At 40.4% G+C, this 288,358-nt stretch overlaps 15 protein-coding genes across 25 annotated transcripts; 6 read left to right on the top strand and 9 right to left on the bottom strand.

Annotated features, from left to right (window-relative positions):
• The first annotated feature begins 5,502 nt into the window (after positions 1-5,502).
• LOC108874110 (mucin-5AC) lies at positions 5,503-37,617 on the top strand. 2 transcript variants are annotated; one of them, XM_018662516.2, is made up of 4 exons: positions 5,503-6,223; positions 12,433-16,278; positions 18,456-18,527; positions 36,601-37,617. In XM_018662516.2, exons 2-4 carry the CDS (start codon positions 13,304-13,306, stop codon positions 36,788-36,790), a joined length of 3,237 nt encoding a protein of 1,078 aa, XP_018518032.1. In that variant the 5' UTR covers positions 5,503-6,223; positions 12,433-13,303; the 3' UTR covers positions 36,791-37,617. The 2 variants fall into 2 exon arrangements, with proteins under 2 accessions (XP_018518032.1, XP_018518031.1); XM_018662515.2 differs by having other exon boundaries at positions 18,453-18,527.
• An 8,411-nt stretch (positions 37,618-46,028) lies between these two features.
• LOC108874103 (proprotein convertase subtilisin/kexin type 5-like) lies at positions 46,029-74,830 on the top strand. Its single transcript, XM_018662506.2, is given in 39 exon segments — positions 46,029-46,519; positions 48,087-48,191; positions 49,023-49,199; positions 49,343-49,486; positions 49,780-49,856; positions 50,105-50,193; positions 50,309-50,481; positions 50,682-50,888; positions 54,525-54,625; positions 54,753-54,856; positions 55,250-55,370; positions 55,668-55,856; positions 57,125-57,261; positions 57,406-57,528; positions 58,609-58,711; positions 58,985-59,168; positions 59,170-59,176; positions 59,429-59,513; positions 59,943-60,046; positions 60,203-60,341; positions 60,567-60,682; positions 61,013-61,115; positions 61,762-61,898; positions 62,341-62,541; positions 62,726-62,794; positions 62,955-62,997; positions 63,177-63,319; positions 64,612-64,812; positions 66,049-66,132; positions 66,269-66,467; positions 67,365-67,579; positions 68,458-68,700; positions 69,517-69,753; positions 69,910-70,087; positions 70,724-70,941; positions 71,868-71,890; positions 71,892-71,969; positions 72,390-72,585; positions 73,859-74,830. Coding segments are annotated over 39 exon segments (5,676 nt in total). The 5' UTR covers positions 46,029-46,369; the 3' UTR covers positions 74,332-74,830.
• Positions 74,831-74,951: 121 nt separating this feature from the next.
• prune2 (prune homolog 2 with BCH domain) lies at positions 74,952-86,268 on the bottom strand. Of its 4 annotated transcripts, none has more exons than XM_018662502.2 (12): positions 86,190-86,227; positions 85,414-85,647; positions 83,730-83,796; positions 83,397-83,597; positions 83,065-83,241; positions 80,665-80,767; positions 77,471-77,602; positions 77,255-77,341; positions 76,783-76,881; positions 76,655-76,693; positions 76,143-76,193; positions 74,952-76,018 (listed from the first exon to the last, which is right to left on the bottom strand). In XM_018662502.2, exons 3-12 carry the CDS (start codon positions 83,782-83,784, stop codon positions 75,985-75,987), a joined length of 978 nt encoding a protein of 325 aa, XP_018518018.1. In that variant the 5' UTR covers positions 83,785-83,796; positions 85,414-85,647; positions 86,190-86,227; the 3' UTR covers positions 74,952-75,984. The 4 variants fall into 4 exon arrangements, with proteins under 4 accessions (XP_018518018.1, XP_050928897.1, XP_018518019.1 ...); XM_051072940.1 differs by lacking the exon at positions 86,190-86,227 and adding an exon at positions 86,106-86,120; XM_018662503.2 differs by lacking the exon at positions 85,414-85,647 and having other exon boundaries at positions 86,190-86,268.
• A 258-nt stretch (positions 86,269-86,526) lies between these two features.
• Positions 86,527-92,647, bottom strand: LOC108874116 (guanine nucleotide-binding protein subunit alpha-14). Of its 2 annotated transcripts, none has more exons than XM_018662525.2 (7): positions 92,310-92,647; positions 89,717-89,901; positions 88,991-89,145; positions 88,616-88,744; positions 88,054-88,183; positions 87,754-87,907; positions 86,527-87,254 (listed from the first exon to the last, which is right to left on the bottom strand). In XM_018662525.2, exons 1-7 carry the CDS (start codon positions 92,428-92,430, stop codon positions 87,064-87,066), a joined length of 1,065 nt encoding a protein of 354 aa, XP_018518041.1. In that variant the 5' UTR covers positions 92,431-92,647; the 3' UTR covers positions 86,527-87,063. The 2 variants fall into 2 exon arrangements, with proteins under 2 accessions (XP_018518041.1, XP_050928896.1); XM_051072939.1 differs by having other exon boundaries at positions 89,717-89,924; positions 92,310-92,446.
• A 1,590-nt stretch (positions 92,648-94,237) lies between these two features.
• On the bottom strand, positions 94,238-106,228 carry LOC108873998 (guanine nucleotide-binding protein G(q) subunit alpha). 2 transcript variants are annotated; one of them, XM_018662332.2, is made up of 8 exons: positions 105,893-106,228; positions 105,513-105,669; positions 102,329-102,513; positions 98,034-98,188; positions 97,587-97,715; positions 97,008-97,137; positions 96,282-96,435; positions 94,238-95,586 (listed from the first exon to the last, which is right to left on the bottom strand). In XM_018662332.2, exons 2-8 carry the CDS (start codon positions 105,646-105,648, stop codon positions 95,396-95,398), a joined length of 1,080 nt encoding a protein of 359 aa, XP_018517848.1. In that variant the 5' UTR covers positions 105,649-105,669; positions 105,893-106,228; the 3' UTR covers positions 94,238-95,395. The 2 variants fall into 2 exon arrangements, with proteins under 2 accessions (XP_018517848.1, XP_018517847.1); XM_018662331.2 differs by having other exon boundaries at positions 105,966-106,227.
• A 192-nt stretch (positions 106,229-106,420) lies between these two features.
• On the bottom strand, positions 106,421-121,201 carry hnrpkl (heterogeneous nuclear ribonucleoprotein K, like). Of its 4 annotated transcripts, none has more exons than XM_018662329.2 (16): positions 121,058-121,201; positions 119,524-119,633; positions 118,753-118,850; positions 118,578-118,634; positions 117,593-117,636; positions 116,230-116,302; positions 113,930-114,043; positions 113,685-113,813; positions 113,173-113,480; positions 112,734-112,787; positions 111,952-111,991; positions 110,293-110,308; positions 109,673-109,705; positions 109,481-109,548; positions 109,208-109,377; positions 106,421-108,483 (listed from the first exon to the last, which is right to left on the bottom strand). In XM_018662329.2, the coding sequence occupies exons 2-16, from the start codon at positions 119,582-119,584 to the stop codon at positions 108,453-108,455; spliced, it is 1,296 nt and encodes a 431-aa protein (XP_018517845.1). In that variant the 5' UTR covers positions 119,585-119,633; positions 121,058-121,201; the 3' UTR covers positions 106,421-108,452. The 4 variants fall into 4 exon arrangements, with proteins under 4 accessions (XP_018517845.1, XP_018517843.1, XP_018517844.1 ...); XM_018662327.2 differs by having other exon boundaries at positions 120,943-121,102; XM_018662328.2 differs by having other exon boundaries at positions 119,524-119,630; positions 120,943-121,071.
• A 4,112-nt stretch (positions 121,202-125,313) lies between these two features.
• Positions 125,314-138,580, top strand: ntrk2b (neurotrophic tyrosine kinase, receptor, type 2b). Its single transcript, XM_018662333.2, has 18 exons — positions 125,314-126,138; positions 127,954-128,028; positions 128,129-128,200; positions 128,302-128,370; positions 128,468-128,619; positions 128,811-128,947; positions 130,154-130,300; positions 130,776-131,076; positions 131,174-131,191; positions 131,337-131,345; positions 131,463-131,494; positions 132,427-132,526; positions 133,238-133,426; positions 133,920-134,050; positions 134,193-134,365; positions 135,263-135,503; positions 136,966-137,124; positions 138,336-138,580. The coding sequence occupies exons 1-18, from the start codon at positions 125,942-125,944 to the stop codon at positions 138,519-138,521; spliced, it is 2,388 nt and encodes a 795-aa protein (XP_018517849.1). The 5' UTR covers positions 125,314-125,941; the 3' UTR covers positions 138,522-138,580.
• Positions 138,581-143,969: 5,389 nt separating this feature from the next.
• LOC108874114 (E3 ubiquitin-protein ligase KCMF1-like) lies at positions 143,970-152,077 on the bottom strand. The gene is given in 8 exon segments (XM_018662523.2): positions 143,970-145,388; positions 145,390-145,609; positions 146,460-146,754; positions 147,150-147,333; positions 147,446-147,547; positions 149,525-149,664; positions 149,900-150,067; positions 151,865-152,077. Coding segments are annotated over 8 exon segments (1,170 nt in total). The 5' UTR covers positions 151,881-152,077; the 3' UTR covers positions 143,970-145,343.
• Positions 152,078-153,163: 1,086 nt separating this feature from the next.
• On the bottom strand, positions 153,164-200,079 carry itga1 (integrin, alpha 1). The gene is given in 31 exon segments (XM_018662373.2): positions 153,164-155,553; positions 156,266-156,379; positions 156,545-156,634; positions 156,809-156,916; positions 157,322-157,420; positions 157,505-157,621; positions 157,734-157,836; positions 157,995-158,084; positions 158,187-158,263; positions 158,388-158,465; positions 158,549-158,629; positions 158,631-158,676; positions 158,996-159,072; positions 160,572-160,682; positions 162,716-162,867; positions 163,003-163,172; positions 164,071-164,201; positions 164,299-164,550; positions 164,654-164,797; positions 165,819-165,964; positions 167,202-167,349; positions 168,921-168,994; positions 169,127-169,301; positions 169,550-169,700; positions 170,399-170,547; positions 171,305-171,432; positions 172,929-173,043; positions 174,798-174,886; positions 177,378-177,487; positions 180,470-180,590; positions 199,779-200,079. Coding segments are annotated over 31 exon segments (3,552 nt in total). The 5' UTR covers positions 199,828-200,079; the 3' UTR covers positions 153,164-155,496.
• Positions 200,080-217,303: 17,224 nt separating this feature from the next.
• On the top strand, positions 217,304-223,271 carry LOC108874022 (Golgi phosphoprotein 3). The gene is made up of 5 exons (XM_018662374.2): positions 217,304-217,726; positions 218,215-218,346; positions 219,305-219,419; positions 219,874-220,034; positions 220,748-223,271. The coding sequence occupies exons 1-5, from the start codon at positions 217,517-217,519 to the stop codon at positions 221,009-221,011; spliced, it is 882 nt and encodes a 293-aa protein (XP_018517890.1). The 5' UTR covers positions 217,304-217,516; the 3' UTR covers positions 221,012-223,271.
• A 795-nt stretch (positions 223,272-224,066) lies between these two features.
• Positions 224,067-224,877, bottom strand: pmaip1 (phorbol-12-myristate-13-acetate-induced protein 1). The gene is made up of 2 exons (XM_051072810.1): positions 224,865-224,877; positions 224,067-224,740 (listed from the first exon to the last, which is right to left on the bottom strand). Exons 1-2 carry the CDS (start codon positions 224,875-224,877, stop codon positions 224,616-224,618), a joined length of 138 nt encoding a protein of 45 aa, XP_050928767.1. The 3' UTR covers positions 224,067-224,615.
• Positions 224,878-228,058: 3,181 nt separating this feature from the next.
• Positions 228,059-237,822, top strand: pstpip2 (proline-serine-threonine phosphatase interacting protein 2). Its single transcript, XM_018662535.2, has 14 exons — positions 228,059-228,190; positions 229,342-229,442; positions 231,682-231,756; positions 233,198-233,232; positions 233,336-233,442; positions 233,530-233,592; positions 234,152-234,250; positions 234,787-234,832; positions 235,170-235,249; positions 235,332-235,430; positions 235,983-236,079; positions 236,294-236,378; positions 236,491-236,528; positions 236,800-237,822. Exons 1-14 carry the CDS (start codon positions 228,158-228,160, stop codon positions 236,853-236,855), a joined length of 1,014 nt encoding a protein of 337 aa, XP_018518051.1. The 5' UTR covers positions 228,059-228,157; the 3' UTR covers positions 236,856-237,822.
• A 324-nt stretch (positions 237,823-238,146) lies between these two features.
• LOC108874025 (ATP-dependent RNA helicase DHX29) lies at positions 238,147-248,871 on the bottom strand. Its single transcript, XM_018662376.2, has 28 exons — positions 248,511-248,871; positions 247,908-247,981; positions 247,639-247,752; positions 247,400-247,529; positions 247,169-247,308; positions 246,947-247,087; positions 246,446-246,572; positions 246,198-246,356; positions 245,647-245,815; positions 245,412-245,532; positions 244,916-245,308; positions 244,568-244,834; positions 244,306-244,449; positions 244,017-244,193; positions 243,751-243,891; positions 242,956-243,097; positions 242,732-242,852; positions 242,540-242,624; positions 242,300-242,388; positions 241,533-241,661; positions 241,298-241,373; positions 240,953-241,177; positions 240,686-240,822; positions 240,137-240,227; positions 239,718-240,014; positions 239,505-239,636; positions 239,141-239,237; positions 238,147-238,492 (listed from the first exon to the last, which is right to left on the bottom strand). Exons 1-28 carry the CDS (start codon positions 248,677-248,679, stop codon positions 238,437-238,439), a joined length of 4,143 nt encoding a protein of 1,380 aa, XP_018517892.1. The 5' UTR covers positions 248,680-248,871; the 3' UTR covers positions 238,147-238,436.
• A 232-nt stretch (positions 248,872-249,103) lies between these two features.
• On the top strand, positions 249,104-271,535 carry LOC108874026 (exosome RNA helicase MTR4-like). The gene is given in 28 exon segments (XM_018662377.2): positions 249,104-249,250; positions 250,076-250,216; positions 250,604-250,670; positions 250,752-250,814; positions 251,133-251,245; positions 252,050-252,224; positions 252,340-252,430; positions 252,551-252,675; positions 253,482-253,580; positions 253,796-253,919; positions 254,029-254,160; positions 258,177-258,256; positions 258,756-258,866; positions 259,936-260,037; positions 261,419-261,544; positions 262,225-262,375; positions 262,950-263,122; positions 263,209-263,277; positions 263,361-263,486; positions 263,992-264,102; positions 264,217-264,405; positions 266,384-266,404; positions 266,406-266,548; positions 267,472-267,577; positions 268,539-268,595; positions 268,689-268,851; positions 270,085-270,189; positions 270,880-271,535. Coding segments are annotated over 28 exon segments (3,117 nt in total). The 5' UTR covers positions 249,104-249,149; the 3' UTR covers positions 270,933-271,535.
• Positions 271,371-286,663, bottom strand: plpp1a (phospholipid phosphatase 1a). 2 transcript variants are annotated; one of them, XM_018662379.2, is made up of 6 exons: positions 286,125-286,663; positions 280,348-280,499; positions 278,607-278,887; positions 275,017-275,074; positions 273,136-273,312; positions 271,371-272,647 (listed from the first exon to the last, which is right to left on the bottom strand). In XM_018662379.2, the coding sequence occupies exons 1-6, from the start codon at positions 286,180-286,182 to the stop codon at positions 272,528-272,530; spliced, it is 846 nt and encodes a 281-aa protein (XP_018517895.1). In that variant the 5' UTR covers positions 286,183-286,663; the 3' UTR covers positions 271,371-272,527. The 2 variants fall into 2 exon arrangements, with proteins under 2 accessions (XP_018517895.1, XP_018517894.1); XM_018662378.2 differs by lacking the exon at positions 280,348-280,499 and adding an exon at positions 282,302-282,456 and having other exon boundaries at positions 286,125-286,661.
• Between the last annotated feature and the right edge of the window lie 1,695 nt (positions 286,664-288,358).

Genomic DNA, 288,358 nt, shown 5'->3' with positions numbered 1-288,358 from the left:
AACCTGCTTGTAAAAATAATGAATAAATTAATCATGCAAAATCAAGCTTTCACATCTGTAGCCCAGGGATGTCCAGGAAAAATGTCCAAGTCAAAGATCCTTCTAGTGAGATGCTGTATGGACATGTGTCTGTTATAAAGCCAAATTATTAACATCTGTTATATCTCTAACAGTCATGTTTACTAAAATAAAAGTATAGCTTCATATTGTAATTAGGGTAGGTTTAGGTTAGGGGTATTGCCAAATTCTAGAACATATTAAAAAAGATGTCCCTTTTTAATCTTTGGCAAGCTGCATATAGGCGGTAGAACACCCTTTGATGTGCGCCTTAAAAACATCAAATGAAATGGACCAAAGCAGATCAGGATGTTCATGGCTGCTGCATCATCACTTTATCGGCATCACATACCTGGAGAACATGTGAGAACTCGGTGCTATATTTAAACAGTTTTTTAGACGAATTTCATGAAGAATGTGTTTCAGATTTTTCCGTTTGTATCTGTATCGAATGAGCCCTGTGGCCAATGATTCATCTATTTCTGTGACATTCCTCTAAGACGCTTGGCATCAGTGACATCAGCGCACAGACTCAGTGGAGCATTTCATTCATGTAGCCAAGAGCAAACAGAGGCACAACACAGGAGGATGCACGACACCATACTCTCATGCAAATACAGTGCTCATTGTGTTGACCCTTATTTACTCTGATACTTAATAATTAACAATCCAGTGACACAAAATCCATTCAGGGCCAAATGAGTAAACAGCATTTGAGGTAAACAGACTCATTTTTTAATTTGCTGAATCTTTTGGAAAGCGTATTGTAATGCAGCACTTTAAGAACAACATCACCACCTGGTGGAGAGAGCAACCAAAAACCCTCATGTCCTGAGGCTGTTTTATTTACCAGCATCAACATAAAACATGCCATATGCTTTATAGCTCCATGCTGATTAAAATACAACTGGTTTAGAGCCTCTTAACTTTTTTGTAAATCACTGTCTAAGTTTTATTCGAGCTAGACAAAAAGATCAGGCATTAAGAATGATGCAAAGTATCATTAGTGCCTTCTGGTACATACAGCAGCAGCCAGAAACCTCTCTACTTTCACAGCCTATCTCCTCAACCATTTATTATGTTGCCAAGCAGCATTTCTCTTCTGACCTCCAGCCTTGTTTCTAGACAAGAGGACAGACATAGAAAGTCACTGTTCGGCCCAGAAACAAAGCAGGGAAAGTTCCCTCATCCATCAAAGGAACTTAAGATCTTTGACAATGTCCTGAGCTCGGCTCAGATCAAAGAGGGAGATGCCAGCTGTACTCAGGTCCAGCAAATGACTGCCCACCTCGCTCATCCATCATGCTTGAAAGTGAGATAGCAAAATAATAAAACCTTTTCAGGTAATGGCCATGGTTAGATCTCACCATTAGACATGTCCCCTATCCTACAACCTTGTATTAGGCTATGATTGATGACTTGATCTGAGCGTACATTAAAGGATCTGCTTAAAATTCACTTTTTGGAGCCGCTCGGACTCAGAGGCTGATTAATGGGTGCCAATGAAACTTGTGGTGTTCTGGTGGCTATGCTGGCACTGTGAAAACATGATCTGATAGGCTATTTGCAGGGAGCCTTTGGATTAGTTTGAAAAATAATAATTACAGTTCCTGGGCTTACCCTGACAGGATGGTAACTGACTCATGGGGGCAACTCAAAGCCAGAGACAAAGAGAGGGAGAGAAAAAAGAGAATTAGAACAACTGCAATGCATGCACTTTTATCATGACATTGTTGATTTGTAGAATAGCCTAATAAGAGTACAGCTATGCTGGCAGCTTTTTGAGGCTGTACTTAGGCACAATGGTGCCAGCATGGAACATGCCCTCAGTGACTATGCTAGCCTGCTGATGTTTATCAGGTTTAATCAGGTTAATTTAGGTAATTTTCTGTTAGTTAGGTTAAGTTTATCATGGCCACCATTTTACTTCAGCATGCTAACAAGCTAACATTTGCAAATTAGCACTAAGCAGACAGCACAGCTGAAGCGGATATAATTGCATCTATTTTGCAGGTATTTGGTCATAAACTGGAACACTGGACTCAGTAAAGTTTGACCTTAAGAAGGCACTAGATGAAAAATCAGATGATTAGATGAAGTTATTGCAAATCTACCTGTCTACCTGACTGTGTTCATGACAAACCATCCAACAGTTGTTGAGACATTTCTCTTGAAATCACAAATGTCAACCTCACCATGGCACTAGAGTTATAGTTAGGTGGTCATCAATCAGTTGGCATTGACCTCTGGAGACCACAAATATCTGCACAAAATTTCATGGCAAGCCATCTGATAGTTGCTGAGATATTCAGTATGGACACATGCACACTGACACCAATAAAAAGATATTACAGTTTTAATGACAATGCTATCAGAATATGCAGTATATTCAATATACAACATCAGTAAATACAGTGGATTTATTTCCAGCTCTAAAGCTGTTATGATAAAACTAATATTCTTTTTAAAGGGTCATTACAGTAAGTAATTTTTGAACTCTGTCTAAGAAATGCAACACCATCAACAGTATAGCTCTATTGTGGCCTATTAGCATTCTCATTTCTGTTTCATTTCACGAAGCAGTGTGCAGAGAGCTACTGTGTCTGTGCCTGCAAGTCTCTAAAACTATAAAGAACTGCTTTTTAGCTCTCTCAAGATGCCTTGACCCTCACACAACTCCACTATAATCACCAGTGGGACGGTTTAGATGGTGGTGAGCTTCAAACATCGTCAAAATATAATGGACAATAAACTAAACACCGCCTATAAACACTGCCAGCAGAAGCTCTTTGTCGTCTGTAAACTCAAGGTCCTCTCTGTAGCCGATAGACCGCTCCGCCTGTTCAGAAACCTCATAGAGTCTGTCCTCCTTTCATTATCCTCCACCGCTCCATCTGCTGCTTCACCATGCTGACAGTCTCCAACAGACACAGACACGCAGTGATTCTAGCATCACTGGTCTTTCAACTCTCACAGACGTCAAAGTCACTGCAGTCGCGTACAGCAAAGCTCTCTGTGCACCACATGACCCTGAACACCCCTTCAACCAATGCGTCACTGTGCTTCAATCCGGCTGCAGGTGCAGGTCCTGGGGCCTGTTCCTGACTTCTCTGGATAAATATATAATTTAGTCATAACTTTCAAAGTAGTTTCATTAAGATGACTACAAAATATTTTAGACATGATTTCTGTTGGCATTATACCAAGTAATATAAATTCTACACAAAAAACAAAAGGTTCTCTAATTATGTTCTCACAAAATGTCTTCAGGATTGGGAAAAACTAAAAAAAATGTAATTATATAAATGCAGGATTTTTTCTTGAAATGGAGTATATTTGTAGTGTGGTATTGCTACTTAAACCTGCAATAACCTATTTATTGGCCTATTTATATAACCTATTTAAAGGAGCAAGTGAACACATATCATCACCTTTTAAATTGATATGGTGACAGTTACAGCTGGAATCATTTGGAGTCCTGCCTCTGACCACTGGCCAATCTGAGTTCAATATTCAGACCCCTTTTAGCTCTGGTTTTGGTCTCTACCAACTCCTGAGGAAAATAACAAGCATTTTAGGTGCCACAGTGTTCACCAGCTAGTAGCTAACTTTGTATGTCTGCTGTTTGATACGAACATTCAACATGGTGAACTTTCAGTCTCAGAGATGATTAACATCTCACAAAACTGTCAGTAGATATGTATGTGTATATGTGCACGTGTGGAAGTGGTGAAGGGTCCCATTACACCTTTTGAAGATTTATATCTTATAGAATGCCAAATGTAGATGCACGTGTAGTGGCTTATGTAAAAATGCATGTGTATGTAAAATATTGGCCACTTTATCAAGCATACATCTACAATCTAATGCAATCCAATTTGATAATTGACTAATAGTTTCATTTTTCAAGCAAAAATGGTGAAGAAATAACAAATTTCAGCTTCTCAAAATGTGCTACTTTTCATAATTATAAACCAAATATTTGGGAGCTTTGGGGATTTGAAGAAATCACTTTCAGCTCAGCAAAATTTACTGATATTTTTCAGATTTTTCATAGACTTAACAATTGATCACAAAATAATCAATTGATAAGCAGATTAATTGATAATTAAAATAGTTGTCATTCGCAATCCAAAATTCAATACAAGTGTTCTTCTAGAAAGTCTTTTCTTTTTGACACTAACATAGAGGTCTTGTACTGCATCTGCATTATGCTGCCCCTGTAGTATGTAAAAAGGTAGGACAAAAAATTAGGAACACCTCTCAGTCTTTAAAGGTAGAATTTATGGATAGAATGGTTGTATTTAATTGCAATAGATTGTATGGATATACAGTGGCCATTGAGTGTATGCGCGAAAGTTGTGCAAGTGACTGTATCGAATATTTTAAATAGTTTCAAGGCTTGACTCCATGTTCATTTGTAATTTCCATGTATTCCATTTTATCCCATGATGTATCAATATTGCAGTGGCCTGTCCAGTTCAGCTCCTAATACTGTAAGAAGTAATTGCACTTTTTCCATGAAACTGAATTTGAAATCCATTGAAATGACGATTCCTAGAAACTGAGTCTGAAAGTGTATAAGTGGAACATCTGAGAGATGTAAAAACCAGATTCACCGAGATTTTAATGTAAGCCTGATAGAGAGAGAGGCGATAGGACAAGATAAGTGATCAGAGCTGATAAAATGGGATGAGATGTCTCAGCCCTTAAGGGATTTCGATGTAGACTTTATCTCCCCATCTCCTGCTGTATAGAGTGGTTTCTACTATCCAGCCTCAGGTGACAACAGCCAGTGCAATGATGATGGGGTCGATGTACAACAATAGGAAAAAGAAGAAAAACAAAAAAGAAAAAAGAAATTCTAGTCATCAAGTCTGGACAAAAATAACATTTTCCCCATGCTCAGAACTAAAGAGAACCCAAGCAAAAATACAGGATTAATTTAATACAGATTGGTGTTTTGCCTTTTAATTTGCATGCACAACACTTACGCATGTTAATTTAGAGAGGCCTGAAAACACTGGAGCGGTTTAACCTTCGCTGCCTGTGGATCAGCCTCTGCTTCACAGGGCCATTGTCCATGTGTCTCTATTATCCTGCTGGTCACGGTTCCCCGGCTCTGCCCCCGTTCATATGGGAGATATCTGTAGAATAATTCTACCTGTCTGTTCCTATCTCCTTCTTCCTCCTTCTCTCCCCCCTCTCTCTATGCATGACCTTTCTGCGTTTCTCTCCAGCTGACCTTGGTGTCCTGTCAGCTCTTTCCCTTTCCCCACCTCACACCAGTAGTGGCTCTCTACCTCCACCGTCAACCCCCCACCCCCGGAGCACCTCGTGCCCCCTCATTTCCACCCCCTGCTGACTGTTTCTTCCCCCTCCCGGTTCCTTGGTTCCGCCCCCTGGATCACTTTGCTCCCCTCTCTCCTCCCTTCTCCTCCTCTCGCTGTCTCCCTCTTTGCTCTCTGCAGCTGTACATACTCTGCTTTTTAATTAGACCGACTCACTGGCTCCTCCTACTCTCTCTGCCTCCTACTCTCCATCCCACACTCCCCACCTCCCCTCCCTCCCTTTGCTTACAAGGATACAGGGGCTTGCATGGCGACACAGAGAGGAGGTCATGATGGAGAGACGAAGAGAGAAAGGGGGAGAGAGGAAAAAGGAACAAGACAGGGAGAACTGAGAGGAGCATCTGAGACGATAACTGCCTGTTTGCTCACTCTTGTCTTCTTGCTCCCCCTCCTGTCCATTCACTTCCACTCACAGCGCAAAACACTCAGACAGCTAGGTAGGCACAGCGGAGCTCAGAGCTCTGAGGGATGGATAAAAAGGTTCCCACGTGAAAAGGCATGAATCCACGGAGGAAGAGGAGGGCAAGATAGAAGAAGACACAACCCGGAGAGGAGAGGAGAGGAGAGGGGAGAGAGGAGAGGAGGAGAGGAGAGGGAGACAAGAGGGGAGCAGATGGACTCTACACAGAGGAGAGGAAACGGTGCGAAGATCAGCGCTGAGCAGCAGTGACAGAGAGGTGGGAATAAAGGCAAACATGAACGTCAGAGAGATGGAAGAATGGGAGGAAGAGACGTGAAGGAGCAGCGGAGTAGAGGAGCGAGCGTTTGTGGGGAGAAAGAAACAACACAGAGGGAAACAGGAAGAGAGAGATGTGGTATGTGTGACTCAGTTCTGTGTCCTGATGGAAGATAGTACAGCAATCTCCCCGTCAGCCTTCTCTCAGCATCACCATAGAGATAACGAAGTGAGAAAGATCAGAGCCTCACACAAGTATCTGTTTTTGTTTTGTGCTTAGGACATTTCTATCTTTTTACTTAATGTTTTGTTTTGGCTCTTTTTTTTTTTTACATCTTTACTGAATTGCACAATGTAAAGAAAGCCAGTATCCCTGTGTGCGTGCACACACGTGTACATGCATACATTTTTTTTTATGTGTTTGGCAGGGGTGTGTGTGTGTGTGTGTATGTGCACATATTTACTCTGACAATGGGGGTGTGTTCGTGTGCTCATAGTGCGCTTGTGTTTGTGAAATTGGATTGTGTGTGAGTGTGTATGTGTGTGTGCGTGTGTGTGTGTTTGGATACCGGGATTTGCTTTACTGCAGGTGTGGGAGTTATTTTCCGAGATTGTGCAGCTTTATGAGAAGCTTTAAAGAGTGAGGAGCTTAGATTGGTCTGTCAGTGATGTAGCTTTGCAGATTCCAGCAGCGTGCTTTCATTGCATATTTGTCATGAGCAGGACTGTGTATATGTGTGTGTGTGTGTGTGTGTGTGTGGTGGGGGATGTACGCAGAAAGTTTGAGGAGGAGGAGGCACTGTGTGAGGGAATTCCATTTGTATGGATCTGGGTGTGTGTGTGTTGTTGTGTGTGTGTGTGTGTGTGTGTGTGTGTGTGTGTGTCTGTGTCCAATGCATGCTACTCTGGCTACATGAGCACTTAATTTTGCAGATTCCTGTAAGCGATGTGTGAAATTGTTAAGGCGTCTCAGTAAATATTAATGTGCTTTAACATCATGATCATACATTTAGAAGTGATAGTTTATCTTTCTCATTCGACTTATCTCTCGCTAATTGTGTCATTTACATGCAGGATACAAATGTAATTGCACACGCACTCTGTCATGCATGCATACATTCACCACGCAACAGGTGCACACTTGCGAGCACACACACACACACACACACACACACACACACACACACACACCTCACTGCTGTGTGAGGAAACGCTGTGCTGTTAATCCTGCCTGTCATCACACACAACTCTTTTCACTTGTTCACTCGCTCCCTCTGCTCCACACTACAGTATCTTTCCCTTTTATCTTATCTCATCAGCGTGTCTTTTAAGGGGTCAGCTATCTCCATCTCCCAGCCTCCTCTTTTCTGTCTACCATCTTAATCCTTTTCTCGCATTGCTTCTAAATCTGCCGCCTGTCTCTGCCACTTAATTTTCTCTCTTTACCTACCAGAAGTGAATGTGCTCCTCTCTCATTTCTTTTACTTTAATTTTCATTTTCCACGCTCTGATAATCTGTCTCTCTGCTGGCCAGGTGTTTTTCGCTGGACTGACAGCGATTTGGCTTCATAGGTAACACGCTATGATGTAGTCTTGGGACATTAGTTTAGACAGGGGACACTGCAGCACTACGCCCCCCCCCAAGGGACCAGACCACGCTCTGTGTACCTACATGTAGCGTGCAGCTGTGCACTGGACATTTCAGTCATGCCACCTGTTCTGCTTTGCCGCTGACAATTCACACAGAGACGTTTGGAACATTTAACCTCTCTGAGTCCTGTGGCAGAGTGGAGAGGAGAGACACAAAAGCTGGGGCACAAAAGAACTAACCAGCCAGAGAAACAAGCCAATTAAGCGGCAGAATGAAGTGCACGAAAGAAAACAATGTTTACTCTGGCTTTCTTTCACAGATATCCAAACATCCTCAAATTTGCTCACAGTTGGCTAACTATGCTTATCACAATCCATTGGCCTACATATAGGGATTTCATATTAGGCAGAGGATTTTGGTCAGAGGAGGACAGATGGAACAAATCATTTCTGGCACTCACACTCTGGAAGTTAGAAGTAATCCGGCCATCCTTCAAGGAAACTGGAACAAGCAGGGTGGCCGCACTGTCCTTTTTAGTAATGAGCTGGCCAGTGACTCTGCAAGCTAACATTTGTGTACGTATGTGCAACTGTGAAAGTGATGTTTAACCTTGAAATATTTGCTTCCTGCATCGCTAATATAAATAAGAGTATTAGTATCTCTTGAAGGCTTGTGCAGCAAAAATTGATGATAGTGATAAAAACTACCGTCATTGAATTCTGGGAGGCTGCATTTATGAGGATCAGATCATATGTGTAACCACTTACTTGAGGTTCTTTTAGGGTGGAGGTGAGGGGCTGGGGGGTATGGGGCTGGGAGGGTGGTGGACAGGGACAGCTGAAAGTATTAGTTTTGTTGAATAACTGTTTTCCTGCACATTGTATTTAGTTATATTGTCACACATGCACTTTATATGTACCATGTGACTGTAAGTATTTATTTGAATTCTTGGTTCTCCCCTTACACACTGTGAACTACCCTGACATTGGGAGTAATGTAGCGGGGAGGATGCATGGGGAGGTGGTAGCAGGTAGCAGTAGAAGGTAACAGTTGAAATGCAGAGGCCAAGTTCACTCTACAGTACTTCCTTGTTTGCTTCATTGCTCAGCAATGATGGCTACCTCTTGGGCAATAGCTTTATTTTGATGACAGGAGGGAAAAAAAATGCCAGAAACTTCCAAGCTCTCTGTTTGTAGACGTTGATTATGTAAAACTTCTGCTGCAGCCAGTGCCTGGTGAAATATGGCTCTTGCAGCGATGTCTGACTGTAACTGGCCAAATTGGATGCCAGTACACAGTCGTAAACAAACAAACTAGCGTTTGCATCTTGCTGCTATTACACAAGCATCTGACAGGAATGACAATGGTTGCATTCACCGTGTTGCCTCGGATATATGATGAATTAAGAATTGTAATTTAATTTGTGTTTGTTTGTGTAATTTAATTTGCTGTTAAGCACATTCAGACTTTAGATTTCATCTGTCATTTTTTTTTCTTCTCAAGGCCCGATCCCAGATCAGTGAAGAGGATACTTACATTATATTCCTTTACTCTTTTCTTATAGTGTATTAAAGCAGCATAATTTCAGATTGTGTTTGACTTCTGCTTTAGCATTGCTTATGTATGCATTTGGATTCATTTACATACAAATCTGCCTGCAAAGTTCTCTATGGGCTTACATCTGCATTTTTTTTAAATGTGCTTGTTCGTTTTTATTGTATCAAATAAAATGAAACATCCTCCTGTTTGAGACAGTACCGTGCTGCGCCATGCTGCTCACAGCGCTTACCTAACAAATGTTCGTCCACAGGCAACTCACAAGGAGTTGCTCTTGAATTCGAGATCTCTTTAGACAAGAACGCAAACACCACAAAGGCTTATGCATTTTGCATCTGTTCTGTGAGCTGACTGTGTTGTGAATTCCTCTGACAGAGCACAGGTATTACTCTTACCCTTCCTTGCTCTCACAGGACCAATAACCTGATCATATAGCTTTTCTTAGTTCCTCTCCAGTTCCCCCTTAAATGCCCTGACACGCTGATGCTGCTGATTTACCACTTCACTGAACCCTAACCATGACATTTCCTCTGCTGCCAGGGGTTGTTCCCTCCTGCTTTGCTCTCTGTCCCCCCTACCTCTCCCTGTCTATCTCCCACCGCCCCTTCTCCCTCCTACTTATTCAGATTCCTTCCTACTCAGTTTGCTATGTGTCTCATAGCATCTCTAAATATAACCAAGCATGTCTACCTCCTCTCCTTCCTCTTCCTCTCTGTGCCTCCTCTTCATCTCAGTCCTGTCTGACAAATTTAAGCGTGCCTAGACAATCCGATCTGACATGCCTTTACGTAACAATTCAATCCACAGCACCTTCCACCTCCTCAGCACAGTGAGACCCAAAGGTGTGTTATTGGCATGGATGCAATTCTCAACATCCCTGAAAGACTCTGGCTCAGAATATTATTAGATCTGCGCAACCAGAGCCTTGGCCTCTTCAATTTTGAATGCATCAGATATGTTTCTCAGAGTCAGCACAGCTTAGTAGATCAGATGTGACCTTAGCATTATCATCACACACTCACATGTATACAGTCGTTACGCCACACACACAGGAAAGAGGATAGAGGCCTATAGTCACAGTAAAGCCTTCTCAGAGAGGTAGGCAGCTAGCAAGAGGGCTGTAGTAAATCTTAAATAATAACCCCAAAGAGTTATGACCCTTGCTGGCATTATGCCGTTGCACACCTTCCTCCTTCTGCCTGGTGATTTATCTCTTGTCTGCCAATAAAGCTCAACATGAAAATGTCACATGTGGGAAAGGGCTGGCCTCACCCAACAGGAGCAAGCCTGCGCAGCATTAAGCGGGCCTGGATTCATTAAAGTGTCGGCGTAAATTCTGATCCCAGGGTAGTTTGCAGATCGAGAGGGAGGCGGGGGACATGAGACAAAAAAGAAGGCAGCGGGAGAGATTGCAGCGTAGTAAGTGATGGTGGCGGAGGGAGGAAGGAAGGAAAAAGATTTCGAATGACAGGGCTGGAAAGGAAAAAAAAAGAGAGGGACCAGATGGAAGAAAGATAGAGAGAAGGATCAGGATGACGCCCCATAGGATGAGTGAGGGTAATGGTCTTGCAACGGGTGGATGAAACTCAGAGGAAAATAAGTCCAGGTTAAGGCTGAAAGTAAAGTGTTTTTTACAAGAGGTAGGTAGACTGATGACCAGCATAGAATGGCATACTAATGAAAAAATATAAGTGGAAACATGATTTTTTCTAGTGAGAATTAAGAAAGAAAATCCCCATCAAGGTCAAATGGACAGCATGGATCAAAACGGGTCAATAATATGCTATAGATGTGCCTTTGCTTTTGTTTCCTATAACCTCTGTAGAGCAGGATTCATTCCTCTGCCTGAGTGAATGTGTACTATTACCCAGAGTGATTTGGTCCTCTGTGTGAATCATAGTTAAGCAGCTCATCTGTATACACTGCAGTGATAAGAAAGTAAAATGAGAAGGAATCCCGTGGTTTGTTTCTAAATCCATTAATATAGTCTAGTATATACTAGTGTGTACGGTTGATATTTCCCCTCAAGGCTCTGTCTGCCATGACTTTAATCATAATTAATCCTAATAACCGTGTTTTTAAAGGGGCTGACGGTGGGGGCGCGGTTGTGACAAAGATCCTCTTCAGAGCTGGAGAGAGAAACAGAGAAAACAGTGGACGTAAATAAAAGTGGCAGCCCCTCGGGTATCTCTCTCCCTAAATAACCTGGGAGCTGTGAAGGAGTCACTAATTACCCCTCCCACAGAAGAGAGAGAGAGAGAGAGAGAGAGAGAGAGAGGGGTGGGGGGGTGGGGTTGAAACAGAGTAACGGCCAGTCACACTCGGGCACAGAATTAGCCCGGGCCTGTCAATGTCAGAGGCTATCACAGGGAGATAACAAGGCACAGATCCATAGATCGTGTAAGGCAAATGACAGTGTCACTCCTGACTGCCAGTGGCACAGACAGGAAATGGAAATGATATATATATACGTATCAAGGCCATAGATCGTCAAAAACAGAGCGCAGAATCGCAGTGACGAGAACATACTACTAACTACAGCATGGCGGACAGACTGTCACACAGTGACCAGATGAATCAGAGAGGATGTCACCATGGCAGATCATCAAGGACTGATAACAGGGCCACAGACTGTTAAACATGGAGGAAAAGAAAAATCTGTAAGACACGCGCATATGAGGAATAAAATAAGTCACACTGAGTGCCCATGAGCAGGAATCATACTGTGTACCACCAGTACTGCTGCTGCTGCTACTGCAGTACATCTACTTTTAATAATAGTGTTAATACCTACATGCATACATACAAAAGAAAGGGAATCGCAGAGAGAATAATATCAAATAGGCATAAACCATAAGTATTCCCTTCAGCCGGTGTGAATGGGCCTTAATTACAATCTCTTTTCTCTTGTTTTTGGATGGATATTTCTCTATTGCTGATGATATACCTAGTGTTTTTCCTATACTGTGCTTTTCTTTCGGAACCTCCATCCTTTCATTACTTTTTCTGAAGTGATGTCTTCTCTCTCCACTCAGGGTTGACCCCGTTCTCATGCATTTTTAAAGTAGCTGCCTATCTTATATCTCCTTCATTATCCCGAGGAACAAGCACATTGTGTTTTCAATGGAAATGCAATAATATAGGAAACAATTACAGTCTCTTACTCCTCTTCTTTCTCTTTGTCTCTCTGCTGTCTTCAGGAGCTCACGGCATCTTCAACCATGAGAGAGTGAGTCACTGAGAGGAGAGCTGTGAAAGGAAGAAACAGAGGGAGAAGAGTGATCAAATCAAAAGGAAGGGAGGAAGGACTAAAGAAAGTTAGAAGGGATAGGTCATTATGGGGAAGCACGCAGGCCCGTCCCATGCTTTGGCCATCCAATCTCCTGAGGGCCCAGGGGACAAAGCAGGTAGACCAGGAGGGGATGCCAAGTAGACAAGCTAATGTAATGGACACAGAGAGGATGGACAGGTTGCATTCCCTTCGTCCGTGTTTATTTGCCGGTTACTTCTCCGGCCTCATCAAGAGTTCTTTTCCCTGGGAAGCTGAAGAGAAATGGGACTAAGGAGCTAAAGTGCACAACTTTGGAAGACATGGAACTGTATGGACTCTTCTCACATGCTCATTTTAAATAATATTTGATGCTGCATATATTTATTTTTGTATGAGTGTAATGGTAAAGACCCATAAGATTCTTTGGGTTAGCATTTATCACAGTGATCTATACTCAGTTTTTACTTGATGTGCTTGATATTACTACACGTTGAACTGTGAACATGGTCATCTATGCTTTCTTGAGGACAATCTTAGTTGATAAGGAAGTCCTTTGTGTATTGATCTGAGTTAACCTGAGCAGCTGCACACAGTCCTATAGAGACAGTTGTATTCCCAGTTTGCTCTGTGATGACACTGGAACTCAGTCACTCAATTGTACAGATCTCTAACGGTTATGGTAAATATATAGAGAAGGAGAGATCACTTTCCTTGTTGACACTCTAATACAACTAGGCTTTCACCACATCAAACTGCCTGCAGAGCCTGTGGATGTTGGGGGAGCGAGAGAGACAAGAGAAATGGTGAGCAAAGAGCCCAACCACTTGCTCACAGGCCAATCCAACGGCAAGAGCACCTTGGCGGACAAGCTGCCCGGGACAATGACTGTACGCTCTGTGCTGCTCAATCGAGACTCGCCGGATATTGAGAGCCGCCTCAAGCGGCGCCGAAACCGTACCCACCAGGTCCGCTTTAAAGACCTGGAGGATGGCAGCAGCAGCAGCGGCAACAGCGGGACGGGAGAAAACAATAGCCATCAGAGGCCTGCCACAGATTGTGACAGCCCACATCCTCTTCGTAAACACAGCAGCAGGTCCCCCAAGCCATGGACTGACAGGGATGGACCACGGGCTGACGGTCTGCCCGGCCAAACCTCTGTGGTGGGGGCCGTGCGTGGGGACATGGCGAGTACAATAGAAGTGGTGGCTGCTTTCTTAGCCAGGGCCCCTCCTCATCCGCTGACGCCGGGTCCTACCCGTCGATGCTGGGCTCCACCACAGACTAACTCCCTAACCTTGCCAATGACACGCAGGACCAGTACAAGCACCAGCACAGCCATCCAGACCTCCCCATGCCTGAAAAAGCCCCAGTCCCTCTCTTCCACCCATACACGTAGCCACAGCCTCGGAGACTCAGTTGGCGTGGATGGAGATGACGAACATGACTCTCAAGATGAATATCTTACGCACAACCATGTGCCGCTGCCTGGGTCCAAGGACCAGAATGCTCCTCCTGGGCCTGGGGATCGAACTGTGGTGGAAAGGAGGTCTAAAGCCTCCAGGACAGATATTAAATCAGCTGTTAGTGTGGTAAAAAACTCAAGGCACAGCTGCCCCCCTTCAGTCCTTCACAGCACTGAGCCATGTCACTGTTCCTCTGTATCCTGCCGTGATGGCCCCAAGCGGCAGGGAAGCAGCACACCCTCGGTGGTCAGGAGGAGAAAGCGGCTGAACAGGACAACAAGCGATCCTGGGAAGGAAGTGCACTATTGCACAACACCCACTCAGACTGAAAGCCCCAGTCCATCCCCGCCCCCCACAAATACCAAACTCTGCACCACTCAAGTTCAAACCGAGAGCCCTTCCCCACCTCAAAACTCAAAGTACTGCACCGCCCAAAGTCAAACTGAGAGCCAACATCCGTCTCCACCTTCGAGTGACAAACAATGCACAACCCAAATTCAAATCGCCAACTCTTGTCCAGCCCTACATCCGAATGCTGAACAGTGCACCACTCAAATACAAACAGACTCTCCCAGTCACTTGGCCCCGAATAATCAACCTTGCACTACCCAAACACAAATTTGCAGCCCCTGTGCTTCCTCACCTCTGACAGTATCACCCAGCCCAGTGCAAACTCAGTCTGAGAGTCCTGTATCCCCAGCTGCGACTCAAGACCCTCCCACCACCCAAACAACTACTGTGCCTTACTCTACCTCTCCCCCTCCTACAAGTGCACCAACACAGACCCCTGAACACAGCTCTAAGCCAGCTTGCACCTCTCCAACCAAGCCAGCTTGCACCACTCCACCTCCGCCCACAGCACTGTCCATCCCTTGCTCCACTTCTGCACCTACTATTGTCCAACACCCTATCCCCTATTATACCGTTGTGTCGCCACCAACAACCCCCAGCACAGCCGCTGTCTGCTCCAGTCCTCCCTCAGCTGCACCACCATGCTCCACTCAAAACTGCACCTCTCCCATCTCAAACATTGTAACATCTGCTCCTTTAACCTGTTCTACCCCTACCCCAACTATAACCCCCACTGTAACTCCCTTTGACCCCAACAGACATCCAACTGCTGCCCCAAACGTAACACATCAACCACAACACAATGCATCAAGTGCTACACCTCCTGCAAACCTAGCACCATGTACATTTGTAACTCAAACCGCCCTGTCTTGCACCTCCATATCATATTACACTACCACACACCCAGCTGGTCCCCATGCCCCTCACCCCAATTCTACTTCACCGTCTTATGCGACTCTCATACAAACAGTATCTCATTGCAACATCCCGTGCCAAGCTCTGCAAAATACCTCTGCTGCTAGCACAGGTATAACTCCCTACTCCCCCCAAGTCCCAAACCTAAAATCTTGCACATCTCCACCTCCACTTGTGAAAACATACGCATCCACTCTTCCAAACACGCAACTGTGCGCGACGCCAACTAAAACTGTTCCTCTGTATTCTTCCACGTTTCGTGCTGCGCCGCCATATACCCCCCCCTCTCAGGCCCCCTACAATGCTCAGGATAAGAGGGGCATTCGACTTCCACCTCCTCCCCCACCGCCTCCGCCCTACACGCCTCGCAAAAAGGGAACTGATCCGCCAGGTCCTGCAATCCGAACACCCATGCTCAGGGCAGACAGCAAGGCCAGCGAGAAAGATAAAGACAGGGAGAAGGAGAAAAAGGAAGATATAAAATGTACAGACTCACCCAAGCTCTGTGAGAGAGCCAGCTCTCTGAAGCACAGAGCTCAAACCCCGCCAGTTGCTGTGATGAAGGGAGAGAAGCAGTCCTCCTCATCCTCTCCTGCCAAGGCCTGTTTTAAGCCCAGCTGTCTCAGCTCAGCCCAGGCTCAGCTTGGGGCACTACACAAAATGCTCTGCTCAGGAGCCAATGCCAGACCCAACACTCCCAACAGCCAACACCCTCTCCCCCCCAACCAGCAGGGTTGCTCTGGAGCCAGGGGCTGCTCTGCTTCCGGGGAGCCGCCCACAGCTGGGCCCCTTACTGCCACCCAGGCTGACACACTAAGACAGGTCCAGGAAATTCTGGGAGGGTTGGTGTCTGGGGCCAGGTGTAAATTGGACCCATCCAGAGTGACAGAAAAGCTCCTGAGTCCCAACGGACCCCTGCATGATATTCGTAGCCTGCAGAATCAGCTCCACAGCTTGGAGGGGGTCCTGGAGACCAGCCAGAACACCATTAAGGTCCTGCTGGATGTTATTCAAGACCTTGAGAAGAAGGAAGCCGAAAGAGATGGGTGAGGCAGTATTTCACTTCAGTAGGACACTTAACATTATAAGAATGAAAGGGTAATGCCTCCACACTGTCTCCAAACCACAGATCTATTTTCATCAACAATGTTTTGAGCTTGATCAGACCTTTTGCCAGGCTGTTGCCTGTCCTATGATTCTGAGATAATAATAAATCAGAGCACAATATGTCGTGGTGCTAACCTTGAAAAGTCAAGAATAACCTTGCTCTGGAGTGTGGTTTAGTATGAGGCTTCACATGTGTTGACTTTGGTTTGACTACCAACTTGAACCACATTTAACATTCAAGTTTAGAAATGTATCCCAGGTATTCAGCTGTATTCCACATTGTAGTGCGGATGACCCCAAATCACAGTATTGTTCTTTGCACCACATGTCCAAGGTGGTGTTCAAAGGTAGTGTTAACATTTGTGTGAAATGTTGCATAGCCCTGGGTTAAATCAAGAGGATTTGAGAGGGGTTCGCCTGAGTTTAAATGTAGTGTGAAAGCCCTGAGCCAAAAGAGGAGCTATCCCACATTTTGAAGTTGTAAATGTGAAATGACTGGGAGCCTCGGGCTAATGGAGCTGTAAACCCAGGGCTAACGGGGGCTCACTCAGCCCAGGGCCGAGTGTAGTGTGAAAAACCATCTGGTAACCTGTGGCCAACTTTAACATTCAGTCTTCTTCTTTTTACTGAATTTAAATGCTTAGATAGATAGATAGCAGGGAAGGGGGGCAGAACAAACACAGGGAGTACGTAAATTATGAGTGCCTGGTATTTCAGAGACCTGGAAAGTAAATGTCAGCATGTAGCCTAAGTGCCTGCTGTTTTATTCCCAGACAGTTAATTTCTCGAGTAAGATTCAGATTCTCTCCGCACGAAAACAAATTGGGGGCAGACATGGTAATGTGACCATAGCTTTGCACTAAAATACTGTCTCCTCTGTCCTGGAGTGGAGTAAGCAAGTGGGTTGTTGAAGGCAGATTATTCTTCACCAAAAAGGGAATATCCACAACCCGGCAGTAATAACCTCCCTGCATCATGTGCTGTGAATATTACAGATAGATGGTTGTTGTTGCCTAAGCTTCGCTGTGATGCAGCTTCACTATTTATAGCCAATCCCAGAATTGTAAGCGTTGTAAAGACTTTGGCAACAAAGAAGTGTGGACAGAACACAATGTAAATTTGGTAAGAAAAGAGAAGGGAAAAAGAGACAGGTGTGGCTAAAACAGCAGGCTGAGCAAAAGAAAGAAAAAAGGGAGCACCAGATTTAAAGCAAGACAGAAGGCAGGGAGGCGTCTGTAATTATTTTTTACGAAGTCTCATGTCAGTCATGGAAGTATCAACTTTCGATATACTAAAAATTTATTTCACATCAGAACAAAGGGAGACTTTTTGGGTGATTGGTAGCACCTATTTTGCAGCTGCTCTTTCCTCATGTATGTTTGCATGCGGCAGACTGGTGGGGGGTGGGGTGGGGGACAGATAGAAATCAGCGCTTGCCTGTCATCATGTTGGTGGATTCAGATGCTCCACGCCTCTTAGTGTAAACCCTTTACCATTCTCATCAAGTCTTTAATTAATCTGCTTCCTACATTGTAAGCTGCTTAGTAATTCCTCCCTCCTTATCACACCAAAATAGTACATGATGTGGGGACAAGAAAACTCTTGGATAGGAAGCGACAGACATGGATAGATGTGTGTCTATGAATCCATGGAAAGGCTTGACTGATATCTGAGAAGTGTAATCCAAATCACACTGTTAACACTAATGCCAAAACTATGCTTTGCAGACATTTGAACATGTGACTGCACGATCTTCCATCTCACAAAGTGACATATCTTGCGTGTTCCAGTATAAGAAATCAGTGACTGGGCTAAGTCTAATGCATGCAGACTTGACTTTTACCTCATAAGCATTATTTTATGCCTGGAGTGATATAGTGACTCATGGTTTACGTAACAGCCTGTGCCTGTTGGAAGGGGTATCGTTCATTAAAAAATGATCAGGGGTGATTTCAGAGAGGAGATTGGTATATTTGCAGGAATGTGTGTGCCAGAAATTTGGCTCAGCAAGGGAGAAGATAACCTGAATATGTCTTTGTGGGCTCACACAAACACACACACACATAACATCACTCTTTTACCCCTGATATGTCATTTCTGTGCTTTTCAACAGAAGACATTCCTACAGGACCGGACAGGACATTGAGAACTGTGGGACCTGCAGGGACTGCGCCTGCATCATCTACAGGTATGTGGATGGATGCATGTGTCAATTCCTGCATATTTACTGCTTTGTTTTACATGAGAGCAGTGAGGGCGCAGTGCGTGTCTCAGCGCACAGTTGTGTGCATCACCCTGTCATTTTGGATCACATCAGTTTCGGGGAGTTCAGCTTCATGGCTTGGTAGGATTGTCATTCTGCTCTGTGTGACAGCACAGCCGGATGCAGCGCTTTGAGTATGGCCACTCATTGCACAAACACCGCTGCAGGTTTGATCACTGCACACAGTTACGAGAGATTTATTGAGACTTATCGCACACTCACACTCTCATGCTCTGTCTCTCTCAAATTTAATGAGGTGAGCAACAACACAGACTTTAAGTCGTGCACCCATGTGTGTGCTCACTTTTTTTCCCTCCCTCCTCCTCTCTTCTCTACTCTCCTTATCTCTCTTTTACACACACACATGCACAGATGACACGGTGTCAGATACACAAACACACACCACACAGAGTTACTGCATAATCATTCCGCTCTAAGATTTGAATTGAAATCAATCAATTAACAAACAGGATTTCACACTTTACAGGAGGGTGGGGAAAAAAACAAAAAGAAAAGTGCGGATTGCTATGAAATTGAAATCCCTGTCTCTTAGTTGTAAATGTCAAAATTGCAAAAGAAAAAAATAGGGATATTAGTGGAAGAGGCAAATCTTGTAGAGGGAGATGAGAAAGAAAACAGTGGAGAGAGGGGAGAGATTTCATTCAGGGTGCTTACGTGCATAAATATAATTTGATTATGGCAGGATTAAGGCAGTACTCTGATTATTAAAACTTTCATGTAAACACCTTACAGGGGTTATGTTAGTCACATTATGTCATAAATCTGAGAAAGCATAACCCAATTACCAGGCCAAGATTCATCATCAGTCTTTTTAATTGTAGTCTGGAGCTGTGGGATGTGGCATGTACCGTATACTCCTTAGACTGATTACTTCCACTGATTTGATTCTGCACACTCACCTACTCACTTGTTTATTATTTATTATTTTTTGCAGTGCTAATAAGGTGTTTCCTGTAGGTACAACACGTCCTCAATGTTATCCTGATTAACAAACAAATGATATTACTGCTGAAGCTGAGTTACTGTAAACCACATAAATGATTCAATCAAACTATTATCCTATAACCTGGTTATTCGCAGTAATTTATTTATACTGTGTACGCAAACCTCCCCAATCAAGGAACAGGAGAAGAAGACAGACAGTGGGGGAGGACAAGAAGAAAGACAGCTGAGAATACGAGAGGGGAAAGCAGAAAGATCTGAGAGAAAAGATCTGAGATTTTGAAGTGGAACAAGAGAGAGAGAGAGAGAGCAGAGGCCCATAAAGAAAATGATTCATTCAGAAACTAAATACAGCTTCATCTTGAAAGATTAGAATATTACAGCGAGGGTTACTGCTCAGGAATGTCAGTATGAGACGCTGCTAGTTCCTCATCTTGAAGACAGAGAATAAGAAATACAGATGAAGGCTGCACTGAGGGAGGAAATGTGACAGAAGATAAGTTATCATTTGAGTATGTTGTACTGTATCATCATGTGTCCTTCTCCTACAGTAGGTGGCTGGCCTGAAATATTACACCCCGTATTCTACACTGCGCAGTTGAAAATCCCCAAGCCACTGTTTTATGGTCAGATGAGGACTTATCACTCAATCACCCGTCAAGTCGACAGACTTCTTTCATGTGTGACAAGAGGATTTTCCCGCTTTGAAAGGGGAGGAGATTTTCTTTTCTTTGAGGCTCAAGTTGAGCTGAGTCTAAAAAGAGAATTTGGCAGGGACAGAGAGAAAGGTGTTGGAAGGAGGAAAAAAAAAAGATAATGTGAAGCCTGAAAAGGAGTGAGTGATGGAAAAGCCATAAAATCTGACAGGACAGATTCCATCAATTAAAAAGCTTCTTGAAGAAGTCTTAGCCCTCAAAGAAAAGCACAGCTCAGCACACCACATACTATCAATCTACTTGAAAAGCTTAGAGAGGAATTTATTTGGGAAAAAATGAAAATAATTTCAGATTTGCCCACAAGAACATTTGTCCTCGCCCAATAAGCTACTAATAAATTTGACCCAGGTGAATCTAATGCTACAGAACTTTATTTTAAAGCTGCTTTAATCAATATTTTTTATATTAACAACAGATCAAATGACTAGGTATAATGCAAGGGATCGCTTGTAGGGATGAGCTCACAGAGAAATATCACCCACTTCGCCTAAGATCTACACTGTTATATTTCAGCTCCCTGCTTTGGTTTTCTGGTCCACAACCTTACTGTTCTGGTTCAGTCTCACCGTTCTCATAGAGTTGTTATCGGCTACAGCAGACAGCTGTTTTCAATAGAGATGTATATGAATATTAATACATATAAACAGATAACAGATAAGAATTTTGTGTTTGTATATTTCGTCTGGGTTTCCTTCCTTATACAGACGTTTTAAGTGAAAATTAATCAGTATGCAGTTCTGCCTTATCATTTACCATTGTTAAAACCTCCTGCTCTATTTCTACATTAACAGTTACAGAGCTTTTATGTAGATTCATTTTAGACTTATTTTTGTGTGTGTTCAAATACAAATCATTTTTATTATCTGATTAATATAGATTCTTGATTAATATATTATACTATTTTCCTATGCATAATATGAAGCACACAAGGCAATTACTAAAAACTTTCAGTATCAGCCATGATTGTGTTCAGTAAAACTCTGGATACAGATATGAACTATGATATACTGTATATTTTGTGATTTAAGCAAATACGATAGTAGCTTTGTGTTGCACCCCTTGTTTTCAGCGAACAGCTCTAAAAACCCACCGCACGCTGCCTGCCTAGCATCCAACAGTAGACAGACAAGGTTAGCAAGTAACTGGTGAACCCGGTGAAGCATTTAGTGGCTAGAGCCAAGAAAGCCCAGAGGCAGAAAAGAGCTGAAAGGAGAGTGAATATTAAATTTACAATATTGGGGTGGCCAGAAATGCAACTAATATTGCTCCATATCTGCTTGGTATGTACATAGGCAACTGTTTGTTAACAAGTTTCATATTGACTTTATCATTTGATGTTAAAGTTGTATTACAAGTTTTAAAGGAGCTATTTGTAAATTTTGCTATATGGTCAATGTTAGCATTAACTGGTGTTTAATGTTACGAGTTCAGCATCAAACCTCATTCCTTTACATGCCAAGAGCTGTCTCCAGCACTGGAACAGCAACAGCAATGTTTTGCTTCTGGTTCTATCACGTTTCTTGTACTGAGGTTGGCATGCTAACCAGCTAGCCCCTCGTCTCGTCACTTTCCGAATAGGGATGTGGTGTAGTGCTCAGGCTGCCCCGAAGAATTAACGCTGCTCAGAGGATTTACTCTAACCTCTTGTATTGTCACATAAAAATATGCATGATACACTGAGGATATTTCCATTAATTGTAAAGAACTGGCATTTAAAAACATGCTGAACATGTGTGAGTTTTTTTTTTTTTTTTTTTTAAGCTAAGGGAGCAAAATTAAGGGAGAAATCAAAAGTGTTTATTTTTAGGGAGGTAAAGGTAAACAGCAGGAAATAGAGAACATTTCTTTAGAGAAATAAGTCTAACAAAAACAACATTAATATGTTAAGCACAAAGCTATTATGATACATGTGTGTCTTTGTGTGTTTGCACACACAGCTTTGTTCTCTGGTTGCTCAGGACATCTTTTAGGGCAAAGCTTATATAAAAATGCTAATGACACTTTAAGCATGCAAATGTAGATACTTGTGGCTACAGAATGTAACATTTTGAACATTTTGTACCCAACCAAGACTCATAAATAAGCACTTCATTTGTTCTGCTTTTTAAGGGTCTCGTATTACAGCAAGAATAATGCATGATGTATGTGATGTTATTTATCCAGCACCAGTAGCACATTAACTGCATATTAATACGTGAATGCGATTGTGTGGCCGTGCAGGAGTGTTAATTAGTGAGCGGGGTTGTGATTTTCTCCCACATTATTCTTTTCGCTAATGGCAAATGTGCTTTATGAAACAAAGTAGGGAGGTCTAACAAGGAACTGTTGTGCTTAATCCCCGTGGAGTGTGCAGAGACGGCAGCCTAATCAGATCTGCACTCTGCTGCTTTATCTCTGCTGCTGCTCTGTCTATTGCTCGATCACGCATTTCGCTGGAGGAGTTCGATGGGCTGCTACTCTGAGATGGATTAATGACTCTCTGGACTATACGATTTCAGCTAAACTATGAGTCCACAAAGAGTTTTTTTTTTCTTCTTCCCAAACACAATCCGTCATCGCCTTCGCTGAACAGCAGATAATTGAGAAAAGAGCTGCTGAGGAAGCATTCTTGCTCTTTCTGTCTTTCCTGATAGCTGCTGTCTATGGGGACGTCACTCATGCTCGTTTAATATCTGTACTGTGGCATCATTTCACACTTGTATAATTGTCTCTCTATTCCTCTCATGCACAGTCTGGGCTGACTCTTTAAGCATCCTGTTTGTCAATGAATGCTTCTTCACATCACTGTATGCATGCCAGGCGCACTGGCAGTGATGGTGGCGGTAGAGTGGAGGATTCCTCTACTGAATCTCCCAAGACTCGTAGAACGAATAGACTGATCCATTGGGAGGGCTTGAGACAGAACATTTTGTGACAGCGCCTACAGTAACAACTCATCACTCGCCATTCTCACCACACACCCATCATGAATCAGCGCTTCCTGACGCACATCTCCACTGACACAACATTGCATGACAGGACTGGATACTCGCACGCTGTCCTTCGATTTGCAATAGACCAAAGAGTGAGGTGGTGGAGCATAAGAGACTCTAGGAAACTGGGCACCAGGAAGGAAACTGGGATGACTCCTCATGCATTTCAATATCCCCAACTTTTTTTTTTTTTTAGTATCCCTCAAACCTCTTCCAATTACTCTCTCTCTCTACAAATGCCTAAGTCTAGTGTGCAGTGAAATATTCATTCGCATAAAATCTTAATCAGAGCAGCTTTAAAAGATTTTAAAAAGTAATAATAGTGTTAAAAGAGACCTCTCTGTTGGCCTGGTGTGGGTGAGGGATGGCTGCCAGGCACGTTTGTCCGATAGATCTCCGCGATGGAGCAGAGCTACATGTTTTGCATGATTAAACAGGCAGTTAAATGTAGGCTGATGAGTTTCAGAGAGAATTAAGTGGTCACAAAAAAAAAATCTAAACATCGTGTAGGGAAATGAATGTCAGTTTTTTGTGCATCTGAGTCAGGGGGATATGAAGCACTTGTACTCTAAAGTGGGGAATCTAGGAAGAACAATGTATAGTGTCTTTGCTGTCACTCAAGGCAGCGTTAAGAGCTGTGGGCCGTGGTGCATGGAGCCCTCATTCACACTACTCCTGCCCTCTATAATGTGCTTCTGTCTACTTCCCTGTCTCCAGAGTGCTACTTCTCAGCTTGGACTCACGTCTCCTTTCACCAGCTTTGACTCACTTTCTCATGTGGCCCAGAAAGGCATAGCAGTCCAATTCAAACACTCTCCACGTGGTCCCAACACTGGCCCATAGCTGCTGACAGCTCCTCATTGTCCTGGTTTTATCTAGAGGAGTATGCTATTTTACAGACATCAGAAAAAGGCGCCTTTTCCAGTAGATTGCTTGTGTCACTTCCTCCGCTCCCCCTCTCCCCACTTCTCCATTTTTCTGCGCTTTGAATATAAATACATTTCACACCTAAATGGGGATGAGGAGAAGTGGTGCAAACTCGCAGCTCCGGATTGGGTATAGGAGCAGCAGGAGAGAGGGGTGAGAGGAGCGTCAGAGAGGAGGTGAGTGGGAAAGACTGCCCAGGCAGCTACTTGCAGCTTTGCTTTCCCTTCCACAGCCAAATGAACCAGAACCTGAGGTGTTTCTGTGTGCAGTTTATTCAGGGAAACCAACATCTGCACTATACATACAGTATGGAAATGAGCAGAAACTTGTCCAAAATAAATCTGTGCCTCGCTGTGTGCACATTTGGCTGAGCTCCTCTGAAACACAATGATGTGTGAGCAAATTATAGATGAACTTCTCATGTTCACGGTTACAAGGATATTTCTGAACCTGTATCCAGCCTCCAGCCATTCATTAAACATTGACAATTCTCTGCCATTATCATAACAGGGAGTGAAAAGACCTGACTGAATAGAATATAAAATGAAATCCCGGGAAAATACAGTGGCTGAGAAAAAGGAGGAGAGGGAAAGTGCATCTGTATTTGAAGAAGCAACGAAGCAAAAGCGACAGAGAGAAGAAACAGAGCAGAGTGTATTGCAGTGACAGGAACCTGTGTTTTTGTGTGTGTGTGTGTGTGTGTGTGTGTGTGTGTGTGTGTGCGCAAGAGTAAGGGAAGACATAATGTGAATTTTAAAAGCAACTTTTAAATCATGCATCCCAACATGCTAAAGAATTAAGTTCATATTGGACCATTATGAGCGTCAGAGCAGGAAGTGGTGTGTCCCATCAAAACTTTGAGGGTGTGGAGGTCAGGGTGGTACATGGGCACATAATAGTGTGAATGTGACATTTCTAGTAATTTCCGCCTTTTTATCAACAGTAACCACAATCTCTCCTTAACCTTCAAGTGCCTATATTTCATATTTTTATATTAACAATTTATTAAAAGACAATGTGACAATGTGAATGTATATTATAGTGATGAACCCTGCAACCCTGCCTGAGAATTATCACCTTCATCATCTTCAGCTCCCCTCAGCTTTACAGAGTTTTATAGGGAGTTTCAGTGCACTGTTTTGGTTCTCTGGTCCACGACTTTACTGTTTTGGTTCATTCTCACAGCTCTCATGGCTTCATTTTCAGTCAAAAGCAATAAAACACTCCTGCTCAGCACCAAGCAGCACACAGAGACAGTTAGCAATTAGCTAGTGAACAGAGTGGAGTATTTAGCAGGTAAACAGCCAGATATATCTCTCTGAGGTTGGTGGAGACCAAAAACAGAGCAACAACAAAATGTATATTGGCTTTGATGCAATGAAAAGTACCAGAGTACAGAGAGGCAATTAAAAAATGGAAATACATTGAATGGCTACTGCTGAAAAATTCCAGCCGTGAATAGTATAAAAACATTTGTCCTGATGTAATGAAAATCTAAAATACTGTGCATGCAGAGTGTTTTTGTGTGAAAGAAAGAAAATAAACCGTGCAAATGTTAGACCCCAAGTAATCAAACATGAGCCAACTTACCAATGAGTGAATAATACACCTATTGAATCCTCAGGCTAAGTCGCTGCAGTGAATCAGCATCAGGGCATAATCTTCTCACTGCAGAGTCTAGATTTGATTTTTTCTGATCTTTTAAACTGCTAGGTTGTCTATTCCTGCCAAGAAATTGATCAGAACATAAACATGTTTCTTCCTAACATTGTATCTTTGACCAAAAATCAGAGACAGAGAGAAGCAGAGAGAGACAGAGATAAATAGAAACCGATAGAAAGACAACAAGAGAGGAAAAATAGACCCTGTGTTCTTTCAGTTTAACTGGATATGAGAGGTTTTTGTTTCTCTAAAAAAAAAAAAAGATTTGTCAGATTCTTGACTGACCTTTTGCTAACAACCCTGTCAGAGCTTTCAGACCTGTGTGTGTGCATGACTGTGTGTGTGTGTGTGTGTGTGTGTGTGTGTGTGTGTGTGTGTGTGTGCGCGCGTGCGCACATGAGCAGCACTTCCCCCGTGGATGAGGCTGATAATGGAGAAGTGGTGTGTGTGAAATGTGTAAAGGGCAGGGCAGGCAGTTCTTCTGCAGTAATCCATCTTTACTTCAGGGCTGAGCCGCGGAGCAACAGGCATCTCACAGGGGAGAGAGAGTAAATACTCTGTAGGCATCACACTCATTCATATGAAAATACACACAGGAAACGTTCAGCCAGCAGGAGCGTGAGATTTTCACAGCAAGAAAACAAGAAAATAGATATGAAGAGTATTACTTGTTTCACGTCCTCTGTATTTCTCTTGCACCGCTGACAGCACTACAGTTAGAAAATACAAAAAAATAATAATAAATCAGGCACAGTGATGTGTGACGTGTTAGCAGTGCATACATCTAAAAAAACGCATTCATCTCAGACCATTCACTGGAGATGTGAAACCGTAAAATTGTTATATGTCCTTGCAAATGTGTATCCATCCACTCAGGAGTTTGTTTGTGTGAAGAAATGACAGATATAGGGCTGGGTGTGAAACAGAGGGAGAGGGAGCGAGAGACACGCCGAGAGAAGAGGGGGAGCGAGAACCCTTGTTCATGCTGTTTGGCAATAATCACAGAGGCAAAGTCGTGCCAACAGTGAGTGCCAGATGGTGCCCATCACCATTGTGCCATGTCTTTGAAACGGGGAGGAGAGAGGAAGATCAAGAGTGGCATGTGGAACAGGGAAGCACTGCCTAATGTGGATGATGTGTCATATAAATACTAATCACGTTAGAATCACACCCACAGCTAAATTAGATCCCTAAAGCTCTTCCACTAGCACCCACTCTCAATCTTCTCCCTGCTTTGGCACTGTGCTTCTGTCATTATCAGACATGATCAATACATGAGATATTAAATGCGCACTGCTAATGTGAGAAATATTTTCTTACATACTGTAAGCGGTAATTATTTGCTTCAATAATGGTGAATAAATAATTTATAAAAGTATATCGATCAGTTATAAGCATTGCTTCTGAGTTGCCAGGTTGTAAAAAATCACTTTGTCTGCTCCAGCATGAATGAGTATGCTTTAAATGAATTAGTTTGCACAACGTGTCGTCCTCCCTTATTTGCAGGCAAGTGTTTATATTTGTTCCCAACAATCACAAAGGCTGGGATGAAAAGCTAACCGTGGACATGATTATTGTCCAAATGAGGATAATGGCACACAGTTTCAGGCAGTCTTTCTCCAAAGAAATAGCGTTGCATTCGTTTATTTTACAAACAATAAATGACATTCAAACGCTTTGCAGGTGTGCGCGGTGGGGACACCTCTGTGGAAGCGTACTGACGCCATGACACTTCCTTTATCTTTTTAGTTAGCACCACCAGGAAGACCACCACCAGTGTCTCAACTGGCCACTCTTTTGGGCTGCAGGGAATCCTCCAAAATGATCAGTTTTTTTTTTAATCAGAAAGTAGCAATGACTTTATATACAACAGAACTAGTCAATGATATGTGAACTTCTCATACAACACAAACATAGCTACACTGAAAATGACCTTTGAGACACAAAACCTGTATAGTCTTGGCAGTGGTAGCAAAACAAAACAAAAAACATTGTAATACTGTGCCTATTATGTATTTTTACCTCCTCAGTCATCCAAAAAAATAAAAAAACAAACAATTGAGACAAACATTGGTGTTAATCAGCTCCCTATTTTCTGCATCTATGCACAGCGATCCTCCCCGCAGCTCACCTTAGCCTTTAATCTTCATTACCCCCCGGAGACTGTCTTTATCCATCCCACCTCCAAATGCTAGAGCGGTGAAACGAGACACGCCCCGCGCACAAAGAACACTATAAACCAGGACTCAATACGTTAGTGTGTCTTTATGAATGGGTATGACAGATATAAAGATAGATGGATCTTAACCGCTAGTTGTTTTTTTTTTTTTAGATGGCAAACTGCCACCTTGCCGTCACACCTCCCTCTCCCTGTCTCTCTCTCTCTCTCTCAGATCTCCTCAATAGCCACTCATGCATCAGAGCCTTCCGCTCCAGCAGCTATCACTCAATACCTCAGTGGTGCTGAGGACAAACACAGTACTATATGCAAGCAGCCATCACCTCTTGCCTTCTAATTCACCTTAGCTGACTTACTGTACAGTTCCTGTATCAGGATAATAGGTGAACAAAATTTAACAAAACTTTCCCAGTAACAGGAAAAACTCTACAGTACTTTTGTGTCTGCCCATTGCTGAGCACTGGATAAGTATCCATTGTGGGTGGGTGCTGAGGAAAAATCCTGGCTTGAATTTTAGCACAGACTGGGTAAGCACACCTCATCACATATGTTGCACTAAATTTGGCCCACAACAGCCCCAGGAGGCCGAACAGTTAATTTTGGTCCAATTTCCTCAATATCAACACTCAGCTAGTGTCGACACAGATCCACACTGAGTTGTGTTTAACTACTTTAACACTAAAACTCTGCCACTTCAGTTGACTTACAGTTCAACTGAATTGAAATGGCATGTTCAGCAGTTCGTGGCCCACAATAAAATGGAAAGGTTAACCGGGCTATAGCTCAAACTTTCCTGCTCAGAGGCTCAGAAACAGTGCTGCATAGGCTAACTGCAGACATACTGTATGAAACTTTTACCATTAACACTAATGGAAGTTTAAGACTGCTGAAGAAGTAACTTCTCTGAAATCTGTGATTGAATTCACTGTTTTGTGCTTAATCCTTCTTTAAGCAACAACATATTTGAAGCTGCTAAAATCAATATTTTTATATTAAAAGTGGATCAAATAACTGTGTGTATGTGAAAGGTATTGCTCATGGTGACAAACACTCACTGATAATTATTGCCTGACTCTGCAGTTTCCCTTGGGTCTGCAGAGTTTTGCCGCATTTTAAAGCTCACTGTTTTGGTTTACGGCCTGCAGCTTTAATGTCTTGGTTCACTTTCAGCAGCAGCTGTTTCAAGATTCAGCGGGCACCAAATAACTGACAGACACAGGTAGCAACTAGCTGGTGAACAAAGTTGAGCATTTAGCAGTTAAAGAGACAGATGTTCTCCTTAGGAGTTGGTGGAGACCAAAAACAGCTAAAACAGAGTGACTTCTGGACTTCTGTTGGTCAGGTGACCAGAAACACTTAACTGCTACTTGAGTAAATAGTATCGGTTTACTAACATGTTCACCATATAACCATAAAAAGTTGTTTCTGCTGCCCCCAGGTGGCAAAAAATGTAATGCGGACTTAATTTTGTCTACTTTGTCCTTCAGCAGCCATGCATGATACATTTATGGTCTACAACTCACCTACCACTACCTCTTTCATGCTACATTTACTTATCAGTTTAATGAAGGCAGCTACTGACAGAGGCAGTTAGGTGATAGCAGCATGCAAGCACAGAGCACTCCCAAAGTAAACCAGTAATGGAGTGTGAATTCACAGTGAACAGCTTTGTTCCCCCCACAGAGCAGATACCGGATGCTCAGCACTGGCAGCATTGCTTTTGGCTGCTGGTTCAGTGTATGTAAGCTTGTCTCATTTATACACTTTGTACAGCATCGTCCCATGGTACAATGAGCTCTACAGAGTAAACAAAGCACCGAGAGTTAGACCACAATAGCGGGTCAGGTCTTAAGCTGGTACAGGCTAACTCTGATGGGACCGTAAGCTCCTGGCCTACATCTGCTTTTATTTCCTCATCCCTAGCTTATGCTTCCTCAGTAATCAATCTTGACCTCACTTGCTCTTTATTTACCAAGCTATTTGATGGGGAGGATTTTCTCTGATCTCAGACCTTCCTGGTTCTTCATCTGGTCTCTTCAATAAACAACATTTTGTGTTATTTATTCATCCACATGGAGAGAAAGACAAACAAGGTGAGAGTCGACATTTTCTCTCAGTGGGAAAGGCTGTGCTGTTGGTTTTTGAAAACAAAGCACCGTGGAAAGTGCCAGAGGTCGCTAATAAGGTCACATTAGTAAAACCTATGTGAGTAATTGCTATAAAAATGTAAATATTAGGCATTCATTATCACACAATGGAAAAAAGATGCAAGGGAGAGGAGGGAGAGATAGTAATATTACAGCTACACAAGGTTAAAATCATCCCCAACAGATTTCCCTTTGTTTATTCTGAAGTTTCTGCCAAGAACTTCAGCACTTAGTTATAAAGCCAAATGTACTGACCTTGAAAAAGGCCAGATTTGTATCCTAGCACACATCGTTTCAATTCAATATATTGTTCTGTCGTATGTTAAGAGGTGCTGTGGCGCAATGTGATCTGACTGCTGCTGATGTGCATTTAGGCTTTTAGCATCCTATGATTAGCATAAATTACATTGCATAGTCAAACCCTACCGTGGATAGCATAAATCATATGATGATGAGTCCCTGAGGTATAAGTCATGTTTGCAGTGTCAGTGTCTGTTTTTTCTTGCTCAGTCAGACAGTCTCCTCCCAGCGATACAAACCGAAATAACACTTAACTTTCTCGTCTTGTTTCAGACATCAATTTCAATCGGTCGTAGCCTGAATCCACTATCTTGTTAGTGAAGCCGTCTGTATATCTTCAGTTTTTGTGATGAGATTTCTCCCAGACCTCTGTGAGCTTGATGAATGAACGACTGGATATGCAGGATTACTGATTTCAACTCAATAAAACTTCCTCTGATAGACCTGTGGCTACACTGGGACCCACCCCCTGTCAGTCACAATCCATTTGAGTCATCAGACAAAACAAAACAAGATGTCTCAGCCAGTTGTCAGTGGAATGAACCTGACAATGACAAAACTTGATTGTAGACTGGCTGACTGGGTGTCTAGCTTGAGATTGTGCCTTAATTATCACATCATCCTTAGATGTAAGGCAATTTCTCATGATCACCACTTAATTATCTAGAGCCAAGGTTTTGTTTGAGGTTGTATATATTTGTTTGAAAGTGAAATGTCTCAACTGTTGGATGGATTATTATGAAACCTCAGTTGTTAATGTCGCCCTGAGGATGAATTGTAGTAATTTTAGCGATCCCTTAGACCTTTCCTGCAGCACCATCATCAAGTCAAAGTTTTATTCTGTTTAATCTTAATACCTGCGAAACTGATGATTATTAGTGGTAATGAGCAAATGTTTGCATGCTAACATGATAAACTAAGGCAGTGTAAATGGTGAACATTATGCTTACATCAGTATGGTAGCGCTGGCATTGTAAGCGTGCTAGCATGCTGGCATTAGCATTTACCTCAGCTTATGATTCTTAGTCATGTGGCTCCAACTCATATTTTGTGGTGCTCTTAACTCTTTATTAGAGGCTTCATGCTCACATTTTAGTGATGTAATTGACTCACCACCAATTTAATCTTTTCTCTCTTTCATTCAGGTTTTATTGCTTTGCCAAATTCCAGACGGTCAATTGCTCTTACTGTCCAATATTTCTAAGTGATTCTCACAGAGTTTCTGCTTGTCTTAGACTTCACCTGACTTGCCTTGAATGACTTCACAAGTATTGATCAGTGCTCTACAACCCCATCTGTCACACACCTCTCCTTTTCCTTCCTTGTTTCATAAGGGTATGGCTACCCCTACAAATAAGCAATAGAATTGAGGTTGGATCATGCACATAGTGAAAATGCTATACTTATAACACAGTACATAGTGACATACTTACAAAACAAGACTGAGGGAGTGTGTGAATCTGTATTTGAAGAAGATTTCTTATTTTTACTTCTAAACCTTTCAGCGTCTCACTGCTGTAGAGTTTATTGAAAGTTATGAGCTGAACAAAATCACACCTGGTTGGATGAAAAACCATTTTGTGCAAGAATCAAATGTTAGATCGAAACAACACAGAGATGGACTGTATGACACGTATGCATCTGTTTACATCTCACTCCAATCTGAATGTTAATGCAGGTATCAAATAAGGATCTTTAAAGCCACACCACAGTTTGGGACACTATGTGATGGAAAAGCAGCCGGTCGTGGGACCATCTCAGAATAATAGTCCGAGGAGAGTGTAATACCTCAGGGTACAGCCTGTTCTCCTGAGTGGTAATAGGGAAGTTGTTGTGTGTGTGTGTGTGTGTGTGTGTGTGTGTGTGTGTGTGTGTGTGGATGTTGAGGGGTTGGGGGGTTACAGCAGACGGTGGAGTGTCTCTGTACATGTGCACACACATGCACATTTGTTTTTTGTATTGTGTGTTGGCATATACAAGCATTTTTGGGTGTGGTATCTCATCACAGACGAACACCGCTCTCAACAGAGACCGACTGCTCGTGTAATTCCTGCAGAAATGAAATGTTCTTTTTTTCTAAGGCTATTCAGCCTATGGGAGAGAAAATTGCAAAGATATTTCGAGTTGATTGCCTTTGCACTCCTATATTTCTACTGAAAGTCTCTCCTCCGCCACTCTGCAAAAGCAGGAGGAGAGATGGAGAAGAAATGATGATCTCCTGCTGGTGCTGTTGTATGAATGTTTTATATGGAAGGATGAAAAAGAGATGCGGACCTACTTAACCTCTGTACTTCTATTATTTTAATATATTGTTTTCAGCATGTACATTTTTTCAGCCTGTATCCAATCTGACTGCATTTAACATCCTCATTTATGGAAAGTGTAACAGAAGGCGAGTATCCTGCTCCCCAGAACACCATACTAAACTTCATCTCACTGCAGTTAAAGCTCCAGCACTAAAGACAGCAATATGAGGATCTCTAGTGCTAGTAATATTGTTAATAACATTTGAAATATCACTGTTAATTATTTTAAATGGCAGGTGAACACAATCTTGAATTCCAGGCAAATGATGTGGTAACTATAAATGTGCTGAGTCAGTCCCCTCTAGAGATGCACGGGGGTAGTGCTCTTGAGTAGGGTCGTTGTGTCCCAAACTGAATGATTAAAAAAGAGGAGATTTATACAGCAAATCTCTAAGGATGGAATAACGTGTGCAAAGTAAGGTCACACAGTGGGAATGGATAGCGTACTGACAGGTACACTGGTTTTACAGCAGGAAATATTAACTTTTTTCCTGGCTGATGTGTTGTTGACTTTGGAGTCACTTTGATCCTCCCACCCAGACTCTGAGGTCAGAGTTGTTTCAACCACCGGGACTTAGAGGGATCACACAATTAGAGATCTCCCTCAGAGATGTTTTAAAGCACGTAACACACTCTGCTTTGAAGGATAATTTGTGCCTGATATGGTTGTTTAATTTTCAAAATTACATTTACTCCTTCTCTCTGAAAAATTCCAGATCTGTGCAAATATATTTAATTTCAGAAGTTTAACTGCTCAACGCAAGATGTCTCCTGCTTCACTAACAAGTTCATTCTCAGTGTATGTGAACTGGAGGTTTCAAGTTTTCATATCACATTTCTCTAGGCTGTATATTGGAGAGAAGATGACTTGCACACTAAACTTCAGTGATTTTTATTGTATAACTGAGTTTTTGGCCACTCTTGGTCTTTCTCAGGACAAAGTTCAATGCAACTGTCAGATACAGCCTTATAGATATACAGCACATCCCACACCTAGTGATAATCTACAAGGGCTGACCTGAGTTCATCATTTATATACTATATATAGATAGTCTCATAGACTTATCTTGGCTGTTTTTTTTTCTTCTTTTTTTTCTACAATTTCTCCTACCTATACATTCTTTGTAATGGCTCCCATATATGTCCCTGAAGTAGCATCAATTCTCCTGAGGTACCACAGTTCCTCAAGGTTCTTAGCAGGTAGGTTATTCCAGGCATCTAGGAGAACTTGCAAATTAGTCTGTCTCAGTGTCTTGTGTCTCTTCATGTAATCCCAGACTGACCGGCTATAACATCTGTTGCAGGACTCCCTGTTCTTCTTGTCTCTGAAGGTAGTTCTTTCTGACTATGTTTGGGCTTGTTGTCTCATGCTGACTAAAGTGTCTAAAACTTCTGCACAGTACTGTACATCATTCAGGACAGTGAAGGTAAAACATCTAGGTGATATAACAGTAAGCAAAACATATTTTTGACTGAAGGGGACTTCAAAGTAAGGCCAAGTGATTTTTGTTACAACACACTGGCACGATCATCCCACCCTCCAATTTTGAAACCTATATCACACTCCACTCCATTCCTGAAATATGGTCTGTATCATCTGTAAGACCCACCTAATTTGCCCACAGGCAGGGCCTGAGGTGGGGTGTAGCCTGTAGCCAAAAAGGCAAAAAAAAAAAAAAAAAAAAAAAAAAAAATGTGAGCAGAGGACAGAAGAGAAGCAGCGGGAAGAACTGTGTTAGGTTCACAGCTTCCTGCCTGCCACAGTTTGTGGGCTCAGTGTGCAGATAATTAAGGTTGAGGGTGGACAGCTCCCTACAGCGCCAGTGTGCCTTGATCACGCAGAGCTGTGGACCGGGGCTATTCATTTTCACAAAGAGGGAACACAGCAGACGCAAGGCGAGAGTCACTGGGGAGCTCTATAGGGAGCTGAGCTGTATGGTGGCACAAATAGGGAGGCTGTGAAAAAGGGGGAATGGAGCACTTTATTTACTCTGTTCATTTCACAGCGGTAGAACGGCAGAGACAGACTCCGTCAACTTATTTTCGCACTGACTAGCGCCTCATTTTACGCAGCTTTTGAGGTTTGTTTCAAGCTGTGAAGTAGTCCCAGCTGCCACAAAGAGGTTTAGCTGAAGTGGCTTTTTTTCCTACCTGCTGTAAATATTGTGGAGAGAAGAAATCCTCTCCACTGCTCTTTGTACCCACTCACTTTTTTACTGTTTACTCTGTCCACGCCCATTGCCTGCACTGTGCTCCTGTCTGGAGTTAGATGTTTCATTTGTGGGGATTTTTGTGTTTTTGTGTATTAGAATACCAGTGGGCATCCAGAGTGAAGTGGTTGAGTGACTGAGGGAGTGGGAGTTATGAAGCCAGATGGATATGAATGTGAGAGTCCTCATTGTTCTTGCCTGAAAACTCCAGGCCCCGCTGCTGCTGCTGCTGCTGCTGCTGCTGAACACAGTCCTCCTTGCTTCCTCTGCAGCACTTCTCCCCTCATATCGTCAACTGAGGGAGTCCTCTTTATTTCCAGCATCTGTGCTGTGATGAGAAACACCAGCTAACTAGGCCACTGCATAATAAGCAAGAATAGCAGCAAAGTGAAATGAATAAAAAAGGAAAAGAGGGAAAAAGAATCAGTTCACGGGGGGAAAGCTTATCCAACATGCAACTGCTGACAAAAGTAATTCGGCAAGCAAATATTGTCTTTATTCCTTTATTGCAGATGCATCCATTTATTATTGCTTACCTTTACCTATAGCTTCTGCAGAGGTGCATCAGAGTTCACATCTCATTTCAGGCAGTATAGCCCCTGAGCTATACTGTCATGTGACTGACGATGCACCTTGCTGACTTTTCCTTTGGTGTGTGTGTCAGCTGCAGTCCTGGGATCCCTCCTGGTGCTGCAATATTTCTGTGATACTCAGCATTTTTGCACTTGATTCACTTTGTCAACAGCGTCATAATTGTCTACTAGGAAGTGGCACATGCGGGAGTCTTCACTGTTCCTCTGTCTACATTTCTGCAGCGTTTCAGTGGTTATAATCAGTTTCTTCATGATCTATCTCTGATATTAAAGTCGTTTTCAGTCATCTTTTTTTCATCAGAGAGCCACATTGCTTCGGCAAGGTTGGATCAAACTCGTCACACTTCAAATCACCAAATCATGAATATTTCCTTTTTGGTAAATGTGACTGCAAAGTATAATTTGATTGGGCCATCCACTGCAGACATAATACATGGTAAACTGTGGTGTCTGTGGTGTGATGATTTTGAGTTTTTACGAGTTAATAATTTCTTCATAAATTTACCACTTTAAACTTGGAAATTCTCATTTTTTCCCCTGCCTTTATAATTAATTTATTTGTTTTTATGACAAATACAATGGCTCTAATACATTGTCTTAGAAAGAGATTACCCTTGCAGTCAAAAACCTACAGAGAATTCTCACCTGAATCTGCAGGCCTCCTCAACTTCATAGACCTTTATAGCAATTTTCAGCTCATTGTTCAGCTGGGCCTGCAACGTTTCCATGTCCGTTCACTCTCACGCCCCCTCATAGGGTTGCAGTTGTTTTCAGCAAATAATCTCTAAAGACCCACTGTACACTACATACTCAGCTGCAAACAACAGACAGACATAGTTAGCACATAGCTGGTGAAAACAGTGCAGCATTTTGCAGCTAAAGAGCCAGATATTTCCCGCAGGAGCTGGTGGAGACCAAAATCACAGCTAAAAGAGAGTGAATATTGGACCAGGTAAAATCAATTACAGAAGGTTTAAACACACTTAAGTAACACTGTACTGCATTGTTTCTCTTTCTCTCCAGTGTAGAGCACGACTTTCGTCTGCAGGAAGGGCAGGTGGTACGCACATGGAAGGTGGGCGACCCTCCGGAGGGCTCGCCACAGCCCTCCACTCCCCAGGCCACCACACCCCACCAACAAGACTCCCCACAACCGGTGCGACCCCCTGCCACCACCAAGAAGAACAGGAAGAAATGCTTCTGGTTCCTCTGAGTGCTAGAGGATGAAGCAAGAGACATTTTGTTACTGTAATGCACTGCTTACCCTTCTTTAAAAAAACAAAAAAACAAAAACTACAAATGTTTAACTTTGGTGGTTTGATTGAAAAAACAAGTGTGGAATGAACTGGAGAATTAAAATTCAAACATGAAACTGTGGGAGGAGAAAAGAGGTGCGAAGGTTATCATTTTAGCTGTTGCTGTTGGAGTTGATGAGAATGGTTTGACTGGGGCGCACATGTTGTTACTGCTCTTAAAATGCCTCTTCAGCACTTGCAGGTTTGATACTAATGCAGGGAAGTAAAAGTGCTGAAGTCAAATAAAAGCAAAAGTTCAGTCCACAATATGAGTCACAGTTAGGAAGCAATTAGGAGATATAAAGAGAATATATAGCGGGTGGAACGGGGCAAGGGGCACAGTACAACAGGCAATACAGCAGAGAGGATAGAACATATTTATAAAAGATGAAATGAATAGAGTTTATAGGGGAAAAGACAGAGAGGAAATATTCATCTTCATTAATGGACTTCATTAATGGGTCAGAACACCAGCTTTTATATCCAGAGACATTTAAAAAGAATTATTATGACCTGTATTTAAAACTTTTAATATACTGTAACTGATGAAAACCTTCTACACGTGTCCACATGCACACACAGCACACTCACAAACACACACATAAACAAATGAACTGATACATTTACATAAAAAGCAAATATAAAATGGGACAATGGGTATGTTGAGTTCTGTACATATCAGAGCTATTCTGCTTGGATGCTATATTTCAGATATGGATTACTGCTCTATAAAAGTATTTTACCACAGCTGGTGGGTATGTGTTGTCATTCTGGATTAAACATGTTTCAGTTTCTTCTTTACTCCTGTAAACATACCAACACAGTAATCTGCACCTACATTTAAAAACATATTCAAGTAGCAATACAGAAGTATATTCAGCAAAATCTTCTTAAAAGATTAAACATTTTTGTTCTGCAGGAAAATGAAGCCTGTATATTTCATTATTAGATTGTTACATACTTATGTAACAACAAACACATAGCCATTTGCTGCTGTAGCTTTATATACAGAGAGTTTAAATATGAAATGTCTCTTTGGTGGAACTACTTATAAACATCTAAGATCTTACAGGGGGTCTGAAGTAAACACTGACAAGCCAAAAAGGTTGGGAACTACTGGTTTAATTTTTAACAATCCATTGTATCTTACAAATTGATCATGTTTATATTAATGTAAAATAGAAGTTGAGTAAAAAGAACAATACAAGTACATCAAAACTGAACTTAAAGGAAAACTCCTAGGCCTAGTCCTTGCTTTTTTCTAGTTGTAAATGATTGATAGGGACAGAAATCTTTTCAGTCATACCAGTATTGAGCAAGACCACTACTGCAGCTACCGCAATGTAATCTAACTTGAACAAAAACAGTAATTTTACCTCGCAGAACACAGGGATTGCTATAATACTGTTGCCTCAGTTGGTTAGTTTGTTGATGTTATTGTGTGACTCTCAGTGGTGGAAGAAATATTCAGATCCTTTACATTGGTAACAGTACCACACAAACGACTAAACGATGTATGTAGTGATGTTTTTAGTTAGACAAAAAGGATTTTACTGTTTTAACAGCCTGAGCTTGTCAGTGGCAAAACAAGCACTTTAATGGACATAGACATTTGCCCACTGGAATACATTACAGCAGTTGTTCGCAGTTGCTGGGTGCACTATTCTTGCTCAATACTGCATCAATTCCAAAAGGGTTGATTCAAGATTTTTGTCCCTATCCATCATTTACCCAAAATAACACCCAGGTTTAAAGATACCAGAGTTATTCTTTAAGTACAGGGCTCGAATAAATGTACTTTGTTACTTTCCACCATTGGCCATCATTAGACATTAGTCACTGTAGGAAACAACAGGAGGTAAATGACTGTCTATCTCTAACAGAGCAAAAACATTTTATGCATTTCAAGGATATCGCAAACAAACACAAGTAACAGAAGCCTCTCAGTCCTCAGATGGCGGCTCAGACAGCCCACTTTCCTGGACACTCCAGGGCAAGTCTCAGGAAATTAAGCCTCAGCTGTTTGATGGCTGTGAGAAGCCCCAAATATTACTACTTAGTAATTCATGACACACATAAGCTGCTTCTATGAGGCTCTGAGGTGGTATGAGATCGTGGCCTAATTTATTCCAAACTTTGGAAAGTGTTAGCTCTCAGTTTGTTTGCCTGCTTGTTTGGATTTGTACAACCACTGCCAGCTTCCAAATGTGCCGCAAACAAAGCAGTTAGAAACTGTTTTGTTTTTGTTGGAAAGCATTATTGGAGGGAACAGATGTTTCCGGCATCCATGTCAGACAGTCAGAAGTCCACAGTCCCTTATGTACTTGTAGACTTGTAACTGCCACTTTTTCTTGCTGGGCTCTTAAGACATGAGTAGGAAAGCATGCATATGTCCACATGAGCAGACACACACAAACACATAAACCTGAGCTTGGCCCCATGTTCACTGACTTAACTCTCCTCTGTCCTGCTGTGCTGCACTGAGGTGTGGAAGTAGAAAAGCTTTCGCTGCACGTACCACCGCTTCAAAATAAGCAACGCATTTGCACACAAACCCTGTCACGCGCACGCACTTACCATCACACAATTCCACTTCACACACACACACATACACACAATCGCACCGCTAACATATTGTTCTCAGACCAACACAATGCATTATCTCCCCCGCAGTTGTTCCTCTCTCCCTCACAACCAGGCACATGCTCCATCCTAGTAGCTCTGTGTGTGCCGTGCAATGCTGAGAGGAGTGTAGAGTTGTCAGTCATTAATCTGCTACAGCACAGCCTGTAATCCTGATGACAGAGCGGAGCGGGCTTACAGAGAGCAGAGAGGATCTGAGCCCAGCCTGGAGTGGGGAACAAAGGAGCCAGAGAAGACTGGCTTTGAATCTATAAAGAGAAAGGAAGTGAGTGCGAATGTGTGTATACGTCTGTGCGTGCTTGTGTGTGTGTGTGTGTGTAGGGATTCTGGGGTGAGGTAGGTAACTATTTTGTCAGCAATGCTGCAGTGCTATTCAAGAATGAATGCTGGCACACACAAAAGGGAGAAAAGCTTTACATGGAAAGCAACCTGGGCTGACGGTATGTCACATTGACACATCAGGTAAATGGGCTCTGGTCCAGGCTGGTCATCTGGAGAAACACGGTGGCCTGCAGAGAGAGAGAGAGAGAGAGAGAGAGAGAGAGAGAAAGAGAGAACAAGCTTATTTTGAGGCCTCTTCAAAGAAACATCAAGGGTCAAAGTTGGCTCACGCAATTCGGCGCAACATCAGTCGAGGCTCGGCTGAAAATGAAGGAGAAAAAAAATAACCATGTCTTGAGGCATCAACAAGTATGCATAATGGGCATGTGAAAACAACTACAACTGCCCCTGCATGCTGCGAGAGGAAGCAGCAAAGCTAATACTGCATGAGTCATTGAGCTTAGGCTGCTATAGAGATATTATGTTTCACTTTACCACATTACAACTAAAGAGGTCATTTCACAGTCAATCAGACCGAGAAGGCAGAGGTGCTGGAGACGTAACCTGTCCGCCAGTCCAGCAGCGAAATAATATTGTTTGAAGGCTTAATGCAATAAATGATGCAACATAAATTGTGTTTTTTTCTCAATGATTTAATAATGATGCTGATAAATAAGCCTCAAAGTTGCAATGATACTTGAAAGAATGTGCTTTTCTTTGAACTGAGATAGGAACCTCATTAGTGACCAAATAAAAGAAAAATATGGATTCAATGTGGACCAGGGGATTCAAATTAAAAATACACCCACACGCATGCACATGTGCACACACACACACACACACACACACAAACACACACACACAAACAATGCCTAGGCACATCTTCTGGCTTGGCTCTTAAGATTTCAGAGGCATCACACATACAGTATCCCAGTCATTGTGGGTTGGGGAGGGTGGGAGGTTCCAGCAGTAAGACAAGGTTTTAGGGAGTTAGAATTAAGCATTGCAATATGTCAGTGATAAGTCCCCACAAAGTGACATGCACAAGGATGTGAGTGTGTGTATTTTATTGGCCTTTTCTGGTATAAACACTCACCTTGTCAGGACCAGTATTAGGACCAATACTAATGAGGCAAAATGTCATTTCTAAGGTCCTGATTAAGGTTAGGGTTTCAGTTAGGCTGTCCACAATGAATGGAAGTCAATGCAATGTCCTAAGAAGGATAGCTGTACCACAAACGTGTGTGTTTGCCGCGTGTGTGTGTGTGTGTATGTGTGTGTGTGTCTGCGTCACTGGGAAATTGTAAATAATGAATTAAAAAGTACCCATTTCAAGACGACCCGCCAAGTTTCTGAGTCAACTGCGATAGCTGCAGATTGGTTTAATAAAATATGAGCTAAATTCTCCCCTGCCACTGCTGTCACTGATGCAAAAAAGGGCAACAAAATGTAAATACATTGTGGATGGGCTGAGAGGGGCACAGAAACACTGTACACCTGAGATACCAGCCAGAACCAGGACAGAAATATGTATCAGATGTTCATGGCACACATAGAGGCAATAGGAAGCAGAGGAAAAATGTGCTGAATTTGTCAATTAGCTCCATGAGTTTTGGACAGTTTGCCTTCACAGGAAACCTCAGAGAAGGCAGGCAGAGCAAAGATTTTAATAAAGAATGGGATGGTATGCGACAAGGGCCCACACTGAATTCATGTTGGAGGAGGTTCAGAAGAATCAGAGGAACTTCCCAAATGTACATAATTGGAGCTTGGAGGAACATCAACACAAGATCTGGGCTGTGAGTGAAGTTTTTAATGTGAGTTCATTCCTTCACATTCTATTACTTTTTTATGCCCCAAATACAGTCATACAACAGTTAATCGTAAGGTTGAAACATGCCTCTGTGTTTCTCGTTGATGCCGTTAGGTGAACATACACAGGGTTCATTTGACATTCATGAAGCTGTTTTTTTTTTATACTCGTCCATAAACTCCCATAGCATTTTGTTCTTTTCTGTTTCAAACCCGCATCCCAAAAGGAGGTGGATCAATCAGTCGGTTTGCTTGAACCTGGAGTTAGATCTGATTCATACCAACCTCAGCCTTGGAAAAACACAGCCTCTTCTTTCATCTGAATGCGGACATTCTATTGATACTGCGAAGGTGCCAATGCAGAGAGCACCGGCCAAAATACATCATCAACCAGGAAAAAAGTTGAGCTGAGTTGACCTGCATCAAGCAAGCACACCTTGCCAACCAAACCTTCATGTAAATATATGTTCAAATATAACAGAAACAGCCGGCATATTTCAGGTCAGTTGAGATTTGGAAGGTGTGTGCAACAATATTGATGTCTTCTTGGTGGTAAGGCAGTTTACTAATCAGTGGCCTCTTACACAAATGTTGTCACACACAAGCATTAAGGTCTGACAGTTCACAAGCAAAGGAACAGAACTCAACAAAGCTGCTAAATCCACACCATGGGTGACAGCGTTCAGAGCTTCAAAATGTGAACTACTTACCATGACATGTCATGCGGCAAAACTCATGACGCAGAACAACGAGAGTTTAGAAAACAGCAGGAAATATTGAACTAAGAATAAATAAGAGTTCATGCCTGTGCTGCCTGCAGGGCAGTCAGTGTGCTCAGGAACACGTTTGACAATTATTTCCAGGGGAATGTGTCACTGTTTGAGAGGAGTTTTCTGAACATCAAAGTCAGTCTCTCTGAAGACATGTTAGATAACTTCAAAGTCCTGTGACTGCTTTGCCAAGAGGTGCTTTTCCTTTGTTTTGTTCAGCTAGTTTGTTTTCTGCTCCATTGAGGACTAGATGATAAAGACTATGAGTACATATTGCATCATGAACCTGCTCTTTGTAATTTACGATTCAAGGACACAATGGACATTGCACATGACTTTAAACACCAAAGCGTGGAAAGACCCTTATTCTTCTTCTTCCTTTTCAATTTTCTTTAGCAGTTGCCATGAATTGACCCAAGTTGACAGCTCTACATTATTTTAGAATTTTAAAACTTTGATTTTCTTCAGATTTTCTTCTGATCACACTTTGCACTCATCCTTCTACTTAAAAATCTTTTAATTTTCTGATCCACAACAAAGAAGTCATCAATGATTTGCTCACATCCATGATTCACATGGAAGTCCTTGAACAGATCATGGTTGCTTATGATAGAACTGTATTGTTACTGGGGTTGCCACTTGCAAGTACCTGTATGTCTTTTGTAATAGACGTCAGCTTGGAACTGATAATAACAATCAATACTCTGTCATACTTGTCATCACTGTGAGACTTCTGGAAGTTATGGCTCTTGAATAAAAAATAGTCCACCACATTAGACTCCTTAGAAGCCTTAAGCCCCTAAGTCTTTTTTTATACTTCACTGTTAAATAACTGAGATATAATATTTGTGAGCTTTAATGGTTCTGTCAGGTGGATTTCATCACCTTTAGACAGACCTGTGCTAGCTGCTCACTGTAGATTTATATTTAGTTTAGAGAAATCAGAGAGGTATCAGTTTCATGTAAGTCTTGGCAAGAAAGTGTTTTTTTTTTTCCCAAAAAAATGTCAAGTCTTGTAAATTTTAGTTATTTAGTGGCAAATCATAATAGAAGTTATCTAAGGGCACTTTTCTTATAGAGCAGGTCTAGACTGTACAATTTACAATATTTTTTTACACCCAATGCTCCCCATGACATCCAACATTCCCCCTAGAGCAAGCACTTGGCGACAGTGGCAAAGAAAAACTCCCTTTGTTGAAATGTTGAACTGCTCTTTTAATAATATGTACCCGAAGGTGTTTTGTTTTTAACTTTAATTATGATTGCTTATAGTCATGAATATTTAAGGTCATAGAGAAATATCGAACCAGTTTCCAGGCGCTTCAAACAATTCATAATGACATCCATCTGGATATATATATCCACATACAAAGTCTTATAGAAAAGACCAGCTGCTGCCTTATCAGAAATGATCAGCTGATGTGCTGACTTTTATTTCCCACAGGATTAAATCAACAACAAGAGGCTGATGCCTGTAACTCCTCTAATTTAGTACTGGATCCTCCAACAACATGCAATATACATGGCATTATAAACCTCATCTACCTGCCACACACATAGTGGGTCTCTAGTGGCATAATTATATGACTAATGCTGTGGCATTAATTGAAATTACTGTCCCTGAAGATCAGTGTCAGTGGATATTATAGAACTATCTCCATGTTTTGGGCTGGAGCCCTTTCAGGCAGAGTAAAGTCACAGAGTGTAATCTATAGTATGAACCAGAACAATGATATTTGATAGTTAGTGGAAATATGACCATGAGATGAGAAGGACCTTGTCAATGCCAAGACAACCATTTTCACTAGGTTTGGTCTGATGTAATGAAAAACAAGGCAACATTTCTTCTGAAGTAATGCACAAAGATTCAACTAAAATTAACATACTGGTACATGTTGCATCACATATTCTGGTAATCCTCCTCCACTTCTTATCAACTCCAGCCATTTGCATTTCTCTATGTAAGGCAGCATTGCAGCATATGAAACATGCAATAATAAGCTACGCTGGCAATGGATGTGATGTTAAGATCGCCTTTCTCTGTCATATGCTACAGTATAAGAAGATGAATAGAGTTTTTCAGCTTTGTAGATCATACAAAGGATTTTACTTTGTTCATCTCCTCCCCCAATTTCTCCCCCAGTTCTTCACTAATAACTGTATGTAAAGCAAGTTGTGTTACCAACATGCACCCAACTACATACTGCAGCCCCCCCTCACTTTTACAGTTTGAATTTTGTTTCTCAGGCTGCCCTTTGTCTGAGGAAGTCTGCAGACATTTTTTAATATAACATAATAACTATAGCTATCAAAAAGTCTCTATCAAGCCAACCTATCTGTTTCCAGTCTTTATACTAAGCTAAGCTAAGTGGCTGCTGGTTGTAGCATCATATTTTCTATACAGACAACAGGACAGTAGGAATGTTATTCTTATCCATCTCTAAATGAATGTATGTCAAGCTACTTCTTCAAAATACTGCATTGCTGCTGTTGTTAACAATCATAGATGTGCATAAGTCAACAACCCCACCATCCAGTACATACAGTATATGCTGTAGGTGATTTCTCAATTCACTGACTGCAGTTTATCACCCTTCAAGTTTCTAGTCTTTCCCATCTGTGTAGAATTGTAGCAAATTTAAGAATATCTTGATGGTCTTTTTATACACCCTGAAGGATTTTTTTCTGATTGCTTCAGATTGACCCAGTTAAAGCAGTGAATCTTTAAATGCGGGGATATCGTTTCACAATACACTGGCTGATGTGGTGCCAAGAGGAAAGGCATTTGGCCAAAAAAAAAAAAAAGCCTCAAGGCAAATATTATTCCCCCCCAAAATGCTTAACATGTCCCCTGGGTTCATGATAAGGCTTTTTACTGCAAACACAGAGGCCGTATAGAATCAGTTTACACAGTGACTACTACATGACTGAGACTGTCATTATGTATGAAGAACAGATTACAGCAGAGTGGTCACACTGGCAAGGCAGGCAACTCCACACATGATTCAATACTGCTGTTGTGGATCATGAAATTATAAATGTCTGGCATTATAGCTCAAAGACCAACCTCTCTGTGTACAGATGTTTGTTCTAAAATACTGAGTGTACAGCACAAACCCTTTGCATACTGAAAAAGTGATGATATAGAGATCCTTAACATCAGTCCAGGTTGTGAGATGATTAATGAAAGAAAAATAAGGGGGGGGGGGGTTTAATGTCAAATATGAATATGAAAAGTACCACAGCTGGTGAAGAAAGTACATTACTCTCTGGAATGTAGTAAAGTACAAAGTACAAAGTACACGTAGTTCAAAACTGTGCTTAAATAGAGTACTTGAGTAAATGTGCTTAGTTACTTTCCACCACTCATTCCAATGAGGGGAACAATAATTTTGGACTATGTTCATTAATAAGCCTAATGACAACTCTAATGTGATGGTACCATAGAAAAATATATCATTCTTATTATTATTGATGTTGTCTATTCATTTAATTTTATTTATAGTAACCACGTGGTGTGTGTCCTTTCCGTCTCTTAATACAGCAGTGGGACATGCATTAATGTTGGTCCCTAGTGCTGCCAGTTTATCACGGAGGCCTGTAAAGGAGACAGAGGAGGCTGTACCACTAATAAGGACATGTTGTGCTGGGCTGCAACCCACAGGTCGGCTCCTCATAAAGTACACACTATAGTTGATCCCTGGCTCCCATGTTGCAGCAGTAATTTGATCACCGCTTGTTCCCAGTGGACCAGAGTCAAGGCTTGACAACTTCAGCCGACAGAGATCCTTCCGTTCCTGCAGAACATTTGATGAAACCTGTGTTTATTCAACAATGGACGCGAATTGTCAGCTATGAGAAACACCTCAAACAGCGGAGCAGACAACAGGGGACACGCATGAAACACCTGGGCACCGTCTAATTAGAGGAAGCCTCTTTACTTTTGCAGTAATGGTGCGTTTTTTCGCGCTGTGGATGGGAACTCTTCTTCAGTTCTGTCAGGCTACAGTTTACACCAACGATTGGGCGATAAAAATAAGAGGCGACCTGGAGTCTGTGAACAGGATAGCAGAGAAATATGGATTCACAAATATGGGTCAGGTATGTGTTATCCAACACAAACAAACAGCAGACACGGACACACTGAGCGTTTACATTATTGATTTCAATTGTTGTCAGAACCTTTTAATTTTCTCAGTCTGTCATTATGTTATTATGTAGACTCGGGCTGCAGGCCTTTGGATCAACAACACCTCAAGGCCTCAGGCAACTGAGAGACACGAGCTACAGCAAGACAAGAAACAGATGTAGACAAAAAAAAAAGAATGTGTTTAAAATATTGTCTCAAATCTTAAAAATCTGTGTGTGTCATACAAAACAATATCATTGCAAATAATCAGCTGGACTGCTAACATAAATTGTAGTTTATGTGAAATTTGGTGATAAAATGCTATGCATGTCCTTTTGTTTGCAGCCATGAGCCTGGCAGAAACAAGAGCAATGTTGATAAGGATTTTAAAGATTCCTGATGATGTTTGACGTGTTTGGTATAGGTCCAGTATGAGATTATATCTCAAAAGATTTAAAAACGTTACCTCTAACCGGTAGAGGTAGAATTAAGCTGCCACCAAGATACTTCAAAACTGAGCAAAGCTTAGTTTGTCTTGAATGATTGAATGTTTTCTCAACACTGTCAGGGTTTTACTTGGAGAACTTTTTGTATCAGAAGTCAAAGGTTCATCGACATTACTAGCCTGTCAAGCTGCCAGAAATCACATTTTGTTCTCTCATCTCTTGCCTTTATTTCAGTTCCCTGACCTCACCCGTATAATATTAAGTATCTGAACAGTTAAACCCTGAAGAACCAACATCCAGTGCTTTTACTGCCATTTCAATTAAGGTTGCAAAGAATTCGTCAGTACTCATGTACACGAAAGAAATAAAACCAGGGATCAATCAGGCCAGCCTTGTCGATCCACCTGCAGAATGACCAAATAAAAACAAAATCAATAAATAATAAAGCTAATAGATAAAACGGAGCGAGTTACAGAGGCCAGGCCCATAAAATTCAACACATGTACTCCTTTGGGATAGGTGCTGTAATGAAAGTTGCTGGTCTTGGGTCTGTATTTCGCTGTGGGTGATGTGAACCAGAGAGACCCTTTGAAACTGAAAAAAATACATTGCCTTATAGAGCTGAGGTCCAAAATCAAAGAGCAAATTTCACAACAGAGCCATCAGGGAATAAATTAGGGCCATAATTTATTCTTGTCAGTCACAGAAAATGGCCAACACTTTTTTTCTTATTAAACATAAATTACCCAGAGCTCCGCTCCTTACTGTATATATTAAAAAATCTGCTAACATCATGGTGTTATGGAGACTCATACACACACACACACACACACACACACACGCACGTGCACGCACAGTATGTGCATGTATAAGGCACACTCACACACACGAGCAGCAGTGTGGCTGAAGTCTTGTGGCTCAGGTTCCCTTCGCCTGAAAACCTATCACAGGTGTAAGGTAGCTGCCTTAATGAAAGACACCAAAGGTTGTTTCATAATTTAACAGCTATTTAGTGCAGTGGCAGAGCAGGATGAGCGGCACACCCTCACCTGAAAACAAATTAATTTAGAGGATGTGATGACTGTTTCACCAGATTGGAGACCTGAAGAGTTATTACAGTTTTCGCCATCGAGAGACAGCGAAGAGGTCTAACACGTCCAACAAAGAGGTGACTGTCAGCGTCGCCAAGGAGACCAAGGTATGGTAATGAGATATGAGGAGAACTGGAAGACTCTGCTGGATTATTAATCAGCTGCAGGTCCCCTCACTACCTCCAGATACAATACACATGTGGTGGCCCCTCCTACACTCATCCCCTCACATCATGGGCCAACACCACACGCACACACACACACACACACACACACAAACAAAACATAAAGATGCCAAGAGTCAAAGAGGAACAAAATGCCCAGTATTATTCACCATATTTAAGTAATAATTGCCCCAAACACAAAGCACATACAAGAGAGAAAGCACAAACTTTAAGGGAAACACACTCCACTCCTTTGGTTAATTACCGAAGGAGGTGTGATAGTAGGACAGGATGGTGGTCCACATTGTTACCTCTGTAGCTGGACTGCAACCAACCTGCAGGGTGGTCTCCAAATGTCAGACCAAATAAGTTATTTGCCTAAACTGACCACATCTAAATGGTTATTCTTGTGTAAAAAAAATAAATAAAAGTATCTGTATAGAGTTGTTAATCCAAATCAAGCCCATTGCTCCTCCCACGGGCCATGGAGCACCTTGATCTTGTAGATTTACAAAGATATCACTGGATAAGTAGAAAATTGGACCTGCTGCTTGTGCTAAATGAAAAGTCAGGGATCATAAAATTATTATGATTCATCCTCTGGGAGCCATGAATATTTGTGCAAATTTTCATAGCAATCCATTTAGTGGTTGTTGAGATATTTCAGTCTGGACCAAAGTGATGGACCATCTATCCAACTGACAGATAGATAGATAGCATGGCTCAAAGTACATGTCTACATAAGTACAAATACCCTCTGTGTTCCTTTTTAAGGTGGAATGGCTCCAACAGCAGGTGGTCCAAAGAAGAACAAAGAGGAACTCCAGAGCAAGTCACATCTTCTCCATTTTAGACATGACAACCAAACACCTTCCCCCTGCCTATCCTCAGCCCAACCGCACCCAGACACTGAACTTCAATGACCCAGTGTGGAACAGCCTGTGGTACATTGTGAGTCAGATTTATTTTTTCTTTTACTAAGCTCAAGTCTGAAACACAGACACACAAACCCAGACAGACAGAGCCTAAAATAAACCCTGATTTATTCTTTACTCCCATGGGCTAAATTGGATGTCCCACTATTTGCTCCACAGCGCTGCAGTGATGAGTCCAAAGGCTGTCAGTCTCATATGAACATTGTGGCAGCCTGGAGGAGAGGGTACACGGGGAAGGGTGTGGTGGTGTCTGTCCTAGATGATGGCATTGAGAGAGAGCATCCGGATCTGAAGCCAAATTATGTAAGTGCCCCAGGATGGGACGCTCTTCTCAGGAAGGGGACATTAATCATAAGCAATTTGGCAGAGCTCTTAGTGTAAGAGCACAGAGCTGGGACAGATATTGCAGGCAGAGCTTTTGGGCCAAAGGTTTGGAAAGGCCGGCTAAGAGTATTGGAATGGACATTAAACGTCTGATCCACTTAACTGTCGAGTGGACTGGTGAATAATGCTCTTTGTGATTTGTCTGATGAAACAGAGACAGATAGCCACTGGCATCTTGTTATGTGCTGCTACTTACTATCCATCTGATTCAGGATCCTCTCGCCAGCTATGATGTGAACGGACAAGACCAAGATCCTTCTCCAAATTATTCAGACAACGCAGAGAACTAGTGAGCACTTCTTATTTCCAGATTTCTCTTTGCACCTGTTTTGCACTTCCCTTTCTCCACTTTCCTTTTAATTAATGCATGATTTTCCTTTCCATTTTTTGCAGTAATTACATGCATATATGGATATGCAAATTCCCCAGTCTGAATTCTGTCTTCTCACTGGTTTGATGTAACGGAAATAGCCCGTCTCCTCCTCATGCATATGCATTTAACCTCATGTTCTGATGTTCTCCTCCTTTCCCATGAAGCCATGGGACTCAGTGTGCAGGGATGGTTGCTGCAGCTGCAAATAACTCTCAGTGTACGATTGGCATCTCTTTCCATGCACGGATAGGCGGTGAGTCCATGTAGTCCGGTGTGAAACTGGCACGCCCAAGGACTTCTGGAGGTCACAGTTTGCATATAATGGATTCAAACATTATCTTTGCTCTTCTGCCCCCCTTCACCTGTAGGCATCCGTATGCTTGATGGAGACGTGACCGACATTGTAGAGGCCCAATCACTGAGCTTCAGACCACAGTATATTGATATTTACTTAGCTAGCTGGGGGCCAGAAGATGACGGAGCCACTTTGGAGGGACCTGGGCATCTGACTCGTCTTGCCTTACAGAACGGCGTTAAAACAGTGAGAGAAAGAAAGAGAGAGAAAGAGTTTGTGTGTGAAAGAGAGAGGGGGATAAGCTTGTTGGCTGTGTGTGTTTGTTTATCTCTTTGTCCTACCTGCGGCTATATATTTACTTCAAGGACTTATCACTTTCTCCTTATCAATGTGTAAATATCATTAATACATTAATCGCCTCTGTCTACTTCCCCAATTAATCTCAGGGCCGGCAGGGGAGGGGCTCTGTTTTTGTTTGGGCGTCGGGGAACGGAGGGCGAAGAGGTGACCACTGTTCCTGTGACGGCTACAGCAACAGTATCTACACAATCTCTATTAGTAGCAGCACCCAGCATGGGAGCCAGCCAGATTACCTGGAGCGGTGCACTTCCACACTGGCGACGACTTACACTGGTGGGGAGACAGAGGAGATGGTGAGTAGAGGCTGTGAGAAATATAAGAAACATCTTCAGCCTGATCAGTACCAAAAACATATATACTTACGTCTGTGCTGAAATGGGTATGTGGAGGTAATGGAGACACTTGAATGCTGAATTATGTGCCATGTTATTCAGTGAGAGTCCAGAAAATTACACTGGCCCTTCTCAATCACCACTTACAGGCACACTCTGCACACTGCTTCTTTATAATAATCAAACCATTGAGTGTAGGTTTACCCAAATTTTACCCCCCAAAAAAATCTCACTTGAGGCCAAAACCACAAATTCAAAACTACTCTGTAAAAGCATCAAATTATATTCTTCTATGTAGTGATTACAAGTTGTTAGGCCTTAGAATCCCAAAATATCAGCATTCAAAGTAAAAATTTAGATTGCGCTAACAAATCAAACTAGAGTCTTGCTTCAAGAGTCCTGATAACTCCAAAAAGTTTCTTTTATCATCATCATTCATTCATTATCATTTAGGTTAAAATTATCCAGAAATCCAAAATTCTTTTTGATATGAAAAAGTTACATGATTGATTGTGTGTCTTTTTATATATGTGTGTCAGATAGTTTTTGTGTCTGACCAGATTTAAAACAATGCAAACCATAATGAAGAGGTAAGAGCTTCAGACACTTCCTGTTCCTGTGAGGCACTTAAGTTATATGGGTCAGCTTGAGGGACATTGTTTCTGGGCTTATTGTGTGCAACAAAAGCTGCCATAAGGGATGAAACTGGACACAGTATATTAGATTAGATTCTACTTTGTTGTTACTGTGCAGAATACAGGTAGAAAATCAGAGAAATTCATTTAGCAGTGCAAAGCAGTAGCATCATTTACAGCTGAAGTGCTGGTATGAGTGAGTACTACAGAGTAAGATATACTAGAGATGTTTATATAAAGAGATGATTGACAACATGGAAAAAAAGAAGCCATAATTCAAAAATTCTAAGTTAGATAAACTCAAAGACCAAATTTTATAAATTCTGTTAAATCATGTGTTTACATAACGATGATGTAGCAGCATAATTGCAGGGCCGGCTTTATGTCATTCAAGATTATCTGGTAACACTTTATTTTTCAGGTGCTTCGTTTCTGGATAAAAAATCGAAGATGTTACCTGGTAAACATCCAGTTAACAATTTCAAATAATAGCCTGAATAACCTGAAGAATCTTTTAGTCTGTGCACAGAAGGTCAGCTGAATGCGCAAAAATGTGAAACTTGTCTACAGACAAGCATGTAATTCAAGATTTAAGTGGAATAATGTATTACTGTTTTTGTAATTTAAAGCAAATTACAGTCTTCCTGTCAGGAAAGTCTTGAAATTTTTTGGATAATTGCAGACTCATAGCGTGAAAAGAAAAGTATTTTTGACTATCCAAGGTTTGACTATCCAAGAACAGCTGGAACTTTGACTTACACTGAGAAAACTCCCTTTGCTTTCCCGGGGGAGCGAAGTAGAGATCATTCAGTAAATGTATAGTGTGTTGTGTTATGATATTAATTTTGTTGCCCTCAAGTCCCTTGAGTGCGTAATAGAGCCTAACAGAGACTTGGAGGCTAGACAAGCATTTCTGATGATGATGATGATGACAACCCAGGTTTAGTGATGTGTTAAAGTCTGTAGTAGGATTTAATAATTACTGTCATCTTGCCAGCTGCTTAAAGCCAGAAAATACACATTTGGGAAATGAGGTGGAGGCTGGAGGGAGGGGAGGGCAGTGGTGGGGGTGAGCGAGCGACAACTTCTGCGGTTGAGCGTGATCGTCTGAGACACCTGTCAATCAAACAAATACGCCCCAGATATAAACTCTAAACTTTCTTCCTCCTGGAACAAAAACTCATAAATTCACAAAAAACATGAAGAAATGAAATTGGCTAATTAGACCCTATAACCTCCTGTGGAAAGTTGCTCTGACTCTTGAGGGCATTTTCCCATTCCCTTTTAACAGATTTAGAGTATTTTGGAGGCTGTAGTTCCTTCATAGTAAAAGCCAATAGAGGAGCTGCATTGTGAGAAACTTCCACATTGGCTTCAACATTCAGTCGATTTGCAGCTTGGCTAATTATACAGTAGAAACCTTTTGTAAACACCAAGAAAACAAAGCCTCAGGGGGCCTACTGTAGCATGCCAGCGTAGCAAGTATGGGCAAATGAGAGCTCCTATGGAATATCTAATAACCTGCTTCTTCTGTTTTTGCCTGATTGATTGGCAGTGATTTTTCTGTTTTTCTAAGCAACTCACAAATGACAAAAGGCCCTAATTACATGTAATCATGTATGCTGTAGGTGCAAGGCTATTGAAAAATAACACCAATGAAGGGCAGATTGCACTGCACACTGACTCCTCATTCTCATTTAAGGAAACAATATTTTGATCCACATTGTATCTCTGTCAGGAAAAAAAACCATCCAGTTCAAATCAAGACAATTTAAATGAATGTGTTTCCCACTTCATATATTTTCCAGGGGTCATGGGTATAGTTGTGCTTGTTCTTCTTCTTCTTCTTCTTCCTCCTCCTCAGGCTTCCTCAGGGGTTTTTCCACTTGTGTTCTGTTTTGTCAGGATCTCTTTGTTAGCACAGTGGGTACCTGGCAATGCTCCACTACCTCATACTTGAAAAACCCATTGACCTGATTTATGTTTTGTCAGTTAGTTTAATAAACCATTGTTGGTTTTGTCTCTGATTGATCTCACATGTACCTGAGACTTGAGTCAGCTTGTCACAAAAGTCACTTTCATTTTGACTCTTTGAAACAGATGCTATGTGTGCAGTTTCTCAGTCCTCTAGAACCATAGAATAAAAACCAATATTAAACATTTTCAAAATAACGTGAGAGACGTATTTGAGAGATCTAAGCACAGTAATATTTGGAGGCATACACAGTGTGTTAACATCCAGCTGGTTCAGTATGCACTATGCAGTGCCCTTCTAGGGACAGGCATTGGAAATTAGCAGTGGCTATAAATGCTGTGATGCATTGCATTGGATAATTGTCATGCAATTCCCCGTGCATACTGCATCTGTCCCTGTCAACTAAACATTAAGTAAATTAATAAATAAATAAATGCTAAGTAGTACATATGGCTCATGGCATAGGTGATTTTTATTGCAACATTAATAAATATATAGAATCTTTGCATCAGTGTGATAAAGTACTTTGGTTGGTCAGATATTGAATTTACTATTAACAGACATTCCAGTCTGGTTATTTTATACATAAACAGTCTAGTTGAAGAGGTCAAAAGTTTGACTGTGATCTTCCCGGATGATGAAGGTCACAAGCTATAATATGTTGGTCTGACAGCAAAGTTGTTCCTTATACTACAAAAGTTGCTGGAATTTTTGACCTCCTCAGCCTTTTTAGCTTTGCACCCTGGAAGCAGGCGAAGCTATGCTAGAAATCTCTACTCTGCAAATAGAGCGGTCCTTGATTTGCAACACTGCAAATGGTACAACTCAATCCCACGATGATCCAATACATTAAAATCTTTGGCAATATCATAGACAAATGTGTATCTTATAGTGATAAATATATACATCCTGTGTGGACTGCTCCCAGTTCTGTGTAACAGCAGGTGAATACTGTTAAATATTTCAAAGATCTGGTGTCCTCGACAGGTCACGTTGGGTCCGCAGCAGAGCTGTAGCCAGGCTCAGCCTGGGACCTCCCTCTCCTCCTCTATCGCTGCAGGTGTCATCGCTCTCACTCTGGACGCCAAGTAAGCAGCTCTCCCACACACACACACACACACACACAAAATCCATACATGCAGACACTGTTAAAATCAATAGGCATAATCGGGTGATGAGAGCGTGATGGTTTTTCTCCATTTGACCTTTTTTCAGCCCCTTGCTAACCTGGAGGGATGTGCAGCACATTATTGTCCGAACATCAAAAGCTCATCACCTCATTGCTCCTGACTGGCACATTAATGGAGCTGGATACAGAGGTATTCCCATCACATTTCTGCTGAATGTCCCATTTCAGACTGCTTTTCTATTTCAGTATTTGTTAGTAGTTTGGAGAACATGAACAATTACATATTATGTTTCAGATGCAATCATCTCAAAACTTATAATAAAGAAGATGAGCAGAGATAGCTTGATAAGCATATTTTGGTAAATGTTCTCTCAGCTCTTTTTAGAGGGACTATAAAACAGCAAGCATGAAACTAATGAGATACTGAGAGCAGAACAGTGATAAACGCCTACAAAGTCCCAGGAGTGTGTGGAGTCTTTTATAAGCTACAGCGCCTTTTATGCCCCAGCTAATGTGGTGTATGTGTTTGTGTGTGTGTGTGTGTGTGTGTGTGTGTTTTGGGGAATGTTTGGGTCTCTGTCAGTGAGCCACCTGTATGGCTTTGGCCTGCTCGATGCTGAGAGCATGGTGAAGGAGGCTGAGCGATGGAAACAAGTCCCCTCGCAGCGTGAGTGCGTGGAGGAGGCTCCCATCCAGCTGAGCAGGTATCACACCAACCGCACTGCGAGAGATCTCCGCTTTGAGTCAGGGCTTCCCTTGATTCCTCCCTCTTTTATCACACTTTTGTTTATTTCTGTCTCACGTGGATTTCTCTCACACTGATTCTCACACACTTTTAATGGGTGTCGTTTTCTTTACTGCTCCTCTGCTTGTAACTCTCGCCCGAGCTTCTTGTTTTCTGCCTCCTCTCTTATCTCCACCCCTCGCTGTGTCTCTTTATTCTTTTCCCCTCTCTCTCTCTCTCTCTCTCTCTCTGTCTCTCTGTCTCCGTCTCATGACAGAACTATTCATCCGGGCTCGGTGCTGACGTCTGTGTACGAGGCTACAGGCTGCTCCACCAAACCCCAACAGCGCGTTGCTTATGTGGAGCATGTCGTCGTCCGTGTTACCATCACTCACGGTCGTCGCGGCGACCTTTCTATTACACTCACATCACCTTCAGGCACCGTGTCGCAGCTGCTAGCTAACAGGTAACCAAGAGCAATGCTTCATCCAGACTAAAATATTACCACCAGCAGCATCATTATTTCTGTTTAGAGCAACTCCACGTTGCTAAATTCTTCAGTTTGGCGCCTTGTCCCATTAGGAGGGGGGAAATGTGGTTTTTGGCAAATGCTACTGGAAAATTGCAGGAGTGGTGCTCACATGGTGTTTTCAAAGGAGCTGATATCTGGGAAGGTTTCTGGCTAAATTAATTTCTGGCAAGTTTCTGCTACACGTAGTGCCTTACATTGAGCAAACTGCAGTGCCAAAAATACCCCACAAATGAACAAGAGTTCAACAAAGTGTTGTACCTAATTAAAAGCACATTTAAAGCACACTGATGTAAAGTAACTATGAATTATCACATCACTTTGCAGTTCCCCTCAGCTCCATGGAGCGTTTTAGTGTTTTTCAGCTCATTGTTTTAGTCTTCCAACCTGTAGCTTTTACTGTTTTTGTTCACTCTCACCACTGTCATCAACCTCCAGCTGCACCAGGCAGCTGTTTTTATGCAAACATCTATTAGGTACCACTGTACACTACCTGCTCAGCACCAAACAGCAGACAGACACAGTTAGTTAGCAACCAGCTGGTGAACATAGTCGAGCATTTAGCAGCTAAAGAGGCAGATATTTCCCTCGGGAGTTGAAGGAGAGAGAGAACAGTTTGAAATCAGGTGGCCAGAAACATGACTTCAAATCTGCTGGATGTGTAAACAATCAGCTGTATCCTAGAAAGTTTCCCGTCTTTTAAAGTCGATAACATGTTCGTGTTGTCATCACGGCTTGTTATGCTGCCCCCAAATTGGCCAAAACATTTAAGTACACTCATGAAGTACTTAACTTGAATTTTTCCTTTTATATATCTCGTCTGCTTCTCTGGAAAATGTAGCAGTTTTTACTCTACTACATTTATTTCACAGATAAAGTGAGAATGAACATGTGCAGTATTAAGTTTAATTACATTTAAAAATGCTATCTATGTTACTGCACCAGTAGAAACCATTTTGAGAAAAACTATATACATAATACTTTTACTATTTAAAAAAATAGTAGTAGTTCATTTTGCTGATAACTTACTTTTACTTTTTACATAAATAATCTGAATAAGTCTTACCAACTGTTAGTACTAACACTTGTAGCAGCAGCAGTAGTAATAGTGGTGGAAGAAGTAGTATTAGCAGTAATAGTAGCAGTCAGCAGCAGCAGCAGCAGCAGTATCAGTATCAGTATCATTATGTAATGTTTTGTTTTAGGCCTCTTGACAACTCCAAAGAGGGATTTCAGAGCTGGGAATTGATGACAACTCACTGCTGGGGGGAGCAGGCAGCAGGGGAATGGACTTTGAAAATCCAAGATTCTTCATCTCAGAAGAGAGACAACACAGAACTAGGTCTGCCCTTCCTCTTTGTAACATTTCAGTATTGTGAAACATACATTGAACTTCAACTAGAACAGCAGCTAAAATACAGTCCAGGCCTCTTGGGACAGAGCCCTTATCTTGCTCTCTCCCTGTTTCTCTGTTGTTCCTCTGTAGGGATGCTGAAGGAGTGGTCCCTGGTGATTTATGGCACCGCAGAGCAGCCATACCCTGTGCATCATCAGCGGGCGCGATCAGCTGAGATGCTGACGGATAGTGACTTCACTGAAGAATACAGTGGTGAGTCATGAACTTAGTATCAGGCTCAGACCTCTCAGACAGCAGCTTAATGTAGTCCAACTCACTGTAACTCAGATTTACAGTGTATGTCACTTCAGATTTTTTTTTTTTTTTTGATATGGTTACAAACAGTCAGCTCAGTTAAAGTCAGTCAGATGCTTGAATATCTACATGAATCACAATGAATGAATGTATGAATGTTATTATGATAGAGAGTTTAAGCTTTTAGTCACTTAATCAATTAGCTGATTGAAAGAAAATTATGATGATAATTGATTTATCATTTAAGTAATTTAAGCAAAGATGTGTGTCAGCTCAGTGAAACAGCAGGACAATGACCCTAAAGACTGAAGTACAAAATTACTTCAGACAAAGAAAATCCTCCTTTTGGAGTCAGAGCCCAGACCTTAACCCAACAGAGATGCTGTGGAATGAGCTGAGCCCTTCATACCAGATATGCTAAGAATATGTCTGAGCTGAAGCATTTCTGTTGGAAGAATGGTCAAAAATTCCTCCTGAACATTTTGCAGGTCTGATCCACAGATACAGGAAGAGGTTGTTTGAGGTTATTGCTGCCAAAGGAAGGTACACCACCATTAGATAGAAGGATTTGTACTTTTTCCAAAAGCACTGTGAATGTTTAATGGGTGTGTTCAGTCAAGACAGAAAAGTTGTCTCTTCAGTGTTGTACGTGTTATTGCACATAGATCATTGTGTTTCTTTGTACTTGTGATTTGTGAAGATCAGATCACATTTTATGTCCAATTAATGCAGAAAATCAGGCCGTTCCAAGGGGTTCACATCCTTTTTTTCTTGCTACTGTATAATCAGATCGATTGCTTGTTGGAAATTTGAATTTCAAATAATCAGCATCGGTATCGAAAAACTCCCACTTTGTGTCCCAGCTCATCCAGCATCCCCGCCCCTCTCTTCTTTCGAGCACGGATTTACAACATCCTCTGAATTCGTCAGGAAGTTTTTTTTTTTTTAATACAAATACAAAACTGTATCAGCAGTTTAAATAACTTCTCTGTTGTTGCCATGATGGTGCAGTGACTTTGTGAGTATCTGCCCTTCCAGGACCCTGCGACCCAGAATGCAGTGACGATGGTTGTGAGGGGCCCAGCCCGCAGCAGTGCGTCACGTGCTTACACTTTTTTCTCAAGTTCAAGAACAACACAAGGTTAGCATGACCACAGTTGGTGGATCCAGAAAGCTGTGTACTTTATCAGTTGATGCTGTCGCTGCAAAGCATATGGCTCAGCATACTGCGAATGAAAATATGTGTTGATATGTTATGGCACATTGTTAAGGCTTGCATGTGAGAATAAAAAATGTGTGAGTTCACATTATGATGGTGAAAATGGACCCAGAATGTCATTTTTTCCCACTCCCACTCATTTAGATAGTCACAGCTCTTGTCCTCTGTGTGCTTCGGTCTGTGTCCGTCCAATAGGATGTGCGTATTAGAGTGTCCCAGGGGATTCTGGGGCGACCGCCGGCGTTGCAAGAGGTGCTACTCCTCCTGCGAGAACTGCACTGGGAGCCGAAGCGACCAGTGCACTTCCTGTCAACCTGGTCATCACCTGACCGAGGGGACCAACACCTGCACAGCAATCTGTGGGGATAACTACTACCTTCGACCACGGTTGGATTTCTTCCTTTTAAAGCCTCTGTGTATTTCATAAGAGTGCCTTTGTCACATTTTTTTTGTAATTATACTTCACAAGACAGAGGGAACATTCTCGAGTGAACCTTTAAGGATTCGTGGCTTACAGAAGAGCCGTTTGGATACAGCTGCATACGAGCCCGCTAATGAATAGTCAGTTGATGTAACCGCAGTTGATTGATTAATCACTCTGATGTGTATTCTGTGCGTATTGTTTTGATTTCCCCACAGATGCAAACATGTGCAGAAAGTGCAGCGAAAACTGCTTGAAGTGCACCTCCTACAGCATCTGCACTGAATGCAAACCAGACACAAGGTGAAGCAAATTCTCTGATGATGCTTGAATTAACTGCTCGGTAAACACTGCTCTTTCTCTTGCAGCCTCTGGCAATACTGATTGTCCCTGTGCACACAACTTTTCATAACAATTAGAAAAGGTTACATTAGTTTTAACTGTATTAAAAACTGTGTGGTGTCTCTCTTTATACACAGCTCAAAAAAGAAAAATGTATCTAGATTTCCTTTCAATATCATCACAGTAACGGACAAAACATCTCTGAAAAAACTCACCATATTGTTGAGTTAAAGTTTCCGTGTTCACTGACTCAGTTCACCAAGTGCTTGTGGTGGTGTGCTGTGGGTTGGAAAAGCGAGCCTGCGGTCTGAAGGCAGTGAGTCATCGTTACGGTGTCACATGATTGGCTGTGTGTGTCACGGTGCCACATGCTCTCTCCGCCCTCTCCAGTCTGCAGGGGAATCGGTGCCAGCGGAGCTGCGCGGCCGGATTCTACCACGACGAGCAGGAGGGCGCGTGCAAGCCCTGTCACAGGGCCTGCGCCACCTGTGCAGGTGAGAGCGGAGGCTCAAGGGTCACAAACTGTGTGCCAAAAAATGCCTTTAAATGTCATTAAAATACACAACTTGGGGCTGGTGTTGTCTGCAGTGCTCCTTTTCGTCTCCTTGTCCGTTTAAAAACATGTTTGTTTCTGGCTCCCGCGGCATCAGGTGCAGGTGTTGAAGCATGCAACCGTTGTGCAGAAGGCTACTTGATGGAGGAGTGGAGGTGTGTGTCCTCCTGCAGTGCTGGCTTCTATGCCACAGAGCCAAACCCAGAGATAGCTGATGGGCACAGGATATGTAGGAGGTGAGTTCACTGGTGTGTGTTCAGGTGTGGGTGGTTTGTTTATCTGCTGATGGCAGGCCTTATTCTGGTGGTTGGCTTCTGCGTGTGTGTGTGTGTGCGCCTGTTTTCACGCTTGTGTTTGTTGTTATGTGCCTGTGTGAGTGTTTTTTTTTTTTTTTCTTTCTTTTATGGCCAGTATGTGTGTTTATGTGTGCATGTGCTCAGTCTCCGTGCTTTACTCCTCAGGTGTGACGCCAGCTGTCTCACCTGTGTGGGGCCGAGCCGGGGGAACTGCAGCAGCTGTTCCAGCGGTCACAGCCTGCAGGAGGGAGTGTGTGTTGTTAACACTGTGTGCACAGACGGTCAGTCAACCATCTTCATCCAGATAAATATAATGCAACCTTGACATATTAAGTTCTCTAACTGCAAAAATAATACCGTTTAGAGTATAAAGGCTTTTTAATTGACATTTTTATCTATATATGTTTATATTTGCAGCGTGACACTGTATGTGATACGTAATATGAATCAGCCATAAGTCAGCTGTGTCTATTTGCAAAACTGAGTAGCGTGGATCTGTGGGGTGTATATGCGGCTTTCGTTCTTCGCCATCTGACATGAAGCCCACCTCTATGCATCAGATGGTTATTCATTTCTGAGTCAGCATCGTTCTCTTGCTGTACGTCTATCAGGAGAGTACCAGGACAGTAACGGGAAGTGCCACGCATGTGATGCAACGTGTCTGAAGTGCACGGGGCCGAAAAGCGAAGACTGCATCAGCTGTGTTTCTTCACGGTGAGTTGGACTTCAGTTTTTGGATCTAGGTTCAAGGGGGGAAATGAATACACCACGGTGTAGATTCAAAAATCATAGTTTTCCACAGATGTATCAGTTCAAAGGCTGTAAGATGTTGATCATTTCTGTATAAATAATTGAACTGTGTATGCTATTCAAGTTTTCTCATTTCAACCAAACCTTCAAAAAATTTAGTCTGTTAACAATAATGAAAAAAAATGGCAAACATTCTCTGGCTGTCCTGCTTTTCTTGGTACAGGGTATTTTTGGCTTTTGGACTTTTGATCAAATAAAACAAAACTTTTACTACTTACCGTATACAGAGATAGGTTAGGGTAGGAGTGCTGATATATTCTGTATTTATAGTATATCAACAGATTCATTGGTTATTGGAAATTTCAATTAATCAGCACCTAAAAACTCCCATGTTTCCTCCCAGTTTAACCAGCATCCCCCACTCCTCCTTCACCCCTCTCCCTGTGTCAACACTCAGCTAAATCAGTGTAACCCTGCCATATGTTAACATGCTTGGATGTAAATGAGTTCAGCTCATTTGCACAGACATAATTCATATGTGTTTGATTTTGTTCTATTTGAAGCTGGGAACATAAAAAAAGAAGGTCTTGATGTATGTTTCTGGCTGCAGGGCTCTGGATGAGGGCCACTGCGTGGTGGAGTGTGCCAAGGGCAAATACCAGTCAGGTGGACGGTGTCACCTGTGTGACCACACCTGTGCCACCTGTGTGGATGCAGGGCCCGCCAACTGTAACAGCTGTGACACTGGTGAGTGAATCAGGCTCTGTGAGTGTATGTGTGTGTGTGTGTGTGGTGTGTGTGTGTGTGTGTGAGAGAGAGAGAGAGAAAGTCAGAGATTTAAAACAGATTTGACCAGACACCCTACATTTTGGCCTTACTACATATTGTTGTCATGTTTATCAGTTGCTGCTGTAACAAGTGACAAGTTGTCATTTGATGCATTTTCAGTTGAAATATTGGTTAGAACAGCTTAAAGAATTTCAATTTAAAAGACTGACATTAAAGCTTTTGCCCAAAGATCATTTATTTGCTATTTAGTTGAATGTTTTGTGAATGGAGATCAGTGACTCAATACCCAAATGGAAGAAGCGAATGGAAACCAAACATAATCATCACCAGGCAGTTGTAAGGGTCCGCCAAAGATCAGCATCACATTCCTTCACACCACGATTTGCTGATTTTCCTCCAGATAAGTTTGGAATGGAGCGTTACCTGTATAAAGGCCAGTGTGTGGATGCCTGTCCCGAGGCCTACTACCACACCAAGGAGAGGACGTGTGAGGCGTGCTCGGACCACTGCCGTCTCTGCACGAGCTCCACGCATTGCCTCAAGTGCAACTCTTCCTACTACGTCTCCGACGGAGCATGTGCGAAGCTGGAGTGTGGAGAAGGTAAACAAGGTCACAGCGTTATTTACAAGCTGGTTTTTCTTTTATCTTTTGTGTTACGCGGAGACGACCTTACAGAGCACTGTCTCACTGCTGTCCACACTCTGCGCTCTCTCGATTTCTTTATCTGATTGTTTCTCTCACTGTATCTTTCCTCCACACTCTGAATCGTTTCCCTTTTTCTCAGGGGAGGTGGAGGATCCAGATTACGACGACTGCATGGCCTGTGAGGAGGGCTGCAGCAAGTGTGTCTTGTGTAAGTCAGGGCTCAGCAGCCATAATACATTTTTCCCAAAATGAACACTGCCCATAGTAGACTGAACTTTCCCCCCCAGAGTGTTGCTAACCATGTTCAAGGGTTTTTTCCTGGTAGTTCCTGTTTTAAAAGGGAGAGTTTTTTTGTCTGCTTTCAACAGATAACCCCAGGCATTGTCTGTCCTGCACTGAGGGCTTTTACAAGTAAGGCTGTGTGCCTCGCTGTCGCCATGTGTGATCTCGCCTCTTTGCACTCACTCTGCCTTTCAGTTCACTGCTGTACTAGAATGAAACGGCCCTTTTTTTGCTGTGGAAGCAGAGTGGATTTTTGTGTGTCTGTCAGAGGAAAAACCGCAGGTATCAACTGTTGTTTTTGCTATCAGTTTTCAGGATGGCTGCTACAAAAACTGCCCGGCTAAGACGTACAGCGTGGAAGAGGAGATGACCTGCATCCCGTGCGATGACAACTGCGTGAGCTGTGATGAACACGAGTGCTACTGGTGTGAGACCGACCTCTTCTTATCAGGTAGAACGGACATGAAGTAGTATTCAGACTTGTTACTTAAGTATTAACACTACAATACAAAAATACTCTATTCCTAGTTAAAGTGCCCTCAAGTAAAAGTTTGTAAGTATTATTAGCAAAAAGTATGAAGGTATCAAAGGTAGAAGTACTCATAATTAAGAAATGAGTGAGTGTTATACAGTTATATATTATATTTTGGATTACTGTTTACTGTTTATAGTTTAATATTTCTCTCTTGAAATGTAGTGCAATAAGTATAAAGTAGCATAAGATGAATACTCAGGTACCCCATATTTGTACTTGAGTAAATGTACTGTTACATTCCATCACTGGGAAGTCCTGTTCTACAAAGTTTTGGAAAAATACAGAGGTATTTGCAGTATGCATTAAGGCTTCTGGCATATTGTTATATCATTATGTGTATTATATTGTTTTATTGGAGCCGTTATCATAGTGTGTAGACAGCGTTTAAATGATACAGGTCAAGCTGATTTGAGCTACTTTATATACAACTTTATGTATAGTAAGTTGATGTATGACATTATGTTTTACAAGAAAATCACACATTTTGTATTTCAAATATTAATCATCCAGTGTCACTACTAACTATAGCCTGCACCATATTAATCCAGACTGAAAATGAGATTGGGTCCCAAATCTATTCCCCCAAGGTTTGTTTGAGATGTTTGGATTACACACAAATTTATGTAAAAAGATGTACCATTTAAACAGATATTAATGCTAATATTATTTAAACTGTGTAAGTCATGGCCTCAGTTATAATGCTGAAGCTACTGTAAGCCTCTACCAATTTCAGTTTATATTGTGCTTTAGTGGTGCATGTCAACAAACAAATTTGCAATTAATCAAATTAGCAAAAAGTAGTTGCCACATATGATGTGTTTCGAGCACCTGAGGGTTTGGGACCCCAGTCCAATTGGCTGGTTAGTAATCTAGTCCTTGACTATAGCTGTCAAATAAATGTAGTGGAGTGATAAATACAATATAATACAAGTATGAGAAACTGTAGCATAAAATGAAAATACTTTGAGTGCCAATTTAGCATTGCACTGCTATAACAATATAACTGTTTGATAAAACTACAAACTTGCTAGCTCTGAGACCCATTTAATCATTTCACACAGCTCCATATGAAGCCACAAAAGGCTTTATACAGCTTGTTCACATACACATTAATATTCCAAGTACTGGAAATGGTGAACGTGCCCATCTCAGTGGGTTTATGTGCAATATTGATCTCAAAAAAAAAAAAAGTCTCCTTTTATTTCCAGAGGGGAAGTGTGTGTCAGTGTGTCCTGATGGTTTCTATGGTGACGAAGACACAAACGACTGTGAGGAGTGTCACTCAGACTGTGTGACATGCAGCGGCCCGGAGGACAATGACTGTCTGTCATGTGATGAGGGGAAGACGCTAGAAAATGGAGAGTGTGTGTCTGACCATGAGGTCTGTCCCATTAAGACCTTTCGCAGCGGTGAGACTAATACTTATGTATTCCACTAATCCAACTGTCTGCCCATAATGAATCAGGGATTTGGGCACTTTCACAGGGGCAGAAAAGAAATCTTGGAGGGTAATTGGTCTGTGTGCCACCGTCCCTGAACCCTGCACCAACTTAAGTACTGAAAACAGACAGCTACTGAACATCAGGCCAGATACAGACTTTGAAATAATTGATTGTATATGCTGAACATTTAGTTCCCCCCAAGAATAAGTTGGACAGACCTTAAAACAACATATTGTAATTAGTGGGAGGCAAGACATCTTAATTATAGGAACTAAAATAACTCTGAGAAAAGTACATAGGTTAACTCAAAGGTTGAAAATGAACATGCAGAAGTTAAGTTATTCTTAAACTTTGGATCTCAGCCACCACAAAACCTTAGATTAAATCTTCAAACCTTCCCACAAAATCTAGAATAGCACAATATTGCAGGATGCAGCTCAGGTTTTGTGTAATTGCCAGTTTAGTGAAGAATATTGTGAAGAAAGAAAATACTAATGTAATGTTTTTTTAAATGCTGGTGTTGTAGGACCTTTGGGAAAATGCTTCCTTGTCCAGAGTTAGAAAAGAAAAAAAAAACAAATTAGCCTACCAGCAACGCTAAAGCTCACACATTATGTTTCAATTTATACAAAAGCCAAAATATAAAAATGGCTGGTTGTGGTTTTATAGCAAGGTTTGTTGGAATTATTTTGTGTATTTTTTTTATTTATTTTTTTTTAAACTCTCAGCAAGAAAGCAAATGGGGGTAGTTCCTAAAATGCATCTCTTGGTGTGGTGTGTTCCCTGTCCTGCTGGGGAAGGCCCCTGCCATTGGGGAGTGCTTTTTGTCATGGTGGGGTGTGCTTGGTCTGCGACAATCTTTAGGTGGGTGTTACATGTCGAAGTAACATCCCAAGGTTTCACAGCAATTATTCATGTTGGTTGGCAGATTTTTTTTTTTTTTTTTTTTTCACGATTGAGCCAGGCTTGCTTTTTTCCCCTCTTCAGGTTAAGCTAAGCTAACCAGCTGTTGGCTGTAGCTTCATATTTAGCATACAGTTATGTACAGTACCAGTTCTGCTCTCCTGTTTTTCTCTGGTCTTATAAGTTCCTAAGAAGATTGCCTACCATCCTTGGTTTTTTGATTTTCAGTGCTGCTCCCATAACACATTTTTATTTAATAAAGTGACTGTGTTCTGTGTTACTGTGTTGTTTCCCCTCCAGATGATGGAGAGTGTGAGGACTGCCACCCATCATGTGAGTCCTGCTCAGGAGAGGAGAGGAACCAGTGTACAAAATGTGTAAAAGGTCTGTAAGTCACTAATGTAGATAAGGTGTTTCTGTGCTTTCAGACCTGCAGCGGCAGTTTCATATTTTCATGGTTACAGCAGTAGATATCTGGCTTTTACACGGTGATGATGTTTACTCTTCCCTCCTCCTTCAGGGCAATTTTTGACCCCACAGCAAACATGTGTGTCAAAGTGTCCGGGGGGTTTCTTTGCCAGTCGGCCGAACGGTGTGTGTGAGGCCTGCCCTCCAGGCTGTTTGCAGTGTGTGGATGCTCAGCACTGCACCCGCTGTCAGAGCACTCGCAAAGCTCAGTTATTCCTACAGGATGGACAGTGTGTCCAACACTGTGTCAGGTCAGGAGTCAATTTTATCACGTTTGCTTTTAGGCTTATATTTAAATGTATTTATATGCTTTTTACCTATTGGGAAACTCCAAATCAATTTTCTCAGTTTGTAAATACTGTGGGAATTTAACCCTGTTTGCTAAAATCATGTTGAAGTCACATCTTTTGAACATCAGGCCAGATGTTTAAGATGCATCCCCTAAGGAGCTAATAATAAAAGGTCAGAAAATGTGTTTTCTGGCCTTGATTTTGACATTTCCTCCTCAATGTTTTTATGCCATTAAATTGTGAAATCCTTGAGACTGAAAGAAGATCTCGTTCTTGCTGAAGAGCTCCTTGAAGCTCCATTAGCACAGAAATGACCATTTTAACATTTGGCCATGAGGGCTTTATTTTTATTTAATTTTTTACTACCAACTACTGAATGGCTGTTTAACAAAGCTTAAGTACTACATGATTGTCTAGATAAATTATTGGCTGTCCTTTGTAGAGTGAAACAGAGAGCAGAGCACAGAGTGAAATGTCACTCCTCTTGTTTACCCCAGCAACACCAAACACATTCATGACAGCCTTTTTTTTTCAAGTAGCAAAAAAAAAAAAAAAAACCTTGACGTGTATAATAAGGAAACCTAACAAATGATTTAAGAGGCTTAACACATCACCAATTAGTTGAATGTTGTTATTTCACATGCATTGCCATGGTCTAAAGTAATGCATCTGTCTAGTGATATACTTAACGTATGTACGTTATGTTGCATGGCTCAACTAATGTTATTTCAACAGAATATGAGGAGATATATATATGTGAATATAAGGATGCAAAAACAAAGTATACAAGCATGGGTTCAGTGTACTGTCCTGTGCCTGTACATGTGTGTCTGCTGACATCTGTTTGGCTTTCAACAGGGGTTATCCTGCAGGCCAGGTGTGTCGTAGCTGTGCGGCAGGCTGTGCGTCCTGCGGGAGAAACGCCACTCACTGTCTGAGCTGTGAAGAACCTCTCCTCCTACACAAGCACCAGTGTGTGGTGGAGTGTCCTCCAGCGCACACTGTCCGGGATGGGGAGTGCCAGCACTGCCCCTCAGCCTGTCAGGAGTGCAGCCCACTTGGGCAGTGCACAGGTACTGAAACACAATGCAAACCAGGACTCAGCTGTGCAGAGCTTGTTGAGTCTGATCCACAATGTGCTTTTACCTCTCTATGGTCCTCTTTGGATGGCATTATTATTACCAGCCTGTTGGGTGTTATTTTTAGCCACACCCGCAGTTTGGTTAAAGGGATGACAGTGTTGTTCAGTTGGTCCATCTGCCACTTTGATCTGAACTGAAATATGAAATATAAGTGCCATGGACTTTTTCATGTCGTGGTTTCCATACAATGCATTATAATAACTTTGGTAATCCCAGACACATCCCCTGACTTTCCCTTCAGTGCTGCCTTTAGGTTGACATTTTGTATTTTTAGTGAAAAATCTCAACAACTATTGCATGGATTGCCATAAAATATGATTGGTATGTTCATGTGTAATAACCGTAATAACTGCCAGAGGGCGTTGTCTAACCTCAACGCAACAATGGCTGTGTAAACAGCTGTTAATGCTAACATTAGCTATGTAGCAATAGCAAAAACTTACATATAGCACCTTTAAGGAGCTTTATAGCGAGTTTCAGCTCATCATTTAGCTGTCCAGATAACAACTTTTACTGTTTTGGTTCACTCTCACTGCTTTCATAGCTTTTTCTAGATGACGATTCCATTTACTGTTGGAAACACACTATTGTACTGCAGTGTTTGGAACCAGGATAAGAGACTCACATGTTTTAAGTTTGTTTTTCATTCATGTCTCATTGCCAAAGTGAAATCCATCCCTGACAGAGACAGAAAACACTTCTTTCTTTCCCTTGCATTCCTCTCCAACACTTAAGAGTACTTAGTGTAGTTCCACTGAGTTGTACTAAATTGTTCTTCCATTCAGTGCTAAAAGCTGGTCTTTGTGCAGGCTGTGAGGAGTATCACTTTCTCCACGAGGGCCTGTGTGTGCTAGACTGTCCCGAGAGGTTCTTTGAGGACAAAGAGCGAGGAGAGTGTTTGCGTTGCCACCCTGACTGCACCTTGTGTGACGGGCCAAACAACAATGACTGCGATGACTGCGCGCACCCTGAGGCCACCCTGCACAATGGGGCATGCCTGACACCCTGCTCCTCCCATACCTACAGGGATGCCATAACAGGAGAATGTAAAGGTATAACAGAAACTTGGCACAAGTTTCTCAAAGGTTTGTTAAGTGAAATATGAGATGCAGGATTACACAGAGGGTCACACAAGCAAACTTGCCCTCCTTCGATCAAAACTAAGTTGGAGCACATGTATTTTGTTAATTTTATTTTAATTTTATTTTTATTTTTTATTTATTTTTTTTCTTTTACCATAAATTCAGAACGCCTGTGCTTTTGGCTTTGACAAACTCAGAGATGCTCCATCTCTCCTGGCACTTTGTTCTCCTCTGACTGATGCAACATTTTCCGTCCTGTAGAGCGTCCTTCATGCATTTTCTCAGTTATATTCTCTACTATGCCTGAGTGTGTTTCCTGACTTTAGCTCAGACCAAAATAGCAACGCTTTTCAGACAGTTAACAGGCAGCTGTCAAACCTTGAAAACAGAACAGCGATGCCAAAGACAGTTCCCTAGAGAAAGACACACCGCTCTGGTTTTTGTTATTCAAAAACACAGAGGATGGCATGTTTCTCCCAGGAAAATGTTGTAGGCGATGCCCACTTTTGTTGCTACTTACAGTAGTTGCCAGCAGGAAGACATTTAAAGGAAGTGCTGCAAAATGGACAGTGGGTGATTTTTAATGTTTATTTTCATCTGAACTGAATTTGGCCTGCAGAAAATGTTTGCAGAGAGCACGCTGTGAGAACCGAATATTTATTATCAGATAGACTATTACTATATAAGATATTAGATAAATATTGACTCTAGTTGAAAATATATTTATTTTCCTTATATGCGTGACAACATTCTTTCATTCACTTACTCTTTTACTTGTATTTCTAGACTGTGAAGCATCTTGTCTCACTTGCTCGGGGCCCCACGCTGGCTCCTGCACCAGCTGCAGAGAGGATCAGAGGCTGGACGGCCATGACCATTGTGTGCCATCAGCCAACAAGTGCTCGCCTCGCCAGTACGCAGACCAGGACGGGGAATGCCATCCGTGTCACAAATACTGCCACAGGTGTTCAGGTCCCGGAAAAACCCACTGCCTGAGCTGCAACCAGAAACATCTCCTGCTCAGTGAGTCGAGTTTGGTCTTTTGTAAGGGGCTTGTGAATTCTCCTGAGGTCTGCCTGTCCTGGAAAGCTCTCTCCAGGCATCTGTGACTTGTTTGTGCAGCCGCATGATCATTTTGTGTGTTTTCTTTTTTTTTTGTTTTTTTGTTTTTTGGTGCAGATGGCACCTGTGTGGATGAATGCCCAGCAGGCTACTATGAGGAGGAGTCGGGGCAGAAATGCGAGCCTTGCCACCCTTCCTGTGATACCTGTGTTGGAAAGCACAGCCATGAGTGTCTCGCCTGCAAAACCCACCTATTTCGAGAGGGCAAAGAGTGTGTGGAGACCTGCCAGCACAGGTAGCTTAACCTGCTCGCCATCCAGCAATGCTGCTCATCCATCATGTTAAGTGCGGTCACACAGTATTGTCATTAATAAAAGATCAGCCCAGTCACATAATGTCACTGTGGACTCTAAACCATGTCTTTTCTTTAGCCAGCTAGACAGGGGTGCAGTTTGGAGTTACAAGCTAATTTAGCCTGAGATTTAAATAGCCCTTCATGTGGCCTGTAAAATGCTAATTAGGCTTGATTTTATTTGGGTTACGGTGATTGAGATAGTTAAATTAACGTGCCGTTAAATTGATGTGCAGTTAAATACTCAAGAGGAAACACAAAAGGGACACAAAGGCTATTTATTCCTGTGACATGCCTCCCTTCATACTTTGAGACCTGTGTGAGGGTAATGCAGCAAATAGCAAAAAAAGAAATGGCTTTTTAAGTTTATCATGCAGAACCTGTGACTCGCTTTCTTCAGTAATAGTGTGAAGTGTTCTGTCATGGTGTCTTGGTCTAAGTAATGTCTGAGTAGTTATGGTTATATATGTGACTGAGTGGCTATGGAGAGGAATTTCCTTTGAGGACCAACAAAGCTCTAATCTCATCTCATTTAATTGAATCTAATCTATCATAACTTTCTCACCATCTACTCGGTAGTCACTATGGAAACACGGGCTCAAGGATGTGTGAGAGGTGTGACCCGAGTTGCGGCGAGTGCATCGGGGGCGGGGAGGACAGCTGCCTGAGCTGTGCTCTGGGTCTTATCTACATGCGGAAAGAAGGCCGTTGCATCCCCTCGTGTCCCCAGGGATACTACCACGACACCGCGCACAGGACCTGCGAGCCCTGCCACGCCAGCTGCAGAGCATGCTCAGGTACAGGCGTCCAGTCAGCAGCAATTTAATGTGATGAATATAAACACACATGCAGATGACATGTAGGTAATGAGATATTGATGCTGCGGTTTTCTCCACAGACTGCAGGTGGTGAAGAGCTTGTGTATTGTGTGTTAAACCATAGTAATGGTTTGTGTGCCCGTGCATCCTGTAAAGGGACATTCATCTAACAAGTCAAATGTTCATCTAATCTAAAGCTACAGAACATGGCCATTGATCCCTAATGAAGCTAAATTAAAGTTACTGAACAATTTCCTAAAAGAGCTGGGAGATTGTTATTGGGGATTATTTCAGTCCTGGATTTAGTTCAGTTAAAGGATAGCTCTGGTACTTTTGAACGTGGGCCTTATTTTCCCCCTGTTTTTGACAGCAAATGATGAAAGGGTTAGAGAGTTAGACCTTTTTATCTATCAGAAACATCACTATATATTGCTACCAGACTCCATTGACAAAAATAGTAATTTTATCTTGCAGAACACAGGAGCTGCTGGAATACTACTGCTTTGATTGGTTTGTTTGTATTATTGTGTGGTACTTTTATTTATGTAAAGGACCTGAATACTTCTTCCACCACTATAATGTTGACAGACACTCTGAGCCTATCAGTGGGAAAAACGAGAATTTAAGTGGACGTACTTTGACATGGACAGTTGCCCATTGGATTGCATTGCTGCATTTGTTCATGCTGGCCGGGTACACTGCTTTTGCTCAGTACTGCACCAACTCCAGAGGTTTTTGTCTTTACAAATCATTTATACCAAAAAATGGGGCAAAATGTTCAGTTTCAAAAATACAAGTTATCCTTTAATATTTGCAGCAGGTCAGTGTATGCAGGGCTGACTGCAAAGCCAATTTTCATCATAATAAAGAAACACGTCACCAAGTTTAATGTCATTTATTTGCAGGAAGAGGTTCCCAGTCCTGTGACTTCATGCTACGCTGGATACCTTCTCTCAGATGGAACGTGCGAGTCCATGTGCGACATAGGGCAGTACCCTGTGATTAAGGTAACAACGCTTTTCTAGGTTTTAATTTCACAAATGTTAACTTTTTATAAAACCCTGTCCTTGCCTCACCAAAATAATCACGACTAATGTTTTGGCCCCAGGTATCCTATAATGTAATTCAGACTGACTTATTACTCCACCAGGAGTAAATCTTGAACAGCAGAGTGAAAATTATTACTGTGTCATGATTTCAAAAGAGATCTCCCAGCTCATGCCGTGAGGCAACCTACTGAAACTGTCTGACATGTTAATTGATTAAGCTGAAAGGGAGTGCATCACTTATGTTCAGTCCTGTTAGAAATGTAAGTCTTGCATATCATTGAAAGCAATAGATCAGGAATCATGATGTAAAATGCAGTAGCTCCGTGTTTGAGTATGAAGGCTTTTCATTGTCAGTCTTTTCTCCGGTCTCCTCATCAGGGTTCAGGCCACGCTTGTGAAGACTGTGACAGCTCCTGTCTGGAGTGTCGGGGGCCCGGTCCAGCCAACTGCACCATGTGCCCTGCTCAGGCCATCTTAGAAGCTGGAGGGCGCTGTCTGCTTTGTTGCCGCCACGAGGACGAGGAGGAGGCCAGGGCAACGCAGCAGGACTGCTGTAACTGCACCGAGACTCGAGGTAGGTTGTGGGTTTGTCTCATTTGTTGAAAGAAAATGGAGGATGGAGGGGCACGTGGCAGGGTTTCATGTCAGTCAACATTGACATTCAGATTACTTTTATCATCTTTTCTGGTTGTGCACAGGGACAATCCGTAGATTAAATTACCTTGTATCGCTTGTTAAGTAAGAAATAACTGGGGCTCACTGGGAAACTGCTAAAAATGCTAATCATAATTTCCAACATGTCCATGTCTTCAAATTGCTTTTCTGTCTGACCCCAAAAATATTCAGAAAAAGCACAGAAAAACATGAGAAACAGAAAGATTTTTTTTTTTTTTGATAAATATTTATTAAAGAGGAACATTAGTAATTTGCTATTGGACCTCTATAAATTTGGTCAGGGTCAAAATTGAAGCAGCAGAGATACCCTGACTCTCAGTCCCCAGTACAGTCAAGCTCCAGATTTCCCCAGATTTCTATATTCCCATTTCAGTTTTTTCTTTAAACAAATTTGCCTAACATAGGAAGATTAGACTCTCCTGGATAGTGTAATGATCGTTTAAATTTATGTTATGGCAACCACTTTCAATTATTTCATCTTTGTTTGAGAAATCACATTTTTCCTACCATTTTAGCTTGGTAGACAGGACTAAATAGTACAATACCCATGAGATTCAGCTGCCATGAATCAGAGTTGTCGCAAATTCCAAACGCTTCGTCATTGCAATTATTGACAAAACTTTGCATCAGAGTTGCTGTATTCACCCAAAATTGGCCCAGAAATTAAAAGTGAACTGAATTTCTTTGCAGATTGTAAAAACTGTTTTCTCAGTAGCATCATCATTTAGTTTTACCCCACCATTAGAAGCTTGAAAAAATATCAACCTCTGTGACTGGAGATTTCTTGCCGAAACGCACCTTTGAATTTGTAGTCAATTTCTCCCCCAAAGTTTTTATGCACACAGGCTTGTACCTTCAACTTTTTATCAAAGACTTTTCTGTTCTGTGTTAATCTTTTGGACTGATGATAAAACCAGGAGAGTTTGATGGCTGTTTGAGCTGTAGATGTGCAGTAAACTGTGAGCTATGTGATGTGATAGTCAGTGGAAAATTAATGGGACTTTTAACTCACAGAACCAAGGGTGAGTAAACTGAACTTTATGTGTAAAATATCATTTAATCATTTAATTATTTTGGCATTGAGAAATGCTTTAATATCTTCCTGTTTAGACGGGACAGTACTTTAACTAGTACGTTAGTGTCTAAACTTCCTGCCTGTGGGGCATTTCTAGGAGAGTGCGTCCTCAGCACCAACTTGGCGTTCACCAACGATGAGGAGGAGGAGGCCAGAGGTAACCTGACAGTCTTCATCATCTCCTGCATCCTGCTGGTGCTGGGACTGGTGGCTGTCGTCTTCCTCATCAGACACTCCCGCTCCAAAAGGGCGCCCCCAGACATCCCCCCTCGTGGCTACGAGAAGCTGGGCTCTGGCGGGGGATACGGGGGCTACAGCTCTGCGTCTTACAGCGGCCGAGCCGGCTCCTCCTCCTCTGCTGGCGGTCGCTTCCAGGAGGCTCAGCTTGTCGACATCGGCGAACGCCGCTCGGGGATTAAAGATGACGACGACGACGACGATGATGAAGACGAGGACATTGTTTACATGGGCCAGGATGGCACCGTGTACAGGAAGTTCCGGTATGGACAACTAGGAGATGACAACGACGACGAGCTGGAGTACGATGATGAGAGCTACACGTTCCGGTGAAGTAGAATAATTTCTTCTGTAATATTTCTCCCTTCTCTTCTAGACTTTTCTCCCTCTCTTTCATTCCTTCCCTCCTCTGTGCTGTTTATCTGCCCCTGCCCCGAGGGATAGGCCCATTTATCCTTCACTGAATATGAGTTGAACCAAATGAGACATGAGAAGCTATTTATGAGTTGTATTTTGTATTCTGTTATCCATTCACAAAATGAAATGAACTGCAGAAAATTCCATGTCGTTTAGCAAACTTAAAGACTTTTAACATAATTAAGCTTGATTTTCTAGACTTTGTTTGGAGTATGATGACTTCCCACGAATAACATAATTTATTGTGGGCATTTACCAGTTTTGACAGTTTCATTAATCATATTACTCATCTCTTCGTTAATTGTTGTGTTGTTGGATTAGCATTTTAAATTTGATTAATCATGGTATTTCTTAAGCTTTTCTTTACTCCCATGTGTTTGCTGTCATTGAATTTAGATTTTAAAATGTGTTCAAATAAAGTCTTAGGGGGAAAAAAATAGAAGAGGAGAGAAATTTGTGTCAACACAAAGCAGACACAGACTGACTCCTCATTTAGCAGCAATGCAATTAAAGTTAAACAATGACTGAAAACAGTGTTCAGACTTAAGTCTGTTTTTATTGAATTACTAAGACAGTGATCCATAACTTCTTTGCACATCCTCAGTACACCATAGCAGAAGACTAATGGATAAGAGGACCATCAGTTATCTATGGGGGAGGGGGCATGCACTGATGCACACACATGCCTGTGAATACACACACACACACACACACACACACACACACACAAAGAAGATATTGTGCTTTATAGAGATCCCTTTCGTTATTTTTGTATGAGGTGTTTTTTCCTGTCGATCCAAGAGAAGCTGAAGAGATGATTCCCATTTTTTTTTTGTATGACAGACGGACTATAATCACGCACGCGCACACACATTTCCAGAACATGGCTAAAAGGACGTGCTCTCACATTGCACTGACAACTTGATGTTATATTTAACTTCCTTCCTCCTTGGTTTGACTCTATAAAGATAAAATATCTATTTTCCCAGTTTTAGAACAAAAGAGGTTTGGAGGTTTGGATTGCTGAAATGCAAAAGTTGGTCATTGTTTATGGCACAAGGTTTTTTTGGCCTCACCTTGTGCTTTTATTGTAGATTGCTGACGCACAAGTTGGCTCTTTCTCTGAAATACTGAGACTGTGTAACCAGTAAAGGGTGCTGTTATTGCTTCACTGCTTCTCATGCACACACAACTACAACACTATAGACTCTACAAAATGGTTTTGCACAGTGCACCGTCTGGTGTGTAATTGAATTTCCTACGCTACCCGTGAACGTTGATGCTACTCTGTAGGTGCTGCCAAGCATCACACTTGACTATCTAGTTCTTCTGGATTGCAGGTGTAAGGTACAGTAGATACTACAGCAGCCATAAAGAATGAGATCTGAGTGTCGACTATTGTAAGTTGTGTTTTCATATTAAACTCCCAAGGTCTAATTGACAAACACTGACACACACGCACACACACTAGCTTAACAAGCCTTTGCCTATGCTTTTCCAGCTTCAGCCATACAATACAACAGTGACTTCTGAACATTGAGGTGACGTATCCATTTAGGATGTTTGGGTTTAAGAGCTGCTGGCACCCGCTACATCTGGTCTGCTGGGAAGTCGAAAGAACAAAACAAAGACATTAAAGACTGGTGTGTTTATGTATGGGTGACAGACTGCTGACATGAAGCCATTTCTCTTCCATGTGTGAACTTAAATGTCTTAAGAGGACTTACTCTGTTCTGCCTGCCGCTGTTGGCTCGGGTCCCTGCAGAAAACTGTTCACTCTTGAATGAAAGGGAGGGGAAAAAAAAAGAAGAGGTTGTTAGAGCAGGATTTATTGCTGTAATGCATTGGTATGTTGTGAATTTGAAGACACGTGCATCTTAAAATTCAGTGCTCAATTAGTCAGCAAGAGCTTAGTGTGTAATTCTACAGCTTTGTTCCTTCATTTATTGTCAGTGTAATAGATCACTCTGCAATAAGGATGGGCTCATTTATTTTAATGTAATGATAAATGAGATGAAAGCGATATATTTTGCATCTTTAGCAACTTTCTTTTTTTTTTGCTGTCTCTTTTCTGTAATTGCAACCATAGCCAAATCCAATTGGTCCTCATCCAGAAGAGTTCCTGTGATCTAAAAGTGTGCCATCTGATAAATGAGCACTCCAGCCAAGGATAAAACTGAGACAGGGACCAGTGCCTCCGCAGAGGGCAGTAATGAGAGGTAGGAGAGTTGATGCTTACTTTGAGTTCTCCGCTGCTTCCTTCAGTTCCTTGTCAAGTCTGGAGGTGAGAGGTCAAACGACAAGTTGAATTTAAAGCCATTTAAAAAGACGACTCAGGCTTGGAGGAGGGGGTGGGCGCAGACTCACCTAATGATGCACTCTGGGATCTGGATGTATTCCATGGGGATGAGTTTCTGCAGCTCATCCAAGCTGTTCACATACTTTATCTTACTGCTGAACTTGGCGCTGGGGACAAGAGTAACATACAGGTTCCACGCATGCATCAAAACAAGCACAAGTGCAATGACAAGTACATGTTTGCATAAGCACACAGAAGTAAAACAGTAAGTTTACAGCAGTGTAAACTTTAACCTGATGATAGCACTGGATGAAAAGTTTAGGGATCACCAAAGTTACTGCATTTCAACTAAAAATGTTAGTCTCATGGTGTTAGAGAAAATGTCAGGGGATTGCCAGGGTCAGTAAAATCTGGCAATATCTAATATAGATTTGGAGATATTTCAGTCTGACCCAAAGTGGTATATTGACCCACAGACCAACTTTCCAATCCCTAGACCCATTGCATGAGTGTGGCAAGTAAAAATGGGATCATCTTTACCTGATGAAGGGCTTGGTAATGGCTAGAATGGTCCTGATAAACCATGATGGATGAAGGATAATGAAGGATTTCAAATTCTTCCTGAGCCTGAAGACAACAGGATATGTCACATTGTTAAGTGTGTTTACATGTCCGTGTTTTGAGAGCTGTACATTGCTTCTGTTACCCATCACAAAATCAGTATGATCACAACAGGTAAAAGTGAATGGGACAGACCTTCTATCAATCATCTGATAGCATTTCTTCAGCCAGCCAAGACCAGGCATTCTTCTGTGGGGCGTGGCTCCATTCAGGTACACGATCATGTAGTCCTCTGCCACCATCAGCTCCAGTGTGCTGATCACATAGCTGAAGACAGACACAAACACCATGCAGTGTGATATTTAAAAAATCAGTGACCCTCACTTCTATCTTCTATTTAGAAAAAAAAAGAAAAAGTGAATATGTTTTTTTTCCTCAAATAACATTCATGAGAGACAGAGAATGAAATTGTAATTAGACCCAAAAATAGTGCACTGGACTGTGTGCTCCTCTCATACTTTAATAAGCCAAAATTCAACAAGATAAAAATTCTACAGGCATGCTAACCCTGTGCTGGTGCTTTGAGCTAAATGCTAATGTCAGCATGATAACATGCACACTATGACAATGCTAACATGCTGATGTTTAACCTGTCAGAATGCTAACATTTGCTAATTAGCACTAAATAAAGCTGAGGCTGAAGGCAATGTCATCAGGTATTTGGTCAAAAATAATGTAGTGGATAATGGAGCTAGATGGAAAGTTAAGGGAAGGGGGATCAACAAAGTTATTACAATTCCTCCTGCGGGGAAGACTGCCAGCCCAAATCTGTTTTTCTTTCTAGCATCCAGATTGTATCCAGATTGATTTTAGAAAGTTTGGACATCAAAAAACTTATTTTTGCAAGTTGGACCTAAACGACAATTGGAGGTGATTTGAAATACGATTCCAGTTGGATCTCTACAGATGGGTCTCTGTCCAGATGCTCTGGTTGCTTCAAATTGCCTTTTGAGTGACAGGATGCACAACAATGACGTCACATCCAGAGTGACTGCGTAGTTACTGGTGCCTACGCCATTACAACAGCAACCCACACAGGTAGGGTGGTGGTGTCAAGGAACACAAATCCAACCTGATCACTTGCAAATAACAGTATTGAAAGTCTCTCCCAAAGATATGATTTGACAAATTTGATTTGCAGATTTGCAGTCAGAACAAATGAGGAGATGTTGGGAATCACCAAAGTCAATAGGATTCATTGTAGGGGGATCATAAATATCTGATATAGTGCATAGATCAATTCGGACAAATATACTGATATACTTCACATAAAATAAAAAAAATGTAAGATGTCAAATCTCTACCTTCTTGCCATATCACAGGAGAAAAACAACATGCCTCTTGCAAAATCTGTAACATTTTAGTTCCATTGCCATGTATTTCAATTGGCAAAAATCTAGATACCATAAGAAAAAAGTGTCACAATGTCTTTAACATTACGAGTGTCACAGTGCTGAAATGTATGAGCAAGATGCAGAACCAGTTTTAATTAGAATCTGAATGCCCACATTATGAGGGAATAGGAGATGAGTCTTGCCCTGTATTCGAAAAACTAGCAGCATTTCAAAAATCTCTTTCCTCTGATGTCAGCTACGAGAAACTGGTGCAAATATTGCTTCATGGATGAGCTGTTTTGCTTTGAATTTCACATTTTTCCCCCCTTCTCTGCATCAATCTCAGCAGCTCAATCAGACTTCTCCCTTTTTAAAATCCAATTCTCTGATTCAAACCAAAAGAAACTATCTCTTTCTCATTTCTCCCCCCACCCCCACCCCCTCCACCTTTTCTCCTTCTTCTCAATCAGCAGGGAACTTTGTCATTTTTCTGACAATATCCTCAGCTACCGTAGTCCTTCGAGTTTCCTCAATAACTCCTCCAACTTCAATGAGTTTAGGCTCAGTTGGACTCTCCTTTCCTCCTAATCCAATGTCCTTCTCCAGCTCACAAACCAACATCCACTCTGTTTCGTGACTATTGTGATCATCTCCCACCAACATAAAGCTGCATACTGTTCACCGCCCAGGACAGTTACTCCTCCTCGCAAGTATTCAGACCTCAAGCCATCTGGCATCAGAAACTGCAGACACTACCGTTCACCTCCTTTCATTTCTATCCAAAACTCTCAGATATGCCAGCTTACTCAATATCTTTCACAGAACAGCCTGTGGGATCCCAACCACACTGTCCAAGCATGAAATGCATCTGTGCCAGCACAACAGTGAAGACATCAGCATGGGAGGTCTCAGCAAACAAGCTAGATTATCACTTTATTTCTGTCACTTTATTTACAGAGGGGGGGAGGCTGATTAAAAACTTGGGCTGCATCCTTGCTTTTTGAACTACATTTTAAGAATAAAAAAGAAAAAAATGCATCTTCTGTGTGATATCTCTATATTTGCTTCACATAAATCAAACAAGAATGGACATAAGATGAACTCTCTAAGGTCATACAGTACTGCTTTGAGCTAAATTCAGTGTCAGCAGGCTAACATCCAAAAGTCATTAATCATCACTAAATGCAAAGTTCAGCTGAGACTAATGAGAATGTTGTTTGCAGGTATTTGGATGTTTGTACCATGAAGACTAAAGATAAAAAATGTCAACCTTATGATGCCGTTAGATGAAAACTCAAGGTATCACCAAAGTCATTGTTTGGATCCTCTGGGGACCATGACTGACAAAAATCCATTTTTAGCCACACAAGCAGTATGGCCTTAGGGATCAATATTTGATCTGATGTCACCGCTTTGGGTCACACTGAAATATTTCAACATCTACTCTGTGCACTTGAACAGACATTCATTGTCCACAGGGAATGAATCCTATTAACTTTGGTATCCCCTGACTTCATTCAACTATTGAATGGATTGCTATGACATTTGGTACAGACATTCATGTTCCCCGCAGGATAAACTGAAACTGCTTTTGTGACTTTTCATCTAGCACTTCATCTGGTCAAATTTTCAAGACCAAATACCTACACAATGACTGACATTCCCATTAACTCCACTGTGTTTAGTGGCAATTGATGTTGAACAAAGATAGTCAACATGATAAACATTTTATCTAACTTGGATATTCCTACTTGGATATTACTTTCATGGTTTTGGCCATACTACGTCTTGACCAAAGTGGTGAAAGGATCCAACACTAGCGGGGCTAAAAAGCTAATTAATAACATTACTGCGAGAGCAATAACTGTAACATTTCCTTAATTAAAAAACTGAATGAGTGACTGAATTAATGAGTGACTGAAAATTACAAAGTGGGCCAGGGTATGACACACTGAAAAAGTACATGACTGCTTAAAACTGCAGTGTAATACTCACAGGAAGAGGTTCTCCATTATTTCATGGTAGTCCTCTCTGTCACTGTCTGGCAGGAAACAGGCAGCAAACACTATGATGGCATTCACTCCGTTGCCATAGTAGCCTTGATAAAAACACAGAAAAATAAAAGGAGTAAGAGTCAAGTTGACCTTGTTCCATTGTCGGTGAGAGTTTAGCCTTAATTAGCATAGTTTTCACAATTTGGTTATTCTCTTATTTTCCTCTTTTTTGTTCTATTTATCTGCCAATCTGTGTCTCTTTTGTCTGACTGTCTCTCCGTCCTGTTTCCTCTCACTACTTTTCAGATTAATGTAATTTCCTTCTATTCACCAACCCATTCATCAGAAGATTTGGTGTCACTCAGACAGACGGTCTTTTATCTAAATGACAGAACTGGTGATATTGACTGTTCAGTGACAGATGTCTCTTGTTTCCACGGGACGGCTGTGTTTCACTTAAGCTCACAGCACAGAGGGACACAGTGGGAAGAAAATGCACTATCTGCTATGGTTTTGGGGTCCAATTTCCATCAGTAGTGGTAATATGGTCAGGATTTACTTAAGGCACAGGATTATCAGGGGGCGAGCCCTTGGCCCTTGGCTTTTAGTGAGCCCTGCAGAGAGAGAGGAGAGAAGAATGGGGCCCCTGCCTGTGAAACCAATATGTGTATGGCTTTAATATAAGACCCAGGTCTCTCAACAGTCTTAATGATGGGTGATAAATTACAGGAAAAAACAACATTAACTGTTTTAGCAAGGGTTTGGATACCATGAGCCTCCTCTTCAATGCCCCTTGACAAATATTCTTTAAGTCTTATAAGTTCTTCAGGAGGGAAAAACACAATTCTTCCAAAAGATATTCCCTTATTTGGGCACTTATTTAGCACTGAAAGTCTATTGATCAATTAGCCAATTGACAGAAAAGTAACAGGTGAATAATACAAAAATGTAAATGCCAAATAAATCTCTATTTAGCTTCTCCAGTGTGGGGATTTGTGGCTTTAATTTGTCTTATATGATACTAAACTGAATATTTCCAGGTTTTAGACTGTTAACAAGATAAAAAAAAAGAAGATAGCCCTGATATTTTGATGGTAGTGTTGAGTACTAACATACCTAATATGTCAAACCTGTAGGTAAGTGTTCCACTGTGTTGAGATCTGGTGACTGCAAATGTTACAACATATGATTCACACCATTTTCATACTGAAACCATTCAGTGACCCCTCATGCCCTCTGCCCTCTGTGGAAGCATGGATTTTCCTGTAATTTGTCACCTGTCTGCATGCTTGTAGTGAGTGGTTTTGGTCAGCGACTGTCACCCTCCACTAAACACGCAGGGTATGTTATTGTCAAGTGGCACTTTACCAGTTTTCAACCTCAACCCTCTTGTTCTAATGCTCAGTGGACATATGAAAAAAAGAACCTAAAAATTTCCACAGTTTGTTAGTGATGGCACTGGGTGATGTGAAACTCAGCAGCTTCAACTACAGCCTGTATTTCCTCATGTTTGGCTGGCTTGAGTTCAAGGTTAAGTTGAGGTATTTCCAAAATGATTAACATCATTCTGCCAACTGGTCTTCCTGCTCAAACACAATAGGTGATTGTGATCAGTACACCGGAGATTTGGACTTTTATAATATTCTGTTGAAAGGTAAAACTGAAAACAGGAAATTGTTTAAATTGTTCAAACAAAAAGACCAACCTTACTTTTCCTGAATACATGCTGTTAGTTTTGGACATTTTTCAGTTTGGTTGCTTATCTCTATTTGTCCTTGTGCCAGCAGTGCTGACATGTGGCAGAATTTACAATGAATACTGGTTATTGTAGGAAGACTACTAAAGAAGAAAGTCTTTCTTAAAGCAGGACCCATAGTGCAACAGTTTTTGGTAGTTGTAATTGTTCCTTCTGTCTATGTTGGCCATTAAGAGATCCCACTCTAATGTGATTCCAGTGTAAATGATGGTTGAAGTTCAGGTGAATGTAATATGAGGCTTCAGCAGTCTGAGTTAATCAAATCAAGAGGGCATAGGTTTGGTGTCAGAATTTGGGGGCGGGAGGACACAATAAAGTCAGAGGTTGTTCAAAAAAAGAAAAAAAGCAGTTTCCTGCATTTAAAAAATACTAAAAAACATTGTAATGAAATTGGTTATCATGCATTCCTTAAGGTAGTATACCAAAAATAACATATAATGCACACTAATCCTACTACTTATAAGATAAATAATGTACTGATGTCATATTAAAATGTTTGACAAAAAAATATATTTCTATTGTCAACAATGAACCTAAACCATTTTGATCAACTCAGACTGTTTCCCACTGAATGACAGCCTTTAAAAAGTGTGTATAACAGTGACATTTTATGTTATGAAGGTGAATTAGCTCTCTGATAGTCACCTCCATGGGAAATGACTCTCATGTAGGGCTCAATGATCTTCATGTTGATGCGATGCTCCTGCTCCCCAATGATGACCGTCCTCCATAGCTTGCCATCCTGGCGCTCCTCCTCAGCGCTGTATGTCGGGATTGGATCATAAGGCTCACTTGTCCCGCTCCTGCTGGCTGCATTCGGGTCTGATGTGGGAAAAAAGACCAAATACTTTTTATTGATCTTTTTCACAGCAGGCATTTTGACTCAGCATAGAAAGAAAAAGCACAGGTATCGCTAATAACACTCCTGATGGCTCCGTTATGCAGCATGAACAATACAAGGACCATGAATAACCCACCTTCCCAGTCCATTTCGTGGTCCGTGTAGTCGAGGTAGTCCCCCTCATCTGGAGTGTCAAGATCATCAACATTAATGTCAAGGTCATCTGGCGTCTCCCCCAAATCATCCTCGCTCTGGTCCAGTGACAGGCTGATACGGGGGGCAGATAGCTTTTTTCTCTGGGTGGCACCTCCTTGTAGGGGAAGAGAGGTAGGAGGGACTACAGGAAAAAAACAGTACATAAACACAATTATTCACTAGGGCCACTTGAGATTTAAAAAACTTTTTTTTTTTATATCTCTTTGGAATGTTGGTTTGCCTTGAATCTGAGCATTGGTTTATTCAGTCTCACCTGGTCTGCCTTCGCCCCCCTCAGAGTTCATTTTACTCTCTGATGCCAGGTCCATCCCCAGGAGGACCTGTGAGGAGATAATTACAGTTATTACATGGACTCTTATGACATAACAACAAACCTGGAGCGTAACCAGTTATATAATCCATCACCCGTGACTCTTCTACATCTAGTGATTTGCAGACAAGAGCATTAATCTGATTTTAGTGTGAGGTAGACCTGTTGTTAAATTCAATTTGCAACTTAGCCAAATTTAAAAACTACCAGTGGTAGATAAATTTGATGTACTTTATACTTATACTCCTCTATAATTGCTACTTATAATTTCACTACAGCTATTTAAAATCTTTAGTTACTAGTTACTTTTCAGATTAAGATTCTGTGCCCAAAACGAATGATGAAACAATAACACAGCAGAGAAATGTTGCTTATATGTTCATACATTGGGGGGGGGGGGGTCTTTGGGCTGTAAGAGAAAGCTTAGAGAACTTTGTTGCTGTGAGGCTGTGTAGGTATCAATGTATATGCTGGCCAATGAGAAACAAGAAGCTGCAGCTCAGAAATGCATATACATAAATAATGCATATAAATACTAGGTTTGAGGTCATTTAGAAACAGTGTGTCCATTACATAGCTTGTCCACCAGAGAGCACTGGTTTTTTTATTGTAAAATGTCCCACTTAATGGATCCATATCGAGATTGTTGTTTATATTATGTATTAACGTTTATCAAAATTAGCCAGTATACCTATATCAGATTTTTACTCCCAAATATTGCCTCAAAAATCCTGCATGGCCAGTCTATAGTACAAAGCATAAGTAGTACTAGAAGCCCCAAATACCAGCATGTGTTAAAACACGGTGTGTTGGTTTTACTTGTATCAACAGCTACATCATTATCACAGAGCAGAGGGAGTAAATGAGTAGGGGGAGAAAGGAGGGGGAGGGGATAAGGGAAATGAGAAAGATTTTGAGGTTAAAGGTCGTCTTCCATCCCCCCCACCCCCCCATGAATAATCCTTCCATTTTAAACTGGGGGAGGGGGAGGATGCTGACAGGGATGGTGGGGTGGGGGGGCTAGTTACATCATGTCAAGCTCCTTCCCCTTCCCCTCCTTGCTGCACTTTTTTTTTTCCCAGTGCTGATTCAAATCGAATGACTGCACGCTTGCCCGAACACAGATTGGGCAGAGATGCAAATTCACAGTGAGTCACGTGTGCTCATTCGCATGAAAAAGAAACATCCTTGTTCCTCCTCGGTACATTCAGCCTGGAACGAGGAAAATATGATTGCATTAGCAGATGCAACAGAAGGAGGGGGAAAAAAGCCGAATGGCTGATCCCTGTACAGTAGAAATGACTGTCATGCTGACAATTCACAGAAATATGTAATGTATGTGCAGACGTACGCACAGATAATAAGCACACCCTGACACACACACCCCTACCACTGCAGAATAATAACATCAGCATCATCTGTTACAAGCATCCACCATGGAGGAGGCTGCTGCTGCTTCAGATCCACTTCCCCAGCACAGCACAGGACCACAGTGCTGATGACAGCAGCCCCTCCCTCCCTCCCTCCCTCTCTCTTCCTGTCTGCTGGCTGTGAGGAGGAGAGAAAAAAGGAACATATCCCTCTTTCTCCTCTTTTTATCTTCACATAATAAAAACCATCTACTCACCGCTGCCGGGGCTCAGGAATGTGTGTCCTCCCTGGGTCTCAGAGCATGGATGTGCTTCCAAGTTTTCCCCCTGCCTATTTCCTGTTCCCAGCCTCTTCGGTGGAGATGCTCAGCTTACAAACACCTCACAGCTTCCACCATTTTGTGGTCACATGATCTGGGCCACTACCAAATAAGGGCGATCACCTGCTTACAACAGCCTTCTCTGCACAGCAGCTTCCTCAGGCAGAGCTACTGAATGGGGATATAGGAGGGTGTGCTCGTGTGTCATTATTTTCCTTGACTGGAGGGGATAAACTCTGTGTGTATGTGTAGGCGCCGCTGTGTTATTACAACCCGCGAGGAGTGTGGGACTGCTGTTTAATGCCTGACAGTAGATTTGTGAGCCTGGCTGCTGCAGCTACAGGATTTTTTTTATTAACCCTCGGGGTTAAAAAAAAAAAAAAAAAAAAAAAAAAAAAAGAGCAATAACAATCAGAACATTGCTAGCTTCATGTGCTGATAATATTCACACACTTTACAACATGCTGGCAAGAAAATAGTAACCGATCCAAAGCAAATATCTGATGCTTACCCTTCGACTGCTTATAAAGCAACTTCAAATGTGTCCCTTTATATGCTGCATTAGCACTGAACTTTTCAACCCTTAAACAAGCAAACTGTAACCACAAAGCAGATAAAATCAATAGTACCTAGACAGTCTCTGCTTCCGTGTGGAAACACGGGCATTGTTCTCCCTGCAGGTCTAACCTCGCTGAATGCCTCTTTTCACTTACCACTGTTAAGTCCCAACAGTTAAGACAGGAAGACAGACACCAGCCTGCCTGGACCTTTGCACATTATTGACCATTGTTTAGTACAAAGGTTGTTACCACAGCGTGGCCACGCCTGAAGCACAGAGTAGAGGTGTCCAAAAACAGACTTTATCATACATTTCTGTGTTCTCTGTCATTTTCCTTATATATATATATATATATATATATATATATATAATATATATATATATATATATATAGAGAGAGAGAGAGAGAGAGAGAGAGTTTTTTGTCTTATTTTAAGTCAAAATAAAGTTCTAAGCAAAGTGACAGGAAAAATAAGGAATGCAGAATTCAGTTTGTTTAAAAACACATATGTGTGGTTTTAATATCTATATTAAGTGAAGGTTAGTGACGAAAAAAAAAATTCATAGGCAGAAATATATACTAAGACACTGTACTTCCCTGTAGGCCATTCTCCACTTCCTCCTCTCAGAGTTGTAAGGCAGGGTGGGTTGCATTCTTTCTAGATAAGACTTTGTCAAACCAGTTTGATACCATACATCTGTTCTCCAACAGTATTGTTAGTAAAGTGCAGCACAAACATTAATTGATATTGCAGTTGTCCATTTCTCTTCTGTAGTAATAGAATATATACTTTTTTAACATTTACAGCATGATGAACTGTGTTGTTGTAAATAATAAAAAAAAAAAAAACAGCACATGCTGTCTGTGTATTACAGTACTGAGATAAACGTGCTTTACCTGACAGTGCTGTCTGAGAGCCGACAGCACATAACAGATAAAATGTCCATAAAAGTGTTACAACATGTTGACTGTAACCAGCTCTCTTGTCCCTAAAGGTGAAACCATTGCTTTTGTCCCACAAGCTCCCTTATTCGAGGTTGAACTTTTCGAGATTATCTCTGAAGAGTGTGTCTTTGACGGCTTTGAAGACGACACGTATGTTCTCTGTGTCTGTGGCGCAGGTGTAGTGTGTGTAAAGGGGTTTCTGATGCCCCATGTGGTGCTCCTTGTACATTTGCAAGATGAACTTTTTCGCAGATTCGGCATCACCCTGAGGCCCTGTGAGGGTCAAAATCAGAGTCAATCTGTGTATTTAGAGGAAATTACACTCTGAGAGATCACCTGGGGCATAAGCTGCGTTTGAAATCACCCCCTTGTCCACTCATTTACTCAATAGTTTACTTGATACCAGAAAGTAGTGTGCATGCCAAGGGAAAAAACATTGTTCTATTATGGGATTAATTATTAGTCTGACAGTCATATTCTTGAGTAATTGTTACAAAAAATGTGGAAAAATGCCTATCATGGTTTGTCTGAGGCCAAAATGACATCTTCAAATTGCTTGTTTTGTCTGACCAACAGTCCAAAACACTAAAATATTCAGTTGTTCTTGCTTGAAAAAGAAGTGAAACAACAAACTGATTATCAAAATAGTTGCAGTCAGAATGGCAGACAGCAATTACAAAGCACTAAATAGTAAATAGGCAGTGATTTGGGACATATTGTAGCTATGAATGCTGTCACATGTGAAGCAAAAAGAGCAAAGAGCATTCTTTACCAGTGTAGGCTGGGAAGTAGGATGCCAGATGAGAGTGTGCGATTTTCTCATGTAGCAGGTCAGTTTTGTTCAGGAAGAGGATGGTGGAGGACTCCTGGAACCAAGGGTATGAGAGGATGGTCTTGAACAAGGCGAGGCTCTCTCTCAGTCGATTCTGAGGAAAGAAGAGGGGAACATGATCGGACAATGCAAATTTCACAGCAATAAAAGAAGGAACACCATCTACAGCTGAGGAAAAGGAAATTAAGAATAAAATCATAATTTTGAAGGGCAAAAGACTGAACTGGCTTTTGAACTTACATCACTCTTAGTCTCATAAAGGACTTGATCATACTCGCTGAGGGCTGCCAGGAAGATGATGGAGGTGACGTTCTCGAAACAGTGGATCCATTTCTTCCTCTCTGAACGCTGGCCACCCACATCTACCATCCTAGAGACATATGACCATTGATTTAAGTAAAATATAAATACTACCTGATTATTAAAGGAAATAATATAGCCTGACTGTCCAAAGGGTAAAAAAAAATCTGTGTTAATTAGTAAGCTTTAGAGGTGCTGCCTTTATGCTAAGCTAAGCTAATTTGCTGCTGGCTATTGCTTCATATTTAGTGCACAGACATCAGAGTGGTCAACCTCCTCATCCAACCCGTGGCAAGAGTGAGCAAAGGAGTGTGATTTCTCAAAATGTTAGATCCCCAGAGTTTCAAAACAGCATCAAAGACTTGGGCACTATAACCAAATCAGGGATAGAATTCTTCTTCATATATTGTTTTAGTCTGAAAATCCATCACATTTTACTGATTTTTTAAAAAATTTTCCTTGTATTTTTTGCTGTAGTAGGTACTAAAGTGCAATACCCTACCTGAAGATAACTTTTGAGAGGTCGAAGGGATACTCTATGATGCCTGTGGTGGGGACCCTGACCCTCAAGATGTCCTGCAGGGTCGGTATGTAAAAGGGGCTGGTGATTCTGTCCAAGTCGCTCAGGTAACTGAAAGGTTAACAACAGTGCATCCACTTTAATATTCTGAAAAAAAACTTGACCAGATAGAAGGGAACATCATACAGAAAACTGCATTTGTTATATGCCGAGTTACATCTAACATTTATCCGTACAAATCTACACTTGTATTATTTGAGTTGATGAATGCAAAATAAAGCACAACAAAAAAATGGTTCCCTGGGAGAGCCTTGGGTTTATGTAAATGATCAGACATGAATTACATAAAAGTCTCACTATTTGGCAGAGTCAGATAGCTGGAATTCCCTCCTGCGGTCGTAGCATCTTTGAATGCCATGGTCATTCCACACTCTTTTAATGGCCTCCACCTGCCAAGCCTCCAGAGTGGACACCTGGTCTGCCTCCACTTTGCTCAGCTTCTCTGCTTGGCTCTGACACATAAAAAAAAACATCCACAGGGGATTTTTGTTTTGAAACAAACTTTGTATTTTTCACTGACTTATAAATAGACCTTTACGAGGATGAGAGCTGCAAAAGAAGTTCAGTAGATGGATTTTGTGGACGTCGACAAAAACTCAATCACCACATTGGTCCAGTCTGAAATAAATTAACTACTGGATGTATTGCCATGTAATTTTGTACAGATGTCCATTGTCCCTAGATGATAAACCCTAAAGACTCCCCTGGCTCCCACCCCCTCTAATACCACCATGAGGTTGATATTTGTAGTTTTTTAGTGAAATGTCTCAACAACTATGGGATGGACTGTCATGAAATTTGGTACCATCATTCTTGTTCCACTTAGGATGATCTGCAGGTGCTTTGGCAATATCTAAACTTTTTATCTAGCCCCCCATCATCATTAGCATTTAGCCCAAAGACTCTAGCCTCTAGCATGGCTGCAGAGTATTGTTAGAGTCCTGCTAACCTGCCAGTGAGCTTTATCAAATGCTACAGAAGGAACCAGTGCTATCTCTTTTAAAAACATGTACAGTTTCTCACAATGTTCTGGTCATCGATGTAGTCAATCTGTAGAGTCTGCATGGCCTGGATCAGCGCCTGGATGGCCATGACGATGTTCTGAAACACCAGCCGAATGAAGCCTTTCTTGTCAGTGTCATTGTATCCACTGCCATGGATGATCCTCATCTGTTTGATGAAAGTGCTCTTCCCACTTTCACCAGTCCCTAGGCAAATGAGATGAATGAGACTGAAGGATGAAAAATGGAATGAGATCAAAGCAATGCCAGAAATAGGACATCTGTGACAAGCACTAAAAAAAAATCATCTGAACATCAATCAGCTGCAGCTAAACAGGATTTCAGCAACTAAACAACAAAAAGGCTGCATTCTTTAGAGTGAAAGAATATTCTCACAAGTTGGAGATTCACAGGTTGTAACAGTCTTTTTCCCCAAGCCACAGATGTGAGAATCTGTGCATGAGTGGGTGCATATGCGCTTGGTTTCTTCAGGTTTATGCAAGCTACCAACTGTTCCTTTGTTTCTATAAAAGCACCCTATGCTCATGTTCTTCATGTATTATTTATAAATTATTTTCATTTCTGGAATGTGCACTTATATAAACAAGACAAACAAAAAAAACATATAACATATAAGTTGATCTCCCCCAAAATATATTTAAAAAAAGTATAGTAATAAATTAAAATAAAAATAATAATAATAAAAATGTAAATGAAAGGTGTATTTGTTTTTTTCTGCAAAGTACAAATGTGTTGTCAATGTGTCAATGTGTCTATCAACAACCATGTGTCCTTGAGTGGAACAGTGAACCGCTTCCTGCCCCCTGGTTGTAAATTACTCCTGATAAGAGTGTCAGCTAACCACCTAAAATGCCTAAAATTGTTAACCATTACACTGACCTTTACTGGAGAGTATTGTTCTCCAAACAGGCTAACTCAAGTTGAAGTTTAAAGTAGTGCTGACCTTTAAACACAGTCCTTCATGTCCAATGCATTGTTTCCAACTTAACCAACAGTCTAGCTTTTATAAGTGGGTTGTTTTGATAGATCTTGGAAGAAAACAGGCCTCATCTGAAGCTATTATGAGCTGTGATGTATTTCATGAGGTGTTTGCTCATCTTCACAGTTGTCAAGATGTCTCTCTGCACTGTATGATACTTTGCTCTCTTTTTTAATGTTCTACACATCAAATACAGGCTACCTGCTTCTACATACCTGCATAGGCATTATTACTGGAGACCCTAATGTCTCATGAGCAAGATGTCTATGAAACTGAAGGCGTGGTCTTCTGAAAACATGTGTCAGTCTGGTTTGATTTGAATGAGAGTTTTAAAAAAAAAAAATCATGCCAGTGACTCATCAGGGTTTCACCAGCTATTTGAAGAATGCAACAGGCAACCTGCGACTACTTTAAAGGAAGAGTGCAACCAAAAACACAAACTGAAGCCTTGCGATCCATTGATCCACGATGAATCAATGCACTCAACTCAAAATCTTTCCAAAAACAATGATACAGTCGCTCACAACCTGTAAATGCAAATGATAACATGTTATCACTGAAAACTACTTCCTGCCAAAGTCTGCCCACCATCTATCTGTGCACAGACACTCACGATGAGGTTTTAGCCAGGTAATTTGCGTGGCTCTGGGTCATGACGATATCTTATTAGTTGGTCGGACTGCCACGTAAGCCCTAGACTGAAATATCCCTTACGATTTTGGATGGATCATGATCCCCAGAGAATGATTTCTCTGGTTTTAGTGATGAAATGTCTCAACAATTATTTGATGGATTTCCATGAAATTTTGTGCATATATTCACAGTGCCCAGAGGATGACGCCCAATAACTTCAGTGATGCTTTAGCTTTTCCTCTAGTCCAACCTTGAGGCTGACATTTTTGGTTTTGAATGAAAAAATGTCCCTTCAGAATTGTCAAAATATTGATGATCCCTCTGCTTTCTGTCTAATGCCATCATCAGATGATAAGTTTAATTTGTCGAGTACTTTTATGAACAAATCTAATGACATTCCCATTAGTTTGGTTTAGTGCTATCATACCTGCTTAACCTCGTTAACATCATTGTGAGCGTGTTAGCATGCTCAAGTTACCATTAAACTCAAAGCATTGCTATGCAATATCCAGCTCAGTAAGTATTGGGGCTGCGACTGATGATTATTTTCATTGTCAATTAATCTTCTGATAAGTTGGAAATAGTGATTTTTGGCATTTTTTGTTGATACTTGATACATACTGTAGTCACAGTTCTTTAAAAAACAAATTCAAAATAATGTAAATTCATATTTTGTGTTTACCAAACAAATATTGACCAATTTCTAATATGTGTATGTCAGTCAAGTGTTTTGTTCAGGGTTCAGCCAAGACACAGCTAGTAACACTGGCTGGCTACGTGTCTAAAACGACATTCACCTGAGCTGTAACCATGAACTATAGAATCTACATCATGATAAACATTGAGTCACTTTGTAAATCAGGTGTCTGAGATTTTGAGTACCAGTTTTGAGAATGTCAGAGGGCGGAAGTTAATTATTTTCAAACATTTTCCGACGCCATGCGTGAACATGTGGACCAAACCAAACTCAGCTGGCACTCACCTAAAAGCAGCAACTTTAATTCCCGGTGAGAATCTCTTTTATCACGACGTAATTGTCTCTCTATTTCTCTGTGTATCCGGAGTCTCTCCAACTCCTCACCAGACATACAGCACTCCTCCATTGTTGTCCGAGACGGGGGGTGGGGGGTTAGTGAAATGAATGGATAATGATTTTTCTCAGGCCTGCCAGGGAAACTTCTGTCCCGGAACAGGTGGATTGGCGACTTTCTGGAGTCATTCTTCCTCGTGCGAGATCCAGTTCAGGTGCTTTTCACATTCCTGCTGTGCACGGGAGGCGGGCAGATGGGCAGGCTCTGAGTGAAAGGCAGTGGAAATTTATGTGGAACGCTCGTGTGTATCTGCTTACAGGTCCGTACTCCCATGGGCCGTTGAATTTGAAACTCTTTTCCCACAGTGAGGTCTAGTGCAGGAGGGAAAACATAATGGAGGAAACCCAGCTCCAAACAATTCACAGCATTTAAGCATATGTGTTTAATTTACACCAAAACTGCACCTTAACTGCACGAATAATACCTGAGGGCACAGGTGTTACAGGAGTAACACATTTAAAGCCATGTTGAAAGATTCAGGTTTGTCTCGCCTCTGGTCGTACTTCCACCTGTAACCAACAGTGTCGTCACGGTGTCCTGCAGTACACCTCTACATCGCCACAGCAAAGTGACAAGTTAAACCACTGGAGGTCAACAAAAACAAGATTTTCAAGGGATATTAAATTACTTTTCAAGTTATTTCTTAAGCAGCAGTGACAAACATTCACTTGTCTAATCTTAAATCAAAATAAGTTAGTTTTATTATTTTTCTATGATGGTAAACTGAATATTTTGAAGGTTTCACCATGACTGTGGACTCAGGAAAACTTGAGACGGGACTTTTTTTTTTAAAGAGAAAAACAAGACCATAAACATGCAAAAATGATGGAACTGCCATGATAGCTTTAAAATACTGTGTGCTGTATAGTATTACTGATATTAAAACTACTGTAGGTAGTATAGACACAAATGTAAAAAGAAAAAAAAAGTCTAACTCACGGCTAATGTCTATTAGAGCTTCAAACCATGAGTAAAATTAATGGGCAACTTATGTATTTTAATAACTGATAAATCATCAAGTCTTTTTTAATGCAGGGATTTCAAAGGCTTCCTAAATGTGAAGATTTTCTCTGGGAAACTGTGATATCTGTTATTTTCTGCTATTCTACAGACAAAGCAATTGATTAGTCAGGAAAATAACTGTTAGATTAATCAATAATGAAAATAATTGTTTCAGCCCTGGTGCTTATTATATTCAGTGGATAATGTGTTTGGTTGGAACACTTGATTGGATGATTGATTCAGGGCAGATTTGGGTCTGGATTGATTAAACAGAATCACCAAGGACCCTGTGCCCAGCAGCTTCATCACCCCTTCATCCGTCCTTGCTGGTGCCATGTACTGCTGCCACATTACATTCAGTCCTCCCAGCCCTCCAAAAATAAAGGTGCTTTGCCACACTATATAAACCCTGCATGCAACACAAAAAATATGGGCCTCTAACAGAAGTGCGGCTGCAGGCTGAGGCCAGATGGATGTATCACAGAGGAGGATTTCAGGACTGCTCTGCTCCAGATGAATCGACAGAGCAGCCAAGAAGACAAACACTTGAACGACAAACCAGAAGTGTGCTGGGGCTGATTTGTAAACAAACGCTGACAAAAAACGAATTAAAAATCTGAGTAGTAAATGAATAGCAAAATGCCTGTTTATTTATCCAATCAGATTAAAAAAAATAAAAAAACAAACAAACAACAAAAAAACAACACCAGGACTGCATTAAGATATTACAGTGACAGAGAAACAGAACCATAAATTAAAGCGTACAAATTAGACTGTAATTATTTAGACAAGAGGAAAGGGGTTGTGTAAACATTAGTGCGGTGGATACACTCATAAGCTTTTTATTCATGCATTTGATACCTTGAACAGCGTATGAATAAATACCAAGAATGCTCTAGTTTAAGGCCTCTGAGATTATTTAACAGAGTGGTTCTCTCTTCAGCAGTTAACATTTCAACACTGACCTTGAAGCAAACAAAGGTGGAAAAAACTAGGAAAACACTGTACCATGTGATATTTACATTCAGATGAGCAGCAGGGCAAGATCTAAAGCCATTTTAGCAAAATTATTTTTAGGCAAGAAAACTACTTAAAAATCCAAACAAATAGTCCCTGAACTGAATACTATAGCTTTGATACTTGAAAAATACTTTTTAAAAAAAGAAAAAAAAAAAAGAATGTGAATGCCTCTTTGAAATGTGTTAAATTACAAAAAAATATACCTGTGCACATAAAAAGTGGTTGAGTACCGAACAATGCCATCATAGACAAAAACAGGGTGTACAAAGTCAAGTGAAATTTGAAACGAGGATCGTGGAAACGATTATGCCCAAGATCAGCACGGCTAATGCTACAAAAGGAACAGTGTGCAAATCAACTTGTGTAATGAAATAATCGTGTCATTAGTGTTAATTTTGACTCGTTTTCCATTAGGTCACAATACCATCTAAGCGTTTAGAGTATTTCACAGGTTTTGACCTCAAAAAAAGAAAAAAAACAACCATGACCAACTTGGGTTATGGATGTGAGGTTCTGCATTGCAGTTAAGTCTACATCCACTTCCACAGATTCCCTGAAGGAGAGACCTAGTGCATGACTAGTCCTCGGAGGCCTTTGAGGCCACCAAAATACTTTTTTTCACCTCTCAATCCATCAGCGTGCATTTATACTGTTTCAAAAAAGAGCTCCATAAATTTCCAAGTGCATACTATAATAGATTCCTCACTAAGGAGGCACTTTAATTGTCAGGACACACTTCATTATAGCTGGAGACATCCATTTTCAACGAGCCTAACAGGAAAATTTGAAATACATCAGTAGTACAGTCATTTGGCGACGAAGCTCTATAGCTTCTCAATTTCCTGTTTTGGATTATAGTGTTCAGTAGCAGTGTGAGGCAAACTGAAGCACCGCAGAGCTCCCCCGACTGCCAGCTGGACAAAGCCGATTGAATTACGATGGCAACTCCACCATTTTAAACCAAGTTGTAGACCTCGAGGTTTTCCTGCAAGATGTGGTCCTTCACCGCTCGGAAGACAAATCGAATGTTGTCTGTGTCTGTGGCGCAGGTGAAGTGGGAGTAGATGATTTTTTTCTCGTTTGGATTGAGACTGACAAACATATCTAAGATGAATTCTTTTCCTGCTTTGACATCCCGCTGGGGACCTGGCAGAAAGAGGCAGAGGGCAAAAACAACGCAATACGGTTGCTGTAGTATTTTCAGTAGTTACATAAAAGTTCAACAATGTGAGCCAGGGTAGCACTGTCATATAAAACAGTTACAGAGCATCTAAGTGAGACAGTGTAACTTTTTTTAAAACAAGACATAACACAATCTTCCTCTTATAAAACACATCCTTGATCAACTCAGTACATGCTGTCCAAGTTTGTGTAGGTCCACACATGTGCACATGTCAAATAGGACACTTCTATATACTGAATTTTTACTGTATGTATACTGAATGTGTGTACTGTATTCCCAGTCCTTGACTGCACACACAATTGTCTTTTTTTGTTTTTTTGTTGTTGTGCAGCCATATACAACAAGGAAGCTCCTCTTGCTGTTAGTAAGTGAGTTTGGCATCTTGTTTTCTAGTGTCCATGTGTGGAATGTGTCCATTCACAGACCCTATCACAGTCTAAAAGTGGCTTTTATTGTTTGTGAATTCAACATTTCATCTCTAAGAGGAAGATTGTCTTATTTCTTTCTTAAAAATGGAGTCCAAAGACACTTCATATCTAAATACCAACAACAGAGATTCTTATTTAAGACAGAATAATGTTATTTTCAAAACATAAATATCATCATGCTGAGTTGCATTTTTGATTATTTTAACCAAGAATTAACCGTTTCCTCTTACCGTCGTATTCAGGGAAGTAGTCGACCAAATGTGAATACATGATTTTCTCCTCCAGCAGATCGATCTTGTTGAGGAACAAGATGACCGAGGAGTCTTTGAACCACTTGTAGGTTATGATGGTCCGGAACAAGGCCATGCTCTCCTCCATTCGATTCTTTGAAAATCACATGACACAGAGTTCTCAGCATGAGAAAAAAAATAAAATAAAAATGAAATCAGATGTAGTGTTAGAAAGCAGAACTTCAGCAGTGATTGTCTGAGTGAGCAAATTCAATTGGCTGTAATCTCATCAAGTGAACAAGCCTTGCTGAGAGGTGCACTTAGCAGAACAGAGCGACTAAAGAGCTCCCCCTGCAGATGGATTACATGTACTGCCACAGAGGAGGGTTAAGATGAGGTCTGTCATTGTGACCAGAAAGCGAGAGAGAGAGAGAGAGAAAGGGAGAGGGAAAGAGAGAGGGAAAAACAAGAGAGGCAGAGTGAGAGAGAGAGAGAGAAAGAAACTAGACTAGTACTGGACTCTAGAAATCTAGGTCATCATCTCCACCTAACAGGTTTGGCTTTAAACAAAAGAAACAATGTCCCTTTGTATTCCTCCCAGTGATTTTTTCACATTATCCCAAAGTGAGCCCCTTTCTTTCCCATGTACAGACTAACAATATATATAGGAAGAAATTAGCTTGTAATCGTTACAGATCATTCTGTAGGCAGCAGCCTGCATTTTACCTCATTGGCAGACTCAACGAGGACCTGATCGTATTCGCTGAGCGCCACCAGGAACATGATGGAAGTGACTTTCTCGAAACAGTGTATCCACTTCCTCCTCTCTGAACGCTGGCCACCCACATCCACCATCCTATAGCAACAGGTTTAGAATTAATGTGGACATGATGACTAAACAGGACAGTCTATTAAGTTCATAAGGTTGTATCTGATAACTATACTGCACTATAACTATACATTTTACAATAACCGAAAATTCAAAACAATATCTGGAATATGAGAAAACTGTAGGCACTGGCTATCATGGCATGTATGGAGGTTAAATTCAGGGAACAGAAACTCTCACTTCCCCAAAGGATCTGGTGGTTTCATAGGGAAACATTTAACCTCCAAAACCAGCCTGATTTCACCAGCCTGTCTCCAAGAGGAAAAAACAACACTGAGAGTCTCCAGCCATGCCAGCAGCTCTGTGGGGCTTTAAGTTCAATGCTAACATCAACATACTAAGGAGGGGAGGGGAGGTGGGGTGGGGGTCCCCGCTGCAATAAAAGCACTACTACATAAAAAAATAACAACACTCACCTGAAAACCACATTCTGCAGGTCAAAGGGGTACTCGATAATACCTGTTGTGGGCACCCTGACCCTCAGGACATCCTGCTGGGTTGGCAAGTAAGCACTGTCAGCGATTCGATCCAAATCATTCAGATAGCTGTTAACACAGGATGACAACACGGTTAATAAAATGAAAACAAAACCAGTTCAATAGATATGGAGCCAGCAGAGAGGCAATGAGGGGACGTTTATTGTAAAATATTCAAGTCATGGATGTTTCTGTTTCAGCCTCTTCACTATAATTAATTATTTAGTGAGAATTTAAGTAGTATTTCTTTGCTTTAAAGCCTTTTGTCAACAACCTTAAATGGAATAACCACTGAGCTTGAGTATATAAAAACAGACAATTCGCAGATGAAAGAGTAGAAACTATTTGGCAATGTCTGAGGAGTTATTAGTCTCTGTTTAGACTCACTATTTGGCTGAGTCCGAGATCTGGTATTCCCTCTTCCGATTGTAACATTCCTGAATCCCCGGGTCACTCCACAGACTCTTGAGGGCATCCACGTATGGGTTAATTAATGTTGTCAACTTCTCCGCATCAACCCCACTGACAAGACTGGCGTTGGCCTGAACAACAGCAGGACGACACACTGAAATTAATGACATAATTCAACACTTTCCGAAACACAGATTCAGAGTGATTTATAGGAACATAATCTTGTGCATTGTTTTTGTGTTTTTGTGTAGAGTAATCAGTATGGATGTTAGAGGGAAAGGGTTTACCCAGCATACATCTCCCACTACCAATGTGTTTTTGATTAGTGAGGGAACAACAGAACTGTACACTCATCTACACCCTCACAGTGTGCAAAAATCTCCTCGCCCATCTCGCCACATCTTTTCACTTGGACCTCAGCAACAGTCATAATAGGCTGTAATGCTGACCCTCATGACTTAGAGGAGGATGCTCTGTAATACAGAATCTGATTCCTATTATTTATCTTAGACTAAGGGCATGATCAAGTACAGTCCAACAGCTTAACTTCACAAGCAACAGGTACATGTTTCTGATGAAAGGCCACCTGGTCTTGTGAAACTTACTCTGTGAAACCAAATACCTGTTTCACTCACCCTGTGATTTGAAACTAGGAACGCCTGCTTCCATGTTAAGTAACCTCATGCAGCATTTTGATATTTCTGAAACTAGCCAACTCTACTGGAGTTAGGTTGTCTGCATGTGATCACAATTAGAACTGCTTTTTGTCCAGCCTGAGCCATTGTTTGCCTATGATGAGAGAGGTGATGTCAAACCTCGCAGTGGTGCTGCCTTGGCTTTGAGATTAAATTATTTGAACATTTTTTATAAAAACTTGGACATGATAAATCAATTAGTCCGTTGACAAGTAACTTTTTAGGTAATTTTCTATAGCTTTTGGACAGTTAGTTAAACAAAACAAGAAAATTTTGATCAACAATTTTCACTGTTCTTATCTTTTAGAGACCAGATGACCAGTGGACACATCCATCAATTAGGAAAATAATCATTAGTTGCAGCCCTGATGTTAACGTTCACCAGCTTACTGATGCGCAATAAATACACAACAAGCTCTGTTACAAGAACCATGGTCAGAGAATCTCCAACCAAGAGATTTTATGACTTGGACCCAAACATTTCTCTATTTCTCCTAATGTAAGACTGTAATCTTTGCAGTGAACGGACTGTGGATGAAGCAACATTTACTACCTTTACTTTCTCACCTGCTGTTCAGCCTCATCTAGTGTACATAGTCTTTTTCCCTTTCATATGCACTCATAGACACAAAGTACTAAAGTTTCTATGTGTTCCGGGTAATCCTCGATTCTGGTTTGCTGATTGATGTCCTATGTCTTCTCAGAATTCCTAATGACTGTCTTACCCTTACTGCCCTAATGTGTGTCTGATTAATAATAAATATTTCCCTGACTGCGCATCACTTGTGTTCCCACAGTGCAACACTTCAGCCAGAAAACACTTAGAAAAATCAGCACAAGCTGTTTGGAGCATTTTAATGGTCATTTATGAGTGAACCATTACTTTAAGTCTGTTTGCTCTTATCTGCTGCTGCCTGGGACTTTGGCATCATCACATGGGAGGAGTAACTTAGCATCAATAAACAGTCTTATTGTACACAGTGCTGCTGCAGACATACTACAATTGTAAATTTGTTGATGGGCAGCTGTGTTTGTCGTTCTGATAATATCTTCCTCCACTACAGTGTTTAAATGGAGATTTTGACCCTGCCATGATAAAAATGTCTGGGAGCTGTCATACTGAGGTAAATTCCACTGTTATGAAATACGTCTGTACACACTGTAAATGTGTTTGACCAGTTTATTACACCACTGTTAACTCCAAAGAAACCAATACTATCTGAAGAACTGTTTGGTGAGTCATATCTCTGCACATATTGTAGAGGCAGCAAGTAATTTTTCTTTTATTTCTGGCTGTCTGAAATTGCTACCAGAGATTGTACATGTGTTCAAAACACCCTGGGAAGTTTATTTTTGGTTACTTTTTTATATTTCTGGGGGAAGCCATACCCTCTGATGCCTTTCCCTTTTCCTGCATCTTTTAAAATTGATTTCATGGCTCCTGCTTCACTGCTTTCATGCTCCCACTCTTTGGAGAAATGATGGGACAAATTTAAAGGAAACTGCTGTGCCAGCATCTGTTTTTCCTTTTCATTTTTTTCTTTACCCCTTTTTCTCTCCAATCTGTGCCCTCCTAAGATCAATCAGAAAAACTTTAACAATTCACCACAAGCTCACTCTTACATCAAACGCCCTAGAAATATTAAATGCAACCAACTGACCCTTTGCCAAGCTCCACCCGCCTTAATTACTGTGGCCACAAATGTCAGTCTTTCTTTGTAATGTTCAAAACAGTGGGGCCTTGAGTTCAGACAGAGGTAAACAAAAGCAGATTATTTCTATCTGGCAAACAGGTCCCAGCCAAAAAGTTAGCACCCTCACTACTTGATGATCCATGTAGAGGACATGTAAATATAGAAACTGTATTTTTCTTTTATCAGTATATAGGTTGCCAGCCCTAATAGCCTAAGTATAATATGGGGAAAAAATCCAACTGTTCAGCTGCTTAGCTATTTGGACAAGTAAGACAGAGATGATTTTTATGGTTTACCATTTGTATTTTCATGAGGCAACCTCGTAAAAGACACAGTTTTCAGGATGACAACTACCCAGTTGTTCAGTGAACATAACACTACCTCCGATAACGAGTTTGGCTGGTGTTACTGGAATGTAAACTTCCCCGAATCCAATAAAGAGCAGGACAGAGCTGCAAACATTAGCCAAAACTCCAGCTTCTACACAATGTTGAAACAAAACACAGTGGATGTCAATGGAGCTTTTTTTATTAAGTAACCTGTAGCTACATAAAATGTAGTTAGCCAATCATGTGCTCATTGACCTTGGAGGTAATGCTGCCAATATTAGCCACACCAACAATGTCAGTTTAGGTTAGAGCACATAGATACACTGTTCAATCCATTTTGGTCAACAGATAGTAGTTACAGCCTGTTCAAAAAGTCACCATTGATCCTGGATGACACCACACACTAATTTGCATATTAGTTTAGGTTTTAAAATACAGCCAAACTAAACACATGCTATTATAATTAGCTATTATAATTTTCAAGCTGCAACAATCACATCAGCTCGCATCTAAATCTACCTCTAATTTCCCTTAAACTTTTTATGAAGGCTGTGAGAAGTGAGAAGTAGTTACCCGGACAAACAATCAGTGATTGGACACCTCATTCACGCTACTGTCTGGCTGCTGATTGGTTGACTGAGCATGTTGCTGGCCTCCCCAACAATACAGACCAGAACCACAGCCTACATGAGAGCTATATTCACAGAAAAATATTAGTAACTCTCTCCACAGGAAGGGAGTCAAACCCTGCACAAAAAATGTCAAAAAAGTACAGTAGTTAAGCTGTGATTGGGCAATCATTATTTGGGGGAGGGGTTTAGTGAATGGTCACCTGGTAAATGGCTTCTTGACCTCTCTGGCCCACAGACGCTCTGGACTTTAGCACTGACATCTACATGCTCAGTGACGTGCTGTTATTCTATTAGCTTCCACACAACTACATCCTCACTGGTGAAAAAAAATGTAACTCACATGCTGACTCAAACTTGGTTAATGCTGCCAATGGTCTGTGACGCCCACATGACCCCCCCCCCTCCTCACGCTGTCGCAAGACACAGATAATGGACTTTTCTTATCTGGGTCTCATCTTTACCTGGAACCTTTACTGGAACCTTTATTACAGTATTTTTGATTCAGCATTTTGTGTGATTAATAAGGTCTTAATAAGGCCATTGGTATGACAGGGACAGGTTCCTGTATGATTAATGGGGAATTCTCTGTCTCCCTTCCTCTTTTATCTTCTACTTGTTTTTGGCTCAGGAGTACCTGTCTTTACATGCCTGCAGTGTAACATCATGTGTACTTTCCAAAAGACAGCCTGCTCCATAAGTAGGCAAAACTGTCTGGCAGCAGGATTGCAAAACTAAACACTGTTGCAAATTACCAGAAGTGCTTCACCCTGAAGACACAGTAATACACACTGCAGGCTCTGTCAGTGTTGGAGTAAACCTTGCACATGCATCTGTGGGATAGTGTGTGGTAAAAAACCTCTTCCTCAATCTGTCTGTGTGAAACAGCAAAGAAAGGACAAAGAAACAACAGTCTTTTTCTACCTTGTTGTGTTCGTACTTGTAGGGGATTTGTAACGTGTTCATGGCCTGGATCATGGCCTGCATGGCAGTGAAGATGTTCTGGTAGACCAGCCTGGTGAAGCCCCTCTTGTCCTCCTCAGAGTATCCGCGGCCATGGATGATCCTCATCTGCTTGATGAAAGTGCTCTTCCCGCTTTCACCAGTTCCTGGCCACAGACAGACAGACACGTAAGATTAGTGTACAAGCATGTAGAAGACTTACATAATAAGGCTGGTGATATGTTTTTTTTCTAGTATGAACAAAACATTTAAAGACCAAAATCAACAATTTGTTAGTCCATCTGTCAATACTTCACTACTTCCCCACCCTGTCTCTGGCTCTCAGAACCAAGCTCACTGGTCACTAGTGAAGACAGAAATCTATACAAACAGTTCACAGACATATAGCTTCCTTTTTCAAAAAGTTGCTCAATCAGAAGTAAATTGCATAATTGTTGAGGACTATTTTTAGCCACCAATTAATTTGGATTTGGTGTGTTAGTGAACATTTAGGGCAGCAGTACACTGTATGTGGGATCAACTCAAACTGCCCATGTTCTTGATAATGAAGGAGCATGTCCTACCTAGTTGCTCTGTGGATGGCAATGTCAGTCTGTTAATCTAGCACTCTAGTCCAGACTGAAATGTCTCAACAACTACAGAAAGAATATTCAAGTTTCAAGTGTTCAAGTTTGTTAAATACTTTGCTTTATGACCAAAATACCTGCAAAACTAATGACATTCCCATCAGCTTCAGCTGTACTTAGTGTTTAATGCTCATTGATAAATGCAAAGCAGTACGAGGAGTGATTGATAAGTTTGTGGCCTAAAATAGGAGATGAGTTAAACATCATCATATCAAACATATAAATCATCCCTTATATACCTGCTAAAAAATAGCATCTCAGCATTACCATTGCGAGCCTGTTAGCATGCTGGTGTTAGCATTTGGCTCTAACCACCACTATGCCAAAGTACAACCTCACAGAACCGACAACACGGCTGTAGACTCTTAGTCTTGTTGGACAATCACAGTGGTCTCTGGCTCAGATGAATAAACTACATCAGGTTTTCACTACACACACAATCCTTGTTAGTGGGATCAACTGATTGTTAGTTTTGATATCTTCATGTAATTTGTTAACAATACAAAACATATAGAGAATCACCCAACTCTATCTGTTGTCAGACAACATCAAAAGCAACAGGTTTTGTCAGTTATGTGTTTGAAGCACTTTCATTGTCTCACTCTTATGCAAACATGAACTTACCATAGTCTGGGTTGAGAGTCTTGTTCTTGAGCCTTATGGGTTTTATGTTTATTCTTCAAGTCAAGTTTTACTACCACTATTTTGTCATCTCACAACTGGCTGTCTGTTTGTTTAGAAAAGCTGAACGAGAAGAAGTTGCAGCATTTCCTCCTGAGGCTGACAAAGTTAAAATGACAGCATTCGTTGGCAACCGAGAGCTCTGCAGTCAAGAACAAAGTGAACATAAAACTATGGCGTTTTGGCATGGACTATAACTTATGAATTCTAAAGGTAGCGTGCACTATTCAACTCTCTGTCTAATTCTATAATATATATACTAATATATTAAAGGGTTTTCACTTGATAGGATTATTCAGCATGATGCAGAAGTATACAAAAGTATACATTTACTGTTTGAAAATTTCTTCAATAAATGTGGTTATTGTTTTGTCAGTACTGTAGCTCCACATCTGACTTTTGAACCTGAAAGGGTGGTTACACATTCATCATGAGTCAGTCATTTTTGAAAGCAAGATAACCACAACCAACATGACTTACACCTTAATCTTACTCACAGCATTGCTGATGCATCCTATGTCAAGTAACCCAAATAAAATGTGGCCGCCCAAGATGATGCAGCAATCAGGCATTTATCTATCAGATGAGACTAATATGTGTTTACTCAGTAGTTAATTATAATCAGTGGTGGAAGCACATTTGTTGTATTTAGCACAGTTTTAATGTGCTTGTACTTTACTTGAGTATTTCTATTTTCCATTTATAGTATACTGTATGATGTACTGTTACAGATGAAACTACCTAACACTGTATAAAGTTACCACTTCAGGTTATAATGACTTTAATATTCTTTCACCAGCTGTGTGGTAGAGTTTTCTGTGGTGGGCTGTACTGTGACCAGGCACCTCTTCATTCTTAAAGTGCACACTGCAATACATTAACTGCTCATATTTAACCACAAAGGCATTATCACGCTCTGCAGTATTTTCAAGGGCAACTACGTAAAAGGTTCTTAAAATTTTTCTATCTCAGGAAGAGCTTCATTCTCCTCTATCATATATGGTGGTGGAAGAAGTACTGAAATCTTTCACTTTAGTAAATGTGGCTGTAACACAGAATATAAACACTTTGTTACTGCTGTTGGATAGTGCAATGCAATGCACTGCATCATAATTTATTCACTGGCACTGATATGTTTTACATGTTGAATTTGTGCATGGGAAAATGTACAAAGTTACTTTCCAGCACTGTGAGCAAAACATATGATTTTATGAGTGTTATGGATTTAATATTTAAAATCATCTGGGCCTTTACCAGCTACAACACAAAAAAGTATTTCTGTGCATTTATGCATCAGTAATAGTAATGTTATATTTGTTAGTAAGAGGGGCATTCAAATTTTGATTACTTTGACTATTGACACTTGTGTATAATTTGCTGATAATTCCTCCTACTTTCATTAAGATATTGAGGCAAAACTTTTACTTGTAATGGAATATTTTGCTACTTTTACCTGAATAAACCATCTAAGTGATTGTTTGTTTGTGACTCTTTATAATAAATAAACAACATTCATTATCACATACTCGAGTACTTTCAACGCTGTTAATAAATGATTTTAACATCTATTTTTTGGTTGTACTTCTATCTCCAGTACAGTAGTTTAACAGCTATAGTTACTAGTTACTTTACACACAGCTTGGTATTGGGATTTCACATGAAAAAACAAACATTTCTATAGTTTTTTCTTTGTAATATTTTGAAAACATGACTTTTATTTGTAAAAACAGTTTTTTAAACAATGGGATACGGCGACTTTAACGTAAGGACTCCTTTCCAGTGGTGTTTACAGCATACCATGACAAGTATTACAAAAAGACGCGATCTTTGTGTCTTACCGAGCAGAAGGAGCTTGAACTCCCGCCGGGCGTCCTTCTTGTCCCGGCGGAGCTGCCTCTCTATCTCATCGTTGATCCTGCGAGCCTCTTTGGCCTCTGGGCTGAGGCAGCACGCTCCCACGGAGCTCAGAGTCATTACTCCTGGACAACACTTCACCTTCCAGGGCACAGACACATACATAATGTTGGTTATACAGGAAAAGGAAAAGCCCCTGTGTATCCCGAACTCAATATATTTGATGAACCCCGCCAGTATCCCCCCACCACCCCGTCACTGCGTGCGCCGAAAACAGTGCGTTTTTTTCCTGAGCTGGAAACAGGGTTTAACAAATGTAAATTTAAGGAAGTAAAGGCGTTGCTCTCAAGGCTGTTAGTATTACCTTTATCCGCTCTCGAGAAGAGGAAATTAACTTTGTGCAACAACTTAAGAAGAGTGAAGTAGCGAGTCTTTACCCCTGTTGGCTGAGCTCCGGGCGTGGTGGGCTGAATATGGCGGAGTTTTACATGATAGTGCTCCAAACTGATACAAAAATTGCAACATTCATTCTCTAGGGAAAAGAGAGAGATTCGTCCGCCCCTGTGTCTGTCTCTGCTGTAGGCGAAGCTCGGCGTTATCCTCCTCAGCGTTCACTTTTGTTTGTCCTGGCCCTCCTCTATCACTCCTGGGTAAAGAACCAACAGCGAACCATGTGACGGAGGGCTGTGCTCTGATGGGAAGCCGTGTGGGCTTTCACTATTACATTATGGGAACAAATTTCCGGTGTTAACTAGTAAACTACGGATGCATGTGACAGTTGGAGCAACAGGCTGACACACCACCTTCTCTGGAAACCAATTACAAACCAATTCATGAACCTGACATATAGTTTCTTATCCCTCTTTTGGTACAAAGAAGGGCACAGGCTTAGTGAACTGTAACACAGACTTTTATTTATTCATCACCTGCAGGTACTACAGATATCAGACACAAAAATACAGATATGAACAGACAGAAGAGCCACCACTCATGGACTCACAAAGCTGTATGCTCCTCACATCCATCTGCATCTGAAGAGATCATTTCAAAAACCCTTAAAAATGCTTACAAATTAAAAACCCAAGAATAAATGGATCTAACAGGTCAGACATTAAGGTTGCATTACAGCGAGTCCATCCAGGTGAGTGGCAGAAAATAAATCAAATAATAAGAGAAAAAAAGAACATTACCAAATCTGTCTTTTGGCTCCATTTCCTTCCAAGAAAGTAGGAAGTAGTCTGGGCCAGTCTAACCACTCGAGAAATTAACTGTTTCTATGCAAATATATATACACACACATTTTATACAGCTCCTTGTCTTTCAATGAAAAACAGAATTTCTTAAAATTTTCTTTTTGCTATATCACACTGGCACATTTATCCCAACTCAAAGCAAAAGTGTGACATTTTGGGAAAGAGGTTAGTGATCTCATCAAGGTTTAGGTCTCATAAAGACTGGTGGCCTGGCTCCGTCCCTAGGTAACAAAGTCCACCTACAGAACCAGCACCTCAGAAGCTCACTAATTAACATGTTATATCTCGTTTGTATAATTTATACAAAACCCAAATTGAATAAATGACAATTAGCTTACCCGTTTTATGAGGGGGTTTCATGCAGTGTCACCAGACTTGACAGACAAAAACAAAACAGCCTGGAACCTGTCCAGTCATCATAAATGTAACCCAATTTTAATTTTCCATTTAAGAGAGGGGCGTTTGTCCAGCTATGAGCTTAATTCTTAGTATAATTAAATGATTTAAACAATAAATGTCTTTTATATAACTTTTATAAGAAACAGGCCTGGATTCATTTGAATTATGCTGTAGGCTAAACTTCAGCACTCATTGTTTAAAAGCATCTATTTGCCTGCATTTTGGAAATTAGGTACACCCAATTCACTACATATTAGCAGGTCCTGTTGGCAGTGTCAACTATCACTGGTTTGCTCTGATGCTGAATAAAAAGCTTAAGATCAGATCATTCTCAGGAACATTTAACACTGTATTGTCTTCAAATTTGACTCATTTTTGAGCAGAAACTGCGACAACTGGGAACCAAGGGTTTTACAGCGGCCTTCAAGACAAGGCCACAAGATGGCAGATGGAAGATTCGTCATGGCTGATATTGTGCTTGAGTGGTGCAAATGTCTAATACATTAGTGATTAATCAAATTATGTTGACGAAATGATGATGAACTAGGCAGCTTTGTGTAATGGATGAATTTAGTGTCTGATGTCTGACTATTAGGTTCATGAAAGTCATACTCAAAGTTTATCTTTGTTAAACTGGTGGTATCGATGGAAGTATGTGGTATTGACCTGAAACCCAGAACCAGAGAGCAAATGAGCCCATTTCCTAAAATATCAAACTATTCCTTTAAAGGCCATTTTACAAAAAGCACTTTATTTTAAACTGGAAAAGGATGTTGGATGCTGTGTAAAAATTAAGGTTTATTTAAATGGTTCTTTAACCATTCTTGAGACCATGCATCTTCATTAGGAGAGGGTGCTTCAACGTTTGAGGAGGGAAAAAAAAAACAAAACAACTGAAAATCACATCATGTTCCTTACAAAAAGATTACATTCTGCATGCTGTACTGAAATGAGGGAGATAAGGGCCAGGGGAGGCTCACAACACAGAAAGATATCACACAGATGAGTTTACTCCAATGACGGCACAATAATCTCCCAGAAAATAATTACACCGGCACAGAAATATGTCGTTGACTCATTGTTTGCTGCTTGACAGCTTAAGATTTTTCAAAACTCCTCTAAATAATATATGCAATGTATAGATAGGTGGTGTAGTGTGTGATAGTGAGGGGAGGGGGCACATCTACCCAAAGCAGAGGAATGTAGGCTCTGAATAGAAGGAGCAAACAGTATGGCAGCATGGCTTCACTCTTCTTCTCCACTTCCTCCTCCCTAGAAGAACCGGCCAGAGTACTGCCTCACGCTGAAATAAGAGACAGATAAAGGTAAGGCCATTTCATGACAACGTTAAGGATATTTATTTTGTCCATAACATAACATGGGTCAGGAACTGATAATGCTGGATGCTGCAAACTGTAAGACATTTTTCATGTGGAGCACAATTGTAAGTCATAAAAAGTATGCCAAGGTCAAGGCTGAAAATAAATTCTGCCTGCGAGAGGCAATATGACTGCAGAGACCAGCTTATGTGATTGAGGAAAAGACGTGTGAACTAAGAGAAAAAGAGGCTTAACACCCTTCTGTTCTGAAATAAAATACTTAATTTCAACATTTATCTAAGGCAGCAAAATGCTGATTTAAGAAACGTCAGGTTTGCACCAAAGTTTAACAAATTAGAGCTGCAACTAATGATTATTTTCAGTATCAATTAATCTGCCAATTACTGTCTCAACTGATGTGTGTGTCTGTTTTCCTTAAAAGACGATTAAAATGAGGAACTGATTATCAAAATAGTTGCAGATAAAGTTCTGTGTCTATCAACTTATCAATTATTCACCCAGTCACTTTAGCTCTGACAAAATTAGCAACATTCTGGTGCCCAGTTTTTGTCAGCAAGTTTGGTCAGTTTCTGGGGAGAAAAACTAAAGCAGCAGTAGTACTAGGCAAACAGGCCATCAGAGGAGACCATGCTGCTCCAGTGTGATGCTAGAGTTTTTTTGGGGGAGTGGAATCACAGAAGCACATGCCTGTTCTGCAGCAGGTACTGGGCGTTCTGGATCTGGTCCTGTGTTCCTGTGATGGTGATGATGCGGTCCTCAGAGCCCTCTAGTGGTTCATCAATCTTGATGGATGCCCCAGACTCATGGCGGATCTGCTTGATCCTCTGGCCGCCTTTACCAATGATGGAGCCAGCCAGCTGCACAACAAGCAAACACATGGATTTATAGGTGAAGCATCTTTTCTGTCCCTCTTTTCTGTCAGAGCTGCGTGTTTCAAGTGTGAACAGATGCCTTACTTACATCTTTAGGGATGGTGACTTGTGTTGTGATGACTGGGCCTCCTATATCACTGTATGATCCTCTACCACCTATGGAGGTGACACAGTACATTTAAGGTGATTGTGTCTTTAACTAAAGCTCACAACACCATGAAACAGTCCCTTTAGGTTAGGATACAAAACACTGGGATAGTAACGATCCATCCCCACTCACCGGACTGAAAGTGCTCCCAGGAAGAATTGTTGTCTTTGAAAGCGATGAAAAGGAAACAAGAGGGTGAAAAATGAAAATACACCATTGGGACAAAGACAGGAGATTATGTGATAGTAAACAAGCCAGACAGCCAGAAAGCCCAAGACAAAGTTTACCCTCAATGTACCATTACAGATATGTCATATGACATGTTTTCGTTTCTTAATGGGAAATTCACTAATGTAATTCGAATGATGTGGGGACCTGTCAGAACTTGCAGCCACAGCTTTACAACATGGTTTAATGGGGCAAGTAACAAGACTGATCAAGCAACCTGACAGGTTTCAAACAGTAAAAGGAGCATTACAATGTAACATCTAATTTAAAAAAAAAAAAAAAAACATATTCACAACATGTCATACAATTAAATGTCTGTTATAATCATCCACTGCATTGTATGAGCGCACACAATTACGCTAAGTACAGGAGGATGAACCAGGAAACATTCTACATAATTTGCTGACAATTTGGGTGCTAACTTTAATGTCTAGTTTTTGGAGACTTTCAAAACAATTCTATGATTTTCCCTTGATGGTTTAAATGTAGATCTGTGCAGGATTTATATAAATAACAACACTCACCATATCCACCTCCACTCTGCATTTCAGGATCAATTGGAGAAAAAGAAACACAGATAAAACATTAAACTGTTTTAATGTCACTCGAATAACAACGTGCTCTGAGAACTTTAAAAGGCACCTGCTCAATAGTAAGACACACACTCCGTATCCATTCTACAACATTACAGACAACTTGGCCAGTTGTGGGTTAAGATTCTTTCTTGTATCCAGAACAGCCTGAATTATCTGAGAATAGATTCAGCAAGGTGCTGGAAATGTTCCACAAGGATCTGAGTCAGTTACTGATTCCACAGCATTAAGCAGACACTGCACATTTTTCAACAACATTCATGCTTCATATATCCCACTCCACTTTATCTGAAAAGTGCATTATTGGTTATAAATGTGAGGTGTGCAGACCACTGAAATTGTAATTGTAATTTATTTATTTAAACAGGGACAGTGCACAATAAAACATTATCCTTATATAAAAGGAGGAGAGATGCCTTGTACCAGGTTTTAGTAATTGCTAATTTCCACCTGTGGTCCCTGAGAAACAATCTGAGGTAACTTTGGGGCCATCCTGAGTAATGTAATGATGACAATGGCTTAAAGACACCATTAACGTGTAGTTATTAGCTTAGCTTAATTGTTTGACATTTTAAAACTATGTCATTTCACTGCTTTACAATGAAATAGTCACAGGCTGCAACTCAGACATTAGCACTTCAAGAACTTTGAAACTAGGTCAAAAATATTCAGCTTATTTAGTGCTTGAGCTTTCAACAATCTGGGATATTGCTTTTTTTTTATAGACATGGTTCATCACAGTGCTAATTTTACCAAAAAATTAATTGCCCATATTTAGGACATTTAAATGCACAGTAATAATTTGCCTTAACCCCATAAAGCCATCCTCTGACAGACTGTAATGGAAATGCATTAATGCAACAGTGTGAATTAGAACAAGGTCATTCTCTAGATATTCTAAATAAATAAAAACACTGATGTTTTTGCTACATATCAAGTTATTTGAGTATGTAAACACTTGCAACTATTTCCATTATAGTATTATATAGCCATTTCCATATACATTTAACCAGATGTTGTGCTTTTTAAGCTTTTAGGGTGAATGAAAGAAACATCTTTGACAACCTAAGACTATTTTTTATCTCTTGAAGCGGACGCTGTTGAGACTCATTTGCATTTTGATAAGCAAAATCTGAATGGTTTTTATAGGTGAAGATACATATACCATGTTTGTCCTTAAATCTCAGGAATTCAATGACATCTATTGGAGTTTATCTGATTACATTTCCTTCCCACTGGAACAGTTTGCTTGCAGCTAAGACCTGAGGGGAACCTGTTCAGGAATTGCTTTGGTTTCAGCTCAAGTTCATTTGCTAGCCTGGTGGATCTCTGGACTACGTACTCAGCTGCTCTGCGGTAACCAAGGAGACAACTGTTGCCAGGCAACAACAGGCCTGGATCAGTGTGCATACACAGTGAAAAAGCAGCACTGTGTCCGTGCCTCTGTGCTTGTACTACACTCAGAAAAAGGAATTCCAATCATCTCATCAGAAACACAATTGACAAACACCTACTACACATCTGGGAAGCAACAACTTTACATTGCAGCTTAGCATTACAGCAGCAGATGTAAACACAGACTGCACTCACCATGCTGTCATAACGGTCTCCTCCACGGCCTCTTCTGTCACTACACACAAAAAAGTATGCATTAGTATAGTTTATATTCTCTAGAGAACACCTAACAGCAGCATTAAGCAGGTCACTGCTCTTAGATTGGTATTTAGAAAGCTGTGAGTGTGAAAGGACATGCAGACTCTACAGATGACCTGTGATCAGACTCTGAATCAGGGCTGGTGGGTTGACAGTCTGCTATACTGAGAAACTTTCACTCATATCTGTTGCTGTACTTCGGGAGAAATTAAATTAACATAAATTCTCAAATATTTTCCTTGGTAGCAGAGAGAGCCTGGCCCTTATTTGGGATAGGCTTACACTAGAGACAGGCCTTTATTTCAAATTTCCTCTATTCACACAAACTCAAAACTTCCTCAATTTTTAACCTGTTCTCTTGAGAAATTCACCATGTTGTTAATTTCCACAGTTCTAACTCATCAGTCTAACAAGAGTCATGTCTGGTGTTCCACATCCCAAAATTATGTTAAGCTATAAAGCATGAAACTCAATACTTCCTTAAGGATTTTCATATTAAGAGTTCCTTTATAGGTAGGCTTTTAATATGAGTGAAACACCAGAAAGTGTTGAGTTGAGCTGTTGCAGACAGGTAATTCACTCAAAAGTTTCCTTTTAACCAGGCCTTTATTAGCATCAGTCTTTTATTTGTTCATTTGTTGTTCATCTGTGACTTGGCCGTTATTTGAAAAACAGCGTTTATATGATAATTTACAGTACTAACAGTTGGTACTACTCACCTTGGTCTGTCGTCCATGCTGCCATGGTAGCTGCCATGTGAGAACCTGTCTCCTCTGCAAACAATGACAGACAAGAAAGTATATTGGAAAAAATAAATAAATAAATACATTTTAAAAATTCAATTGTACCTTAAAAAACAAAACAAAACAGGGCATCTAAGAGTCCATTCACACCTGTGATTTGGTTCATTTGATCTGGACCAAGAGGAACATTGTCAGATCAGGTTTGTGTTCACAGCTGCTTTTTACAAACTAATCAAGAGCTCGCAAGTCATATGGAGTCAAGTCATATGCAACTGAACCTCATCATAAATGGTGACAAATAAGCCTTAATACCATAATATTACAATAGGGCAGTTACTGTGTGGTCAGACCGAGAGCAACTGATGGCTTCCACACCTGCCCAAAAGAACTGAACCAAATTCATTTGTTTCCTCACCCTCCTCTTGGCGGCGGAGGCGGGGGAAGAGGCAGGTTACGTGCTCGGCTGCCGCCTCGTCCACCTCTGCTCAGCGGTGGTGGGGGACCCCGACGGGGGCTCATGTCATCATAGTCCCTTCTGGCGGGAGGCATAGGTCTGTTGCCACGAACTGGGGGCATGCGCTCAAAGCCCCCACGCACACGAATGGGGAAGCCACCAATGGGTCGTCTGCCTCTCTCCTCGAATAACATGGTGAAACCTCCATAATCATACGTCTCGTCGTAGAAATTAGGGTCATAAGGCTGGGCTCGACCTTTGATTGGTGCCTGCAAAATAAAGACAAAGGAATTAAAGGAATCTAAAATAATTGTTAAAACAAGGTATAAAACAAAACAAAAATCCTCTGAATATTTAACTTCTCAGTGATGGATTTCAGCTTCATTAACTCTTATTATATCTGCATGAGATGAAACACATGACTGTATAAAGTACGTTGAGGCTTTCAGCAGATCTCAGAGCTGTAAACTCACCTCTGACACCAGCTCCAGGATAACTTTTATACATTCGATGACGCGTTCTGGCTTTCCTCCCACCAAGACGACTCTGTCAGTGGAATGTGGACAGCATTCCTGGAACAACTTGATGGTGGTCTGGGTGTTCTGGCACACAGAAACATACAAATATGACTTGTTATGTTTCTAACAAGTCATCTACAGGCCAGCTGTTGGTGCAGAGCTTCATGGCGACGCTCCTGCTAATCTGGACTCTGTCCTACCTCTCTCAGCTCCTTTATCTTGGCACCTTTCACCCCGATGATACCCCCTGCCAAGCTCTGATGGATCAGCAGGCGAAGCTCACAGTCAAAATCAATCCCGCTGTAATGCTGGTACTACAGAAAAACAATGCAAGATCAGTCTTGTCAGTGGGGTCTAAAACTCTTCCTGTAGTTGATTAGCAAAAGTATTTCTGTAAATAGATACTCTAAGTAAAAAAAAAAACTAACAAAATAATGGCCATCCAACTGGGCTGTATCTTAATCCAACATTTACATTTTAAACAGTCCACACATAGAAATGTAAAAGGTGCACAGGAGATAAAGTGTCAGAACCACAAAAGCAGTTTAGTAATTCACTGCAAGCTTGGGATGTGTTCTGTTAAAACTCTTTAAAATATCAAATTGTCCTGTAAAAACAACACCAACAGTAATTTGAAGAATATTATGTCAAATTAGTGAATTCTCACTCTCATCCTTAAATTAAAACAGCAGTAAAATAAGCAGCATGTTTCAACTTTACAAGACATGCTTTTGAAGCAACATGGGCTAACTGACAGAGCTACAAATAGACCCTAAATAATTGGCACTCAAACTGAATCAGTCACAAAAATTAAAATGACACCATTTCCCAAACACAGAAAAACTGTATTGGTTTAGAAAAACAGTGGTGGCAAAGACTGAGCCAAGATTCAACTGAGTAGTTGGAAAATCACCAACAATCTCAAAAATAATACTGAATCACCATTTCTGTGACGGTCTAGACATTGGCTAGTTACAGCTGGGACGCCATTTGGAAAATATATATCCATATAGTCATAAAATATATCCAAGGAAAGCCAAGTAAGATTTATGTGTTATTTGATGCAAAAAACCTGGAGCAATATGAAAGTGTAATAGTTCTGTTTGATGTTTGGACACATCTGAAGCAATGCGTGCCAGGTGCTAAATATGGTAGTAGATCAATATTAGCATGGGCTGCCATTACATGGTAGTTACTTCAGTGACTGGACTGCTTGATCAAATAACAGGTACAGGCTCTGAGGTTGACCTGAGTGGTTTAGAAAGACCACTGCAGTAAAATTATAAGGGTGACTGATGGTAAACTAGCAAGTGTTTATGCAGTAGAGTTCTGCTACTTGACCCAATGATTCCCAATAAAATAAGGGCTGTTAGACAGGTTAGGGCAATTTTGTTGTGTAAAGCTCAGCTCAGGTTTGGTTATTTTATCCATGGATTTAAAATGAATTATATAAAATAAGTTGTGTCACAGTGCCTAGTGGGACGAGCGTCCACCTGTTTTTATGCGAACTTTCTTTCTTTCAAAATGCAACAAAGAGCAATGGAAACAGACTAGATTAAATATTTCCATGATGGATATGAAGCATGTGGCTTAAACATTCACCAAAGCCACCAGTGAAGAGGATGGAAACATTAGATCTGTGTGGAGCAGCGAGCAAGCTTCCTCAAATTATTGGATGACAAAAATGAAAGTACCACATTTCATCATATTTTCTACAATGTTTTTCACCATTTGCAGTTTGACTGGCACAAGCATGACATCTTGTTCTGCCCTGGTGTAATACCACCCTCATGGAGAATTAGTGCCACCAGCTCTTTATTTCTATGATCCAACTCCTAATATTTACATAATAGTAGTGGGTGGAAACACACATTAATTAGCATTTTCTTTTGCTGATTTTTTAGAAAGTCTGTTTAATTTCCGCTGTATTTGGATGGAAACCAGCTAATGGGTTGCATTAGCCTTGGGTCTCAAATTCAGATGAAACTTGACCATCCCAGTCAAGTTTGCTCAAATCAGGTCTTAAAGACACAGCTACAATCCAGGTTCAGGTCTCAGTTTAAAGGTGCCCCTGTGGAGTTTTCTTGTAAATAAACAAAAGTTATGTTTACATTCAGTGTTTCTTTGCATCGACCTGCAGACTTCTTCACTGCATTGTCAGTGTACTGCCATGTTTCTTTGTTTCAGTGAAATAGTTTGAGACCAAAAGTAGGATGTGAATTCTGTTGCCCACAAGCTTGCATGTTGTCCTGTGTCTACATGATACAAACAAAATGTGCACCCACTTGTAAAAACACTGCTCCATAGTGCTACTAGTGGTCAAAAACAAAGGGTAGCTTTGAGGTTTAAGTTCAAATTCTGCATTTTTATGACCTTTTTTTTTTCTGTTACATTAATTCCAACAGGCTACATATTTCACACAGGCACAGTCATCAATTATCCTGGACTAGCCTCTGCTCATGTACACATAATTAATAAGCTAATTAACATGGTGGCTCACCTCCTCTAGAGTTGGTATAATTTTCAGCAGAATCTCTCCTATAGTGTCGATGCTGGCATTCACACTCAGGATCCTGTCAGGAACCATTTTGGCCCAAAAGGAAGCAAGGCATTACAGAGGGGACAAAAAGTAGAACACAAAACAAAACCTGATAAAAAAAATAAATAAATAAAAAATACAGGAGAATCAGTCCAGCAAACAGTTACAGAGAGATTTATATGAGATTAAGACTGCTGCATAATATGCACAATTATAACCTTTCCCCAACATTAAACTGATTAAATAAGAAGCTGACATGCACTCAATCTAAAATTATTTTCAAAGTAAGAAAAGCCTTGGGAGGATGGGCAGCTTCAGAACGGCTCAAATTAACGTGAGACTGGCCACACAGATTTGGGGAAGGGAGTGTGAGAGAGATCTTCTATAACCATCCCACCACCAGCAAGTTGAGGAAAAGGAACGTAACAAACTGAAACAATAACTTGCCATGATAATTGCGCCACCAGCACACCTTCATTGTGATCAGGGAGGTTGGGGGGAGAAGGGGGTAGGTGGGGGTGGGGGGGTTGGGGCTGGGGTGAGGAGGAGACGAGGTGGGCAGTAGAAAAGAGTAACAGAGCAGAGGAGTTGAGGTGGGGAAGGAAATGTGAGTGATTACCAACTATTCTGTGGCACAGGACAAGAGCAGGGTTGGGGTTGGGGTTGGGGTGGGAGGGTGGGGTGGGGGGTTATGAAAGGTTTGGCAGGCAGCTCTGATCTGATGTGGCCTGAGAGAAATTTAACAGAAGGGATGCAGCACAATGAAATAAAGAGACGACATTAATGACTGACAGTGGGGCGGGAGACGGAGCCTCCAGACAAGAGCCAGTGCTCTCTCAGAGATCATGGACAGTGATGCTGAAAAAAGTGGGGGAAGGGGTGGAGGAGGAGGGGGGTAGTCGGAGGTATAGGGTGGAGGGGGGAGGCCAAGTGGGCCACAGAGGACAGAGCGAGAAAAAAGATGTCTGCTTTCCACATGTTTCATGGTAAAATTAAAACATCACAGCAAGGGAAAAACAACATCCAACAGCTGTGTTGCTAACCATAAAATACCAACTACTGGGTAGTGGGTTGTCAGTGATTCTCTGCATGGACAATAAACTGTTATGACAAAAAGTCCAACTCAATGGAGATGCTTAAAATGGACAGAAAAATCAAAAGGAACAATACACGTCTCTTACAAGTGGAGGAGGGGGGTGTTTGGGGGATGGGGAGTATACTGTCATGTATATAAAAATGTTAAAATGAAACAGAAGGCAGGTTATCAAAGACATGTGTTTCACTGTTCTAATCAGGCAGTGAGGCAATAACTGGTGGGACATACCGCTCTGGGCCACTGCTGTCTGGGACTGATACACTGGCATTGTACTGCATGGGCCGAGGTGGTGGTGGTGGTGGTTGTGGTGGTGGTTGTGGTGGAGGAGGTTGGCATTGGGCGGGGGCATTCAATCACAAGATGTCAAGTAAGGCGCCCGTTTAAGGAGGGGCACGGTTTATGGGCGGGGCCAACCGGGAGTGTCAGGTGGGCGGGCGGGCGTTCAGGGGCGGGCGGAGGTTGGGCCAACGTCAAGGTGGGCAACGCAGGAGGGGCATGTCGATCCAGTACATGGGCAACGGAGGAAGGTGGCCAAAAATAAAAAAATAAAAACAAAAAAAAGTAAAGGAGAAGGGAAGAGGGGGAGAAGGAATACATTTTTAATTGAATACACGCTACACTTTGTCCCAAAAGTGAAGAGAAAGTGAGAGTCTTGAAACTGTGGTGAGTGAAGAACAGGAAGTGTGACCTGGACAAAGATAAGTTTAATAAACAGTGTGGAGCACTACAGAGATTTACATCCCAGCCTAAAAAAAGGACTATGTCCACTCAGGCTTTCAGGCACCTGTTGTCACTTCAAGGTCAAACATAGCTTCAACACCGTGAAGGGAACTGGACTCAGGCTGAAACTCACAGGAGGACTGGAAACAAAATCCAACAAATCTGTCTAAAAAGGTCTTCATTGTCTGTACACATGAGTCAACTTGGCTTAATCACTTAACAGTGCATGTCAATTCCTGATGTCAAATGATTAAAAACGTGCTGGCAAGAAAACTGGGACTGTTTCTGTGGGAATTAAATGAATAGGGGTTGGAGTAATTTGCAATTTAGGTTTGGATCTTTTCGATTTAAGTATCTCTCAACATCATTTAAATATAGCACAGTTGTTAGGTCCAAAAAGACCCATGCACATTCTGCAACAGAAGGGGCATTAGCCAACTAAATTTTCGCCTCAGCTGCAGAAACGTTAGCGGCATTTTATCTGTTTACTCACGTCTGTGCGTAAGGCTTTTATGTTCTTTCCACCCTTTCCAATAACAGCACCAGCATTCTGTGGAGAAAAAGAGGGTTTTCCTTTGGAAAAAAGTCTCTTGCAGTCAATAGGAAAAAAACAGCAGTATGGCCCAACAACTAATGTGGCCCACTGTGTGAATTCAATAGGTCTTTACTTTGCTCTGAAGCAGCACACGCAGCTCCACCATCTCGTCTGTGTTGCGAGAGCGTTTGAAGGCCTGCTCCTCATCCATGTCCTCAGCTGGGCGTTTACCTGAGAGGGAAGACAAATCTGAGCCAGGTAGTCTTTCTGTACAAGGAATTCATCATTTACAACAGACGTCCTGGGTGATAACTTTAAGGCCACTGCACAGAAGTGGACAAATTCCAACTCTGGCACCCCAATATTGCAGTGTAAAAAAATGTAGGACTACGGCACTGGAATGTTTAGAATAAAACGCCAAAGGGGACCTAATCATCATTACTGGCGACAGCTACTGAAGGGTTAATGGAAGTGACAAAAATATAAATACATGGCGAGTGCTAGGTCTACAGTATGTTCCACCCCAAGAATGGGTTTCATTCAGCAGCCAACTGTATCCTGGAATATGTCCAGCACCACCATGTACCCTTCCTGGATTAAAATGCGGGCAGATCTGCTCAGGGCCCACAGAACAGCAGTATCTTGGACAGGAGAATCCCTCAACCATCTGACATGTCCACATGCTATCTAGAGGAAGCCAGAAAATTTCATTTTTTCTCCTTTTTCCTCCCTTGAGTGGACTAATTAGCTGATTTATCTACACACTTCATTTCAAGCTGGATATAACACTAGACAGGCTCAATTCATTTTCTACTTGGTGTGCGAGCTCATTCATGCGGTTTACATTATGGTCATGAAGGGCTGATTTTTTTCTTTGTTACAGTGAAGATGCATATGATCTTACTATTACTGTCACTGTTGCTGAATGCAATGTCTTCGTCCTGCTGTTCGATTTTCACCTCCATTGTCTTGCACCTGCAGAGGAATGCAAACAGGCTCCTCTCCCTGGATCTGCTAAAAGAGGAGGCAATAATACAATGAGCTCGGCCACATACAAAGACAAATCTGATCAAATATTATGATTAGGGCTGTGATCAATGATTTTTTCACTATCAATTAATCCACCAATCATTTTCTTAAGAAACAGATTGTTTGGCCTACAAAAAGAAAATCACAATTTCCCAGAGACCAATGTGATGTCTTCTAGTGTCTTGACCATCAAACAGTCTAAACCCCACAATATTCAGTTTACTACCACATAAAATGAGGAAAACCAGGAAATCCTTACAAATTGAAGGGCTTGGAATCATTGTTTGGCTCCAAATTACTGAAACAATTAATCAATCATCAAACTAGCTGCAGATTATTTTTCAGTCCTTCTTCTGGATTAATGGCTCCAGCTCTGATACCAATAGCTGAGAAGATAAGATAATCCTTTATTAGTCCCACAGGGGGGAATTTGCAGTGCAGCTAATGAAGACAGATCATCTATAATCATGAGTCAAGCACACATGTAGCAGGATGCATGTAGTTTGATTGGTTAAACATAGTCTCACAGTCTGAATCTAGTATTAAACGCTTCACTCCTGCATGAACTCTGCTGTGCACATGCAGCCCACCTACATGCACTGCCCACTGCTGGAAGTTGAACGCTGCAAAAGCGAGTCTGTACTTTTGCAAACATCACTCCTGTACGGAGGCCTTGCCAAACTTAGGGGGAGATGCTGGTCAACGCCTACACAGCTTAGGAATTAACAGCACCCATTTTAACTACTATGGGTTTTACAAGAGCGGTCATAGCCACCCCAATGTTTGGAAAAGCTTCTCCAGAAAACACATATTCATAGGCACATTAGTGAAGCTCATCACGCACTGTAAACTTGTAATTTTTATCCCCTTTATTCTTTTTTATGTCCAGCTAAACCCAAAGCAGCTACCGGGGGAAAGGAAACTGCGCAATTCCTCACACGTAAAAGAAAAACGTGTTTGTCACCTGATGTGTCTGCCTGCAAACAGAAGTTGGCTAGCTTCTCTGCTCTGCTGCTAAGTTGACATTAGGTTACTTTGCTATGCTAACAGCTCTGCTAAGCTAGCCAACTGCCGTCTGTGTGTTTTTTTGCGAGGCGTGTCTACCAGCCACTGTACACGTTGCGACCGCGCAACACTCACTATCGAGAAATAACATGGACACAACGGAACAGTCCTGCTACGCGTTAAATGTCAGCGGCGAAATCTGAATATACTGTAAACAGTTAGCAGATAGATCAAATGACGCGACGTTACATTAACGTACAACCAAAATATGACAGCTGGGAAAACAAACCTGCAGTAAAACCACGTTCACTGCGGTCCACCACGGTTCCCTCGCCCTGAAACGTTTGCACGTTTTCAGCATGGAGAGAAGACACTGTGGGTGAGCTCGATTCGTCGACACTCACCCAGTGGATTGTTTCTTTTGGTTGTCAAGTCAGCACAAGCGGGCGGGAGTACGACACGTTAAATTCATCGGAATGAGTCGACGTACCCGTATGGCTAAAGCAGAAGGACTTAACAAGCTCTCCCCTCACAGGGGAAGTTGCTGTCCCGAGTAAAGGCTCGCAGGCAGCTCCTCTGCCTGCTGCCCCGCCTCCTCCGGCAGACACCCCCGTCCACCTCCAGCAACCACAGTGTGATAGTATGGGTTTTGTTGTCCTAAATAATGACTGTCAGGTCTGTATATAGATTGTAAAGGTTAGGTTTCCCTTTTCCACAGCTGGGTCCCATTTTAAGATATTACCATGGCAATATGATACTCCAGACCCCGAGGCGACCAAAAAGCCACTGGTTCATCCACCGGTTCTACTTTCGATTACTTATTATTTGCACCACTATAAAGTTCAGTATCACCTAAAGTGGGTCCCTGGTGGAGGGACCTTTGTCAAGCTCTATCTTAAAAACGTTATTATTTAGTTAATGCTTTTCTCACATTAAACTAAATTAAGTTGTGTTCAATTAAATTAACATAGACTGGAACATATTAAGTTTCATTTTAGCACAGGAGGTCTGGTTCCAGGAATTAATGGGAGCTTGGAGGTGGCAGGGTACAAATTCAGAGGGCAGAAGGTGGGTGAGGAGGGTGAGGCCCACAACAAATATTCATTTAACGGGTTAATATATTACCCATGGCCCGATTAATCTGTTCCCTCGGAGCCTGTGGCAAATTTTTTTTGGTGGGCCTCTGACCCTCACTGTGCATGGCAGCTGCCTCATTTCACCCAGGCATCCAGGAAACCAACCTGCTCTAGAGCTTTAGATACACAAAGTTAATTGGCAACAATTTTGATAACTAATTTATCGTTTATATGTTGTTTTTTTTAAAACAACAAATGTCAGCAAATCATAATTATCAGCTTCTCAAATGTGACAGTTTTTTTTCCCTGTTCTATGATAGTAAATTCAACCTTTTTGAGTTTTTGATTGTTGTTCAGACAAAAAAAGAATCTGAATAAGTCTAAACTCTAAACTATAATTTTATACACTGAACAATCAGTTTATTGTTGATTATGAATTACATTTAATTGATTAATTAAATTAGATTGTTTATTAAAGTCAATCATTGTCCGAATAATGAAATTAATTGTTGGTTGCAGTCTTACAGTTTTACTGTGATGGTATAATATTACCTTGTCTGAGATTTTCTGTGTTAATCATTTGACAAGGTAAAGCATTAAACACAACTTTACATCAAATGAGCTCATATAAACTTATTAAGGTCTCCTTCTTGAAGGCCAACTCTACAAGACACAGGGTGGATATTGTACTTCAGTGATGCAAATTTCTAACAAATTAGTGATTAATAAGACTATGTAAACAGAAATTGTATGGTTGTATGGTATTAGTGTATAAAAGTGAAAAAAATATTGTTTGTTTTTATTCATCCAGTCATTTTTTAAGTGTGGGTCACTGCTCCCTATTGTATATGGTGGCGGGTACAAAAAATACCCAATTAAAATAAATTCTTAACAAAAAGTACACGCTCTTCAGCAAAAGTAAAGGAAAGCCTTTTAAAAGTTACATGAAAGACCTACAGAGCAGCAGCAACAATAAAAACCACAGCAAATGATCAAAATAACTTGGAAGTTGTTGACATGTTGTTGCCAATCCCCTACACCAAGTCAGAGTTCAACCTGTTCTACCACCAGGCTCATTTCATTATTTGTGCTAGACATTGATGAGGCAAGTTCAGTCTTGTTCCTGTCTGTGTGGATCAAAAACACGCATTGATTTCACAACCAAACACAACTCATGAATCATGTACGATGACTACAGTGCCCGACGAAACAACGCCCGGACTACAACAGTTTTCAGAATCACAATCAGCTTTATTGTAAAAGTGCACACTCACACACACAGAATTTGACTCTCTTTTTTGGTTGCTCTCAATGTACTTCCACGCAGTTTCAAGAACAATCTCAGGAAGATACATAGATAAAGGCATATACAGCTAAAAATAAAAGCAACAAAGCTGAATGAAGATAGATAAACATAAACATAACTGTTATGCGCATACAAGTGTGGTTGTGGATATAAATATAAATAAAACGTAACACTGAACAATATCATACTCTGTCCATATATGCAAGGCTGCACAGCACAAAGAGTGATGGAATAAATATTGATTGGGTAATGTTATGAGTTGTTTTATATAGTGTACATTAAGTGGATGGTCATTTGTAGTTTATGTAAATTCACATCTACTGCACATACAGAGGTTGTGATACATGAAAAGTCTGTATTTTAATCTGTAACTAATTAATTTACACAGGGATTGTTTTCTGGTAGTACATGACCGATTAATGTTGGCTCTGAAACAAATCAGATTTGTCAAAACTGAACTAACGTTTGTCCGTTACAGTGTGTGTAATCCACAAGATGTAGATCAGTGGGCTGAGTCACAGCTGCATCACTCCACACGAGGTTCAAGACAAGTCTGCCACCAGCTGGTTCAGGAGCGGTATAGGAGCAGAGATAGAGGAGATGCAGAGTTTGGATGATGCAGAAGTGGCACCAAAGTAACTGTACAGGAGGAGGAAGGTCTCTGGGTGTGGCATGAACTCCTCCACACCTCAAAGGAGGGATGTGAATTCACAAGTAATGTCCTCATCCTCAAAAGAAAAAGTACAATTCAGTTATTGAGTTACTGATCTTTGTTATACATCCTGTTGCTTTTGATTACCTGAAACTGAACCTTTCCAACCAATGTGCAGTGCAACTAGATTTCCGAGTTGTCCTGCAGTGATAAAATAATAAGGCCATGAGATCAGACTCGCTAATCCAGAGCCACCACCTCTCCCATTTCTTGCAAATCAGGAGCCTGAATTATGTCCATACTTGATACCCCCCCCCCCCCCCCCTTTTTTTTTTTTTTTTTTTTTTTTTTTTTTTTTTTGCTCGTAGTGTTGTCATGCTCCTTCAGATATAGGCAAATGATCTATTGCAAAATAAAGAGCTCTCTTCCCTCTCCTATACTCTGAGGTTACCATGGAGACAGATATAATTCAGTTCTTGATGTTTCTCATAAAAAAAAAGCCTGCGTACATATTTTCATCTGCAACCATAGCGACACTTGACATTGTCCGCGCTATTTGTAAAAAGCAAGTCACCATAGCGACACTAACCATCCAGGCTGTGTCATAGATCATGTGTCCTAGCTGAGTATGTGCCTCCTCATTATGAGTGAAATTTAGGAATCCATCGGTAAACAGGATTTATTCCATCATTTTGAAACATGTTATCACCTTGATGTTTAGCACTGCACAGTAATAGAGGACTTAATAGAAGACATTTGATTGCATCAGTTTGGGAAATTAAAGGTTAAAAAACAACATCTTTGGATTATGAGTGGACATTAACAACAGACTTGCAGGTCAGCTCCTAAATATTGTTGACAAATTAAAAAGACAAAATTAAAATCCAGGCTTTAATAAGTCAGGATTTCTTAAACTCGAATCACAATATGCCACAGCCTGTCCCTCTCAGTGCTACAAATATGTTGTTGTTTTTTTACTCATGATTACAATGTAGTTTTTCCTCTAATGTGTATCAAAACTAATAGAAAATGATTATTATTTATGTCAAAATGTTCTCTGTCAAGGAAAAAAAAAACATCCACAGAATTTTCATGCTCCTACATCGTGCACTGATCAGTGATTGGAGTGAGACCCATTTGAAGCTTGCAGACATAGTATAGGTAATTATTTTTCATAGATGCACCCCGTCTTGTGCGTCAACCGTACGTCACACTATAGGCCTAATGGCCAACCGTACAACAGTGTTGGTGCTTTCAAAAGCGCTGCTTTCATCCGATGCAGGGTTCCGGGGGTAACTACAACACAAGAGTTTACGTCCATATTGTTGCCCGCGCCACAAGAAGCTGGCCAGCTGGCCACTTGTGCAGCCAAATTTGTAAAAAAAAAAAAAAAAAAAAAAAAAAAAAGAAAAAAGAAGAAAAGAAGAAGAAGAAGAAGAAGTGCAGCAGCTGGTTTTGTTTAGGTTTTGTTGCACGACCAAAATAAAAGAAATTCCCCTAAAATAAAAAAATATTATAATATATAATAAATTCCTATGAATGCAACTTGTCATAAATACATCTCCAGAGGTTACATCGCGACAATCTAACTACCCCAACACATCTAACTCCCCCAATCCCAGTCATGCTTTTTGGGGGGGGGGGGCTCGTCCTCGTCGATAATCGATAGACGGATGCAGGTAGCCTTCCTCCCTACACACGCAGCATCACCACGCATCCTTACTCCACTGTGCAGTCTCCCTCATTTTCCTCCACATCACCACACATATATGAGGGAGTGGGGGGGGTGGACGCTCGTGGGGGGGGGGGCCCTGCCTATTGATCTCTAAACATCTGGAACACCTCATATTTGTTTTACAAGGCAGAGGCGAACAGTCTGTGCCCGAGATATAGAGGAGTGAGACAGCAGCAGCAGCAGCAGCGGCGGCGGCGGCGGCAGCGGCACCAGCACCAGGACGGACCACTTGACACCTTGCTTCACGGCATCGATATGCAGTAGTGTGATACCAGCTCTGCGGAGACTGGAAGGCCAATCCATGGCATCTTGATATTAAAACCGTGGGCTCTGCGCATTCTTTACCGACGGCGAAGTCTTATATTTTTTTCCTGCGGAGTCGAAAGGATTAACTTGGCCAGATAAAGGCGGCGAGAGGAGGAGGAGGGGGGGGGGATCTTTAAAATTCAATTTTGACCAGTATTCTGTTTTGGGGGGATTCGCATAGTGGGGGGGGGGAGGGATATCATTGGACCTGCGATGGACTCCAGCGCGGGGGAATATGGCATGGCTCGTCTTGGATTGTTTTTGGTTTTGATGGGGCTGTGGAGATTTAGCGATGCTTGCCCCGCATCCTGCACTTGCAGCATCTCAAGGATTGTTTGTATTGATTCTGTACCAGGGATCGAGGATTTCCCTGTCCTCACGTTAGATGACATGGAAAACATCACCGAGATGTAAGTGTGTGAAAATGATCGTGCAGACAGCTTGTGAGCTTCTTAGGATGCAATGCGTAAAGAACTACCTTCGATCATAGGTCGCAATAATACCCAAGGGCTAGGATTATTATACTAATAAAGGTGATAATAACATCAACGGCAATATTAATAACAGCAGTTCTGATACGGTTTCCCCTTGTGGATTAAAGATCAATACAGATCTGTCTTTGGCGCTTAATGTCAAAGACACAAAAATGTGATTTTATTCGTATAACCACTGGGTTTGTCAGATCATGTAGCCAAGTGTACGTGTGAGTGTGTATGTGTGGCGGAGATGGGGGTTGCGCGTGCCACTAACGACGGTGGTGTGTGTGTGTGTGTGTGTGATGTGTGTATGCGTAATGGTGGTGAGAGTGTGCGTCAGGCTTATTTGGATTAGTCGGTGTTTCCTTTACAAAACAGCTCCAGAGGTAGTGATGGAGTAAAAAAAAAATGTTTAGGCCCAACACAGCAGCCTCCTCCTCTGAGGTTGGTAATTCGGGGGCTTTTGGGCGGCGGTGTGAAACAGCCTCAGTATTTCTATTTAAAAGGGGAGGAAAAAGACCACATTGTTGCCAGATTACACACGAAAGATCACATCAGTTGTATACAGCTACCCACAGTTATGTAGCCTCATCTGCGTCAGTGTGTAGGCCTGTGTCGGAGTGTACCTGCTACAACCCCCCCCAACACACACACACACACACACACACACACACACACACACACACACAAGTATACAACTGCATGGCACCCACTGGAGAATGGAGGGGAGACTGGGTGAGTTTTCAAAGGCAGACAGACTGGAACTAGGTGTCACATCAACCTACAGCGTGAACGTGGTTTCTAATGGGCGTCCACTGTAGCTGGATCAAAACATGATTACTCCTCACGTTGTAGCAGCCAACACCTTGTAAAGGAAAACCCTTTTAGTGAGGTGCAGTGAGTGAGGTGCAGTTTAGGCCAGTAAATTCATCAGTTATCACCTCTGAAGGATGAGATAAAACTTAATTACTATCATCGCTATTAGTGCCCCCATTTGTAATACTTGGGAATAAGGACAGAACTCCTGAAGCAGCACTGACCCTTACTGAAGATGCGTTAACTTGCAGGTTCATTTTCCAGTTTACCATGTAAACAAAAGTGCCCCCCCCCACCCCCACCACAAAAAAATGTAAAACAACCTGCAGTGGAATTGATTTACAGGTTGCTAAACACAGGGTAACACTTGACAACAACTGACACCTAAATTGTTCATCTTTTCTGATGCTGTGAAAAGGCTTATTTAAATGTCCTCTGCAGTTTGTAACTCAAACCCTCCATGATGCACCTGTAGTTAATGCACTAAGACATTATTTCACTGGAAATATTTCATTAAAATGCTGCTTTGCGCTCTAATGCCATGGGAAAATGGGATTTCAAGTTTTGATTTGTTTTTTCAAAGGTACACTGTGAAAAGAAAAAATCGTGGCAGTTGTGTCATTATTAGGCCACAAAAACAGGTTTTGATCTTTATCAAAAACCTAGATTATCTTATGTCCTGCAATAAATACAACTATTGGTTCACATTATATTGACAATCAAATGTGCTGCAGACCAACTTTCCTCAGTGAAGGAATATACTGTGCATATAAAATTGAGCTATGTCTATAAATAAATTTTTAAAAACTGTCAAGGTATTTAGTTTAATAAAATACACAAACACAACTGACTCTCTTGTTTTCTACTGTCATTGTGACTTAGTTTCAGACCAAGTTATTTTGCTGACCGGTTCCTTTCATATTTTTTTCACAGATACATTGCAAATCAAAACAGACTGTTTGACATCAATGACAACAGTTTGAGGCACTACATAAACCTCAGAAACCTGTGAGTATTATACACTTTGTTTTTAGTGTCTTACAAGGAATTAAACTAACATAGAAAAGTTGTAGATGACCTGGTAACTCTACATTCTAACCTCCAACAGAACAGTGACGAAGACAAGATTGACATCTATATCATCAGATGCATTTTTCAACAATACAAGACTTCAATATGTGTAAGAAGCATTTTAAAGACCCTCCTTAGTTATTTCATTGATGTACACTGGAGCTGCTCTGTCTGGAGATTTATTATTTTGTTCAATTTTTTTCCTCTTAGAAATCTCAGAGACAATAATCTATCGACGCTGTCATGGAGAACGTTTCAGAACTTTAACATAACGTTTCCGTAAGTATCACCTGTACAGTATACAAAACTGTAAATACCTCTCTTTCTTTGTGTGCAAGACGAGGAGTTTCTCTGGTGCTGTGTTTTTACATTCTAGGCTCCTTCTGTCTGGAAACCCTCTGGATTGTGTTTGTGAGAACTTGTGGATCAAACTGAGGCTCCAAGAAGAAAGTGAAGGTCAAGAGCTGAGATGCATGGACGACAGAGGAGAGACAGAGGCCTTTGTCACGCTCACTCCACCGGACTGTGGTAATGTGAAGCCATGTTATAATAAGCAACACCGAGTATCTGATATTGAACGTTTTGAGTGGTCATCGCTTCCTGAAGACAGGAAGAGAGTTTGAAACAAAGACAGAAAGACATCTAGAGACAAATCAAACTATGTGAAGTTTTGTGTCTGGTTAAATGTTTTAATTTTACTGTCTGTCTGTGTCTTGCAGTGCCTCCCAAAGTAGAGGTCGATCCTAAAATCGTGACCAAGATGCAGGGGAGTAATGTCAAAGCTGTGTGCAGGGCCTCAGGCTCCCCTCTTCCTGAGATCCTGTGGAACCTTGATTTGCTCACTACCCACCACGAGGTGAGCCTGTCTACCTCGCAGCCTCCTGTTTGAACCTTTTTTAGTACAGCTCTACTACTTAGGGCTCCTGATTTTTTAGGCTTCTGCATTCTGAGCGAAGTAAGAGACGTTAAAGTCATGCCCTAGTATTAAGCTCAAATTAAGTTTCAGTATAACCTCTGTGCACTACAATGAGATGAATTTTCTTACCGTCAACAAATCCTATGAAAAGACTGCAGCCAAATCCCAAATTGATCCTACTAACAGTGACTGATTCCTCTTATCATACTGTTGTTTCTGTTGTCAGCAACTCTTAAAAAAACATCAGCAACCACACTGTTGCACTGGAAACCTGAAGTACTTGCCATTTACTTGAAATTTAAGTCTTATAACTTAAATCAAGCCTCAAGGGTTTGTTGGTCAAGACTGGGCGAGTTGGATTTGCCAAGATTTGAAAAGCAACTCGAATTCAAACTTGAATGGATTTTTACAGTGGTTGTGTTAAATAACTGGTTGATAATATATTTAATTATATATATATAAAAAAACAAAGATATATTTAAAATATTTTGAAATATGTTCAATTTAAAGGATACATCTAATTATATAAAAGTGCAATGTTGTTACAGTTATTTTTTTATACAACTAAATTGTCAATTTTTGGTTGTCTTGATCAAGTTTGTATTCATACTACTACCATCAGCAGAAACTAGGACATTTCAACCATGTATCCACTACTTTTATCTCCCATCTTAACATTTTATCCATTAACATATTTTAGCTTTTTTTTTAACTAATTGAACTGTTCCATTACTTTTGACTAATTATTTCAATTGTTCATTTGTTTGCTAACTATTTTTGCTGTTTACCCATTACTTTTAGTTAACATTTAATCATGAACATTAGCTAACTATTTAAACCAGTTATCAGTCACTCTTAGCTAATTATTTTTTATTGTTTATCCATTACTTTTGGGCAACTGTTTATGCAGCACTTTAAGTAAACAATTTAAACCATTCATCCATTTCTTTTTAATTACTTCTCATACAGTTTGCATCATAATATGTAATGTTAATGTGTTATAACTGACTAAGGTGTGCTGTGCAGTCCAGTCTATTGTAGCAGCTAGCTAAATGGTTGCTGCCCATGTACTGAAGCTCAGCATCACACCAATTTTACATAAATAAGACAAACTGTATAATGCACATGATAATGCTGTGTTTACAGATTGAACCTATGGAAACGGAGAGCAGCCTCACCTTGTCAGGCCTGTCTCCTGATGACAATGGCAGGGTGATCATATGCAGCGCTGAGAACATGGTCGGTCAGACAGAGGCCACACTTCAGCTCAATATTCTCTGTAAGGCCTCTTGCGTTTCTGTAGTCACTGACTGTAAATGTTAACATACATCTTTAGAAATTATATTTACATTTGTAAGTTTGTCTAATTTCCTCTCAGAGGATCTTTTAAATGCCTGCTTCTAGACTTTTTTCAGTGGAAGCAGAAGGCTCCTCAGTTTGTTATCATTAATGTCGCTCAGCAAATCTTATTGACTCTCCATGTTTCCTGTTCGTAACTCTTCCTCCTGTGAAGCTCCTCATGCCTTCCCATACTCCTCTGCTTGTTCAGTGCGACATTTCTCCTCATTCTCCTCTTCCACCTCTTCCTGATGTCAGTGTTCAAGTGTTGTGTGATCAGTCTTTCTTCTGTTCCTCGTACTTTTCATCCCCACCTGCATCTCCTCTCTAAAGCCCATAAATGTTGCTTCTCCTACTGGCTTTTCCTCTCCGGTGTTTTACTTCCTATCATCCCTTGATTACTCTTCCTCTACTGTTGCCTCCGTGTCAGTTGCACCCCACCATCCAGCAGCTGCTGGGGCCAGAGCAGAACCATCACTGGTGCATCCCCTTCAGCGTGACGGGGAACCCCAAGCCCGAGCTGCAGTGGTACCACGAGAATGTGCCTCTCCAGGAGCAGGATTACATCCACACCATGATCCACCTGTCCACCGAGAACGAGGACCATGGTTGCCTGCAGCTGGTCAACCCCACGCACATTCACAATGGTGTGTACAGACTGGTGGCAAAGAATGAGTACGGCCGGGATGAGAAGAAGGTCTCCGCCCAGTTCATCGACCCACCTGAAACAGGTGCGAATACGCTGTCTATTTTACCAAGGTTCATTTTGAAGAAGCCAGCTCGGTTCTGAAATTGACTACTAATACTGTTTTGTTTTCTTTTTAGCAGAAGACCCCATTTACTACTGTGAGTAACAATTCACCTTTATAAAACCAACAACAATTAAACTTGCTAGCATGACGATAACCGTATACAAAGTTAATGAACTCTATCACCATATGCATCTACTCTTCCTCCCATGGCCTGTGCCTGCATCTTTCTTCTGCACCAGACCCGACTGGTAGGTCTTTGAACTCTTACAGGCCTCAGGTTTACTCACAGTCTGCATTACAAATGATTTTTTTCTACTTAATAATTGTTACAATTTTAAATTTTCAAATGTTTTTTTTTTTTTCAGACTCGCCACCTCCACTGGATGACAGTGTTGCAGTAAGTGATTGTCATCAGTCCTCACCATCTAAAGCAATGGTTCCCAACCTTTTCGTATGTGGGCCGCTAAAAGAAATACCCCCACCAGCTGCATACTGTATGCCTACCAGCTGTGACCAGTTCAAAAGATAGACATATTCATGTTTCATCTGAATTATTTTTAAAAAGGTCTGGAATGGCCAAAACTATCTAGTAATTCACAGGACAAACATATACACATATATTCACTGTGCACTTTTTTAGGAACACCACACTAATACTGGGTAGGGCTTCCCTCTGTTATCAAAAACAGCCTCAGTTCTTCATGGCACGAATTCCAAAGGATGTTAGAAACATTCATTTGAGATTCTGGTTCATGTTGATATTTTCTCAGCTGCACATTCTTTACTGAGAATCTCCTGTTCTACCAAATGCCAAAAGTGCCCTGTTGGATTCAGATCTGGTGACTTTGGAGGTCACTGAAGTACAGTGAACTCATTGTCATTTTCATGAAACCAGTTTGAGACAACTTTTGCTTTGTGACATGGTGAATTATCATGTTGGAAGTAGCCATTAGAAGATGGTAAACTGTGTCCATAAAGGGATGCACATAGGCAGCAACGATATTCAGATAGGCGGTGGCATTTAAACTAATGACTGATTGGTATTAGGGCCCAAAGTGTAAACAATACCCATTACATTACACCACCATGCTGTTGATGCCAAATGATTGGCTGATTGAATAATCACATGAATAAGCAGGTGGACAGGCGTTAGTTAGTAACAAAGTGCTCGGTGTGTTTTTTCTGCATTTCTATCCTGTAAACCATTTCACGACATCTCCATGATTTAACTTGCAGCCCCATTATTGAGAACCACTCATCTAAAGCATCCAAGACATGTTTGTTTTAAGCTATGTTTCAAACAATGTTTTTTTTCCTCTCTCTCCCCAGGTGTATGTTGTTGTGGGAATTGCAGGAGTTGCCTTAACCGGCTGCGTTCTCATGGTGATCATTCTGAAATATGGAAGAAACTCCAAGTTTGGTATTAAAGGTGAACTGATTTTCTTGAGGGAGAGATTAGACATTATAGGAAATACACTTATTCGATTTTCTTGCCCAGATTTAGATTGATACCATTTTCATATTTGGCAAATATGATGATGCAGCATATGCATTGTGCTAAGCTAAACTAGCATGCTGCCGCTTGTAGCTTCACATTTAACATAAAGACATGAGAGTATTATCAATCTTCTCATTATTACAAGTAAAGGTCATTTTCACATCTCAGTTTTTTCAAGTTATATAGATAGAAAGGAAATAAGTGTATTTCCCAAAATTTAAAACCATTTTAAAACTGTTTATACACCAGTAATGGATGCAGAGTTTTAGTTGTAGACAAATATATTAATAAAAAAATAAGTAAGCCATAGTGCAAAGTAGCTATAGCTGGTAAGTTGCAGCTTGCACTGTATTATTGTCAAAATGACTATAGCTATTTATGAATCCTACTTTGGGCTGAGCTCATGATCTCATGTTGATTCAGGATGAAATCTGCCTATGATTGTGTGATAGCTTTTTGTCATTATACAGCCTGGGCTTACATGTCTTCATATGTCTTTTCTCCCTTCAAAACTCCTCTTACTCCTTCTTCTCCTCCTCCTCTATGACCACCATCCTCCACTTCTTCTCCACTCCTCTCCACCTGCCTTTTCCCTGCTCTTCACTCTCCTCCTCCTCCTCCTCCTCCTCTGTGGCTTCCTAGGCTCCTCCTCAGTCATCAGTAATGACGATGACTCTGCCAGCCCTCTTCATCACGTCTCCAATGGCAACAACACCCCGTCGTCCTCGGAGATGGGTCCAGACGCAGTGATCATTGGGATGACAAAGATTCCTGTCATTGAGAACCCACAGTACTTCCGTAACTCCGGCAGCATGCTGAAATCTGACACGTGTGAGTTACCGCCTCGCTCGACAAATGCCTGGTAACCCGGACCTTTTCTGATAAATCCATGCAGGGATCACTGCTGGACGCCAGATTTATTGTCAGCATCCTGCTGCATTGTCATAGTGACTCCTGCTCTGCGGGGGCAACAGGACAGTTAACCTACAGATAATGTTCAGAAACACAAGCTTGTTTACTAAAGGCTCAACACAGCAGAGTGAACCTGAATGTTTCTTTTTGATTGACTGAAAAAAATATTTTGATCACCAACATTTGCTGGTTCTGTCTTTTCAAATAAGAGGATTCACTATTTTTATCTGGGTTATGTCATTGTAAATTGAATATATTTTAGTTTTAGCATAGTGTATTTAGTTGATAAATTATATTTTATAGACTTAATGACTAAACGAGAACTCAAACAGGTCGATATTGAAAATCTAATTTGTCTATAACTGATATATTCCTGACAGTAATCTGTGATTTGTCTTATTCTGCATTAAAGTTGTTCAGCACATCAAGAGACACAACATCGTACTGAAGCGGGAGCTGGGGGAGGGAGCCTTTGGGAAGGTCTTTCTCGCTGAGTGCTACAACCTGACACCAGACCAGGAGAAGATCCATGTGGCAGTCAAGGTACAGATCAGAAAGCAGCTCACTCAAACAATCAATGCACTTGTCACTCAGTAACTGAATTACTACCGACAACATGTGCGCTCTTGCGGATAATGCCTCTCACTGCGTGTCCCTTGTCTGTGTGTCTTTGCCTTCTCTTCAGACTCTGAAAGAGGCCAGCGAGAGCGGCCGAGCAGACTTCTACAGAGAGGCCGAGCTCCTCACCAACCTGCAGCACGAGCACATCGTCACCTTCTACGGAGTGTGTGTAGAGAGTGACCCACTCATCATGGTGTTTGAATATATGAAACATGGTGACCTAAACAAGTTTCTCAGGTAGGAGTCCTCTACAAACACTGGCATGTCTTAAAGGAATAGTTTGACTAGTCAGATGAGAAGACTGACACCTCTGTCATATCTGTATGTTCAGTAGCAGCTAATTAACTTAGCTTAGCATACAGACTGGACATTTTGTTAGCATTAGACAGAGCCAGGCTAGCTGTTTCCCACAATTTGCAGCCTCCGTGCTATGCTAAGCTAAGCTAAAAGAAAGTGAATAAATGTATTTACCAAAATGTCAAACTATTCCTTTAAGTGTGCACCATTCAGTGAAGGTTGGTCTTGATGATAATATGATATACTATGATATATATAGATAATCTGATGATGTTGATGTAGTAATTTATTATAATATAGGCCACTTAAGCTGGCAAATCATTTTAGGGCTACGGCCAATGTACAGCTGAGACAAGCAGCTGATCAAAAAAATCATCTGCATCAATTTTAATAACTGATTCATTATTTTGAGTCACTTTATGTAAATGATAAAATACTATTAAAATATATCATAAAATATTCAGTGGTTGCAGCTTCTCAGATATCAATATGATAATTAAGTATGTCTAAAAAAATAGCTAATTTGAAAACATTGTCTAGGGCTCTGGAAAAACGAAAAAAGAAAAAGAGATTGAAAGTTTTCTTGATTGTATGGACTAAACAATTATCAATTAATCAAGAAAATAATCAGCAGATTAATTGATATTTTAAACAGACGTTACAGCCCAACATTATTAATTAATAAACTATTAGAATAGTCAAAAATTTTTTGTTGATTGTTTTGGTAATTTGAAAATAGAATTTCAAATTACCAAAACAATCATTCAAAAATTATATCTTCTAAACTACCTGATGGCACCAATGACTGAATCGCTGATTAAGTGTTTCTGGGTGCAGGTCCCACGGTCCTGATGCAGTGCTAATGGCAGACGGTCAACACAGTATCCTGGTGGAGCTCACTCAGTCCCAGATGCTGCACATTGCCCAACAGATTGCTGCTGGCATGGTCTATCTGGCCTCCCAGCACTTTGTCCACAGAGACTTGGCAACCAGAAACTGCCTGGTAGGAGAAAACCTGCTGGTCAAGATAGGGGACTTTGGCATGTCCAGAGATGTTTACAGCACAGACTACTACAGAGTGAGTATTTTTGATCATTTCCCCCCTTTTTTTCCTCCTCGCCTCACCCCTGCTCCCCCAGTCTCTTACTCACGCATGCACACACACGCTCACAACATTTCAGATATATACACAGAAATATGGAAATGTACCCACATATGCCCAGTCTCAAATATGTAATTAGAATTTCATTCCAGTTTTGCTCTGAAATAACTGTGTAGCTGCAGAAATGACAATTTTAACCAGAGGTATTTTATCTATTTTTAATACCATTTAAATGCAAATTCTATAATCTGCATAAAATTACTGTTTCCATGGTAATAAGGGCAACAGTGCAAAAATGCATGGGCAGTTTTTTCTTGTTCCTGGGCATGGAGTTAATGCCCTTCACTCCACATGAACAGCATCATATTGAAGTATTGAGGAGTTATGGTTTATGGTCTGATCAACTGCTGGTTGTGACATGATTACAGTTTGTTATAAGCACCTGTTGATACAAAAAGGGCAATAATAATTTTAAAAAAGAATAAATTTTGTCACATTGAGGAACAGATGGATGTATATTATTCCCTCATCCTTTGTGTCTCAGATCCCAGTCTGAATTCCACAGTGCCCTCTGCTGCCCAAAGTGGAGTCAGAAATCTGAACACAACACACACACAAAAAAAAACATATCCCAAGATGCATTTCCCTGTGTCAGTCAGATAAGATCGACATAAAAACGGCCTGTCACCAACTCCTGATATCAAACTTTTTTATCAAATAGAAAGGAAAAGCATGAACGCAGCTTCAGATATGACGCTGTCTCATCTGCTACAATGCTACTTTCATTTTGCAAATCAAAGGAAATCACGTAGTAAATTAGATCAGCTGGGAAAAACCAATACAGTCGCATTGCATTAGAGACCATTAGCCATGAATAAAACAAACATTATATAGACATATATTATGAGCACTGATGTTGATCTGCCAATAATAAGATTAAGACACATTATAAACACATGTGGAAAGCTACGAGTACTTCCTGTAGCTTTAATTAAGCAGCTTTTTCATGTACTTATGCTTGCACTGTCTAAAACTGGTTATTCCCCATTCACATTAAGCAGATTCTTGGCAAAGTATAAGCTCGTTTGGAAGGGCAACAGCTATAGATAATGTTGTTAGACCACAAAGTACTTAGTGTGTTTGTTTGCAGTTTTTTTTTAAACAAAGAAAAGACACTAACCATTTAGGGAGACATCACTAATTTGGAGAGATTGTTGTTTGGGTGTTGATTCAAATATATCATCATTTTGGAGGCTGCAGATTTGTGGTGCTGTCGAATCATGCTGACAGGCTTTTCGTATATTTTGTCTACCCCATTTATATCAGTGAGGGTACCTCACTGCATAATACCCTGCCTCTGGCGTGTCTGAGCTTCGTACTCACTCTTCAGCAGGTCTTTCGGTGTTGGTTTCTGAATGGGGCTGTTCTCACTCTGCAGGTGGGCGGTCATACGATGCTACCGATTCGCTGGATGCCCCCAGAGAGCATCATGTACCGGCGGTTCACCACAGAGAGTGATGTGTGGAGCCTTGGAGTGGTGCTGTGGGAGATCTTCACCTACGGCAAGCAGCCCTGGTACCAGCTCTCCAACAATGAGGTCAGAGTCACGAGAGGTCTGCGCTCCATGAGATCTCTGCCCTCGCTCGGACACTGCCAATAACACATATTCACCCTCAGGTTCATGATCTACACTCAAACACAGGGACATTGCTCCTCATGGTCTTACTATAGCAAAAGTTTCAAGGCCCCATCCAGCAGTTGGAGCTGCAGCAGGGCCGTGACACACAACTCATTGAGGCAATTATGAGACACATATTATTAAGTTAAGTGTGACTTAACTAATCATCACATTATTATCTAAGATGTCCATTGCAACCAATACACTTAGATATCACTGAGAGAAGATGCACCTTGTAACAGCAGAATTTCCCTGAGAATAATCACAATTTAAAGTTTTCTCCAGTGTCAAAGTAACCCAGTGATAGTTGTCTGTGCATCCATGGGAATGTTACAAATAGTAACTGGTAACAGCAAATTCGGCATACTTTTAATGTGTGTGAGGGGCTTTTTAAAAGTAATTATTCTGTTTGGTATGAGACTTACTCGTCATGTTTAGTCCTCAGCTTGTAATGTCCTCTGTGACTCTGGAAGAGCTTTGTAAGGTCTGAGAAAATAACCTCTCCACCATCAGGGGTTATCTCCATTATACCAGGCCAGGTGGGTCTGATTAAAGCTGCTCTCCGGGTGAATTATGGGAAATGTAGGATCCACTGTTTTTGGAGCCTGACCAACAGGGACCAAAATTTGGGCTATCTTGACCTCTGGTGCTTTGATTTTTAACATTAACATCTAACACAACATTAACACAATTTAAGTATTTTCATTTTTAAAATTATGTTCTTGATTGCAATTGCAATTGAGAATTAATTCAAATTAGGGATACATAAAATTGACTTTTTTCTACTTCTTTTAGATCTGTTTCTCTGATTATGACTATTATTTATGTCCTTCTCTTTATTTTATCTCTATTTTCTTTTGTTTATATCTTTTTTCAAGATAATGTGGTTCAAGTACAAGTATTCTGATGGTGGAACAAATGCAGCCATCTGGATTAAAACAAACAAACAAACAAAAGAGGATGAAGGATGGTTAAATTATCTAAGAATTACCTCTGACTTCATTTGCAGTCTCTGTTTTCAGTTGTAATCCTTCACCCCATCTGGTGTCACATTTCATCAGTGATATTTTGTTAGACACTCGCTGCATTGCTCTCATTTGACAGTGTAATTGTCACCCTGTATCCCTCAGGTGATTGAGTGCATCACCCAGGGCCGCGTGCTGCAGCGGCCCCGCACCTGCCCCAAAGAGGTGTACGATCTGATGCTGGGCTGCTGGCAGAGGGAGCCCTACATGAGGCTGAACATCAAGGAGATCCACAGCATGCTCCAGAGCCTCGCCAAGGCCTCACCCGTGTACCTGGACATACTGGGCTGACGCGCCAGTGTTTTAGTGTATGTACTTTTGCGTGCATGTGTGCGTGCTGGGGGAGGGAGGGAGGGGCAGAGGGGGAGGGGAAGGGGATGGGGGCTTCATGAGCAGTTGTGTGGTTGATGCAACGCAAGGGGAGAGGAGGGAAACGAAGGTTTTGCGTGACTGCGTGAGCGCGTCTGTGTACAGTACCTGGCTGTAAATGTTACTGTAAATGCTATTGTCTGTGTCCTCATCACATTGAGAAAAGCCTTAAATTTTGAGTGACTTTGTTTTTTTTTTTTTTTTTTTTTGCTTTCTCTGTATCTATCCATTTGCAGACATTACTGAGGCATGTTTCACAAATGGGAACCAAAACACATGCAGGATAATGTCACTTTATCCAAATCATCAACGCTCTAAACATAAATGTAAAAGGCATAAAAACAAATGAAACCTGATAATCAGACACACTGATTACTGGGTTATTCCATCTACATGCGTATGTGCTTCGAATCAACAAAGGGTAAAATAACGTGTCTCTCCATAATGGACAGTGTTTGGACACAACTTTATTGTAGATAGAGCTTTGTCTTCTTTCATTAATGTCACACAGAGCAACATATTCTGGCAGAAGATCAAATTACTCATCAAGTTATGGCCGAAGCTTTTTCTTATTTACATCCCAGACTATTTTAATGTTTGTAGAATTTATAAATGTTGACTCTGTTTTCATATCAAGCTGTTGATTTAAATCTGAACCATCTACAGAAACTTGCTTGACTTTGAAACATGTGTGTATACTATTATACATACATGTTTGAAAACAGTATGAAACCCATATAGATTCTCATAGATGCCTGTTATGTAGACCTACTTAAGTCCACTGAAGGATGTCCTAGTGTAAAGCCAGTGTTGAGGTTGTAAAATACAAGGGCATACAGTATTTTACATTATTTTGTTTTGGTTTTTTTTTAATAATCATTGTCATATGTCATATTTTCTGTAAATATCTGTTCATATTTTACACTAATTACACATGGTCATCTGTATTTACAAAAGTGGTGTTTTAAACGTCGTTGGAGTGCTCTGCTCACTTTGCAATCTTTTCATTTGATGTACCTAAAGCACAGAGAATGAGTATTCGGCGGTGTTAAGCTGTGCCTATCTGGAGAAAAAAAAAGATGAGCACAGGTTTTTCTTTCTTTCTTTCTTTTTTTTTGGTTTTATTTTTTCACTCACCAGCAATGCCATTTAGCAAATCCTTGTTGTTCGGTGGCCCATATCTGTAAGTGATGTGGTTTTTGTATGCACCTTCAGAGGCAGGTTTTCAAATGTTGTGGGTGTTGTAGATGAGATTGTGTTTATGGTTTGACGAAAAGATGAGCTCCTGAGGTGTCACCTTTGTTTTTTGTTTTTTTGTTTTTTTTTCCTAAGAGGGATTGATAGGGCATTTTGTGCACTGACGTACGTTAAATATATTGAGGACTGCTTTGTTTTCTTATGTATTGAAATCACCACCTGTTTATTTGTCACTCATATCCATTACAAGAGAGAACTTTTGAATCTTGAATTCTACATAATAGACTAAGAGACTGCAGTAAAAGGATTAATTAAGAGTCTGATTGCCTATAAAGTGTCCCAGGGGTGCTTTCATCTCTCTGAGCAGCCCCAGTCAGCCGGGTGGTGACTGATACAACTCCTGAACCCCCAGGGCAGCACCGAAGCACATTTGAAAAGCAGAGGACCTTAACGCTTGAAAATGCATTGTTGTAATTATTTTCCGAATTATCTTCAATAGCTCTGTTTTCCTCAGATTAACCAAAAAAATAAAAAATAAATAAAATAAAATTAAAAAAATAATAATTAAAGAAAGTGTGGTGGTTTAAGTATCTAATCCAAACTCCTGTATCTAAGTAATCTTTGCAATCACTCCTTCATAACAACCATCATGTATTTCCATACAGAGGTGGGATCCTTGCTGGGACGAGATGTTATGTTAAGTGCACTTTGTAGCGTTACTCAACCCCCTCAAAATGCACAACCTGTGCAGCTGTGCTCAGCACTGACCGCTCTCCACCTCGACCTCAGCTGCACTTAATGACAAAAAAAGAAAAGAAAAGAAAAAAAAAAACAAAAAAACATTTCTCCCTTGCTATGCTGGCCATGACTGAAGCAAGTAACTTCCTTGATGAAAACAACAGTTTCCGTGTCCCTCTACGTTTTTATTGCAGCGTTTGTCAGTTCTGTATAATATTCATGTGTCTGCTGTACATAACTTGCTGTCCATTCTGTACAGTTCAGATATTTGTCTATATGAATAGTAGGCTATGTTTAATAGTATAATCTGTTTTAAGCAGGTATCATGTCAAAACTGTGTGACATCTATTGAAGACAACGTGTTATGGGCCACTGGCAATACATACTATATGTAAATACAATTTTATTTGTGCTACATTGTATAATTTCTTTGTGCTCGTTCATAATACCAGTGAGAATACAATCCTTTTTTGGCAACTTTTGATCTGCAGAGGACTTTCTTTGAACAATGTTTTTTTTTCTCTGAAGAAGAAGAAGAAAAAAGAAAAAAAAACAAGAAAAAGAAAAATGATCTCCTCTTTCTTCTCCACTGTGATGGGGAGCTTACACAGAGGCTGTTTGAGATGCTGTCTGTGTGCGGGAGGACCCATAGACTCTGGATCTGATTCGACATCAGGATCTCTCCCTAGCTGACAGGCGTCCAAGCAGACGCGTGGCCGATGGCGAGGAGGTCGAAGGTCGCCTCCTGGCCAACCCCACCGCTCAACCTCTGACTGACTGTAGCCTATTTTGATCCTCTTTCAGATGAATAACTGTGACTTTGCATCATGAATAGTATATTATTTTGAATGTAATCTAGAAGGGTCGGGACCTTTTTTGAATGTAATCTATCCTGGGGGCGGGGGGGATGTGGGGATTAATGATTTTTTTGTAAATATATGGTAAAAGAAAAAAAGATTACAGTTTTCATTCCTGTGCAGATAACAAATTTTACTTACTATGTGAATACAAAGAGAGTGTGTATGTGTTCCTGTGTGTGAGTAATGTCTCTGAGATGGTGTGTGTGCATTTGCACATGCATCCGTATGCAAGAGTGTGTGTGTTAATGAGTGTGTGTGTGAGTATGTGTGTGTGTGCTCTTCTGGCAGATTTAATCCTGCTTTAATCAGCCAGTTCTATCAATCAATTCAATGCTTTGTGCATCATGTGAGTAGCTTATCCACAATTAATGGAAATGTTCCTTGTGATACTGTGCATTTAATAAAGGTGGTATGTCTTACAATACGCTCTGTGCCCTCAGGATTTTTTACGTCTACATTCATGCTGTTTATACATGTATGTACACGACTTAAAGGAGTAGTCTGACATTTTGGGAAGTAGGTAGATCAACACCCCTCTGGCGTCTGAATCCTGAGACACTTGTCCTTGAATAAATTTCCATTTTACCTCCACTGTGTTTCAGAGGGAAACAGGTAAACTTTTTACAATATTTATCTACTAACTTTTGTTACCTGTACGGGTGGACAGGTTGATCCCTAAAGTCTCAACACACCCATATCACATCTTGTTTTGAGTAATCAAGCATACTGCCAAAAAAAAAATCAATCAAACAAACAAACAAACAAAAAACCCTATTAGAGAACCATGGTGTTGCAAGGGATAATGGGATGGGAGAAGGGTTGAGGTGGATGGGCAAAGTGACCCAGTGCCTGGACCTCTGATATTTATCATAAAAAAACTGGGAAATTACTTGGCGGAATATGTTCAGAACTGTCCTAATAATTACACACTGAAATCATAATAATGATGACCCATGGCTCTTCTCCTAGACATAGTAATACAAACCATTTTTTATCACTACAAAGTGTCAGTATTGGTATCTGTGATACTGGCATGGTATTACCTTGTATCATATTGTAAGTAAATGTTGTGGTATCACCAAAACCTTATTACTAATTACTTCACAGATGAAGATCATTACATCATCACATTAAAAACATATTAAGCTTTAAAGGTCCACTGCACTGTTGAAGATTAAACCAGCAGTTCCCTGGGTTTCAAACCACTGGACTATAACAACATTAACTGTGTAGTTATGACAACCTGTACCTTGACCAGCTACAACAGTAAAATAATGCTTAAGTATTAACTACATAATAATATAATGGCAAATATGTCAGTCAAAGGGGTCATACATTTAGCTGATAATGCTAATGTACATTTACATAGGTAGGATTTTGATTGTAACCCCACTTTGTCCTAAGATAAACTCTATGACTGCTTACCTGTTCACTCTGGCAGCAAACCCAATCCCATGTAACTTTACTGACCTAAATAATGGCTCGTCTTCTCAAGGCTTTTGGACAAACTGGGAGTCACACATCATCTCCTGAAGTGTGATTGACATTTCAAAGTGTTTTGCTTTAGGTTATAGCCTGCTTTAAAAAGAACCAGCAGCCCAACATGTGTCATGAAAGGTATCCCATGAGCACCATTTGTTTCTAACAATAACTACTGAGGAGTGACAGGGACAGCTGCCCTAAAGATCCTCACACACAAACACACACACACAAGGACAAACCAGCAACAGATATTTAACTTCTCTAAGACAGTACATTGTATTTAGTTATATGTATATACTATACATATTCACATATTGAGAATTTTGCAAGCTACATGGTATACTGTATAACCTACCTTGGCATATTGCAATGTAAGCTGTGAGGGGCTCCACCCTGCAGGGTGTCCATAGCTGGGGACAGTTGCTGGGTTGATCCATCAAGGGCGTCTCCTTTAACATATTTATCTCATGTCTTATTGAGGGGCCACCTACTGCCCTGAGAGGGAAGCCTCAGTGTGTAAATATACTGTTTCTCATCCATCACTCAGTTATGTGAGGCGATAAGTAACACCACTCAACTGATCAATACATTAAGTTTTTGCTTTTCTGGTTTTGATCATGCCAACTGCAGAATGTGTACTGATTTAGTGGGTGCTTTCATACTACATTTTCACATGTTGTATGTTATTTTATGCCCTCTGATTTCCCTGCCTCACCTCCACCCATTTAGCATTTATAAGCACTATGTGAACATTCATACATTCGTTTATAACATACTTTATATGTATATAAGGACATTTGTAAATGTTTGCTAATGTACAGTATTTGTCAACAATTATAACGTCTCTTCTTTTTATACTGGCTTGTACAACAGTCGCCACTTATGGGTGCCCACAGGACGGGTTATAGTTGCTGACACATACATTAATAAACATTTCATGTTATAAATTACTCAATGTTTACATTCTGCTTATAAATGCTACATAATCCTCACTCTGTATATGTACCAACAGATTATGATGAAATCATGCCAGCTAAACACAAACATTTGTGCAGTCACAACAACATCACAAAGTGCAAAAGGTGTGATGGTCTCTTGGTTTCATCAAAAGCTGTGCGCAGTTTATATTTATTGTATTCTAAATTTACATTTTTAAAAAAAAGTCTGCCCATGTCTTAGAACCATTATGAAAGGTAACGCACAAATTCAATATACATCTCATTGTATTTTACATAGAGGGTAAAAGTATAGGCATGAAGGTGGCATGATTCAGATCAAGGCTCAAAAGAGTCAGAAAAACAAACATGAATAAATAGAAAGTGCTAACCCTAGCAGAAAAAAATCTGAAAGATTTCTCTCAAAAAACAAAAAACAAAAACAAAAACAAAACTGCAGTGTGGAAAGTCTCAAGCTCCTGTTACCCAACAAAGAAATTCATACAAGCCATCTAAAGCATGTGGTCTCACACTGTACATAAGCAGAGTGAATGTCAGAAAACTGTGTGAAGCGAAAATGGATCCAGTTGGGCATCTGTATTTATCTATAAATTATAAAGTATACTGTGCCTAAACAGCTTATCACTAAATATTAACATCTAGGTAAATTTCAGAGGCAAGGTCTGTTTTCATCTGACGCATGTAGTCGTCACTCTGCAGCCATCAACATGTTCAGACGGTCGTCACAGAGAAAAAGGCAATTGGAGCTGAGAGACGCATATTGCAGCATTTCTTCAGAAGCTACCGCAGAATCCAATTGTTTTCTCTTCATTTTATGTACTCATTCAAAGAAGACCTAACAACATACAGGGTATTGTTAGGGTTAAATTTCTGCATGTCAGTTTTGTAAACTACTCAATTTTCAATGCTTAACCATGTTTGAAATAACCATTTAAAAACAGTTGAAAGCTTTGGGATATTTAAAAAAAAAAGTTTTAATGACAAGGTCATTAAAAGTCATGCACGCTGCAAATAACTGCATGCAGTAGTTATGGTAACCCATCCAAGCACTTTTTATTTATTAATAGTCATAAACACACAGCAGCTTCATCAGAGGAGCCTATGCTCTCTTGACTTTTGAATGTGGAGTATTTATACGGAGAGCCATTTGCATGTCACAGGAAGCAAAGGTCTGCCACAGCTGCCTGTAACATTTACCTGATAAAGAAAAGAAAAGTTATGTGGATTGATTATCAACTTCATATATATTTTATATATATATTTATATATTTCTCTTCTCTCGCTCGCTCACTCAGTTGCTATTGCGCACTCGTACATTTATCCCACTTGCTCTCATTTATTTTTGTTTACAATGTAACAAAAATGGTGACAGGCCTGAAATTACAATCACCAAAAACAAACTCAGAAAATAGAGGGAGAAAGGAGGGCGAGGCCAGGGAGGACTGCTGCTGTTTGCTGCCCATCACTGACAGTTGCAGCAGAGAGGACACAGTCTGCTTGATGCTCGGACATCAAAGAGGAGGCGGCGGAGGCTCCTTCCCCGTGGAGCTGCTCTCTCCTAAGCTGGAGGTTCTCCAACGCCACATCTAAAGGCATGATATCCACGCAGCCCATGGCTCCGAAGTCGGCGAAGTCTCGGCGCTCGTCCTCGTCGGAGGAAGAGCTCTCCTCATGCATCAGCGTGGACAGGAGCAGCTCCTGGACAAACAGGCTGCGGTCTGCACGCTCTCCTTCCAGGAACTGCCGCTCTGCTTCAGACATCTTAGGTTCATTCAACCTGAGGAAATGGGTAACATTCCTTTTAACACATTCTGGTGATCCACTACGTGTTACAATGTTTTTGTGCAAAGTAGAAAGGGAACAACAGACAAGGAACAAGCTGATCAATTTCCTGTAATAAGCCATCCTGTTTACGTTTTTGAAGCACAGTTTTAACTTGATATGTATTCTTGCTGAGAGTTTCATGCTATACTGCTGATCAACAGTTGGTGGGAGTAGACTGTAAGCTGGCAAACAGAGAAAAGAAAGGAAATACATGTTTTTCACTTAACTTTTGTTTCCTAAAATCACCACCACAGTGCAGCTGACTTCATCCTCCACACTTCACCACTAAAATAGTTTAATTTTTATGACATGGTCATTTATTCATTCATTTCACTTTTGTTTTTTGTGAGCAGCATAAAGGGACTACATCTGTAATTTTGTTAAGCATTCTTGTGTTGTATAAAGATGATTGAATTCAATCATGAATCTGATTACTTTGATAGTGATAAATGAGAAAATGTCAGTTAAATTTGCACCATTCAATGATGACAGCATTTACAGTTAATTACAAAAGTCAGTTAGTGGTTATGAGAACTATAAATTTCTTCCAAGCTCTCAAATTGGCTTTAGCTCTGTAACTTGTATTTTACATATTTAAAAGGACACGTCTGGTGAGATTCTTATTTTTCTCATGAATCTCATGAAAAGACCAAAACCAAAACTGAGCTGATCCTTGATGTGGTCAAACCCTAGTATAAACCCTGCCACGTTGCAGGCAGAATTAATCTGAGGTTTCTTCGATAGCATGTTAGCTTATAGAAACAACACACTGAAATCTAAAATCAGTGACTGGCCACACTTACCGTGCTAATAGAAACTGGGAGCTGTGGGACGAGGACGAGGGATTGCTTTCACCCACAGTGGCAGTGTTGGCAGTTGCTGTGCTGGGTGGTGGGATGGTGGTGCCAGTGTTGCCCGGGTTGTTGCTGCGTCGTGTCGCGTGGCGGCCCGTTTCAACTTGCTGCCGTGCTGCCTGAGCCTGCTGCCGCTCCAACTGCAGTTGCATCTGGAGCTGCTGGAGCTGGGAGGCTGAAGGCCCTGACGAGTTTATTTGCCCCCCTGCCGCACGCCGCACACCTGACAGCTGAGACAACAACTCTGTGGGAGACGCAAAAACAGGCTGCACTGTTGACTGTTTCTAAATAAGTCATGATTTCAAAAGACAACACTGTAGATACCTGTAAGAAGATATAAAGAAACAGTGAGGATGAGAGGAATGCAGGGATTTCTTCAGATATGATAGTACAACATGGCCTACATGATTCAACAAAAAACAGCTGGGACTCAGATCAGCCATTACAGTGTCAGTTTATATCTTTTCTTCAAGATGAGGTAAGAAAAGACTAGAGATTACAAAAGAGAGATTATTTTAAAAGATATAAAGATACAAATCCACCCAAAGACTCTGTGAAAGACTGTTCACCTCTAGACTGGAAATGGATTTACACAGTCCACCTATGTGAAGAGTATATTAGTATACTTCTCATTCTCACCTGCAATTGGGTCCATTGCTTCTCTGTTACTGGGGGTATAAGTGGAGCTCTGTGATGAGGAGGATGAAAGTCCTCCTGTGGAGCCGCTAGTAAAGTGCATATTTGTGCGTCGTGCTCTGGGACCGCCCAGTCCTCGTCCAGGGTGGAACATCCTGCGTACATGTCGAACACTGCTGGACTCATCGTAAACAGGGACTGTTAAGGGTGAATGCAGTAATGTGACACTATGTATGGTGATTTTTTTAAAAAACATATCTTTATGTGGACATTAGTGTGTGGAGACACAGAAAGGATATTAAATCTCTTGGTGCTCTGTGTTCGAGTGTGAGGTGAGCTGTAAAGTCATCTGTGACGTGGTTGGGATCCCCTCCTGGCAAGGCAGCACATATTGGACAGATCTGAAGTGAGAGTGAGAGAGTGGGTGAGGGGTTTTTGATTGCACATTCTTTCCCTGAACAAAATCTGGTCATGAAACAAAATTGCTATTTTTTTACCCTGAACAACTATTTTATCAACTAACCATAGGTTTGGACTAGTACCTGTTTACACAACAGTCAATGAAGGCAGTTAAATAAGTACTCCTCTGTTTAAGAGACTCACCGTGAACGATTAAATCAAAATTGATGAGGCAGAACTAAAGAAACTGTCTTTTTTATTCCATTATTCTTCCTTGTCAAAACCTAGCCCCTCCATTATCCATAATGTTGCTAACCGTTAACCGTCAGGTTTGATGCTAGTAACCTCAAAGGGATGAGGAGAGGGCCACAGAGGTCTGGTAAACTTGCTCAATTTAATGGTGATGATAATCTCTGTAATTTGACAGCATCCAAAGAAAATCCCATCAAGGGTTAGTCAAATGAAAACCAATCAGTGCCACAACATGTGATCCCTGTATCAGTTAGTTAAGTGGCAGAAAATTAATCAACAGCAATTGCAATAATTGGTTAAATGTTGTGTTTTAGGGAAAAAAACTTTTCCCTGGTTCCAGCTTCTTTGATGCTTTTCTTCGTCATGTATAGGTTTTGGTCTGTTGTCAAATAAAACAATCTGATCATATCACAGTGTGTTGTAGAAAAATAAGGTGAAATTTTCACTATTTTCTGATATCCTATAGACAAAATTACTAATCACCAAAACATCCAGCCGAATCAAGAGTGAAAACAATAGCTAGCTGTACCCCTAAATAAAGCACACTGAAAAGTGTAAATGCAGCACCACTGTGCTCTAATGTGTGATGTCTGTACACATTGCATTCTAGATCATCAGATCACTTTATTTAAACAGAACAACACATTTCAACACAAATGAGTCCAGTAAAGCAATTGCAAGGTACCACATTCTCACGCTCACCAGGCCTGTATCACAGCACATGAACACCAGTATCTATAGAAAATCAATGCATCATTCTCAATGCAGCACCCCAGCAAATGATATCCTGTTCCTTAACTGCTATATACAAATCATCAAAAGGTTATAGAAACACTTCCTCTTTAACCACTGCCTTGTCTCTGTTGGTTATGCAGCCCACAAATAGACTAAAACCAACAATCAACCCTGTTAACAAGTAATGTCTGTGTAGTCAAAACCCATTATACTTAATTCCTCTTACTGTTGCCCAAAACTATTGAAAACGCATTAATGAGCCACACTATTGAACTGGATAGCATGTTCCTGTATTACCGTGAACATGGGCACTGTAGGTTATTTTGACTCAATACCACAGACGCCATCCGCCATCTCTTTTATGAAGTGAAATTATATATTTGTGAGCAGATTTACATTCTGAGTAGAAATGACAGGAGTAGGAAGTTGTACTGCAATGGAATATTGTTAGTTTTGGTCTTTTCACGTGATCTGCAGTGTAGCAACTTGGTCTCACTAGCTGACTCTACCTACAGGCTAGAAGGGTCCCTTTTTACATCAGTAGCTGTTCAATAGACCTGCTAGCCTCCCGGGAAGGTGTCAGCACCGTCAGCAGCAGCCTCACCCTTTGCCTTGCTTTGCTAATTTTACTCAGCAGTGGACAACGCTCATAAAATCATTCTCTGGCAACAAGTAATCCATCAATGCCCTCTGTGCATACATTCGGGTAAGTCATTTTAGCTGACTGGAGTGCAGTGCTAAACAGACTGAACTAAAGTGATGCAGACAGTGAAAGAGTTAAAAAAAAAAAAAACATCCCTCCATCTAATGACTTCAATATACAGTATGCCAGTGGATTGCAAAAGTAAACTAGGCTGCTGGAGCTGCTTACAGCAACAAAGACAACATTTAAAAGTATTGTGAACATTACGGAGACATTGTTAATGACCATTACATAAGACTAAAATGTGTAAATGCATGCCCTGATCCCTTAATGTGTGCAGTATACTCACCACCTCTGTTGAAGTCTCTGCATGCTCTGAGGTGACATGTTCCTGTAGGGACGTCTCTGTGAAGCCCATTTTGCCACAATAAGGACACGTGAATGACTGCGGTTGCTCTACTGAAAAAGTGTCTCCTCCATAATACAAGTCTGCAAGAGGACAGTAAACACAGCACCTATTACTGTTTATCAATCAATAATTTAATGATTAATACCAATAAAATATCACAGTACAAAATTGCACCCAATAAATGGCATTAATCATAACTGCAGTTGTGTTGGATGATTTGTAATCACACAGCAGGCTACAAAACAGGCATGATTAATTTGTGTATGATCAGTAAGCCACACAAGCTTCTGTCTGGGCTGTAAGCCAGGTCCTTACCATAGTCTACCCTGGTTAATATACACTGCATGGGGTGCTCTGTGGTGTGTCTCGTTGTCGTGGCTCCGCTCTCGTAGCACGATGCGCACAGGTCGTAGTCGTAGCAAATTAAACACTTGAACCGTCTTCCTCTGAAGTTCCCTTTTAAACATGCATCACAGCTCACACCTGCAGGAGAGAAAAGAAGAATGTAAAGTCAAACAGGCGGACATGACAATAAAGCTACAAATTCCTTATAACTGCATTTGCAAGACTGGCAGTGAGAAAGCGATCTCTATCGGTAGGCCAGTCTCACTTACATGAGCATGTGTTTTGGAGTGGCACCAACCCACAAGTGCCAGCAATGAAGAACTCTGGCATTCCAGTGAACTTCACAAGCAACTAAGAGGCATGACACAAACGAATGAAACAACTGAAAGCTGTTTTCATTGCAACTTTGAGCTTTGGTTACTTATTTATAGCACAGTCACACAATGTCAGGTAGCCTATTGTTATTTGTATTTATTTAGATCTACATGAACCAACTTGTTGAGAGAAAGCGAAGGTAAAGTGTCAACTTAAGCTCTGAACGTGGCATCTACTCCTATATTCTCAAAATACTTTCTTAATTTTTACCCATCATCATGTTAAAAATTATTTCATCTCTCTGCTTGTTCACTCTTTACTACATAATCACAGTGAATAACTTTTCAAACACTGGTTTACCGCTATGCAGGTACAAACAATCATTTTCTATGAGACATTGTGGTTATCATTATACACAATATTCCAACTCCTGCCTCACTGACATTTCTTTTAAAGGGAAAACGCCTTATTTGGCAAACTCTGGATAGTGCCTAAGCAAGTACTGGGGGAATTTCCTCTGACTAATTTGACCTCTTGCAACAAATAGCTTCAAAATATATAGATTAAAGACTCCACAAAGGTAGCATTTAATGACCAACCCCAGACCTGAACAAACAAATTATTTGGCAATATGCAGCTATCAGCTCGACATGTTGATTAAAGGCTTGGTCGCACTACAGTAGGTTTTACAAAGGTCTCAGTATCACCTGTGTGACATAAAAACAGCGTGCCTTCCTCAGCTGAACATACAACCCATTCATTTATACAATGAAACAAGGAAAAACTACCCTGGCCTCTTCGGACAATCACCTAAATAGGCTAACAAGTACATTTACTGTCCTACTTCATACAAGCAAGTTACTAAACACTCCCCTTGGTCTTTCTGGGGCTAAATGACCGAATTGTGGCCATGTTTGCATTATAGTGCAAGACAGCAACTTATGGGGATATAAAAACAGGATAACCTCCTGCTACAGCTACCATTATGTGGTGACCGAAAAGAGCCATCTGGTTTGTAGTTAAACATGCCGTAACTCAACCCTAGCTGGCTAGTAGCCTGCCACCTAGCTAACTTATTGCTTGGTTTATGGTGAGAGGCCTCAGACTTTCTGCCTTCTTCTTGATGACAGTGCATTCGCTAACAACAGCAGGTTTATGTGAGCAGACGGGGCATTTAGCGTTAGAGCTACGGGCTCTTAAATTAGCGCAAATGTCGGCAAAATACATTGATAGCTACATTAGGTTATATCGTGGTGAGAGGTTATAAGCGCCAGTATAAGCAACATTAACGACTCCTTATGTTAGCATACGTTAGCCTGCTCGCTAGCCCAGCTAACGTAAGGTAACGCAGCACCTAGCAACGGCTAACTGCTAAGCTCCGCTGTGTTGCCGTATCATTGTAACTGTTTGCCTGAAATTAGGAGACATGATACGCACATGTACACCAGAGCTGCTGACAGAAAATACATGTATGTTGGGACGAGCCTGAAAACAAGCCGCGAAAAGCCCAACAACCCCCCCTCTGACTTGAATAAGCACTTAGCAAAGCTAGCAGAGGAGCTAGCTACTCAGGTAATGTAGCTCCAACCCAGCCGCCGTGGACCCCGTTTATCAACTCACCCTCATGTCGGGACATTCTACAAGCAGCGACACAGCCCCTCCTCGGGCTCCCCAGCGCGCTCAACGGGGACACCGATACAGTTTCTGAGATGCTAAACTGGAAAATGCTTCACCCTCGTTTCTTTTTCGAGCAAGATGGATCCCCCAGCAGCTTACAGTTTGTTCTGCTTCCCCTCCCAGAGTGTCACTTATCGCTAAATGTCGTGGGTGAACACCAGGCGGCGCTCTGCTACATTACACGACAGTACTCGTACAGTCAGTACATGGGACTTTCATACCCTTATTTTTGCCTCGCAGGAATCTCGCCCTTGGCGATGGGATGTAATCAACGGGAAAATCACAATCAGTCACTATTGGTGGGACAAGGTATTAGACTCTTTACGTAACTAAACAAAAAAATTAATATATTACAGACATGGGCAAAAATGTGTAGTCGGTCCTCCTATTGACCCCCATTATAGGCTTACACTCAGTTAGCAATCTATTAAACACACCTAGCTAAAACTACTCTAATCTACTCTACTCTAACCATCATCCAGGTTATTTTATAATTATTTTGGGAAGATGTTGATTCAATGGTATGATAATGGATGTAGGATGTAGAAGGATGTTATTTGTGGTGCTGTTTAACTACTGCATTATACTGAGAGATGTTTCTGTTATTTAGCTGACCTCCATCTATATAAAATGGGAGGACAAAATAATGTCCATACTGTAAGGCAAACTGCAAATGATCAGAAAGTTGCATCAGCATGATGCCCAACAACTATAATTTCTATAATTTCATTAATATTGTAATTTCAAAATGCAAAAACAAAAAACAAAATCAAGCCTTTACTTATTGCAGGATCTAAACATTTAATAAATGGTTTATGAATCACTAAGCATATTTAAATGTTTATTATTGTATTTCTCAACAACTGTAACTCATCCTCTGGACACTTGTTTCTTGGTGTTTAAACAAATAATGAGTGACAATACAGTACAACACAGTGGCAAAAATGTGAAATATTATATCTATATGAGAAAATAATTGTATTATAATTGCTGACAAACAGTGTACATAAATAAACACTAAATGACCACAATAAACGTGGCCTAATAGCTACTTACCCCTACATTACAGCGTGTTATATACTATACTATTTATTAAATTGTTGTTTACTGCTTTTAAATACTAAATACACTTAAAGTTACCCATTTTCCTTAACTGATAATTAATGATAATACTTAGTCTTTTCTGTAGAACATATTACCTATTATATAAAAACAAAAGCAAAAGAACTGATGATCAAGAACTTCGTAAAAAGTCTTTATTTTTGTACATAGGATTCATTTCATTTCTGTGCTGATGAGGACGCGTACAGTCTGACAAACCAGTGCATTACAATGAAGACTTCACAGCAGTGTAGAAGGCTGGGGTGGAGCTCACAACTCTCACTTTGTGCCTTACTCTCATCTTGACTCTTTCTCAGAAGTTCACTTCAATTCAATTCTTTATTGTCATTGCACTGTTGTGCAAGTTAACAGAGGATAAGATCTGAGAAAAGAATCTCTGACTGCTTCTTCTTATGCAAGTGGACAAAGAGAGACTCATGACTCCACCCTCGTGCATAAGCCTGATGTAGCCATACAATCGTAAAAGGACTAACAGTTACACATTCTGTATATACAATTTATTCCATGTGCTTCATGTCAACAGTGGAGAATGAGCGCTGAGGAGCATTTAAATATTCAAAAGCTCTTCCTCTTGCCATCTTCCCTCAGCTTTATTGTATGACAATGAGGACAAAAAGTCAAAAAAGAGCAGAGACTCAGTCTCCCCGACATACAATATAATCTCTTTTAACATACTGTGTAGCTGTGCAACTCCTAGAGACAAAAACCAAGACAGAGGACCTGAATGAATAACTTTGTAAGGTACTGTGTACCCTATGTGGGGTGACAAGGGGCCAACAGTATACTAATGCTTTGTGTATATGTTGTAGCTTGTCTACAACACAAACCATTTACCAGTGAATCCCATATGATAACAGAGAAAACTGCTGGTGAACAGTGACACATACATGTATATTTCTATAATGGAGGAACATTTTACAAACAGGAAATAGTTTGAACTCAAAGTTTGCTACTGTCGTATCTCATTTCAATCACGTTAAAGTCTCTTCATTCAAAACACAGTCATTCACTAAGCTTAAAACCAAAAGAGTGGATACAAACCCTCATCTTCATGTGTATTTTCAGTACAGAATAATTATATTTTCATTTTCTCATCAAAATATAACAATATTTACATATTTGCATCATATTATTTGAAATTGTAAGACAGGCCAGATAGTTTTCCTATGTGTCTAATGTTAATGTTGTCATTCATGATACTTGTAGCACCTGAGCAAAATCATGTTCTCTGATCACACACAAAAAAGACAAGGCTTGTGGCTAACATCTCTTAAATTACATGAATTAAAGCAAACACAATATGTACATTTTAAAGCTTTACATTTTTGAGCACTTACTTATATTTACAGTACAATCAAAGGTTTGGATTTTGAGGGTGCAGCTTTCTGCATCCCTCAATAACCAAGGTGAAACATTTAACATCAGAGATGGGACAAGATTTTTTGGGGTTTTTAAACTGGTTAACTAAGTTTGAAGTATAAAAAATAAAAGCATACAGGCTGCACTTTTGTTTGGTTTATGTTCAGGTCAGTGTCTTTTTTGTCATTTTGAAATTAAGGAAGAAGAATGTGCCATGTTAAGTCATGTCATATTGCTAAAACTCAACAAAAATGTAGAATTAAATGCTATAAAAACTAAAAGGTACAGTGTCTTATAAAACTAATCAAGCACATAAGCTTTAACACAGGCGTCTAAGCTATCAGACAGGCTGCCCCAACACATACAGAGTTCACATATTATCTCAGAAGCAAACAGACTGGACATTGTTGCTGTAATGATATAGAAAAGTAAGCGAGGTGACTTAGGCCACTTTGGATCTTTATACTGAAAAACCTGAGTACTTTTTTCCTCTGAAACTGGAGTGCAGCTGTGGTAGCTCTGACGGTTTTGCAAAACTGCTGTATATAAAGTAGATATTCACTACTTTGCCAAAAGGTGCCTGTTAAGTGATGTCTTCCTCCACCGCCTCTCTGGCTCCTCTTCCTGAACTGCCTGACCTGACTTTACATTGATTCTGTGTCTGCAGGAGAGAAGCTGTCCAAGAACAAATAATGTTTGCAAATAACTCTTAGCAATTGTTTTGCATGGACACTCAGATGGTGGTTGTTTTTTTTCTCTGATGCATACAGTACGTGCCAAAGATGCTACACAATTACAAGAAACTGTCTGTTTGAGCGCTCTCTGTATGTGAGACCATCTGAAGTGCTTAAAGCATCAAAGAACAAGAGTCTGGAAGTATTTGTGAACATTACTGAACCCAGATTTTCATAGGAAACAGTGAACGGTACTTGTGTTTTCCAGGTAGTCACTGTGTTGTAGCACTGAGGTGTTTGTGGGTCTTATGGCTTCTCTTCCGACTGTCCAACTGTCTATATAAAAGTCTGTTTGTCACTTTGTGGGACCTGATGGCTCTGGAAGCAGTCACTCTCAGAGCTGCTTGCTGTCTGGATACTTCAGTCCATTATTTCCTCCTTTGTGTAGTCCCTGGATTTTCTCTTGAAGAAGCCCAACTGGAGGAGCAGAAAACTCAGTTACAAAACTATTCACTTGAAGTAATTCAATAGTAGTTCAATTTTCTGGTATCTCTTTTAGCTTAAGGCTAGTCTCCAAGAGTATGTGTGGGACTATTTCTAGGCCGGGGGCAGAGACAGAAATCTTGTTGACTGTTTCCCCCTGTCTTTGCTCTTTATGTTAAGCTAAGATAAGCTAAGATAACCATCTTGTGGTTATAGCTTAATATTTATCAATTTTCTCATCTAACTGTCACCAACAACACAAATGACCATATTTCCCAAAATGAAGAACTATTCCTTTAAAAATCAGAGCCGTGGAATATTTCTTCTTCTGTAGGCTCTGTAGTAAGTGAGTTTCCATCCACCTGACTGGTAACACCAGAAAAAACCCCACAAACTATTGCAAAAAAGCCTTCATGGCTGTGGTGGATAAGTTGGTGTATCACTAAGAGCTAAATAAAACAAAGTGCAATGGAAATAGACTTATCAAATAAATCCCAATGTATGCAATGTCATCTTACTGGAGAATTAGCACCACCTACTGTATCTTGGTGAACAAACTCTTAATATTTGCATTTGGGCAGTGGATCAAACTGTAATTCACATTTTCTTTTGTCAATTTTCTCGAAATTCAGATAAAATTTGTAATAAATCTGGTGATAAATTTGGTGATTTTAAAAACTGTGCAGTCTAACTCAGGAAATATTACCTTCCACAGAGCGAAGATGACAAGTGCTAAGATCAGCAGTCCTATCAGGATACTGATTATAATGACCCAAATGGGGATTCCTCCTAAGGTCTCCTTCGAAACTTGGATCTTCACCTGAGCAGAACACACACACACACACATATATACATATACATATATATATATATATATATATATATATATATATATACACACAATAAGTGTGGATATATATGTAAACACTTGCAAGCATTTAATGACAGTACCATAGCCATACAGAGCAAAAACTTTATGACTTACAGTCCTTTTCCCGCTGTGCAGTTCAAACAGGTGTGTGTCTCTGATCCTCAGAGTTCCATTTACCAACATGTGCAGACTGGAAAACTCACCCTGCAACATAAATCTCCTTTAAATGTTTGATTTCTTGTCTTATCCATTCATCAGTCAGCCAGCTATCAGTCCTTCTGTCCAGCTCTCTGTTAGTTGATCATTTATTCCAGTTCATGACAAACCAAAGAAAACGAGGGGGCCAAGACAAGTGAAAAATAATCACTTTAAACCTACCTTAATGAATGTAGGTTTCCACACTCTGAATGTAATGTTGACCTGACTGATCTTAGCCTCAGGGATGGAACAGGTAAATGATGCACACTCAAGCTCTGTAGAACAGTTCTGTAGAACAAATAAAACAGCATGCGTTAAGACAGGAGCACACATAGTGGAGTGTGTCATCAAGGTGCCCAAACAGTTAACACACCTTACTGTAGATCAAAATGTGATAAAGTTCACATGAACTGCAAACAGACTTATGTTCACACAGCTCAGCAATTAAGAGGAACTTGAGAGAAAATACTGTGTCTCTGTCAGGCTAATTGATTGTAACGCTGGTCTAGGAAGAGAAGCTAAACCTGAAAAACCAGCCTGACCAGGACTAGGTCCAGGTTAGTCTGGTGGGATCAGTTTCCATGTAAAACTTGGGTTGAACTTATTTAAACTTTAAACTGAAATAAGTCTGGTTTGGTAATCTGGCTTTATGAAAGACGAACAGTCTTTGGAAAACAAACCTACATTACTCACCAATAGGAAGTTGCTGAGTGATTCTTTCATTGGATTGGGCTTTACAACTTTTGGGTTAATGTTATCAGGGTTAATCCACTGTGCTGCATTGCATTTCACCTGCAGAGAAAGGAAAAGCAAATGTAAATGTGGGTCTGTCTTTTTTGGCTACACCTGCATTTCTGAACGTATGTGTATGAATACCTGTGGGCTGGTGGTGACATGGGTGAGGTACAGCAAATTGTTCTGTCGAAGAGACTGATGAGGATACGTCACTGTCAGGTCAAGGGGCGGTGTCACCACATCACCTGTCTTCTCCACCTGAAGAGACGGAGAAGTGAATGAGATGAAGAAGGCGCAGGAGTGGAATACTAAACATACCACATCTGCATGCAGCTGTTTTCTATATATTATCAAATCATCAGATTTCTACCGTGTAGCTGATGTTGACCTCCTCTCCAATCATTGTGGTGTCATTGAATACGCTGGCATACTGTTCACCCTCTTTTACTACAATGTGTTTATCCACAGGTTGCCTAGAAGAAGCACATTTTAAAAAGGGTTTTCACTTTTAAATCAGAGCTTCAGATACACAGAATGCTGAGTCACTTTTACAATGCAGTGTGGTAGGAGAGCAGCATACATGATGAGTGAGGAAACACCGAAACACTGAACAACTTCTACAGCTACTCACACTAAGAATATGAGGCCGGCTTCATACTTCACAGGGATGGAGATTAGCACTCTGTTGTCATTCAAGGTAGATTCTAGCTCTTCACTGTCACTGTGGGAAATTTAAAAACAAGTTTGTACCAAACTAATGAGTATCATTTTAAGTGAAACGGCTTCAAACTGGAAATAAACCATACTGTGTTGATTCTCTCACCTTGTAGCTGTCACATTGATCTGAATTACCTCCTGAATATGTTTGGGATTCACCTCAAATCTCACTTTGAAATTTTCCTGTGGATATCAGATCACACAATATCTTTCATAGCAGTAGTAAAGATAAAGAATAATTATTTTATTATACAGGTAATGTGTTGTCTGATCCTGCACAGGAAGGAAGAATCTAACTGAAACAAACCTCCACATCGCTTCCCAGGAACGGGTATCCAACAGCACACTCCAGCTTAGTATCATTCAGAGTGCATCCCTTCTCCGGCTGAAAAATAACACATAAGCATCAGCACACACATCACAATACTGTATACATTTACATGACACAAGACTGAGACAAAATCTTACCTCTACTTTAACATAGTTGATGTTCTGTGTGAAGCTGAGGATAACTCTGGTGTTGTACGCATTGTCTTTGCTGTTTCTAACAGTTGATGTTCACATCAATCTTGTCTTTGTTTGCTCTGATCACCATGCTGGAGAAGGTCATGAAAACAGTCAGCATGCTCAGTTGTGATGTACATATATCCCCACAAGGGGGCAGTGACACACTGGAATGGTTTGCAGCTAATAAACCCTGACTATTACGCTGTGAGTGACACATCAAGATAAAGAGTACATGATGAACTACTTGAATCGGAAAACTTGTATTATTCAAACAAAATGACGTTAAAATTATTTCTGCAGCCTGTATGTAACAATTACAGCAACCAGTAACTGTTTCAGTGTACATGCTGGCACATTTATATTATTTTAAGATTGATTTAAAAACATGTGAACATGTCCTTCACTTACCTTTTTACACTAGGCTCTGCCTTGAGGGAGAGATCAGCGATGCACTTCTCATCATTCCCACAGTCCACTAAGGGAATCTGCAAGACAGAGATGCACATTTTCGAGATGTTAAGAAGTGAGATTTACGTCCTTCTGATTAGCTTCAAATATGGAAGCCTTTCACATTTTCTTTTTCAGAATAACCACGACTATTTGAGAATGAAGATTAACTTCAAGTAAATAGGGACAAGATGTATAATGGATCACATATACATGTAGAATTGAGGTTTGTCCAGAAAAAATGTACAAATGCAATCTTTAGAAGTGTGAAGTTGTCAGATATGATAGCTGAATACAGAACAGTAAGATCAACTAACCAGTGTGAACTGTGAGGTTGCAACAGCCTTGTGACCAATAAATAAAACTGACAAAAACTGATAAACTATAACAATTAAGTTCAGAATTTTATTCATATGGACCAGGGTTTTTAATGTGTTGGTTGACAACAAGATAGACCAGCAGTGAGCAGGAAAACCAGCAGATGTAATTTTAAGAATAATTAACTAGCTTATTTAACTTTTGTTGTGGGGGTCTTCAAACAGGTCTGTAGGGGATGTTTCAAAAATACTGGAATAATAATAAAATTAGGTTTCAGAAATCCCTCCACAGAAATAAGCAGAGAAATGAGAATCAAAACAAGCTGCTGTTGCTGTGTTTGTATCCCTGACTAAAAGAGTGCATTCAAATGACCTTAATTTCCTTTGCCTTTCCCCCCAGAGTGTATGGGGGTCTCTGCTGAATTTGTTCCCATTCTCAGTACTCTCCCACCGGACTGTTAACATCAACACTGCTTGCTCTCCCAAGAAAGGATAAGAGACTCGAGTATCATCTGCAACACAATGTTAAAAGAAAAACGGCAGCTTCCGTTTGATGACTTCCCCTTTCTGTGTGCGCATGTGTGTGTGTGTGTGTGTGTGTGCGCGCATGTGTGTGTGTGTGTCCTCTCCCCTGCTTTCAATAACAATAACAGGAGAGGTCCCAATAATGCTTCCTTGCAGTGTGCATTGCTGCTATGACAGACTCTGGCACTGAGAAGGTCAGGGTGCGTCAAGGCTTATAAACACAACACGTACGGTCGAGTGATTAGAAGTGAGGGGAGGTGGTGTTGCTACTACCGTGTATTTTGCACACCCAGGCTTTCCTGTTATGTGTTGAAGCTGAATGTGATCTCATGTGATATTTCCCAATCTTTATATGGACACATCACTCCTTGCAACAATTATCTGGAAACCCTCTTGTTAGAACAAATATGCATGTGGGAGTGTGGGAAGACTGTTGGTGTTGAAACACTAATGCAGAGTTGAGGAGACACTGAAGGATGGCAGTCAGCTGTTGCAGATGCTAATGTACTGTAACATCGGTGGGTGAGTTTGGAGCCAGGCGAGAACACCCCGCTTTTCACTCTTGGATTATAAAGATACACAGATGGAGGATGTTAGAGACGAGATTCAAATCCTTCCTGTGACACAAAATCCTCCACTTACTCCTATTTGGCAGTTAATTGTGCTCTGTGTTAAGTGATATAAAGTGGTCTTACTGTCTTATTGATGGCTCTGGGAAGGCTTTCATCCAGGACGGGGCCTTGGTCTTTGTCAGCTAGTCCAAACTCCAAAGACACCATGAGAGGGTCTCGGAAATCTAGCCGGGCCTGTCGAGGAGAAGAGACAGGTGGAGCGCGACAAGAGGAAGAGAAGGATGAAGGGAATTAAGAGCAGATAAGGAAGAAAGCAATGAGCAAAATCTACTTTAAAGATCCTACACGCCCATGGTCCACTCACACAGGAGTTTTAAGTAATTTGGCTGTAAGTTGTAATTCTGAATCTGAGGTATCAGGAACAGCGATGATATCTCCTACTTAGCAAAGTGGCAAAGTGGCTATAAAGCCTCAATCACTGGCAGTTACACTAAAATAAAATCCAATAGAATCCATTCAGCTCATTTAAAATAACACATACATAGTTAGATTGTATCTGGTTTAAATGCAAATACTTAACAAACTTTAACACAGTAACACTGAGGTTGATAGGAATGTTATTAGCTCCACAAGTATTTGGTTATAAACCTGAATATTTTGGCCTGAGTGGGGCGTACCATGAAAAAATGAGGAGAGAGAGCACAGCGTACAGCGTCTCTTTATTGAAACATGAAGACCCCATTAGAAAGAGCTGTTTCACATTCCACCATATACATTGCATACGCACAGTAAAGCATGAATATGGGTCTTTCTAAGCCTGTGCCAAATTTTGATTAAACCATAAAGGACCCTGTGAAAGAGTATAGCATGAGGCTGCATTTTTAGTCAGGCACATTACCTGAGCGCAGCTATTAAGTACAGATTGTGCCTGTTGCTTTAAACATGATAAGGAGTGATCATATCATACATAAACTGCTTATCTACCACTTGCAGAGCACTGTGGCCTGTAGGCACCTATGTTGGCTATTGATTTTCCAACTCCATTTAACCCCAGTGAATTTCATTAAGTCTTTTTTACACATGTTTGTACACTGTCTGTGTTCACTGAATACAGTGAATCGATGCTAATGTTCAGGGAGAGAAACTGGAGATGTCTTTAATACAAAAGTGGACCAGGCAATGGAAGTTTTGAGTGTAGCAGCTAAGAGCCAATTTATTTTTAATCTGAGGTTTTCCTAACTGGTTTGGAGCTGGATACTGTGTGGTGTGGACTTAAAACAAACTGGAGCCATTGCTTTAGCGCACACTGAGTATTAAACACCCCTTAGGAGATGAATTAATTCATGATATCTCCTTTCAGTTTGTTGCTATCAGATCTGTTCAGATTTGGGTTTGCTCCACCTCAGACTCAGGTGACAAGGATGTGGTGCTTTCTGAACCTAGTACAAGTTTTCTGACCCTCGATGACCTCCGCCCTGGACTATGTGGGAAGTTTCTGCACAGACTGGCACACTAGAACAGAGCAGGTATTCATGCTCAGCACACACAACAACAGCTGTTTCCACTGATTAGTTCCTCTTTCTCTCGCCTAAGGGCAGCTAATCAGGGAAATCCACTGCTGAAGTGAATGACTGGAATGAGAGAGTTTGTGCACATGGCTCTAAAATGTCACATCACTGAGCCCGCTGAGGTTTACAGTAGGTGCTGTGGCTGTAACATTCAAAGTGTTTCAGCTGTGATGAACAATCTGCGCTGCGCTTGTTGGACCGCTTGTAGAAATCTTCCTTGACCTCGGATGTCACTTTGTCACATTCTCAAAAACACCTCATTCGCTGCAGTTTTCTAATTCACCCTCTTTCGCTCATTCACTCTTTCATTTTTTGCTTTTTCTCCTTCTCTCCCCATCGCTCCTACTTCTCTGCAAGTGCCTACAGATAATTTATCACTCAGAGCAGCACGGAGCTGCACTCGGCATGCTTTGATCAGGACGGGTCTGTTTCATGTTAGAGCCGAGGCTTCTTGCTCTGAATAAGACTCCTTGCAGCTTTGTCCTGTCTCCTTTCTGGCTCAAAACACCAAAACACCACTTACATCTCCAACAAGAATTTAACTCTCATGAATGAAGGTCACAAAAATCTAAGGTATCAAGTTGCTTTGAATAACGTGTCTTGCGGTTATGGGACTAAAACATACAGTTTTGGGGTTGATTTCTTTCAGGTATGAAACCATAACTGACCCCATGTGTACATAAAGATCAGAGCACTTGCCGACATCATGAAGATCTGTTCCTCACACTTTATCTCTCGGATTCTGATGGTGAGTGGCTTGGTAATCCTGCGATCATTTTTATCGGTTGAGTTGATAAAAGAAGCTCTGGCTTTTGCACGCAGAGCATCGAGAGTCAGATTGTAGTGGATCACTGCAGGACAGATAAGACAGATAAGAAAACACGCAGTGATAAAACAACAATCATTTTGGCAGTGAAAATGAATTACAAGGGAATCTGATCAATAACAGAATCATCCACATTAGCGTAGGATACTGTATGGTTCACCTGTGGTAGCGCTTGAGTCCTCCTTGTCAGATTTGATACTGTAAATGAAGCAGACTTTAGTTTTCACGCACACAGATTTGCGCCCAGCGTGTTCACACTGAGCCTGCTGCAGGTTTATCTTAACGGGGTCAAAAGTCATGTTGGCATGGAGTTCTGCAACATCTCTGGTCCTGGCAAAATGAAATAAACATAACAGCTTTTAGAAAACAGAGTACATAAGTAAAGTCTTTGAGAGCAAGAAAAAATCATATATATGTGTCACAGAATGTGTTTTTTCATCTTTGCTACACCATTAACTAGCATTCGACCCCTCAGATTTATCTTGTGTACCTTGGGAGGGGCCTGGACCTTAGATTGGGAACCACTGGACTAAAGTACAAACTGTATATAAAGCAGTAAAAAATCAAGTTCCACCTTGACCAGCTGCGACAGTAACATGCTAACAGCACACAGATGCATTATGTCATAGTAAGGGGCCATTTTTCTGCATAATGAGAAGTTTGACTTTTGATGCAATGCGTGTGTGTGTGTGTGTGTGTGTGTGTGTGTATGAGCTGTGTGCATTCATCTGCTTTCTTGAAAGAAGGAACAAGGAGTGGATGCATATTGAGCATTAAACTTGGCCTCAACTCTCCCTCCACTCAACCATTGTGCTTTCTCCAGGAAGAGCAGCCACCCGCTGCCAAATCCTATTTAAACTCTAAGCCACTTGGGAAATGGAGTTTTCACACAGCTTAGTTGAGCCTCTGCCAGTAGAAACTGTGGGAGAGGGTCTGCCTGGTAAAAGAAATCATGGCGTGGGCTGATGTTTCAGAACTTCTATAGGCTGGTCTCCAACAGTGAAGTATGTAGCCAGGGGTTTTAACAGAGAAATCATTAGGAAGTTGTTGGTCTCAAGCCTACAAGCCCAGTGGGACACACACAGCTGTTTAAACCCGAATAAGACAACGCAAAGCGGACATGCAAGATGATGTCTTCAGGATACGAGCACTGCTGCTGGTAATGATTCGAGTGGAATGTGTGGTTTTAGGAGTGAATGTTTATGTCTAAGGATGGGCCATGTCTCACCAGAATAGTGAAACCCCTCCCAGACCTCCTATGGTAACATCAGTGATTCCATCTTCATTTAGATCCATGACTCCATGTATGGACTGACCGAAGAATTTCATATCTCCGCCGTCGCCACCTGCAGGGATCCGCTAAGGAGACACCACAGAACCAATGGGAGCATGTTAATGCGAAGGAATAGTTACAAACTTATAGCAGATCCCTGAGTGGCACTGGAACTGGTCTCACCTGCACAAATTTCTCCTTCAGAGAGTCCTTATCTCCATGATAGATGTAGACCGCTCCTCTGTGGTCGTTCTCAAATGGTGCACCGATTGCCACATCGTTAAACCCGTCTAGGTTGAGATCTTTCACTGCTGCAATGGCTGTACCAAAGCGGGCGCCACATGGTTCATTTTTATTAGTGCAGCTGGCTGTGTGGGCAGTACAACAGGACTGATTGACAGGCTTTAAAGTGAACTCATGCTTAAACTGGCCAGCCTGGTAAGGATACAAAGAGAGACGCATCATTAGAATCTCAGTGTGACAAGCTGTCAGCCAAGAACTGTCAGCCAAAGACCACCTCATTTCCAGTCTTCTGTACCTGGTCAGCTTTATAAACGTAGACTTGTCCCTGCTCATCTCTTTCCGAGCCCATGTACATCGGAGCTCCGACCAAGAGGATATCTGTGTAGGAATCCCCGTCCACATCAACCGTCTGCAGGACGCTGCCGAAGTAGGAGCCAATCTGCACAGATGAGTCAGAGATCATCTGTCAGTGTTGAGCCTGTAAACACTGAACCTCCTGAAGGACAAATTTTTATCTATATGGTTGTGACCTCAATATTTCCTGTTTATACACTAAAAAACTGGTCTAGAGACTTGTTAATCCTCCATGTCAGAGACTCATGGGAGCTGTAGTTGTTGAATGCATACATTCACATTCACTTTGGCAGAAGATGCTTTAATCAAAATCAACTTAGCACTAATTATTAAATGTGTTCAGTAAGAAAAAGTGAAGGGAGATAAGAGGAGGTGCTCCAGGAAGAGATTAATCTTCATGATCTTCAACTTGCTCATAGTGGGAACTCTTGGGTCTCTCTCTGTAATTATAATAATCTAAAGAGTACGGTTTAGACCTGTGCTATATGAAGAGTGCCTTGAGATAACTTCTGTTGTGATTCAGTGCTATACAATCAATATATCACATATCTATTTACATATTTACAATGCATTGTATTATTAAATAATAATGCTACTACACTATTGTTGTTATTGTCTTTTTATATCATTATATAATATGGTATATCATAGCACTTGCCTTAACTTCTATTATATATACTTTATAGTGTTGTGTTATTGAGGTGCAGAAAGTTGGACAAAACACAGCATTACAGAAAAAATATCTCAACACAAAAAACACAAGAACCATTTATATACTAACAAATTTGAAAGCATAACATTTCAATTTTGTTTTGTTTTCTATTTGGTTATAGTGATTTGTCCAATGCAGTTTGGTTTTACACCTCAGGGGCACCGCAGTTTTCTTATCCCTTGGCCTATCTCTTGACTGTGCTGTGAATTTTCTCTCAGGGATAAATAAAATTTTATCTTATCTTATTTAGAGTATATCTGCAAGTATAGCAGACATCTAATTAGCTTAGAAAGTGAACAGAATATCATCTTTCATCTTTTCATACAGATTGATGAGAGACATCTTCTTTGCAAAAACATAGTCCCAGACATCAGCAGAACAGAAAAAGGCTCACCTGTTCTCCTTTCAGGATCTGCGAAACAACAACGTGGTTTGTTTCATTCAGACGATAGATAACAACCCGGCCTGTGTGGTTGTACCGCGGTGCACCCGTGATGTACAGCACTCCATTAGGGGTGGATGCTGACTGAACATCATAGCCTGCAGAGAATGCATACGCAAGCATGGACTGCATTAAGTTCAATGCACACATAAACCAGCATCATCAGGAACCTGTTATACTGTATATATGCCTAATGATGTCATGAGGATGAAAATACAACCTGGCTGTATTTGTGGGATATTTTTAGAGGCTTCGTTTTTTCAGCCAGTTGTTTACGTCTGACTGTGAGGATGAAACTATAAAACACTACTGGAAGCTGGCAAGAACTATGTATGAAAAGTCTGCAGCCAGACCATTAGGTATGAACATATGCCAGCAGCTGAGTTTACAGTATGCGAGCCTGGACCTACCAGTGCTCTTTCTAATGACATGTTGATTAAATAACTTGATATTAAGATGCTGTGGTTGCTCTGCAAGCCATAAAAGGCAGCAGGACAGAGAGAAGAGCCTGTGTATATTATTTATGTGACAGAGAGAGAGGCATCTGCTGTCAAAGTTAGACAAATTACATATCTTAATCCTCCATGCAAGAGAGACTCTATATTTACTCTGCAGCTGTAAAATTCCACTTAATCTCTTGTAGGACCTTATCTCGCCCTCTGTTTAACACAGAATCACTCAGCTCAGACAGAGGTGTGCATGCAAGTGCTCTATAGTCTGTACTCCCTTTGTTTTATTCAGCTTACTAACAAGTGTAAGTTGTTGTTTTCCTGAAAAGCTCCTGAAAAACTGGCTCAAACCTTAAATCTTACTCAACATTAACATTAAATATTAATGACTAAAAAACCTTCTCACTCTGTCTGATTGCTTGGACAGTGTCTAGTCTATCACTCACCTGTCTTAACTTCCGTGTTTCAGCAATGTCAAAATCAGATGTTTCCATGCCGAGGTAAAATATTTGATGATCATCCATGATTCATAGAATCATAGTTACAGATGTAATTACGACTACATCTACATCTACATCTAAACATAACTATAATAATAAAAGGCCAGGAGTAGTAGATGATGAACTTAAGTGACTGCACATGCAATCAAAACTCAAAAAAGTGGATTTAGAACTTTTTACTCTGTTGATAGGACTCTTGAAACTACAGACAAGGTCAGTCATTACTCTTCCTATTAAGAATTTTTAATTCATTACAGTTTTATATTTATAAAGCTTTTCTACTGCCTGCAAAAGTGATTTCTATGTGTTCAATGTCACCCCAATGTAAAGAAGCTGACTAAGAAAATGTGTTTTCAGGGCTTTCAAGATATTATGAGTCAACTCACCGATGTACCCAGCCAGTCTTTCATATCCGGCCTCAATCTCTGGGTTGTAAAACTGGTTCTTCGGTGGAATGATTGTTCCTCCTGCAGTATGCATTACCACTGTCCCATTCCAGTCGTATGCTCCAACTGCTCCCAGTAGCACACCTTCCTACAGGAGACAACAGAGCTGGTATCAGGAACACATTATTTGTCATCCAAAAACAGCGATGGAAGAAGTACTCTCATCTAAGTACATGAGGAAATACTATGATGTAAAAATACTCTGTTAGTAAAAGTTCTGCATTCAACATTTTACTTCACTAAAAGGAGATAAGTGTTAGCAACAAAATGTATTCAAAGTATCAAGTGCGCTGAACAGACCCTTGTTATATTATCATATTATTATTGGAATGCTATTATAGATGCATTTGCATATAAGGAGTATTTAATACTGTAATAACTTGAAGTGGAGATGATAGATTTTTACATTTTCCTTCTTAAGCATAAGTTTTGTACCTAAAATATGAATCTGCAACTAGTCAAGAGAGTACTATACTTTCCTCTGAAATGTAGTGGGGTAACACAAAATGGAAATACAAAGTATAAGTGCAGTACAAGTACTGCAAAAATTGTATTGAAATGCACATTCAGTGTTTTATATCTTGGATAAATTGATTAAAGAAAAAAAAATTACACTATTTTTAAGACATCCTCTTGGTGTCTGGTAAACTGTCATAAGCATTTTTCACTATTTTCTGATGTTTTATTGACTAAATGATTAAACCATTAATTGACAAAATAGTTGACAGGTTAATCAATATATCTAAATGAACAAGAATAACTAAAAATATAGCCAAAAGTCATAAGGTTAAACAAAATAAAGCAGAATAAGTCAAATCAGAGTGTAAAACTATAAATCAGCCTGTCTTTTATCAACAGGAAACGGAAGTTATCTAAAAGGAAGAGGAGGGGACACACAGGACATAACTGTATCAAGTGGTTCTTTCCCACTACTGGCTGTTAAAGTGAGGCCTCACATGTCTAACACTCAGTGGTACAACTCAGTTTGGTTGTGTCTGGTTTTATTAAGTCAAATGAACCACTGCAGGCACAGCCACTGCGTGTACAGTGATTCAGGAGGTGATAAACCTGAGTCAGGGGCAGGAAGAGAGGCGTAAGAAGGGAGCCTGTTTGTTTTTAAATAGACATAGGAAATGCCTAATGAATGAATCCAAGAGCCGTGTAAAGGGGAAAAAACCAGCATGTTGTTTTTTACGTAAGTGAACAAGCATCTGATTCAACCTCCCCTCACTGTCTCGCACTGCACATGCCTCGTGATTGGCTTTTTGATCTCCGTCTTTCTTTATTTCTGTCTCGCACACTCTCATGCAATCAGACAAAACAGCAGCGGTTTGAAGTCGGCAGCAGCGCGAGCAGAGAGGACAGAGAAGGGTCTGTGTGTGGAAACGTCTACTGACTGAGGTGAATCACCAAAGGGCTGAAGATGAACCCGGGATAACACGGTGGAATTGTATCTGGATGAGTTCATTAGTTGAGCAAACATCCATACCAGCGCATCCACCAGCACGTAAGCACAGAAGCCTACGGACGTGTAAACTTCCCTGTGACCTAAAGATATGATACTCATCCGTCATGCAGGGTTTTACAGTTAGTCACTGACTTTCAGATTACAAATGTGGTATTTGTGTATTCCTCTGACATAATTAGATTTTGACTTACTTTAGAAGTATGTGCGCTAAACCCAGTTTGGGACATCTCCATCTCAAAGGAGGAGGTGGAATTGCTGGTGGTGGCTGAGGAAGGAAAAGTTCATTTTAACCACATATAAATAAACCATACATGGGGAAACTTTGTTAGGATCTTGTTGTCACATCACTGATGAAGTGCTGAATCGAGAGAGAGCTCATGTGTGTTTCGAGGGATACCTTCCAAGGCAATAATCTTGCTTCCCAGAGCATCCACGATGGTCAACAATGCCACCTCATCAGACACATTGAAGAAGTGGTCTCTTAACGGCTCACTGGAGATTAACTCGATCTCCTTGATAAACTTTTGCACTTCCTCTGCGCTTTTGTTCTGACGATTGTAGTCTCCCAAAACCTGGAAACACAATTAAATATCTTAAGGTCTGATTACAGTTAAATAATTGCAAAGAAGTTATTCATTACATCTTCCCTTGATTTAACTTTAATAGTGTTGCTTATTTGGTCTGTTGCAAGGAAAAGTTACTTGTCAAAATTATTTTTTGACTGAATAATTAAATTTAAATGATTTAAGTGAATTAAGAAAACATATGTTAACATAACCTGTGAAGACAACACAGAGGTAACATATGCATTTGTACTCACAGCAATGCCAAACCTCTCGATGTTATCATTATGACAGTCTCTGATGACCTTTTCTAGATTATGGGAGTCATGTGACTCTCCGTCAGTCACAATCACCATGACTTTCTTCGCCCCAGGTCGTGCACCACGTTCTGGCATGAAGGCCTCCTTCCTGATTGGTGGAAATATTTAAAATTCAATCAGAAGAGCACAGGGAGCACATGCTGAAAGTGGGCCTTAAATATAGAGTCAGTTTGTCAGTTTATTAGGTACACCTAGTTAAAACTAATGGCTCTAATAGATGGAAATAATGGATATTACAATTAAAAGAGTCCTCCACTGATTTAATATTGTACTCCCATAATGTTGATGGTCTGAGGGTGGAAAGTTTAAAAGAGAGTTTCAAAATTGATACAGATTTTTTAAAATTTTTTTATTGCATTTGTGTGTGTTACACTAGTAGAGGCTAATGTAGCCTTAAGCCTCTTAAGCAGAGATGAGAGGTAGGCTGCAGAGGTCTGGTAAACTCCCTAAAACTTTTTTCACTTATATATTAGTGCTCCCCAAAGCTGTAAAATAGGTGGAGCTCCCCTTTAAGCTCACCTTTCACTACAAGATTTAACTTTGTAAAACATCCACTGTGCCTGACCAGATACATGTTGGACCAATCATGACACTTCTGCCGGGTAATTTAAAAGAAATTTAACCAATGACGTCCCACTTAACACTGTGTTTGACCAGCAGAAAGGCTTCATGTTGATGTCTAAGTAAAGAAGCCTGTCTGAACGTCCCATTCAATAGCCTATTAAACCTTGCCAGACCACAATGACATAATGGTCCATATGAGCAGGAGGGGTTAATGTTGAGTACCTGGCGGTATCAATGCCAAGGAAAGTCATAGTCTTGGAGCCGGTCTGCTGAGGAAGGTCTCTGACAAACTTCAGCAGATCTTCAGTGTTGGCAAACTGGCTCAGGTTGACTCTGTGGCTCACAGTCTCACCGTAGGACACTATTCCCACCTGGAAGACACGTACAAACACACACACATTCTTGTAAACGTTATCCTGCATTAAATCTACTTTTTCTTTTCTCTCCTGTGTTCTTCTCCTTTCTGCTGTCCCCTCCCAGACAGTCTGCAGAGGATGTGGTTGGGTCTGGTGGGGTTGACATGACACAACTTTCTTTATACAGCAGGCAGAGGACTATAGCAGCCATGGAAGATGTGACTTACAACCACCAGGCTCCACAGAGAGAAGACTTTCCAGTGTTTCCCTCTGGAAAACTCCACTAGCTCTGGGCCAGATCAGCGTAACCATAATAAAAACTAACCACCCATTTGCAGAGCAATCCAAGACAAGTGGACAGAAATAAACTCAAGGTATGACTTAGTAAGACAGAGGCTAAAATTACTTTAAAGACCATAAAGTCTTTAGTTCATAAAGTCTGCATTATGCAGGACATCTTACAGTTATTCTTACTGTTGGCAACATGTGGAAAATTCCACAAAGGAGGGTACTTAAGTAATTAAATATAATATAATATGAAAAATTGAACTGGCAGCAAATAATATATTCCTTCATTCATCCTTTTTCTGTGTCAGTCTGATGTTATATAACCCATCCATTTATCCATGTATTTATCCAGCCATGTTTGAGTCCACAACCTAATGTTTCACACTATATACTCCCTTATGTTTACGACCAAAAAAGTAAGTTCCAACAGGTATTAAAATGATACATATTTTTAAAAATCTGTTCATTCACTCATGCGGCTGACCTGTGAGAGTTTAGGTCCAATCTCGATCTTCCTAATGAAGCGCAGCAGAAAATCTATGATACTTTCCCAGGGGTAGATACTGTTAGATCCATCCAGAACCAACACAACGTCCAGCTCCTTCGCACACTCTGGAACAACATAAGATATATTTTACAGTTGATTAAAGGCTAAGTTTGGTTTTCAGTTTCTCTGTATGCAGTTACAGGTACACTGAAAGATGACATTGGCCTTCTATGATTCATTTTCTATGTTTTACATGCTGTATACTGTGTCTCTAAACTTTTCCAAAGATGGATGCTGGTCTCGCTAAATGCATTAAAAACACAGATTTCACTCCTAAGAAAGAAATTTGATTATGTAACACATTCCGTCCTCTTCCTGTTTACTTGTGCCCACAGCAGACACACTACACTAGTTCCAAAATGTGATAATGTGGAGCAGCAGTTCCCAATCAGGGGGTTTGAAATGATGTTATGTACACTCTTACTCTAATCTCTGTTTTGTTTTGCTGTGAATTACTGGATATTTTTAGGCATTGAAGGCCTCTTAAAATGATTCAAGCAAAACAAGTAGACATTGTTTTGTTTTAAGTAATGGCAAGCCAAAAAGGTTGTAGGTGATGATAATGAAAGGTTAAAACATACAAGGCATACTACATTTCTCTACCACTGACCTTATAGATAAATAATAATTAACCCGGGGTCAGCTAATTTTGTCGTTAATCATATGTTATAGCCTTACTTTAATCAGGTAATCTAATTAAGATGAGGATATATTTTGCAAGAGGGTCCTGTGTACAGCAGAAAGGAAGAAAAACAAACACAGCCAGACAAAACAAACACACACATGGAGCATCAGAGAAAATCGCAGACATCACTAAATAGAATCGGCCAGCGGGATGAGGCACTCAAGTTTTAAAAACCTATGTAATTCTTTCCATTAATAAGGTGCAGAGTAGAAGAAGTTCAGCATTAACGAAGGGGTAACTCGAGTTCTACAGTCCTGGAGCTCTGATATGATGAACAGTGGTTTTGAGTTTGATTTAAAATTTTCATGCAGAGACCTAAAAAGTCCTCAGTGAAGTTTTTGCACTCGAAGCAAGATGGCAAAAAAGTGAAACTTCCTACTACCATTTTAGTCTGTCAGTTCTTTAATTTACTTTAATGCAGTATCGATGAAATCAGTTTATGATAAAACTATCAGGCTTTGTCATTTCAGTGGATTTTTGTAGCACTATATGATCAGCTTGTGCATATGTGTTTGTTTCTGTAAAGGGAATGCCAGAGGAAGTGATGCTGAAAGGACAAGAGAAACAGAAAGAGCAAATAATTGTTTACTCTCCGGTTCTTTCTATGTTTTTCGTTCCTGTGAAACAGAGTGCAGGCCCCATAAACTGTCTCCTAACTTGGGCATACAGCACAGCAGAAGGGCTGGGCTGGAGAGGGAGGGATGGGGTCGCAGACAAGTTTACATTAAGAGGAATGCTCTAATCTCCCTCTTCGCTTAGGGAGGGTGAGTTTGATGTCAGGGTCTTGGGTGGTACTACTGTGAGGGGTAGATTATGATCTCTTATCCCCGTCGGGCAATTTGTGGAGATGCTGTCACGTCCCGTCAGGCTGCGTACCTTGCATGCCTGGTGCCATAGAGTTGAGGATCTCGAAGGAAGGGCTGACGTTAACGCAAACTCCTGAGATGTACTGCTGCTTCCCACACATGTAGCCGTACTGAGGACCACACGCCTGTGGAGACAGGACACACGCAAACTTTAGCTGCTTGAGAGAGAAACTTAAAGGCTGGGACTGGTTAGGTTTCCACCAGTATGAGGTCATGGGTGAGAGGAGGTTCAGGACTACTGAAGAAAGAAACCAAGAGGAAAGAACTACTCAAACCGAGGATTATATAGAGACTTTTAAAAACCACTATAGATCCCCTCAGACAACTTCTCCAGATAGAAAAGGAGAAAAGGGAAACAGAGAAAGTGAGCCTGAGGAAGTAGGGCGTTAAAATGACCAACAATAAATGGAAAATTGAATAACATCTATTAACCTTTCAGCCTAATTTTTTTTTCCAGATTTCCCTGCATGCTCAGTGCTTCCCTTACATTATGGTGTTGTACAAGAACAAGACCGTGTGTCTACAGCTATGCTCGTAACTCTGTGAGACTGAACTTAGACACAGTGCTGCTTTGAGCTAAATGCTAGCATCAGCATGCCAACATGCTCATGATGACAGAACTAATGTGATAATGATTAGGGGTGTAACGATTCTCCAAATCCACAGTTAAGTTCATACCACGGTTTTTTAAATGTTCCCACATCGCTGACTCAAATGTGCCCAGGGCATCTGTAACCTCAGGGTTTTTGTTTATCTTGATCTAATTAAACTAACCTAACTCATGATTAAACCAAAACAGTGAGTGACACACGCAGTTGGCCTTGGTTTCAGAATCGTTGCACCCCTAATTCTAATGTATAGGAGTTATAACATGTAACAAATTCACTATGTTCACCATCTTATTATTGCTACTAACAAATGTTAGCCTGCTAACATTTTAGCTAGGAAATTAGCAGTAATAAGACTAATGGGATGGCATTTGCTTTGAAGGTATTCAGTCACAAACCAAAGCACTGGACAAATCACAATTTTGACCTGATGATGGAGCTACATGAAAAGTCGGACGATCACAGACGTTATGCAACATGTAACAGTACCTGCTGAGCTATTTCAGTCTGGATCAAGGTGGTGAACCAACCAACCAACAGACAGATTGCTAACATGGCTAAAAAGTAGAAATGTAAAACATTTGGTAGGTAAGTTCAAACACATACATAACCCGGCTGGTAATTACATTGTGCTGACAAGTACTGTTAAAAGAACAAATTATTCATTATATGCTCTAAAGCCTAATATGTCACTGGGCCAGCTGAAATCAGTGCTGTCAAATGTTTTGTATTAACTCTGACTGAGTGCTGAATTACAGTATATAAACACAGACGGTGTTGAAGAGTTACGTTAACACTCAATTTAACCACATAAAATGTTAGGTTTGGGGCTTCAGTTAAATTTACAGCTGTACAGGATCTGCCCTCAGAATCCAGCATTATATTTTCTTAGTAGTAGTAAGTAGCAAGAAGATATATTTATTGCCCTTTTGTCCATTGTTTCTCTAATCCACTAATCTCATAATCATGTACAAATAAACTTTTACTGGAATTCATAACCATAAAACCTAATGGGCCTCACCATCTCCTACATATATTTCTGCATTAATACACTTGATTTACAGTATCCTGTTACATTCCCAGGACATGAAGCCTGACTGGGAAACATGACGGGTCAAACCCACTGCTTCCATACAGTCCACAGGCCTAGTGAATATATACTTGTTGACCCATTTCTTGCAGAAAACATGCAAAGTTCAGTCGTCCTTCTGTGTTTGGCATGGAAAATGTACTGAACATATACTAAGAGCAATACCCCCCCCCCTCCTTACCAGAAATCCTCCATTGGGATTGGTCACCAGTGTGGTTCCCATGGTCATGTTCTCCTTCACTTCACGTAAGTTGGGAATTGTTGTGTTTTCTAAGAAAAATATGGATGAATAAACAGAGTGAGACAAGGAGAGCAGCACAAAGGAAGGAACAGCTGGACAAATTCCTCTTCTTCATTTTCCCACAGGAAGAGAGACGCTCAAACTCCTGCCTTACTTCCTCCTCAACCTCGGGGAGATGTAATAACCACTGACATGTGGTTAAATATAGCTTGTTTCATTACTTTACCACACTGTCCCTCAGCGTGTACCTTGTGGGCATTAATAAAGGATATAGAGCACAAAACAAAATGTTTTGTTGATAAGCATCCAAGTTCCAGAGAAGAAGGCAAATTGAGGAACTGAATTATTAAGCAATCACAACATGTGGCTAAAATTAGCCTGTTATGTCAAACTATTGCTTCAGCTTGGGAGTGTCTTGGATCTGATTTACATTTTTTTCCCTGAGGGATTCACATAATCTCACATGCCTTTTAAATGTCAAATCATGCTCTTTATCGATCCCCATGAGAGAATTTTGATGAGTAACCATCTCTGATTTTCATTAGCTGCCAGTTATGACTTTGGTATGTATAACAGAACTGTGAGTGGTTAGCAGTGAGGCGTGATGACCTTTAGTCACTTAAGTTTTGCCCTTTTCCTCATCTCTGTGGGCACAGATTGCTGCTTTCTCTGTGTATCCTTCCTCCATTTCCTGCCTTCACGCTAACTAGAAACTACTGAAGAAGAGAGCATATTTGGCCTGTTTGTTTATGACTCCCTGCTGACCTCAGAGTTAAAAGATCTTTCTAGTACTCTAACACACTTTTAATTTAATGCTCAGTAAAGTGTCATTTACCATGCACAACAATAAACTTTGAATTGAGAGTAAGTGGGTTAAAAACTTCTCTATCGATTATCATTGAAAATGACTGAGATCTTGGGCCTCATGATGCATCCACGAGGGACTGAAAGCAGCTTTGTGGAGCTGCAGCGGAGAATACAGTCTTTGTCCTCAGTGAACTGCGACTCCAGATAACTATCAGAACAAATCATACTTATCACACAATCCCTCTTGGTCTGGAACGACCTCTCAGAAGTCAAAAGTCAAGGGAAGATAAAGGTCAAATGCCACTTTGTAAAGTGGCTGCTACTAAAATACACCAGCGTTTTACCAGGCAGCAGATATGAACTGCAATGTTTTTCTCTTACGAGGATGTTTTGTGTTACGTTCTATCAAGATCATGCTTCTAAGTTACATAATAAGTTCTCCAGCTCGTAAGACTGAAGCCTGAATTTGCAATTCTGAAGTTGGATTTCATTTTCCAAACAGATTACAATATTGTTTAGCAGACAACAAAAAAAATGTTATACTCTCTTGTCAACATTTCATTACACATAATAGTCCTGGCATAACCGCCTTTCAGTTTTGTGGGCCGGACGGAACTGTGATTAAAAATTACAACACAATAACCACACAAATTTAAGTTCGCTCATTATGGTTTGGCATCTCTCTCCAGCGCTGGAATAGTGCAAAACTAGTGTAGAGACAGATCGGGCAATTTGAGGCAAGGGTGTTGTCAGAGGGCACAGATTGTAAATACTCTGCAGGCATCAGGCTTAAAGCTGATTGACAGGCCTTTTCACTCAGTGGAACATCAACATCCTGCTCGGCTGTCCTGGGTTTGCCTCATGCTCCTCGGGGATGCACAAGAAATATCATTTTAAACATCCAAAAAATTGGTTTCTGAATCATTTCGAGTCGGTAAAAAAAAAAAAGTCACGCGGTTGCTGAGTCATGCCTAGTTTTACTTTAAATTCAAAATACTGCACTGTTGCTGTTCCAGTTGTCGGCTGAGTGGTCTGGCTCCGACTGGCAGTCTTTATTGATTCCCAGTGGATGTTCTCCAGACTAAACTTGAGATTTAGGCTTTCGCCTGTCTAACTTATCTAAGATAAAACAAATACAACACACTCCACTGTTTGAGTGGGGGAGTATCATTTCCAGCTGTTACTGTACATTATCATCACTTAAAGCAAATAATTCACCAACAGCAGGAGAACTGTAACTCCTGTGACTTGATAATCCTGAGGTGCAAAAGGCTATATTGAAAAGTATTTAACCCTGAGCTGTGAGTCAGTGTGCAGATCTATCTACACACACTGACTCTCAGTCCTCCTGCGTCAACACATGGACAAACACTAATATAGACTTTGCAGATCGCTGACTGGAAGCTAAATTGTGTTTATCTGTATAATTAAGATATAATTGGAGGGATGAAACATTAAAACCTTGTTTATTTACTGTCCTCCCGTTATGATGGGCCTCACTTCCTCCCCCAGAGAGCCCAATCAGATATACAGTAGACCTAAGCACACAGTAGTACAATTACACACCGGCCAGCACTAAGATTCACAGTATTTGTATATACAGTTGATAGCTGTCCTCACCTACCAGATTTATTTGATATTTTCTATGTTGTAACTTCATTGCTTACACATACAGGTTATGCACACACAAACACAAACACACAGTATTCTTACTAGGCAGTTCCAGTTTGACACATGTGTTGTCCCCTTTCCCCACAGGACATTTGTAGACATCTCCTGTTCGTTTAGCTGGCTGGCCCGACAGCGGTGATCCAATCAGAACCCTGAAAAAATAAAAATCGGTTGGTCGATTAGAAATCCTGCCAAACACCTCACAACAGTGTCACAGTTTTACAATCATGATAACAAGCAAAACTCAAATATTATTGCAGAAATTAAGAGTTGGCAGTTTGGAAACAATTTGGATTTGCCTTAATTATACATAGTTAAATTAAACATAAACAGCGGGCTCAGATTGGCTTATAGAGCTGCAGATTTCATTGGAATTGGCTATAATTGAGTCTGTGGCTGTCATATTATTATCACCACCCTGGCACTAATCACTTATAATCACAATTTTCACCTCATTACATAGTATTGCATGATATGCTGCAGATGTCTGCAGATCAGAACTTTATAGGTTTGTACTGGACGTGTGGGTTCAGTATGTATAACTACACGCATGTCTGTATTACATGTCCATGTGTGAGTTTCATAACATTGTGTCACTCTGTCAGTAAACTGATGCTAAAAAGAGCTGGTCATCTGCCCTCCTTTAAACATTCAGGCTTATTAACATTCCTCAACTCTAATGGGCCCTGGTCAAAAAGCGAGATACAGAGAGGAACAACAACACACTCTCAGCTTTGTCCGCTGTCAGCGACCTGAAAGAAACACCACACCATTATTGATTTATTTATGACAAACAATCCAATGGGTGGAAACATGGCTACTTACTCTTTTAAGTTTGATGTTAATAATTGTTAAATACTTGATTATAATTACTTAATGACTGATAAATTTCCCCAACCCATGAGTGTGTGGTTTCGCATCGATGTAAGCTTATTTTAGGCATTTTAGGACGACTAAATGCTCATTTACTTGTCAAGTACCATTTTCACCAGATGAATTAACTTGTTTCAAGGTAAATGCTCATGACTTTTAGCTATGCTAGCAGCATGGCTCTACGGATGGCAATTTTAGCTGACTGGTCCACCACATTGGTCAACATATATTATCATTATCTACAAGAATTGAACGAGCAAATTTCCCAAACTGTTTCTGTTAGTGTTTGTATATCAGTGTTTGTGGCAGTAGGCAAAAACTGATTCACCTTTCAACAATGCTAAGATGCACTGAGCTAAAGGGTGGGGTCTGAAGAAGACATCTGCAACCAATCAGTCACCTTCCAGTTACTGCAACCTGTGTGTTACATCACCTCATGAGTGCTATATTTTTCCTCCATAATATTCTCCCACATGGACGCACTGAGAGCTACATATCATCTCTAATTTTATTGCCCCTCCTCCTCATTTCCCTGAAACGTCCTCTATAATTCTCTGTTTTATCTCTTTTCTTTTTTTTGCTTCTTTCATCTGTTCACTTTCACTCCTCAAGATCTCAGATGTCCTCTCTCTGCTCTCTGCCTGCTTTGCCCATGTTGTTTTCCAGTTTCAGCTTCTTCAGTCAAACCCTTATCGAGCAGAACTCCTTGGGTAATACTTTTCTCTGAAGTGGAACAAAATAGTGCTATCTGGAGATGCTGCAGTGCCAAAGTGTTTTCAGTGTTGTGGAGGTTCAGTCACAGATGGTTCAACTGATTATCCGCTGAGTGAATTACTGTAAGTGATCTCATATGAGCTAGATAAGATGATTACTACAGAACAGCATCAGGTAAAGTCATGTTGGAAGGAATCAGACATAGTGCTGCAACAGGTTTGAGAGAGACAAATGGAGAAATAAAGACTGAAGTAACTGAAGGAGAAATGTAAAGACACAGAGCCATTAACCATACTTTTAACTTTTAACAAGGTTTTAAAAATGTGTTCTCAGACTGTTTTAGCAAGGAGCCACGGATGCTTGGTTTCAGTGTATTTACAGGCTGGGTATGTGGAGACTCTGGTGGGCAGTTTATGTTTAACAGCTAGAGCAATAAAGGCAAAGTTCCTCATTACAGCAGCATCTGGTGTGCTCCCCTTCACTTAGTTTTACAGGTGATTTTTAGCTTTTGTTAATGTTGTGGAGTTGAATTAAACTGATCTGAGTATGAACTTTTTGGTTGAGCCTCTCTTAAACAACTTGGGATATTTTCCGATAAAGAAAATGAATCATTACAAGGACCACCAGAACAGAGATAACAGCTTGTGAAGAACTGCTTGTCAGCCACGCTTATTTACAATCAGTTTCCATCAGCGCTATCCAGACAACAGCAAATTTCAACAGAATTTCCCAGAAAATTAGTGAAATGAAAATGCTTCCATCCACTACATTAATACCACACACACTGATTTAGCATAACTCATGACTTTTCAAGCAATTAGTCTTGTCTTGCCTGTACCTGCCACACTCACACTAAGGATTTCTTGGATTTAAAATGGGTTTATTTGGATCTTGAACTGAGATATGTGGATATACTTCAGGTTTTGGCTGTTGAACACTATGTTGTTGTCTTTGAGGTCACTTAAATTTATTTATTTATTTATTATCATCCATTTCATGACATGTTGTCAAACTGAGAGCACAAATGATTGACACTTGCCTGAGCTCTGTAGTTTTCTGTTCTCTCACAGTGATGGATTTTAAAACTTATTTTACCATTGTAGCTTTAGCTGTTGACCATCGTGACCTTCAGCTCGTCATGAATTTATCATTATTGTAAAGTATATTCTGCTGCCTGTTGCCTTCAATCATATGATGCTAAGACAAGGCTAAAATCATAACTTTAGATACCAATCCTAGAGACTGATCCGACACAACAAAAATCTCCTTAACATCTTAAAATTGGCTCATTTGTAGTGTTTAATAAGGTGAATAATATTAATTTCTTTCTGCTCATATTTAAGCCTATGCTGCAGCGGCTGTCTTTACATCAATCTAACCTCATTCAGTGCCATGTTGTTATGAAGTTATTCATGTCTCAGATGGGCCTGTGTTTCAATTAGCATCTGCGAGATGAGGAGGAAATACTACAGTGGGGGGGGAAGATAAAGAATGTTTAGTCTCTGGATACCCTCATTTCCTCAAAATGTACAGCTAATGACACTCACCATTTTCCCTCGCTGTTCTCAAACTGCTGGACAGTGTAGCCAAACATGTCCTCCAGCGGGCCGCTGAATGGCAAGCTTTTTTTCTGGTCCACATTGAAGGACAACACACACGCCAGCAGCACTGCAGGGACGAAGGGAAAGAGAAGGTTATAGAGAATGCCAAAGACTATTGTTTAATAAACAGAATAAGCTTATTGAGGCCCCTAAAGCTACTGTAGTGTGGCTTTATATTTAATAATCTGATGAAAAAATAATTCAGTTCTGAAATAAGAGACTTCTGTATTGATTTTCTCATATCAAGAAAGCCATGTTAATGAGAGGAAAGTATAAACAAACTTTCCTCATAATTATTTATAAAGTATTGAAAATGAAAAATAAACAGATCTAATCATAGAATCATTTAGTGTTGATTTTTGCCACAATATTTATATAATTGTAACGGTATCAAAATATTTAGTAATATACTGCATAGAGATGGTACACTGAGATTGGAGATGAACTGTGTGAACCATATCACTCTCTCACACAGACACACACACACACAGAGTCATTCTGGAGGACACTAGAGGAATTTCAAACATCAATGTGAAGCACGTTGGTCAGAGTCCAGTCTGACCCGCAGGACAATGGCTTTTTCTCTGCTCTCTGCGTAGTCTGCGTCCGTCTGTCACTGAGCTGAGTATATCACAGAGACTCTATATAAATCTGTCCGTGTCTTCATTGTGCCTGCACCACAATGACACTCTTTATATCTACTGTGCCAGGGAATTCCGCCAGCGTAATTTATTAAATTCCCGGACTTGTGAGGGAGTACAGAGGAGTAGAAGAACAGTGGGATTAAAACAAAGAACGTGTAGACGCGGACCACATACATGGAGACGCAAATAAAAAGCTGCTATTTATTCTTTTTATGATGATGCTTTGTAGCTACTGCGTTTGACCCAAACAAAATAGAGAGCTCCCATATGGAGTCTGGTGGAGATAATGATGCTGGTTGTTCAGTCAGCTGGTCCACCACTTTGGTCCAGACTGAAATATCTCTGCAACTATTAGATGGACTGCCATGAACTCTGTACTGAACTCCTTCTCCCACCAGCAGAAGAATGTCAGCCAATTCAATGTTATTCATATGCATTTAAATATTCATTAATATATTAAATTGATGTTCATTTTCCCATGTTAATGTTAATTTAAAAACTCATAATACTATATATGTAGGCGGCATGGTGATGTAGTGGTTAGGACTGTTGCCTCACAGCAAGAAGGTTTGGGTTTGAATCAGTCGAAAGCAGGGTTGAAAACTTCCAATTCTATAGAAGAGAAACCCAGCAGTTCCCAAAGTGAGCAAGCACACAATGGAGAGGGAAAACTCCCTTTTAAAAGGAAGAATGAACCGGACTCAGGGTGGGCGGCCATCTGCCTTGACCGGTTGGGTTGAAAGGAGAGAAATGGGGAAGAGAGGAGAAAGAGGGAGGAGGGGGGAGAAAGAAGAGAGAGGGAGACCATGAACAGCTGTGCACACCTTTATATTTAAGCACTGTCAGACTGGTTGTTATAGTAATAATGATATACCCATAGGTGTAATGGTGTTATCAATAATGACAGCAGAAATTATAGCAGCACCAATTATTATGATTGCTCAATTTTTGATGTCATCTGATGTTTTTTTTAATTTATCAACACCAATAAATATAGACACAAAAAAAGTCTATAATTATTCATGAGGCACAGTCCAGGCTCTGTTGAATACGTGTTGTATCCTCCTGTGCAGGTTAAAAGGACATGCTTGGCAGAAGAAAGACAGAGAAAGCAGTACAAACAGCCATCTGTGTATGTATGTAGCCCTTAACCCAAGGAGGCTTAGATGCATGAATTATATGTGATTAGGTCTGCTGTGGCCCGTCACACTGCTTTTTTTTTATAAACAGAGGAGTTATGAAAACATACTGCTGCCAGTCATCATCCAGTCGTGTTTACATGTTGATCACATGGATTTCATATAAGATTACACTTTTTACATCCCCCTCTGGTAAAGAGAGAAAGGCAGAGAGAAACAGACAGAGAACCAGACCTGCAGAGTCATACACTGGAATCTCAGCCAAGAAATATTATCCCCTCTGTTTCTCCCTCATTCGTTTCTGTACTTCCTCTGTTACCCCCCTCTCTGTCTCTCAGAGAAGCTCCATTTCCTGTTCCTATTAACCTGATTATAGACATATCCTCAAAACAGAATCCAAAGGTACACACCCTCACAGTCACACACACATTCACACAGACACACACAGCTAATTTAGCTGATTTAGGATGGCTTCTGGCCAACCAGACCTTTTCCATTTATCTCCGACTGAGCTCAAGTGCAGTTCACAGTCACGCTGGCCTGAGCTGTAAATCATACAGGAGTGCCCTCCATCTATTGGCAGACACGTCCTTTGTGTATACCCATCTCATTTTGCTGTATTCGGTGTCTCCTGGCTCTGCTCCGCTCAAATCAAAACCGAGCGAGTTATGTAAGCAGCTATTTTCATATGCTGGGGCAAGCATCTGCCCTGGAAAACCAATAAGAGGGCTGGTCCCTTGTGGATGGAAATGGCCTCATAAGCCTCTGAGGAATTGGCAAATAAAGCTGTCCATCACTGTCTGGAGGGTTCATATTGTACTCTCTTACACATGGTGAGCCGGCAGCAAGGCTCTGTGTCTACCACTTTGGTCCAGACTGAAAGATCACAAGAACTACTGGACCACTGAGCCTAAGTGCAGCCACAAAATAAACACAAATACAACATGAGACAACAAGAAAGTAAAATTTAGGGAACAGGAGTGTTCTGAAAGTGAAAATGTAGAGCTCAGGGCTGCAACTAATGATTATTTTCAGTAAACTGATCCTTTGTTTTTTTATTCTATTAATCGGATAGTCTGTAAAATGTCAGATAATAGCAGAAAAATTCCCACCTCTAGATAATATCTTCATATCATATGTTTTCTTCAACCAAGTCCAGTGCATGTGCCCTTGTTAAACGCCTCAATCCACTGTCAAAATTGTTGTCCGTAATTATTCTGTCAATTAGCTAACCATTTAATTAGCTAAACACTCCAGCACTAATGGTATGTGTTGGCAGGCCTTGGAAACAAAACCCTTCTACAAAGTTCTACGTAGCATTTCAGTCATGTTTTTTAGTTATCCATCTAACCTGCATCTGGAGAAACACATTTGCTTCGGTTTAAACAATCCAGCTGCCTACACATGTGATGGCTCGTGTTTCTCTTTTATGCTATAAGTCTATTTTCTTCTGTTTTATATGTGTAACTGCAGTCACTGAGTACTGGGCTCTGAGCGCTGCCAAAACATGGGAAATCTACAATCAATACTGAACACATCCTGTGCAGACACAGACGGAGGACTAACGCTGCTGCTGTTGCTCTGCTGATGCGCCAGTCTGCCAAGGAGGAGGGGGACTAAAAAGATACAATAAACCTCATCTTTGTTCATCATAAATTTCTAATGTAAAGTGGTTCAAATATCATTGCCTTAAGACTGCAATGAGTCTGTTTTCAGTCAAGCTCCATATGGTCCTGATTGATCCTGGCAGTGTGTCAGCCACATTAACCAACAATAAAACCCCGCTGCCCTCTCGGCCACAGTTATCAAAACCAAAACAACTCTATTTAACAATTCTGCAACCCATCAAGTCAAGTAGCATCAGATTTGCCTGAGTACAGCCAGGGCATAAAGCAGCACAGATCAGCACCTGTTGGCCTGTGAGACATCAAACCAGCTATAAAAATGACCCCAAGTCAGGACCTGTGGGCTTCAAAGCCTCGTTCAGCTACAGTAAAAGCACACAGCCGACTGGCACCTGCTCATCTGTAACATATCTAACCAACTATAATCAGCTTTAAAGCTTAACACAAATCAGCACCTGTGGGCAACAAAGTCACTAAGTAACCCCAAAACTCAACCGTTAATCAGTTGTGGTAAGAAACAAGTGTCAGTTGCAAAGCTGATCCAGGACAGACCATTAAAACAAATCCCCTAAAATTAAAGTAAGCAAACATCTGTAGCAGATCAGAAACTGGATAATCTTAATCACCTGGAGTCAAAGAATGAGTGAATTGATGTTTTTATGACAGCCTGGTGTTTGACCCTTCAAAGGTCAAAAAGGGCTTTGGGTGGGACCTGGACCTTTTCTACACCATGTGCTGGCATTTAACAACAGACTCTACTGGCAGGGTAAAGAAGCTTCATATTTTGGCATGGCCGTGGGCAGCCTAGAGCCACAAAGTTATGAAACTGAAATACTTCCAGATTTCCACCTTTGTTCGTTTATCTTTATCTGCTTTTCTTCTCCACTGCATTTCTTTCTCAGTCTTTCCGTCTCGCTCTCTTATAACACTCCTCTAACTGTAGGCTTTTCCGGCTGTTCATCTTGTTTTGCACTCCGCAAGTATCCACACTTTGCTCTCTAATCGCTCTAGGAATGGTTATCACGAGCTGAACCTCTGACAGGTTTCAGCTCTGCTGACTTTGACTTAATTTTCTCATTTGGCTGTCTGCTCAGTCGTTGCTTTATTCTTGGCAAATATAGAGTATGTGGGTGTGCAGTGGACACAAGAGGTCCTGAATGTAGGCGTGTTTATGCCTTTATACACAGAGCAGACCAAAAGGCCGAATTCCTTTGAGTTTTAGTAATAATATCTGTAGGCAGACAATGGTACAGATAATTCATTTGAATTTCATTTATACACAAAGGTCTAATAAGAGCAGTTCCCTCTAATAAAAAAGTATTATTAGAAACAAGAAGAGTCTACAAACTGTTGGAGCTTGACTGGTAAATCAGCCAGGCAGATATATTGCATCAATATCAGCTTGATGCAAATATATCGTGAGAGAACACTGACAAGGTTATTTTTCAAATGTAAAATCTACCACTCAGTATGTATCTTCACAATTCTTGATGAGAAGAAATACCTATATCAAGACTGTTTACATGTTTATCAGCTGATATATCGATCTAAGTTTACATGCTGATGTTTAGCAGATTGTAATGTTGACGATGTTCAGCATCTTAGTTTAGTATGTTAACATGCTAACACTTGCTAATGAGCATTAAGCAAAAAAGGTAGCTGAGGCTGATGGGAATGTCATTGTTAGAGCCAGGTTTGTTTTTTTTTGGCAGTACCCTCAAGTGCCCTCACTGGTAGCAACCATACCAACCAAGAATCAAATAAGGAAGCTACGCAGATGTTTTGTAGCTGGTCATCAGTTCAGGTGGAAGATGCTGAGTTTCAACCGTGAGTGGAACATAGAAATAAAAACATAGAGATTAAATATTACTGATTTGTTCTTCAACTTCAACTTCAACAGAGTCATATAGAAAATCATATCATTTTTAATTACACACAAGATGAAGATCATCATAAGAGAAGCGTATTAATGTTAGAGAAGCAGAACTTGCTGGTAATGTCAGTTATTTGGTCACAAATGGATCTGCTAGTGGCACTAGAGGAAAGGTCACAGCATCATCAATTTCATCAGGATTCATCATCTGGGAACCATGAATATTTTTACAAACTTTCATGGTAATCCATCAAATGGTTGCTGAGATATTTCAGTCTGGGCCATCGTGGTGAATGGACGGACAGACTGACACCCCGCAATTCATTAATTCATCCTCCCACCCCTCTGTTCCACCATCCATCTCTCTACTATTTCCTCCTTCCATTCATCTTCTTATCATCTCCTACCGGCGGTGTCAGATTCCACCCTCTGAAACTTCCAGATGTATCCTCTGGAGCTCCATTTTTTTCGCCGGTGCAGAAAGCACGCAGGCTAACAAGCTGAGACCCACGCATGACATCATCCCCCCTGATGGTTGTCAAAGCTTTCATCCTCCCAGCATTCCCTCTCTATAATGCAGGGGTGGTTGACACTCTCCTCGCCATATCCATCCAACAAACACATACACATAGTATGTCTGCAAAATCTGCTGATCACAGCAGTTTTCAACATGCAGGGAGACACTGGGGACAGTGGCTGGGGTGGGGTGGGGGACTTCTGGGAAACATGAAATACCTCTGGAGAAACTAAAAATACACACACCAGGGGTCAAAGAATAACCTTCCTCCAGAATCAATAAGCAACATGCAAAAATAATCATGTATGTTATGAGGGAAACCAGGAGAGAAAACACTATAACCATTAGCTTGTGGGTAAACTTCATATTCCTACTAATCACCAACTCTTACAACCATCACCGCAGGTTTATTTTGGGCAAAGCCAGTGAAAGCAAAGACAAACTTTGAAAGAAAACAGAGGTACAAATGAGAATATAATGAACAGAAAAAAAGGAGCATTGACTGTCGTCACTTATCCTGTGCAAACACAGAGCAATTTCACATAAAGTTCCTTGGCAACAATCCTGACATAATAGTAACTGCATGTCTCTTTTTGAATAACATGCTTTGTACTGTATATTAAACAACATACGGTACAACTAATTATAGCTTTATAAAGTTGCAATGCAATTTATTTTTAGTGTGTTTTAATCAATCAAGTGACACCAAGGCTTTTAGCCAGACTCCCACTTAACAAAACCAAACACATTGATCTGCACTATCCATTTATATTGCTAAAATTTTAATTAGTGCTACAGGAACGCATCAGTAGAGTGCTTCTAGCTCACTAGTCTGCTGACAAGGTGGAACTGATGCCATTAATTTATAGGAAAAACAAGTGAGAAGTAGCTTAGTGGTGTAGTTTCAAGCTCACTGTCTGTTTGATCTCTCAAGCTGATTGAGAAAAAAATTGAGTGCTCTTGAAGGAATAGTTCCACACTTTGGAAAAAATATGTTTATTTGCTTTCTTTCCAAACGTGAGATGAGAAGATTGATACCATTTCATTTTGGTGTGTTAAATATGATTATGGTTTTAAAGAGTTATGTGCTAGGGTAATTGTTTCCACCTGCTTCCAGTTTTTATGCTATACTAAACTAACTACTAGTTAGTTAGTTTAGTCTAGCTCCATTGTTAACGCTCAGATGTGAGAGTGATACAGATCTTCTCATCAGGCTTTTGAAAAGAAAGCAAAAAAGAAATGAAACACACTTTTAATAGATAAGAGTTATTCTAAGTGTGCTCTATTGAGGGCTGGCTCATTGTTTACTATAATTAACATGTTTCACAGCAGCACTGACATCAGCAACACACCCATCCTTCTTAAGCCCTTTAGAAAAAAGCTCAAATATGTGTTTAGTGTGGATCATAACAGCAGATCAATGTAATTGTTAGTTATGGGATGCTGTGTAAATACATCACCTGGATAGAAAAGGAAAAGCATACATAACATTATATGCTTAGAAAAACTGCACAGACTGTATGATTTAAAGAGCCTGCACAGTGCTTAGACTTTACAGTAACGTGTTAAAATTAACACAGTATATACAATATCTGTCTGCTGACTCAGTGTTACTGTCATGTGCCTGAGATTTACTGTGATCAAGATAAATATCCACAAATAAAAATGAAAAATTCTGATTTAGCAGTGACAAGTCATACACACTCTGGAGAGAAGAGCTGTTAATTTCATTAAGCAGGTGCGCACACAATATATGACTGTTCTCTGCTTGGAATTGATATACTGAAGATTTATTTTGCTTTTATAAAGTTTCTCATTCTTTCTTCAGATTCTTCCAATCCAGCGGCATCAGCTGCCAAAGCCAATACATTTGTGGTTCATTTCTTTGAATCAAGTTCCCCTAGTACCTGAGCATTCAGACCAGACAGAGATATCTGTGTTGAAAACATATCTATGTTGATGTGTGTTTTCAACACATTTTTGAAAAGATTCTCTCTCAGAGGTGAAAACAGCTCACGGTGGACTGGAGTTCAAAGAAAAAAAAAAAAGAAAATGGACACATTTTTCAAATGCATCCACATTAGCGTGGACATGGCCTCAGCAGGAGGGAATCCCACCCCCGTCTACACACTCCCTGTCTCTGTCAAACACACAGATGTGTTTGGGGAGGGTCACAACTTCCCTTGATGTTTTGTTTCTCCACTGTTTTTTTTTTTTAAGGCTACTCAAGAACAGTAAAGAAAAACACCACACAGGACATACACGCCCACACTAAATACTAAGAAAAAAATCTAATGTACACACAAAAATCTAGACAAAAAGTCAGACAGGGATGCTGAGACATAATGACAGTGGATAATGATACAATGACAGAAACAGAGCTTCCCCCCAACTATTAATGTCAACATTTTCTCAGAATTTGTTACATGAACTTTTCATTTGACTGTCAAATGTATTTCGTCTCTGCTGCTCTTCTTCAGTTTGTCATTAGATTTTTCTCATTTTTCATAAACGCTATATTCAAAGCTGCCGTTGAATTGGCAAAAAGGCCTTGAACGCAATAAACCTGCAAATTCTGTATCTAACATCAGTCCCATGAGGATTGTGATTCAAGCATTTCATGAACAATCCTGAGAAATTGTGTGCATGAGAGTTTAGTCAAAGTTTGCTTTTGGTATGAATCTCAAAGTTCCTTTTTTTACTTGAGGAATGAACAAAACATTTCTCTTCTTCTTGCAGGTAAACAGGCAAAAATAGACAGTTTGATGCCACATCAAAATACTTTCAGCTGACTAAAACAAAAGCGAAAAACTTCAGCCGTCATAAACATCAACGGTAATGTCAGGTCTGGTGTCAACTGCTCTCTTAACAAACCAAATCCAGTTGAGGTCTCTGGAGGTTAGTAAGAGGCATCCAGGCTACAACTACAACCTCCACTTGTTATTTTTAAGTCTTTTAGATTCAATATTTTCTCCAGGAGACAGTAATTGTATATGTATATACTGATCTATACAGCCTCTTACTTTTTAATGTATGTATTTCTTTTATTTACTAAAAAGTTAGTCATGCCTGACACAAGGGCTCTGGTTAATTCATTTCCAGTTGAGGAAAATACTTGTTTTCTTCACACATCTGGCCTCATTCAGATCCTATCTGACCGACAGCACACTGTAACATACGCTGTTCAGCTGCTGTTTTCCCATGAAAGTTTTGTCTGACACAGGAGCATCATGACTAGCATGGCCGTTCGAGTTGGCCTCTCGTTGAAGAGGTTAATGTGAACATGTTGCCCCAGGCAGATCGCCATAGCTCCACTGCTCCCTGTATGATGCCAGTTTGATGGATAGCTCAGGCCCCGTTGCTGGCCTGGGAGAGAGACGGGGTGGTGGGGTGGGAGGTGGGGGGTGGCGGTTGGAGACTGGCCTGGTGCACAGATGCAGATGCAGCATTGCTCAGGCTGCAAACACACACACACACACACACACACACACACAGAAACACATACAACCAGTATCCAAGCTATCAGCACTTTGCAGGTAGCGAGAGCTCCAGAGGTCTGCAAGTATGTGTGTGTGTGTGTGTGTGTGTGTGTGTGTGTGTGTGTATAACCAACCTTATCAACACTGGACTGTCAGACTGGACCACTATTTCTAGTCATTTTTCATAATAAAAGTGCAAAAGTTACAAAAGTGCTTTTGTAATTTTTCCCTCAAAAGCTGTAAGGAGGGGATTCCATGATTACATCAAAGGGGGGACAATAGTGGAACTGTCTGTGGAGAATAGAGACAGAGAGATGAATACAACAAAGACATTCTCGATGTCTTTAAAGATGGATAATTATATTGTTGTTTACATTTAAACATTCTGCTTTGACAAATATAAAAGTGGTTTATTACACTTGTGGCCAATATTTAATATATAGGACACATTTTTATATTCACCTCATCTTTGTGAAGCAAGTAGAACCAGTGTGTGTGTACATGTGTGTGTGTATGTCTGGCAAGACTTCATAGGATCATGGTTGGAACACAATGGCAGAAACAAGGAAATGGCTCTAGATTTGACTAAATCCTGTTTAACAAAAGAATCACCTTATCACAAACTACACCCAAAACAAAACTGGGTTTTTCAAATCGATGTCAACATTGGAACATAATGAAACTTTCAAAATGCATGACACTGTCATACTACTGCAAAACCAAAAAAGGCTTAAGGATGAGATTCGAGTAAATGGCTGGAGCGCAGAGAATGCACCAACAGTCAGTGTGTTGGTTTCAGCTGTCCACACTTAAACATATATTCAATCAATATATTTGACATTTTGGGAAATACACTTTGCTTTTTTCCCAAGAGTTATGCCTGAAAATCGACACTGCTTTTATATCTGTCCTTAAAATATGAAGCTTCAGCTAGTTAGCTAACCATAAAGGCAAGAAGCAGGGGTACACAGTTACCCTGGCAGTCTCCGAAGTCAAAAATATTCCTACCAGCACTTCTAAAGCTCAGAAACTATCCCATTGCATCTTGTTTGCTTAAACTCTAGACAGAAGCAGAAACTTAAAATCACATTTCTGGAACCTGCTAAACAACAGCTGGGGTGCAAACAGTTGAGCTGCTGAACATAGATAATGGAAAGTTGGATAAACTTCTGTTCATTAAGAAATAGTTACACAATGTAACTGTTGTTTTTATGCCAATCTAAGCTAATCACCTCCTTCCTCTTGCTCCATACTTAACAAGCAGATAAGCGTGGTATTAATCTTTTCATCTAACTCTGAGCAAGAAAGCAAATTTTCATATTTTTCCAAACTTTTTCTTTAAGCACAAAGATCAAAAAATGCTCATATGGGTTATTTTGAAAGGCACTTGCAAACAACCTATTTTGTCTTTTAAGCCTGAGAACATCTTGACCACAAGCTGCAGAGATGTTCTTTTCTGTTTAAAAAACAGAGGCAGTGGTTGTCCACTCTCCGTTTAACCTCTGAACCTTTCACTCTACTTCTTGTTTTGGCTCAAACTGGTGATAATGCAATCTCCTCCCACCCACACATTCTCTGAAATGGACCTCCCCTTTGAACTCCCCAACGTCTCGCCAGCAGCTTCCCGACAACCTCTTCGACACTTTCCCCTTTGCCTCCGTGTCTGCCCAGCTGCTGCCTCCACCTCCCTCCTCTTTGCCCCTGATGCCTCCCAACAACTGTGCAGCACCAGGGGTCATGTGACCGAAAAATACCTCAGCATACACAAACTATCTCTGGACATGGCAGAGTCTTGCTGACTGAGGAGACAGACAAAAATGCGCAGGAGTAACTGATAACTTGTGCTCTGCTGTTGAGATAAGTGTCTGATAAAAAGTGGTGGTGAAATTTATATATGCCTAATAATTTTCATATCATCAACCCTGAGCAAATGTGGGACTATGTCTACTTCTTAATGATCATTTTTCCTTTTAAAAGCACTTTAGAAAACACCTCTTCAATATGGAAACAATTATTCTGGTGCTTAATGGGGTTAAGAGGATGCTCCTGAAAATGGCTGAAATTGTAGCAGCTTGAAGAGAAGTGGTGATGAGTGATGGAGTGTGAAACACATGGTGAATGCTTTTATGTGTTTGGTGTGTGTCTGTGTGTTTGTACATGTGTGTGTCTGTGTGTGGCTTGACCTTGTGTGGAGGTTAAGACCTATGTAAGCTGACACAATATGTGATGTCGCACCTTCACGGGTGTCTTGTTTATTTGAAGACCTTTTGTGGCAGATATCAGTTTCTTTCCTAAGTGTGAATATGCTGCTGGATGAAGTTTGAGGATTATTCTGCACTTATCTCACTATCACGTGAGTCTTTGTGTTTACTTTCAGGCTTAGAGGCCACTTATAGGGGGATTAGGTTTTCAAACACTTCATGGAGATATCCCCTGTTATTCAAACACAATCAGGATAATTGTCTGGCAAAGTGGGTGTCCATGCAAGTCTAATGCAAATATTAATGCTAACTGATGCACACATGTAGCTGTTATGCAAATAGCAGGAGTCAGTTCATCAAGATAAACAGCTATTGGCGCTAATTCTGTAGTGGGGTGTCATTAAAACCACTGCAGAAGAAGAGGGTGCAACATCCATCCATTATCTATACTGCTTACCTGTAAGGGTTGCTGGGGGGATGGAGCATATCCCAGCTGACACTGGATGAGAGACGTGGTACACCCTGGACAGATCACCAGACTATCGCACGGGCAATTTACAGTCACCAATTAACCCAAACTGCATGTCTTTGGATTGTGGAAGGAAGCCAGAGTACCGGGAGAGATGGGTAGAAGGCACAAGGAGAACATGCGAACTCCGGGCCTCAAACCCAGAACCTTCTTACTGTGAGGCTACAATGCTAACCACTAGACCAAGGGTGCAACAAGATGACATAATTGAAAGAGCACCAGTCAAACCTCAAACAGTGAAAAACCATGTAGGAAACATGTTGAAACATACAATAATTTAAGAACATTCTCATTATTATTCCACACCCGTCTGACGTTTCCATCTGCTGCTATTTTCAGTCTTTTCAGTCTCCAATTTGTAGAACCTGTTTCCATCGCACTTTGTTGCATTTTGCTTTTGTCTACACACCAGCTTCTCCACCTCAGCTAAGAGTAAAAATGTTTTTTGCGATATTTCAACATCTTTTAAAATTTCCAGTATTTCCATTGAGGCTTTTTTATTCGCAAATTGAAAATGCGCATAGAAATAACAGATGGATGGAAACCCACCTTTAGTCAAGTCAGTCAAATGGCCCAGTCAGCACCTGACAGAAAATGTTCACTGTTTCACACTCACAACCAAAAATGGCAGACAAAGACAGTGCATCTACTGCACGTACCGGCTTTTACAAGAATGAGAAGGAAAATGAACCAAAACCATAATGGTGCCTGGAGGTGACTTCATATTAGTGGTCACTACACAGAAACAGTTTTGGCTCAAACATCACCTTGGCAACCCTGAGTTTCCTTTATTTCTGTCTCACTTCCTTGTCTGCAACTGTCAGACACAGACCATGACGATTCAATGATGAGTCACCTGGGTGTGTGTTACTGTCAGTCATCACTTTTATTTATTTGCAATTTATACTATAACACTGCCACGCTTGCAGCTCTGTGAGGCTGTAACACTCATCGTAAGGAAATTTTGATACATAAACCAATGTAATAGACTAACTGAATATTGTGACTTTATGGTGCTGTTAGATGAAAAGTTAAAGTCAAAGTGAAGTTTTTTTTTTTTTTGTCTTTTTTTTGTCTTTCAAGAACATACAACAAGGAGTGCACAGCAGAGCCAAAAAGCATCTCTCCTAGCTCAGTATGCAAAAATGGACATTCATTAAACAAACAGGACAATACATGTGCTGTAAAGGTAAAAAGTTAAGAAAAGTTAAAGGACCACTAAAGTTCACAGACCTTTACACAAGACCTTAACTGTCCAAACTGCATTATACTCCATTCAAAAAATTGTTCAGTCTGAACTTCAAACAACCTTCTGGTGACGCTAAAGGAAAAGTCACCCTGACAAAATATAAATGATGCAGAAATGAAGCTTATTTTGTAGATAGGTCTGTAAAAATTATGACCTCCGGTGACCTGGTATTTCATAGGCAAACCAAATAACCCCAGGACCCACAGTTTGAGTCTGACTGGAAACCTTTGTTGCATCGCATACCCACCTCTCTCTCTGCATTTCCTGTTCATAACTACTACTGTCAAAAAAATAACACAAGTGTTAGGTTTTGTAGACTTAATAACAAGACTTAAAGATGCGACTGTCTTCAGCTTTGACCAGGAATGCCGTGACTAATGTTATAAAACACACCAGCTTTACCTGAACTCATCCTCCACTCTGCAAATTCTAGTTTCACGGGTGCCACATGCTGCACAGACAGCAGAATCAGTAACATTACAGTTACACATCTGTATTGGGTTGAAGCAGCAGAGTATGAAACTAAGTCATGTGGGTGGCCCTTGTGGTTTCTCAGCCTTGAGGGCCAAATCTTTGAACCCTCTTTTGACTGCTCTTCAAGGAAATATATGCTCTTCTGTTTTGTGTTTATCCACAGAGTGCAACTTCCTCCGACATTAGCTATTTTCAGTCACCTCTGTGAGAACACAGGGTGGATGAGCTTGTTTTCATTTGAGTTCAGTGACACTCAAAATGAATGTCAAGTTAACTTGTTGAAATTAAATGTTTACATCTTCTAAAGCAAAACACACACGTCTATGTCAACAGTGTACAAATCACTGTAATCATTACAAATAAGCTTGGCTAAAAAACTCTTTCTTGACTTTAAATGAAAAAGAAAAAAATCCTTGATACTTTGAAAATGTGTAGATTTTAATATTTGTTCCATGTCAGTATTAATCTGACTTGGCTGACTTCTTAATTCATATTTGTTGTTAGTTACTCAAAAATTAACTATTAAACAGCTTCAATTTACTGCAACTAAAGGCTGAAACATATTTCCCTGGGCAACACATAAGGGACCATGCACAGGTTGATCACAGACATTCAAATGACAGATATTGAGAATAACATTTGTTTCCCATTTTGTCCTTACACCTTGCCAGAACTTGCTTGAGAATCTCGCCTTACTGTGCGAGGAACCATCAGCTGCACAAAAAGTTTCAGTTCAACTTGGTTGCATTAAAAACTTTGTTACTTTGGTCCTACATATACTATGCAGTAAAAAGTGTTGCATTCATGCCTTTATGATAGCAGAGACACAGACAGGAAGTGTGGGGAGAGAGAGTGGTATGGCATACAGGTCCTCAGCCAAAACCAAACCAGGAACACTCTGGTTATACTGAATACATTTTAACCATGAAGCCACTGGTTGTTCCACATGAAGAACACAACAAATGAGTTTCTGTTTCAAGACCACGTATTGTTCCACTGCGTAATACTGGCTCTTAATAAGAAACACAAATACATAAATGTTGCAGTTAAAAACTGTCAATTATTGGTGCTGAGCATGAAGTTCATTCTTGACCTTGGTCACAACAGTATGTGTAACAGTTGCATCACAAAGGTCAGCGGATGGTCATAGAAATATCATGGGGATCATTCACATCTGACACCAGACTGTAGCTTCTCCCCCTATACACAACCACAAACACGCTGATGCTAAGATAATAAGTGGGCAGTTGAGACACTTTACTGATAACATCTTCATCAAAACTTCATCTCATTTAGTTAGTTTGACAGATGTGTCAAAATGTGACCATGATGCTTAGAGGTCAGTTTATCACAGTCGGACTGAAAATCTAAACCATGACGTAGGTGCTAGATTGTATGCAGACATCTTTAAGTGTGAAAACCTGCACCTCTACCACATCAGCCTAACCATAAACTGCAATGCCAAACATTTATGAGAAAAACATGCTGAGAAATGCTATCTATGTGGACACTGCTGCTGCAATGCAAGTGAGCATGTGATCTTCCTCTTAGAAGACATGACAGGGTTTCTCATGAGAAAATATGACTTGATTGAGCAAATTCATGTTTTGCAATTGCCAAGCAGACCAGGAAGCCACTAGTCACACCTCTATGCTTCAGGCTCTGGGTTAGTACCGAAGTCTGTGAGGGCATAAGGCTGGATGTCTGTACAAAATTTAATGACAAGCCATCCAGTAATTGTTGAGACATATCATTATATATCAGCTATGAATAATAACCTCATGGTGTCGCTACAGGAGAAGTCAGGCGACATTCTCTGTGAACCATGAATGTCTGTACAAAATTTCATGGCAGTCCGTCCAAAGATTGCTGAGATACTTCAGTCCAAACCAAGGTTAAAAATGTAACTCTTCAAATACAAATTTGAAGAGTGCTATAACATAAACATATAGTATCATTACATTATCACAGAGACTACTGTTGTTTTTATGTTGAAGCACAATGGCATTCATAATTGTGATTATCTCTAGTTTCTCACATTAAATTAAATTACAGTAGCCACCAGAAGTCAAGACAATAAATTCTATTTCTTTCCACACCTTCTATGCGTGGACATGACTGCAGACCTCTAAATAATAGCTACACTTGACAAAATAAGGATGCTAAAAATGAAGACATAAAAGATGCTGAAGAGGACACAAGCAGGGAGTAAATAAACATAATCAGATCTTAATTACTTAGTTTACGTCAAACTAATGCTGATTGCTGCAACCAAGGGAGTAGACTGATTCAAATGAAAGACAGTAGAGATAGCAGAGGAGGAAGAGGAGGAGAAGACATATCGCTAATGACGGCGATGTCCGAGTTCACTGCTCAGTCTCGCCAGGCTCATAAATTCAATTCAGAGCTTTAATGTCAGAAGACTTATATCCCCTGACCTTACAGCTTTCATTGAATTAAAGGTCTACTGTGGTCATCCACTGCAGATCTCTGTGTGCGCAGAAAAATGCAGAGAAAAGACAAGTTCCCAAATCTGAGATGTGAGAAACTGCAGGGAAAACCTATCCCAGTCCCCGAAGGAATGTTAAGGAATCTAAATCAGCTTGTGTTCAACAAACCTTTCACCCCTTCTCTCCATCTCTGTAGCTGAAAAAAGTTAGTCTAAGACTAAGACATTAGATGCAAGTAAGAGGAACATGTAGTTTATATTCTGGATACGCGACAAGCCTGATAAACAGACAACTTCTAGCATGTTAAAGAGCCATGTGAACTTCATAATGTCTTGTGGCAATTTGGCACATCTGACAACATCTCATCATGTGTGATCTCCATGATGCTCTGCAGTCTCTGTGTTGAGGAGAGCTCACAACAGCAGCTCCAGCTCATTCACAAGCATAACAACCAGAGACAGAGATGAGAAACAGAAAGTCTCATGTAGGGTAGAATTATTAGTTGATTAATAAGACAATAAAAACAGTAAGTGACTGTAAGTGCTTCATGACTTACAGTTTCAGCCATTTCTCAAGCAGAAATACCAAACATTCTCTTCTTGCAGCTTCTAAATTGTGACAATGTATGACCTTTTTTGGTCTTATGTCAAAGCAAAATGAATTTCTTTGGGTTTGGTTTATTAGTTGGATAAAACAAACAACTTAATAACATCAATTTGGGTTTCTGAAAATTTTGATGGGTGTTTTACTATATTATGACATTTTGTAGACTAAACAATGATGAAAATACTCACAGTGCATCGACAATAGTTGTAATAATTGAATAGTAGTTGAAGTCATTCATCAAGCAGAAAAGGCAAATATGTGCTTGTTCAGCTTCTCAAATTTTGCTGCTTTATCCCATTTTACATCATTCTTAATAGTTCTGGGTTTTGGGACAATTGAGCAGACAAAACAAGCAATTTGAAACCGTTATCATAGGCTCTTGGAAGCTGGTGGGCATTTTTTACTACATTCTGTTTATGTACCAAGGATTCATTGATTAATTGAGAAAATAATCATCAGATTCAAAAGATAGCCCTGGATTATTTTTTCAACTAATCATCTGTAAAATGTGATTACCCATCACAACTTCCCAGAGCCCAAGGTTGCATCTCCAAATGTCTTGTTTTGTTTGATGAAAAGTCCAAAACCCAAAGACATTCAGTTTATAAAGATATATGATAAAGAAAAGCAGCTAATTTGAGAAGCCAAAACTGAAGAAAGTTTGGCATATTTTTACTAATTTTGCTTGAAAAATGACAGAAATGACCCATCAATTATCAAAGTAGATGTCTAATTGATTAATTAACCCATTGTTTCAGTTCTAATTTTGATTTATTTGTCAATTTGAAGACATTATTTTGGGCACTGAAGAGCTGTGATGGGCATTTTCCATGTTTTTCCCAACACTGACAGACAGACTGAAAATGAAAATAATCATTAGTTGCAGCCCTTCTCCCAAGTAAAGGTGTTCATGCTCTTTCATACACGTTCTTAGTGAGCTTGGTCACTCTGGTCCGACACTTACACTGATTGAAGCCAGATGCCCCTCTCCTCTGCAGGACCAAACTCAAACCACCTGTAGCCCCATCTCCGTTAGGAATTTACAGAGATTAAATACTGCCACTACAATAACCGCATGTGGGCCTCTGAGGAAGGCAGTGATAGCACAACACGGGATCTCCCAGTATGGTCTTCCACCTCTGTGTAACCCAAATGACATCACAGTCCCGGACAGCTCAGACTACAGTACTGGACTTATCAGTTGGAGCGCAATCAGCTTGAGGTTGTTCAATTACCTGCAGCAACCTGATTGGAGGAGCTAAATAGGGGGTGGGGGTGGGGGTGGGTGTAAACTGAACCAGGTAAGTACACCTGATTTCTTGATGTGATGATGGTAATGATTTGCTTTATGAGCTTCTGCTGATCCCCTTACACACAGACTCTCTCTCTCTCTCTCTCTCTCTCACACACACACACATAATCTCCATCTCCATCTCTAACTCAATTCTCTAATGACCATCACAAGCTGCAGTATCACATGTAAGCGTAGGAATCTGAGAATTAAAGAGAGACATGCACTGTTTACTTTGCTCCCCCTCTTCTTCTTCTTCTTCTTCTTCTTCTCTCTGTCTCCCTCCTCCCAAACTCAGAGGAGTGGTTCACTCAACTTTTGCCGGTACTTCCCTCATGTTTGAACCACTTTGAAATGACTGAGAAGTTAATTCACTACTGCTGCTCTGGAGCTGAACCTGAGATCACTCCCATCACCAGAGGGACTCCCCTTTACCAACACAGATATCTATTACCTATTACAGAGCCCCACTCCTGCTTAAAGCTGGTGTAAAGTCAATATTCTTTCCATTTTCACCTTCTTAAAATTTAAATCTAATCATCACTAATGATCTGTGGAACATTCATCCCAAATGTTTGTCTGGTCACAGGGTCTGACATGATTTCACATGACACAGGCTTTGCAAACACTCTGCAAAAACATGGTAAAAATAAAACATGTATAAAATACATGACTCTGCAGGAATGTTTGCAAAGAGGAAACAAAAGTTACTTTTCCAGGATGTCTTGACACTGGTGTGTAAACACTGGCATCGCAACATTCAATTAAGGCGCAATACAGTAATTTGACTGACTGTAATGTCTCTTATATGAGGCAATGCCATGCTGCTGCTCTTAGAAGCAATTAAGTAGGCTACCCTGCGGTTTCCCGCAGTCAGAATAAATAACATCTGGGCAATCGGGACGGAAAGTATTTAGGGGCAGTTTACGGGGACACTGTGGTGCCACCACCTTTTAATGGGCGTGCAAGGCAACGTGAGTGACACACCTAATGCATGCTTTTAGTAGCCCAGTCGTCAATTATGCAGACTGTGATGATCTAAGCTGCCGGACGGCGTGCGCAGAGATGCGCTGGAGACCTTGGCGCAGTAGACAGAAAGCGCTTTGCCCGCCTGTCACTCATTATTTCGTCCGAGAATCGTTACAAATCTCGCCCGTTCCTTTCAAGTTATTACTCACCAACAACTGCCGCTGCTGTCAAAGCGATATGTTGACTTATCCTGAGCATCTTTACGCGCGCAGTGTGTCCCGCAGCTTCAGTTATTCCACGGACTTTTTTCTCCCCTTTTCACGCTCGGTGTTCAGACAGAGATCCTCAGAGAAATCAATTCACTAAATGACTACTAATAGCCCACAAGGCATTTCCTGAGCTGCAGCATCGATAGGTTCACAGACTGAAGCCCCGTTTAGCTCCACTGCTCAGCACCGCTTCATTGCGTGTCGTCTGTGTGTTGAAGTAAGCGGGACAGAAGGAGAGTGAGGAGGAGGAGGAGGAGGAGGAGGGTTCACTAAGTAAGGAGTTCACTATTCGTGGGATCTCATAAGCTGTGTTTTGCGGGGGCTGGTCTGCCAGTCCATGCATGGGAAAATTTTACCAGTCAGAGCAGTGTCTGGAGAGGAGAACATAACTGTCAGGCAGTTTAGACGAGAATAGTCTCATTTTATCAGACTGTGTCAGCAATCCTTCACTTCAACAGTTTTTCACTCTCTCTTTCATTCTCTTTGATGTGATATTATAGTATTTAAGCGTCATTATAATTGGATCATATTCAATTACAACATGTTATTGGGAAAGAGTGCATCATGAGGAGAAGCGTTACAACTGAATAATACCAGTTACAGTCAGAGACTTAAGTGAAATGTAGAGCAGACTTTAGACAAACATCAACACTGGTGGTTTTGCTTTCTGATAAAATTGGTATAACTTATACCCCTCTGGCATTCAACCCTCCATGTGACTGATACATGTCCCAGGGGTCCTGGTTTTGTGCTGAAAGTCATAAGGCCACTACTGTCTGAAGAAGTCTGGTGTTCACCACCTGTGTTATACTGTATGTATGATTTATCCTGTAGCTCCCAAGAGATGTTTTTCATCTCTTGAATAACTTTGTCTTAGTTAGTGGCTCAGTTGATAAAGTCACATGGAAAAAATTTTAGCAGAAAAGAAACAAAACTTGAGTGATACATTTGTTCAGCCGTCTGTGTTTGGCCAGTAGTTCAGTTTCTGTACTGGAATGAAAAAGCCATTAATTCAGCTCCTGATGACTTACAGTGTATAGTTACAAAAAGTGAGGGTTACAAATAGTCTGAAATGTGGTGCAGAATCAAGTCTGACAGCTGGAAAGAACTCATGAAAATCACAGGATTATTATAGTGAGGGTGGTGGTCAGTGTTCGTTCATGGGGCCCAGCAATACACCCCCGATTACAGCCAACTACACAAGTGCAGTGTTACCCTGTGATGCCAAAACATTTTTTTTTCCTGCTCAACGCGGTATCTCACTGTCTCACAGCTGGGAGGTTCACCTAAAAATGATAATCCTGGGCAATGTTTCCACGGTTCTGTCCATAATCCTGTAATAGAGCCAGGCTAGCTCACATTTGTCAAAGATCTTCAGACCAAAGTGTGCCAATTTTGCACCATTTTGTATATTATTCTAATCATTGTCTAATTAGTAGGACATACAAATCCTCTGGTGGTGGGCTCAAGTCATATCAAACTGCTTAGGAGAAAACACCCAGCATCAACCTCCTCTTGATAATTACAAGTAGGAAACCACACCATGACAACCTAGAAGCCACCATGATTTACCTTGCAGGTGCCCACTGACACCTTAATAACTACTGGTAATCAATAGCTCACGATTTCAGGAAAGTCTATACTGCTACAGTTATAGCTGCAACCCTCTATCAGCCCATGGAGGAGGAAGTATGCACATCCTGAAAAACTCTGCAGAAGGCGATGGATGTAGCAGGACATTTCGAACTTGATGAAGCCTCTTGGATGAGAGGTGAAACATCTTCCTAGACTACAACTAAGTCCAGTTGCTTTCGATTAAAACTTCCTTGAGATAACTATGACCTGGATGAATGAGAATATTCACAGGCTTGATTAGACTTAGGGGAAGATCATGGGTTGCGATGCATTACGGTTAAAATTACTACTTCATTGAGGTCAGTGTAGTTTCAGAATCGTGGAACACTTGGTTAAACCTGTGGCCTTTGAGGGCAGCATTGTCAACACTGGCATATCATCATCTTCACTGTTAATATGTGAGAAAACAGCTTCTTATTTGCCTTATCTGCCTCTAGCAGCACTGGGCAGCTCATTCAGAGGAGCGATACCCCAGGTCTTTTCTTCCTGCTGCTGTCAGACTGTATGACCAGCACTGGCACTCCACAGACAACAATAGAGAGCAGTATGTGCTATACTTATTTGTAACACATGCAAAAATTTTATTCTCACCACTGCTCAGTATATGTGCAATGCTACACTAAATGCAAACAATGTGGGAGTGGGTGGTGGTGATGGTTGCTTGCCAAGAGCTTTAGCCATCATTGAGTTTACAATACAAGAAGTTAGAGTACAATGTCTGAGCAGTACTATCTCTTCAGGGCAGCCTGGATGCTATAGTGAGTCGCTATCGGAAGTGCTGAGACAGTATGACCAGGCCAGGGCTAGCTGATTAGCATGCTAACTACAGTGAAAAATAAGAAGTGACAGAACTAGAAGCAAAACACTGCTCTTGCTTTCCACCACTGGTGACAGCTCTTGGTGAGTAAAGGAATTAAGTTTGATGCTGAACAACGCTTTTTTCTTTGTTAATCCTAACGTTGGCTATGTAGTAATAGCAACAACATCACCTTACTTGCTCCACTAGAGGCCTCTAAACCGTTTCTCTCATTCTTCTTGGAAGGAATTGTAGAGGTTAAGAACTTTTTGCCACAATGTAACACTCTGGCAACCACCACATCTAATGTCTTGAGGTATTGTTTGCTTTTGTTTTCCCTTCTTCAAATTTACTTTTCATTGTCTCAGTCTATATTTTGTTGTTCCATACCTTGCAATTTTCTTCCCTCAAATGTGTATTGGTTACATGCAATGCAAAACAATCATCGCTATACTGTGCACCTGTGTTCGCTTCATCCATACACTCATACACATCTGCATGTTTGTCTCCATTTCTTCAGTTACAGAGTAGCAGAACCACTGTTATCCTTCTCCATTTCTGTGTGTAAATATTATGGACCTCTTTATATACAAAGACCTACAAACATGAAGATCATTTCTTCAGCTAGCACACGGAATGAGTTATTTGCTATACTTATAGTATAGTATATATGTTGTAGCCCGCCTTGTTGTAGAACTATGAACACAGAAAATAATGTAAGCTTACATAACCTATGCAAACACAACACATGCATACTTTAAATTCATACAAAGACACACATCTGTATCAGACAGGATCTCAGGAACTCTCTGTGAATGAGACAGTTTACAGGAGTCTTTCCTGTCTTCAGCCCTGCAGATATTTCCGGCTAAGACTCAGGAAGACTCTGATTAGTTTCCATGCATTTCCTCACTACAACATACTCCTCCCCACCCATCTCCCCCTTTCCTCATCTCCTTAACACACCTCGTCCCGCTCATACGCTTTTTTCTCCTGGTAACAATGTATAGACAGTGTAGTAATGGCATTCCATGTTTTCATGTTTTGGCCCCTACACAGTTTCCTCCACTTCCTGCTTCCGCTTGCCTTTCAACCTGACATACTATATTCCTCTGTTAGCCACGAAAGTCTATTCTAATGTGTTTTTCTCCTCTCTCCCCCTTTAACTGTCTGTATACATGCAGACAGGAAGAGAGCATTAGGAGCGTTCAAGATACACGGCTCTCAGGGTCTCTAATGAATCTAAGGCATCTTCATTCAATTTCACAAATACTTTCTTTGCATAAGATACTCTAAAGCCATTTTTCTTCAATCAGTGTAGCAGTGTAGTTTGAGCTGCTTTTGCGGTGTAAGGCTCTACTGTGGTGATGAAGACAAAATGTAGATCTCAAGGACGCTAAATCCCTTTAAGTGAAGGAAATTCGCTCAGTTCATATAGTCTGACAGACAACGTTTATCTGCAGACTGAGTCAATCATTGGGTCATGCTATAGCTAAGCAGTAGACCCTGTTCCCCCAATAACAACTTTTCCCCTCCAGTGAAAGCTATTTACAGTGAGTATCTAAGGAATCTGTAATGTATACAAGATGATAGTGCATGCGTGTAAAGGTAGATGACAGCTCACAGTAAACATATACTATGTATGGTATTCTCTGCTACTGCATTGTATACTGAATTGATAACTGGAAATTTAGAACTAAATTTTATATAATATAATAATATGACATTTGTGACCTTTCACAATCCTTAAAGGGGCGCTTCAGTGATTGAGTGAAAAGGGTCCAAAAACGCTGGATTCCCCATAATACAACATGCTCATTCATACTCTAAGCAAAGGTATTTTCTATTCTAAATTAGTAGGTTTCGAGTTTCCTTGTTGCCAACTTTTCCAGGGGCACAGAACACATTACATCTGTTTTCACAGGCTTCCCATGGCCAGTAACCTGACTTTTGTGGGATAAAATTAGTAGAATGCCCCTGGCAAAATTAATGTTGTTTGGTGCATCTTCCTGGCCTTTTTTCTTTCTTTCTTTCTTTCTTTCTTTTTTTTTTTACAAATCAAACCTCTTATCAACCCACTGAGTAATCGATATTTAATGAACTAGTTGAAATGTGCAGTCAACCACAGTTTTTGCAGGCTGAACATTCAGTAGTAGAAATCTAAAGATATTCAAAGAGGAAGTTTCTTTTCTACTGACACTGACATTATTAACCAAACAAAAATAGAGAACAGCTGCCAAGTCTGCTTTTTAAGTTTGTCTCTGCAGTCAGGAACTGTAATCTTTAGTGGACTAATACAGCTGCTTGTTACTATATAAGGACATGTTGACACTATTCAGTCATAGACTATGACTATGACTTTTGCTTCTGTTTTTAACTGCATAAGATAAGATTTCTTTCTTGTAGTTATACTGCATGTCTGTGGAGTTTCTTGGTGGTAGCAGCACGGGTGGTTGCTTACAAACCTGACTTAGCAATCCCACTGGGGATAAACTTCAGAAGAAAAAAAAAAGAATGTCCTATGTCAGCTCAGTGTGAAAGAAAGCAGATCCATCCTCACTGATTCCTCTTTGATGAGAACAGGTTTTGACTGTTTTGAACTCTAACATTAACCAGAGCAAAGGGAGCAAATGGAAATCTCTTGAATTTAACCCTCCCTATGTTCCTCATTATTCTTGTTCCTGTGTTCAGTATCCTTTCTTTTATTTATTCTTTTTTACTGGAGATGTGTCTATAACAAATGTTTGGATAGTCATTAACAAATAGGAAATGGTTCATAATAAAAAAAAAACAGATGGAAACCAGTTTTGATAAGTGCATCTGTGCTTTGTTTCCTGGGTATTAGAGATTTCCTTGTCACATCCATCGTCTAACTTGTGAAACTTTATTTTCCTGCCGAAAAGCCACAACCTTTTAACATTTATATACCGATGTAAAGCTATTTTCTGATGCATGCATGGGAGCATGTGAGTATAATTAACGCACTATCATCAAAGTAACCCTCCAATTGCCACCTGGGCAGCTGAATACAACAATCTGACACATGTGAACAGCAATTAGGCATCTCCTCAGTCTCCTCCCTCCTGGGGCTCTGTCTCTCTGCAGCTTCAGTTCTCTCTACAGATGGCAAGCACAGGGTCTCGACCCTTTGACTCTGACAACACTGAGTCAACAGTGTCAGTTACAGCCTGGCTGCCGGCTCTCTGTCTACCACAGATACACTGGGCACCTCTGCCCTTCATTACAGCAGTGGTGAATTTGTTACGTCTGCTGACTGTAGTCATGCATGACATTGATTCCACATGTTTTTGCATATTAGAGTCCTTGTGCTGCATTTCCTACATGCATCCCTGACATGTTAAAGCACCAATGCAATAAATGAATATACTCCTCTCAGGCACAAAAATATCCACCACTCTAGTCTAGCCTAAAATATCTCAACCGCTGTTGGATGAATTCACACAAAATTTTGTACAGACATTCTTTGTTTCACTGTGATGTATCCTACTGACTTTGGTGATGCACTGATTTTTCTTCTAGCACTGCCATGAGTTTGACATTTTCTATTTTTCAGTGAAATGGCTCCAAAACTAATTGGTGCCTACTGGATGATGCCTAATGGCTTTACTGATCCCCTGACTTTTCATCCAGCGCCATCAGCAGGTCATAGTTATTTTTGTAGATTGGCATACAGTTTGGAACAGACAGACTTTGGTGCAAATATTCATGTGCCCCTTTGGCTGAATCTTGAAAACCTTGGTGATCCCCCGCCATTTCATCCAGTACTATCATCTAGTCAGAGCTGTTATTTGTCCAATACTTAAATTTATGACTAAATACCTGAAAACTAATGACAGTCCCAAATAGCTTCAGCTGTACTTTGTCTTAAGTGCTAATTAGCAAAAGTCACCAGGCTGACACTGCACACTAAGGTGATGAACATGGACATTATATGTGCTGAACATCAACCTGTGAGCATTGTCATATCATGCTGACATTAGCATTTAGTTCAAAGTAGGACTGTGCTGAAGTTCAGCCACATAAAGCTGCTGGCATGGCCATGGACTGTTTGTCTTGTTTCTTCCTCTGAAAAGACTAAGCAGCATTGTTGTGGAAGTACAGTCAAAAGTTAGAGGTCACTCTGCTACTCTGTATGATTGCCTGACAATGACAGGAATGTGATTTTCATCAAAGTTTGTCCCCAGACCATGGTGTCAGTGTACAGGAAATTTGGTGGGGCTTCGCTCAGTGGAATGGATTGTTTAAAGAACGATGAGTGCCAAAACTGGACTGCAGTCTCTCCCTGCAGAAACCATTTTCTCTTTAAAAAGTTATAAAATGAAGCTTTTGATACTGTGAGGAATGAACAGCTATAATGACTTTTCTCTTTTGTCCTAGTAGACAGACATGCTAACACATACATCAATAGGCATGCACACATGTGCACACACATGCACAGTTGTTTCCTGCATGTGACATCACATTTTTGGCATGCCACACAGCCATTGTGATTGGAGGATATCATATTCAGCTCAGAGTGCAGTCATTTCTTGGCGTGACATGTGACATGACAGCATTGTAGACATGGGAGGAGACATGGGGGTTGGGGGAGGGGGTCCGATCTAAGGACTGCAAAGGTTTATTCCTCAAGCTATGGTCACACTTTAACATGAGAACGAACAGTTCAAGTTCAAGAAGTTCAAGAAGTAGACAGTGGTGTTACAGTGGGTCGCTGTGGTCCACCCACCACCTCACTTAACTTGCCATGATTTACAAAATGGACACAAAGCTCTGTGTTTCAGAGACCACACAGAGAATTCAGTGTAAGGGTGTGTTTTACAGATATTGAGAGGAACAGGCTTGACTCCAGCAGAGCTGAGATGCTGCTAACTTATGAGTAAGGCTCAGGATACTTTCTCTGGGCAAATGAAAACTACCAGTGTTGCTGTCACAGCTGCATATTTACAACAGGTGGTTGTGGTGTTTAAAACCCCTTTCTCTTCTTCACAACAACCCACAAATCATTAGCCATGTTTTGCTCTCTTTTGTCTTTTGGTGCCAATGGTCAGCATGAGTCACTGGCTGTTACCATGGAAACATGGGCCTTAGTTTAGAGTTAGCCTAAGGGTCAATGTTTTTGTCTTATTTTCAGTCTTTATTTTTGTCTAACTTACATTATACTGATCTAATGGTAAATTAAGGAGCGGCCTATAACTACAAACCAGTCCAAAATATATTTATGAAAATTACCCCTGGCATTATACATGCTGGCTAGTTGTCACACTGTCATGGCTCTTCAGTAGGACACAGCCATTATTACTGTTATTAGTAACACCAGTGTTTTTCCTCATTAATGCCTGTTTAATCACTTATACTACCTTGAAGAGTCAGGAATACTTTAATTATCAAGTTCACTAAGTGTAAATAGGTAGAGGACTGAGCATGAACACTGTGTATACCTACTACATTTTTCTCACAGACTCAACTATGACTTCTGGTAACTTATGGAACTGTCAGGAAGGCTTACAAACTAACTCTGAGACAGAGATGGTGACTGATACTGTAGATGGCTCCTTAGTCATAGTGATAGCACTGAATTTTAAGCAACGCAAGCTGTGATATTAGTAGGAGCTGGGGGTGAAAGATTGAGAGGGTGTATCTAGTCAAAAACCATGAGCTGTGTTAATGGTCTGTGTGCCACCAAACATAACATTACCTCTGATATTACATACTTTCACCAACATACATTTTAAACACTGAAACAATGCAGTATCAGCTTTAACAGGTTTCAGGTCACAGTTCAGGCCTAACAGCAACTGACAGAAGAAATCTTATTTACCTGATCACACAGTGCACAGGGGTAATAATCCAAGAGGAGACACTGGCTCCAATGTTACCTGAAAATAAAGGAAAAAGAATCTCTTACATTCTTGTATCATAGAGTAACTTGCAGTACAGTCTTACTGTATTCAGCAGTGATTTTATGCTATTTTCCCTCATATGGTTTCAGTGTAACATTATAGTGAGTGTTTAAACTGTATAGGGTATGCTCCTGACTTTTATTACATTTTATTTTGCCAACTCAGTTCTGTCCATCCAATCCACAGCTTCTCTGAATAACACAGAGGAGAGCTGTTTAGAAATTGGTCGTCACAGGTGGCAAAGCTGAACGCTAGTATTCATAACACACACATCAGGAACACTACACCAGATGCTACCATAAAGTACAGTGAACAGGAGATTTTCTTACTAGCTGAGTGAAATATTATATCAGTTTACATCAGTCAAAGAAGTGGCCGACAGGGTTTAAATTTGGGAGCAGTTTGTTTATGAATACCTGTATCGTAACTGTGAGGAAGTTAATTTTTGACAGATTTAGTTTTGGCCATTCTGACAGGTCTCCTGTGGTGAAAATGAATCCAGGGGCAGAGAAGGGCACAAAGGTGGGGTCACGTCTCCTCAGGTGTATGCTGCGGTACTCAGTGGGAATATCATGCATGTGTGAGCTCATGTGTGTTTGACCCTTCTGTACGCTACCTCCCCTTGTGAAACCAGATGATGATTAAGATCATAAGGTCTCCATGCCCCCTCATCATGTTCACTTTGACTTGACTTTTTCAACCGCAGATCCCATGTTTTGGGGGTGAACATTGCTCGGCCTCTGACCACAGCTAGTGAACACCACAAGCAATCATCTGGTCAGGATTATTTGCTGGTACCGGCAAAACCTGCCATGAACCTGGGTATTTTCGACACTTGATACACTTTTATGTTGTTTTCAGTGGTGGAAGAAACTTTCATATTATTTTCTTAATTAAAAGTAGCCATGCAACTAATCTCCTGTAAGTAAAAGTATAGTGGTAGTATTAGGAAACTGTATTTAAAGTATCAGAAGTGTTCCCATTGAATGTTATACAGAATGTTATCATTGAATTGTTGTATAAACTACTATTTTTACTATTGATTAATCTACCAATTATTTATCATTTAGTCTATAAAATGTCCAAACTAGCCTCTTAAAAATCCAAGATGACATCTTTAAATATCTTGTTTTGTCCGATCAACAGTCCAAAACTGAAAGCATGTTTAGCCATGAGCAGATGCTGATTATTTTACTTTTGATCGACTAATAACTGCAGCTCTGACAATATGGAATTATACTGAACTGATGCATTCATGTGGAAGTGGTGATTTATTGTTGTAGCTGGTCAAGTTGGAGCTAATTTAACTGCATTATATACTGTTAGTAGTTTGATCTGTAACGGCATAAAATGCAGGCATTTAAGTAAAGCATGAGCGCCTTACATACTATATTTGAGTAAATGAATTTTCCACCACTGGTTGTTTTGCCTTAAACTGAGCAGGGGTGTCTTGACTACTCCATCACTTCTGCTGAGCAAATAAACCACATGTTAAAAATGAGGTCAGCTGTGCTGCTGGCTCATCAGCTGTACCCAGTCTTTGCAAGCTAATCATACAAACAGTGGAAGGTGCTATTTAACATTCAAGTTAATGGATGGCTGGCTGTTGACTTTCCCTGTGCATACTGTAACTTGTGGGTGTGTGTACAAATGTAAACTCAATCACATATGTTTGTCTGTACTGAGAGTGTGTGTGTGTGTGTGTGTGTGTGTGTTTGTGTGTGTGTGTGTGACTAGAGTTTCTTACAGCTGGGTTTCGGAACCTCTGGTGGTCCCATTGTTAAAGACTTCCTGTAGAAATGTATCGGAGGGAACAAAGGAAAGGGAGGATCGCACAAACTTTGAGTCTAAGCAGAAAAAGAACTTTCTTAACTTAATTTTTGGCTTAAAAACTCTTAGCTTGTAGGTTTCAAAATAAGGGATCATACACTCTAATACAGCCCCACAAACACACACACACATGCTATTTGGGGAAACAGAGACAGTTTATGTACACAACACTGACACACCACTGAATATATTGTATATGCCATATACTATAGTATTCTATCTCTTTTGGCTCTGTTTTTGGTCTCTACCAGTTCCTGAGAGAAATATCTGGTTCTTTAGCTGCTAGATGCTCCACTATGCTCACCAGCTACTGTCTAACTTTGCCTGTCGGCTGTTTGGTGCTGACCAGGTAGTGGGCAGTGACTTGTTGTTGAAAATTGCTGCCTGCTGCAATGGAAAACTACACTGTGAGAGCAGTGAGAGTGAACCAAAACTAAAAGTCTTCTTCCAAATGTTATGGTTTTTTTCTTATCTGCCTGATTCTGAGACAACAACATACTCGGTCAAACGCACGTAATAGAGGACTTCCTAATGATCTGTGTCACAGATATGTATTCAAGCCTGTGCTCTGAAGTTAAATTACTCTTAGGTCAATTGCATTATATGCTGTGGATGTATTACCTCATTGTTATGTTTATTGTTCATGTCACAGTGAATGGGGCGAAGGCGAAGCACTTCCTGTAATTGTGCCTAGTTGGAGCAGATGTTGAGACAGACAATATTTTGCTACTTTTTTTTTCTTTCACCTCATTATTCTTTCTCTTTCACTCTCTTTCTTGTTTTACCATTGCTTACTGTTGGCTGTGTGTATGGCACACAGCCTTATTTATCCCACCTGGCCTTGGGAGCCAGCACGTCCTTGGATGTGCTGCTATCTTAATCGCACTGTGAATTTCACCAAGCTTCTGTTTCACCCACTGTTCAAGTTCACACCAGACCAAAACACAGAAATAGTATCGGCCGTGGATAAATGTGCAGCTGTGACCTCTTATTCTCCAATTATTTCCATACATTTCAGCCTTTTTTTCTGATCTCGCCTCTTGTTATCGTAACAAGCTGCGAGAAAATTGATAGGAACTTAATTTTTGAGCCCTCTACATATGATCCCAAAATGTGATTCTGCTTTTTCTCAGCCTTCTAGCATTCACTGGGGCTTTTGAATATCACAAGCTATTAAATATAATTGTATTTTCTCAGCCATTATTCTCCGGTGAGATGCAGTGTAGTGGACAGTTGAGAGATTCTGTAATTCACTTACAGCAGTAAGTGACTCCCCTAGTTCTCTCTGCGGGGGTGTTGGTGAGTGTGAGTGTGAGTGTGTGTGTGTGTGTGTGTGTGTGTGTGTGTGTGTGTGTGCGTGTGTGCATGTGTGTATGTGAGCATGTTCTTCTGCATTTATATAGAGAGGGCACTGAGGGTCAACCCTTTGCCCACTCCAGAGACAGGAAATGGCTCCAATATGGGCCTGAGTGTGGCCTCCTTTTAAGCTCTGGGGAGTGATTTAGGCTTCTTGTCAAGACCAGAGCTGCAGGATCAGTGAGCAAAAATGTACAAAGTGAAAAATACAGATGTTTTGTTCGGGCCATTTGAAACCATAGATCTCTGGCAGGCTTCACTGGGACCCAAAGGTTTATTAATAGTGTCAGTGGGGTAGCAGCTGATGAGCTGATATGTCAGGAAAGATTAATGTTCAATGTGATGGTTACATATTTAGAAGATCAACACAACTTATGTTTATTTTCATGTTTTTTTCTAATATTTAATTGGAGCTACTAAGGTGTATTTATTGTTCTGCTCCAAATATTAAACCTTTCAATACTTTCTAAAGTTTTGTTTACGTCTGTACATACTTAAGCATGAGGACATTTGGTATTAAGACTCGTTCCAGGCCTAATGCACTAATGCTTGTGCATCTTGTCATCTTGGACTGTGTGCAAATATTCTACCTACATGGTCAGAGCGTCGGTCGACCGTCTTGGCTGTGATGGCAGCAGAGATGGTTGTTTACACAGAGCATATTTCCAACCGTCTGGGGAATCATCTCTCCAAGGAATTTTTAGGGCCACATTTAAGGGCTCCTTAAAGTCAGAAGAGAAAACAGTGTTTAGTGCTTGTTGCCTGTTTCTGATGTGTTATGACATTCTTGGCAGAGTTAATCAAGGATGAGCAAAGCAGAGTAACAGTTTAATCAGTCTGTCAGATGCAAGTGAGTCCATATATTCACAGTATGATACAGTCAGGGAGGAGAAACTACTGTGTTTGCTCACCAGTGGTGGAATGTTACTAAGTACTTTTACTTAAGTATTAAAATCAATTAAAAAATCTGTGAGTATTGTCATTTGATGTTACTTTGTATCTCTACTCCACTCCACTACAGTTCAGAGCAAAGTTTCTAGTTACTTTTACATACTAAATATTTAATATATTTTGTAATATCAATATTTTACATGCTAAGTTTCGTCTATGTTGTTGCCATAGACGACACTTAAAGCACTCATAATTATTTCCACCTTGACCAGGTACAGCAGTAAAGTGTTCCAAAGATTTAATTAGTAAATGATTCAACGATAAAATAATATAAAACTCACAATTTTTACTTACTTAGTACTTTTGTTACTTTCAGTACATGTTGCTAATGTCATACTACAGGACTTTTAATAGTGTATTTTCACAGCGTGGAACTTTAACTGAACTAGTGATACCACAGTGTAGAAATAATCTGTAACATGGAAAAGTTATGCATTCACAATTTTACTTATGTAAAAGCACAAAAGTATTGGCATAAAACTATACTCAAAAAGCACTCATTATGCTTAATCGTTTCAGAACAATATATAGCCTATCATACTATTGAATTATGATAACTGATGTATAAACATAAACATCATTTTAATTACACTTAAATCATTCTTTGTATTAAATTAATTCTGGAAAAAAAAAAAACTAACTAAAGCAGTTAAAGCCTTGACTTACTTAGAACAGAAATCTCCAGAGGCCTCACAAAGCACAAAGGATTATTGGGTTAACTATCTCAAATTTGCTGAGGCTCAAGTTCAAGCGGAGCTCTGCTGCCACCTTTTAAAAGCTGCTACAGACCAAACCTATTAAACTACGGCAGCAATTTAAATTCAGGATTACAGGTCTTGAAACATATAAAGCCTTCTCCCTACTCAGCTGGGAAGGTAGGGATAATGGAGTCACAGCATGTTAGGTGCATTGGACAACAATCATATACCTGAAAATGATAAACCAAAACGCACAAAGTGACTTCTCCTAAGTAGCAGGTGACTGGAGTTTAATCTTAACAGTTTAGTCTTGTTCAAATTCAGCCAGTTTAGTATTCAGTTATTTGCTATGATCTATACATGAATTCTATCAAGCCAAGAAGGAGATAATACATCTCTACAAAGAGAAAATATATTATAAACTACCTTTGAATTAGCCTCCTACTGAAAATGAGCTCAGAATCTGCAATACCCCATAAGCAGCATAAAACAGTATCTGTCACAATTATCTATTTCCTATGTTCCTTTCAATATCATAATACAAAACAATATTTTTACATAATAAAACACAAATGTCAGGAATCCATTTCTGTCTTTAATGGTCTCTAAGCTTCCGAAAAGCATCAATATATTAACCTTTATAATTATTTATTTTCATTCGACTGCTGCATCTTTAACCTCACTGAATCACTGTTTGCCTCTGCAGTGACCTCATTTCCCCACAGGGAATCAACATTTTCCATTGTAGTTTAGATTAAATTTTCTTGTGCTTCATCTGCTGTTTCTGCATGAGATCAGCCATTTACAACAAACCTCCTTTCCTTCAAATCTGGACTCACAAAATCTGAAGCTGATAACCAGCTTTGTGAGCCAGGTTAACCAGAATTGAATCCATAAATTGAACAAACGTCATGAGACATGCTGGCCGCTGAGCAGAGATGTGCCACAAATTGTCTGTTTTACTCATTACCGTTCAGACACCCTAACCTAATAATCAGTCTTGTTAAAAATGTTAACTCCTAGTCTTTGTTTGATTCCCCCAGGTTTAAACCTCAGCTTGGAGGTGCTCAGGAACCACAGCATGAGTGTGCATTTCTTCATTATGTGATATTTTGGGAATAGAAAAATCATAAAAATGAGTGAAGCAGTCACAATTTGCCAGTGCACACTACTCCCTTGTTGTTTCTAAATGTTTCACAGCTGGTGGGGACTGAGCCCCTGATACATAACACAACTGACCATACAAGGACAGCTGCATCTCCAGAGGCAAAGTGTGGGACTCCTCCTCGCTGACAGACTGAATGCAGGCTCACTGCTCACAGCAGCAACACTCAGAGTTATTTGGTGCAATGTTGCAGTTTTGTGCAGAACAACATGACATATAAAGAAAAATAACCTTTTCTAATGTAATGTAGCCAATACAACCATGGGATGTTTTTATTTAGTGGCACATGCTATGAGCATAGCTGAGACGTTTGTTTCCTGTAGCATGTAGAAAGATCTCTTAATGAAAGACATTTGACATAAAAGCGGGAAAAGCACAGATGTAACTAATAGTTACTTAATATGAGCTCCATGTTGTTGTTCCAGTTCTAGGGCCCAGGTTTATTAATATTATTGGTAACACCTGTGCTTTTCCTGCTATAACAAGGCAAAAAGGCTTAGGCTCACCCTCCACTCCTTACCTCTCATCCTTCCCACTGAGTCTTACTCGAAATGACAAAGTAACTCAGGACAAAATGAGGAGAGGTCTGGAGGGGAGAAGAAAGAAGTGGAGTTAGGTCAAGTGGAGGACATTCAGGAGTTTATTTGCACCATCACCATCAATAATGGACCTCTGCCAATGATGAAGTGGTCCTCTAATAACTGACATACAGAGGCTAAAGCTGACATTATACAGCCTCACAGCTAATATACAATACTGTGCAGAAGTTAAAAATAATGCCATTGTTTTATATCAATTAACGTCACACAAAGAGCAGTAAACAGAAAAAAAATATAGAATTTGATGTGACCACCCTTTTGCCTTTAAAGTAGCATAAATTCTCCTTGGTACATTGGTGCACAGTTTTCAAGGTACTTGGCAGGTAGGTTTGTTCCAAGTATCTCATTCTTATTTTATTCTATTTATAATTTGTATATTTAGTTAAGAGTTTACAGTGTATTTTGTTATCCTACTAAGAGTTTACTGTTTATTGTTTATTTCTTTATTCTATTCTCTATACCTGTTTGCAAGCAGTTGCTGTTGTTGTTTGCAAACTGTCCTGTGTGCTGCTTCTGTCCATATAAGCTGCTGGAAACTTAATTTCCCTGAGGGAGTCATCCCAAGGGATCAATAAAGTCTAATCTAAGTCTAAGCCTAAGTATTTTGGAGAAATTGTCACAGACTATTCATCTATTTTATACACACAGGCTGCCACCTAGTGCTGACAGTCAGTACAGCATCAGGTCCTTTTTCTTTCTCTTGAACAATGTTAACCTTTGTGCCATTTATCTGTTATGTTTTTCTGAATATAAAGCTGTCATATAGATAATATATTTTACATACTACATTATAAAAAATAGGCAATGGTCATACTCTTTATACCAAGGAGAAGCATTGTTTTATCATCAGTGGTAATTAAGTCGCTTGTAGCTGGTCAGTAACATTTTTTTTCTTTTTGTTTGTTGTTTCAAGAGATATAAAGTCATACAAGTCAGTTAAACACCAGTTTAAAAAGGTGTGTGTTTAGCTGACATTAAAAAGAAAATACAGAAGTGGTTATTCAGATTGTAAACAGCAATTCATTCCACAGTTTAGGTGTCATGACAGCAAATGCACAGTCACCCTCAGTTGCAAACCTAGACTTAGGAAGAGAGCTTTTTCTGCTGACCTACACATGCACAGAGATATATGAATGATGATTAATGCTTTTTTAATTGAGTACAGAATATAAGGAGCACAGGAATCAAGATAACATAAGGTGGTGTATAACTTTCCCGCAGGTCAGTGGCAGACAGAAACAATTTCAGAGATGTTTCTTAACTGATAAAAACAGGACTGGATAACCCACTTGCACTTGGTTCTCAAAGTTCAGGTCTGAGTCAAAAGTACCTCCCAAATGTCTGGCAGACAGCTTGGTATTAGCTGGCAAGTAGTCAAGTTTCCCATTCATTTCAATCGTCAGTCATACCCTCAAACTTTTATTTCATTATACCTATACCTACTTTGCATGGGCTCTTTGACAAGAAATTTAAATGCAGTTTACACAGTGGTTGTTTCCTGTTTACAGTTATATGCAAAGGTTTGGGTAAATTACGTGTGTTGTTGATTTTGCAGTGAAAAGAAGTAAATGCAAGCCCTGTAGTAAACACACATAAGCCTTTCTGCAAATGCGAATACACTATTGCTTTTTTTTTTAGGAGTGATCTTAACTGAACTGTTACTGTGGCATGTACAAACGTTTGGGTGTCCTACTAAGTTGGTACTTAGCAACTGCCCCTTTGGCGGATATCATAGGTTGCAGACACTTTTTGTAGCGGGCTAAGAGTTGTTTTCACCTACTTTTTCTGCAGATCACTTCACCTTCTACAATATTTTAGGCAGTCTTGCACACACACGTGTTTAAGATCTCTCTACAGATTTTCAGTGATGTTTAAATCAGGGGAGTGTGAGGGCCTGTGAGGTCTGCTTTGGATCATTGTTGTGTTGTAGATGCCAGTTTTATGTTCCACTTTCTTGACCCACTGCAGGATATGTCCACTCTACTTACACTAATGTAGAGTGGATTATATTATATTACGACTTTTGTATAGTGTATATTTAGCACATAGTGTTGCTAGTGGTTCTTTACTCTCAGTCTCTTAGTATTGTTTTTTTTTACTTTATGTAAAGTGGCTGTTGCTGTTGTATCTATCTATCTATCTATCTATCTATCTATCTATCTATCTATCTATCTATCTATCTATCTATCGACACCGGCAGCTACACAACCTCAAAGCAGAATATTTCCAACCCCATGCTTAACCACTGGCAAAGGGTGTGCTATTAAGTACAGACTTAGTGGGGTGCCCAAACTTTTGCACATGCAGTAATTACTGTATTTTCCTTATATTTAACTTAATTTGGAGAAAGGCTTATTTTTATCTCTGTTTGCTGCAGGGATTTATATCTTTTTACTTCAAAAATCAACAAAATATGGAATAGGCTAGTAACTGAAAGATGTTCAACTGTCAGTTTCCGATTACCCATGAAGGCAACACGGGAGATGTGTTCACTGTTCAGTTCAGACCACATCCGACGTCACTGCCACCGCCACCATGTTGAATCAGGAAGTGGGCAGAGTCGGAGCAGGTTTCCCTACCAGGGCTTAACGTTAACGGCCGTCTGTATTCTATCGGTCCACCGTTTCACCGTTCTCACCTTTAACATCCAGGTTACATGCTGCCTGGCTTTCCTGCTGATCGAGGTAGGCGCTTCTCTCCGGATCCGATCGTTTCGCAGCACCAGCCATGACTACGCTCACGCAGAGGACCTCGGGCCTCGTCCAGCGGAGGACCGAGGCCATTCGCAGCGCCGCCGCCGACAAGGAGAGGGAGTCCGGCGGGGAGGAGGACGAGGCGCGCCGCGGGGAGGAGGAGGAGGACGAAAAGGGGGACTCGAAGGAAACAAGGCTGACGCTGATGGAGGAAGTGTTACTGCTGGGCCTCAAGGACCGAGAGGTGTGGGCTGTTTTTAATCTTCACTCTTCTAACAGTATTTGTTCAACGTTAGCTAATGTTGTGTTTACGTTGCGCCACCAAATGTCAAGCTAACTTCGTTTATTCCAGCAATAAGTATTCCCAGATGTGTTTACAGAAAAAGTGGAGGTTTCGTGGTCATTATGTTTAATGTTTAGCTAGTTAGCAAATGTTTGCCTAACAGCTTGTCATAAATGCGCCTTGCCGATTAGTAATTATGAATCGCTGCATATTTTTGCATTGCTTTATAAAAACGCGGAAAGCAACTATCTGACGTTAATTAACTAATTTACTTAGCTACGTTGCTGTAGTGTCCAGCGTTACCTGGACTCTTTTCTTATCAACTTGACAGCAGCGACGTGACTCCTGTTAAACAACTCCACACGGCAGTTACCCTGAACAACTACACGTCAGCTAAGTTAACAAGCGCTGCACCTTGGCTGAGGGTTTTTTCTCCCCTTTCCTCCCAGGGCTACACGTCTTTCTGGAACGACTGTATTTCTTCCGGACTTCGCGGGTGTATGCTGGTGGAGCTGGCCCTCAGGGGGAGGCTACAGCTGGAGGCCTGCGGCGTGAGGAGGAAAAGCCTGCTCTCAAGGAAGGTGAGACCCGTTCTGAGGCGGTCAGGTGACAGTCGGTACATGGACTTTGGACGTGTGCTCTAAGTATTTACAATTTATGCTACTTTATTCTCTTGACTCCATTACATTTCAGAGGAAAATACAGTACTTTTTTACTCCACTACATTTATCTGACAGCTATAGTTACCTGTTACTATGCAAATCCAGATTAATAAAACAAAGTATTACTCAATAAATAAATTACTATGCATTAATATAGATAAGTATTTATAGAACCCCGGGGGGGAAATTTACAAGCCACCCACCAGTATACTGTATATGTTATATATACATTAACTGTTTTAACAGTAAAGTTAACTTAATGCATCAATACTCATAATCCAATAATATAATGTAGTAATACAACATCAAGCTGGAGCCTGACTCTTAAGGGTTGTGTCTCATTTAAAACATCTGGTCATTTTGTCATGTCACCGATGACATGATGACAAGTCACAATTTACGGGGCAACTTTATTTATGGTGTTCATTTGTGTTCATTTTTTTTTTTTTCCATCTTTATCAACAACCGCTCATCCAAAAAACTTGATCAGTCGACAATGCACTTCCTCTGGTCCTCAGCAATACATCCACCAAGTTTGTAGTTGGATCAGATTTAGGCTGTTGAGAAAACAGTGCAGGTGTTGAGAGTAAAAAGACACAAGACCCTTTGTTCATTCTATTCCCGCCAATGTGTTGTTATACAGTATAAGACACTTGATACCTTGTGATTTTGATCTTGCGAGCAAAAGGATGCATTTTCTTCTGCGTAGACTGGGTGTTGTCCTCTTGCCAAGAAATTCACCCCTTTACTAAACTTTCAGCTGAAAAGCCCTGCTGTACCAGAGGATGTGTAGTGACTCCTGTTCACACAGGATGTGAGTCTAGGACAGGCATTAACAGTCATCCTAGTTCAAATATGTTGACTTTTGTTTGCCAAGGTGATCTGCAAGTCAGATGCTCCGACAGGAGATGTGCTGCTGGATGAGGCCTTGAAGCACATTAAAGACACCCAGCCTCCAGAGACTGTCCAGAGCTGGATAGAGCTGCTGAGTGGTGAGATAAACCCCGCCGAGTTTGCTAATCACAGCCTGCAATAATCTACCCATTGTTTCACTTGTCGGGCATGTGACCTGTTTTCATTTAGCTTGTGCTGTTTTCACTCACACATATCTAGAGCTGTACTGATTAGTTGATACACAGAAAATTAATTGGCAGCTTTTTTTTTGAAAAATTAAATAATAAATTCAGTCATTTTTCAAGCAGAAATGTCAAATATTTGCTGGTTCCAACTTCTAAAATGTGAGAATCGGCTGCTTTTCTTTGTCATATAAAACAAGACATTTGAGGATGTCGCCTTGAGCTGTAGGAAATTTTTCCTACGGGCACTTTTCATAATTTTCTTCCACTTCAGAGACCATCTAATTAAGAAAATTTAAACTGATTAAATGGCTTTGACACACGCCATAGGTGTTAAACGTCTGAAAACTAATTTCCTGTTGCATTTTAGGAGAGACCTGGAATCCCCTGAAGCTGCACTATCAACTGAGAAATGTTAGGGAGCGTCTGGCCAAAAACCTGGTAGAGAAAGGTGTCCTCACCACAGAGAAACAGAATTTCCTGCTCTTTGACATGACCACACATCCGCTCACCAACAGCACCATTAAGCAGGTAAAGTGTTCACATAATCAGTGCGTCTTTGTTGTGTAATCAAGTCGATGAAGCTTTTTAACTAATGGAAGAAAAACGGCTTGGTTTGTGTTGCTGGAGACTCTTGACTGGGAGGTGCAAACTTAACGATACAAGGAATATATTTATGCTCAGTCTGCAAACACTGGCATTCAGCTTTGATGAGGGTAACAGTCACAGTCCCAGCTTAACTGTCTACAAGTTTGACCTGGAACAGTAACAGCTACACTGGATCCACTTCATGTCCAGCTGAAATTAAAGTGCATGTTTAGCATACAGACAGTGTGTGCTCTGCAAATTACTTGTCCTGTCTTTGAGAAATATTCAGAACCCAAAGAACAACATTTATATTTTACATTTTTTGGTTTCATGATCCTCCCATATTTACTATGATTATGTTGCAGTCAACATATAATGTTTGTTCAAAAACAGTTTTGGACAGAGCTAGGCTAGCTGTTTACCTCTGCTTCCAGTCTTTATGCTAAGTTAAGCTAACTGTCTCCTGGCTGTAGCTTCATATTTATCTAACACATGTAGAGCTATGTCGATTTTTTTTCGTCTAAATCTTAACAAGGAAGCAAATACATGTAATGTTGAACTACTCCTGTAATATTGTTTTATACATTAAAGTAGTTCCTTGCAATGTGATGCATATCGTGCCTATAAAACAAATATATTCCTATTGTTGCCTGCAGCGCCTCGTCAAGAAGGTCCAGGACTCCGTTCTGGAGAAGTGGGTCAACGATCCCCACCGCATGGACAAGCGGGTCCTGGCTCTGATCCTCCTGGCCCACTCATCCGACGTTCTTGAGAATGCCTTCGCTCCGCTCCAAGACGACCAGTATGACCTGGGCATGAAGAGAGTCCACACTCTGCTGGAGCTGGAGCCGGAGAAAGAGAGCACAAAGCCCAACGCCAATGAACTCATGTGGGCTGTGGTGGCTGCATTTACTAAATGAAAACACCTGATTCATTGGACTGGAAGATCTGGCTATGGTCTGTGTTATTTAATTGGTTGAAGGACTTCACTTTAATGAGACAGACTTCACTTTAATGAGACAATCTGTTTTGGTTGGGGAGCCTGTTTATACATCTATTCCGGATGACATTTTGGTGGTAGTCCGTTTTAACCCAGTGCAATCCGATTGGTGGTGGGCTTCACCAAGTCACATTTGGTTGGTTGGAAGGGTCTCTAAATGAAAAATGACTGGCTGCTCTCACACAGCAAGGTAAGTGATCTGCCTCTGCGAGGCTGGATATACTTGTAAACATCGACACTACAAACAGATGGTCCTCTATTAATGTTAAATAGCATCAAAGAACAAAGCTTGTGGCAGCAGTAGTCATGGTGAATATGAAGATTTTGACTGGGGCCAAGTTTCCCTTCTACACTAAGGAAACATCATCTCTCCATTTCTACAAGACCTGGCCAGAATCAAAACCTGGTCTCCATACTCTTCCCCATGCTTATGCAAGGAAAAAGGATAGCAAATCACACAGCTATTGATGCTCTTTGCACTCACGCAGGTCTCCTGCTTCCACCCGTTCATTCCCACTTGTGTTGGGAGTTTATGTTTAGAGTTACTGTTAGAACACACTACCTGAATGTCATTCAATTCACTTTTCTCCTTTCTTCCTCATTGCATTTTGAGGAGGAAAGAGAGGACCCAAAGAAATGTGCGAGTTCAGTTCCTGCATCATCAAGAGTGTGCTGGGTAATTTGGCCCATTTAGACTGAGCTAAATGAAGAATTAAACCTTAAGTCAAGAAAAGTCTTTTATCTTATTAGTTATCTGTTTTTGCAAGGGTCCATTCTGTGTTCATAAAGAGAGACTAGTCTTCCATTTTTATTTATGTTGCTAATCAATGCTTGGAATAGCCTGCCATTTATCAACTATTTTGCACAGTCAATAGCCCTGTAGATAGAATAGTGTTTATAGGGATTTTTCTTGGGTTGAGTAACCCACTTGTGAAGATGGGATTGAAAATTATGAACCTTAGCATCCATGGTAAAAATAAATAAATAAATAAATAAATATAAAAGATCACAATTATTTTGTCTACAGCTATTGATCTCTTTATTGGTGATGAGTACTTAAAAATCATTCCTCTGGACATATTAAAAAGCTTCTTATTTTTAAGTAGGAAAAACTGGTTCAATCTGTTCACATCACTGTGAACAGCTCACATGAAGATTTACAAAATGATCATTAGCAGGGCTGGGAATTGTTAACCAACCAAACCAAACAGTTCAGAAAATGGTAAAAGGTCGATTCACCCAAACTATGTATGAAAAAATATATTTTCTCAGGTAACACCAGTGATATTTTGCAGGTAGTTTAGGTTATATTTAGCTTTATGAGACACCTGCCTCTGAGACAACTGCCTCTGTCCTAATGCAATTAGGGTGAAAGGAATTTCCTTTTAAAATGCTCATCAGCAGTTTAAAAAAAAAAGAAGAAAAAAAATTCTAAGCAACGTCTCAAGTGGCAGTTTCCCTGTGACTAATCCACAAACGTCACTGTAAATTGTTTTCCTTGAAGCTACTTTCTGGTGATGAAAGCGCCTATAGGAAAACTGTCAACAGCAATCTTAGTGGATTATAACACTAGATAACAATAGAGAGAAGTGAGAAAATATATTTTGTAATTTGGGTGAACTGAGTCTTATGGTTTTCCTCTTTCAATATATTGTATCTCTCAGTTTGTATGTCACGTCATAATTTGATGTTATTTCCATCTAACAGGCCTGTGTAGGCATGTTGTATTGTTTCATACATGCAGATGATGGGAGGGTTACTTGGGCCTCACATGCATCCTTGTTTAAGACTGAAACAGCCAGACATGTTTGTTGAAAGACAAATATGAAACATCATTCTGAACAGTGTGATCTATGTGTGAAACTACATCACCTATTGTTTTCATGGCAAACTTATAGTTCAGTCTTTTTTTTTTTTTTCCTAACTGCAAAATACCTGTAGGTATGAAGAACTGTTGAGATCTGTTTACAGCAAAGAGACCATGCATGCTATTGGTGGAGGGCTGGGGTACTTGTGGATGTAGCTACAGAGAAAAGGCTTGTATGTAATTATTAGTCATTTTATGTGTACGATCTAAAGGAATTCAATGAAAGGGATCTTCTCTCCTATCCTCTATAGTTCTGTATGCTTTTGTATTACCACACAAAATAAAGTAAGGATCCTTTAAGTGCCTGAATTTAGCACTGTTTTGCTGTCGTCTTTTTTTGTATTTCATATACACACCATTCAGCTTGTTATATACTCCCATTAATGTATCTCAGAAATTATGATAGGTGCTTAGTCTGATCTAGTCTGAAATGATTAGAAGATTAGTTAATGGACAGAAAATGAACAACCATTTGGACAATTAATTTATCATCGTGGTTATTGTTACTGGGTCTTAGCAGATACTTTCTTCATTTGTTATTACTTTAAAATAAGTATCATCAGACTTTGGATTCAGGGTTGGACGAAACAACCAAGACGTTTTAAAAACCCAGTGGTGAATGATAGATAAAATAATCGGCATAATAATAGATTTTAAAATTAGTTGCAGCCCAATTTTTCTACATTAGCGGATTAAAGGAATAGTTTAACATTTGGTGAAATAAGGTTGTTCATTTTGTTCAAACGCTGAAAAAAGTCCACCTAACGGCACCTGTACAGCTCACTAATTAAACTGTTAATCTCCTTTGTTTAATCCATACAAAGCTGCCTGGCCACCAGTGGAGACTCTTGGATGTTACTGGTCATAACGAAGAAATAGTCTGCCACATAATCCCCTCTCAAAAGGCAAAATGATGTTTTTACATTTCAGTTTTTCAACTGAATGAACAAATTCCCCCGTTTCCAGGCTTTATGCTAAACTAACTGCTGCTTCCAGCAGATTAACACTACAGACAGAAGAGTGGTATCAGATAATCAACATATTCTATTCTATTATAACTATTAATTTAACTGACATGAAGCTGTTTACTTTCACAACCACAACCAGATACTAGACTGAATATGCATATTTTATTAACAACTCATGAAATATTTCCCATTAGAAAAACATTTTTTAAGAATGTTTGAGTAAATATGCCCAAGTCACAATTCTCCCAAGTCTTCGGTTAACATAATTGTGACAGCCTTACAGAGCATAACATGCATAATAATCCACATATACAGTAGAATGTATATACAGTACATGTGACAATTAGCATCTTCAGCAGAAAACTTCCATTCAGATACTCCTCTTTGGTCCAGTCACCCACAGGTGGATCAGCAGTATCCAACACATCTGGGCACCACTTTTGTGTATGATAGGGGTCCGCTGACAGTCCACAGACCAGAGTCCACTGGCAGGGGTCAACTGACATGAGTCCACAGGAACAGGTCAACTGGCAGGAGTTCACAGACAAGAGTCCACTGACTTATGTACATCCCACTTGAGAGCCAGCATTTTGTCTAAATCCAAGACTCTTCTGCTTTGTCTCTGAAAGCTTTTTTTTTTTTTTTTTTAGCAATATCTGATTCATCTTGATGTGCTTTCACGTCATGTCTCACTTGATTTTAGTGACAGTCTTGTAGTTCTTGATCAGTATTTCCAGCAGTTTGTATCTCCAGTAAAGTCCATCTCCAATTTGACGCAGCTCAAGTGCGCACAGATCAACAACAGCAGCGATCTCTGTGGGGGATAGACACGGTTTGGATAAGATAGGTGGACCATCCATGGTGTTATTAATAGATGATAGTAACTGAAGCTGAATTAAAACAAGTTAAAGTTCAATAACAACTTCTTAGATACTCACCGTTGGTAGCCATTGTCGTAATGCTTCTGTCTGTGTGAGAAAGAGAAGAAAGCTTTTAAAGGCTCAGTTTTTCTTTTCCTCTGCGCTTATAAAGCTCTGTAACTGTGGCTTGACAAGAAGGAACAGGTTTGAACTATTGATAGCGAGAAGGCTTAAATACAGCCAGTGACGTAACTTTATGGCTAAGGAATCCCCTAGAGTCAGAGCCAAGTTCCTCCTCCAGTCTAAGGTAATCTGCTCTGTTTACAATATTGTTATGGGCACTTTTAATCAGTAGTATTACATAAAACATGTACCTTTTTGTACACTGTATCACATACCTGTATTGTTTGTGCCTGACAGAAAGTGTGTTTTTTTTTTTTTGTTTTTTTTTTTTTCTTTTAGGTTTATACACATAAAAGCACAGAATCAGGAGGTATTGAATGAGGCCAATGGAAAGTGAAAATAACAGCGTATCCAGCTACAACGTGTCAAATGAAGCAAGATTTCATAATCGCAGGTGACGTTGTTTGACATATAGAGGACGCATTTTGAGAACTCACACTAAGATAATCCCACCATAGAGATTTATTGCCTTGTAGTGGTAGAGTGCAATCAACAGATCACAGGACAACAACAGATCACATGAGCATCACTTGCTGATTTTGTGTCCTAATGGGCTGATAGCGATGATAAGATATTTAGACACATTGGTTGTTTTCCCTAATGCACAGCATGGTCATGGACACTAATGTCATTTCACAGACGGGCTGAGTATTCAAAATAGACACCATGTCATGTGATCAATAGAAAATGTTTATTTTACAGCAAAACATGTTATACACATGTACTGAAAACTGATTAAAAGTTTGATAACGCACAAGTCATGTGCTGTGTATGTGTGTAATCCATTTCCTGTAAATTCAACCAGAGAATAGGATGACGTCTCAGTACCATACACAGTCACAGGCGTCACAGACATGTTAAGGCTTGCCCTGCAGCTATCTGTCTGTATGCACAAACAGGGAAGTACCCAGGAAATAACAGTTAGTGTGCAGTCAGGTGATTTGAATGCCGCTGGCTGAACTGCTTCAACATTGCTTCATTTAGAGTAAAGACAATATACTGTATCATTGTTAATTAGTGACAATTTGAACCTTTTGAAGTAAAGGTAAGGAGACAGGAGCCAAGCAGAAGTTAATCATTAAAACCTGGAGGGAATATAGACATGGCAAACAGATCCTTTACTTATGTAAAAGTACCAATACATTAATGCAATTTGCTGTAGAGGTTATATCTACTTCTTACATAACAGGTGTTTTAATTGACTGGTTTCCAGCCTAGGGGTCAGGCCCCTTCAAAGGGTCACAAGATAAAGTTAAGGGGTCATGATTAATGCTAGAAGATTCTGCGACACAAATTTTTTATTTTTTTTTTTTTTAGTCATTCTGTTATTACTGCTTTTTTAAAAGATATATTGGATAAGTTTCAACAATTACTCCTTTAATCAGTTGGTTGATGGATAGAAAATAAAACCTCATATTGATAATCTATAAGTAGTTCTACTTATTTTTCAAGTAGAAATTCCAAACATGTCTCATTCAAGTTTCTCAAAAGTGAAGATTTTACTCCTCAGGTTTGGACTGTTGATTGATAGAAACATTTTTTGTCTGATGCAATCCCTCCCACCCTGGGAAACTTGACCTATTTGTACCAAAAACGGTTTTCAAACTGAAACCATCTGAGAAGCCTGGTGGGGAAGTTACACTTTAATGCAACTTGCTAACACCTCATAGACATGTGATGTGACAAAATGACACAGCTTGTTCATGAAAGGTCATAAGCCCAAAAACTCTGGGAAACACAGGTTTATGTTGTGTGTTTTATAAGATTAATACAGAATATTTAGATTACATCTTAATCTGTAAAATAATTTGTAGCTACAGTTGTGGTGTAATGTGACATGGTGGAGTAAAAAGTACATTATCTCCCCATGAAATATGATGTAGTAGAAGTGTGAAATATGACACTGAAATGCTCAAGTAAAGTATAAATATGTCAAAACTGCACTTAAATACAGAACTTAAGTAAGTGTATGCACAGTCTTGTTCATTTGCAATGTAGAGTGGCCACATCATGCAAAAAGTGTAGGCCATACTGCTGATAACAGTGCTGTAAAACGTTTTGTCCTAGTGTCTTTTATTGCCACATCCTGAAGGTAGTACGATGAGATAGAAAGGATGTTTACAGTATAAATATACTATGAACATGCTTATCAGAGTTACTGTAGCTACAGTGTTTAGTCATGTAATATTCTGTATGTCAACAAAGTTCCTGTTGTTGTCGTGAAAATATCTTATGCAAGATGCCATTGTAAAGAAATTACCCCATGGCACTCCTACTCTTTGGAAGTGGGACAGCAAACAAAGAGGTGTGTGTGTGTGTGTGTGTGTGTCTTTGGGAGAAAGATTAAATACATTATAAAACATTAACTACGTGCAGGTTTAACAGGTTAGTGTGAAGTGTTCTTATTTCCATATTTACATACTGCTGATGAATGGGTAGATGTTGTATAGGTATGTGTATGAATATTGAATGGACCAGGATTGAAAAAAGAGAGGAGCAGATTTTAGGTTAGGTTAAGTATTTATCTACACTTTTCTACCAGTAATCTTTTTTTTTTTTTTTTTTTACTTCTGTTTTGATTGTAAATTCTCTTTTATGTCTATTTTATACTTTATATTTTTTTTATCTCATATTTCATTTCGTTATTTTTGTTTGCTTTGTCTTATTACATATCCATTGTAATATGTTTTATTATTCCTGTGCTTTTCAGCTTTACTAATACCTGACTGGCCTGCTGTATATCATGTGCATACATCCATTAATCACCAGATGGCAGCATACTCAAACTCAATGTGTTATAATTAATCCGTGAACCCAACAGTCAAAAATGAAAAGATATTATAGAAAATCAACAAATATTCGAGGAGATGGTAAAAGTGAAATTTTTGATTTTTTGCTTTAAAAAGTGAAACGGTTGCCAACCACTCATTTCAGCATTAGGTTGGTCTCTGAGTGCCTGGAGACATGACACTGCCAGTTACTACCAAGTTACTTCCTTTATTTGTTTAATCTGTTTAATTTTGGCATTTTAAATCTTCCGCAAAGATACAAGGTGCACGTTTAATCATCATCATCATCAGTGCGCATGCGTCAGTTTAGCCGGCGGCGCTTAAGGACAGACGGAACAGAGAGTTTCAGTCAGTCCTGGCTGAGCTCTGCGGCGTTACCATTCACCATATGTCACAACCATGAAAAATCTACATTTCAAGGATTTCTTCTGGGTGAGTTATTCATTCTGTGTTTGACTTTATGTGATCATTCTTATTTTTAAACTAACTGTAAGTAGAAAAGCGATAGGCTGCCTCGTGAACTCAATGATAAAGAGAAAATGTTTACTAAAAATAATTTCTCTGTTTTTACTCTGTAGTTTCTATTTCTGTTGTAGTCAAATTGTGATGGGAATTAGAAAGACTTCTGACATCATCAAATAGGTTCCTCTTTCCAGATACTGATAAATTTATAATAAAGAATCCTTTATTTAAATAGGTGAGAAGTACCTGTACCACACTGAAATAATATTCAGGTACAAGTACCAAAAGTACTAACTGACGTCAGATGTTAGTACAATATTGTTTTATTATGCCTTCTTGTGTTAGTAGCATCTTAGTGGTTTAGTTGGTTCAAGTGGAGCTAATTGTATCTCTTACATGCTTTCAGGTAGTTTAACCAATAACCATGCATCATGTGTTTTGTATATTAATTCATAATTTGTAAAGTAACCAGTAACTAGCTGCCAGATAAATGTAGTGGAGTAAAGTGCACAATATCCACCTCTCACATTTTGTGGAGAAGAAGTAAACTTAAATGGAAATGTTTGAGGAAAGTACACATTTGTGCTCAAGCACAGTACTTACCTTAGTGTAAATCATTGTATTTACGAAGTTAATTTTCTCATAGACTCTTAATTGAATTAGCAACACGATTACACATGGCCTCATATCTTTTATAGAGATAGAAAGTGAATAACCCACTGATTTTGACATTCACATGGTTTGGATGATTACAGGCTGTTACCCTGAGCTTACCTAAATTATGGACATGTGCAGTTCATAACATCAATTTACACCATCTCTGAAAGATCCTAATGTTACAGTGTTTATTTATCTCTGTGTGTAGTGTTTTCATGGGAGTTTCACTGTGTAAATTTAGAGTGAAACACAGAGCCTGCCTGTCTTAAAGTAAACGGCTAGGTTTTAGTCAGAGAAGTGGTATTAGAGGTAGTTGTATGGCCAAAGTGGCTGTTTTGAAGTAATAATAACGTATCGTTATCTGTAAAGTGGACAGCGTATTAGCCTAAAGAAAGAACCCCAACTGTAATGTGATTTCTACAACCACAAGATGCAAAATAAGATATTATCCATTTTATTGACAGAACTCTGACCTGACCTGCACAGGTGGCTATGATGCCATCATCCAGTATCTCAATGATGGCAAGAGGACATGCAAGGAGGTGGAGGATTTCATGAAAGCAAGGTAATGCCATGATATATACCTATGGAATGATGCTAAATATTTGTATGTAGGTTCTGCTTTTACTCAGGTCAGCAAGACTCTAAATTACACCTGTGCTAGTTGGGTTATTAGCTGCACTAGTTGTTATACAATGAATAGTTTTCTGAGGAGTATAAGTTGTCACAGTATAAGTTAGGGCTACAGATGCATCATGTGACTAAATCATAGACCTGCTTGTAGTTTTGATGACTTTACAACAGGCAGAATGAGATGATGGGTGTGAGGCAAAAGCGAAAGATGGGGAGAAGGAGGAACGTGAACTGTAGACTTTGTGGGGTTATTATTGTGGGAAGTTACAAGGAAGTACAAGGTTTCACTGTGAAAGCACAGTGAAAGGAGTTGAGTAAGTTATGAACTAAGACATAAGAAGGTTTTTAATGACACAGGATTAAATATCTCCTTATAAGGCTAAAGTTGCTTTGAAGTGCACGCTCTGATGGACAAGAAATAATGAAGTGAACTTTAGGGTCAATAAGGTCAAAATAAGAGAAGAAGCAACGTGAGTTACATTGACAGAATGGATATCAGATGAAGAAATACATCACTGAGGTGGAACCTGATGTCTTGATTCATTACAAAACATTTTGCGGAACCTTTCAGAAATGTTACACCGTGTTGTATTTCTATTTTCTTTATGCAGTCTTAATGTGAAGCATTAATGTGAAATGATTTTCCTAGCACTGGCCTTCAGTCGCTCAGTGTTGCTACAGTGACAGTAATTAATGCCAGAAAAAAATTCCCAAAGCTTCCACAGTTTCTTAGCTGCACCTTTAAAAAAAATTGTGCTTGAAATTCGACTTTAACACAAATGGAGCTGTCCTGATATGGAAGATTTACATTAAATCTCCAAGTAAACCAGCATTTATGCTGCATGCTGCTGCATCTCGGTAGATCAGCGGAAATTAATGAGGTCTACTCAGAACAGGAGCAGAAAGAGTTTCTAACCTACAGCTCTGCAGCCCGAGGCCTATCCTAAGAAATAATTAATTATGAGGCATCACTGAGATAGATTTTATAGTGGAGTCATGCAAAGTTTAACATTTGAATTCCCCTTTCCTCATTTGATAACCTGATATCCTGTCCTCTCTCTTGCACACTTCAACACATATACACACAAACACACATGCACAGTCCAGTCATGGGCCAGTCTGCATTCTGTAGATTGCACCTTTTCATTTGAGTATCTGTAATGACCTGGTGGAGTTCCTGATCATGCAGACTCAATAAAATGAGAGAAATTAGTCTAAGCTGTTGTTTCCTGGTTTGTTGCCATACGTGTATGAATGCTTTCAATTTTAACTGACATTTACCAGAAGCGCTGTTGTTTTTGTTCTGTAATTATGTAATTGCATTCAGATCACACTGAGAGATACTAAAGGGTCATGGTCAGTCAGTCTACATTAGGAGCCCCACCCTGTGAGATCTGTTTCCGTTCACTTTAAATCCCCCTATTTAGCCTTTATTAAGCAGTAGATAAACATATAATAGTTTGTTTAAAACACAATATTTTGTACATGTAAATATCTGTAAAGACAGTTTTAGGTATTTATTAATGTACAATATTTATCAGCAATTATAACTTTTCTTATAAAGACATGTTTTGTATTATTTTAACTGTTTATACACCAGCCCTCACTTATGGATGTCTACATGAGGAGGTAGAGTAGGTGTCAAATGCATTGATAAACATTTAAATACTGCTCATTAAAGCTAAATAGGGCGACCTTAAGTTCAGTGTTGCCCCTTTTTGGAGTTTTCAAAATAGGGATTTTTATATTTAGTCCACTTACATTGTTTCAACAAGAGTTTGGTGCAAAACAGTACGAAGGTATGGGAAAGACTGTCATAGCACTCTACACATGGAGCGTATCTGGAGGGAGCCACACACACTGCATTCATAGCAACATGTATGTCAGTGTAAATGTAATCCTGTATTTTTTTCCTGTCACTTAAAAACCAATTAGATTTGAATTTATGATGTTCGTTTCTAAAAATGTTTGCTGGCTGATAGTGCTAGTCCAGCAAGTTGTGTGTGTTTATGTAAACTAGCAATAGATTATTATCTATATCTGATGTCAGTGCAGTTTTCCATGTAAATTATTTTGCAGTTTATCAGCTAAAGGGTTGTCCTATATGTTCTCTTATGTTCTTTGCTTGTGCAGTATGCTTGCATGCCAGACTTACTTCTTTTTTTTTCCAGGGCCTCAATTGAGGAGAAGTATGCCAAAGAGCTCCTTGGTTTGTCCAAGAAGGTGTGTGGACACAATGAGATGAAGTAAGCAACCTTTGCACTGTGATACTGTTATTATGTATTTGACTGGATCTATTCATAGAGAGCCACAGACGGTGAAATGAATTAATCTGTCTCTGCAGAGCCCACATGGTGCCTCTTAGTCTGAATTCAAGATTCAGTGCAGAAAGAGAGGTCAAAGCGAAGTTACAGCCTGGTCACTGAGCACAGGATGATTTTGAAAATGTGGATTTCATCAATTTGCAATCAGCAGTTCCCTAATAATATCATTTTGGTCGGTCAGATTTTTTGTGTTAGTGTTGACATGGTGTTTCTGTATCAGCATATCTAGTTCCCATTCTGTCAGCGGTCACATGATCACTGTGGCTTTGTTTCTGCTGTGTCTGTTAGAAGGTATAAAGGTGTGAAGAGGAAGGAAGGCATGTGGGGGAGGGGGAGATCCCCTCCCCCACATGCCATTAATGGTCCATTAATAATCCCCTCTGTTATAGGTGACACATATTCATGTGTTTTTCACCTAGGAGGAGACCTGGAGGTCACTAGTCTGTCATGGGCAGCAATAGTACTTCCAAAATGTCTTTGTAAATGAGTTTGGAGGAATTATACATATAAACAAAACTGTTTATAAACTAAAAGTGAGAAAACAGAAAAGTTATATTTTTATAGGGTTATATTTTTTTATGGTTTATTTTTGGTTGCTTACTAAATTGATTAATTCATTTGAATGGTCCTGAGAAAAAATGATATAGCAGTGAATAATCTAAGGCCTTATGGTCCCTACTGGTTTTTCTTTGTACTGTCATACTTTGGCCTGTATGATCAGGTATTAAATTGTATTACATTTTCACATGTGAACTCTAGAAAATGTCAAAAGTATCAGATCTCCAGTGTTCTCCATTTTACACATGCAGCATGCAGTCGGAGAATATCTGTGTGAGATGCGTTCTCACCTACTGGACATCTTCTGTTTGGTTGTTGTGTTGGGTAGCATGTGGTAGAGCGTGCATGAGGCCAGTGATTGGTTCGTCCACTCACTTGCTGTGCATTCTTCAATCATTTGCTCTATTCACGCATCACTCACTCGGACAGTGACACAGACTTTATGTCAGACAGCTGGCAGGATAAAGTTTGCCGAATGTCTGACTGATTTGGATGTTCGCACTCAAGCTCTCCCAGGTAATGTCTAGAAAATGTCAAACTTGTGGTGCATGTGCGAAATCAGCAGAGGTGTAAAGTAAGTCTAAAAAGTCTAAGTCTTAAATTTGATTCAGTGAACCTGCAGAAATCAGTGGCAGTGGCCCCTGGTGAAAAACTCGATAGGGCACTTTTAACATCCTCTGTGTTTGTGATGTAGTGAAGATCAAAAGGTCTTATCAATGCATTGAAGTAACAGTGTCTACTATTTCATGTAGATTATGTCATAAATGAAATCCCTACATAATATCCATTTCCTTTTTTCTTTAAGCACATTAAAAAGATCCCTGGACGTGTTCAAATTACGTAAGTGCTTAACTCTTTTGAGTCTTCACTGGCTACTTGTACTGTGCATCTCAGTTCATTATCTCTGTGTCGATAACAACTAAAACCATGCTTTTCCCCACAGAGACTGAACATGTGAGTCTGTCGCACTTACAACTGGCTCAGAGCATGAGGGAGGAGGCCAAGAAGCTGGAAGAATTCCGAGAAAAACAAAAAGAAGCCAGGAAAAAGGTCGGTGGATTTATCAGCACTGAGGTGACCGAGGCATCTTGGCAACATGTGATAAGCTGGTGACTGGATTCAACCTTGTCATTTCAGTTAGAACAACAGATGGATGCCCTTCACAAACAGAGGTCCTCACAGTTCAAGAAGACAATGGATGTAAGTATTATGGAGGGGTCAGACACTTAATTATTACAAGCTCAGTGTGAAATAAATTACTACAAAGTCACTTTCAGACTTCTGTTTCTTTTCCTTGTACAGTGTTACTTATAAACCAAGCTGATTAGCGTTTATAGTGACTGACCTGCCAAACTAAAGGCAAATTACTCACTTATCTATGTTTGAATAGCTAAATGGGAGTGGTGCTGTGTTACTTGTGACGTAAGATAAAACCAAAACCACCTGACAGCAGTCTGTTTGTGATTTGTGTCAGTTGAGTTTCAGTTGTGATGTGACAACTGTGAAAATGCCATTCTTATCCCATCTCTGTTCTTCCTCTTTGGCGGGGGGAAGTTGTGTTGACCGGTCTGGGAAGTAGACCCATGGGGGCATCATTTAACAGCATGAAAATCGCAGTCAAAAGAAGAAGTACTTGGGATGTACTATTCAAATGAAGACAAAATGAGTCTGAATTTAGAGAATAACTGCTGTTGATTAACAGTTGATGATGATGCATTAAAAGCTCTAGCCAGGTGCTAACTTTGCCGCTGTCCCCCAGTCAAAGAAGACATACGACCAGAAGTGCCGAGATAAAGAAGAAGCCGATCAGAACGTGAACCGAAACACCAACACCAACAACACCAAGCACATGGAGAAGGTACAGTGAAAATATCAAATATTCGCTGGTTCTCAGATGTGAGGTTGTGTCACTGTCCTCAGATTGTAAAGATTAAATAATTAACAGTCTCATTAATAACGATAAAGATTGTTAGTTGCAGCCATAAAGAGCTAAACTCTATATTATTGCCCCAATAAATGAACATGGCAGCATTGGATGGTTTTTTTCCGCCTCAAAGCTGCTGTTAGCACGCTGACAGTTTTCCCACAAAATGGAGAGTGGGTGGGAAAAGGGCATTTCCAGTAGCTTTGAGGACACTGTAATGTGAACTGACCATGCCATGTTGCTGTGACTAAAAGGCTCCTAAGTTGGAGGATTTTGATCAGCCATATCTCATGACCCATTTCAAGAACTGCTGTGAAATTGTGTATGTTCCCTAATGTGAGACAAGAGGGCATTGTTGTGTGGAAGAATGTTGATGTTGATAAGGCAAGTATTGGTTACTTGTTATGTGTTAGCTTTAGAGCCACAGATGAAGACTGAGTACTCGTGTTTTTGTCCTTATCATCATTCAGCTCTACACGAAAGCACAGCAAGCAAAACAGAATGCAGACGAAGCAGGTAAGTTAGCAAAAAAAAAAAAAAAAGAAAAGAAAAACTGTTTCAGACATGTTTACTACATAATATGCTGGTTGTATTTCTGGGATGGAAGGACTGGACTACATCTATACAGTGCTTTTACTCAAACTGCTTCACCCCGTCACCCCCTCCTTACACATTTACGCGCCGATGGCATGTTCCTTAAGTTTCCATCTAGCACTATCATAAGGGGCTATCTTAGATTCTAACACACAAAACCAGGCTGATTTGAGTATGTAACAACATAATGATAATAATGTGTTTGGGTATATACACTGTATTTATACTGTTTACGCTGATCTACGTGTTTGATTGGCAGACAGATTATACCATCAGAATGTGACCACACTGGGAAAGGTTAGAGATGAATGGCTGAAGGAACATGTCAAAGCCTGTGAGGTAAGACAGCGATTGGCTCGGGATTCCTTAAGTTTGAATGTAGTGCACATCATGTAAATAAGCTGAATGTTTTCCTTGACAGATGTTTGAAAAACAGTCAATGGAGCGTATCAACTTTTTGAGAAACACAGTCTGGACCCACCTAAACCAGCTTTCCCAGCAGTGTGTGAACAATGATGAGGTAAAACCCACAGTTACATTAATTTTAAAGCTGCTATATATATATATAAATATTTGTAATAAATCAAATTATTACGTGCAGTCTGCCTCAGATCTATGGAGGATTTTAGCATCTTTCAGCTCCTTGTTTTGGTGTTACACCCCTGTTTTGGTTCACTCTCACTGCTCTCATTAACCTTGTTTTGTTGTTGTTACCTGCCCAGCACAAAACATCAGACAAACACAGCAACTAGCTGGTGAACACAGTGAAATGTTTAGTAGCTAAAGAGCCAGATTTTCCCTTCAGGAGTTGGTTGAGACCAAAAAGAGATGTGTAAACAAATAACTGAGGTTAAAATATGTCAGTGTTGTGGTTAAAGTAGCTCTAAAAAAATCACATCAAAAATTTTCCATTCACAAACCAAGAAAAACAGATGTATTATTATTATTGTTACAAGAATCTCACTTTCATAAACTTTAAATAGCAAAAATTCAAGTGTATCTGTAAAGGTGTGTTTTAAGTGGACTCTGACCTTGTTGTTTACGGTCTCTCTGCATGTGTGTGGTTGCATAGCTGTATGAGGAAGTGAGAAAGTCTCTGGAACAGTGTGACGTCCAGGAAGATATCGAACACTTTATAAACCTCAGGCGGACCGGTGATAAACCACCAGGTAGGAACTCAGGAAGAATGCTATTCTGTGGCATTAACAATGTATGCATTTACACATACAGAGAGCAGAAGTTATCAAACAAATTGCAAATTTGCATTGTTTCAATTGTGCTCAGTTGCTAGTAAGGAAGTTTTTTCAAAATGTGCCCAATATCAGATCTCAGCGTTCACACTGATCTCAGACACATCAGCTTATCAGTCTCTCTCTCTAACAGCTCCGGTTTTGTATGAAAACTTCTACAGTGGTCAGAAGTCTCCAACTGGCACTCCACCCTCTCGGCTCCCTCCATCCATCATCAGGTAAACAAGAGAAGGACTATAGGAGAGGCTGCCAACCTGTCTGCGTATCCATCTATCCACAATTATACACTAAGTGTTAGTCCTTATTGTGTACCCTGTTTTTGATTTGCAGGAGGGGGCCACTACCTGATCCAGCACAAAACAGTACAGGTATAATTTTATTTACTTAAACTTTAAGTTACTTAAATATGGTGTGTTGCTTGCTATGAACACCCTACAGGGCCTGCACACAACTTCTGGTGCATTTTACTGTGATTGGATAATTGTCACATTTACACTTACACATCTTCTGGCAGTGTATGTACAAGAAAAGTTATTTTCAGTGGTGGGGTTTGCACTTTGTGGCTTTATTATCTGTAAGCTGTAAGCTTCTGCTTTTCATATTTAACCACCATTTTTTCAATCTTTCTTTTGACTGCAGATGATACAGTCTACTCAACAGTGCAGGACGCGGGCTACAGTGTTATCCATTACTAACACGCGGATCAGCTGGAGAAGTCATTGTGCATCCTGTGCAGTGCAGGAGCTTTGTGATGGACAGGTTTACTTATGTCTCATTACTTCCTGCTTTGTGTCTTCCTGTAAAGATGCAGTCTTACGGACGGAAAATAAGTGTCATAATTGTGTACATAAATGGCTGAGATGAGGTTGTTTGGTATTTGTAACATATTATATGTCACTGTGTTATACATGGCAGTATGGCAAACATTATTATTTTATTTTAAGGATCTTGTGTGTATTATAAAATCAAAGCAGGCTAAACGGGAGATTTGTTTCTCAATAGTTTGATGAAATTGACATGTGCTATGATACAGAAGCAGGTGAGGTAATAACAGACAAACACACAGAACTGTGTCGTCAACCCAATTTCTGTACAACCTTCATAAGTACTTTCCACTTTTGAGATATAGAGACCATTTGTTACTATAAGGCTCTGTCCTCTGGAGGGTTGTGTCTTAATTCATCCTCAAATTTGCATTTATTTTTATGTTTTGTGTGTTTCTATAAAGATCCACAAAATGTGTCATCCACTTACTTGTTTTCATTTCCTCTTATATGTGAGAGCAGAGTGTCAGTTGACTGATCTTGTGAGGCTCACGCATACTCTTATTCATTGTATCTACAGTGCACAGTATATGGATTATTACAGACCCTGTTTTTTTAATTTTGCCAGTTAAAGTCCTGTACTTTGCCACTTAAGCTGCATCCTAACATTTTGACAGTCTTATCTGTTGAATTATAGTCATTTCCACTGTAAGACTGTTAGAGGTTCTATGTTTTGTCTATGTATTTTTGGAAACAGGAGGAGGGTTGTTGGAATTTTTGCACTTTGCTTTTGCTTAAATGTTAATAGCACATGATTTGTACAAAATGTTACAAACTGTGTCTGAATTCGAAACTGCCAGGGTAAAGAGGGATTAAAAGCATTTCACTGTGCAGCTGACCTGGTGTTCTGTGGTTTTGTATTCAAGTATTTATTTTCTTATTCCTCTTATTATCTTTCCTTGTAGGTGAGGTGGTGATACACCAGAGTATTTTCACGACTCACTTGACATCACCTGGTGTGTAATACTGAATTAACACATATTCTTGCTACAGCCCTCAACCTGCTCCTTCTACAGATGAATGCTTGGTTTATCTCTTTAACTCTGTCGCTGTGATATCGGACCCCCTTTAACTTGGACTGTGAAAGCAAATCTTTAACATACTCCTAGGCTCTGTTTGGTACCTACATTCACACTTGCCATGGCACAATAAATGCTTCAAATGAAAATCAATACAGCTTTATTTCCACCACTTTTGGCAACATCATTATCTCATTATTGATTTTTACTCTCAAATTTTTGCATTTTATATTACACAGTCCTCCTCAATGTGAGTAAGAGTTCCTGGTAACTGCCAGTTCATCCATGGGACGCCCACATCTGTTCAGTGGGTGCTGTTTGTCTGCAAGCATCAATCCTGAATTGCAGAGGTGAAATGGGAAACATTTTGCCTGCTGACAGGTCCTGGTTTGCAGGTTCTTCTGTAGCAAGTAGCTGTTTTGGTGGTCCGATATCACACAGCATGCTCTGATTTGATCAGATCCAGAATAATCTGGATGGTCCTCTCACCTGAATAGAGACATACTGGATCAGTGTATCTTGGGAAGGTACATACATTTTAAAACAGACAACAAATTGGACTGGGAAGGGGTTGAGGAAGGGTTTTTTATTTAAACTGTTTCTCGTAAAAAATCGTTAATGAGGAAAAACTTAGCCTGAGGAAGATTTTAGCAACTGTCAGTGTATTCCCATATCTTCATGACATTATATTTGTTGTATAACACTGACATTACTCTTTATTTTTATTGTTACCAAATCCCTGATAAGAGCAAACCTACTGTTTCTTGCTTAAGGAACCACACAAATCTTTAAAAACGGGTTACAAGAATTTAGGTTCATATTTTAAAACAGCACAGTTTAGTTCTAAGCAAAGTTTCGCTTGTGGTATTGGTTCAAAAAAAAGTGCCTATTTTTATCATGACAAAACATGTCACCCAGTGCAACAGTGTGACTCACCAATGTGTCTCTAACAGTTTTCTTATGCTTGAACAGCTGAAATAAAATCACTGCTTATCCTGCCTCAGTTAACTGTAGGGGTTAACTGAAATGCTGTCTCAACTATTAACAGATGAAGAAAATGTAGTCATTCTTCACCAGCATTTTTTAAGGTTTCGTGCTGCTTAATCTAGCGAAAAACTTTGATGCAGGGCTTTTTACCTTCCAGATTCATCCTTGGATTCTCCAGCTTCTTTTCAAGCAAAGAGTCCATCAGCTTCCTCAGGTGTTTGAATATCACACCGATCCGTACAGGAGCCTTTAAAAGGGAAAATAAATAAAGTATATGAGCAGCATTTTTCACAGCAGACATGTTGACAATCACAGGTGTAGTTAATCACAACGATAATGTCTCTGAGGTGTTGCAGGGTGCCTACATGCACAACACCAAGGCCCTGAAGCTGGAGAATGGCTGTAAATCTCAAACAATGTCTATTTCCTGGGTGTACAAATTCACAACTGCTGCTGCTAGAGGAAGGGATAGATGAGGAAAGGACATAAAAACTGAACCCGGGTGATATCCGACCTGAAAGTGTATCCATCCGTCTAATGTGATGAGCCTCTCTCTGTGCTGAATATCAATGTCACCTCCAAACAGCAGCATGGGGAAAGGTGATATGAGAGTGGTGTCTCGCAGGTAGATCTTAGTGTATTTCACCTGAGGATAAGCAGATATTAGCACATGTGACTTAGAGATCAACAGATAACACAGACACACACACACAAACACCACCCATACCTTCTCCTGGTACAGCAGCCAGCCGTGCGTCTGCAGGTTGCGGTTCACAGACGAGGGGTGGACTTGGGCCTTGCCTTGAGGGGTCTCCACCGTGCAGGCCACTCGCTCGAGCACATCCACGGACGGGGTGCACAAGACCCGGGCCACGCTGTCGTAAAGCCCCGCCGTCAGCACCGCGTTCATGACCGAGATCTGCTGCTTGGACAGCGCGGACGCCTGCAGCTTGGAGTGAGAGGAGGAGCGAGACGACCAGAAACCAACCTGCTCCATCATCTTCATCAGCTCGTGCTTCACATCCTGAATGGAAGACATCAAACAGGTCCCATCGGACGGGTGGAGGAGGAGAAAGTAATTTGTGTTAAAACAAATCAAGAGAAGCCAAAGTGAGAGCGTGCATGCAAATGTGTGTGTGTTGATACCTCTATTGTAATGAGAGCTGTTCGATTGAGGAAGTGTTTCCTGCAGTAGGACATTTCTGCTCTCTGTCCCTCAGTCCGTGAGTTCTTCCACCTACAACAGGTTAACACAAGAAAATAGGTCAGTGTTTCCCAAATGAAACTCAAGATTATATATATAATGAAATTTAATTCTTGTTTGAGAATCATACTGCAGCCATACAGACGGAAAACCAGTAAGGACCCTACAGTTATTTATTAAGTCTGTTCATTTACTTATATTTATATCACAGTTCTGTCTGTACTTCCCTACTCTACATAACTATAAATTCTGATAATATAATTAATTAATTGAGAGGACCTGGATCTAAGCAGCAGGAAGTTTGATGGTATTAACACAAAGTCCACACAAAAGGACTCAATAGCCTCCTGCACGCGTAGCTGGGAATCTTATTAATGGCATCACTGTGACATTAAGTCCAAATGATTGTGTGATTAATGTGAGAGGCTCCCAAACGAGCTCTTTTAAGAAAATACACAGTGTTTTAAAGGTATTTTCAGAGCAGGCCGTACCCCAGATATGCGTTGTATATGGTCAGGTGATCAGAATTGGCTAATGCCAGTGCAGCCTTGGCCAGATTAGCTTCCTCCTTTCTGTTCATTGGTGTGGAGAAGGGAGACTTCTCAGTGATGGCTGCTGCGATCGTTGCCTGAAACAAATTTTTGATTAATATTCATGGCAAAATATGAAAGTAGACAGGATTCTAAAATATACATTATGAGAGTAATGGTTGCAAAAAATCATATTTTTTTGTTTGTTACTCAGGCAGTGAGACGTACTATGGGCTCCAGGCAGCCGAGGATGGCTCCGTAGATCAGCATCTTGCCGATCTTGACGTTGACGGGCAGACTCGCCAGGTGGTGTCCCAGAGGGGTGAGGAGGTGATTGTCGGGGTGACACGCGCCGATCTTTCTCAGCAGGTTGACGGCGTTACTGACCGACTGGGGCTGAGGGGCATCCAAGGCCCGGCTCAGGAACTCCTCTGGGGAGCCATACTGACATTTCTACCAGAAGGGAGAGAAGGGATTAGGGGGACTGAGGAACATTTAACCAAAGGTTTCAATAATTTTTCCACATGAAGTAGAAGGTAAGAGTGTCTGTACAACTGAGTGTGGTTTATATACCATAATATGAAGGCAGAGCTCCTCCAGTGGGACCCGTAGTATCTCTGGTATGGAGTAATCCATGAAGGCATCAAACCTGAGGTTAAACAACAACAGAGCAGATCAGCACATGACCATAAACAGGAATGTGGCATCTTTATTGATGAACACATCCTTTAAATTTAATGCATGTGATTTGGGTTTCTCATTTGAGTTCTTCATCCTATCTCAGCATGGTGAATGATGAGCTCCATGCCTGTATTTTGGGTAGAGTCTGAAGCAGAAGCCGTTTCGGACACGTCCCGCTCTCCCCTGCCTCTGGAAGGCGCTGGCTTTAGAGACAAACGTTTCCACCAGAGAACTCATCTGGCTGCTCTCATGGTACCTGAATAACACAACAGAACACAGTTTCTCTGCAACCTGCCTCAGTTATGTTTTCTAATTACTGTGATCATTAGTCATGCTAATGCTTTGGTTCCAGGGATGAAAATGTCAATCTGTTGGTTCTGACTGAAATATCTCAACACCTCTTGAAATAGATTGCCAAGAAACACTGAGATTCATGGTTGCCACATAATGAATCCTAATGACTTTAGTGATGCTCTGACTTCTCCTCTAGTGCCACCATGAGGTTGACATCTGTAGTTTCAGTTCAAATGCCTGAACAACCATTGGATGAACTGCCATGACATTAGGTACAGACCAAATAAGTGCAAAGCTAAAGACAATCTTGTCTGCCTCAGCTGGACTGTAACAGTGAGCACATTTGCATGCTGACATTTCACTTCACTTTCATTACAAGCCAAACAAAGCTGTTAGCATGACTGCAGACTCTCAGTTTTGTTTTTCTTGCTTCATACTCTCAGACAATTCAAATAAAACATATTTTGTTGACTGAAACCTTGGAACAGAGTGAATAATTTAGGCTTAGGGTTCAGTAATATGTTGTAACATAACAAGAAATAATATATTTATAATATTATGACATGCAAGACTTTTTGGGCGTTGTTCAGGAGCTCTTACTTATTCTCTTTGGTCTTCCCAGTGTCAATGACAAACACAACGTCAGGAATAGTCACACCTGTCTCAGCAATGTTAGTCGACAACACAATCTAAAGAAGAGACAGAGCAGAAGGCCAGTATGAATATATTTGTTCAGTCACTCAGTGATATCATTTTATTTATGGAATATTTGAAATGTTGTTACTGCTGTTTACAGTTATTTCACCATGCTTTATTATTCTGTAACATATGTAACAGTACCTTCCTAACTCCAGCAGGGGGCACTGTGAAGGCAGCAGCCTGGTCCTTTGATGACAGGGTGGAGTGGAGGGCAACAATCCTGTACCTTTAAGTCACAGACAGGGCTCACAGTGAGATGGAGGTAAAAGGTGAAGTTAAATGTGTAGTTTAGTTTGTTTCAGCATTTCTCCCATTGTGAGAGTTTGTTGTCACCTGTTTTTGTCCCTGAACCTCTTGTCTGAGGAGAGCAGGTCATACAGCTGCTGGATGTGAGCCAGACCTGGGAGGAACACCAGAACGGCTCCATCCAAATCTGCAAATTGTGGGGATTTGTCTGACAGAAATAGCAGGAAAAAAATTAGCACACACAACAACATCAAAACATGTATGAACATGGATTTGATGCTGTCTGAAGCAAGCCTGATGATGTGTTGTACCTAAGTAGTCCATGAGGTCTACCAGCAAGTCCATGTTGATCTTATTAGGGTTCATGTACTGCAGCACCTGCCGAGTCCTGCTGCTGAAGTGGTCGAGGTCAGGACCCAGGTCCCAGCCTGAGGAGTCCCTCACTATCACCTCCTGAAACAGACAGAAACACACACATTAACACACACTTATTTTAAATTACAGTAGAATAACAATCCACTCAGATCAGAAGGCTCCAGGTTAAATCCATTGTCATTATCATAAGAAACAAGTCATTTAAATGTCATTAAAATCTATTTTCTCCGTTTTTTACAGTGAGCGATGTGATCTTACATGAGCACGAAATGATCACAGATTACTTTATTCATGTGTTTTTCTCTGTGCTAGGGCTCGGTTGGAAAGAGGGGATGTGTCCCTCTTACAGTTTAGCAATATCTGAATCAAAATTTGATTTGAGTTACTGGAAGTTTGCCAAACTACACACTGCTGATGAAGAAGATTAGCTAAGTTTTCAGGTTGTGAATAAACTGTCAGTAACTAGTTCATTAGAATGTCTTTTTCCCCCCAAACTTTTGATTTGTTATTTATTTCATTATGAATATTTAATGTTATCAAGATTTAAATCCTGACTGCAGGTTCACTGCAGGTTGCTGGAGATTAGAGCAGCAAACTGAGATAAATCATCAAACAGGACATAAGATGATAACAGGAAGTATAATGACGGAAAAGGAAAAAACAGAGCAGTTTATATACTCAAACAAAACACCACTATCACACATATCACTCCTGCAGAGAGTCAACGTCACCTGGTGTTGTAATGTCTTGCCGCCTTTTTGAGTGACAGAGACGCTGACTTCTTCCTCTTCTTCAAGAATTTTCTGGCTGTACTCCGAGTCCTTTTCCAGGACGTACCCCGTCTGCTCCACTATGTCCTCTAAGTGAAACACCTGGACACAAAACCACAAAGCAGATGCAGCTCCTCCCTAATATCCACTCCCAAAGCATTTAATATAGACAAATGAATTAAATTAGATTCCATACACAGCTAAACACAAACTAAAGCTCCTCTGACCTCCACTGGGAAAGTCCTGCCGGGGATGGTGATCACCGGGCAACGGTTGAAGTAGCTGGAGAACTTGTCACAATCCACTGTGGCGCTCATGAGGATCAGCTGCAGGTCTGATCTCCTCATAACGACATCTTTCAGGATGGTCAGCAGGAAGTCTGACTGCACGCTGCGCTCGTGGACCTGAGGACATGGAGGTGAGGTGAGTCCAAAGAAGATTTGAAGTTTTTGATTTTATAACTTAGGAAAAAATAAACAACAAAACAAATAGTGTCTGATCAGAAACCGTCAGTACCTCATCTACGATGATGTGCGTCAAAGAGCTGAGGTGTCTGTCGTGTTGGAGTTTCCTGAGCAGAACTCCAGTGGTACAGTACAGGAGACGGGTCCACTCCCCGGACTGATTCTCCATCCGGATCTGGTATCCGCACAGCGACGACTGAAACATGATTTCAACATGAAACACGATCGTTACAGCAGGTGTCGGTGCATCCAGTCAGCCTACACAGTTATTTCTAAGCTAAGAACATGATGTTTCTGTAAAAATGGATTTTCACCTTCGATCCCGGTCCATCCTCACACCCGAGCTCCTGGCTGACCCTGCAGGCCAGGCTCATGGCGGATATCCTGCGGGGCTGGGTCACCACGACGTTGCAGGGCTGTGCCGCTTTTCCCCCAGTCAACAGCTCCTCCAGCAGGAACTGAGGAATCTGAGTACTCTTCCCGCTGCCTGTCTCACCGGCCACAACTACCACAGGGTGGCGCTGCAGAGCCTCCAGGACACGGTGACGGTGTTGGAAGACAGGAAGCTGCTCTCGCTCTGCCTTCAAGGTAGAATACTCATTGAATGAGTTGGGTTTATTTTATGCAAACTGTGCTAAGTGGAAAAGTTAATGTGTATTTACCTGCAGTTTTTGGGCGAGTGAGGACTTCCTCAGTTTTAAAAAGAGTTCCCTGGACGCCTCGAGTGCTCCTGCCCCTTCCCTCCTCCCTCCTCTTTTTTCACTCTTGTCCTCCATTTCCTCTCCTCCATCCCCAATATCAAGACCAGCCAGGTTCTCCCAGGACTCCTCAGGCTCTTCGTCCCCACCCTGGCCCAACCCCGCCTGGCTTTGGGATCCCGACCCCTGACCTTGGCTCTGGTTCTGCTGCTGTTTGAGTCTGGTCAGGAGCCGGGAGATGAACTGGTCTCGAGGTTTGTTGGCAGCGGTGCGGCTCTCTTCCTGCTGCTGCTGCTCGCTGTCTCTCCACTCCAACCACACATCCCTGTAGGTTGGAGGAAGGAGCTGGTGCACCGACTGAAGAGTCAAAAATCGAGAGGGGAGGGGGAAAGAATTCACTATAGGCAAAAAATGTAAAAACTAACAAAATAAAAGACTGTAGTATGGTAACATATAGTACCTGCCCTTTAACCAGGTTGTAGAGTGCCAGTGTGGCTGCCAGATGTTGAGCCTGCATGCTGTCCTCAGTCAGGATGGTGGGACAAACCTCTAGGACATCATCTGTCCTCTGAACTCGCACCCTGATGGATTAAAAAACATCATGTTGAAACAACATATTTCTAATTTCAGTCATAAGTCTATCAGAAAGAACGGGACTGACTGTCTCTAACATTTTCCCTGTACAACATACTTACTTGCATTTCCAGTATCTTCCAGCAGGGACCTTGTGAAAAGCCGGAGGTGGACTCTTGGGCAGGTTCTTTCGGACCCAGTCGATGAGGAACTGTTTGGGAGACTTTCCGGTCCAGCTTCGAGCTGTGTAGTCGAAATTGCGAATGTCCTTTGGCTCGTTCTTTTTCACAACTGTGAGGCAAAATGAAACAAACTGATCAGCAACAGAGTCACTGAAGCCAGATGTTGCCCTCTGAAGGCTCCAAAAAGCACAGCTGGAATCGTATGTGTGCTTCAGTAAAACTTTTTTTCAGATACTAATACTCTCATCAGCTGTGTTTCTTGCTTTTTATCTGACTGATGTATCTTGTGTTCTGAGTTAACATCCTGAAAGTCTCCTCCATACACACATATACTCTACATCTATTACACGGTACTATACAGTCTGTTGGTACTGAGCTACAACATTGCGACTGAAAGCTCTAATTTGCTACATTTTATATTAATATGTCCTCTGAGCCTGTTTTGTTAAAGTCACTCGATGAATGAATTTAACTTGATTTTCCAGATGAACCTTTCTCTGCAGGAGGCTCCTTTTCAGCTTGTTCAAATAAATTGAAGGTGATGTCCTCTTTGTCGTCACTGACAGGAAGTGTTTTCTTTTCCTTCTGCGGCACGTCCACCACTTTTATGGCTGGATTGAACATGGGGTGAGACTCCAGCTGCTTCATTTCTAGACATAGAAAACATATTTGTACTTCCAAAATTCAAAGTGAGACTGAAGAAAGTGATTTGTGCATGAAAGAGTTAAAGCACACACACCTTGCTGTATGACGCGTATCCTGTCCTGTGCCATCCTCTGGCCCGCTTTGTCTCCTTTGGTCTTGGCAGCAGCTGCCATTTCTTTAGTGTCATACAGTTGAGCAGTGAGGATCAAATACCGGTCGTTCTACACAACAAGAAACAAACACATCATTATAGAACAACTACATCATGCCACATACATTATGACATTTAGTATCTCTGACTATCACAACTTAATCTGTGAAGCTGACAGTGAATAAAAAATGAACTTTCTGCGCAAGGCTCAAACTACAGAGGAAATGGTGGAGCATTCATTCACCAGTCTGATTAGCATTTGCAACCATGCAAAATGCCAGCTCCAGTGTCAGATATAATAGAAAAAACTATATAAAGATAAGCTTTTTTGCTTTCTTGCACAGAGTTAGATGAGAAGACAGATGCCACTTTTGTGTCTCAAAATGTTAAATTCTTTTTTTTTTTTTTCAAAAAAGTATGGATCGAAGTATAAATATTAATTACTGGATCAAACTTTTCCTCTAGTTCAGGATTGTGTGCAGTCTTCTTCCCTCCTTCCTCTTCCTCCTCCTCCTCATCACTGCTCTGCTCTGCGTACCTCAGGATCCAGTCCTTCATGCTTGCAGCTTCATCCTTCTCAGTGGCCTGGCACACACCACACACATTTATAAGCTATGACATAATACATACACATATCTGCCAGCACACAAACCTAACAGCACTAACCTTGGTAGTCTCTTTGCGGGTGTTGATGGGCGCTTTGGGACTCGGAGTGGCAGGTTTCTGGTGAGCAGCAGGCTGGAACCTGGGCCTGCTCCTCTGACTCTCCTCCTGCATCTGCTGGCTAAAACCCTCTGGTAGCTCCTCTGGTAAAATACAAAAATAAACATTTTGCAGGGCTGTGCTCTCAAGAATTACACAGTGATTATATCCAAATAACTGCTGACGCTCTATTACCATCTTTAAGGTTGAGGCAGAGCCAGTCGAGAGCAGAATGGAGATCCCCTCCGTAGAGTACACTGCTCTTCATTGCCTCCTCAATATGTTCTCTCTTAAAGTTGAACTTCTGCAGAGCTGTGTACAGGTCCTGCAGGCACATGAAGAGAAAGCCAAAATGAATACAACAATCTGTCATATGACCAAATCTAAATATTTATTAACTGTAAAAAAGGAAGGAAGGGAAGTTTTGTCTTCACCAGCAGTTTCTTGCTTGTAAGTCTGCCTGATATGGGCCCTTTATCACCATTCTCCTGTCTGAAGTCATTGACCAGCTTGATGATCTTCTTCTCCAGGTCAGCTTGGATAGCAACCTGTGTTAAAGGGTCATATCCCACTCATTAACAACAATTTGAATATTTTTCAGTGTGAAACACACTTGAGGGAACAGATTCTCAGCTGAAAAAATAGCAGACGGCTTCAGTAAAGCTGAAAGGTAATCAACAGCTGGTCACAGCGGCTGACTTACTTTAAGAATAGACTTGTCTGAGACTCCACCTGTGTCGACCTGGGCAGTGTTGGCAAGACTGTAGGTCTTTGGAGCTGGAGTAAGGACACAACAGAGCAGTGTGTGTTACTACTGAGCCAGACTACATGTTAGTCCAATTCTCACTTGACATGATCAGTGCAAGTATGTTGTTTTTTAGATTGCATCACACATTTGTTGACACATATTGTCATGCCACATGCACATTCTTCTGAATATTGAATAATTTTGATTTATTAACTTATTTTATGGACTAATTACTGAAATGAGAAGCACTGAGAGGAAACTATGAGGGACAAGAGGGTCTAATATGCAAAAAGTAATGAATGTTCACAACCCTGCAGCCCTAACGTCCAGACAGTAACTACACTGACTGATCACAGCAAAAGTACAAATATGATTAAGTCAGTGTAAACAGGGCCACAATATTATGAACACCTATAGAAAGCAGTATATCAGTATTATCAGACTGAGAACGACAATATCAGCACACTGAGTTTTTCAGTACAGTAACGTCACAGTAACATACTGGGAAGCCAAACAAAGTCTGGGGAGAGTTTGTCAGGTATCGGCAGGTATTACCACCTTTAGACTTGTTCTCTTTGGCTGGTTTAGCCGGCTTGTTGCTGGCTGGCTGTTTCTTCGGCTCCTCTGCCACGCTGTTCCCCGCTGCGGCAGCACCACTCCTGCCGGCTGCTGCTGCCGCTGCTGCCGGGGCCACCGGAGCAGCCGATTTCTTCTTCTTTCCCCCCATTAAGTCACCGAAACAAAACCCGGATGTAGCTCCTTTATGTGGCCAAGAAATTGTAAGTCATTAGCAAGGTGTTAAAAGAAATTATAATGTATAGCGAGCAAAATTACACTAGTATGTGTTTCTCATCTCTGCGTATTCATGACGGGTTGGACCACACGGCTGCCGTAGCGGATGTGTTATGCTGCATTCGGGGAGAATGGGAAGGACAGGAAGAAACGTATTCCGGCAGATAAACAGAAATAAACGAATTAGTCAACAATTTGTTGGTCACGTATTTGTACCAGTTTGTTATCAACTGAAAGTATGTACAAACAAACAGTGTATATGACCTATAAAATACTTAATAAGGTGAATGGATTATATTAACATTCAAATTACATTTTGATGTATCCGTAACTACCAGGGGTGGTCCTAACCTGAACGCGGCATAACCTCGTGTTGAATTGTGGGAAAGCGTGCCCCTAACAATCATGGCTGACGCGTTTGGAGACAGTCTGTTTAGCGTGTTTGATGATGAGCAACAAACGGCCACGAGCAAAAAGATACCTGCCTCTGTGGCTCCAGAAACAGGGTAAAGTTTTGAGTTTTTGCGTGGTGATGTTTGATGTCTGTAACCAGGAGGTCTGATAGTACAGGGAGCTTGAACGAAGCATCATGTGCGCTCGTGACAGCAGAGACGTTGTAAGGGGCAGTGAAACAGTGTAGTTAGTTAGCTTTGTTAAATTGTTAGAGATATGTGAGATACATTGTCTGTTTGTGCTGCAAAATGTCAATTCGCAGCGTTTTTTATTTGTTTCTGTCGTGTTATACTAAATAACGTTTTGCCCCGTTTCCGTACCGTGGTGTAGAAGGTCTGTATTTAAAATCCTACTTAGCTAATGGCCCCTAAAAGTACCAAAAGTAAAGTTGTCCTTTCACAGAAAAATGGTGTATCAATACAACGATTTGATTAATCAATCAGTTAAACCACCCTAAATTAACTGGCAGCTATACAGATAATTGATATATCAAGCAAAAATGTAAACATTTACTGGCTCCAGCTTATCATGTGTGACTATTTATTGCTTATCTTTATAATAAATTAAGGTAAAGTGATTATAATTGGGTTTTGGACTGTTGGTTGGACAAAACAAGCTGTCAGACAATTGTAGTGGAGTAAGTAAGTTCAATAAATCATAAATCCCCCTGAAATGTTGTGGGGTAGAAGTATGAAATAACAGCAGATGGAAATGTAATTCATGTGAGGTACGTTTAAATGCACTTAGTTAGTTCCTACTGCTGTTGCTGTGAGACTCAAGTTAGCAATGTCTAGTTAAATGTTGCTTAAACATTCCTGTGTAACTTTTGTGTGGACTGGCTCATCTAACAAGATTTTACATGTTTTTCTCTTTTCCAGGAAAACTGTAGGTAAAAATGGCACAGACAAGGATGCTGGTCCATCTTCCAAGCTCAAGAGGGAGGCAGACAGTGATGGAGGAGAGGAGGTGGTGTTTGGGAAGAAACCTCGACATGAGACCATCACTGCTAATGACCTGAAGTGAGTTAAAAGCTAAATACCATAGGCTGGTGCAAGTAGCTCAAGTGCTGTTATAATCTCTGTCTATTGATGCTCATTCAAGTTACCAGTTTATTGTGTAGACTAGTTACTGACTAACTAATCAGCAGTGAAGAGCAGTAAGTGCATTTTCTCAGTCACTGTGTTGGATTTTTGTACTTTTTAATAATTTTAGCTAGGTGTATCTAATAAACTGACAACTGAGTACAGACCTCAACTTTGATATGTCTGTTTTCAAGAACAAATTATAACATGAATTGTGATTAATAATGATAACAGTGAGTGTTGTCAGGTGAGTTATTGGCTTGAGATGCTGCAGAATGTGTTATAAAGTTGCTGTCTAGGTAACACGTCTTTTGTTTACCTCAGTCTTGCAGAGTTTATGCCCCAGGTGAAGGTGGAGCAAGTTGAAACTGTGGAAGGATGTTCTCATGAGGTAAAGGAAGCAAAGGAACTGTATTTCTCTAATGCATTTGTTACAGTGTTATTTGCTAAACATATGGTCTCTCCCCGACAGGTTGCTCTGCCTGCCAGTGATGAATATAAACCACTGAAACCTCGAGTGGGAAAAGCAGCCAAGGTATATTGAGTGTTTAACTTGAGTCCTCTACTTGTAGGATTGACTTAGTGTGTTCCTAATGTCTTAATACAAAATCCGGTAATGTGTAGTTGTTTTGCTGAAATATTCAGTATAAAGGCTAAAAAAGTTGTTGATTTTTTAAACGTAGCCTCAGGGACGTTATGATTAAGTCTTAATAGCAGTACATTGTTTCTAAAAGGACAATACTTGTGTATTGTGATCATATTTAACATATTTAACATATATTTACACTGTCATTGTCACTGTCAGTGCACTTGGATTCTTCTTACATTTGTTCTGATATTGCTTGTCTTGTAGGAGTACCCTTTTGTTCTTGACCCGTTCCAGCGTGAAGCCATCTTATGTATCGACAACAATGAATCTGTTCTTGTGTCTGCCCACACCTCTGCTGGCAAGACCGTCTGTGCTGAGTGAGTATTCTCATCAAACTATTTTTATGAATAGCTGTTTTTATTGTGTTAGAAATGAATAGGTTAGAATATCTTACTTTAATCTTATACACATTGGAGGGTGCAAAGCCTTCAGTTAATAGCTTGTTTTTACCAAGGACAGTGTACTCTACTGAAAAAACATATGCAATAAATGAGTAAATGTAATTTTTAATACCCTCTGTTACCAGCAGTAGTGGATGCACTGCCATTATTTATGTGTTGTGCGATGTTAATGTGACACATGACATTAACTCTGAGTTAATAAAACTCCCTCAGGCCCAAAAAATGCATGATCAAGCTAAAACTGACTTCACAGAGCTTCAGAAAAGTTTATATGTTTTATATGAATGTGTTACTCGAAAGTCCTGCTAGTCGGTAAATTGAAACATTTTCCCCACGTAGGACTTTGTATTTACAGAAAATAAGTATTGTCGTGAAGGCCACATCAGATTCCGTTTAAAGCGAGTCATAAACAGCAGCGAATGTTACTTTATTAAGAGCACTTGATTCGGTCAGCAGTTGTGTTCAGCTGTTTTTGATTTCCTTTCTTCCAAGTAAGTTTCTTCTAAGTAAGAATAGCGCTTTTATAGAACTCGAGGTACTTAAGTGTAAAAATGAAAGCACCTTTTTTGGAAGCAAAAGCTGAAATCCAGTTTTACATCCTTAAGGTGATGCAATGGTTGAACTATTTATCTTACTTACTTTCACTTTCTTTTGATATGTCACCCTTTCACCCTGATGTGTGATTGAACCTGGTTTACTCTGATCTCCTCCTCCTCGTAGATATGCCATTGCTCTGGCCCTCAGAGAGAAGCAGAGAGTGATCTTCACCAGCCCCATCAAGGCTCTTTCCAACCAGAAATACAGAGAGATGTATGAGGAGTTTCAGGACGTGGGCCTGATGACTGGTGACGTCACCATTAACCCCACCGCCTCCTGCCTCGTCATGACAACAGAGGTGGGAAACAGTTATGTTTGAAAGACCATTGGATTTGTCAGAAAGATACTTTTATCAGGTGGTCTTGGTTGGTTGGTTGGTTGGTTGGTTTGACACGACAAACTTTTTCTCCCAGATCCTGAGGAGCATGCTGTACCGAGGCTCTGAGATCATGAGGGAGGTGGCGTGGGTCATCTTTGATGAGATCCATTACATGAGAGATGCAGGTGTGTACATAATACAAAAAGAACACACTATTGATCATCTCACCCTGCATAGTAAAGTTGCTTTCTGTGTGTTTCAAAAAACCTGAGAGACTTGTATCTTTACTTGACCTAACCTTTCAGAGCGTGGCGTGGTGTGGGAGGAGACCATCATTCTTCTTCCTGACAACGTGCATTATGTCTTCCTGTCAGCCACCATCCCCAATGCCAGACAATTTGCTGAGTGGATTTGTTACCTACATAAGCAGGTGAGATGGTGCAAATATTGAACAGAGCATTAAGCATACACTCTTGTGGTCTCTTCTCAGGTGGAGTAGCACCTTTACAATCAAATGCCTTTTCAGACTGAGAGTCGCATGGGGGCAGAGAAAGAGATATGAGGCAGTTAGCTGCAAGCTAGTTACTATAGTGTGTTGCGTTTAACTGGCCCACCCATCAGAATGATCACAATTTCTCTGAGACATGACTCGGTTAAATCTGAACACAGATGTATTACACACATTTTTTATTTTCAGTGTTATTTGCACTTTTTCAGAATAACATTATGGCCTATGTCCATTATGATAATGTCCATAAATATACATTCAAATCACAGCTGCTCCTTAGAGCCCCAGAATTTGCTTTTAAGTTTGTTTGGTATGAAAAAAAATTCAGTGATAGCTGTCGATACATCCATGGACACACTGCAGACATGAACTGCTAATAGCTAATTTGAAATACTGTACTTTTAATGGTGCCACCTTGCCAAAATGTAAACAATAATGTTAAAGAAAATTGTTGGCTTGCCGAAAACAGTCTAGCACAGTAGACTTGGAATTAACACATTTGTTCTCCTGAATGCAAATGAAAACTCTTTTTTTTTTAGTATTCTTTGACAAGCTGTATTGACGCACTGCATATTATAATGATACACATTAAGTTAGTTTGACCCCCCTCCCATATTAAAAGTGAGGAGGCAACAGTTGTCTGTCCGTCTGTATAAAGAGATCGTGGTTTCATTTGATTGTGTTTTTCTGTTTTTCCACTATTAACAAAGCGTTTGTGTCTCCTGTAGCCATGCCATGTGGTGTACACAGACTACCGTCCCACTCCACTGCAACACTACATCTTTCCAGCAGGGGGCGATGGTCTCCACCTGGTGGTTGACGAGAATGTAAGAACATCCACAGACTGCACTTACTGTAGTTATGAGGGAGTACCGTCTAATTAGTGATAAATGATACTTACAGAAGTTAGACTAGATGTGTCTGGTTTCATGTTAGGCCAAGATGACTGTTTCTTTGTTTCTTAATTTTGGATGCATCCTTTGGGACCACTCTCTGTGCGATGGGTCTCTTCTAATACCTGTGTGTTCATGATTCTCTTCAGGGCGACTTCAGAGAGGACAATTTCAACACAGCTATGCAGGTGCTGAGAGATGCAGGGGATTCTGGGAGCAGCAGTGGAGGCGGCAAGTGGGACCCGAGGGGACGTAAAGGAGGCGGCACTAAAGGTGTGTGTGTGTGTGTGTGTGTGTGTTTGTCAGTTTTCAAGGTCAAAATCTGTAAATGTCTTAAGTTGATTATTTTACATCAGTATTTATGTTTGTGTACTTTTCTCAGGTCCATCCAGTGTGTTCAAGATAGTGAAGATGATCATGGAGAGGAACTTCCAGCCTGTCATCATTTTCAGCTTCAGCAAGAAAGAGTGTGAGGCGTACGCTCTGCAGGTGGCCAAACTGGATTTCAACAGAGGTATGAATGCTTTATGATACAGCATATGGCTTTATCACAACTTCTAAGTGTAAGAGTGTGTGTGTTTGTTGCAGGTTACTTTTAGAGGATACATTTCAGACTAAAGAGCAGTTAACAGGGGGCAGCTTGTCCAACTGGGGACAAAAGCTGTGTCCCCAGTTGAGAAAAAGCATTTTGTGTTAGGGTTAGGGGGTTAGGTAAGTAGCGGTTATGGTTGAGGTAGACAGAATGCAACTCTTGTAATGACCCTAGAGGTGACTGAGATCAACATGTGTGTGATTGCAAATCTCAAGCAGCTCAAGCATGACTCCTATTAGATGCATGTAGTAATACTCCTATACACAATAGTCTTGAGGGTTTTGCATAGTAATGCATTGTAAAAGGTTTACGTCAGGCCCTTGAACCAGTAGATTAATGGCAGGTGATGTGTTCTTGGCAGGAGATCACTTCACTTTCATATTTTTTTTTTTTTTTACCAAGCAAAATGAGGTCAAACTGTGTGTCAAGCAGATTCGGCATGGTGTACATCAGCGCTTTCTGTGTTTACAAAGCATAAATTCTGGTGATCTGACTGATAAGGATATAACATTTTCCAGATTTAATAAGCCAGAGTTGCTGGCCTCTTTGACTCATAGCCCACTTATTGTATGCTTCACAATCTAATGATTTTTTTCCCCTCTGGCACATCTTATTCCAGCAATTTAAAAATCCTTGTTGCTCATTCAACCAGCAGTAAACGCTTAAATGTCAGCTTGACATGATGAATCTCTTTTTAGCTGGAGTTAGCTTTATTTTCATTGCATTTGTCACTTATCAGGTATTAAGTCACACTATCAGCACATCAAACAATGTGCATAGTTTTGGTTAAATTTAGAGATGTTAAGCAGATTGTCTCTGCACACTGAAATGCCAAACCAAATACATTTTTGTGACAAATTGTTGAGACATTTGGGGAGGGAGTTGAAATTAGGCAAGTGAAACCACTCACCAAAATACGAAATAGTTGGCGAGCAGAGGCGAATGAATCCTCCCTACTGAGCGAGTGCCATGAATATGGCTTATTGTGCGTGCACAGCTGGTCCCGCTGTTTGGTCCAGTGAATAAGTGATGTTGCTTCATGAGGACAAATCTCTGCACTATGGGAGATAATCCAGCAGTTGATGGAGTTTGGCTCCTGTCCACCTGCTTCGGGCTTTTTCAGTGAAATAAAACATGCTTATGAGGTTGTACGTGGGGAAACATTTTCCTCCCTCATCTTGGTTTGTTTGCCCTGCATCATGACATTCTTATAAATGAGGTGGTTTGTTTTAATGCTGAGCTCTTCCAACACTGAAGACCTTCTCTGCTGTCAACGCTGCCAATTTTTTACATCAATATTGCAAAAAACAAATGGAAAAAACTCTGCCAAAGATAATTTCTCATTTCCAGCAGTTTCATGTGATTTGAGAATCTTCTTAAACCAACTAACTTCCTTAGAAAATGAGGCAGATTGTGTCCAGTAATAGCAGTCAAATAATTTCATTTGATTGCAGAAAATCTCACTTGATTGAGGCAGAGTTTTGATATAAGATAATGTGATTTGTGAGGGAGTCAAATTATTCCATTAACATTTTATAGTAGTTTAAAGAGGCTTTCATGATAGAATGTGATTGATTGGGTTTTTTTATAGCTACAGAAAATTGTATCACAACTTCTGATGAAATAATTAGTTGGAATGACCCATGGTACAAAGTTGACCATATGCAGTTTTAAAAAATGCATGAGTTTCAATCGTGAATCTTTTCTCTCTCTTTGTGTCTGTCATTTAGAAACTCATAGGAGCCACTTCTCTAAACCAAACAATTGAGAGGCCAGATTGTTTAACCAGCGTACACTGTATGTAGGCAGGTTGTTGGTGTTATGGAGTTCCTATGTTTATGTGTGTAGGTGGGTTATGATGAGGAGAGGGAGCCACGTGGCTCTCTGTCCACCCCCCCCCCCCTCCTGAACCTCTACCTTTTCTACTTGTGCTTTCCTCCTTCCATTGTCATTTTTTTCTCTGTTTCTCCTTTTGTGAATTCTAAAAAGAGTCCCCCCCTCTCTCCTTCCCTCCCTGTTGTGTGCTGTGACACATAGTTTCTGGGCAGTGTTTGTGGAATGGCAGAGCCGTGTTGGAGTCAGGGGACCAACTGGTGCCGAAACACAAACCGACTGACCGAGTGCAGAACTGCCGTGACAAGCAGGCAAATAATAGACGAAGTGGCTGGCTTATGTAGGACTAACAGGAGGAAGTAGACCCAGGTTTTTGCCACCAGTTGTAGAGCTTGAGGTTGATTAAAGCCCATCCATCAGTTTGGTTTAGAGCAAAATAATTAAGCAATTACTGGTTGCAGAGCCATGAATGTAGTTTGGTAATTTATGTGGTTCCCAGGAGATAATTCCTAATCATTTTTTCCACCATTAAGTTAAGATTTCCTTGTGATAACTTTAAGCCTATGACATGTTATCTAGAAGAGTTTAGTTGTGGACATCCATAGTACCCAGGGGATGAATCCTAATGTCTTCAGCCCACTGCTGGTATAGCTCTAAAAATAGCAAAGACGTATGTAACATTCATATGTCTATGTTAGATTTAAGATTTATGTAAGATTTTAAAGGAGCTATTTGAAAATTGCTATTGCTACACAGCCAATGTTAGCATTAACAGCTGTTTATGTACCAGTCTAGAAGAAACATAGCAAGTTCACCATCAAACTTCATTCCTTTACTCACCAAGAGAAAGCAACAGCAATGCTTTGCTTCTAATTATGTTTCTTCTTTTCTTCTACTGAAGTTAGCATGCTAAGCAGCTAGTCCTGGTCAGCTGACCAATCTCATTACTTTCCAATAGCAACTCATTATAGCGTCCAGGAAGAAGCTCTCTCAGAGGTCGTCCTCTAACCATTTGTATTGTAAACACAACAACAGCTGAAGCTCATAGCAAGTGACCATCACCACCACCCGCTCCAAGTAAGAAACTATGTTCTGGTGGCACAGAAAACTTGCAAAAAGCCCCTGAAAACATTGGGTTGTAATAACTTTTGCAACCTCTGAGGACCACAAGAAGAGCTTTGGGCCTCTAGCTTTAGTTCTTATTATTGATTTTTATTATTATTATTATCTTATTATTATAACTTTGCTCTGAGTAATTTATGCTACGAAGTAGACTTCCTGGCTGTGACATGTTTTTTCATGAGGCTGTTTTACTGGAGCCATGGGGCTAGCTTGCTTTTTACATTGGCCTTAGTGGGTGTTTGTCTATGGCATTGCTTTGTTATTAAACTATTAAAATAAGTCCCATTGACACTGAAGTCATTTGGCATGAACAGTAAATACTGAGCCATCAGACTTTGTGGAAGTCCAAGTTTCTGACTAACATAGGCACATGAGGAGGAAGATTTCCCAGAATGGTTTCATGAATAAAGAAAGACCTGTGACTAAGTTTCCACATGGAAAGAGGTGGCCAGCAGCAAACAATGTAATGTTACTTGCGCCATAACAAGACACTGGTGGTAGTGCACAGTGTGCATTCATACATAGCAAATTACATTAATAAATTATTAGTTGAAAAGTGGCAGCAGCCACACATTTTTCACATAATAAATGTTTGTGTAATAAAACCTCAACTTCAATCGCACAACATGAATATTTGTATGAAAGTCTACATAAGAGAAACAGTTCTGTTAGCTGCAAAATTAGGTAAAATCTAGAGTCAACACAGACTCGTAGCAAATGTAGCAGTGTCATTTACTTGCCCAGTCCTTGGGTGGTTGACGTTTTCCTGTGAGCAATCCCCTAAAAAACTCCCCGATGTCCCTTATGAATCACACAGGCCAAGAGAAATTAAATGTGAAAACATTTTGAAATCACCCAAGAGTGTGTGTGAGTTTGTGTGCGAGTGCATGCCAAAGGATTCGTTGAATGACTTTGTGCTAATATTTAGAACGTTTTCTGAACAGCTATGAGAAGATGTTAACATGACTTTTTCTAAATTCCAGATGATGAGAAACGTCTGGTGGAGGAAGTGTTCAACAACGCAGTGGACTGTCTCTCAGACGAAGACAAAAAACTCCCTCAGGTGAGGAGGACTGGACTCTCTCACTGTGTTTCCTCACAACCCAGCAATGTTTTAAAACATCCACACTGTTCACACTTGAGTTTTGAACCAAGCTCTGCCACCTTTTAAAACCTCAGGGAAAAAAAAAGCCTTGCCATTTTCTTCAGTCATTATCTAGACAGTTAAACAGCCTCCATGTAAATAGCTGCGCACATAATGTCAACACAGGCTCAAACGCTGTGCTCCTGTTATTTTACTCTGCTGTGTTGAGTCACATTATGAAAACCAGCCGTGTTGGGGGAATAGTTGTTAGTGGGTAGACCACTACGGTACGAGAAACGGCAAAGCCAACCATAGATCACACTTTTCCACTACGAGGGTTAGATGCTTTTCCACTCTCTGACTCTCTTGCAATGAAGGCTATGATCTTATGAACTGGTGAACTTGCACTGTCACTAAAACTTTATATACAAATACTACAGACAATAACCTGCCTATCCATGCTCTTTGTGTTCCTCAGGTGGAGCACGTACTGCCACTGTTGAAGAGGGGAATAGGAATCCATCATGGTGGCCTGCTGCCCATCCTGAAAGAGACCATAGAGATTCTTTTCTCTGAAGGCCTGCTCAAGGTATGACTGGCTCTGCTTCAATGTCACGCTCATCAAAACATTCAACAAACTTGTATGTACAAGAATACTTGAAGAGGCACCTGTGAAGTTTGTGACCAGTAGTAGCACTGTGGAGCAGTGTGTTTGTGACATGATCACCAATTAGTTTATATATTATAAGCGTGTGGCGACTCAGCACACTCTTGTGCTGCAAGTTTTAGGTTAGCCCACTTATCGACAGTTGGTGGCAGTAAGTGGGTGTTCAGATCAAGAATAGCGCTTAAAACAGTGTGGGTGCTGAGGTGGTGAGGGCATGTGTAAGGCTCATCAGAAGCCAAAATGCTGCAGAACAGTTTATAATACCATGAGACAGGTTTCTACACTACTGGAAAGGTCATGGTGACATTTTTGAGGTAAATAGTGGAAATACTCTACTGATGGTACAAAGTAATCTACCAGAAATGTGAGCTTGCATGTATTTGGCCCCTGCAGCGCCTCGCAAGATGATGTGGTGTTGCTTTGCAGCCAGTTCACCAGTTGAGCCAAGTCTATCTGTCTTTTTCTTTTTCTTTTCACTGGAGTCTTATGTGACCAAGAAACATATTGATATGCCAACAAAAGACTGTGAAAAAGACTGCTAGCTAACAAGCATGGATGGAAACAATGTAGCATTTAGAATACTTTAAAAATCAACAACTTCAGGTGCTCAGGCGTAGAGGAGTAAGCACATGCAGAGTTTTTCTAAAAAGTCTTCATTTATTACAGTTTTGCAGGCTTGAAAGTTTCAACCATTTTTTTCTATAAGAGCACCAACATTTCTTTGTTTTGTGCATTGAGTACACCACTATCTCTTTGGACTCGAAAAATTAGTTTGCAGATGTTTAATGAGGAGCAAAACATATTAAATGTGTTCATTAGGCCTCGAGGACACACACAGAGCTTTCTGGTGAGAACCAATGAAAGCAAACATATGTATTTGTCTGTTTACAAGACCACCCCACAGGGCTTCTTATTCAAGCTGGATTGAAGATGACTGTCAGAATACTGAGATGAGGTTTTCTTAATGCTTTTTTTTTTATTCCCATCCCAGGCCCTGTTTGCCACAGAGACATTTGCCATGGGCATCAACATGCCAGCTCGCACTGTGCTCTTCACCAGCGCACGCAAGTTTGATGGCAAGAATCATCGCTTTGTAAGAGCACACACACACACACACAGAGTTATTGTCACATACTGTATATGGTTATCTGTGAAGACAAATTGTTCTACAAATTATCTGTTGGCATTAAAGGAATAGTTTGTTTTTTTTAATTTTACTTTTTTTCCCCCTCACTGGGCGAGAACAACCTCATATGCGTGGATGTTTTTGCATGTAGCTTCAGTATTTTTTTATTTAGAATTAAGAAACTTTAACATTTATCATAGATGCAAAAAAGAGCATTATTGTTTGCGGTGCTGTGGCCACAAAGCGGAAAGTGGACTGAGCCTTTGTGTAATGCAGACCAGTCATCCAATGTTTCAGAAATGTAAAAATGACTTAAAGGGAGGTGCTCCTTGGCCAGTAAACATACAGTTTCTCTGTGTCACTGTACCTGCAATGTCTTTCTGTAGTAAAACTCCCCATAAACATTGCTATCTCTTTAAAACCACAGCTCCGGCCTGTATGCAGTGTGGAGCTGTCACACACACTGTGTTACTCTGAGGCCTTTATAAGGTCTTCAAATCCTGCAGCTTGCATCGCCACATAAACAGCCACGTATTGTGTATAAGAGCTGGGGTCCGTGTGTGTGTGTGTGTGTGTGTGTGTGTGTGTGTGTGTGTGTGTGTGTGTGTGTGTGTGTGTGTCTGCCGTCACTCAGAAGCACCCTTCATCGTCACTTCGTGCTCATGGGCTTCCAGCTCTCTCACACAACACGCTTACACACACACACACACACACAAAGGGCTAGAAGAGAGAGAGAGAGGGAGAAAGAGACTGCCCTCCAAGTGGTTCATCAGGAACATCTGGAGCCTCTGACGGTGCCAAAGCTCCACGCAGGCACTCACACACTTCAGTACACACAGCTCTCATTCCTGAAAACACACTGTGTTTCAAATCAAGAGCTGATCCCACAGCATGCCTGAAATGACGATCAGATCATTTCAACGCAAAAAAAGAAGAAACGAATCTGCTTTTTGCTGCATTTTTATTGCTCTTAGACCAGTAGATATGTGGAGTTTAATCAGAGCCATGTGTGATGCAGAGAGTCGTCCTCCAAGGCTTAGGGAAAAACTGGTCCAGTCTCTTCCTCACGAGACTGTTTCATCATCTAGATTTCTGTTAGTAATGCAGATAGTTGGCTCTGCACTAACTTTACAAATGCTATGAAAACGTTTGGTTACATTCTCACCTACCATACATGACTGCAATACTTTTCTTTCCATCATCAGATATTTTTAACCTCTTTTCTCAGAAGTAGAATAAGCTGCTTCTCTCTCAGAACAATGAGCATATATTATATTGCAGGTGTAGAAAAGCATTCACTAACAATTCAAGAATCAATGTCTTGTGGTTTTTTTTTCACGTCGTCTAGATTACATCAGGTGAGTACATCCAGATGTCAGGACGCGCTGGGAGGAGAGGAATGGACGACAGGGGCATTGTTATTTTCATGGTGGACGAGAAGATGAGCCCAGCTGTGGGCAAACAGCTACTCAAGGTACTGCTGATCTGGCTGCCACAACGCTTTTTATGATTTGCGAGTTTAGGTTATTATTAAGAACGCAGCCGCTAGTCATCCATCACGTCTTTGCAAGCCTCTTCAGTGCTTTCTACACATTCTTCTGTTCCCATTCTCCCATCAATTAGACACATTTCCCTTCTGTCTTGCTGACAATTACTTTGAACGATTGAGTGGAAATTGTCAGAAGTGACTCTTAAGTCGTTCTCCCTGCGGATCATCAAGCCGTTCAGCGCTCAACGCTGTCACAGAGAAGCCAGGGAGTCTCGCTCTTTTGTCTTTGATTTGACACATTTATAGCTGCGCTGCTATAAATACGTAGCCGCACAGCTTTTGAAAGAGGTTGTGTTAATGTAAAACTGTTTGTTGGCACTGTCACAGTGCTTCACTCCCAGGGTGTCTTGGAGAAAGATGTTGAACACATATCTGTGGTTCTGGAGTTTCAGAGGTCATGATTGCAAAATCCTCCTTAGAGTTTAATTTGGGGAGAGTGACTTCAGCCTGCATTTATTCAGACCTCATACCTTCTTGGCACCTTCAGCAAAACACTAACAACATGATCAAAACGCATAATTAAGAGCACAGCTGTGTATTACTACAATAAAAGCTTTTATTTGTATGTTAATATTTATCTGTCTGTTTTTTATTTTGCTCTGCAGGGATCAGCAGACCCTTTGAACAGCGCCTTCCACCTGACCTACAACATGGTTCTCAACCTGCTGCGTGTGGAGGAGATCAACCCAGAGTACATGCTGGAGAAGTCTTTCTACCAGTTCCAGCACTACAGGGCTTTGCCTGGTGTAGTGGAGAGTAAGCATTTTTCCATATGTAGTGCTGCATGCTCCAGGCTGGATCAGATTAGTAACCTCCAGACAAACTATTCCAAGGATTCTGCTATTAAAGTTATATTTGCGTATTGACAAATGACTGTTGAGACATGCTAAAGATTAAAACAAGCACATCGTTGACTTTTATGACTGCAAGGTGACATTTATGCCATTACTAAGACATCATTATCAGGTGTCTGGTATGATTTCTGTGAGGCTGTAACTCTTTAATTATCAAGAATCTAAACATTAATTTCTCAATTAATATTTTTCTGTATAAAATATCAGACAATAGTGAATGTCCCTGTTTCTTCAAATCTTAAAATGTCTTACTTTGTTTGACCAACAGTCCAAAATCCAAACACATTCAAATTACTCTCATGTACACTTACTTATATCACTTTACTTGCCAGAATAGTTTCAGATTACTTTTCTGTCAGTTGACTAATTGAAAGCTTGATGTATAGAAAGCCAATGTATTTTTCTGGAGGATGCTGAAGTAGAATTCCATTCTCTGTTGTGTTTTCATCACATTGCATGTTTTTTTTTCTGTGCAGAAATAAAGAAGTTGGAGGAGCAGTACCATGCCATTGAGATCCCTAATGAGGAGAGCGTTGTCACCTACTTTAAAATCAGACAGCAGCTGGCCAAACTGGGCAAAGAGATACAAGAGTTCATCCACAAACCCAAATACTGCCTGCCCTTCTTGCAGCCTGGGCGACTTGTCAAGGTAGAGCTTCACACACACACTTACACACACACTAATTATAGATTTATTAACTTTTTTTAAACATGATCTTTGTTTCAATCCAAAAGGTAAAAAATGACGATGCCGACTTTGGCTGGGGAGTTGTTGTAAACTTTTGCAAGAAGTCGAACGTGAAGGTAAGTCCTCACGCTGTTGTGTCATGTGTGTGAATCCATCGACATGCGGCTGTGACTAATATGTATTTCATTCATTCATTCAGACTAGCACAGACTTAGAGCCGCTGTATGTGGTGGAGGTTTTGGTCCACTGTAGTAAGGACAGTGTCAAAGATGCAGCGACTGAAGCTGCAAAACCTGCTGCTCCAGGGGAGACTGGAGAGATGCAGGTGGGTGAAACAAAACACATGGAAACACATACACAAGCATGATGGAAGTGCATTTCCATCAACCTGATTTATACACATTTTCAGTTTCCACATAAAAAAGAAAAAAAAAAAGTTGAAATATTGCAGAAAAGTTAGTGAATTAATAATGATGTGTATAAAAGACTGAATAAAATTGTACCAGATGAAAACATCCCAGACTGCAACATTCTTCAAGTTGACAAACACATGAAGCAAACATAAATGCTATATTTCTATCATGTTTTCCACATGGTTTTCATTCATTTGAGGTTTGACTGGTGCTCTCTTAATTACATCATCTCGTTGCACCCCCTTCTCTGTGATGGTTTAATGGCACCCAGCAGAATTAGCTCCACCAACCATTTATCACAGTGTTTGTAAGATTCACATCATGTTAATGAAAACCCATTCTCTGGAAATTTGTGCTAAATTTGGATGGAAACTTAGCGAAAGGCTACCATGGTTATATTCACTGTTTTTTGTCCAGGTGGTCCCAGTGATGCTGCATCTCCTGACTTCCATCAGCTCAGTTCGTCTTTACATCCCCAAAGACCTGAGGCCCTTTGACAACAGGCAGCTCATGCTCAAGTCTATTCAGGTACAAAATGCAGCCATCTTGAAACAAAGATATTCAAACTGGGGGAACTCAACAGAATCATCATCTGGACTGTTGCCCTTTCTTTTCTTTACATCCAAACATTTTTGTCCCTAGGAAGTACAGAAGCGCTTTCCAGATGGCGTTCCTCTGCTCGACCCCATAGACGACATGGGCATCAAAGACCCAGCACTGAAGAAAGTCATTCAGAAAGTGGAGGCCTTTGAGCATCGCATGTACTCCCACCCCCTGCACAGTGACCCCAACTTGGAGTCTGTATATTCTCTCTGTGAGAAGAAAGCTCTGGTGAGGAAACTATACGTGTGTGTTTCAGTTTGTGTTAGTGAGAGTTACATCATGTGAAAACCTCCTAAATGTCAAACCTCATTGAAAATTCAGTAGTTTATCCACAGGTCACAGTTGGGTTTTGTTACTGTTGAATTATTATTACTTTTATCTTTCCTATCCATCTACAATAGCTACCTTTTGTTAGATATCAATCAGTAACCTTCCTTTGTCTTTTCCTGTCAGACAGGTTGGCTTTAGCCATATATACACATACAGACAAACACAGGAAGAAAGCGAGGACATTAATCCTACAGGGCCTCACCCTCAGTCATAGGTCAGAGCAGAAAACCAAACAAGGGATAAAAAGGCTATAACAAGGGTCAATGTCTTAAATAAAAATAAAAAACAAAATGTAACCATGTATTTTTGCAGACGGTCCAGCTCAAGGAGACAAGTACAGCACTTTCAGTGCTAACATGCCAACATGTTTAGCAGCAGCATTTACCATGTTCACCATCTAAATTTAGTGTGTCAGCATGGTGACGTTTGCTGAGACTGACGAGAACATTACCTCTTCTGCAGGTTTTTGATCATAAAATCATCACATCATCACAATCAGATTAAACCTTTGACCTGAAGATGGTGCAAGAGGAAACCCTTATAGTTTATCCTGACGAGAACATTAATGTCTGAACCAAAGTGTATGATAATTTATCCATATTTCACCAAAACCACAAATGTCAGCCTCATAGTGGAGCTGGATTCATCCTCTGAGCACCATGAACACAATTATAAAATTGAATTGCAATTCATCAAATAGTTGTTGAGATATTTCCGTCTGGATTAAAGTGATGGACTGACTGACAGATTGACGTTGCCATCCATTGAGTCATGCCATCAGCATGGCTACAGTAAAAACAAAAACACCAAAGTAAAGCTAGTGAAAATGCTAAACATACAGTTTGTAAAATAAAACAGTTTCGTCACTTGCTGTTAAAATACAGAATATTCTCTGTTACAGGAAAGGGAATTCATTTAATATTAGAACATACTTGTTCCCATAAAAATATATCAGCAACAAATTAGGAAGCACCATAACTCTTAATGGTACCCTCCAAAATAAAAGTCTCTGCCCGATTCACATAGATTTTTCCAGCAATTTATTACCTCCTGTTCATAATTTGGCCAGTGCAAACCAGACTGTTTGACAATTTGCATAAACATTTACATCTCTGTGAGTGTGTGTGTGTGTGTGTGTGTGTGTGTGTGTGTATGTATTGTGAAATGATAAGTTATATAATACAGTGTAAACTGGATTTCTGTATGTTTGATTGTCAGAGTAAGAGATTAACCTGCTCTTCTATTAGCATTTCTCCAGCCCCTGGACAGCCCCCTGCAGCTTATTTTCAGTCTCATTTCTGCAGCCATTTCAGTACCGATGCCACTCCTGCCTTATTTGTTTAGCAAATCAGCCAACACCGACTCAACTTATCACATCTTAAACACACCACAGCTGATACACAGTAGTTAACATTGTGTAGACTAGAACTAAAACAGTGGTTGGGTCTTTTTGCTGTTTGATGCTTTCTTTGCGTGTACTACTGGGAGCACAGGCGTCCAAAACCTCAGCTCTCATGTGCAACGTGTGATAGATTTCCTCACTATCTCACATGCAGCCTTTGGTTCTTGCCTTGAGTAATGAACCATGCTGGTGAAATCTTGGCAATTGTGTTGTAATGATGAGGGGTAAAGGCTGAAGTGGATAATGGACAGATAAGCTGGCAGATGAACATCTGTTGACAAAAAACTCAAATTTTCTACTCCATCAATGTGTAATGTTTGAAATGAGCTCATGCACAAAACAGCTGGTAGTTATCAAAGCGCTTCTAATAATTCTGAAGTCTTTTCTGGAAATCAGTGGAAGAGTGTCCCAATGTTACTTTTGCTGAAGGCTGCATGGTATAACAGTACGTGTGTGGGTGTGTGTGTGTTTTAGATCGCAGCAGACGTTCGAACAGGCCAAGCGAGAGCTGAAGAAAGCTCGGACCGTGCTGCAGATGGACAAGCTGAAGTGCAGGAAGAGAGTTCTGCGGCGCCTCGGCTTCGCCAGCCCCTCTGATGTGATCGAGGTGAAAGGCAGAGTTGCCTGTGAAATTAGCAGGTAGGAAAGGAACCGTGGACACAACTGTGCACAGGATTATCAGAAACTAGGATATTGTTATGAGCATGCACAGAGATGAATATCCAAGGCCTTGTTTCCCAAAAGCATCTTAAGGCTCTGATGATCATAAAAACGATTTTCCGAATCCTCATCTTTGTCGTCCTCCCTCCTCTAGTCTAATACTTTCCATCTGAAATGACATTTCAGTTCAGGTTCCATATCTTTTCTTTTTATTTATGGTATGTATTTTATTTGCCTCATTCTCTATACAGCAGCTCTGATACAGAAATGATTATACAGCGATGATACAGTTCGGTGACACACACATCCATAAAACAAAATGGAAGAATCACTGCTTCATTTTAGGTTTAATACAAGTTTAAGAGTAGCAGCAAAATCAAAGCTTATTTTTAATCTAAAGCTTTAGACTTTAAACCAAAAGATATAGACCTGTACTGCACATAGCTGTTTTCATACTGAGGAATTTCAAGTCAACTTCTAAGATCTGTCATTAGCGAGAAAGTCTGAGTCTGTTGGAGCAGATTTTAATAGCAGGGAGCAAAAACAATGTTTAGCCATCTCTTCATTGAAAAGTTTTTGTATATTATAACCTTTTCAATGGTGTTTGATCACTGCACTGAGGTGTCCACATTCACCTAAATTCCAGATTTGTCTGTTGTTAATGAAATGAACCTTGACTCTTGATCTTATTTGGTAAAATATAAATAAGTCTCAGTCTAAATGTAGATGCTCTCTCTACCTATTATGATTAAGTTTAGGGGAGTTTAAGTGTTCCCAGGGATGAAATATGAGGGGAAATGTCTGTGACACAAGTCTTGTGTCTGCAGAGTCATTGACAGGAGGATAGACATATCAGATCCTGTTTGATAAAGTAATAAAATGCCGTCTAATAATCTTTCCAGTGCTGATGAGCTCCTGCTGACGGAGATGGTGTTCAACGGTCTCTTCAACGATCTGACGGTCGAACAAGCCACCGCCCTGCTCTCCTGCTTCGTCTTCCAGGAGAATGTACGTACAAATGCACGCACACACAAACACATATAATTCCTCTAATTCCCCATACAAACAGATGTTAAGCCTTTCCCGAACACTGACATAAACAGCTGATTCCCATTCCCACACATTCAAGTTCCAATGGCATTCTTGGCCTCTTTGCGTTCTCTGCAAACAAAGCAGAAACCTGAGGTTGATGTGTGTTTGTCTTACCAAATGATGCCTGTTCCCTTAATGAGGCCATCTAGCATCAGATGGTTTAACAAACCTTTTCTTTGGCTCCACGTCAGCTCGGTAGTCTGAACTGAACAATTTTCTGTCTAAATTCAGTCATCACTCTCATTGTCCTCACTTTTGTGTCTTACTCAAATGCTGAGAGGGAACAACAAGAAGCAGTCATTTAGCAATACAGGACTACTGTGTGTATGTACAGTCATTAAAGAACACCTGCTGCTCTTTAGCTCAGGATGGCAGCGAAATCTGTATTTGAGATTCTAAAGTAGTGATGAATTCTGACATTAAAATGCTCCAACAAGAATTTTATTTAAAGTAGCCCGCGTGTGATCGACAATTTAACAATATTGACCATAATGTCAGCACTGAAATTTCCAGCTCTAATGACAGATTAAAAACTATCCTTTAAAGAGATGAGTATGAACCTTTTGAGAGGAAATCTGAGACTTGTTCCCTCTGAATGCAGTCATCAGTGAAATATTCTTTTTTGCTAATACTGGGAAGTTGATACAGACGTTAACAGTCAGGTCTGTGTTCATGTATAACAGACAACAATTGATCAGCAATTATACTGAAGTTATAAAGAAGTTAAATGTCAGCAGCCTCAATCGTCACTTATTCTCATTGTACTGTTGAAAGTTAGGAAACCCATCTGGCCAATGGGAAGTCAGAGAGAAGAAAGACGACAAAACAAATGTCTGAGACTTGCTATCATAGTAGTAATTGTCATTTTTCCCTCCAGGCCAGTGAGATGCCAAAACTGACTGAGCAACTAGCTGCGCCCCTGAGACAAATGCAGGTGAGGCAATATGAATCTATCCCACATGTTTTTCTAAGAAGTTTGAATTTGGCGCAAAATGTGAACGCTGCTGTTTGTGCATTTTGTGCGCAGGAGTGTGCAAAGCGCATAGCCAAGGTGTCTGCAGACGCTAAGCTGGAGGTGGACGAGGAGACCTATCTAAACCAGTTTAAGCCCCACCTGATGGATGTGGTCTACGCCTGGGCTAACGGTGCCACGTTTGCTCAAATCTGCAAGATGACCGACGTCTTTGAAGGTGGGTCACAGAGGGCAGGACAGTAACAGTATATCAAGCATATAAATTGGCTCAACAAGCTACAACACTAAAATGGTAACAGCATAGTGTCTTGTGTAATAATACATCAGTTATAGGAGCTGTTTGTCAGCAGAACGACTACTTTTATTTTTGATACTCTAAGAGCGTTTTGCTGAAAATACCTCTGAATTTAAGTAAAGGATCTGAGTACTTCCTCCACCACTGCTGAGGTACAACATGGCCTTTCCAAAACCACTCCACCTTTGATTTATCCACTGTCACATGCGCAGCCACTTGGATGCTGTAAGAAGGCTCGCTAATTGATTTATTATGTGTGGTTTGATGTGAACCCAGGTCCAAGTCCATCATTCTCCCCATAGTTTGTATCTCTGACTCCCAACAGTGACCTCAGCTGTAAAATATTGGATGTCATCGTAACAAGGAAGTAACGCTGAGTTGGGAAACTGTGGGGAGTTTTAAATGTGCTTGTGTCTGTTGGCAAAGGAGAGTCCGAGAACTTTCCAAAATAATTCTGTTCTGTGTATTTTGACATCTAGTCCCTATCTCATCTTTCTATTCAAATTTTGACAAGACTTGATTGTAAATTACTTGACAGGTCCGTTATTTCCTCATCATTTTTCTGGGACTTTTTTTTAGAAGAGGCTGATTTTGCAGCTAATTTTGGGGAAAATTGGAATTTTCCTTGCAAGAAATGCTCCATTTAAACCAAAGTAAATATTGATTCATCACTGATGATTCAGTTATTACTGGAAACTTTATTCTCCACATTGTGTGCTTTCCTGTTGACAAATCTCACACTCAGCTGACCTGCTGTGCACTGACTGTAGGACTCTATGCTACAGTCACAGTTAATTGTAATTGATTGGAAATAGACCACTTAACTACTGTCTCTGTTTTCTTTATAATTAGTTCCAAATTATATAGTTATTTCCTGGACACGTATTGGAAATCAGGGTAGAGTGGAAATCACAGACCCATAAAACAAAGAGTTCACATATCCATTAAGGTGTGTTTTAGAGAATAGAGAATAAGAAGTGAGCTGTGGTCTGGCAATACTGACCTGAAATACAAGGCTTTAAAATTGGACAGTCCACCTCTCCTTTCAAACATTCAATATGGAGTAATTCATTTAATCTGCTTAGTTAGTTTTATTTTTCAAAGATAAATCCACATACATATGTAACGCTGTGTATTTGTGTCTGTCTTGTGTAGGGAGCATCATCCGCTGCATGCGTCGTCTGGAGGAGGTGCTGAGACAGATGTGCTCTGCAGCCAAGGCCATAGGCAACACTGAGCTGGAAAACAAGTTTGCTGAAGGTAAGAAACCTCAGTGTTGTTGGAGCTGAAATTGTTCAATCAATTAACTGGTAGTCACTTAAGCCACTGAGCAAAAATGCCTGTAGTTCACAGTTTCCTCTCACGTGTGACTATTAGCGGGTTTTTTTTTTTTCATTCTTCAGTAATACTTAAAATAAGTAAATAAGTTAAGACAGCACCTTGAACTCTTGTACACCTGGGATTATGTGATGCAGATTTTTTGCGATTTTCTCATTTTGTATAGTCCAAATGATGACGATTTTGTCACTATCACTTGATGTGTTTGCAATGAGGTCATAATTAGTGATGGTGTTGTACCGGGATGCATCACATTAAGAGCTGTTTCTATTATAATGCTCTTCCCCCATGTATGTAAATGCAAAGGCATAGTCCAGTATAGCACTGCCTTTTAAACTATGGCCTCAGTAATTAACATATATTTGAATTTACACCTTTCAACAAAACTTAACATTATGAGCTGGGCTGTTGTGTTGGATTGCATTAGATTTTACAGGTGTACCTAATAAAGTGGTCACTGACCACATGGTAAATATTTGAGAAAGTACTGTTTATACCAGTAACTGCTAAATATATTTTGGTGATTTCTTCTTTACTGACACACAACTGAAACAAATGTCTCTGTTTGCAGTGGAATTTCCTATTTATGATACTCCATTTGTATCTTTGCAGGCATAACAAAGATCAAGAGAGACATTGTTTTTGCTGCCAGTCTCTACCTATAATGACCTCACAGCTTTCTAACACACTGTGGATGGATGCTGGTTTTGACCTTTAGATATGATTAGCCCACAAAGGATCTCTTGCCCCCCCCACACTGGGGTCAAATATTTGTTCCCTTTATTCTCAAAATGTTAAATTGGCTTCCAGTCAGAAAAATAATTTGTCTTTCAGAAAATTTTTTTGTTTCATCATAACAACTTACCTGAACTTTGTAATGTCCCGTTGACTTGTGTTATCCAGTGAGATCCAGCTGCATTTTATAAATGAATGAGCCTATATTTGTCTGAGGATGTAAACAGAAGTGTAATTTGTGTAGGTGAACCCATCTATGTGGCCAGAATACACTGAACATTCATGCTTTTATTGTTTTGTTTGTTTTTTTTTTTGCTTACACGGGCAAAGTGGTGCATAATATGACAAACTGATTTGATATATTTGGCTGAGAGAGAAAACAAGTCATGCTTTAATCTTATATGATGGCTCATGACATAATACATCCAACACTTAGGTTTCATTTGTGTTCATGTTAATAAGTAAAATGGCTTTATTTTTCCTTTTTTTTTCTTATTTTAGACATTTGTACATATTTGTAACATTTTTTTTTTTCAATAAAAGTCTGTATGGTGATTTGTTTTACATACAGATTATACAAAAGTACATTGTTGTCTATTCACTTGATATTTCTATTAGTTCTTAGATACACAGGAAGCTGTGATAGCAGCAGTAGCAGTCCAGCAAAGGCAACACGGGACTTAAACCTGACCATCGACTCTTCAACCCTCTAACCAAACATGATACAAGTCGAGCTTCCTCCTTGACTATATGAGGTTAGACAGTTGGAGCATTAGACGTCAGTGGCAGTGGCCTAGAGTTAGCAGCTCCAGATGTGCAGCGGTGCTGCCCTCTGATCTAGGATCAGCTTAAACCTCCAGCATGTTCTCGCCTTAAGAAACAAACGTTCCTCTTATAATTAGCCCTTTGTTTAACACTGGAGCTAAGGCAGCAAAGTTGTGAGACTCACTGTCGTTCTGGGAGCTGGGGTTGCTCTAAAACTGACCCTAAATCAGATATTGGAGCAGACTAACTCCAGATCAGGAAAAGCACAAAGCAGGGTTACATTCACAGGTTTCCAACCCTCCTCTCTCTTGCTCTCTCCCAGCAGTGGTCAGACCCTTTAGTGAGTGCATGCAGGTAAGTCTTCCCACCAGCTCAGTAGATAGATGGTTCCCGTCCTTACAGAATCTCTAGCCTCTAACCTACATTGGTTTCAGTCATTTTAGCATATGTACAAGGGTTAGACAGGTTGTCTCACCACTTTCCTTTGATGGAAAATCAGTGGACAACACAGCAAAATTGCCTAAAATTCTTAAGTCTTAAAATCTGAACAGGCCTGAGGTGTAGCTTCAAAAAGTTTCTTCTGGGATGCACAGTCATCCACTAGCTTACTTGAAGTTAAGAATCAAGTACTCCACACTGTAAATCCATGCGGAGGATCTGATGAGAATTTGCGTGAGATAAAAGGCTAGAGAGCTGGGATCCTGGGTGTGCGTTTGGACAGGGCAGAGGTATCCTCCGCTACCTCCACCTTTCGCTTAGCTTAGTTTGGACTTTCAAAGTGGTTTCCATTTGTTGGGGTCTCCTGCAGGGTTGTGTGGCGCATGTCCACGTCTTTATGAGAATCCACACGTGGCTTGAAAAAGTCGGACACGAAGAAGACCTGCAAGATACAGGTGAAGAATTTTAAAAAGGTATAGATGGGAGTGGGCCTTGATGCTAGGCTAACCACCTCCTGACAGATGTGAATGTGTTATCAATCTGATGGCAGGAGGGTAGAACTCAATGACAGGAAGTCACTTTATATACAGAGGACAAAATGGACTGGATGGCTAAAGAGATTTGTCAGCGAGTATGCCCTGCTTTGTCATAATAGTCAACATATGCAAATAATACAAGAAATGTTCTGAGCATGGTGGAAACCACGTTTCATCATTCCTCTCCTCAAAGTTTGAATCTTTGTTGCATCGCACTCTCCCTCATTTCCTGTCATCTGTTCTAAATCAACATCTAATAAAGGCAGAAAATGCCCCAGAAAAAAAAATAATATATATAATAAATATATTTTTAGTGAAAAAGCACATAGTTCTGTTTCCCAAAATGTCACACTTTTCCTTTAAATTTAAAGTAACATTTAGGTACAGCACTTACCACCAGGATAGCCATAAGGGCCCCCTGCAGGAGTCCAGTCAGCACATCACTCCAGTGATGTTTATAATCGGACACTCTCGACAGTCCTGTGAACACTGAGGCAGCAATCAGGAAAAACTGGATCGTGGGTCTGAGCAGCCTCGCCCATTCAACCTGGAGTCGAGCCTGCAGATACAGCTGAGAAATACACAGGGCATGCATTTAAAATATAGAGCATTTTCATCTAAAGTCATGATAAATAAAAAAGTGTGTCACTGACGATGATTTTGACAAGGACAGAGGGTATTATTGTGGTTTCAGTAGTCGAGTGAATCATCATCGTAGAAGGAAGCATTCGTGCAAGAGAGGCAGGAAAATGAGCTGCAGTGATTTGCAGATGACTCAGTGCATTTCCATTTCCATTTCCACACTAGAGACAAGCCTGTCATGCAGGAAAATGCCATAAAAAAATGTCCCTGAATTAAACAAACATCCCTTTTCTCATACAAACCACAGTTATCAGCTCTACTATTTACTTCCTTCTCTTTCTTTTAAAAGGTGAGAAAAACTCCTTCAGGCCATGTTTGTCAAACTGACCTTGAAATCTGTCTGTTTATTCTCTGAAACAGGCTCCATAATTTAATCTGATAAATATCACACCACCTCTGGAGGATGACTTATCCTTTAAGAATCTTTGGTCAGCTGAACGTCATGTTCCATTGTGCCATAAACCAGACAACTTCATTATGTTTGCATTAAAAACAGGGCGTGTCTGTTCTTTTGGTTTGAATCAAGGACAAACAAGCCGAGCCAATTTATCCAGAACCCGCTTCTCTTCCTGTCACACTTGACTTCTGACACAAAGAGAAAAGAAATGCACTCCAGGGTCTGTAGGTAAATGTTTAAATGTCAAGTGCTGTTTCTCATACTTGAACTCCCACTACATGCAGAGGGAGAGAGAGCTTTATGTTGGTGCCAGGACTTTGTCCCTGTGTCTATTTATATCTCCTGGTGCTGAATGAATCAGCAGCCCATTACGTTTATCAGGGCTGGGCAGTAAAATCAGCTCTGGAAGGAACACAGCAGAGGACACTCAAAGATGCTGCAACTCTCTGAGCAGAACAGTGAAATCTGATAGTAACTGTAACCAAGGTCATCAATGCATGTCAAAGTAATCTTGACATACTGCAGTTCAAAGGAATAGTTTGGCATTTTTCCCTCTTTGGTGAGTTAGATGAGGAGATCAATATCACTCTTGTATCTGTGTACTAAGTATGAAGCTACAGCCAGCAGCCTGTTAGTTTAGCTTAGCAGAAAGACTGGAAACAAGGGCAAACAGCTAACTTGGCTCTGTCAAATCACTACAAAATCCACCTACCGACACCTCTGAACCTTACAAATTAACACTGTATATCTTGTTGGTTTAATCAGTAGAGTAAGTACCATACCTTGATTCAAGCTAAGATAAGCTAAATGACTGCCTCATATTTACTAGATAAGCATGAAAAAACAAGAATTTGTGGTTATTGTGCTCTGCCATGATACAATCCATGACATAACTAATTATAAGACCACAGTCTGCCATTTTTACACTTCAGTTCTTGTACTGATTAACTTAGGACAGAGTCAGGCTAGCTGTTTCCCAGTATTCAGTCTTTAAGCTAAGCTAAGCTAACCATCTGGTTCATGTAGTTCATCTAGTTTTATATTTAATGGATAGACATGAGAGTGGTATCAATCTTCTCATCTTACTTTCATCAAGAATGCAAATAAGCATATTTTCAAAAAATGTCAGACTATGGCAATATATGGCAAATTAACATGACAATAAATGGATCTTTACAGTGCTCCAGTAAATACTGGCTGATTTAATTACAGATCAGATCTGGTGTAGATACTTACAGCCAGGAACAGCATGCAGTACATGGAGAAAGAGGAGTGGCCGGAGTAGAAGGATAGCCTGCAACGGAAAGATAAAACAACAGCTCAACGCTTTGCTATGTCCTTAATTCATCTGCATCAAAGGAAAAAAGTAAAACTAATTAGAAGACACTGGCACATCTTGTATTAATATCTTAGTCATTAGTATACATGTATTAGTCAGCAACACAAACCCAACACCACAACATCCTGGCACACCCATATTTGGGGTTTCTGGTGGAGTCGATGTTCACTGACAGGTGAGGTTTTTTTGCTGCATGTGTTTTGTGATGTTGAGGGATGTGGTAGATTAAAAAGAAGCAATCCCGCCAGTCCTCCCTGCCTTAGATACTTCCTGTTTATAATAACAGTGCTGGTTTTTTTTTTTTTTACTGTTGTCTGGACCACGTCTACAGCAACAGCCGTGTACACACACAGACACACAGACACACGGTGTAATGTTACTGTACTTGGTGTGCTATTCCACTGTGGCACTTGTTAAGGCTTCACAGTGTAGGATAAGATGTGTATTCAGAGTCTGGACGGCACTGTGGACAATGCTGCTTGTTCTAAGACGTAGGTTTAGAGTTATCCGGATAAATTAGCAAGGTAAATCCCTCTAAATGGACCATGGACATGCAGAAAAACTAAACAGCTCTTGTGGGGTTTTACTCTGCAAAGTTATACAACAGTTAGACTGAAACACAAATGAAATCTCACAAATGAAATTGTTTTTTGTTTTTCTGTCAGGGCTGCGACTAACAGTTATTTTCATTAGACTGATTTGTTGAATGTTTGATCAATTGATTACTCTATGAAATTCCAGATAATGTTGCACAGTGCCCATCACAAAGTAATGCTTTCAGACTGCTTTTCTCCAACCAACAGTCCAAAAGTACCCAAATATATTCATTTTACCTGGAAAACCCTGAAACTTGGCTTGAAATTCATCATCGTCATAACTTATCCAATTACCTAATAATTTGGCCAACAGTGTTTGTTAGAGAAGACTCTGACTAATTAAATGGTACTTGGTAACAAAATCCAACTGCCCGATGCAATAATAATGCTGACCTCCATACATCCTGTGTGGCATCCAGATTAAAACTGCAGCCTGTTTAGACCCACTGAGAGCTTCACTCGTCATATATTCTTATGGATTCCAACCTTACAAGAGAACTGCTTTTTCATAATGCACTCAGGCTTTGAGTACCTATGGCATTTCTCTTTTTCATATAACAAACACTCATACAGCTCCTGACAGTCGGCCTCCTCTCTCCCATGCAAGTTAAACCAAGGGAGGAATCATATTACTGTAAGATGATCCACAGAGCAGGCTACCACAACCTACTTTATCCTCTCCTGCTGCATTTATTAGCTCTATTAGTGATGAGCACACCATCCAAAACACACACACACACACAGAGGAGCTGGAAACACAGTGTCTCATTAATCTTAAAAGCTCTGGAGATCTTCCTAGACTCACCAGATCGGTCTCTTGGCCTGTTGATAAATGTTTGTGTCTTTATGCTACATTTAAAAAAAATACAGACTTCAAAGTAGTTGTAGGGCTCCAGGAAATGTCAACAATCGTGCACCACACCCTGGTAAATGTACAGCAGATAACCGAGAGGAGAGAGGGGCGGGTGGGCACATTTCCACTCAGCTCTTGAAATCAAAAGGCTGCAGCTCAGGAAATCTGTATTCAAATGACAACACACACTCTGACCACAGGAGTAGAATAATCTGACCTTTAAGTAGAACAGAATAGAAAAGAGTAGAAAGTTCCTCATAGCCCATAATAAACCCAATACAATTGGCACAGCTGATGTCACTATTTAGGCCTCTGCTTCTATAATTACCGCTGCTCTTGGTGGTCCTTACTACGTCAGAATGAGAAGTGGATATCCTCTCCTCCCACTATACTTCCCTCTGCTCTGAGCTGATAAGGGACAGAGATTATAATCAAAACAAACTTTACATTCCTGTAATATTACTCAATCCTACCATCTCCAGGCTCTAAAAAAACAGTTCACACTGCCTCTTACTTAAAACGCTGCCTTATATCATCAATGGGCACATATTCACTTGAAACTCAGAGTTGCACAGCTTCTCAGGGGACATACTGGTCCAATGCCAACACATCTTGGTAAACTTTTTAAAACTTAATTCAGTCTACAGTCAACAACAAGCAAGAAACCTAAAAAAAACAACAACAAAAAAAATAAATAAAACAGGTAAATTAAAAGAAGATTATTTTTTTAGACAAACCAATTCCTCACAATTCATAGCAACATTGCTTCAGTTTAAAAAAAACATTCAGATATTTTCAGAAAGTAACAGATTTTTAATTCTATACATAATTTTAATCACTAGATTTTAGTATTTAATTTAACTTTATTAACAGTGGTGGATCAGGGCAAGTAGATGTGTTTACTTCCTGTTGTTCTCTTTTGAAATGTTAAATGTTGGATTTGTATTGTATTGTTTTTACACATATTCTCCCGTACTCCCAGTATGAGGTAGGTAACGAAGATTGATTTGGAAATTCCTTCATTTTAAGTGATTCTCTCGATTATTGTGAAAAAAATACCTACTAACAATGAAGAGATGTAAAGAAACATAAAGATGTGATCATGTCCTCTATTAAACCTGTCCTGTCAACACATTCCTGGACTGGGAAATCATTGGGTACCCAGGTTGTTTTTCCTTTTTTTCTCCCTCTTTTTGTTTATTTTTTTTCCTCTGTTGTTGTATCATGCCCATGTTAATTCCACACCAGTAATCTCGAGCACTTCAATAAAAACAGACTGAAATAACAGTTGCCAGCTCACAGGGGAAAAAAGCCATTATATAATTATTCCTAGTTCAGTGACATATTTAACCTTCACCCTTTGTACCTGCACCATGAGTGTGTTACAAAACAACGCAGGTTCAGGGCTTTCTATCTGTCAGATTTCATTAATCTACTGAGCAACAAAACATGAGTGGTACAAGTTTAAGTCTAAATTTCAAGAGGAAACATCTAAAATCCTGAACTATTTCATTCATTCATTCATCTAGAGCTGCAACTAACAATTATTTTCAATATAAATTAGTCTGTTAGTAGTTTTGGCTATACAATGTCAGTGCATACTGAAAGCAGTCTAAAGTGATCTATTTTGACAGTTTAATTCAAATAATAAAAATATTCCATCCAGTGTCATATGACAAAGAAAAGCACCAAATCGCTTTTTGAGAAGCTGGAACATTTTTTTTTACCCTAAAATTTGTTGAGTGGTGTCTACAGGTATTCCGTTCACACTGCATACAAAAAGAGAAATTAAGCAAAGTAGGGCAGCCTGTGTGTAAAAACAAGGGTGACAAAAGTCTGTAAAGCACTTGTCACCACTTGCTGCTGCTCACTGAGCTCACTGCTTTGAGAAAGAAATAACTGAACTACACTCAGATCTTCTCTGACGAAGTAGTTGTAATAAGAAAGTGATGTTCAGAGAGACTTGAAGTATGAAAATCAACCTGAAACAAAAAAGGGGGGAAGAGACAAAAATAGGAGTAATAATAATAACACCTACCTGCCCTCGTTGACCATCGTCGGGTCTCCACTGCACTTGAAGTCTTCGATATAATCCCCTAATGAACAGTTGATCTTTGTCCAATCAGGTTTGCAAACATCCAGGAAGTGTGGCCTGAGCCGACCAATGGAATACTTGGCTATGTCGGTCAGAGACTGGCTCATCGCGGCACCGAAGAGGAAGGTACCGATGGCTTTGTAAACACAGGCAAGGTAGCTGCCGAAAGACGACTTGGATTTGATGCGATTTAGATAAACTAAAAGGCACTCGCCAAAGATCATCTGTAAGGGGGGAGGGATACAGAGTTAGAGGTCTGTGCACAAATACAAGATGGACCACATGAAAATTAAAAGATGCACCTGAGTTAAATCTACAACATCAGAGCCAGCAAAAACTCCCTAATCCCATCATTACAATCTACATCTAAAATGAAGTGATAATAATTAGTGATAAAAAGTTTAGGTTTTTAGATTTCACATCAAGCTTGTTTTTGTGACAGTATTTAAAGGAATAGTTTGGCTTTTTGGGAAACACAATTCTTTTCTTTCTTGAACAACAAGACTGATTCCACTCTCACATCCCATATTGGTAAGTATGAAACTACAGCTAGCAGCCAGTTAGCTTAGCTTGGCATAAAGATGTGGATCAGAAGGAAACTACTAACATGGCTCTGTCCAAAGGTAAAGAAATCTGCCTACCAGTATACCACCTTAACTTTTTGTAGGGGTAAACAAACAAGATATGATGTGTTGATAAATGAGATCAGTTTTTTCAGACTATTCCTTTAAATAAAGCCTCCTTAAAATTATAACTTCTTATGATTGATAAAACTGGAAGTGATTCTACCCACTGCTTCCTTCTGAAAAATATCTCGGCAGGAGGATGGTGTCCACTTAAAATAATAAACACATAATTTGGTTTGATCTAAATGTTGACATTAAATTTATAAGATCTCTTGAGAAACACTATTTGTGTATTTAAGGTAGTACATATGTGCTCATAGTGATGAGTGAAACGTCAGAGGAATGACTCACAGAATCTTCTTGTCAGCAATGTTGTGATTAAGGTGCATATGAATGTGTTTGTTTTGCAACACTGCTTACACACAACAGGCCCAGAGGACATAAGACTTGTCTGACATAAAAGCTGTTGACGGTGCCTGTTTTTCAAAGAGCTGCTTCACCTCAACTTAGTGTGGCTAAATGCATTTTTTTATATAGGTTGGTTGTCAGTTTTATTTTTTTCATCCATCAAGGTAAAACCTATATTATGGAAACTTTTTGCAAAACTTCAATAGTCTTCAGGGAAGTTACATTTTCACTGCTTATATATTATATGAGTATCTACCCTAGACAGCTGAAGTGCTACTGCATTATTTAAAATTCTATTCAGCAGACCCAGGTCACTTCTGCATTGAAGACTTACATTTTGTTGTATTCAGTTTCTTTCTGCAAGCTGTCACAGCAGCTGCAGATTAATTAAGTGGTGGTAAATTTCATATTAACAGTCTGTCAGTTTCTACCTCATGCTGTTAGGAAATTAAGTCTCAGTTAATGGTAGTGATGGCTTGTGCAAGCAATTAAACACACATACATTATTACAGAATAATGTATATAGCAGCAACCATGGATTAAGAAAAAAGAGAGAAGAGTATAAAAGTAAAGCAGCAACTGTAAAAAGGAAAATTTAAGAAAGTACCACAGAGAAAACCGTTAGCAGAAAACAAAACAGATGCACTTACAGTGAGTACTGTGACGGGAATCATGACACCTCCTAACAACTGATAGGAAATGGTGTCCTCTTTAAGGGGGTACTTGATTGAATCATCATTACAGAAAAAGCCTCGGCGGAAAGGACTGTGTTGCGCAGTGAGTATTACAAATGGGAGTCCAGCTAGCAGAGAAGCAATGAGAGAAGAAGGGGAAAAAAAAATACAGGTTACAAAGATGTCACAGGGGCTCGGACCCCGACTCCTGATGCAACAGCATGCGCCTGCCCATCGTGCAAAGTAGGAGACGGCAGCCGCGGGCAAGGGTCACACAAAACGTTGCATCCTCTGCATCCTCACTGACTCCCGAGGACATTGAGGTTCACATATTAATGGTTAAAGTGTTGGCATGGAAACAGGACAGTTAAATGCTGATAAGGAGTGGTTGTTAATATAGAAAAGTCAAACTTGAGAGCACAAAAATTACATTTCTGGGCAGGTTACTGAGAAGTGAGCCTCATTGCTTTCTCTTTGAGGCTGTGACGGGTTCAGCAGACGAGTTTTTAGTCGTGGAATTTTTGTTTAGTTGACTTCCCACCAACAGGAAGCAGAGGCTGTCAGCATGTGAGAAAAAGCAGCGGTCTCTCATACTGTGCGTCCCTTACATGAAACACTCCACCAACACACTTTCTCATTCACTTCCTTTCAAACAGTGACAATTGTTTCTTTATCTCTCTTCTCTTTACCAAAAGACCACACTTCTCTTCCTATAACTGACTTTCAATCTCTAACCACTCTGAATCCCACATATTCTTCCACACCTTCCTTTGGCACAGAGAGTTGTTAAAAAAAAAATAGACTGCAGTATCATTTGAGAATAAGGAAAGCATTACAGACTGAGGTTAAGATCACTCGTGACATATATAAGACAAGATGGAAGAGATAAATCACTGACACTATAAGGCAACAATGCAGGGCACCCACACACACACCCAAGCAAAAGCACAACACACACACACACACACACACACAAGCGGCACTTTCTGCCTCTTCTCCAACAACAATGGCTTTGGTCCAGGACAGCATTCCACCTATTTTAAGGAACAGAGGAATGCAGCACAGGCAGCACGCACGTCAGATGCATTAATTAACAACAGCGACAGAAAGTTCACCCAAGAGATTAAACAAAAAAAAAAAAAAAAAAAAAAAAGCCTGGCCGTACTTCATATCAACCATTTTTAGCTTAATAGATGAATCTGTGGTTTGGGTCTTTTGTATGAAGTTGAGCTTACGTGTGTTTGGCTGAACGAAATGTTTAGTGCTGGACTATTCATTGAAAATAAAGATGTTTGGAAACATGTTGACCTACTAACTGATTAAAAGTTAATCTAATTTATAGCAGAAAGCTTTATAAACTAGTCTGTATTAAGTGAGATATTGGTAAAAGAAATATATCTATCTATTATTCATGTGTGTGTGGATGCAAAAGGATTTTACATTTACTCTATGGCTAATTTTATTTTGTTTCAATTGTTTTTAAGTGGACATCCTCCTTCGCTTTGACCATACTATACCCTACCATCGCCAACAATGCCACAAATCTGACACAGAAAAATGGTAGCAGAACTAAACAAAACCTACTGTATATATTGGTAGCTGGCTATTGTACAAACAAAGTGATCTATAGCATCAAACAGCTAGTCTTTCTGAATGCATCCTGAATTAGATTCTGGAAATATGTTTGTGACGTAACGTACAGTTGTTGCTGGCTCTGACAGTCCTAACAGACCCTTCTCACAGCAGGAAAAACATGTGTAGCTGGTAACAAAAATCATTTAAGTGTTCCAGTGTAGGTGTGCTAGTAAACCAATCCCTGCCACACCTTGGAATGTTTTTGTTATTAGTTACACATGAGGTTGCCAAGTTAACATATTTACGTTGAGATAGGTCGTGTATGTCATACCCGCCTTGACTGACTCCTACTTACGCAGCTAATGGGCAGGCTGAAGCCCACAGTGTAGAGGACTGTGGAGGTGATTGTGCTGTGGTGGAAAGGGTACTTGATGCTGTCATCGTTACAGAAAAAGCCCCTCTGGTAAGGGCGGATCTTACCCAGGTTGAAGGCTGCCAGAGGCAGACCTCCTGTGGATGGAGATCAGGAGGAGCAGTTACCATTGGAAGAGGTCAGAGGTCAAGAGAAGCATGGCAGAGAAAGTGAGGGTGCTGAATGAAAAGGGTTGTGATCTTCCAATCTGTCATCTTTCATGTGGAAATGAATTAGCATCATAACTAATGACTTAGTCTTAATGACAGAAATGAGAGACCTCAACCTTACTAGCAGTTGAATTTAAGGATAAGACTGGCTTAATTCTGCAAATGCTTGATAGTGCCATTAAACCTGATGAAAAGACCAAAACCACCTCTGAGTACATTACAACACTCAGCCACACGCCCATTTGTTCCTACTGATGTTTACATATGTGCATCCAATTTTAAAACTAGATAAATAATTGCCTAAAACAGCTGGGTTCTGCATTTTTTTAAGCAAATATTTCTCACGAAACTAGATGGTGCATTTGTTGAGGACTATTTTCAGCCATGGATTTATTCCCATTTGGTACATTAGTGACCATTTACAGGAACAGAACAGTGCATCTGGAACCGACCAAAAATAAACCACAATGTTCATGTTCATCACAATAAAGGAATATGTCTCTAAGGGCACATTCATTTGAGTTTAATAGTTTTTGGACTATCTCCTTAGACTAACTATGAAGCTCTAAAAAAATAAGCTATAACAAACAATACTTGTTATAGCATCCATTCCTTGTTTATTTTGTTGGTCTTTTCATCACAGGTTCACAGTTAGAAGATCAGAAAATATTGCCCGCCTTATCCTTGAGTTATGACCTCAGAAAATGTGTATTACTAAGCTCAATCAGACACTCCGTAACATGATGTATTACACAGTAAAAACACTTGACAGCAGTGACTTCCTTAGTCCAAAAAATTACGTTATCTTTTGGTAGTTTTTCAGCAGGGAGGACTGTGAAGTTTTTGGATGGAGCATTGACTCAAACTGGTATGAAAGGAGCTGTGGACATAGCTTAACACTCCCTACAGATAAAATACCATAAAGATAACAAATTATGCTGATTAGTTTTGACAGTCCAAAGTCTGAGCATAATGCTGCTGTCATTTCTCTGGCTGTTTGGCCCGTTTAGCCCATTGTATAGTGGGGAAAAGAGACAGTCGTTTATCCACTCAAGCAGAAAGTGAGGGTTTGTTATTGAGCTGTAATGCACATTAACGAGGCCAAGTCTACGAGTGGCAGAATAGGAACAAACACATGACATCAACTGAAGATATACTTTCCCCAACAATCTGGCTATAAACTACTTAACTTCTACTTTAATCCTGCCTGGTATTTTTGCTCTGCCTGTCGTTTCTGCAGCTGTTGTGACACCTTCAGCTGTGCCATCCTAAGTTGACTGGCTACAACAGCTGGAGATGCCAAACAGTCAGGACAGACACACCCAGGCTGACAGCAGGACCCCCCGAGTCACTTTCTAATTTCAGTGTTACACTTAAGTTTGTTCTCATCTCCAGAACTCAGCAACTAAAGGGCCTCCTGACATATACACATGAAAAAATGTGGGTATGTCATTACAAATACATATTTCTGTCCATAATCCACAAATATACATTTCCATAACTTTTCATTTTCAAGACTCACTGGCAGCCTGCAGCCTATTCTACTCCTGTTCATTGTGCATTTCAGAAAATAATTCTCTCAGTTCTCTGATTTATTGAGTTGTGTTTTTACTGCATGTACGTGCTCGTGGTAACATGCAGCTGTGCATGACTGCTGCCTCAGTCTGGAGACAGACTCACACAGATGATAGACTATAATTAAATAGTCTGTGTGTGTCATTATTCAGAATTATCAAGTTTGCTTCAGCATCAGTCGTCCAGACAGCACTCTGATATTGTACAGTCATTCTGCTTCTCACTGCTCTTGTGTTCTGATGTAAGGCACTTGCTAAATTATGCTAAGGTAAAATAAATCTGTAGCCTTGGGATTTCATCAATACGTCTAAGTCCCGCAGCACTCCAAAACATGTTCTGCTTATTGTTACTGTTGACCTCCACTGTGCAGAATGAGGTATGTGTTTGGTAACAGATGGCTGTTTTTCCACATTCATCGCTTTATCTGTTTAAAACTAGTTTAGAGGCCAATTATGGTCCAATATGCAACTTGGACAAGCATAACTATCAAAACTTGAAACCTCAAGTGTACATACGCTGAGGGTGGACTTGTGTTTAGTGGTTAAAGTTTTTAAATTAGTAACATTTGTATATTCATAGATTCAGGATTTTCTAATTAGGGAGAAGGAGCAGATGAAGTTTAAATGTTTTAATGGATAATTGAACTTTGAGTGTAAAAATGTATCTGACACAAATAATTATGTCAAACAGAATATTTATATGTTCAGGGGATGTTTAAGAGAAACAATGTTTATTTTTTCCTACAAGCAAAAGTGTAATGTTGATACATACTGCAGACTGGGCAAGGGAAACCAGAGCTTTATGAGTGATGGTACCAATCAATCATTCATAATCAGATTTAAAGCTCCAGAGACAATGTCTGCCAACGCAGCAAAACTCGACAGACCAGCCCTGCGAGCACTTACACAATGACTCCTATATTCAAAGACTTTAAGACTGAGAGGCTGAGAGACAGTACATATATTTTAGACCTAACATGAGCCCACCATGCAGTGGTTTTAGACCTTCTGAGAGGAAACCACATGGTTTCACGAACCAGAAAACTTAGAGGAGTTGAGTCAGTCTTGGTTCGTGGGTTTGAAACAGACTGAAAGATATCACTGCCATTTAGAACAGTTTCTCAGCAACATCCTAAACTGATGTAAGAAAGGGTTAGGGTCATTGTATGCACTGACAAAAGTAAACTACAGCTTCATTCACTCTTACATTGAGTCAGTTAATCAATTGGTCATTTATAGGCAAATTTGTCAAATTTTTGCTGGTTATACATTCTCAAATATGAGGATTTAATGCTTTTCCTTGTAACACATAGTAAATATAATAATAATATCTTTGGATTTTGTCAGTTTTATTAGACCACATGTGGCATTTGAAGACCAGATTAACTGATGAAAAAAATTGTTGGTTGCTATCTCAAATCATATTCCAGTAGACATCTACACAGGCATATTTATACTTCGATTTTGACTAATTGAGTAAAGGAAATGAGTCAGTGAGAACTTTAAACTATGGAAACATTACATATACACTATAAGCGATACAATATTAATGATATGAATTATTGCTGATATATGCTGCATTTAATGTATTTTGAAAATTTGTTGCACTCTGAAAAACATATAATTACGAGCTATTAACCATTAGATTCCCCTGAGTATCTTAAACCATTGAAAATAAACTGAAGTGGCACTAATTTGCATACAATGGAAACACAGAACATGTAATTCTTCATTGTACTGAGGAACTAAATCTAAACTCGCAGGCCTACTTACACACATATACTAAACAGATCTCACAAGAGACATGGACATGTTGACTGGTACCATTACAGGTTGAAATAAATTAGTAAACACAGTCAAGTCTCAGTAATTCACACTCGTGGGCTACTAAACATTCACCACTCCCTTCACGTGATGGCAAGCCGAACAGGAGGATTATATCTGCTCACAAATCGGTTTATATCAATAACAGCAGCAACAAGACGGTGCACAGCAATAAACAAAAGACGTTTAAGCACATACCCAGAATTAGACAGGCTAGGTCGAGCAGGACAAAGGGGATTCCTCTGGTCTCGAACATGTTTGCTCTTGTCTGTCTCAGAGTCGAGTCCCTGGCTTGTGGTGCGTCCACTCCTCTAATAAACACCAGGGGGATGCTCCTCCTCGGGATGTTGCCGCCGCTGTTTCCGACTCAAGTGTGAGCTCAGATAACCCCAACAACAAATGGTACTTAGACAAAACGTGGACGCTTTTGTAAGACAGAAACAGACCGACAGGCGAGCCGCTGCGGGGACTCGCGTATCAGCAGAAGTGCGTCTTGTTGCTGTAGTTGGGTGGTGAAGAACCGCAGCACGATCGATAACTCCACAGGTCTGCCATGTTGTTTTTAAAGCTGTTAGGAGCTATTAAATGAAGCAGCCACTCTCTCTCACGCGGGGTCGCTCATTTGGACGGACACCTGTCCGCTGCCGACATTGCAGCCGGTGGCACGCAAGCTGTTTGACGGTTCCGGGGAGCTCCTCAGGCAACTGCGACGGCAGGCCTGGTGCTGCCTTCAAGGACTAGCGGAAAGATCGGAAATAATAAGCTTAACCTAATTTGTGACCTCAATGTGTCTCTCTGAGTGATTTGTCCCCTGACAAAACTCTGGGATAAAAATCTAAACATTTCCCCCTGTTATTCTGAAGCAGGTTAGACGCTACCTTTTACTTATCTGAGGTAATTTGGTCCAGACTTTACAAGTATAGATAGTAGGGAAAGAGGTGAAATAGCCCTTTTTGTGTTTTCATAAATAGAAGAAATGTTTCAGAAATCTGAAGCAGACTTGAGCTTCTCTGGTTTAATGTGGGTCAGATTTGACAAGTCTAATAATACAGTCTAATACAACAGTCTTGTAATTACTCCTTCTTCATGAGAGTTGTAATGTTCAGTTTATGTTGTAACTGTTAGGAGGTGCTGATTCAACTGTATGATTACGTTGGTGGCTGTAATGTGTGGTGCTGTTTTACTGTATTGTAAAAGGTGTGTCTGCTGTTTAGCCTACCTCATTAGGTTGAACGAGGTGGACAAAATAATAGGAACACCTGTCAACATAGCAAAATACAGCATCACAGACTATATCCTTCACAGTGGGTACAGTTGAATCAGCTCTTTAACACAGCAAAAACTGCACAGAATAAGCCTCATGAAGGGACAGTCTATTGCAGGATTGTTGTATTAGACTGTATTAGTTTTAGCTAGGTGCTCCTGATAAACTGACATCTGACAGTGTACAGTATATCAAGGTACAAGCTGCTGCAGGGTAAGAACTAAAACATAAAGTTAAAATTTTCCCCCTAAGGTTATGTAAGGGTGCATTCTGTATCCGAATGCATGAGTTATGAACGGACTTTGCTGAGGTCACAGCTCTCATCAGATGCACGTGCAACTCTTTGACTGATTATGCAGACAATTTGCAGTCAATAACTCTTGTGGTATTTATGTTTCAGGTAACTGAAACTTGCAAGTCAGCACTGTCCGCCCATGCAGCATTGTCGTGGTTTACTTTGCGGTAAACTACACGTCCTATGTCCATTTCTCCATGACAACAACAACAACAGGTCATTGTAGTAAAATAAAACAGCTGCCAAAACTGTGTCTGCTATGTATTTCAGAGGATTTCTAAGATGTAAATTTTTAAACCAGACCTCCATTCCTTGTCGCAGTGACACTTTAACTTCAGCTCAGGAAACTCTACAGTTCTGTGGAGCGGCCTGCACAGGAAACATATCACCCAGGGAATTACAAGAAGCCACCTGGCACTTGAAATGGGGCTAAATTAAAACATACTGAGAAACCAGTAAATTACCCCATCTGTTAAATAATAGTGATAATATTTGTATACACACTACCTCCATCATTTATTGCCTTAGTCAAGCCTTGCTAGTCTCAGTATACAGGCTTATACATATAACTATGTCTGATGGTTAAAGTTACCATAGCATGGCAGCTCAGCAATAATCACTACTGACATTGTAATTAGCTCACTCACCCCATCTAGTGCTCTGGAGGCTAACCTACACTAATAACACACCAAAAAAAAAAGGAAATTGTGATGAATACCAATAAATAACAGCTGCAACATCTTCTCATACTGTATGTATAACAAGTTTCAATATTGTAAACCATATATGTAATGTTTGTTTGCAAGAAGAATCAAAGTTCAACTGACAGATATTCATGAAAAACATCTCAACAGCACGTCTAATAAGCAAAAC

This window comes from Lates calcarifer, linkage group LG9 (genome assembly GCF_001640805.2).
Source record: "Lates calcarifer isolate ASB-BC8 linkage group LG9, TLL_Latcal_v3, whole genome shotgun sequence".
NCBI classification, from domain to species: domain Eukaryota; kingdom Metazoa; phylum Chordata; class Actinopteri; family Centropomidae; genus Lates; species Lates calcarifer.
The sequence above is the reverse complement of the archived record's forward strand: the minus strand, read 5'-3'. Positions and strand labels throughout refer to the sequence as shown.

What these genes read in the sequence shown, in the direction of transcription:
- LOC108874110 (XM_018662515.2), top strand. Translation starts at nt 13,304, where the DNA reads ATGGTGAGCAAAGAGCCCAACCACTTGCTCACAGGCCAATCCAACGGC. An exon ending in AAGGAAGCCGAAAGAGATGG is followed by an intron (nt 16,279 to 18,452) that starts GTGAGGCAGTAT and finishes GCTTTTCAACAG; the next exon opens with AAGACATTCCTACAGGACCG. An exon ending in TGCGCCTGCATCATCTACAG is followed by an intron (nt 18,528 to 36,600) that starts GTATGTGGATGG and finishes CTTTCTCTCCAG; the next exon opens with TGTAGAGCACGACTTTCGTC.
- prune2 (XM_018662503.2), bottom strand. Translation starts at nt 83,784, where the DNA reads ATGGACCTGGCATCAGAGAGTAAAATGAACTCTGAGGGGGGCGAAGGC. An exon ending in CCACGAAATGGACTGGGAAG is followed by an intron (nt 83,242 to 83,396) that starts GTGGGTTATTCA and finishes TTCCCACATCAG; the next exon opens with ACCCGAATGCAGCCAGCAGG. An exon ending in GAGAGTCATTTCCCATGGAG is followed by an intron (nt 80,768 to 83,064) that starts GTGACTATCAGA and finishes GTTTTTATCAAG; the next exon opens with GCTACTATGGCAACGGAGTG.
- LOC108874116 (XM_018662525.2), bottom strand. Translation starts at nt 92,430, where the DNA reads ATGGAGGAGTGCTGTATGTCTGGTGAGGAGTTGGAGAGACTCCGGATA. An exon ending in ATTAAAGTTGCTGCTTTTAG is followed by an intron (nt 89,902 to 92,309) that starts GTGAGTGCCAGC and finishes TCATTTGCCTAG; the next exon opens with GGACTGGTGAAAGTGGGAAG. An exon ending in CTACTTCCCAGCCTACACTG is followed by an intron (nt 87,255 to 87,753) that starts GTAAAGAATGCT and finishes TGACCCTCACAG; the next exon opens with GGCCTCAGGGTGATGCCGAA.
- LOC108873998 (XM_018662332.2), bottom strand. Translation starts at nt 105,648, where the DNA reads ATGACTCTGAGCTCCGTGGGAGCGTGCTGCCTCAGCCCAGAGGCCAAA. An exon ending in ACAAGTACGAACACAACAAG is followed by an intron (nt 98,189 to 102,328) that starts GTAGAAAAAGAC and finishes GCTGTTGTTCAG; the next exon opens with GCCAACGCCAGTCTTGTCAG. An exon ending in TCGTTGAGTCTGCCAATGAG is followed by an intron (nt 96,436 to 97,007) that starts GTAAAATGCAGG and finishes TGATTTTCAAAG; the next exon opens with AATCGAATGGAGGAGAGCAT.
- hnrpkl (XM_018662329.2), bottom strand. Translation starts at nt 119,584, where the DNA reads ATGGAGGTGAAAATCGAACAGCAGGACGAAGACATTGCATTCAGCAAC. An exon ending in TAAAAGCCTTACGCACAGAC is followed by an intron (nt 117,637 to 118,577) that starts GTGAGTAAACAG and finishes CGGCCCATGCAG; the next exon opens with TACAATGCCAGTGTATCAGT. An exon ending in GACAGCAGTGGCCCAGAGCG is followed by an intron (nt 116,303 to 117,592) that starts GTATGTCCCACC and finishes GGTTCCTGACAG; the next exon opens with GATCCTGAGTGTGAATGCCA.
- ntrk2b (XM_018662333.2), top strand. Translation starts at nt 125,942, where the DNA reads ATGGACTCCAGCGCGGGGGAATATGGCATGGCTCGTCTTGGATTGTTT. An exon ending in ATGGAAAACATCACCGAGAT is followed by an intron (nt 126,139 to 127,953) that starts GTAAGTGTGTGA and finishes TTTTTTTCACAG; the next exon opens with ATACATTGCAAATCAAAACA. An exon ending in TTCTCTGTAAGGCCTCTTGC is followed by an intron (nt 130,301 to 130,775) that starts GTTTCTGTAGTC and finishes CCTCCGTGTCAG; the next exon opens with TTGCACCCCACCATCCAGCA.
- LOC108874022 (XM_018662374.2), top strand. Translation starts at nt 217,517, where the DNA reads ATGACTACGCTCACGCAGAGGACCTCGGGCCTCGTCCAGCGGAGGACC. An exon ending in TGGGCCTCAAGGACCGAGAG is followed by an intron (nt 217,727 to 218,214) that starts GTGTGGGCTGTT and finishes CTTTCCTCCCAG; the next exon opens with GGCTACACGTCTTTCTGGAA. An exon ending in AAAGCCTGCTCTCAAGGAAG is followed by an intron (nt 218,347 to 219,304) that starts GTGAGACCCGTT and finishes TTGTTTGCCAAG; the next exon opens with GTGATCTGCAAGTCAGATGC.
- pstpip2 (XM_018662535.2), top strand. Translation starts at nt 228,158, where the DNA reads ATGAAAAATCTACATTTCAAGGATTTCTTCTGG. An exon ending in AGTTCAAGAAGACAATGGAT is followed by an intron (nt 233,593 to 234,151) that starts GTAAGTATTATG and finishes GCTGTCCCCCAG; the next exon opens with TCAAAGAAGACATACGACCA. An exon ending in ACACCAAGCACATGGAGAAG is followed by an intron (nt 234,251 to 234,786) that starts GTACAGTGAAAA and finishes ATCATCATTCAG; the next exon opens with CTCTACACGAAAGCACAGCA.
- LOC108874025 (XM_018662376.2), bottom strand. Translation starts at nt 248,679, where the DNA reads ATGGGGGGAAAGAAGAAGAAATCGGCTGCTCCGGTGGCCCCGGCAGCA. An exon ending in CAAAGAGAACAAGTCTAAAG is followed by an intron (nt 247,982 to 248,510) that starts GTGGTAATACCT and finishes TCCTTACTCCAG; the next exon opens with CTCCAAAGACCTACAGTCTT. An exon ending in TTACAAGCAAGAAACTGCTG is followed by an intron (nt 247,530 to 247,638) that starts GTGAAGACAAAA and finishes ATGTGCCTGCAG; the next exon opens with GACCTGTACACAGCTCTGCA.
- plpp1a (XM_018662378.2), bottom strand. Translation starts at nt 286,182, where the DNA reads ATGTTCGAGACCAGAGGAATCCCCTTTGTCCTGCTCGACCTAGCCTGT. An exon ending in CCTAGCCTGTCTAATTCTGG is followed by an intron (nt 282,457 to 286,124) that starts GTATGTGCTTAA and finishes CTCCATCCACAG; the next exon opens with GAGGTCTGCCTCTGGCAGCC. An exon ending in CCCTTATGGCTATCCTGGTG is followed by an intron (nt 272,648 to 273,135) that starts GTAAGTGCTGTA and finishes TGTATCTTGCAG; the next exon opens with GTCTTCTTCGTGTCCGACTT.